Consider the following 259,183-nt stretch of genomic DNA (forward strand, 5'->3'; position numbering starts at 1 on the left):
CGTGTCGTATACGCAATAACAAGTTGGAACAGAGGAAAGAGAAAGTAGATAGAGTCCAGTGCCCAATGGAATAGCATAATTTCCACAAAGTGACAAGCAAATAAACAGGCCAAAAAAGGAAAAGTTCGAGCTGGCCAGGTGTCAACCGAAAGAGCGGGAAGAAGGGGTAGAGGGGTAAGGATGTTTTGGGGGTATTTGAATTTGTCTAGGATACTAATTTTAAAGCCATTAATTTGCAGAGGACGCACAGGTCGAGAGATAGACCAGCCGAAAGAGAGAGTGAGGCAGAGAATTTTAAATTAAATGGACACAACTTTTATTGAATTGAGTAGATTGAGTGGCTCCACAAGGCAGCCACAACATTAGAGCATGTGAAGAGCCGGAAACGGAAGCGCATTACTCAGCTTCCACTTCCACTTCTTCTTCTTCTTGCTCAGCAGGTTGACACGCAAGCAAAAGCAGCTAAAGAAAAGACCAAGAGAGAAAGCAAAGCGGCAAGAGAGGGGAAGGTGTTCCAATCAAAGCGAACACGCTCTGTCAAAGAAGCTGCCTGGCAAAAGTTTCGGAGGGGGGGCGAAAGTTTTTGATTTCATGATATATTTATGGGCTTCTTCCGCAGCTCCTTTGGGTAATAAACTTTTGCCTGCTAAATGTCCTGAAAGGCTGCGGCTTACAGCTTCAATTTTTCTTTGCTGTTTGCTGCACGCTTTAAAGTTCTGCCACACTGATTAAGCCACAAATCAGTCGCAATCCAAAGCACATTGCGTATACGTAACGTGTAGAGCAAAGCTGTATAATGATGCTCGCAAAACCTGATGATGATGATGTTGTTGTTGTTGTTGTTGGGATAGCACAATGCTTATTTTGTGGTCAGTGGCATGCCACGCATTGTGGCATGTACTGGATATTTACTGTAATGCACGCATTGCATTAATGGTAAGAGGTTAAAGGCTGCAGCTTGAATAAATCTACTCAAATCAGAGTTCACTTTTGCTAGTGCTCAGATTAATTTTTATAGCATTTTATACCGTAGTAACTGAAACTAAAACTAATTTAACTGATTGTGTTTTCCTTAATATTGACTAATAAAGGATTTATCTTAAAAGTGTTTTCAATATCCCTTAGGTTTAAAATTTAATATTATTTATAATTTATTATAGTTATTTCTTTAATCTCTCATTTATATTTAATAATTTTAAAAATTTGGTATAATCATATATATATATATAATATATAATTTTTTTAAAATTTTTTTTTCTAATTGATTTTTTAGTACATATCAAAATTTTGGTATATTACAATTTTTATTTCATTTCTTTTTAATTTTTATTTCTTATTTATTATAGTTATTTCTTTAATCTCTTATATATATTAAATAATTTTAAAAATTTGTACAATCATATGTAGAAACATAAAATATAATTTAAAAAAAAATTTTTTCTAATAGAATTTTTTAGTACATATCAAAATTTGGTATATTAAAATTTTTATTTAATTTCTTTTAATTTATTGTTTAAAATCTATTTAACTATTATAAGTCTTAGGTTTTATCAAATTTTTAAAATAATATCCACATATGATTTACATAATTTGTTTATTTTAAATCTTTTATTCTATGTTCTATTTTAAATAAATTTTTAAAAATTGATGTAAGTCGAGATTAAATAAATAAATCCTTGAAAGTGCAAGTCAGCCATGTTTAACTAAAGTTGAAAACCTTTAACTTATACAATTCTGCACCTAAACCAATTGCGAATTATAAAGAAAATGACTTAAATGCTGTTTTATTTAATGGTATCTCTTTTGTTGTTCTGTTTCATTAATTATGTCAAGCAATGCTATTATCAGATAATCCTGTTGCAAACACACACACACAGATACGAATACATAGACAGAGATGGAAAGGGGGAGGGGGGAGCAACAACAATGTGGCATCTACCTGGCAATTGAAATTGGAATTGTGTGCCACGCTAATGGAAAAATCGCTTGGGCATAAAATCAATTAAATATTAAATAAACGCTATCAGCAAATAGCAATTTCCCCTTCGCACTTTTCCCCCCTCCTCTCGAGTGAAATGCAAACAGAAATTGTGCTGCGTTAGTGGAACGTGCAACGTCGATAAAGTTTATGAGGCACTGTAATCCTGGCAATTATGAGAGCTGAAGCTGAAGCTCAAGCTTCAGCTTTGAATCGTTTCCAGGCGCAAACATTATCTCAATATTGTATGGAGAAGTGCATGAAATGAACCAATAAGCAATGTTGAGCATCAACTGGACCCAGATTCTGATTCTGATTCAGATAACTGAAAGCCAACGGAAACGTGACGTTGCATGTGGCATGCAAAATGCATATATGCAAAGAGATTTAAGCAGGTGCACAAGAGCATGCCCATATGAATGTGTGAGTGTGTGAGTGTATGAGTGCTTGAGTTTAAGGGTAAATATGCTGGGCAAAAAGACTAATTATGTATTCATTAAAATGGCAAATGCCAACAAGAACTGCCTCAAACTCAGTCTCATTTCATAAAATATTCCTTAAAAAAAATTTAAATCAAATGCAGCTGCTCTCCACATCGAGTTCAGCTAAGGGAAGTTCGAGGGAAGCGATAGCAAAAAGGTAGGGGCAACTCTTTAAACATGATATGATTTTGCATAATGGCAGACAGATTTGTGTGTTCAGATTTTGATTAAAATGTTACCGAGTTTTATTTGCAAGCAAATTTTGTGTGTGCAATTTGCAAATTTGTGTAATTCACTTGGATGAATGTGTGGCATACGAGTATTCTCACAAAAAGCATTATAATGAGATAAAAGAGAATGCGGAAGAAACCATATTTAAAAAAAACAATAATAATTCTCTAATATTGATGCAGAATTTAATAAGAGTCAATTTAATGATTAAATTGACATTCAGCATGAAAATCTGATACGATTTGACAAAGTTATGACAGCTCAAAGTTTATGATTAAGTGCTAAGGAAAAAGTATGGAAAAATATGACAGTGATAACCAAAAATGAAATTTTTTAAGTGCATAATGTTTTGATGCAGAATCAATTTTGGGCCCAAATAATGATCAAATTGATATTCCGCATGGAAATCGGTCAAGTTTAGGCAAAGTTATGGCTGTTTGAAGTTTGAGCTAAAGTGTCAAGGGGTAGGTATGGAAAAAATTGACAGTGATGACCAAAAATGAAATTTTTTTAGTGCATAATGTTTTGATGCAGAATCAATTAAGGGGCCAAATAATGATCAAATTGATATTCCGCATGAAAATCGGTCAAGTTTTGACAAAGTTATGGCTGTTTAAAGTTTGAGATAAGGTGTCAATGGGTAAGTATGGAAAAAATTTACAGTGATGACCAAAAATGAAATTTTTTAAGATAGTAATATTTTGATGCAGAATGAATTTTGGGGCCAAATAATGATCAGATTGATATTCCGCATGAAAATCGGTCAAGTTTTGGCAAAGTTATGACAGCTTGAAGTTTTAGAAAAAGTGTCAAGGGGTAGGTATGGAAAAAATTCACAGTGATGACAAAAAAATGAAATTTTTTAAGATAGTAATATTTTGATGCAGAATGAATTTTGGGGCCAAATAATGATCAAATTGATATTCCGCATGAAAATCGGTCAAGTTTTGGCAAAGTTATGGCTGTTTGAAGTTTTAGAAAAAGTGTCAAGGGGTAAGTATAGGAAAAATTCACAGTGATGACAAAAAAATGAAATTTTTTTAGCTAGTAAAATTTTGATGCAGAATCAATTTAGGGGCCAAATAATGATCAAATTGATATTCCGCATGAAAATTGGTTAAGTTTTGGCAAAGTTATGAGAGTTTAAAGTCTTTAGAAAGCGTCAAGAATTTACTACTGCATTAATATACTGCTTAATCCATTGAGTATTCAACTTTTTCAATTGTATGAATATTTTTTTATTAAATGCTTGCAACTTAAATGCTAATTAAATCTATAAAAAGTGCTGCCAAAATTGTTGTTGTTGATTATGTGATGAAAGGTTCAATCTTTAGTAGGAGAAGACGCCAAAGACGGACTTGAAGAAGCGATAGATGGGCTTGGGAATCTCCACGGCAAAGAGAACGGCGCCATCTTCCTCAGTTGATTGGGAGGAACGTTGTTGATTGGAGGGATGCACAAGATGAAGACTCCTATAGATCTCGTTGATTTGATTGGGCAGAGGATGCGAATTATCCTTGTTCTTCTTATTGGTCGGAGGATAAACGACGGGTTGGAGCAGCAGTTGAGAGTTGTGGAAGGGTTCCTCGATCTTCACATCTGAATTGGTTTCTTCACTTGGCTCTGGTTTTGCATTGCCAGCTGGAGGAGCACTTGCACTTTCTCCTTTACCTGCTTGTGGTCTGATGTGTAAAAAGATGTGGCCTATTAAAACCAGACCTTGTTGGTTATCGGCTTGCTCGGAGCCGGAAGGAGCACGTCTCTCAGTTACATAGAATGGAGGATAACTATCTGAATAGTTGCTTGTTGAAGTGATAGTTATTAGTGTGGTTGTAGTGTCCTTTGTTGCCTCCTCCATTTTGTCCATATTTATTACCATGTCCAGTCGATCCTGAGCTTCCCTCGTTGTTTCCATATTTATTACCATGCGATCCTGAACTTCCCTCGTTGTGTCCATATTTATTACCATGTCCATGGAACGGCGATCCTGAACTTCCATCGGGAACGTAGCTAAAGAAGGGCGGTGGTGGGAAGGGGAAGAGCGCGGGTTTGTAATAGATATGTTCATGGGTATGCGTATGTTTGTGAGTTCCATTCTTGGGTTTTTCAGTGGAACCATTAGGGCTAGTAGTGGTGGTATAGTAGCTATCTGGATAACCGACCTTGACACGGCCTTCGGGCTGTGCCGAAATTACCACCTTGTTATCGCTACCCTCCAATTTGACAGCTACTTGTTCCGTATTCTCTTTTGGGGTCGGTTTTTCTTTGGGCTGCTCTACGTTGGATTTTTCCTGTTTCGCAACTTCTTTGGGCAGCTTGGACTGGGAGGGTTTTTGGATTGGAACTGATTCTACTTTGGGCACAACATTGGAAAGTTTTTGCTGTATCGGCTGTTCCTTTGGAGCACTAGAGATCACATTGGGTAGCTTTTCCTGCTTCTGTTGAACTGGAGCTGCTCCTTTCTTGACATGGGTATGTTTCTCCTGCTTGGGTTGTTCTTTTTGTACAGGAGCTGTTTCTTCCTGAACAATTACATTGGCAACTTTTTCCTGCTTAGGTTGTTCCTTCTGTACAGGAACTGCTTCTTCCTGAACAATCACATTGGGAAGCTTTGGCTGTACCTGCTCTACAGAAACGGCTTCTATCTTCGGAACCACATTGGGTAGCTTTGGCTGTACCTTATGAACGGGCGCTGCTTCCGCCTTGACAATCACCTTGGGTTTTTCCTTATGAGCTGGAGCTGCTTCCTTGCTGGGCTCTACATTAGTAGCTTTATCCTCTTTGGGCGCTGCTTCTACCTTTGAAATCACCTGAGGACCCTTTGGTTTTACTTGAGGAACCTTTGGTACTTTCTGCTTTGCTGCCACAAAGGATACTAAAGCTTCCTGCTTCGCTGAGTCATCTTCGGAGACCTCATTGCCTTGTTCTAGTACAACAGGGACTTTATTGGAAACCTTAGGCGGTACCGACTGTACCGGCTCTACCGGCTGTACCGGCTCTACCGGCTCTACCGGCTCTACCGGCTGTACCGGCTGTACCAGCTGTACCGGCTCTACCGGCTGTACCGGCTGTACCTCCTTATTCATCACATTAGCATGTTGATTTTCCAAAGAATCTTCAGGATTTTTAATGATGTTCGCCTGGGCAACAATCCCCATTAGCAGAAGTACCGCAAATCGTAGAGTATGCTTTGAATAGAACACTGCATATAATAGACTGTAAACCAATTTAAAGAAACTTACCATGTTGATGGTTTCAGTTGCACAATTGAACTGTGTCTCTATTGGAAATTCCCTCAACTATTTATACGAAAAAAGGAACAAAGGTTACAAGTTCTTATCGAAGAAATATGCCTAAAATCCAATGCCATTAGGATCATAGCTAGTTGTTTGATAAGAATTCTCGGGCCACTTACGACTCATATCAGCAGGTTGTTTTCTTTGCTTTGCTTTTGGAATTTCCTGCTTGTAATTCTTGTTTCCTTTTGTTCACTTAAAAGGGCGCCAATGGCGGAAAAATCGGAAAAAAATGAAATTGCACTTAAGTTCTATCGCTGCGAGTGCCTTCTGGTTGATTGTACCTCATTGTTGCAGCTCTGCTTGTTGTTGTTGTTGTTGTTGTATTTTACGTGCAACATGAAAATGCCATTGTTTTGAAGCGCAGCAAAACGGAAATCTATGAATCGTTTTGTATGTTTTTTCTCATTTCCAACGACCAAAATCAACAACAAATCCAAGTGCAAAAGACTGTCAACTGTGGGCTGAGGTGGCAGGGGAGAATGGAGAGTGGAGGGGAGTGTGGGAGTTCATACACCCGCATAAAAAGTGCACAACGGATAGCTTTATCTGGGGACTTTGTCATCATTTGCCTCTCACCTGACATATACTCGAATATATGTATATCTACGACCAGGTGAGCTGCTCCTACAGCTGGTCATTGACATGGTAATGTCGAAAGAGTGGGTGGCTGGAGAAGGAGAGTAAAAGAGTAAGAGGCAATAGATCTCGTGCTGGGCTTAGTAATTGAATTGCCTTCGAATGCGTTGTGGAATTTTGTGTCTAACTCCCAAATTGATTGAAGTTTACGTTAGAATTGAAGGATTTGCAACTGACAGCCAAATTCAAAAGGGAATTTCCACAACAGAGCGAGGAAATTTCACATGATGACAGTTTTGCAGTGTTCGATAAGAATTGGAAAAACTAAGCGACAATTTATTCTGTTTATAGATTTAAAATGAGTTATATACTTGGCTTGCTAAAGATATTTCTGACTCTAGTAAATAAACAGAAGTGTAACTAATGTTTATATATTACACAAATTTGTAATAATTATTATAATATCTTAAATATATTTTTTAAATTCTTTTATATTAAATTTCTGTTTGAAAATATTTCATTTTTAAGTATCTCAGGACATTAAAGAGCTAATTAAAGTATTACCTTATTCACAAGACCTAGAAGGGCTGACAACTAAAAATTAAGCACTCAACAGTTGAATATTCAAAGCGCGACCAAAGAACCCAAAAAAAAAAATAAAAGAACTTGTTCCACCAGAGCAGTAAAAACAACGATTCAAGGATTGCAACGTCTCGCAGTGTTTTCCTTTTCTTTCTTTTTTTTTTTTTTTGATTTGTTTATGCCACGATACACGCCTTGAAGCGAAGCGGCAAGCAAAACCGACAGCTGCCACAGAATCAAATTGTTTTGCGCAGCGGCAGATGAGCTGTTGAAATTGCAAGTGCGGCACTTGCTCAATTTTTCATGAGCCTCCCACAAGTCAAGCCGTTCAAGAGTAAAAAGCAACACAAAATAAAATGCGAAGCAAAACACAACGAACTGCAAATGCACTACAAAAGATAAAGTAAAAGATTGGCATAGAAATTGAAAAAGAAATACCTTTGAGTTTGGAAGATCTTTATAAAGCTTTCAAAATTTAAGAAATATATATTTATAGATATTATTTGGAAGAAAGTAGCAGAAAAAACTATAATAAAATATCCTAGATTTATAAATTATATTTTTATAAGTGTGAGTATTAAAAAAAAAAAAAAAATTGAAAAGCCATATAATTTTAAAGTATTGTCTTTAATATAACTTCATAATTATTTTGGTATAGTTTTTTAGCAATATCATTTTAAAGTATTTTTTTAATATAACTTTATAATTATGTTGGTATAATTTTTTAGCTCATTTAATAAATGTAAATTTGGATTTTATTTAAAAAAAAATTTAAAAAAGTAATAAAATACAGAAAAGAAAAGAAAAAAGAATGCTAGGCTTTCCATAAATAAGTGCAGATAGCTTTTCAGCTAATAGACCCCATTTAAGTAGAGTATAATCAACAGTATCGCCTGAGTCGCAACCCACACACAAATTGAAGCTCAACGTGAATGCAAAAAGGAGCCACGCGAAATCTGTGAAAAGGTGAAATTAGCAAGCAACATCCTCTTCACCTCCTCATCCACCACTCTCGATTCTCCATCTGCTCATCCTCTATGAGGCATCCGCATCGTGGCCAGACAATGAGGCGAGTTGCGGCCCTTGACTCGAGCGAATCGCAAAGCGCACAGAAATGTATGTAAATAAATGGTCAAGGCAAAAAATAACGACAGACAGACAGACAGACGGACAGACTCAGAGTCAAAGTCAGAGTTAAAGCCAAAGCTGAGGCAGCTGAAGTTGGAGCCCAAGGCTAAGGCAGCATCCAATGTGGACTCAACAGATAAGAAGACACAACGCAACGCAGACGCAATGCAACGTGTAGCACGGCAGTCGACTCCAACTCGAGACGAGGTTCTGTTTGATACTCAACAACCCCAAAGCTACAGAAGTGTTATAACTTTGTGTTCATAATTGTAACGAATAAAAGGAGGCATCTGTTGCATCATCAAATACACCAAATTGGGCTAATATATAATAATATATTTACACATTTAAACTATTCAAATATACTGCTCAAAGTACATAAAACAGCATATTTTATATGTGTATCGAATTACTATGTCTTGTAGGTAAAATATAAGCAATAGTTCGCAAATTAATCTTTAGTCCGAGTATCTTAATTTTTTGATACTGCAAAATTCTTACTCTTACGTATATTTTATATTTATTAAATAGTAATTATATTAAATTTTCCATTATTTATATTACATTTTTTTATACCGAGCTTCTGACAGTCGAGTTCGCTTAACTGCAAAATTCATACTTTAACATATATTTATTAGTTATTAATTATATTTATTCTGTGTTTATTCATTTTAAATTTTTTATATCGAGTTGATTACTGTCGAGCTCGCTTAACTGTAGAACTCTTACTTATGCACCTTATTCAATTTAATTGATTGAAGTACAAACAAAATAATATTTTATTTATTTATAACTTGTAGGTAGAATATTAAAAATCGATCGAAAATTAAACTCTAATTCGAGTGTCCAAAATTTTTGGTACCGAGCTTCTGAGAGTCGAGTTAGCTTAACTGCAAAATTCATACTTTTACATATATTTTATATTTATTAGTTATTAATTATATTTATTCTGTGTATTCAAATTAAATTTTTGTCATACCGAGTAGATTACTGTCGAGCTCGCTTAACTGTAGAATCCTTACTTGTACAAGTTCTTTTTTTTTTCATATTATTTTTTGTATTTTTTGGCCGCACTCTTTCATTTTGGGTGTGTGCTTCGATAAGATCAATGTGCATGTGTGTGTGACTGTGGCATTTGCAGCAGGTGTTTTGCTTTCAGGCTGCAACACAATATGGGTAACGAGTTGGCCCCCAAAACTGGCCAAGTTTATCTTCACATAATTCACACGGTCGCCTTTGGGGGCAGGCAGATGTCGATGTCGATGTGGTTGGCGATGATGATTGACTCACTGTATGTGCAACTCGTAAAGAGTTGCTCGTGTGAATATGAAAGAGTCATAAAGCACACACACCCGCACACACACACACACCCGCACACACCCGCACACACACTCAAAGCAAATTCTGAGTTAAAACATGTGCAACACGTTCAGCAGCAAACTCAACGCTATCATATCCGCATCAGTAGCCATCAAGATGCCACCACACTTGCCACACTACCCCACATTGCCACTTGCAACAGTGCAACCCGCCCCTCAGCTCCATGAGGACGTTTAGAATTCAAAACATTTCAGACAAATTGGCGTCGCTTTCAGGCAACGTGTGACAAAATGCAATGCAAACAGAAAGCAGACCAAAGGAGTTTACCACCAATTGCAGACTCCAACTTCTTCCCCTCTCTACGTGTATGTGGGAAACTGGACAATGCAACTAGTGTACACTGTACACAAAGTGCCCTTCTTTAATTTATGCCAAAACGTTGCCCAGGCGACGTTGACGACGTCATTTGCTGGCTGATGACGTTGAGTTGAGTTGAGTTTGGATATGGAACTGGTTAGAGGTGTCGCTTTATATGCAATAAATAAGATGCAGGCTTAGGGACAGGATAGAACAGGACAAGACAGACAAGACACAGACCATAACATAGAATAAAAGCTAAACAGCCTGTGGGAAAAATGTTAACGAGCCAAGTGGCCTCCTAACGTGTAGGCTTTGGAGAGAGAAGTAAGACCTCATGTGGGTTAAACTGCACTATGGGCCATATTCAACTAATTACAGGCTTAACATGCAATACAATTCTAAAAGCGAAATTGAAGAAAAGTCAATAAAATGTTATTTACATTTTTATGAAATCAATATAAAACTTAAATGAAAAAAAAGGAAACTATTAAAAATGTCTCGTAACTAATTTATACTATTAATAGTTAATATTTTCTATTATAATATAAAACTAAAAACTGATTTATACCACCAAGCTTACAAAATCTACTAAATTAGTCAATGAATGTCTAATATTTTTTAATAATTATGATTGGGACGGGCTAAATAATTGTTTAAATTATAATTTATGAAAAATATAAGACAAATAAAATGAAACAAATAAATTAATGTAAATAAGTATATCTTCTAATTAAAAGTTATTCGTTTCGAAAGAAATATATATTTTAGCACTTGAGCACTTTAAAACTGATTTTTACAACCATCTTACAAAATCAATTAAATTAGCTAATGAACTTTGAATATTTATTTGTGATTGCGAGTGGATAAATAATTATTTAAATTTGAATTTATGGAAAATATAGGATAAATAAAATGATACAAATAATTTAGTGTAGATAGAAATTCTCTTTAAGAGTTATTCGTTTCGAAAGCAATTTAATATAGCACTTAAGCTCTTTAAAATTAAAGAAAAATAGGTATAGTAATTAATATATATATGATATTCTAGTAGTTGTTTTAAAAACATGTTCATTTCGACTAGAATTGTTCTTGATTAATGAAACTAGTATTGCTTTAGACAATCCTCACTTTCGAACACTTTAGAACTTTTGCACTTGTCTGGCAACACTCAAAAGTAGCCACAGCGTTGCCAGCTAAATTTAAAGAATATAAAAAGACTTGCAAAAGATACATTTGTCGCATGAGAGTTTCACTTGATGAGACAGATTAAAATATATGCATAAATTTAAACTTGGCATTAAGATGTTGTGTTATAATAAACTAAAGTAAAGCAGAGGCAAGAAAAGATAGATGGCAAATTGTGTGTGAAGAGTCTTGGCGAAACTTGTAAACACTTGACACTTATTTACAGCAATTAAACGCTCGTTTGCCATCGTACAGACAATGGAACAATGGGAGCATATGTAGTTACCAGAGATAGATAGATAGTTAGATAGATGTGCTTATGACATGGTCTCTCTTGCATTCCCCACTCCCACTCCCACTCCTCCACTCAGTGGCAGGCATTTTCTGAAGATGCAACCAGAAGAGGCGCCACAAGCCGTGTTGTGTTGTGTTGTTCATTCATGAGGCAAGAACTGTGACCTATTTTTCCGTACACTGCAAATTGCTGCAAAGTTGTCCATTCTCATTCCCCATTCCCGTTTCCCGTTTCTCGTTGTTTGTCTAAATGTTTGCCTATATATGGCAGAGACAGCTATATAAATATGTGAGCAGCTTTTAACACCTCGTCGCACTCAGTTTCAGTCTCAGTCTCTCAAGTGGCAGTGGCAGACAGAGTCTGTGCCACAGTCCGTCTCCGTCTCCGACTCCGTCTCCGATTCTTATTCCAATTCCGAGTCCAAGTCCCAGCGGGCACACGTGTTCCACCTTCCACCTTTCACGTTCCACGGATGGCAAACAAAAGCCTCTGCTTGCCACAGGCAATTTGGTGTTGCCCCCAAGACCAAACAGAGCTTTGTAAATATGAAATTTAGTTGAGATACTTTTTCAATAACTCCCAAATAGCAAAGATCCTCGACAGCTGACGGCAAAAGTCTTCCTCTTCCCCTCCATAGATGTGCCTTCCGAGTCATTTTCAATTAAGCGAAATTAAAAATTTATTACCAGCCACGGCCAAAAGAAAACAAAGCCAAGTTGCGGCCATTACCGGGTATTAACGGAACCGGGAAAGGGGAAACACAAACGTTGGCAAATAGAGACCTAGGGGTAAAATTTAAAAAAAATTCATAAGGGAGAATAAAAAACAAATTAAGTACAGCGGAAAAGATACCGACTATGAGATACCTGTTGTACCATTTTATATATTATATAACATATACATTTAATTTATGAATTTTTAAGCTCATATGATATTAAATTATTGCTTACTTTTAGGCGCTTATTTTTCTTTAAAATGGTTGTGACTATGTCTATATGTATCCGATCTTGATGCGATTTAGTAGGATGATATTTAATCATATAAGGGAAAGTTTTACATCAGCAAGAGTTTTCTATGTGATAAACTGTGGATGTGGTGAACTTTTTTCCGATTTTCAAAGGCGGAAAGGGACTTGACAAATTTATAAAAACACTGTGAGATCCTAGAAGACCATACCCGTCTATTCTCTAAATCTAGAGTCTTAAGCTCTTATAGTTGCTCAGTTACAGCTGTTTTTAATTTTGATTCTGATTGCCAAAACTGGTTATTCTAGCTCTTATTGTATTTGAGGCATACGGACTCGACTGTTGATGCTGATCAATAAGATATATACTTTATATAGTCTGAAATGCTTTCTGTTACATGTATTTTAACGAATACAAAATACCCTTATATTTATTTTTTAAGTAACGGGTATAAAAACGAAAAGAAAAATGTTTATGTTTTCATTTAAAAAAAAAATGAATGAAGAAAAATGCAAGTGAGGATGGAAACAAGTGCGTTGGTGGATGATTGAGCTGCTGTAAAGGGAAAGGGAAATGGAAAGGGAAAAGGGGGTGGGCAAGAGGGAAGAGGGTCCGGTTAGCCCATGCTTAATATTTTATTTGCGTTGAAGTTTTAATCATTGAAATGACATTGACAGCCTGACAGACGGCGTGTGCGACCCACAACAAGGACGAGGCAACAACAATAACAACAACAAGAGGGGAGTAAAAGAGGAGAGGGCATCCAGTATGACTGCTTTTTATTGGGCCATGGATAAAGTGCAAATATTTATGAGGTTTAAGTGATTATTGAATTTAATATGCTGCTCGAATTGTTCAAGTTTTGTGCATTCCAAAAGTTATTAATGATCTTTATTTAATGAATAATGAGGAATAAATTTTAAAAACGAATGAAGCAATTGCAATTTAATTAAATATATTGAAATTATATTTACAAAAAATTCAAGTGAGTATAATAATAATAAATAAATTAATAAACAAGAGTATGCGGGAATTTATTGTTGTCATTTACTCAACAATTCTTTGGTTAATTCAGAATTGGTATTTTATAACGAGTTGTATAATTTTTTAAAATAAATAATATTACTTGCTCTTTATATTGACTGCTTCTAAATATTCATCTAATAAATATAACGTATATATTGAGATAGGTCAAAATTTAGTCAACAATTGGACAGCATTTTAAAGTCTTTATCTAACACTAAAAATTAAAATTAAAAAAGCCAAACTTTAAACAGCGAATAAATTGTAAACAATTAACCTAGCGAAACACAGAAACATCATTAATCACAATTGAAGCTTGTTCTACTTAATATCGCACCGCAGATTAACTTAAATGCGGTGATTCTAGCGGTGGCGGTTGTGTCGTGTTCGAGTCTAAGGCAAAAGTTTTAACCGAAATTACTTTTTAATTGACAAACCTTTTTCAACACCTTTCTCTTGCTTCCTCTTCCTCTTCTGCGGCTCTTTCTTTTCGCCTTTCTTCTACCTCTTCTTCTTCGTTTTATTCAGTGGTTGTTACAGTTGCTGTTGTAATTCAATTAGCATAACGAACATTTATGTGTGTAACTTTGGCTTTCGCATAAGTTTTCTTCAATTAAAACTTTTGACAACTTGCGCACACACACACACACACACACTCACACACACACACACTGCCAGTTGAGAGCACTCGTATGTAGATTTACTTATATTTTTTTTATTTTGCCATAAATTTGAATTAATTTGATTTACTTTTGTGCTGAAGTCCACATAACTTCTCGACTTTCCACATTTTGCGAGTACATTTTAAGTAAATACAATTTTCCCTCGCACTAATAACACACTTCCGCTGCGGCACAACAATGGCGGCTGCGTTGACTTCCGCTTACACACACACACACGCACACACACGCACACACACGCACACACACGCACACACTTACAGTTAAAAAGCCGGAGCTTTGCCGCTAAAAAAATACGTTATTATTCGTCACGTTTTTGCTCGACTTTTTTTATATATTCTTATTTTTATTTGACTTCGTACTTTTTCGTTTTTTTATTTTTATTTTATTTCGACTTTTATTATAACGTATATTTTTTTATTTTATTTCAAATTTTATTATATCGTATTTTTATTTTTATTTTATTTTTATTTGCTTTTCTTTTCTCTTTTTTATTGTTGTTGTTGTTATTCAACAAAAGTCGCAGTTCAACGTACGCAGGATCAACCGGCGTATTATTCGCATTTGTATCTTTAGGCGTAAATATTTGTATCTGCAACCGTAACGATGGCCCAAAAAAGTATCTTCAAGTTGCGCGCTGCGAAGCAACCGCTAACGACAACAAACGCAGACTGAAAAAACATTTTTGCAAACTGTTGAAAAATCGCACGGAAAATATAATGAAAACGGCGGCAACACACGAAGCTTGCAACACACGAAGTTGCCGCTGCAGCAACAACAACAACAGCAGCCGAAGCGCCAAGAGCATCAACAACAAATGTATCTCGCAGATACAACAAGCAGAACAGCAACCACAACAACAGCATCAGGCAAATGTTGCCAATGGGGAATGTTGCTGCATGCCACAAACGTGCGCATGAGAAAATGTTGCTGAGCGTGTGTTGCCGTTGTTACTTTTTGTTGCCAGCAACGTTGCCGTTGCTGCTGCTATTGTTGTTGTTGTTGTTGCTGTTGTTGCAGCGCTCTGTTCTTTTTTTTTTTCTCATTTTAGGCGGGAAAATATGTGTGCCGCATTTATTGTTGTTGTTGTTAGCCCAGTAGTCAAGGAGTTGCAAAGGTTTTTAAGTTTGTGACAATGTCTGTTCGTATAAATAGCTAGATCTCAAAGATTCTACAAATTAGAGCAATCAAAATTAGTGACAGTACTTCAAGTTAACTTTCAAGTTTGTTTTCTTAAATTTTAAAAACACAATCTTGAGATTCGAACAGAAAGTTTTATATCAATCGGTTCTTAATTAATATAAATGTAGATAATAATATTTCAGTTTTATGCATTAAATTTGTGATTGATTTTTATGTATCTAAAAATATTACAAGAAAATATTGCAATAAAATTATTTTATATTCATTTTCTACCACTCTTTATATTATTTAATATTTTGAATACTCATTAGAGTTTTAATTTTTTATTTGTCTGCAAATCTATCAACATTTAAAAAAATACAAATTCTAAACATGTAAAGTACGATCAAAACTGTATCTTACATTGATTATTCTATTATTCAATATATTTTTTTGTTCTCTTATTAAATTAAATATCATATTTCTAAATTAACTTTTTTATTTGTTCGAAAAGTATTTCAATTTTTTTTAAAAGAAAATACAAGTTACAACTCTTTTCAAATGAGTTCAAAAGTGTATTTTATATTCTCTTATTTTATTTTTATTATCAGTGAATGTTCATGTTGATTAATGTTAATAAATTGATTAATATTGATTAATTCGAACGTCAGTCAAGTTACGCTTACCGGGCATTTAAAAGTCGATCACTTTGGCTTTTACATATTTTTTTCGTGTTGTTGTTGGTTGTAAAGAGCGTGTAGCTTGTAGCTTAGCCAAGTTGCAGCATGTAGCAGTGATTATTTTGTCAATTGCAGTGACACAAAGGCATCTATCTACCAATCTATCTATGTTACTTTGTATCTGTATCTATCGGCACTAATGCCACGGCTATTATTCCGTTGTTGCCTTTGCCATTGCCTGTGTCAAACAGAGTTGCAGTCGTGGCAAGCAGCAAAGAGAGAGGGGGAAGGGGACACTTACACAAAGTGAGCTTAAGTAGTTGCAACTTTGAGTGTTGCCACATGAAAAAAAATACAACACAAACGCAAAGAATTCTATGGACAAAGCGCACTTTGACACAACTCAAACAGCAATTTCAATTTTCAAACTGCAATTAATTTGTGAAATTGATATTAACATTTGTTGCATTGCCATCGATATATATAAAACTCTTTTTTTCTTACTGACTTTATTTTTATCTGCTATTCTAATTATTCATGCTACTGATTAGCCATTGAGCTGCTGCCTGCTGTTAATAATTCCATTCTATAAACAACATTATAAACAATGCCAAAATCGTAACAATAACAACGCACAAATTGAATTGCTCGCTCGGTTGTGAATAAAGCATGCAAATTAAATTTTCATAAAATACTCACGCATATTTCATTAAAGCAATTATAAATGTACACACACACACACTCACACACACACATACTTAAAGGGTTTAAACCACAAATTGAAATGCATTTAAATAAAACGTTTTGAGGCTGAAAACCACAACAACAACAACAGCATCAAATATCCTGCGGCATTTATAGTTAAACCAACTTTAAAAAAAATATAATTCTTTTGTAATTGTCAATAGTTTGAATACCCTGTAACAATTTTGAAAGTAAAGATAGAGGATATGTGAAAAATAAGAGGAATAAACAATAACTAAACTTTTGAGGGACCAGAAAATATTAATATAAATAGAATACAAAATTTAATATATGTATTTATTTTAAAATATTATTTTTATTTTAAAATATAAGCTACAAAAAACACCTTTTTAAAATGGTATTTAATTTTTTTATGTGCATTTCAATTAATTCACAACAATTGTTAAATAAATAAGTAAGCATTTTATATATTATTAAATAACATTTTAGTTTATTTTAAAATGAAATTAATTTTCCCAAATTTTATTTTAACTGTTCTCAGTTGACTTAAATTAACTAAATAAATATCAATGATTTAAGAAAGAAAAACTTAAGGAAGTTTACAATTACATAGCTCAAAATCAATTACAGGGTATCTGTGAGTCAGTCACTCTCTTTTTTCTCAAATTCGCACTTGTCAAGCGATTGCTTTAAGCTTTATTTTTAAACTGATTAACACTTCAACTGTAAAACGCATGAAATAAGCAAAAATCATTTGAAGTGCGTTTTTCATTAAGCCTTGATGACTGCAACCCGTAGCTGCCTCAGCAACTGCGGCAACTCTGCAGCAACTGTGGCAACTCTGCAGCAAGAACAGCGGCAACCATCGAAATGCTGGTAATTAAGCGCAATGCAGTACAAAAAGGAATAAAAATCAAATAGAAGCGTATTTTACAACAAATTAAAATGGAATTTAAAAAATGAATATAACACAAGCGGCAGCGTGGGCGTTAAAGTGGGCGTGGCCGAGATGCCATTAAGCCAGCAACGGATGGAATTCAAACAAGTGTTGCTCCGGCCACAAAAGGAAAGGAACGAGGGGGGAAAGGGGGTTGAAAGGGTGGCAAATGCTTAAGTCTGCCAGTGTCTAAAAAGCAACTTCCGTTGTTGCTATTGTTGTTGTCACTAAAATGACAATGAGACTAGCTGAAAGCTGCACTTAATTGGATTAATCTTGTAGTGAAATTAAAAGAGAGAAATAGGAAGAGAAAGGAAGACAGGAAATAATATCATCAAATATTTCAATTTTCAAACGTAGAAATATTCTTAATATTTATTAATAACAGTTTTTATACAGAGAGAAAGAAAAAAGAGAAAACCAACGAGAAAAATATAGAAACGAAAAGAAAAAGAAAGTGATACTATATTCGATCTGTAGAGCTTAAAGCTTTTTTACAGTATTATTTAATTTTTAATGTGCTTTTACAGGAGCACTACGAGTGAAAGAAAGAAAATTTAAGAGAACCAATTAGGAAAAGAGGTAAAAATCTGATAAATTCGGAAGTCTTGTTAATTTTAAATATAGAGAATAAAACGCATGGTATATTAATAAGTTTGAGACTGAAGCTTGCAAGTTTAATGTGCTTTCAAAAGCTTTGCATAACTTTGCTTAATTTAGTTTTCATTTTCATTTTTAAATTGATCTGAATTTTGCTTTCATGTTTAATCTAATTGTCAGCAAGTGTCATTTCGATTCATGTGTGGCACAAAATCAACTTGTCGCATGGCCCCCAAAAAGTATGCAATGAAATTTTGCAGCGTTGCTAACAGAAGCTGCCACGCCTCCCTCCCACTCCAGCGACTACGCAGCAAGGAACAAAACGTTGCGTACAACAACAACAACAACAAAAACAACAACAACAACAATAGCGAGCAGCAGAGAAGAAGAACAACAAATTTCTTTATAATTCACAAAGGAAATGCCAAGCTCAAGGAGTAAAGTGAACACAAATACACACACAGCATACACACACACACACAGCATACACACACACATAGCATACACACACACACACACAGAGAATATGTAGTCCAAATGTGACAGAAACATGTGTATGCTCAGCTGCTGCTCCGTCTTCAACTTCTTCTCCAACTTCTCCTTCTCTCTTTTCATCTCCAACTCCATCTCCATCTCCTATTTCATCTTCTGCCCTCTTACGACTTGGCAGCTACAAAAGGAGCAACCAAAGGATTACAAACATGGAGGAGGACAGTGAAGCTGAAGACTTTGTAGAACTCTGACTGTAATACGTGCGTTTCTAATACGCAACGTTGTCGTTGATGTTCCTGCTTCTGTTACACTCAGAGAAATAAGACTGGAACAAAATAAAATATCAAATATTTCCTTCCCTTTAAAAAAAATATTAATATATATATACATAAAAATAAATTTCTAAAAACATGGGTTGTCTTTCCTTGAAATAAAAACTAGTTTCTAATACTTTCTAATATAATAAAAAACCTTTTTATTTTAACTAAAATAATATTTTTAAGTCAGGAAAAATATGAATTTTTTAATGCATTTCATCATAATTTAAAAAAACAAAAAATATTTGTGAAAAGTTTTGATTTAATCATAATATTTAGAAAAGATTGGAGCAACAAATCAGCTCATATTTGAGAAGGAGGAAGGCCAAATTCTTATAAAAAGAATATACTTGTAAAACGCATTCTATTGGTGTATTTTTTAAAAAAGAACATAAATATTTTACATTCTGAAATAATTGCTTAAAAAGAAGAGCCAAATATCTAAAAAATCTTTTTTATAAACAAAGAGCTTTACTATCATGTGTTATTTTTTGTTAAAGTGTTTAGACTAAATCAACTTTTTGTTATAAAACAAAATTTTTTCCTTTATTTAAGGCTAATCTTTCTAAAAATAACTTATTAAAGCAATTTTTTTAATGCAATAATTTGAAAATATTATAATATATAAATATATTAATAACTATATTTTTAAAACTTTTCTATAATTTCAAAATGATATTTTAAAATAGAATCTCATGTTGAATTTTTTTTGTTAATTATAAACCGATTTTTGACAATTTTTTGACTCTTATAGGGATTTAAGCAAAAAATTCTAAAATAAGGGCTATATATTCTGCAAAGTGTACTGCCGCACATACATCAAAAGAAGCGTCTTGGCCTCGGGGCAACGTCAACAAGAAGAAGAAGAAGAAGAAGGAGGAAGAAGACGACACCGTTTTGTCCTGACCTTGATTGCGTTTTGCCGTCGACTGACTTACACACACTTACACACAAAGTGTAAGTTGGCAACTTGCTGGGGAAACGCATAAAATGTATTTAACACACAATTTATGTCTGCACGAGGCGTTCAAATTTACAGGCCAACGGCAACGAGAATGGCAACAAAAAACAACAACAAAAACAACAACAAAAACAACAGCAAAAACAACAACAACAACAAAAACAAACAAATATGAGAAAGACGCAGCACGTTTACACGGGTTTATTTTATTAGCGGCGCCTTCGTCGTCTTTTACAGCATTCTGAACTAGGAATTGAGTTAGGGTCCCGTTTCTGGTCCTGTTTCTGCTCCTGTTCCTTGGTTCCGCTACCTCGCTTTTGTTTGCCATTTGTTCCAGACAGGAAATTGGCCCGCGGGGCCATCAAGCAAAAATCATATGTTTTATACATGCCAAAAGTTGCACAACAACAACTTTCAACGTGTGTGTGTGGCACCAAAAAAAAATTTAATAGACTTTACTTTAATATTTCCAGATTCTCGTTTCTTTCACTTTTTTTAACTGACTGCGCAAAGTTTTTATTTTGATTTTATGGCTCTGCAGCTTGGCTTTTTTTAAGCCAAGTTAAGCAGCGCGCTAAACAAAAAAACAAAGTTATTAAAACAAAAAGTTAAAGGGCAGTAAACTGTTTTTTTTTTTGCTATTTACTATTTTTACTATTATTACAAATTATATTTTTTTCTCATTATGGCGCCATCTAGCGGCGTTCAAATGCAAGCATTTATATGTATGAAATAACTGCCAATTTCTGCAAGTTTGTTAAACATTTAAGTAAAGTCTTGACAGCAAACTCTTCTCAACTTCTTCTCATTTCCAGTCAAAAACTCATTTAAAACTCGACGAAAAAAAAAAACTTACACACAATTATGTGTGGACCCTGAAAAATGCCAAATGTTGCTCACATGTCACCACATTCAAAAAAAAAAAAAAAGAAACTAAATAAAAATAAAAATAGAAATAGAATGGAAAACTTTTAATTTTCCGCCCGAGACCCTTTTCTTAACAAGAACTTTTCATTTTTAATTAAATGGCAACCACAGACTCTAAAATTCTCGGCTTTCTCTACAAACGTTTTTGCCCCAACTCTCCAACGTTTCTCCAACTCCATTTCCATCTCTCTGCTTTTGGGGCAGCAAACAGGAAACGTGTCTGTGGCTAGGGAAAAACTTTCCAGTCCGCCTCTTACAATGAAGCTCAATTAGTTAAAGGCGCGCGTTTCTCAATCAAAGCCCCCCAAAAAAAAAAAAAAAAATACAGAAAATACAAAAATACGAAAAAATTTCTGTAGCTTTTGCCTCGGCCCACAAATCGTGCATTATTATTTGTTTGTTTGGGCTGCTTATCAGCTGAGCCCTGGGCCCAAAAACCAGACGCAGATCAGATCCTCAGCCAACAGCACAGTGGAGCAAAATCAGTTAGACAACTTTATTTACTAAATTAAGTATTCTCATATTAAGCGGAGCATAATGAACGTTTTATATACTTTTAGTCTATCGTTAATTTATGTTTTTTTTTAGAATTTTTGCATTTTTAAATTTTTGAATTTTTATTAGGTTTGGTCCCAGCGTGCATAGTTAGTGGCAGACGTAGGGGCAATTGCAGTCACGCATCTCACGATTGCGCTATTATATTCTCACCTTATGATGACTGACTTGGAGCCTGAACTTGCAGCTAAAACTGAAGTTGAAGCCAAAACTGAAGTTGAAGCCAAAACTGAAGTTGAAGCTCGCAAGGCAATTGAAAAGCCGCAAACAATAATTGCAGTTGCCGTAGCCCAAGTCCAAAAATAAAACAAAGCCAAGTTGTACAAAATGAACGACCAGCAGCTACCCTAGTTCGCTTCTACAAAAAAAGATCTATACTTTTCTGAAAACTATACAAATAAATTCAAGATATTTTGCTTATTTATCATCAAGATCAGAGCACCCTGTATTTTTATTTTAATCTTCATATATGTTCCCTTTTAAAGCAAACTTCATTCTATCAGTGCACCCTGTCTTTTTATTTAAATCTTTGCTTTTAAAGAAAACTTTTAAAGAAAACAAGTTGTCAAGAAACTTTTTTTATCTATCAATAAGATCAGAGGGTCCGGTATTTTTATTTTAATCTTCATATATGTTTCCTTTTAAAGCAAACTTCCTTCTATCAGAGCACCCTGTATTTTTATTAATATCTTAACATTTCTTTGCTTTTAAAGAAAACTTATCGTATTCATTAATGGGACCATTTATTTCTTTATTCAATTTTTTTAAAGAAAATTTCTTTTATTCAAAATTGGGAAAAGAGCACCCTGTATTTTTACTATAATCTTCCTAGATTACGTAGATCATAATAGAAAACTATTTTTTTAAGGAAAATTTTCTTTTATTCATAATTGGGAACACCCTGTATTTTTATTATAATCTTCATATTTTCTTTTTTTTCTTTAATTTAATTAAATTTTCATTTATTTATTCTATACTCTCCATATTTCTTCTGTCCATAAGATCCGACAATATAATTAAATCAGTCTTTCCAATAACTATACTTTCAATACTCTTTTTTTAACCATTTTTACAGGGTATTCAAACCGCAGCAATTTCAGATCCGCGGCTCATCCTGTTTCTTACTTTAACCAAGGGAGATGCGAGGAAAGAAAATCGCGAATTAGGCAAATTGTGTGCAATTTTTGTGAGTTCTCCATACACTTTTCTAAAGGGGTTAAGGGGAGTAAAAAAGGAGTGAAGAGCGGGTTAAGGTTAAGTGAGAGCGTTAAGCAACTCGATTGATTGTCTTTGCTTGTTTCTCTGTCTCGGTTTTAAATGCTCGTTTTCAGTAACTGTGTTAAGATTCATAACCTGCTTGCAACTGCCACGTGAGTTCACGGGTTCAGCTGCACTTGTGTGTCATCTACGGTTCTGCCTGCCGCTCGTTTCAATGCATTCTCTGTGCCCCAAAGCCATTTTGAGAGCAGCAGCAGGACGACAACAACGAGACTGTAGTTGAAGCACCTTCATTAACATACCAGCTGCAGGAAAAAAAGAAAAAACAAAAAAAAAAATAATAAAAGGGGGCAACATTGGTGGTAGGGGGGTTACAGAAGGGGGAGTGCGGATTGTGGGCATGGAATTTGTAGCTTCATGACTTGGAATTTGCTGTAATCCGATACAATTTAGCGGCTTAAAGCTTCTGCCTGCTTGACGCTCAAGTTTCTCATCATCTTTTCTGCTGCTTCTGCTTTCTGTATGTTGCTGTTGCCATTTCCTACTCATCCTTTTGCCCCCTTTACTACTCCTTCTGCTGTTCAGCACTTTGAGTTTCGCAGTGAGGCACGCGCTTGTTTCTTTTATCCGCCTTCGCTTTTGTTTTTTAAGGAAAGGGGAGTTCACTACACAGTTCCCTGTTTGTCTAGAGTGTGGAGAGGGGGGTTTTGGGGGTTGTGTAGACTCCCCTGAATGCTGAATGGTGATTAGACGCCACTTCAAAGGCCTCACAAGCATTTACATTTAAAGCGAAAACTTGATAGTTAATGCCAAACGCGAATCTATTGAAGGTCACAGGCAAAAGTTCAAGTGTTTTGCACTGCCAATCAAAATATGTTGATAATACTGAGTGTCTGTGTGTGTGTGTGTGTGTGTGTGTGAGTGTATGTGGCATGTGCTCAAGTATCTATTGCTATAGATACCACAAGTTCCTATAGATACAGTGATAGATACTACAGATACTTAATGTATCTATACATACTCTGTATCTTTACTTAACAAAAGTCATACAGAGATACAAGAACTACAACTATCTTAAGTACACACAGAGATTTTAAAATTCTCTACTAAATACTGCCAATACAATAAAAAAAGGTAGAGCAAAAGTTTCTTTATGTAGATACTCAAGCTATCTTTTTGAAAAAATATAATATAAAATATTTTCAACATTGCAATTTTTATTTACCATTTAAAAAACTTACAGTCACTGATTTAATGTGATAAAAGCGAGTGTCTAAAATTCTATATTCAACTAGATACTTTCATTAATATTTAATACTCATAGTATTTACCGCAGTGACTAAAGTGAAAAGTCCAAGTATCTTTACATAAGTATTTACAAGTTATGGGTGGTTTCATAAATTCCATGGGGTCAGTTTGCCTCCGGTATAAGTAAAAGCAGCTAGAACGCACATCTGTGCTCATAAAAAATGCCACGAAATCCGCTTTACTCGATGCTTCCTGCCTTGTAGCACTGGTAGCACTCAGAAACAGAAATCCAACAAGGAAAATTATCAAAAATAAAAGCAAGACAACAGCGGAAAGAGAGAGAAACGGTTAGACAGACAGACGGACAGACGGACAGACAGACAGACGGACAGACAGTTGAAGGCATACAAAATGCATGTTGCAAAAAAGGAATCTAAACAATTTTTGCTTACAACTTTGCGCAGGCTGCTCGAAAAGGATTACATAATATATGAGAGATGAGAGTGAAAAGAGGGAAGTGGGAAGTGGGAAGCGAAGAGGGAGCGAGTACAGTCCGCGGCACAGTGGAACTTTTGGGCTGTTAAGCGTGAATTAATTAGAAACTTTATCAATAATTGCAACCTTTATTATAAAAATTTGGGTTCCCCGGAAAAATTAATTTTTGTAATTATTTTTATATGTATTTATTAAGAAACTTTTTTTTAACAATTTTATTATTTTAATATATTTTTTAGAATTTTTTTGATTGTTGATTAATCTAAGTATAGGCCATAAAATATTTTTATAATAATTTATTTTAACCTAAATTTTCAAAGTAGAAAAACTTAAATTCGCTTCACTTTTTTATTTAAAAAAAAAAATATCAAAAAAAAATCTAAAAATATAAGTTATTGGCAAATATAAAAGTAAATATGAGCATTATTTTACATTTTTAAATATAAATTAATTCAAGCTAAATTACGCAAAAGGACCACTGTGCGCAGGGAGAGAGAGGATGGTATTATTTTGCTGGCTTGCGGTGTTTGGTAATTGTTTTTTACGACACGTAACCAAATCCAGAGCCATTTAGCTGCAATGTTGAATCCTGCGAGGGTGCATAATTATGAAGGATTTAACAGGACTTAACAGGATTTTACAGGACTTTACAGAATTGCAGTTAGCTTCACTCTGGGTCTCTGGAGCGTTAATCTACACCTCGTCGTTAACCAAATTGACTGCTGCCAACAATTTGCGGCCCCCTACTAACATTTATTTTTCACTTTTTCCACTCGACGATCCATTAAATTGTAATTTTTCTTCTCCTTTTTTTTTTGCTGCTACCAACATTTTATTCAATTTAATGTGAAAACTGCGACTTGTTGTTGTGAGAAAAATCCACCCACTGTGTTTGAATGGGTTTTGACTGAGTTTCGGGTCAGAGTTCAACATGCAAATAAAATTCAAATATTTGCCTGATTGGTTTAGTTGCAGTTGGTTTAGAAATGCGAATACGAATATAACTGTGAGTATGAGTATGAGTTTACTCAAAGTTTATTTGTTGCTGCCGGCATAGATAAATGTGCATATGAAATATGTATTTATCTAATGTTGGCCAAGGCAATGCACAAAGGCCAAATGGCATTGTGAACATTTGCCAAGTTGAAAACATATTTAAACAGCGGTCAAATGTGCAAATAACTTTGATGAAATATATTTGTTACATTTAAGGCAACGATTGAAATGTTGATGTGTTATATTAAATTAAACATAAGATCAGCATTCTTATGCTCTTAAATATTTACAAACTATGCAGCTAGTTGAAATTTAATAGCTACAAAAAACCTAGGAATCCATATATAAAGTTTTGCTATGCTGAAATTAATGAAATTTCACTAAACAATAACAATTATAGATAGATATATTTATATATGTGTATTTTAGAAACTTTAAGTTGATCTATATGTAAAATTCTTTGTCCTGACTGACTCACTGATCATTGCATAGCCCAAACCATAACACCTAAGAGGCTAAAATTTTCACACAACATAGCTAAGACAATTTTATCGAGCAATAAGACGGCGCTTTGCGAAATTCGAACTGCAAGGTGTTCAAATTGCTAGTATCTTATAAATCTCTTGATTATTTTCGTTTCATTTGTTGATTTTCAAGTAATTCCATTAAAGTAAATCAATATTTCCTGTTTAAATTATAAGCGTATATCCTGCAATCATAACTTGTGCTGTATTTAAGCAACCCCAGTGTTAAATAAAAAATAATGACACCTGGCTCAAAAGACACTTAAATGAAGTACTTAAAACTTCTCCCCCATGATAAGTACATAAAATCAATATATCATCAATTGGCAAAGCATTTTTAAGGCTTCGTCACAAAGTAAACCTGTCATTTTTTATTCAATTAAATTATCAAAATTACCGAGCAAAAAGCGAGTCGAAAGACAGACGGAGAGACAGAGAGACAGACACTTGGAGAAGCTCTGCCAGACGATGGCAAATTCAGCACGTGCTGTCGTCATGTGACGAGGGACAAAACCGGAAGGAGCAGGAATAGAGGGAGAAGGGAAAGAGAGAGAGGGAGAGAGAGGGGGGGAAGGGAAATTGGTATGACGTTGAGTTTCATTTCCATTTCCAGTTACCTGTTACCTTCACCTTGGCTGCAATTAATTCTGGTAACATAATCTTCACTTACAGGTTTTATATGACACTAAATCAGTGTGGCATCAGGCGGCAGTGCCACATTGCCACAGCAGAGACACGATGTTGCCCCAAATTGAGGGGCTGGCCTGTTCAGCTAGTATACGATGTGGGCGTGGCACTCAATTATGGGCAGGGCTAACATATGAGTGTGTGTGTGTGTGTGTGTGTGTGTGTGTGTGCAGCCCAGGACAACGAAATTTAACGCTTTCTGCGCTAAATTTAATTAGTTCCATTTAAAGTTGAAACGAAATACAACGAACAGCAGTCAAAACATAAAACAAAAGACAACAACAACTGCAACAACTACACTCCTGCTCAAAATTATACGACACCTCGAAAATTTTAGTTTTGACCCTCGCAGAAGAAGGGGAAAGCATAGTTAAACAAAATAAACTATGGAGACTAATAGCAAAAAGACTTCTGCACAAAAGCTGCTGTTCTTATCTCTAATTGCATCTTTCGTTTTCAAGTAACGGTTAAAAAAGCACAAAAGGTCTATTTTAGGCTTGCTTGCAATTGTATCAAAATTATACGACACATTTCAATTTTCTTTATTTAGTTAGAGTTTTATTTATTATTTTATATTAATATTAATACATAACTAATAATTAATAATTAATAGAGCCGCCTTGAGCTTTTGCCACCTCAAAAAGTCTTTTAGGCATTGAATTAATTAAATTCTTTAGGATGTTATGGTCTAAAAGAGACCATTGCTTTAAAATTTCGTTTTCAGATTGTCAACGGTATCAAATTTTTTATTTTTCTCATAGACTCGCCTGGCTAAGATGCCCCAAATGTTTTCTATTGGGTTTAAGTCCGGGGAGCAAGCGGGCCAGTCCAACACATTAACAGATTGCCTATTAAAAAAGCGCTGCGTCTCTTGGCTCCGATGTATAGGTGCATTATCTTGCATATAAACAAAATCTCTTTCTCCATTTTCTTCCAAAAATGGTAGAAGACGATCTTCCAATACCTTGATATAATCCTTGCTTTTCATTCTTGAGCTTATGAAGCAGAGGTCAAGCGCTCCAGACTTGTGGAATGCTCCCCAAACCATGGCGGATCCGCCTCCGAAATTGCGTTTGGAAAACATCAGAGGTTCCTTGCGCAGATCTCGCCAATAGTGACGAAAACCATCTGGGCCGTCCAGATTAAATTTTTTTTCATCAGAAAAAATTATCTAAACAAAAACTGTTGCCAAAGTCTTGTAATAAAATGAAATTAAACTAACATACCGAGGCCCAGTTTCTCTCAAGTTATTTTCTACAAATTGAAGACGAGCTATTTTATGGTAAGGTTTAAGGAACGGAGCCTTTTTTAAAACACCTCTAACAATAGTTTCGGAGGATTGCAGAGTCCGCCAAACCGTCATCCGTGACACACGCTTACTGCAACATGCAGTAAGTGTAGAGCAAGACTCAAAAGAATTGCTTGCTCTCTTTATTATGCGACGTTTATCGCGGTCATCCAACTTTGGTTTTCTCCCAGAGCTTCGGTTGATACCATATTTTTTCGGATCTTTCAAAAAATTGGAAATTACACATCGGGTTCGACCTACTTTTCGGGATATTTGGCTTATATTAAACCCGGCTTCATTGTAGGCTCTTATTCGCCCCATTTCTTCATCGTTCAACAACGTTCCACGCGGCATTTTATTCAAAATGCATCTAATATTAAAAAGAAATATAAAAAAAATGTATCTGCACAAAACTTTTCTCTTTAGCCGCAATAATTGAAATGTGTCGTATAATTTTGATACAATTGCAAGCAAGCCTAAAATAGACCTTTTGTGCTTTTTTAACCGTTACTTGAAAACGAAAGATGCAATTAGAGATAAGAACAGCAGCTTTTGTGCAGAAGTCTTTTTGCTATTAGTCTCCATAGTTTATTTTGTTTAACTATGCTTTCCCCTTCTTCTGCGAGGGTCAAAACTAAAATTTTCGAGGTGTCGTATAATTTTGAGCAGGAGTGTACAATAACAGGCGATGAGGAATTCTTTCCGCATATTTGCACGCCAGCCGATAATTATCGCTTGAAATTCGGTCAGAGGTTGAGCGGACAACAAAAACGAGCCGAAAACAAGCAGGAAAGATTTAATTTCGTATGCCGAAGATTTGATACCCTTTTAGATTAGTGTATTAAAAATTTAACCAATCGCTTAGTCCGATATTAACTGTATTATATAGTAGTCCGATATTAACTATATGATATAGTAGTCTGATATTAAGCAAATTTTAATTTGAATACATTATGTAACACTATACAATACAAAATCTTTTTAAAACTAGAGAAAGTACTTAGTTGTTTTTTCGAACGAGCGTTCCTTTGGGAGCAATATGATATAGTAATCCGATTCTACCCAAATTTGGACAGCATATAAAGCACAGTTCCTGAAGGAAATTGTATGAAATTTGTTACTATATCTTTAAAAAATAGAACAAAAATACATACTTAAGTTTGATGTTTAACCGATTGTTCCTATGTCAAAAATGTTTATGTATAATATAGCAAGCCGATCCGACAAATTCCTACATATGTACTACCTAAAGCTAAAGCTAAAGCTAAAGAACTAATTTACATTGAAAAAGTCCTGGCTTTACATATATCCTGATTTACAAAAATATACTATATATTATAAAAATATACTATATATATTTTTGTAAATCAGGATATATGTACTTTAAGGTGTGTGCCATGTATTTTTTTAAATGCGTTGCACATTATGTGACAAAATGAATATACTCTCTGCAAGGGCTTAAGAGCACCAGAAACAACAACAACAAGAAGGAGAAGAAGAACAGCTACAACTACAACAACAATATCGAACTTGCCACAGATACCCAAGGCACGTTCACGTTCTCTTCATCTGCATGCGGCGATTGTTTTGTAAAACCTTTAAACACCTGATATGCAGCTACAACCACAGTGGGGCAGACAGTGGGGCAAGCAGTGTGGCAAGCAGTGAAACAATGAAACACGCTGGTTGGCGCAGGTGGAGACTCTTTGGCAGATCTTTACCCACGGCACAATGCACACGCACATTTATTTGGCCATTTCATTTTCACTTTTGGACGCATTGAACGTGCCTCCATCACAGGCAGCGATGCCACAAATGAGAGCACAAATCACGAGACGGCGATTATTCACTGTGATTTGTTGATTACGTGACTTTTGTGCTGCAAGTGCTCAAATATGTACATATTTTGTAGAAAGATGAAAGTAATACAAGCTGTTAATATAGCTAGTCATACTCCCTTAATAAATTATACATATTATAGGTTCAAATGTATTCTTTGATTCACATATTTTAATTCTTTGTGTTTCTAGAAATATCTTATAAAAGCTCGTCGAGTTGATCCTAGAATTTTTGTTCCTCGATTTATTCCGACTATTTATGACTTTAGAAACCCTTATTTGTAATCAGTGTACTTTCTTTCGGAATGTATCCATTTTTAATTGTCTAATTTTTTGCCCATAAACCCATAAACATCCCATTTGAGAATTCATTATTGTTTCTTAATACTCTACAGAAGTTTTCTTCACTTTCATTATCAAGAATTTATTGATTTCATTAAAATTTGCAAATTATATAATTCTCAATTTAATTTTCAAAAATATATATATTGATTTCATTAACATTCTCAGATTATATAACTCTATTTACACGACTCTAACAATGGGTTTTAAGCAGAATGAGAAAATAAACGCAACAGTTTCAACATTTTATATTTCAATTAAAATATTTATTTTAAATGTGAGTTAATCTATTAAAGATTTGTCATGGTAATTCCAACATTTTGTGTGGTGTTAAGTTCACTGGAGTGTTAAGGCAGTTCTATCAGTTCAGGTGTGATCAAATCGATAAACATTGAATGCAACACCAACAACAACAAATTTCCTTTTTATTTTTTTTTGGTAAAGTTTTGAAGTTGAATGCAACGCGTCAATTCGCTTAGGTTTTCGACATGTTGAGCATGTGATGAAGATTAAGTAGAAAATAATTACAAGCTCGGTTCGAAACGATCGCGATCGCTTTGTGATATGGTCGGCGAGTGTGTGCGAGAGTGTGTGTATAATTACATAAATGGCTATGTCAAAGCGGTGACAGGACGGCGTCATCGCAACTGTCTGTCTGTCGATTCGTCAGTGGATTCGTCAGTCCGTCATTGAGTCGATCATCAATCGTGCGAACTTTCCAGATCCAATGACCCGCCCACTTGCAACAACAACAGCAACAACAACAGCAGCAACAACAAGCAGAAGAGCCGAAACACGTTATTTGTGAATATCACTGCCCCATGCGGCATGCAACTTGTACATGCGGCATGCAGCATAAAGCACCAGACACTGCAACAAACTTTACCTGTTCTCACAGCCTGCACATAAATCGCTAAAATAAAAAGGGTCAAATCAGCGTATAAAAAAGATACACGAAGGGATGAGGATGATCCCAAAGTAGTCAAGGAGAGAAGGAGACAGAGAGAGAGAGAGAGATCCCCACGAAATGCCATAAATTTTAAAGTAATTTTCTCTTGGTCTCGCATAATTTATGGGAAAATATGAAGCTGCCCCAAATAGTTGCTGGCCAACTTCTAGTTTTTTCTGTTTTTTTTGGGCCTAAAAACTAAAAGAACTATGCCAAATTGAGTAATTAAATTAATGTGTCATAATAGACAAGTTGTTGAAACAAATCACTAGCAAAGGAGTAGAGTTACTAATCAAAAAAAAATATAATAAAAAGAAATACTTTGGCACAGCAATTTATTCGTGGTATTTGGCCAGGTCTGAGTTATTGGCCTGCAACCAGAAGAAGCAGAAGTTGTAGCCTGCATCTTTATATATAAATTTATATATATATGTATACACTTGAAGCAACAGGTCACGATTATCTGCATACGCAGCCGACAATAATTTCAAAATTGGCGCACTTAAACGCAGTTTGGGGAGGGAATTTACCAAAGAGCGGGAGGACTATATAATTTGAAAGTTATTTTGTTGGCTCGTATCGGTAAAAATTATTGAGCAATATGCTGATCTGTAAAATCATAAATAATAAAAATATTTGTACTTAGCCTGCCTCTCTCTCCCTCTCTCTCTCTCTTTCTCTCTGTCTGTCTTGCTCAGACTGTGTAGTCTCCTCTTTTGGCATTTCGATAACTTTTATGTTATTAGGTGAGAGAGCTGGTTTCAGGCCACAATTGTCTGCTCCCCTCTCTCTCTACCTCTCTATTCCTCTACTCTTTATATTTTTTTTATAAGCTGCCATCGCCTCTGGCTTAACGATTGATAAAGTCTTTTTATTTACAAGCTGATAATGATGGTGTAGGCGCAGCTTTTGCGACCAATTCTTTTCTTTTTTGCCCTCTCTTCTTTCTTGTAATTTATGTGCAATTTGCAGAGTCAAGTAAAGACAGCAAGGAAGCAGCAGATTCTGTAGATTGCGCGTTCTGTTCTCCTGTTTATATCACATTAGTGTTATTGATCAAATATTTACGCATATATCGATATTTTTGGGCGATATTTTTTAATATATATATTTTTTTTAAGTAAAGTTGAGATACTGATGAAAATATTTATATTTATATTTTTGGCTATAATATATTTTTTTGAGAGATTTTCTTTTAGAAGATTTGATATACTTGGAGAGTTTTGTGTGTTTAGTTAATGTATCTCCAGAAAGTTTAATGCTAGCTTAAATTTTATTGAATTTTAGTTTTTAATATTAATTTTAAATATTATTAAAAAAAAACCTAAAATTCTCTATAAATATATTGATATTTTTGGACTTCTAAATGTCCACAACTATTTTGTAGCATGGATAAAAAAAGAGTGAGAAACTGAGAGAAACTCATAAAAATGTCACAACAAAATGCTGAACTCATTTTTATACGCATATCGTTTCAAAGTCGCTTTACGATGCACATAAAACATGCAACTTGATGGCGTTACGACAAACAGTAGACTCAAGACACGAACTACGATAATAACAAGAATGCCTAGCCAAAAGTGTCAACGCCAAGGCAACAAAAAGACAGACAGACAGACAGACAGACAGACCGATACTCTCTCATACCTAAGCCGATTATGAGGAAAGCAAAGAGAGGAATAAAAAAAAAATGAACATAAAAATGTTGCGGCGATCTACTAGAATCGTATTAAGTGTGCCCTGGAATGAGAGAGAGAGAGAGAGAATGAGGGGAATAGAGTGTGGAAGCGGGGTTTGCGGTGTCGATGTCACTTTTGTTGCTGCCTCTGCCTGATGAGTGTCATTAACATCAAATTACCACAAGTCAAAGTCATGTTGACCAAAATAAAATATAAAAAAAACACACATAAAACCAAGAAAGGGACAAGCGAAGGTGGCAAGGCAAAGGAATCGGCGACAGTTAGCTGAAAAGTTATGGTACAACAAATGACAGCTCAGCCGCTGTGAATGGAGCCACCGCCACAATCACCGCCACATGCAACACTGTGGTCCATACTTGTCCAAACTGAAGGGAATACGAATTGACATTTGCATCCGATCGAGCGAAAGGGCTGAAGAATAGAGAGGGGAGACTAGAGTTGCAAAAACTATCGTATATACTATCGAGGCAAGTTATTTTAGCAAATCACATAAATAATTTATAGGATTTGTATTATATGAAAAAAAAAAATATATTAGTACGAGTGGGTATTAAAGAATAGAGAGAGGAGACTAGAGTTGCAAAAACTATCGTATCGAGGTACGAATTTAAAGAAAATTACATATGTTATTTAAAGGATTTGTATTATATGAAAAAAAAAATTATATTAGTACGTGTGTGTATTATATGAAAACAATTTTTTAGTATTCACTTGTCAAAATTAGCATTTATGTTTCTTCACCTAATTAAACAATAGTATAACGATAGTACTTTTAAAAACCTGTACACATAAATATATGTTCCACCTTAAATTATGACAAAATTTCTATCTTTCTCTTTAAGATTTGTATATCTTATATACTCAAACGATAGTAATAGCGATAGTTTTGCAATTTTTTAATAATTGTTTTTTTAGTTTTTCTTTAAGTTATGTATTTTATACTGAATTAGGAATTATACTACATTTTTTATAGAACTGTAGATAAGTTTTTAGTAGGAGACCATAGATGTTTTATATTATCTATGGTCTCCTACTCAAACGATATAATACGTAGAGTTATAGCATTATATTTATTCTATGTTTCGGGTTTTAAAAATGTAAGCATTAGCAAACCAGATATCTTTTGCATAAACTCATCTATAGTTATATCATTAAGATCTGTATCTTTAAAATATGTATCTTCAAATTAAACAATAATCGTTAAAAAGCCAATAAAATTATATGATGATATTTTTATGCGCTGAGCACATTAAAATGCGAGAAAAAAAATGTATAATGGTATGTGCAAATTCTAATGACAAATTTTATGTCTACTAGCCATAGTTTTACAGCTCGTTAAGAAACTTATCTATAATTCTAGATATTCAAATACGTCGGCCTACACTTGTAAATAATAAATTGCTCAAGCAATCCAGTTCTATTAAGATTGATCTTGTGGATCGAAATCTTAAGATATGCCTGCATAATTATGTTAAACATGCCAAAGTCATTCATAAATCTTTTGGCACACGAAAACCCACCCAGGATAATCAGAACTGAGAACTTAAAGAAAAAAGAAAAAAACAACAATATTTACATACAAGATATTATTCATTATGGCTCAATGGGATGAGCTGCTTCACGCATTTGTCTGCTCACCCAGCGTCTTTTGTAGGTGATAAAATTTGATAGTAATTTATTATGCGAGACCGTCTCAGAGACGAGTGACTACGTAAGTTAGGATGGGTTGGATGGGGGAAGCATTAAGTTGGGTTTGGAGGCTATGGAGTTGGAGCTGCGAATAGCGAACGACATCACAAAATGAAATCAATAAACCAGTCAATAAAAACAGAAACCGAAACAATTTTAAGATGCAAATTATGCAAATGAGGCGCACGGATTTCGTGTACAGCGATAAAAAACAAAAAAAAACGACGACTTCAAAATCAAAATCAAAACTAAAACTGAAACTAAAACTCAAGATATATAAAATGTTTATGCTCTTTCACAATATTTATTTATTTTTTTTTTTGATATTTGTTTGTGCATATTTAACAATTTGATTAGGCGCCGCGTGGGCGTTTTTAAAGAAAGGGGCGTGGTTGTGTCTAGTATATAAAAAATATGCCAAAAAACTTACCTCTTGACGTTGAAGCTGACGATGATGATGATGATGGTAGTGCTGTAGTCGTCGCCGTTGACTCGCCTTGAGGTCGACAGAGACGCTTCCAAAATAGCATTTTATAGTTGCTGATGTTGCTGATAAGACAGGCACAGTGGTTGCTTTAAATGCGGGTGTTTATTGCTAAATTTGACACACGCGAAATTTGCATAAAATTATAATACAAATTTATAATAAATTGTATTATAAAAATTATTATAAATTATACTGTCTTAAACGCGTAATTTGTTAAGTTGCCGGCGCACGCGCCACAGCGTAAAGCGCAGAAGTCACCGACGAAATCGTTAGGGAAAAGCACACGGCGCACGTGCCACCTGCATTCACATGCAACACTGTGACTCTGACAGCCAAGTGAAAGAGTGAAAAGCGGCCGCAACGAGAATGGGAACGAGAACGACAAACCGGCGCTGCGAGAAAGAGAGAGCGCGTCAGTGAGAGCGAGCGTGCCACAGGTGGTGGCAAATCAAAGTCTCTCGAATTGAAGTCACTATATATTTTTTTGCGCCCTCACATTTGAAGTTTCCGCAAAAGCTCCGCTTATGTGTGGACTTCCGTTAAGCGGGTTTCACGCGGTCTGCGCCTCACGACGGTTAATTAACGAATAAAAGTCGGTTTTGTGAACATGGCTTAAACGCGGCGGTATCGCTCGGCAACCGCTCGAACAAAACCAAAAAAAAACAAAAACAAAAATGAGCAGAAGAAAAAAAATGGGAAAAAAGAAAATATGTATGTTACACCCAACTGACGCGTCGCTGCTTGGCGTTGGCGTTGGCGTTAACGTTAACGCTGGCAGCGCCCCTCGCACATTGGGGCCAGTGGAAGCATAAAACAGGTGTAAAAACGATATGAATGAACGTAAAAGCGTTTGAAAGACACTGTTCAGCAGAATGTGTGTGTTAGATGAACTTGTAGCCATTAAACTTTACGATTTTCAAGGTGTGGACAATTCGATGATCGTTAAATTCGATCAATTAAAGGTTAGATATGAGTTCAATTTTTATTTTTTTAGTTATTAAAAGTGCAGTACTTAATTCGTTAATGGTGTGCCAACAACTTTTGACAATTGATTGCATTGACTTGAGTCATTTATTATTGTCTGCAGTTAGTTGGTAACGATTGCAGTACATTTAATTCGGTATTTCAAGTTTTTCAAAATTTTACTATCGCAAAATAAAGCAAATTAATTATTTATCACTCTCTTTGCTTTTAAGCACTGTGCGCCGCGAAGCTGACGTCGCGACAAATAAGGAAAATTTTCGAAAATATAAAATATTTATATAAAAATTAAATTTTGTGGTATTTACACTTGTTAATATTCACCGAAAATAATACTGCATTTTAATTTTTTTAAATATCTTTATTAGTTTGAAAGATATGATTTTAACAAAGGAAAATGAACAAAGACCCCACGGTGCGACGTGACGTTGTCCTCTGCCCGAGTTCGCCATTTGTGTTTGTTGTTGCTCACATTATTAAAATGTAATTTAAGCACAATTTATTGGCAATACTTCAGACATAATAAATTTTTTTTTTCTGCCATTATTTAATTACGATTTCAATAGATTGCATTTGTTATATAAACTTTTTAGCAGCCAAAAATAAACACAAATTAATTATTTGCAAATTCATGACGTCAGCGCTGCCACCTATTGCACTTTTAAGCACTGTGCGCAGCGAAGTCGACGTTGACTGCAGCGACGCGTCGCGCTGTCCTCTGCCCAAGTCTGCCAATTGTTGTTGCTGTTGGTTTTTGCCCCAAAAGTGTAACAAGCGGGCGCGATTTTTTTTTTTGCTTGCCTGCTCTCTCGCCCGTGCAAAGTTCATAATGCACGCAAAGCGGATTTAAAGCTGCATTTCTTTAAATATTGTTTTTGTTGTTGTTATTGCTGTATTGCATTTTGTTTGCTTGCACCTTTATTGCTTTACGCTTGATGCGTTTATATCATGAACGAAGGCGACTTTATGTTTCTATGTTTTTTTTTGCTTCTGACCAACATGCAATGTGCGGAAAACCTTTTCTTCTTCTTCATCATTTCGCTGCTTGTCTGTCTATTTGACATATTGCACTTGCTGCGCTGCCGCTGCTCCAGCTCTGCCGACGTCGCGTCGCTGCCACCACCGCTGCCTGTTCATTAAGCGAATCAGCGTAGCGAAGCATAAAGGCAAATTAACATAAGACAACTTCTTTTTCAACTTGTGGCGGAATTAAAGACCCTTTCTATTGCTATATATGCATACATACATATTTATCTATGTGGCGGCACTGTTAAATTGCTTTACTCTGCGTCTAATTGCTATACAAATTTTAAACGAAACTTCTTTTTTTTGTGACAGGTCAAAGCAACATGCATACATACATATGTATGCACGTGTATGTATGTGTGTGTGTTGTTCTTGCACAGGTCGCGGAAGCTTCATTATTCACAACAAAAATTCAAAAAAAAAAAAAAAACAGATAGCTTTGCTTGCACTCTGTGAACCATGCAAGTCATCATAATCAACCACTTTATACACTTTTTAGAAATACTTTATCACAAAGCTTAAAACGAACGTTAGACAGTACAAAAACTAAATTTTGATGCTGTGTTTATAAAGAGGCAAAACAATGATCAGTATGATATTCCGCATGAAAATCGGCTAAGTTTTGGCCAAGTGATAAGTTTATCAAGGGAAAAGTACGTAGAAAAATTCACAGTGATGACCAAAAATGAAATTTTTTAAGCTAAAAATATTTTGTTGCAGAATCAATTAAGGGACCAAATAATGATCAAAATGATATTCCGCATGAAAATCGGTCAAGTTTTGGCAAAGTTATGGCTGTTTGAAGTTTTAGAAAAAGTGTCAAGGGGTAGGTATGGAAAAAATTCACAGTGATGACCAAAAATGAAATTTTTTAAGCTAGTAATATTTTGATGCAGAATCAATTAAGGGACCAAATAATGATTAAATTGATATTCCGCATGAAAAACGGTCAAGTTTTGGAAAAGTTATGGCAGTTTGAAGTTTTAGAAAAAGTGTCAAGGGGTAGGTATGGAAAAAATTCACAGTGATGACCAAAAATGAAATTTTTTAAGCTAGTAATATTTTGATGCAGAATCAATAAAGGGGCCAAATAATGATCTTAATTGTATTCCGCATGAAAATCGGTCAAGTTTTGGCAAAGTTATGGCTGTTTGAAGTTTCAGAAAAAGTGTCAAGGGGTAGGTATGGAAAAAATTCACAGTGATGACCAAAAATGAAATTTAGTAAGCTAGTAATATTTTGATGCAGAATCAATTAAGGGGCCAAACAATGATCAAATTGATATTCCGCATGAAAATCGGTCAAGTTTTGGCAAAGTTATGGCTGTTTGAAGTTTCAGAAAAAGTGTCAAGGGGTAGGTATGGAAAAAATTCACAGTGATGACCAAAAATGAAATTTTTTAAGCTAGTAATATTTTGATGCAGAATCAATTAAGGGGCCAAACAATGATCAAATTGATATTCCGCATGAAAATCGGTCAAGTTTTGGCAAAGTTATGGCTGTTTGAAGTTTGAGATAAAGTGTTAAGAGGAAAGTACGGGAAATATTTAAAGTGATTTAATAAAGTGGTATAATAGATGTAAGGATTATATACAATTTCCTGAAAAATTTATTTGCTTATTCCAAGTTGTACATTTTTCATTAATAACAAAAAACCTATAAAAGAAAGACAATGGTTGCCTAGTAGGCTCACATTTATTAAAAATTTAGCGTTATATTATTATTGTAAGTACGTAGGAGTATTATCGAATTACCACACTTAACTATTGCCAGATTTCTTTGCGCTTGCGTGCCTCGAAATTGTTATAAGAATGAATATTCATGTGTGCAGATGTGCAACAACCTGTAACACTGCCACATAACACATAACAACGGGTGCGTGGTTGGGGCAACAATATAACCAATATACATAGGTTGGTTGCCATGTCAACTCCCTTAACAAAGTAACTTAACGAGTGAAATCTGAATTTCTGCAGTTAAGCAAAGACACAAAAAGATGTCCAGAATATTAAAACAGGATTATCGAGCTGCGGATTTCCAGCAGCTTAGTCAGATGATCCTGAATCATCCGCTGATGAAAACGGCCACGGAATCGGATCAGTTGCAACTTCAAAAACTGCGCACTCCGGAATATCGCACCAAATGCGTAATGAGAGCTTCCCTCGATGACATTGCACTGGGAGTAAGTGTAAAACAATCACTAAAAATATAAAAATATTATTTTAAAATTGAAGCTTACAAAAAATGGTTCAGGATATCCCTGTTAAGTTTAGGAAATTTATGTGACAGTTTTAAAATAGTTTAAAAAATCTATAATATTTCATTAAAGTGGAAAAATTCCTAACGAACCGAACTTAAATTAAATATTTCGTACTCTATTTAAGGCATTCCCCGAGTAGCTAACTTTTGAAACAGGTCGGGAATAATTTATTCCGGATTACAGGATTTTTCTGTAAGGAGTAAAGCGTATATAAAAATCCAAGAATGCATATATTGAACTCCCGAAAAGTATGATATCAATATTTTGATATGTTCCTAAATTAATCTTCAATTCCTGGCAGATCAATCTGTATAAGCTGCAGTTGGGAGGCGATAAACCCGCTGCCAAAACGGAAAAAGTGAAATTTGCACCCGTTGGCAGAAGTGCCTGTAAGTCCGGCAAACCGCCTGCCACGCCCTTTATCAAGGTGCTGCTGCGGAAGACGCCTCTGGTGGTGCTCTTCGAGCGTCCCAGCATGACGGCGGAGCGGGACAGCGAGGAGGGTCGTCAGGTGCTGGCGGATAATCAACGTTACGAGGAATTGTTGGCGGGCACGGATAAATCCCGGCGTACTGTCGATGCCGATACACAAACGTTGACGGCTTTAAAGAAATCACGACTGGTGAACACGGAACGTCTGTGCACAGATCATGTCGCCTCCTATGTGTCCAACTTTGAGATGTTTGACACTTATAAAGATCTGGAGGCATCCACCAAAAAGGTGCAGGTTCAAGGCGAACAGGAGATGCAGGTAACCACCTATAAAGTTGGCGGCGTGGATCAGTTTGTGGCTATCAATAGCCTGCCCAGCTTTCGACTTGCCCTCATGCTGACCATGCGCATCCTGGCCAGCAATGTGTTTGAGCCCGAGCAGCGACGCTTTCGCAATATGACGCCACCCGATCCCTTTGCCGAGGATGTCCAGTTCAAGTATCGCCTGCGACTGCTCTGGCGTCTAAGTCCACCCTCTCCGGTGGCATCCGTGCGTCAGGCTGTGACCGCTGTGAGCTTCTGTCCCAACAATGGGGACATTATGGCCGTATCCTATGGCATCTATACCTTTGCCCAGTTATCGGCTCCAATGCGTCGTGGCTTTGTTTATGTCTGGAATATCAAGAATCCGGTGAATCCGGAACGTTGCTATAATTACAAGGTAGGAATGTAAAAGAAACAAACCTTTAACCGGTATTAACCGATTGAAATCCCTTCCAAACTTTAAACAAACTTCAAACAGCCATAACTTTGCCAAAACTTTACCGATTTTCATGCAGAATATCAATTTTATCATTATTTGGTCTCTTAATTTATTCTGCATCAAAACATTATGCACCTAAAAAATTTCATTTTTGGTCATCACTGTGAATTTTTTCCATACCTACCCCTTGACACTTTTCTAAAACTTCAAACAGCCATAACTTTGCCAAAACTTGACCGATTTTCATGCGGAATATCAATTTGATCATTATTTGGCCCCTAAATTGATTCTGCATCAAAACATTATGAACTTAAAAAATTTCATTTTTTGTCATCACAGGGAATTTTTTCTATACTTACCCCTTGACACCTTATCTCAAATTTCAAACTGTCATATCTTTGCCAAAACTTGACCGATTTTCATGCGGAATATCATTTTGATCATTATTTGGTCTCTAAATTGATGTTGCATCAAAATTTTACTAGCTTGCTATTTTTTATTACACCGATAACTGTAAAAACCGATTTGTAACCGATTCATGGGTAACGGTTACTTTCCACTTAATCAAAAATTAAATTCAAGTAACTATCGTTTTTTTTTAATTTATTTTAATTTTAAGTTTACAAATTTTTCTAATTAAATATATAAAATATGTATATTTTTTTTTTATCAAAGAATTTTTGTTTACATATTAACGTTTTTTTTAATATTATTCATCACTTACATTCTATGAAATCTAATAAATATATCTTTTGTTGATAATTATAATAAAGATACAGTAGTTTATACAATTTAAGTTGATAGAAAATGTATAGTCGATCAATTATTAACATTGCAAAAGATTGAAATATTTATTTTTTATTAAAATCCAATAGATTTGAAAACATCGAACAAACATCGATTTTATTAAAACTTCTTTCACCTTCATTCAAATTTACAACCCTCTTAAAAGGTACCCGTTGTAACCGTTAAATTTTCGCCATCTTCTCCACAACTTTTGGCCATTGGCCTGCACAATGGTAACATCGAAGTGCGCGATATTTCTCAACCAGATCAACCCCCGCTGGCCATTTCCCAACGCAACAGCTCCGTGCACTTTGAACCCGTCACGGCCATTCAATGGATCCAACGCAGCGACGGAGATGTGAGCGGAGAGGTTGAGATCACGCCCTTTTTAGCCGCCTCCCAGGCAGGAGCTATTACCAAATATCAGCTGATCAACAGTCCGCATCTTTTGGGCTTCGAGCATCAACGTTTTGAGCGTGCCGAGGGTGAGCTGGAGGGGATTCCTCTGCAGCGTCCAGCTCAACAAGTTCCTCTGCTTGCTAATCGTCATCCGCAGTGTCTGGAACTTGTGCTTGATCCTGTGCAGTCGGATATTTACTATGTGCTCACCGACGAGGGCACACTCTACAAGTGCTCCACCAACTATCCTCTGCAGCATCTGGAGCTGCGTCAGGTGCATGAATCCCCCGCTGTCTGCATGGACTTCTCCCCCTGGTCACCCAAGTTGTATCTGACCTGCGGCAGTGATTGGTGAGTCAACTTGGCAGGGAAAAAAATAATGGAACTGAGGCTAGAATTGAGATTGAAAAATGATATATACAGAATTTATTCAGAATAGTAAAAGGGAAAGAAATCGATTGTATAATAAAGTAATATCTGAGTTCGAACTTGGAGAAGTAAAAAGCGGAAAAAAGCATGGCTTAAATTAAAAACAATACTCCACTCTTCAACTTCAACTTTCAATATCTAATATCAAAGCTAGAAAAAATTTATATACTATATATTTGTTAAAAAAGACTGAGGAATATATTGAAATCAAGATCTTAAATGAATTGGGACAAGGATATCAGAGAATTTAATTCCCTTTATTATCATATTTATAAGATAAGCTTTAAATATATATTATAATATGCTCGACAAGGTTTTAAAAGTGTGTAGCATCAAAGCTAAAGTAGAGATCAAGACTTATTTTTAGAAGAATCTGGAGGAAAAGACGGAAAAAATCTAAGCTGAGTAGAGATCAAGATCTAATTAGATAATTGGGATAGTTGACGTATTTTTTTGATAGGGGAAAAACTGAAGCAGTGCTTGTGATCAAAAGAGATCTTTAATTATATTAAATGCTGCCAAATAATATAATACTTTTCTATTAAATAAGACAAATTAAACGATTATATATGCTGCCAAATAATATAATACTTTTCTATTAAATAAGACAAATTAAACGAATATAGATAAAAAATCGACTAGAATTCTGGAAAAGTTTAAATTTTCAAGATCACTTACTTTGGTTAGCATCTCCAGCTCATACTCTCATCCATTTGCAGGTGCATTCGAATCTGGTTAGCTGGTATAATTTCACCAGTGATTACACTGCAACATCATCTATCGCCAGTTCATTGTGCTCGCTGGAGTCGCACCCACTCGACTATATTGGTGTCCCTCAGTCACACCACAGTTGATATTTGGGATCTACGCTACAGCACCCTTAAACCTGTCTCATCCACCACAATTGATGCCAAGATTTGTTATACGACTTTTCGGTGAGTGTATTTTCAACAATTTACTTCCGTATTTTCCACTCCATTTCCCATCTCTCTCTCCCAACTACAGCTTTGCACATTGTGGCAGCTCCTTGGCTGTGGGCAACGAGGCCGGCAATCTGTTAATGTTGTCCTTTGAGGATATGCCCTTCCCACCGCACTTTCAGTACAGGCAGCTGAAGCGAGCAATCTACAAGGCTCTGTCCTTGGAGCCGGCTCTGAAGCAGCAGGTCAAGAGCGTTGGACACTTTGGATATCCACGTGGCGAGAAGCTTACGACAATGCAATGAAATTTAAGGAAATTTATTGTACTCTATCAATTCTTTAATATAGAAAAAGTAAAAAGTTATATTCCTGCCTTAAACTAACCGATTGTTATACTGAATATTACTTAAATCATTATTTGGAAAAAAATTTGACTTGTAAAGTTGCTACTCCAAGGTTTTACCAGACTTCAAACAGCCATAACTTTGCCAAAACTTGACCGATTTCCATGCGGAATATCAATTTGATCATTATTTGGCCCCTAAATTGACTCTGCATCAAAACATTATGCACTTAAAAAATTTCATTTTTGGTCATCACTGTGAATTTTTTCCATACCTACCCCTTGACACCTGTTCTCAAACTTCAAACAGCCATAACTTTGCCAAAACTTGACCGATTTCCATGCGGAATATCAATTTGATCATTATTTGGCCCCAAAATTGATTCTGCATCAAAATATTACTAGCTTAAAAAATTTCATTTTTGGTCATCACTGTGAATTTTTTCCATACCTACCCCTTGACACTTTATCTCAAACTTCAAACAGCCATAACTTTGCCAAAACTTGACCGATTTTCATGCGGAATATCAATTTGATCATTATTTGGCCCCTAAATTGATTCTGCATCAAAATATTACTAGCTTAAAAAATTTCATTTTTGGTCATCACTGTGAATTTTTTCCATACCTACCCCTTGACACTTTATCTCAAACTTCAAACAGCCATAACTTTGCCAAAACTTGACCGATTTCTATGCGGAATATCAATTTGATCATTATTTGGTCTCTTAATTTAGTCTGCATCAAAATTTTACTAGCTTAAAAAATTTAATTTTTTTGTCATCACTGTGAATTTTTTTCATACTTTAACACCATATCATTGATTGATTCTGTATACTTGTATGCCACTCGACTGAATGCTTAATCGAAAACACTTTTCAAGCTTAAGTTCAGCTGTGTTCCACATTGCTATCGCAAGTTGGCCCAGTTTAAAGGCTCCATTATCAGCTGTTTGGCATTTGCATACAAAGCTAATACTCGTACCTTGGGCCACCTGATAGCCACTTGATATGCACTGAGCCAAGCCAAGTTCAAGCTGTTGGTGACGTCGAGGCCTGTGTGTGGTTTCTGTGGTGTCTCACAAATGTTTTTCCCGTTTTCTCTAGTTGGAGCTATCAGTTGGAATTTTAGCGTTCAACATTCAACATGCCACATCTACTGCGTCAGAATCTATTGCTGCCCGCACCGCCCACCGTGACCCTGCACGATCCACGGACTCATCTGCGTCGCATGCCACCCGCTTATAGCACCGCCCAGACGCCCTTTAGTCGGGACAAGGATTTTGCACCGCAGTTGCGTTATCAGTTGGAGTTGCCACGCAAACCGAAGCTGCGACCCTGCAAGGTCATCTTTGTGGGTGACTGTGCCGTGGGCAAAACAGCGATCGTGAATCGGTGAGTGGTGATTTACATCGGTCCATTGCTGTTTTGAGTCACTGTTGTTTACCACCTCGCATAGATTTTGCTACGACAAGTTTCAGTCGAATTATAAGGCCACAATTGGCGTCGATTTTGAGCTGGAGAATTTCAATATACTCGGTCACAACTTTAGTCTGGAGATGTATGTAACAAAATTGGAAATAATGCACTGGAAATTAATTGAACTCCATTTTTAGGTGGGACACGGCGGGTCAGGAGCGTTTCAAGTGCATAGCGGGCGCCTATTATCGCAATGCCAGTGGTGGGTAGAGAATTGGTTTTAATATATATTTTTTGTATACCTAAATTTCATAATCAAACTTACGGAATGAATTATTATTTTAATTTTTAAATAAAATTCTTGATCCTTAACTTTAATTTCAATATTAACTTGGTTTTCATAACTATTACTTTCTGTCTCTGTTTATTTCTTTAATTTCCCTTCTTGCAGTCATTGTGGCCACCTATGACATGTCCAAGCGGGAGAGCCTTGAATCCGCCAAGAGATGGCTATCCAATGCCCTAAACTACAACACGACACAAAATACTTTGATATTCCTAGTGGGCACAAAAGCAGATCTGCTGGTAATAAGTTTACAATAATAAATATATTATAAATTTATTTGAATAACCCTTTCTTTCTAGACCAAGGAGGAGTTCATGCGCATGGAGCGTGTGGCGGGTGTGGCAGCCTCTGAGCTACAAGCTGAATACTGGTCAGTTTCAGCGCGTTCTGGTTTCAAAATTACCGAGTTCTTTCAACGTTTGGCCGCACTGGCTTTTGAGGCAGTAGTGCAGCAACAATTGAAAGCATTAAGCACAACAATTACGCAACCAACGGCACAGACAACAGAAAAATCGCACACATTTGGTAAACTACATTATTTGTTCAACAAAAGAAATTATAATTAGAGATTTTATTTGTAGATTTACGCAGCTATTTTGGCAGTCGCTCTGGCAAACAAAAAAGTGGTTGTGCCTGCTGACATGCGCTTAAGCTTATATATTTTCCTAATTTTAATAAACTGCATACCAAATAAACATTTTGAAATTCAAAAACCAGTTCTGCCATCTTTATCAATTATGCATAGCGTTGCCACTGTTCATTCAAAGTTGCCGTTTTATTGCCACTGCTCGCTTTTTGGCGCTGCCACTTATTGCAAGGTCTGGCCACGCTTATGTCAAAATTGGTTTCCGCTGATTTGACAATGCCCCTTAGTTCTCCTTTTCATTTCTTTTTCTCGTAGAAATGCCACCTAAAAAGCCAACCGAGAAATCCGGTAAGCATTTTTCATATAAAAATGCATTAAAAATGTGTGAAATTATGACGAAAAGCAAGACTAAAGCAAGCGCCATGCGTAGCAATGCGCAGAAATGTGTTTAACGTAAAATTTCAAGCAAAATTAGACAAAATGTGTTGACATGTTTACGCCACGTGCGGACGACATTGATTTTAAATGTATAATAAGTGAGATGGGCTGAAAAGTGTTTAAAACAAGCTGAATATGGATACTATTTACATTTAAAATGCAATTGTTAGATATAAATAGTGAATAATGTGTGTTTGTATTTGCTTGCTGCATTGCTTGCTTATTCGTGCATAACCCAACTTTTTTGCAGCTCTGTTTACTAGTGTAATTTTTGTGATTTATATTTACAGCGAAGCCTGGCGATAAGAAGCCAGAGCAGAAGAAGGCTGCCGCCGCGGCGCCCGCTGCTGCCAAGAAGGAGGCACCAGCTGCAGCTAAACCCGCTGCCGCTGCTGCACCCAAGAAGGCTGCTGCGCCCGCTGCCAATCCGCCCAGCTGCCTGGTGCCGCTAAGCCCGCAGCTGCTGCTGCTAAGAAGCCCGCCGTGAAGAAGACCGTGACGAAGCCAAAGGTCACAGCTGCTGCCAAGAAGGCGGCTGCCAAGCAGCCACAAAGGCTGCCGAACGCCAAGGTGGCAGTGAGATAACTTTTACTGCTATAATAACTTCATAAAACCCAATCGCCAACAGATCGTCAAGGGTGCTTTTGGCACACGCACGCGCAAGATCCGCACCAATGTGCACTTCCGTCGTCCAACAACGTTGAAGTTGCCCCGCAATCCCAAATACCCAAGGAAGTCGGTGCCAACCAGGAATCGCATGGATGCTTACAACATCATCAAATACCCGTTGACCACGGAAGCAGCCATGAAGAAGATCGAGGATAACAACACTCTGGTCTTCCTCACACACCTGCGCGCCAACAAGAACCATGTGCGTGCCGCGGTCCGTAAGCTGTACGACATCAAGGTGGCTAAGGTTAACATTCTGATCCGTCCCGATGGTCAGAAGAAGGCTTATGTGCGCCTGGCGCGTGACTACGATGCTCTGGATATCGCCAACAAGATCGGCATCATATAAACATTTTTGTCTATAAACAAAATAATAACTAAGCTGACACGATTCGAGTCTGGGTATAATAAACAAACAACAAAAACACCACTCAAAAACAACAACAAACTTGTTTGCTATGGATTTGTTATTACTTTTCTTTTCAGTTATTTGCAGGTATATCCACTATCTAACACTTTGATAAAGGTAAATTTAAACTCATTTAATAAATGACTTAAACTAATCTATTTAATTTTTCTTTTCAGTTTTCCTTCTTATCTTAAACAGTTTATCAACTTCTTTTTAAGGTGTGTATTATTTGAATTTACTTTTCTTATTCCAGTTGCTTTCTGATGATTTTTAGAGTAGGAATCTCACTGAGCTTCAGTCATTCGTTGCCATGAAATAAACTTTATCTCTAACTGACTAAATTATCTGTAATAACTTAACATCTTTAACAAATTTCTCAACTAATTCAGAGTTTTTATTTTATACTTTACAGGTTTCTACAGGAAATTGCCAATCCACAATGGATGTCTTATTTATAAGGTGTGTATTTATATATTTATTTTCTTTGGATTTATTATGATGATTTTTAGAGTAGGAATCTCACTGAGCTTCAGTCATTCGTTGCCAAGAAATTAACTTTATCTCTTACTGACTAAATTATCTGTAATAGATATATATTTTATCCAAATTCTTTAACTAATTATGCATTTTTATTATATTATTTACAGTTTTCTACAGGAATATGTCATTCAACAAAGCAGTCTTATCTATAAGGTGTGTATTTTTATTGCGATAGTTATTTTTAAGTTTATTATGATGATATAATGAGTAGGAATCTCATTGAGCTTCAGTCATTCGTTGCTATGAAATCAATTTTTGTCTCTAACTGATTAATTAACTAGCTTTTTATTAAGAAACTTGTTTTACCACAGTTTAACTAATCAATTCACATCTTTTCTTATTTCAGCAACTGATAAACTGAACTGACTGAGGAATGTCAACCCCAAAAGCAGACTAATCTTTTTCTAAACTTTTTCTATGATTAAAAAATAAAGCGATTGAATTTTCTTTTAAAATATTTGTACTGTTTATTAAATATCAACTTAATATCTGCGAAACTGTTTTCTAAACTTGTCATAATGATAATCATCTGTGGCTCGCTTGACACCATTGGGATTAGTCTGATGATGTGCTGATTTATTGTTGCCTTCTTTCTCCTCACGTTTCCGTCTGCGCTGTTCGTTGTTATCCTCAATGTTAACTGCAACAAAATATATATAAATTTATAGAAGCAGCAGGATCAATGGATAAGGATAAGCTTACAGCGATTGTGTTGCATAAAGTTAACGGCCATGTTGGTGGGCACAAATTGAGAGGGTCCATCCTTTTTATTTTTTGCGTCTTGTAGCAGCTTCTGCTTGGCATCCTCCGTTGCCTCAATATTGCGTATCTTGGCCTGGATGCCCAGATCCACCTCGGGTATGCCATTGAGCATCTGGTTGGATAACATTTCCTCGGATCTGTGTGACGAGGACTGTCGCAAATGGTCGGGCAGTGCATAGAGAGCTGCATCTTCGGGTGTAAGATACTTATGAGCATCTGCGTCATCATTATCAGCTGACTTGTCATCTGATCCGCCGCCCTTCCGCTTTTGCAGTTCCTGCTCAATGTACTTCATCATTTCCTCGTCTTCATCACGTTTGTTTGTTTCGGCTGAGAACTGTGTACCGATGCCCACATCGTAGGCATCCTCGGCTTCCTTCATTTTGCCCGATTTCAATGTCTGCATGTTGACCAGGCCACCCATTTTCACATTAAACGGATCCTTGATGGCCAATTCTTCCTCAGGTGCGACTTTCTTGCCGAGCGCAAGACCCACAAGACTGACACCATTGGGACGCTGTCGCAAACGTTGTCGCTCCTTGATCTCATCCAGAGTGAGCCTGGTTTTGAGATAATTTGTATTAATTACATACAAAACATATATAAACAATAAACTTACTGTTCCTCTTTATCACCGTCATCGGAATTCTTTCGTTGGCGCAGGTTTTTCCGGCTAGATTTCTTAAAAACTACTTTTGTGGGCTGCTTAGCATCGTCAACTTCATTCTTTGCATCTGTCTGCATTATTTTTATGACTAAACTATTAATTAATACAAGAAAAATAGGATTTGCGCACTTTTTGTTTACAATTTGCAATTGAGTACTAACAGCCACTGTTGCCAACTTAGCTATTTTATAGCTAGCCTTGGCTATTTTCAAAGTTTGATTGCTAGAAAAAAAAATTGAATATTGCCATTAGCCGGATTTATGGCTATTTAAAATATTTATTTAAATATATATAACATAGCTGAACATGTTTCGCTATTATTTTTTGCTCTAAAAGTATGCAAAAGTGCATTCCAGCCAGAAACAGCTATGTTTATTCTCCAAAAATGGCAGCACTGATGACAGCAATTGCACTGGCGATAGTATCGTTTGCTACAAAAATATATCGATACACACGGTTGCATTGACGGCGTCGTCTGTCGCTCAAAATCGATTTTTCTGGTGATTGCAAACTGCACATTTGGCGGAGCAGCAGCTGCGAAATTTGGAAACGTTTGGGAGACGCTGAATGCAACCGTAAATAACAAACGTTTAACGCATCTGAGCTAGCAAGCAAACAGGAGCAAAGGCGCCGCTCAACATGTACAATGGTATTGGGTTGACCACGCCGCGAGGCTCCGGCACCAATGGCCATGTGCAACGGAATTGGGCGTTTGTGCGTCCGGGCAAAAAGGACAAGGACTATCGTGCCGAGGACGATTCCAAGAAGTTGGACGCACAACTGAATCGTCCGCCCAACAAAGAGATACTGGATCACGATCGCAAGCGTCGCATCGAGGTCAAGTGCATTGAATTCGAGGAAATACTAGAGAAACAAGGGTAAGATCAGAATATTTAAGTTTAATATAACAGTGGACAATGTTAGTTGTGGCATGTAGTGCAATATTGCTGTTATATAACACTGGTGGCCCAAACTCTGCACATTCTCTGTGAATGCAGCAATCTCCTGCAGCAGCGTGCTACTATTTACATTATTTCTACTGCTGCTGCTGTTGTGGTTGTTGTTGTTGCTATTTCTGTTGCCCGTGTTTACATTCGGCGCCTGGTAGCAGAGAACGAACGCAACGCACACGCGCCTGACATCCACCACCAAACCAACCCTTCGACTAAAGCCACACGCACCACACCACCTAACCCTCCTCCCTCTCAGCGACACATACAGTATGTCAAGTAATTGTTTTGACCAAATGAATAACACGTTTGGGCAAATTTGCAGGAAATTTTAAGACAAAGTAGCTCAAATATTCACATCTTGGGCAATTTTCTTTTGGAAATATAATTGAATTATTTATTTAATTAATCGAATTAATTTAGCATACCAACAATTATTTATTTAATCGAATTTAGCATACGAACAGTTTCTACATAATTTTTCATAAATAAATATTTCCAAGTTGAAAATAATATGACAATATTCCACAAAATTATGTTCTATATCAACAAGCTATTTAAAGTCCACAGATAAATCTTCAATACTTATACATATGAAAGTTAAGTATATTAATTTATACATTTATTCATAGATTAATTCTCAATAAATGCAAACAAAGTCCTAATAGGCGTTAAAAAATAACGAGTAAAGGTTTTTAAATTCAATAACCTGAAATATTATCTTACATTATTCCAACTATAAAAAAATTATTATTATTTTATTATTATAAAAAAATTGTTAAGAACAAAGGAATGCTATTTAAAAATAAAATGAAACATGTTTATTTTTTTGTCATCATAATTACTTGACTAACTGTAGCTGCGCTCTGGCGCTCTTCTGGTGCCCGATTTTGAGCCTGGTCTGCGCTGAACTGAACCGAACTGAAACTGGTGGTGAAAAACTGCATTTCAGTTGTAGAGATTATTTCAATAGAGCACATCCGCACTAAACACAAGGCGGACAATTTTTAAAAAACAATCAAACGAAATTACATTAAAAGTAGTGCAACTTTATAAACAATTTAATTGCATTTTTAAAGTGTCAATTTATTAAAACAAAGCTTAGTCTTAGAGGTATAACAGGCAATCCAAATATAAAGAATTTTCCAATAATTATTGTTTAATTTCGAAACAGACGTGCGCCGGAGGACATTAAATTGCAGGTGGACTCGTATCGTCAGAAATTAATGGGACAAGGCAAAACCGATTTGGCAAAGGATGAATTTGGACGCGTAGCGTAAGTATTATAGTTTAACTAAATTAAGTTAGTTGTTAAGTGCGAATTATGTAATTTAAACATAAATTGGGCGCCCAGTGTTGAGAAATCAATAAACGCTTGAACAAAACGCGTGTCAAAATCTCTGCCAGCTGTCAACGGCATTAGTTTCCGGCTGCGCACAGCACGCCTCTGAAAAACCCCAACCCACCCCACAATCCACCCTACTTCAGGTCACACTTCCCCACTTCGACAGTCGCGTCGAGTTGTAGAGAAAAAAGCTGCTGCAAAGATTTTTACTCTCAGTCACTTCAAGTCTTCCAAAGCCAATGCACATAATGAAAGCGCTTGGCAGACGCGCTCAGGAAATACTAAATATAAATAAATTATAATAAAATATATATATAAATAATAGCAATAAAAGCAAAACGACCTGTTAAAAGTGCCCTTGACAACGACTGCATGCAGCATGCAACATTTTGGCAGCCAGAAGGCATCTCTGGAGCGCCTCTTGTGGCACTGGAAAAATCAATAGTTGACACATAAACTGGCAGCATGAAAAACAATTGAAAAACAGTTGAAAATGTGGGCAAGGCAAATGCAAATCAAGCCCCTCAAGTGCTCAGCTAAAAGCACAAATCCAAGAAAACATGTAAATGCATCCAGCTGGCGTCCAACACCACCAAAGAGGAGGAGGAACCACCAGTCAGTGGATTAGCCATGTCGTTGTCTGTCGTTGTATTTAACTAGTGGTTGCTAACGTTGTGGATGAATTAAATTGCAAATTAAAATGCAAATGCAAGTGTCAAGTGTTGAATTGGAGCATTAAGCTCATCAATGTGGAGCAGAGTGGATAAATGGACACTGTAATGTGAGCACCACACTTGAACCACTCAACTGAAAGCAACAAATCACTAAATAAGTCTTCCAAAACTTAGCACGTAATTAGTTTTAGTCTTAGTCGCTAAACGGAGTCAAACGTATGCGCTGCAAACGGAGTAATTAATTAACATAACAAATGCTATTTATATAAATTAGAAAATAATATATAAATATATCGCAACGTCTTCCAAATCGTTAAAAATAAAAACAAGTGAATAACAACAAATGTAGTGTTAAACTTTATATAAAAATATAATCCAACGTCTTCCAATTAATGAATAAATAAAGCAAATATTTTTATATGAAACAACCAAAAAGATAACATAAATTTATATAAATTCACAAACGTGTCTAATAATAAATTATAATTTTACATAAAAGTTAAATTATTAAGATATAATTAAATCTATTATAATCCACGGTCTTCCAAAATAAATTGTGGAAAGTAAAACTATAATTGAAATTAATATTTAATATACTATTAAAATCTACAGTCTTTCTGAACAGATTATGGACAATTTTTAAAGTATATATATGGTAAACAAACTACAATTATTATTTTATAACTGACAAATTGTGGGAATGTAAACTTTAAACTAATATAAAATTGTGTGAAAAAGACTTTCATAGTTAAATATATTTTTTTAACACACACACTGTAAAGTAATATATACATTTAAAATTGTTGATAAATTAAAAGATAAAAGTATAATCCGCGCTCTTCCTGAACCAATTTTAAGTAATATAAAAAATATATATTGTGGAAAAGAACTGTAACTGAACAAGAATAAAATAATAGTAAAAACACACACGCTCTTTCAAAACAAATTACATAAAATAATAATAATATATAAAAAATTAAAAGGACAAAAAATATCTCTAAAAAAATAAAGAGTAAATAATAAGGTGGAAAAATAATATAAATTTATTTTATATAATAATTAAAAGCATACAAATCCGCGGTCTTCCTGTTTAAATTGTGGAGCTTAATATTTTATACAAAACTTAAAATAAATAATAAGTAAATAAAATTTTATAATCCATTGAAAACACTCTCTGCATAAGGCGTTAACATCCACTTGCCACATCCACTTTGAAGTTGCAACCCTTATTGAAGAAACTTGAACTCTCCACACGAAATGCTCTCCTCGGAAGTCTACACGAGCACAACAACCACGGCAACGACAATGGCAGCGGCAGCGGCAACATCCACGGCAGCAACAGCAACAACGACAACAACAACAACAAAAGCATCCACCACGTTGCATGTGGTTAGGGCCAAGAAACGACGCAAGCGTCGCAAACGCGCAGGACACGCAACCGGCTGCAACAACAACAGTAACAACAACAACAGCAACCAGAACAGCAACAACAACAACAGTAACAACAACAACAGTCAGGCTGTAATTGGCTGTGTGGCTGCCACTGCAACGACTTTGGGGAGTGGCAGGAAATGCAAGGCACAATACTTTCAACACGACAATCGCGAGTATATAGCCAAGTATGAGAGTTTCCACTTCACAAGCACGGCAACACAGGCAACAACAGCGGCGGCACTTAACTATGCCGCTGTGGCCAAGAAGTTCAAGCCATTGAGGCCACCGGTTTTGGCAAGCGGCGCCAAGAAGAACAGGCGCACAGCTCAGCTGAGAAAGCAATCCAATGACTGCGCCTGCGTCTGTCAGTCCAGTCAGAGTCCAGCCATGACGCAATGCCCGCAGGAGAAGGCGCACAGCCAGCAAACAGCTGATGCCAGTCAACGGAAACGGGAACGGGAACTGAAACACACGGCAAACAACTCAACACAACCATCCAAATACACATCCACCTCCAAAATCAATAATATCAATGGCAACAAAGCGCTGCCGGTGCTGCTCGAATTACTGAAGCATTCATCCAGCACATGGCTGGAGACATTGCTTCTTGGCGCTGGCAGTGCAGCCGTGGCGAGGTAGTCTACTCCACAACTAAACCTTGCCCTTAACCTTCAACCAGAGACCATAACAATAATAGCTTTACAAATGAAAATTATTTCTTTATTTTTACCATAACAATCAATTTCAACTCTTACTTTTTTATTAAAAAAAAAAGAAGTTATATGAAAGTAAATAATACTTCTAAAAATAGGCAGTAATAAAATAAAACTGATTATAATAATAATTTTATGATATTTTATATTGACATTTGATTATACCTTAGATTTCTTCACTTTACATCAAATATTAGAGTTAAAATTAATTTGTATAATAAATATTTATACCTTTCAAGTCATAAAACGTTTATCTGGGATTTTCTATCATTTAAGTAATTTTTGTAGGTTTTAATTAAACTCTTATATAGCCCAAAAACGATAATAGTTTAACAATGTAAAATTATATCTTAATTTTGCCACAACAATCAATATCAACTCTTACGTTTGATTCAAAATAAAATCGTAATTTTAAAGTAAATATTCCTGCCAAATATAGGGAGTAAAATATATAAAGTAATGATGATAAAATTGATTATAAAAAATATTTTGTGATATTTTAAAGTTAAATTAAATATAACTTTTGATTTCTTTACTTTACATCAAATATTAGAGTTAAAATTAAGTTTTATAATACATATTTATACTTTTCCGGCCTGAAAACGTATCTTTGGGATTTTTGATCATTAAAGTAATTTTTGTAGGTTTAAATTAAACTCTTATATAGCCTGAAAACTGGGGTTTTCCATCGTTTTAATTAAGAAAAAAAGTATTTCTGGGATATTCTATTGCTTAAGAAATTTGTGTAGGATTTCATTAAATAATAGTTTATTTGCAAGCCCTGCTGTAAACCTAAACTAATCTTCTATTTTTATTCTATTTGCAGCGTGCGTGAAACACATCAAATAGCTGAGGCACAGCAGCAGAAGAACGCCAAGTTGCGTGAGGCATTCAACATATCCGAGTACTTTGTGGAGGGCAGCAGCTTTGATAGCGATCGCAAGGCCAAAGAGGATTTGGCCAAGAGTGTGGCACTGCAAAAGGAGCTGGACGCACAGCGTGAGAGCCTTGCAGCGGCGGCAGCGGCCGCAGCAGCAGGCAAGGACAAGGAGACGGGCAAACGTTATGCTCTATTGCGTACGCCTTCCCGGGAGCGGGATGAGGCCACAGCTGGCAAGTCGGATGCCGGATTGGCCAACAGTGGCGATGAGCGCGAGCATGTCTCAAAGTCTGACAAAAAGAAGAAAAAGAAGCGCGCCAGGGAAAGGTAATGGATAAATAATTAATAAGCTATAATCTATACAGATAGATACTAATTCGAATTCCAATTAATTTGCAGTTCGGCAAGTCCAGAGCGCAAAAAGGACAAGAAGAAAAAGTCCAAGAAGCACAAGAAAGAAAGGTAAGAAGCGGAAAGGAAGCGCAGCCCACGAGTCCTATCAAAATTGTAGACCTCTGTTAAAAATCTACTTTACATATATAGTTTTTTAACTTTGTTTTCAACCTGTTTGTCAAACTCATAAAATACTTTTTAGTTCCATTGTAAAACTGTTTATAACTTAGTTTTTCATTTAGTCTAATCTATCTTACTATCTGAAAACTATTGTTGTTTGTTGTTGATGTTGTTGTTGTTGAAAACGTGAGAAATGATGAAAAATCGAAAACCTGTAAACTAACAAAACAACTGCTTAATACATTTTGTGTTTTTCCGTCTCTACTCCTTCTTTTACATTGCATTTGAAACTGAAACTGAAACTCAAACTCAAACCACAAAAGGGACTCATATGAGAAAGAAAGTAAAAAGAAGCGAAAAGTTATGTACTAATGAATTTGCATACACACATCTAATACACACTTAGTTATAAAACCAAACTTATAAACAACAAAATGAAATTATATGAAATGTTTCAAATGCGTTTTCATAAAACAGATTAAAGTATTATAATATACTTTGTTAACTGAAATGCAGAGAGAAAAAACTCGTTTTATTTGTTTTAAATAATATGTGTAGGGTTCTATCTATTTATCTATCTTTCTAACTATCTATATTTTAACACACACTCGCACAACCAAAGTAATACACACACACACACACACAACCTACTTACAAATCATTTCATTTTTATAATAACAAAATAAAATGGGTAAGTAGAAATTCGAATACATTATTTATTTATCATTGAAAACCCGTTAGAAAGCTACACACACACACACACTCACACAACAAATAAACCAAGCATAAAGTTTAAGAAGGAAAACAAAAAATAAATAAATAAAATGAATAGAATTCCAACTGTGTTTGCAACAATTAAAAGCAAATTACTTTCTCATCTTTCTTTCTATTATTATTATTACCTACTACTATTTATTAAGACAATGCAATTTTGAGCAGTATTTCGATTGAAGGTAAAGCACTAAACCACAAGTTAACCAAACCTATAACAAAATAACAAAAAAAATCAAAAAACGTTTCTAATGTTGCTGCCAAAATGGAAGTTAGACAGACCAAAATTACTAGATGAATTAATAGAGTCCCCTCTCTATTTTTTGATATATGTGCAGCGATTAATCTTATAAAATGTATACCATTCTATTTGCAGTAAGTCGAAAAAGAAGAAATCCCGTAAGCGCAAATATAGTGGCAGCGATAGCGCCGATAGCGATAAGGATAAGGATTCGGAGGATGATGAGGGGAACAGTAGCGATGCGGAACGTGAGTTGAAGAGCGCACGCAAGAAAGCCAAAAAGGATAAGGTAATGCAAATGCATAATACTAAATTTATAATGACAAAGTAATGAGTGTTGAAATTCCCCTTAATTCCTACCAAAAAAAAAAAAAAAAAGAGAGAATTCAAATAAAGTTTTGATAAAAAACTCAGTTAAAGTGCATGTCCTGTGCTTAATCAACTCGATCATGTCTTTTTCAACTTTTTATAAACTCTTAACCACTCTCTTACTAATTCTCTATATAATCGCCCATATAATACGATATATATAATAACACCCTCAGCCATATGATGTAACATTCTTTCTCTAACAATTGTATACATTCATCTGAAACCCAATGGAAATCAAATATATTATTGTCTTTCTCTCTATCTCTTTGAAAAAAAAAAATATACATATATATATACTATATGTATGTGTGTATTATATATATATAAAAAAAAATATATAATTATATGATGATAACTCGATTGACTTGATCGTTTTTATGTTGTTTTTCAATTGTTCACCAAATATTAAACATACGCCATTTCTTCTCTTGCTTATTTACTTCTTCTTTTTTCCACCAAAAATATGAAACATTTACTAATAATTAATAACAAATAACCAAAGTACTGAAACTACTTATAAAGTCTACCTGCATATAAAGCATTATCTACCACATAAATCAAATATTATAAAACATAGTAAAAAGATCGAAAAAAAAACAAAACAAAATAACATAAATGTAAAGAAAACAAAATCTATACAAAATTCACCCCACAAAATATTGTAAAAGGTAAAAAACAAGGCTTCAAACGCATTCACAATCTAGTATTATTAAACTGTTTTCATTTCAATTTGGATTCAGTTCTATTCAGTTTATGTAGCTAGTCGAAATTTTGATTTATTTTGGAGGACTATGCATAAATTTAACTTATAGATAGGAATCGAAAATAACAATTATGAAAAGCCGAGAAAAATTTAGAGCTATAATTATTATTTAATATAAATTTTGTAAGCTTTTCCCGAGTTAACTTTGTGCATAGACTCTTTAAATATTCTGTTTTTGTTTTCTGAAATTATTGCGTAAGATTTTGAGTTTTAAATGTAGTTTTTGAAAAAAAAAAAAAAAACAAAATCCAATCCAATCAATTTATAAGTAACTTTTAAGAAACGACAAAAAGAAAATTTATATTTTGTTTATAAAAACCCTTGGCGCTTCATTGATATAGGATAGCTTTCAAAGGCTCTCTTGTAGTTTTGTAAGTACTTTCATTTGTCTGTTTTCTTTAAAAATATTCTAGTCTGTACATACAACAACAATAATAACAATAATCAATTTCCTCAAAGAATTTAAAAATAAAAAGAAAGAAAGAACAACGCTTGAGAAAACACTGCAAAAAAAAAGAATCGCTGTCAAATATTCGAATCATGCCAAAAAGCGAGAATCCATCTGAGATATTCAACATATATACTCGCATCATATGCCACATATCACATATTGAATGACTAATGTTTTATAATATTAATAAATAATTAAGCAAATACAAATATTGCTAATAGTTAGACTTTTAGCAAGTTGCCGTTAGTTCTTGATGCTTCCTTTTTGCTAATAATTTGCCCTCTTTTATTATGCAGAAGAAACGCGATAAGAAACTAAAGAAGAAGAATCGCGCACGTGCCAGCTCCACGGACTCGGCGCGTTCCAAGTGAGTAGCAAGTGATGCCCTTAATTCCAATATACAAATCATATCTTAAACTTTAACGTTTACAGTTCCCCAGCGCGTAAGGAGAAGAAATCGGGCAAATCTCGTGCTCCGGCTGAAGACAATGGCACACCACGGGAGAATCCCTACCGCAGTCGTTCGCCGGAGCGACGCAGGGATGCGAAGGGACGACGCAATGATTCCTCGGTCGACAGTCGCCGTCATAAGTCAAAGGAGCGACAGGTGGCAACACGAACTCCGCCGCGACGAGATGCGGAGCGGAAACGTTCCAAGGAGCGACAACGCTCCAAGGAGAGACGACAACGTTCCAAGGATCGACAGCGCTCCAAGCAGAAGCAGCGACAAAAGTCCAAAGAACGTGAGAGATCCAAGGAACGACAAAAGTCAAAGGAACGCCAAAGATCAAAGGAACCAAGGATCAAGGAAAGACAGCGCTCCAAAGAGCGCAAACGTTCCAAGGACAGAGTGCGCTCCAAGGAGAGACAACAGTCAATAGAGAAGGAGAGACAGCGATCAAAGGAGAGAGTGCGCTCCAAGGAGAGATTGCGCTCTAAAGAGCGAGCACGCTCCAAGGAGAGATTGCGCTCCAAGTCGAAAGAGAGACAACGTTCCAAAGAGAGACTGCGCTCCAAAGACAGACAAAGATCGAAGGACAGACAACGCTCTAAGGACAGACGTCGCTCCAAGGAGAGATTGCGCTCCAAAGAGCGACAACGCTCCAAGGAACGTCCGCGATCCAAGGAGCGACAACGCAAAGAGCTGTCCAAGGAGCGTCCACAGCGACGTGAACGCAGCAAGGAACGTCGCAACGAGCGTCGTTCCGTGTCGCGTGAGAACCGTAAAATGGAACGCTATTCGCGCTCCCGCTCCCGTTCACCAATCCAAAAGAAGCCACGTAGTCGCTCCATTGACGCTGTGCCGCCCAAGAAATCGACGCCCGCTTTTAATCCCTTCAAGGCAGCCGAGGACACTGTTAATGACATACTTGGCACAAAGTCCGTAATGGTGGAGCTGACAAAGCGCAAGCGTGCAGCATCCAGCTCCAGCTCAGCATCGGGCAGCTCCAGCAGCAGCAGTTCCTCCTCCTCCTCCCGCAGCGAGGCGGGCACACCGTCACCCAAAAAGCAGCCGGAGCAGCTGAAGCGGGAAGTGTGCAGTCCGAAAAAGGAACGCGCAACGCCACCAAAGCGCAGCTCCAGAAACAAGGAGAAAGAGAGAGAAAAGGAGAAGGAGAAGGAGAAAGACAGCGCCAAGGATAAGGGCAACACGCCAAGTCCCAGACCCAACAAACGACGCTCCGGCAGCTCCAATTCATCGGAATTGCGCTACTCGCCGGCGGAACGGAATCCCGAGCGTTATCAGGACATTATACAGGACAAGAAGCGGGCGAGCAACACAAAACCAGCGCCTGTAGTGCGTCTGCGTGCCCAAAGCGACGATGGCAGCGATGCCGAGACGAGCGGAGTCGCCGCTCTCGAGGATTATCAGCACACAAAGCGGGAACGCGAGGAATTGCAAGAGTTGCGCATGCTGGAACAGCTGAAATCCGGCATAGCGGCCAAGGCAAAGCAGAAGCACAAAACGCTGGAGAAGAATGGCAGCGATGCCAAGGATGTTGCTGGTGCCGAGGGCAGCGAAGTAAGTGGAGATTCTCTGATGACGATGACGATGACGACGAAACGTAATTCGCTAAATGAGTTTCTTGTTGCTAACAATGTAATCGCTTTAATTAACCCACTGACAACAACAACAACAACGACAGCGACAACAACAAGCTTAATAACACCAACAATAACAACAGCGACGACGACGACGACAACAGCAACAGCAACAACTAGAACAGCAACAACAACACCGCCGCCTTTGGAAGCGTTGACGGAACAAAAGCTGGCGGAGATTAGCCATAAGAGAGACACAAATACGCCGCCAATTTGCAAAGCGCCCCAAGTGGCTGCAAATGGTGGTGTTAAGAGTCCATTGCTAACAACAACAGCAACAACAATTGCTGCCGCCAGCGCAGCAACAATTGCAACTGCTGCAACAGCAACAACAAGCTTTGCAGGCGCAGCAACAGCAACAGCTAAATACAATCATAGACAGCAACAACATGCACAACAACATCCACATCATCAAACGAAACGGATTTTTCATAATCGCACGCTGAATAACAATCCCAACAGTAGACATAATACTAACCATAATCATAACCATAGCAATAACAACAATAATAACAACAACAACAACAATAACAATAACAATCATGCATGTGGTGGTGGTGGTGGTGGTGCTCCTCATACTAATCCCAATGCGCTGCCTTTCTTGGCCGGCACACCGGGCACATACAATCGCACGACGAATCGCTTGAATCATGGTCCATTGCTGACGGCAACACACTACAACATTTGCAAGAATCAGCACAACAACAACATCATCGGCAACATCGGCAGCAATAACAACTTGCCAGCTTTATTAACTCGACGAGATCCGCGCAGTTTGAACATGTTTAATCCCAATCTTTATGGTCAGCATGCGCTGTTGGCAGCTGCTCCTGGTCTGCAACACCATCATCATCATCATCATGCCAGTCGACATCATCATGGTGGTGCTGCTGGTGCCGGTTTGTTGTCTCTTTCTGCTGCTGTTGGTGGTGGTGGTGGCGCCAATGCGGCAGCTGCTGCCGCCGCCGCTGCCGGTCTGGCATTGTTGGGTCATCCAATGCCACATGGTCGCTATAATGCAGCGTCTAACATTAATAATTTAAGCTATCATCATCATCATCATAGTAATCATCATCAGCAGTTGAATAAGCCGAAAATTGTTATAAAACCATTCAAAATTCACGATCCACAGCCTTTGGTTGCGGCACTCGCGGACAGCACGCTGGTGGATGCCATTGTCTCCAAGGTGTCGACCGCCACAGTCGCTGCCGCTGAGAGTGCGGCGCGTCGCAGTCGCAGCCGCTCGAGACGCAGCAGCCGAAGTAAACGACGCACGAGCAGCGGACGGCATCATCATCGTTCCAACAGCCGCTCCAGATCGTAAGTACAGCAGCTCAAGCAACACTATACTAAGCAGTTACTACTTTTCTAATACTATTCCTACTACATTTACTCCTTTGTCACTACTAACAGTATTACTGTTACTGTTGCTACTACTATTTATTAGTTCTACTATTGCGACTACTTTTACTACTATTTTTTAGTTTCACTTTCTCCATTTCTATTACTACTGCTACTATAATACTTTTACTTCAACTATTACTATTACTATTGCCACTTCTATTAATGCTACCATTCCATCCATTTCTACTACCATTCTTCTCGCTACTACTTACAATGTTTTTGGTGCATTTGTCAATTCTAACTCTAATCATTAAAACTAATTTCGAATTTGAGCATTAAAAAAAGGAGTAGAAAAATTATGTTATTAAATTGTTTTTACAAATTTTCCATAAATTCAACTTTTGAATTCACACACATATATACCATAAATATAATAAATAGAATGAATAGAATACTATAATATATATATATTATAAATTGTATGCTATAAACTCCTAAAAATATTGTAAAATGTACAAAAACCAACATATTTTAAAAGAAAAAATAAGAATTACATAATAAAAATTATATTTGGTCCATAAGAATGTTAAAAATTATTTTTGATATATGTATTTGACATACTTTTAAATTTTGCCAAATTAGATTTTTTAAAAAATTACAATTCTATGCTAATTAAATCAAATGAAGTGCAAAAAAATATTTAAAATTCTGTAAAGTATTTAAAATATCACAAAATCCTATAAGATACCCATATTAACATATTAAAAGTTATATTTGGTGCCCTTCATTAGCATTTCATTTTGTATTCATAATTAAAAAATTAGTTAAAAGATTGTATAGTCGCTCTCTGATACTTATTACTTAACTTCCTTGTTTACTTGCAGACGTTACAGCTCGTCGAGCAGTCGTAGTGGTTCGGGCAGCTCCAGATCCCGCTCCGGCTCGCATTCGTCCCGCTCCAGCTGCTCGTCGCGCAGCAGTTCCGGCAGCTCCTCCAGCAGCGGCTCCGGCACATCACAGTCCGGCTCACGCTCGCCATCCATACCCAGACGACGCGGCTCGCCCAGCTTTCTGGACAGACGTCGGATTACAAGGTGAACTACAAGCAGCGAAATTTATCAAGATTAAACTTTCAGCTAATTTAATTTAAACCTTGCAGAGTTTTTTAAATCTCTGCATTGTTTTTTTCATATTTTTTTAAACTTTTATTTATGGATTCTAATATATTTATTTGTTTACTTTAATTTTTAATTAATGCATTTTTGTAGCCGTCGCTCCCCACGAAGCACAAGACGTTAGCAGGTTGACCTCTTCAGTTGCATCCATTTCCAATCTAAACAAATTCATAATTTTTAGCAAACGCCAGATTTTTGTTCAATTAATTTTCTTTTCTTACAGCTGACTCAGGAAATAATTACAATTATATTTTATTATCTCTCATTTTTTATATAAACAAATTGGCTTTTTTTAATGCAATATACATATAATTATTTTCTCTGTATTCTCTGTAGGCTGCTTGTAAAATGTATTGTAATATCTTGATTATGATTATCTAAATACTTGTAATGCTATTTAGTTAATGCAAAAAACACATTTTGTTTGTGTGCACAATAAATTATGTCATCTACGATTTTATTACATTTATCTTTCTTTAAAAAAGGATTTAGTTTCCTTTCATTTCTGTTGATTACAATTTTCAGTTTGGTAAGTTTTCAATTGAGTTTTTATTTTTATTTTTTCATTTATTAAAATGGTTTAACTTTTATCTAATCTGAACTTTAATTGTTGCAGTGCGCGAAAGCGACCTATACCCTATCATCACAAGTCGAACGCGGAGGGGGGTATTGGCAATGGCGATGGCGACGACCATGTGGACAATGACGCCTCCAGCTGCTGCTCCAGTTGCTTCAGTCGCGCCAGCTCACCTGGCTCACCTCCAATTTCCGGCACACCAATGCACCATAGTCGAAGTCCATCGGCGATTGCTTTTTGAGTGTTACACGAATCGCTGCGCAAGATGTGCGGCGAGCTGTGAGGCAAATCATCAAATCATACTAGTCAGATATATATAAGTATATATAAAATTGTCTTAGCTATGTTGTGTGAAAATTTCAGCCTCCTGGGCCTTATGGTCTGGGCTGTGCATTGATCAGTCAGTGAGTCAGGACAAAGAGTTTTATATATATAGTCACCATATGCACAGAGACACTCCTATCCTTTAAGCTAGTTGTTGTGTTTTGTTTTAGACACATTCCATATAACTAAGTTGTATTATTGTTTAAACTAGGCGTTTCTATAACATTACTGTAGCTAATTCATAATCTAGTCACGACCAGAAAAGTATATTATAATTATTATGCCAATGATACTCGAACATGCTCGATTATTTGCTAGTTTTAAGCTGCGTTTTTAAAAATAAATATTAACTATTATTTGTTGCCATTTCAAATGCATATTTTTTTATTATGGATATACAAAAATAGGTTTTTGAGGCGATAAGATGCTAATCTTAAATGAACACAAACATATACACACACACGTACACACTAATATTATTGGCCTCGTTGGAAACCTTTGAATCCCCGGGGCAGATAAAACAGTTAAGAGTCCAGCGTTATCAACAAGCTCATCGTTAAACTAACGCCATATGCATAAGAATATATATATATAAATGTATATATATAGATAAAAGGGAATGTGCTTATTTGGACTTCTCGGCTGCCAGTTTCTCCTGATGACGACGACGTTTCTGGGCAATATAAATCACCCAGATGAAGGCAATAATGCCGGAGCTAATGGAGCGGAACATGGGCGGCACATAGGCAATATTCAGATATACAGCCAGCGACAGGTAACGCCAATTGGCACTCAGCACGGGCCAGTAAAGCTTCTCCACATTCTTGATAGCAACACTGTGAGAGTTGCCCTATAATTTAGAAGTAATCATCATTAATTATGTATGCTCCCATAGAGTGCATCATTAAGAAACTTACCTCGAACAGCGAGAGGAAATAGAGTGACAAAAACTGATAAAGTGGCGCAAAAGCTAAACGCTCCGACAGGAACAAGAAGAACTTTCTGAAGCGCAGATCATGACTAAACAAACGTTCCACAATCTGATAAAAATAATGTGGAATAGTGCCGCCAAAGATTAATCCAAACAAACCATAAGCAAAGACGCTGTGTTGATTCAGTTTCTTGGCGCCCGAAATGCGCTGGGAGGTGACATTCGCTGTGGTGGCCAAAAAGCAACTGCAATGCACATAATAACATTAATACCCTGTAAACAAAATCGGAACAGTTGTAAACACTTACGCCGTTACGCATTTTGTGCGCACAGGATGATTGAAAAGCTGCTCCAAATAGCTGCCAAAGAGCGAGTACAACGGCCTTGAGAGTGACATGCTGATGCTGCTGTAAATTAATTGAATTTTTTAATACTTTCAATATGCAGTTTTACTTTGCAAAGTGCAAAGTTCAAAGTACGCCGCCACACAACTGATAACAACACAAAATCTTACTAACCAAACGGTTGAAGCGGTGATAAAACACTGAACCAAATAATATGCACACCTGCAGACAGCACTGCCAACTTGTTTTAAATGCATATCGCACCAAAAAAATAAGTTGGCAGCTTCACGAATTTAAGCCCATTTTCATCTTGTGATCAATTTCCCATAAACCCATTTAGATCTGAAAGTTGTTAATTTGTTGCTTAATTATTGCTAAAAACTTAAATAATTTAAGTTGAGCGCTGTTTGAATTTTGTGTTTAAATTTGTGTTGGTTCAAATGAACCTATGGCAGACTGTCAGTGCTACCATATACACAGCGAAACAAATAATGCTCAAGTGATGGTGACACTGAATATTTATAAACAACAGTGTAGCAACACTGGAAAGTCATCAAAATACTTTTCGGCTGATCAATAAAACTTCTAGAACGTATCTAGAGAGACGTATTTAAATACAATTCGGCAAAGATGGATTTTCCACCTTGTCCAGCATCGCTGAAATCAATACAGCACTTTCTCAAGTTGGCTCAGGAGCACGATTCTCGCGATGTCGTCATAGCTTATTGGGCCCGACTCTAGTAAGTTCTCTTTGTGTGAAATTCCCCAACAAGAATTAAAAATAAACAATAATATTTGTATTTATTAAATAGTGCACTGCAAGTTGGACTAAAGGCATCTTCGCAGACTGCGGAGGAGACAAAATTGTTGCTGGGTAAGTGAAAAAACAAAGTACGCATTAAAACTATGACTCATGCGTGTTTATGTTTGTGTTTGTTTTTGTTTTGACAGCGATTATGGATTGGTTGGAACAGTTGAAGAAACAGCAGGTGGACAACGAAGCCATTACTAATGATATTGCAGCACAGGCACATATTGAAAACTATGCACTGAAGCTGTTTCTCTACGCCGACAAACAGGATCGCGAGGAGAACTTTGGCAAGTAAGTGTGAGTCTATTTAATCCTCCAGCCAGATGAGTCACAACTATGCTCTACTTACAGAAACGTTGTCAAGGCGTATTATTCCAGCGGTGTGCTGTACGACATATTGCTAACCTTCGGTGAGCTGAGCGAGGAGGCATTGCACAATCGTAAATACGCCAAGTATAAGGCTGCATACATTCACAATTGCCTGAAGAATGGCGAGACTCCCATACCGGGACCATTTCCCGATGATGAAGCTGCTGATTTTGGTGGCGATGAGAACGGTGTTGCCCCAGCAGACAATCCAGCCGGTGATTCCCCGCCAGCAGATGTACAACCCGTAGAGCCGACTCCGCCAGCGACACCAGCTGCACATATAACACCCCCTACAGCCGAGGAGGTGCTCAACAATCCGAACAAATTGCCCAGTCCACCAGTGGAGGAGGAGAAACCAGGTGGCTTTGTGCCATATGTGCCCACAGCACAGCAAAATGCTGGCATGTACAATCCGATTGTACCAGTTGCTGACGTCCAGATAACTCCAGATCAAATGATCCAGGCACAGAAGTATTGCAAATACGCGGGCAGCGCCCTCAACTATGATGACGTTAAATCGGCCATTGAAAATCTGCAAAAGGCATTAAAGTTGCTCAGCACAGGCTCGGAATAATCCTGCACTGATGATATAGACATCACATAATGCACACGGAGCATAGCAAACACTCTTGACCAGAGCACATATTTAATCTCAATTAATATACATATAAACTAAACGCGACTGATGTTAAATAATTGTTGAAACATTCGATTGATTGAGTATGAGTTATTCAAATTTATTAAAATTGTTGCTAAAATGTCGTAATTTAAAGGAGTCGTTTTGTGAATCTAATGATTTAATGGTCTTTGTCTTTATAGCTATACTGTTTACTTTACTCGTCTACTATTATTAATTTTAACCTGAACACTTTCGCAATTATTTATGTATTATTATATATTAATTATATAATACGAGTATGTATTCTGTTATTTTTTTGGCACCAAAGTGAAAATGAAAAACACATCAATTTTGATTTCTCTATAATTTCTAAAATTGTTCAATTAATTTATAACTAGAAACGAGACATTTCTATATGTTTATCGATTTGAGGATTCTTTCTGGGCACCAATTGAGTTCCAAATATTAACTTATTGTGCTAAAACAAAGCTGTTTACAAGTGCGATTAATGAACGACGACTATGTGGTTGAATTTCATTTCTAATTTTCTGCTTTTTCTGTGGTAAATGATCAAGTACTCCTCTCCTCCAGTCCATTATCTACTCCTGTTTGAGGCCATTCGCCTGTGCTTGATTGATCGCCGACAATTCGGCGGCCTCCTTGCGGCTTGTCTGCCACCAGACGACGAGACGACCTCCCAGCATGAAGGTGAACACCAGCGCGGGTCCCGAACGCTCAAAGGGATCACTGACCATCCAATGCTGATAGATGCCCAGCAGCATAAGCAGCAGCAGCGTCACATTGGCCACGTTCTTTACTTTGTCTAAGAATAGAAATTACAATTATTACAAATTTCAATACTACCAATCAATAGATGCCACTTACGATAGGGTATTAAGGCCATGGCCAGCCCGCAAACAATCTCCAATATGCCGACGGTGCGTCTGTACCATTTCGAGGGTATTTTGACGCCAAAGAGTGCGGTCAGTGGGAATACCTTGGCATATTTTACGTACTCTGTGCGCTGTAATGTAGACAAAGACAAGCCAAAATGGAATAAGTTTAGAATTAGGCGTGCTGTTCCGAAATTCACATTCGATTTAGTTTTCTAATATACATAGCATAATTTTGGGAATAAACCATTGCCAAGTACCTTAATTTAACTATTTGCGAATTTAGAATTAGTAAATGGGAACAGAAATTCTTGCTCATATCGATATTTTCAAAAATAATATTCAACTTGATTTAAATGAAAAATATCTTAAAACAAGTTAGATATAAGAACTACAGAGTCAGAAAATCGAGTATTAAAACAAATGCAAACTTCTGAAATAAATTTAAAAATAATTAGAGAATAAATAGTGAGTTTGGGAATGATTACAAAGTAGCATTGATGAATTTGATGAGAAATGGCAAATGGAAACAGAAATGCTTGTGCTTGCTTATATCGGGCCATAGTATTTTCTCAGAACTACAGGCTGACCCCAGAGCAGAAGGCAAAGCATAATGTTTATTTTTAACAAAAAAAAAGAAAACACAACTTGTTTCTCATCACATTCACATTTTGTTTGGCATTCGCCAAGTGTTTCTAATGCGAAGGTAATTAAATATAAATGCTGCGGAATTGCAACAGCACTTGTGATTTAATCTATTTTCAAATGAAAAACGCCAAATGAAAAACGCGAATAAACACGCGAATTGAATTGTTGAATGGCCCTTAACCCAAACCCAATACACCAAATTCATATGAAAGCGAAAACCACAAACTATTGTTTTTCTTTTTGTTCCTTCTTTTTGGGAGATGTAAACAAAATTGGCTCATTTTAACTAAAAATCACATTAATATTTGGCACGTTTCGCTACGTATAAGAGCATTGTTTACATATCTAGCTATTTATATATATATTTTGAATATATTTAAAATAAAAAACAATTTACAAAACAAAATGTTCGCCAACGCATTTTTGTTTCCTTCTACTTCCATGATCAACAATTATACGCATATTGTGGAAGAAGAAGGGAAAGTGGTTGACTAGAAGATGCTCTGTAAACAGCTCTGAGATGCGTCGTCTATAATTATTATTATCTCTGACATATTCCTCTATTTTTGCTTATTTCCAGTTGTATTCTAATAACATAGCATACTACTTTTTGTAGAGGGTATAAATATATTTATAACAAGAAGTCCAGCGAACGCTTTGCATAGTTTCCGACATTAAGCATGTTTATTCTTCTGTTTGAACGGAACTGCAAAGTGTTCAGATAATAAAAACTTATAAATATAAATTTTGCGTGTATGATTTTTTCTTTTTTTGAAGATCATTGCGTTTTCAAAAGTATTCCTGAAGGCCAACGGCTGGCATTGATGGGGTCGAGTTCAATGTGCAACTATTCGCATCAGTCATATTTACATATGAATATGAAAGTATATCTAACTATAAGATTCTTTGAATTTATTTTAGTAGAATTAAAAAAAAATGTACTCGTACACTGTTAAAAAAGAAAAATGCATAACATTCTAAACATGTAACAGTAGACATATTTACATAAAAGAAAGTATATTCAGCTCTAACTATCTATCCATAAGTTTCTTTTCAATTTGATGATCACAGTTAGAAGAAAGTATGCATCTCTAATCTCTTTCTCTTCCTCTCTCACTCTCTATAAATGATAAATATTAAGATATTTGTATATATTTATTTATCTATATCTTATATATGATGAAATATCAAGATCTATCTCATTTTTTTTTTAAATAAATCTCAAATTAGTCAGATTTATAAGAATGTGTCTCTGAATCTCTTTTAATCTCAAATATATCAATAAAAATATTTATTTGTTTGTCACACTTTATAAAGAAAAGTCTCAAACTAGTCTTATTAGTATCAAGAGATTATCTATCTAAATCTATAACAACCTGAAATCCCAATGACCCCATTACATAAGAAGCAGAACTCTAAAATGAACTCGTTTCTGGTGGTTCAGTTTTGTTATTTTTCCATCTCGTTATGGAAAATCGATAAGAGACAAAAGTGCCGCAAGGTAAACAAAGCGTTGCAAAGGAGCTATCGATTTTTCCACTTACCAAATCCTTGTAGAGATCCTTGCTGATGTGTGGCGTCAGTTTGAGGGTGCCCACAAAGATGAAGAATAATCCCAGCAATACGGAGAGACTTTTTAATACAATTGTATTCGAAGCTGGCATTTTTTGGTTAGTCCTTTCGCTATTTTCCACACAATAATAATTGATTTTTCACTTCACTTCACTTCCTTCTCCCGTTGGTGAAAATTGCAATCTATTATTTAGATGATTTTTAATATGCGGGACTTTGTTGCAAGCATGAGCACATCATTTGAACAAATACCGAGTACTATATCAAATATGTATAATTCACAAATGCCAGCAATTGGGGCGCGAGCGCGATTCTCTATTTCTTGCTGGGGGAGTGACGAGGGGTTGGGTGCCCACTGGGACTCATAGAGCATACATCACCCTACAATACACCGGTCGCTAATTTTAGCACTTGTCGCAGCTTTTTCCGTGCCGCAGTCGAAAACAAAAACAAAAAACCAAATTATAGAAATATTTGAATGTTTGGCAAAATCACTTTGTACGTCGAGGTAGTATGTATAATTTTTATGAAAAATTTTCCTTTCGCTGTTTTCGCTTATTTTTCCTTTATTTTTCCCACTTATTTTCTCTGACAATCCGTCGGACTCGCGTTCGAAATGTGACTGAGACGAAAAAGTTGCAAAAGTTTATTTCAACAGCATCCCAATGCCGAATATCGGAAAATCAATATATGTTGCATGTTCTCAGAGATCAAGAGAGACTTTTTTGTAATGCGCCCTCAAAACTGAAATTTCTCACGAAAAAGGCAGAGCGAAACAGTGAGAGATTGAGTGAGTAAGAAAGAGAGGAAAAGTGACAGCTGGGCTGTGTTTTCTTTTTTGGGGTGGCGGCCAGTTGAAGTTGATGTAATTAAGGCCAAAGACCCCGACCAACAACCCTTATGGAACAAAAGCAACAGGGCTACCAAACACCAAACAGTTTACATTCTAAAGACTTTATTTCGAGTAATATTTATATTTATATATTTATTTTCAACTAAATTACATACATTTTTCAACAAAAATTGACTTTCAATATTATAAAGAAAAATTAAATTGATATTAAAATTGCATACAAAATAAAATAAATTATGTTATTTTTTGTTTTAATTTATTTATTAATAATTTTTTTAAAATTAAATTCAAAGCTTACGACTTAATACTTAATTTTTAATAAAAAAAAGTTTATTTAGTTTAAAAAAATAAGACTTAACTAAGATTACTTTTCAGACACCTTAATATTAATTTCACCAGCCCATTGGCGGTCCCGCAGCTGAACCCGTTCCCATTCCCATTCCTGGTCCATGTGCTGGTCCAGTTCGACGCACTGCATCCTGTGGAGGCGTATGCGCATAGATGCGTTTCGATTCGGCCATGCGTTGATTATGGCTCTCAATTTGTTCGCACAACTGGGCATCCTCCAACTGGGCACGTCCCTCATCGTACTCCAAGCAGGCGACGCCATCCAAGCGCTCCAAATCCACCCAACCACGGAAACGCACACAGACGCCATTCAAAATGAAGCTGGAGCGCAAATGAACTTTGCTGCGCTCCTTCTCAAAGTCACACTCCTGCTCCTGGGCATAGGGATTACGATTGGCATTGAAGTACAGATGCAGATTGGTGCCCGAGGCAACAAACGAGAGTTCCGCATAACCTTTGCGACAATCTGTGATAAAAATTCTGCGTCTCTCATCTATAGCCCGTTCTCTGTAGCCGGTGTAGCGCACCTCGCTCTCCCGGCTCAGGCGTCGGAAGAGTTCATCCGTCTCGAACTTGGACTTTTGATCCGGCACAACACGTGGCATTTTAAAGATGAATCGTGGTTTTGGTGGCTCATACATTGCCATCGTTTCGTAGGGCGGCATCATGCCTGCCAAGGCAGCCGCATCTCCAAGATTTTGATGATGATGCATTTTCTTTGATATCTCAACAGTTTGAAGTGCAAAGAGAGAATGATCTTTTGCTTAAAATATTGCTGCTTTATATAGGATTAGCGTATATTACATATAACTACCTGGATTTAATAGTTTTATGATGCGTTGCAGCTGCATTTAGAATATGTAAAATCTACCTGTTGCCAGGTGTTCAACTTTTTAAAATGTAACTGATTGCTTGCTAGTGCTGCCATATTGTTCGAATGCAGGCACACACAAACTCGCACAGGGTGAGTCACACAACGAAACAGCTGTCGTTTAGAAAATTGTACACTGTTGCCAACTTAGCTTTATTATAGCTAGTTCTTGCTAAATTCAGAGTTCGATTGCTATAAAAAATTGAATATTGTAATTAGACTGAAATCTGGTTATTTTCAATATATATAATCAGCTATTCTTTGCTATTTGTATTTGTTCTAAAACTATGCAAGAGTGCAAGATAAAACATATGTAGATGCTTTCCAGCCAGGCCCAGCTATTCCCCCGCTAATGTTGACAACACTGATAAAAATAACAACATTGCAACGTCTGTAAAAAGTTGAATTTACGTATTTCAATTTAAAATTAAATTGTTTTGAAAGAACATTTAAGATGTCTCTTGTTGCATACGCTGCGAGCAGCGACGAGGAGTCCGACAATGAAGAAGAATCCGCCGGCACACAAGTGGAACTGCTAAAACCGACGTCCAAAACAAATGAAAACAAAGTGAATCTGAAAACAGAAGCAACAAATGGACATATAAGCGATGAGGACGACGATTATATACCACGTGAAGTGTCATTGCAGGAGCTGAAGCCATCATCTGGTCGTTTAACACTGTCGCTGCCCAAACCAAAAGTAGCCGCCACTCCAATGTCTGTGGAGGATGAGGAGGAAGCTGTGGAGCAAGCGGATGACCAGGTGACACAAGCGTTTGCCAAGTTGCCCATGCCACGACAGGTAGCAACAGCTAGAGCCTTCATAGAGGAAGTGGACGATGAGTTTCTGCACAAAAAAGCAGGTAGCGAAGCACTGGAAAAACCTCCTCCTCCGCCAGCTGCTGTTAAAACCAAGGTGAAAATTAGCATACCATCGCTAAGGGAATTCGCTGATGTGGATAAGGAGCAGGCAGAGAAACAACAACAAGGCAGGCAAGCGCAGGTCAAGCCCGTTAAGGGTTCCGGACTGTTGAGCATGTTGCCCCAAGCAAAATCAGAACGAGTTTTCACCAAGAGATCCGATCCCGTGCCCGTCAAGTCGGCAGACGTGAGCTTGCCAGCTGCCAGTGGTCCTAAGGTGACTGCCAAGCCAGCCTTTGTGCCGGATACGGTAAAGCTGCGACGAGCAGCGCACAATACAGAAGGAATCGACAGGATCAACGTGCAGCCGGGTAAACAGACTGAAAAGAAGCGCCAAGCGACAGCAACGCTGGTTAGTGTGAGTGACAGCGAGGAGGACGAGGATGAGGACAGTGCCGGTGACTTCTTCTCGCTGAACAGCGAGCAGCAGCTGCCGGAGGTGAGCAGCAACGAGATAAACGCCTTGGTGGCCAAACGTGCTGCCAAAATGGTTGAAGCCAGCAACAAGTTCCTGGCAGAGCAGTCAGAACGTGCAGCAGCCGAGGCGGAGGCAGCTGAACAGCAAACGGAGGAGCTGCGTCAGGCACAGAAGCGCTACCAAGAGCAACAACTGAATGCGGAGGCCATGGATGCACTCGTAGGCAAGAACGCCAAACGACGACGCAAGGAGGCCAAGGAGATGCAAGTTATAGATATATCGGGCACACAAGTAATGCCCGATCGCGATGAATGGATGCGCACGGCGTTGGCATCGGCTACGACCTTCCAGCCCACTGGCGTGCTTACGGATGAGGAGCACGCACCCGGCACAAGAAGGAAACATCAAATCACGTATCTGGCACACAAGGCCAAGGCCAACGAGGCGGAGTTGCAGGCCATGTGGTCGGCAAACCGGCAAACCCGTCGCGACACTCAAAACAAATACGGATTTTGAACAGTTTCCATTAAGATTTATCAATGCATTACTAGTAGACTTAATATTAAATATATAAATATGAGTTGCATTTGTTTATTTCAACCAACCCTCGCGCTGTCTCAGTTTTCCGCCAACATAAACAATGGCCGTGCAGAGGAGCAGCACTAGAGGCGCCATGGTCACATAGATGGGAATCTGTTGTGGATACTCCAGTGTCATGCAGATCATCACTTGGGATGTTATCGTTAGCAGCACACCGCCAATGTTCCACTTGTAAAGAAACAGCAGATCCGTCAGACGATTGAGATTGCGCCACTTTCGTATAAACTTGATGAGCACATAGATGATTAGGATGCAGTCGAAGAACCAAAGCGGCGTGAAGGTGACAAACCAGTTCCAGGTGGTGCGAGGATCCAGCCTCAGGCAGAGTAGTATCAGAAACACCAGCACTATAAACCACGTGAATAGCGCACGATGTGCCAGCGTCATGTTTTAATTCAATTGCATTTTTCACATAAACACAAAAATTGTAAACAAAAGGTATATGAATATCGTATACAATAACGGCTATCGATATCGACAACTCTGCAAGCTGTTGCGAATATCGTATATATGCGATATTTATTCTCATTGGCTATCGTTATCGAACGCTCAGCTGCTGACGTTTTTTTTGCAGCTGGCTGACAACTCTGGAAATTGCTGCGAATGAAAAGAAGATAATTGACGTGTCACTTGAAAATTTTTGTGTAATTGGTGTGTGTTTTATCTTTAAATTGTTAATTAATTCAATTTTAAATTGTTTTATTTAATTGCATGATGTGGCTGAAATATTAACGAGTGTTTTTGTTCAATTTTAAACAGCAAAGTGCACGGCAGTAACTGGATAAGTGCACGTCAAAGAAACGCCGATCGAATTTGAGACACCGCCACGGCAGCAGAAAGAAACAGAAATCAAAACAGAAGCAACAAAATGTTGACCAATTTCGAGTCCAAGTCGGCCCGAGTGAAGGGTCTTTCGTTTCACCCGAAACGTCCCTGGATTCTGACCAGTTTGCACAGTGGAGTGATCCAGTTGTGGGACTACCGCATGCACACGCTGCTGGAGAAGTTCGATGAGCACGATGGTCCAGTGCGTAGTGTCGCTTTTCACCAACAGATGCCGCTGTTTGTGTCCGGCGGTGACGATTACAAGATTAAGGTGTGGAACTATAAACAGAGAAGATGTATTTTCACTTTGCTGGCGCATTTGGATTATGTGCGCACCGTGGCATTCCATCACGAGTATCCCTGGATTCTGAGTGCCTCCGATGATCAGACCATACGCATCTGGAACTGGCAATCGCGTAACTGCATCTGTGTGCTGACGGGACATAATCATTATGTGATGTGTGCCCAGTTCCATCCCACAGAGGATCAGATTGTGTCCGCCTCCTTGGATCAAACGGTGCGCGTTTGGGACATTTCGGGTCTGCGCAAGAAGAATGTTGCGCCTGGACCCGGTGGACTGGATGAGCATCTAAAGGGCCATCCCGGTGCCACGGATCTGTTTGGCCAGGCCGATGCGGTGGTCAAGCATGTGCTCGAGGGTCACGATCGTGGCGTCAACTGGGCCAGCTTCCATCCCACGCTGCCGCTGATTGTCTCCGGCGCGGATGATCGCCTGGTCAAGCTGTGGCGCATGAATGAGTACAAGGCCTGGGAGGTGGACACGTGTCGTGGCCACTACAACAATGTGTCCTGCGTGCTGTTCCATCCACGCCAGGATCTGATCATTTCCAACGGCGAGGATCGCAGCATACGCGTCTGGGACATGACCAAGCGTCAGTGTCTCTTCACCTTCCGGCGGGACAACGAACGCTTCTGGATTATGGCAGCGCATCCCACACTGAATCTGTTTGCAGCCGGTCACGATGGCGGTAAGTATGGAATGGAATGTGTGTTGTATCAATTCTAACTCCTAATCCCTTGCAGGCATGGTGGTCTTCAAGCTGGAGCGCGAGCGTCCGGCGTATGCTGTGCACGGCAACATGCTGTACTATGTGAAGGATCGCTTTCTGCGCAAACTGGACTTTACCACCACCAAGGATACGGTGGTGATGCAGCTGCGTCCGGGCAAGTCGCCCGTCTACAGCATGTCTTATAATCCTGCTCTAAACGCAGTGCTCATCTGCACACGCACCAACAATCTGGAGAACAGCACCTACGATCTCTGCCAGATCCCCAAGGATAGCGAGAGCGAGCGACAAAATGAATCCGATAGCAAACGGAGTTCGGGCATTACGGCCATTTGGGTGGCAAGGAATCGTTTTGCGGTGCTGGACAGGAATCAGCAGCTGGTGGTGAAGAACTTTAAGAACGAGGTGACCAAGAAGATACCCACATTCTGTGAGGAGATCTTCTATGCCGGCACAGGCATGCTGCTCATCCGTGACCCCGAATATGTGACTCTGTACGAGGTGCAGCGTCTGGTTTCCGTGGGCAGCATCAAGTTGGCCAAGTGCCGCTATGTGGTCTGGTCACCGGACATGTCGCTGGTGGCGCTGCTCTGCAAGCACTCGGTGACCATCTGTGACCGGAGATTGCAATACCTGTGCACAGTGCAGGAGAACTGTCGCGTCAAGTCGGGCGCCTGGGATGAGTCCGGAGTGTTCATCTACACCACGAGCAATCACATCAAGTATGCCATTACCAATGGGGATCACGGCATCATACGCACCTTGGATCTGCCCATCTATCTGACCAGGGTCAAGGGCAACCAGGTGTTCTGCCTGGATCGCGAGTGTCGCACCCGTGTCCTGCACATTGATCCCACGGAGTACAAGTTCAAGCTGGCGCTCATTCAACGCAAATACGACGAAGTGCTGCACATGGTGAGGAATGCTCGTCTCGTGGGCCAGAGCATCATTGCGTATCTGCAGCAGAAGGGTTATCCGGAGGTGGCCCTGCACTTTGTCAAGGATGAGAAGACGCGATTTGGCCTCGCCTTGGAGTGCGGCAACATTGAGATTGCTCTGCAGGCAGCCAAGGCGCTGGATGACAAGGATTGCTGGGATCGTCTGGGTCAGGCTGCTTTGCTCCAGGGCAATCATCAGGTTGTGGAAATGTGCTATCAGCGCACCAAGAACTTTGACAAGCTGAGCTTCCTCTATCTGATCACTGGCAATCTGGAGAAGCTCAAGAAGATGAATAAGATTGCCGAGATTCGCAAGGACATCTCGGCACAGTATCAGGGCGCCCTGCTCCTGGGCGATGTCAAGGAACGCGTAAGCATTCTCAAGAATTGTGGACAGCTATCGTTGGCGTATCTCACTGCAGCCACCCATGGTCTGGATGAGCTAACGGAGTCACTGGGCGCCAGCATCACCGCTGAGGGCAGCGCTCTGCCGGAGATCAATCCGCAGGCTCAGCTGCTGCAGCCGCCGGTGCCCATACAGCAGCTGGAGACCAACTGGCCACTCCTCTCCGTGTCCAAGGGCTTCTTCGAGGGCGCCATGGTGACCCGGGCCGGCAGCAGTGCCACAGCTCGCCAGGCACTCAACATTAATGCGGATGCAGCGTTGCTGGACGAGCACAATGGCGGTGGTGATGGCTGGGGAGCTGATGCAGATCTGGGATTGGGCGAGGATGATGATGGCGATGAGGAGATGCATGATGCGCTGAGCAACGATGAGGGGCAGGAGGAGGCGGGCGGCGGTGGTGGCTGGGATGTGGGTGACGATGATCTGGTGGTGCCCATCGAGCTGGCATCCAAGATCAAAGCATCAGCACTGGACAGCAACTACTATGCGGCGCCCAACAAGGGACAATCTCCAGCCCAGCATTGGGCCAACAACTCCCAACTGGTGCTGGATCATGTCAAGGCTGGCGCCTTTGAGAGCGCCTTCCGACTGCTCAGCGATCAGCTGGGCGTGATTAACTTTAAGCCCTTCAAGACACTGTTCCTGCAGAATTACGCCTGTGCCCGCACCAGCTACACGGCCAATCCCAATCTGCAATCCCTCTGCGGTTATCCACTGCGCAACAGCGGCGAGACAAATGCCAAGCTGCAACGTCCAGCGATGGGCATTAAGCTAAACGAACTGGTGTCCCGCCTCCAAGCTGGTTACCAGATGACCACAACGGGCAAATTCAGCGAAGCCATCGAGAAATTCCACTCCATACTGATTAGTATTCCACTGCTCGTGGTGGACACCAAACTGGACACGGCCAGAGGCCGCAGCATGCAAATGCTGCGAATCTGATGGCTGGAGTATCAGATTCTCACGCTGCGCACGGCACTCAACATGTTCTTCAAGCTGGAGACGCTGCGCGGGCATGCGCAAATTCAAGCTGGAGGAAGCCCAGAAGCATCAGCTGCAGATGGCAATCCGTTCAACATCTTCAGCCCATCGTGGCAAACCGGAGGTGACCTGTCCCTTCTGTGGCTCCGCCTACGATCCCCAATACAAGGGACATCTCTGCACCGTGTGCGAGGTCAGTCAGATTGGCAAGGAATCCATTGGACTGCGCATTTCCACACTGCAATTCCGTTAAACGGATCGACGCATCTTTAATCGTATTCTTAGTGTAATGTCTACAAACAAATATATTATTATGAAATATCTACAATATATACTTTGCATCCAATCATTATGAAAGCGTTAATAAACTATTTTTTTATTAGAAATTAGAAATTTCTCAAGATGAATTCCAAGTTGAGATACAGATACAATTGGAGGTGAATAAAATCGGAGCCAAGGTTCAGGGGAAAAATATTTTTTGAATGAAATTAAATAAGTTTGAATGCAGAATGAATAAAGAAGCCAAATAATGATCAAAATGACATTTCGATTGAAAATCGGTTCAGTTTTGACCAAGTTATGAAAGTTCAAAGTTGGTCAGACTTTGGTTCTAACAACTTTACAAGTCCAAATTTTTGTCAGATTTCACATGATTTTTTACAGAATTTTGAAAGGTTTCAGAATCAAATTTAAAGTGTTGTTTTATACTAATTACGATATAGGGAGTCGAATAAAAGTGAAAATTTGAGATTTAAAATTTTGAATTTTCAAAATTTCAAAGGGGGGACCCTTAGCATCGAACCGACGATCTTGAGGAAAATAACTTTTTTCACAAAATTAATTAATTTTGAATCCAGAATGAATTTAGAGGCCAAGCCATAATCAAATTGACCTGTCGAGTGAAAATCGGTCAAGTTTTGGGAAAGTTATGACAGTTTGAAGTTTAAGATAAAGTGTCAAGGGGTAAGTATGGAAAAAATTCACAGTGATGACCAAAAAATTTAATTTTTTAAGCTAGTAAAATTTTGATGCAGAATCAATTTAGGGGCCAAATAATGATCAAACTGATATTCCGCATGAAAATCGGTCAAGTTTTGGCAAAGTTATGACAGTTTGAAGTTTAAGATAAAGTGTCAAGGGGTAGGTATGGAAAAATTCACAGTGATGACCAAAAATGCAATTTTTAAGCTAGTTAAATTTTGATGCAGAATCAATTTAGGGCCAAATAATGATCAAACTGATATTCCGCATGAAAATCGGTCAAGTTTTGGCAAAGTTATGACAGTTTGAAGTTTAAGATAAAGTGTCAAGGGTAGGTATGGAAAAAATTCACAGTGATGACCAAAAATGCAATTTTAAGCTAGTAAAATTTTGATGCAGAATCAATTTAGGGGCCAAATAATGATCAAACTGATATTCCGCATGAAAATCTGTCAAGTTTTGGCAAAGTTATGACAGTTTGAAGTTTAAGATAAAGTGTCAAGGGGTAGGTATGGAAAAAATTCACAGTGATGACCAAAAAATGCAATTTTTTAAGCTAGTAAAATTTTGATGCAGAATCAATTTAGGGGCCAAATAATGATCAAACTGATATTCCGCATGAAAATCGGTCAAGTTTTGGCAAAGTTATGACAGTTTGAAGTTTAAGATAAAGTGTCAAGGGGTAGGTATGGAAAAAATTCACAGTGATGACCAAAAAATGCAATTTTTTAAGCTAGTAAACTTTTGATGCAGAATCAATTTAGGGGCCAAATAATGATCAAACTGATATTCCGCATGAAAATCTGTCAAGTTTTGGAAAAGTTATGACAGTTTGAAGTTTAAGGTAAAGTGTTAAGGGGTAAGTATGGAAAAAATTCACAGTGATGACCAAAAAATTTAATTTTTTAAGTTAGTAATATTTTGATGCAGAATCAATTAAGAGGTCAATCTTTGACCAAAATGACATTCCGCTTAAAAATCGGTTTAGTTTTGACAAAGTAATGAAAGTTTGAAGTTGATCTGACTTTGGATCTAGCGACTTTACAAGCCAAGATTTTTGTCTAACTTGACATGATTTTTTCCAATACAAATTGTGAATTTCTGAAGACGAACTCAGAGTGGAGATACAATCGAAGCTGCTTCAATTTCCCATATAAAATATGTGGTTAGTCATAAAAATCAATAAACATTTTTTAATAATTAGTCGCTTGATTTTGATTTGCTTAAAAACATACATATATATTTTTATTAATGATGTAAACTGCATTTCAGCAGAATTATACTGCGTCATGTGTGCTGGAAATATCTGATATAAATATTTATGCGTAAGTTTATTTTGTATACTGTTTAAATATAAATATATACGTCACTATAATTCACATGAAATAGTAATGTTTAATACAAGTTTACTAAGTGTTAATACTAATTCTAGGAGCATATTCGAGCGTTTTTTAATAACTATATATATCCGTGATCATATTCATTTCGAGTCTGACATGGACATGGATAAGAGCAATCCTAAGTCCTTAGTTATCCATAAAGTATTGAGTATTTGCAAATTGAGTCTCATGCTGCTGTTGTTGTTGCTGTGCTGCTGTTGACGGCGACGCTGCCGTCCAAAAGTCCAACTAACGTCGCCACATACTGGCGCCCACACCAATGCCGCCGGAGGCGACTCCCCGACGCACCGCCTCCATCTCATCCTGGCGATTGTCGCGGTAGGCGCGCTTGGTGTCCTCAAACTCGCGCAGCCGCTGATTATAGCGATCAATCTGATCACGTAGTATCAAATCCTCATGCGTGGCTCGTCGTTCGTCGTATTCCAAGCAACCAACGCCATCCAAACGCTCCAGATCCAACCAGCCACGGAAACGCACACAGACGCCGTTCATAATGAAATAGGACTTGATGTGCACCTTGCCGTGCTCCTTGTCAAAATCACACTCCTTGTCGTGCACATAGGGATTCTGATTGGCATTGAACACCAGCTGCAGATTCGTTCCCGATGCCACAAAACTCGTCTCCGTGTGTCCCTCGCGACATCCGTTCATGAAGCGCACCTGACGCTCCTCAATGCTCCGCTCCCGATAGCCCGTGTAGCGTATCTCACTCTCGCGACTTAGGCGACGGAAGAGCTCGTCACTCTCGAACTTGGACTTCTGATCGGGCACCACTCGAGGCATCTTAAAGATGAAACGGGGCTTCGGTTGCTCGTAGAGTCCAATTGTGTCGTAGGGTATCATGTTGGCCAGTGCTGCTGCCTCGTTCATCATCTTGCTAGGTTTTCTCTTTTCTCTATACGCACAATACAATAAAGTTTTGGTGTTTTTTTAACTTTTGGCGCTTTTTGTGCCTTGATTTATTTATAATTTCAATTTGCTGCAGAAACAACAACGCATACAACAAAAAATACTTGCGGTTTTGTTATACTAACCGATAAGCTGTGGCGGTCGACCGATAGACCGTCGATACATTTGGCGCTGCCACCTAAACGGCGAGCCTGCCATCCCGTTTTTTTTGTTGCGGCATGACTATTAAAACGAGTTGGCAGTTCCGCGCTCCATATGACCTCAGCGTTTGTTTGTTTACAATTGTAATTTTGGGAATTAACCTCTTTGGAGAACTTATTATGAGCGAAACGAGCCAGGCTTTAGATGATGCTGGTGACAATGAGAAGCGCCCTCAGTTCGGCACACGTTTACTCAAGGATGACGCCGACGTTTTTAAGCACAACGCTTGGTAAATATCTGCAACGGAATTTGGCCAGCAAAACTTGGGAACACACTCGCCAGCGCAAGAAACCAAGTGGAGCTGGTGGACGGATACTCAGCGATGCGCGGGAGGTGTTTGAGTTTAATGCATGGTATACAGATTTCCTCAGTTAACCACTCACACACATTCTAAACTTTAATTTACAGGGACCACGTGGAATGGGATACGGAGCAGGAGCAGGCGGCACAAGCAGCTGTTGAAAAGAATTCGACGCTGAAAATGAGCGACGATCAGCGGGAACGTTTCCAAACGGATGCGCCCAAGTTCTGGGATTCGTTTTATGGCATACACGACAACCGATTCTTCAAGGATCGCCACTGGCTGTTCACAGAGTTCCCCGAGCTAGCACCCCTGCAAGCCAACGAACAGTCACAGCCCCGGAGCATATTCGAATTGGGCTGCGGCGTTGGTAATACCATACTGCCCATACTTCAGTACAGCACAGAGACGCAGCTGCGGATCTATGGATGTGACTTCTCAGAGCGAGCAATTGAAATCCTGCGCAATCAGCAACAGTTCGATGCCAAACGCTGTGAGGTGTTTGTAATGGATGCCACACAGGAGCAGTGGCAGGTGCCCTTTGAGGAGAACTCCCAGGACATCATTGTGATGATCTTTGTGCTGTCGGCCATTGAGCCCGCCAAGATGCAGCAGGTGTTGGAGAACTGCTATCGTTATCTGAAGCCAGGTGGTCTTCTGGTCTTTAGGGACTACGGTCGCTATGACCTGGCGCAGTTGCGCTTCAAGAGCGGCAAGTGCCTGGAGGATAATTTCTACGTTCGTGGCGATGGCACCATGGTTTACTTCTTCACCGAGCAGGAGCTGCGGGACATGTTCCAGAAGGCGGGCTTGCAGGAGGAGCAGCTAATTGTGGATCGACGATTACAGGTCAATCGTGGACGATGTCTTAAAATGTACCGTGTATGGATACAGACGAAATTCCGTAAACCTCTTTAAACCCGAAATCTAACCGATTTCTACTCGTTAAATATTAAGTCAACAGTCAAAAAGCTACTCGTTACATTTTAATTTTGAAAGCTTTTCGCTCTCGTCCTTCTTCAATGAGCTTTTTTCCCAAATACACATAACAGTTAAGAAAGCTGCAAGTTTTCGCAGTTGGCTAAAAACGTCGTAAGTGAAAATTTTCCTTGTGCTGCGTAAATTTAATTCATTTAGTATTTAAATATATTATACTCTTGAAATAAGTGTTGCCAATGTTAAATTCTACAGACTATAGCTCAGAAAAAGTTGAAAATTTATTAAACAAAAGCGTTGAAGTTGGCTAATCCAAAAAAAGTTGTTGTGTAAAAATTTCATTGATTTTTCCTTTTGCAATAGCAAAAAATTTGCCACTAGCCAAAGTAGTTTACAACGCATACAAAAGAATTCGGTAGCAATATTTATTGTGGCTTAAAGTGCGCCTGCAAGTATGCAATAAAAAATTGAAAAATTGTGTTTTTTAAGAAAATATTGAGAATTAATTAAAGTGGTGTGTGGGCGGGCGTTAGTCCCTATTTAAATAGTTAACTTAAGCATTTAAAGCGAAATAAACATAATGACTGTTATACTATAAATAGTTGTAACTATTTCTGTTCTCTATCCACAACAGTTTCAACACACACACACCGACCGAGCCAGTGAAGAATTCCTTTGTAGAGCGCTCCGCTGCAAAAGGCTGTCGTGGCAAGTGGAACCCGCACATACACACACACATTTACAAAAAAAAACACACTCATACATCTCTGGCAGTGTCCCCCACTTTGTGTCTGTGTGCGAGAGAGCGTGTGCGTTGAGTTGAGCGCAAATTCATTGACGATTTGTTGAGAAAAGCTTACAAGAAGCAGAGCGAGAGTGTAACGTCCAGCGAGCGAGAAAGCGTGCAAGAGAGCAGAGAGAGCGCGTAGGCATCGATAACAAAAACAACGAACGCTGCACCCAGCACCTGCCCATTCCTTCGCCCCCCCGCAACCATCGCCGACAGCAACCCCCGCAACCAAAACAGCGCTCTCAAGTGAAAGACGTTTGGGCAAGTGCAGTAAAAAGTCCACGGGACACGGACACGGACACAGTGCGAGACGCAGGCGACGTTCAAATTTGTTAATACAACAACAATAGCAGCAACAAACACAACAACAAACAGAAAGCAATGTAAGTGATGGCAAATTATTGATTTCTTTCTTTCTCTCTTTGAGCATTTCAATGGAAATTATTTGTGATACATTTAAAATAATACAAACATATACATATGTATGCATGAATAGTTTGCATTAAAATGTTGATCTTTGTCTCGACCAAAATACTGTGGACAATGTCCATATCCAAGTCCAGGTCCGTGTGGCATCACATGGCATTTTCCCGCACCGCAAAATCGATAAAGTTGTGTTCTTTTGTCGTGCACTGTCATGAGTCAGCCTTTTAATATGCCCATGTATTTTCCAGCTACACTTGTAAAAGAAAAATAAACGAATTGAATGTATAAATAATATTTTTAATACTACTACTTGCTATGCTGCCCACTCAAGAGCCTCTAAAATGGGCAAGAAAGACAAGAATAAGGAACAGTAAGTGCCTTGCTCCAAAGCTCTCTTTGAGTAGCCCGGCTAGAAACTTGAGCACTTTGCATACCCAGCATACAACACACACACACACAAACATACATATATATAAACATATCTACAGCTAGTCAAGTAATTGTTTTGACAAAATTATTTTTTATTTTTTAATTTTAAGGCTTAAAAAAACTGAAGAAAACTGAGATTTTCCATTAAATCTGTTTTCTCCTATCATTATCCAAGCAAAATCCCTTTTTATGAATATTTTTCTAATGAAATTTTCAACAAAAAAAAAACCTTTTATATCATATAATCTGAGCGAAATTCCACATTAAATTCCGACTTCTCTTTACACATTATACTGTTTTTTTGTTTTTATTTTATTATTGTTGCCTGTGAGTTTTCTGCATTTAACTATTTTAAAAACTAAAAAAACAATTGTATGAATACTTTTCTTAGTCAAATAAATTACTTGACTAACTGTTTAGCTCTATACAGACACACACATATGTAGGTATCTTGTATATCATGTGTAATAAAAGAGTCCCCAAGTCCCAGTACTTAATTTGAGATCTCCATGGGGAGTTGATTAGCCTCAGCAATGCCATTATTGATGACTAATGAGCGTATTCCGTACTCCGCATCTCCACAGGGCGGATGCTGCAGCAGCTGGCGATGCACCACCAACCGATGGCCCACCAGCCGGCGAGGGTGGCGATGGTGAGATTGTGGGCGGACCACGCAATCCGCAACAAATTGCGGCACAAAAGCGCTTGCAACAGACGCAGGCCCAAGTCGATGAGGTGAGTACCTATTAAACTCAACTCAATCGGATATACATTAGTATTCAAATCAACTAAATCCCTTTCCAGGTTGTTGACATTATGCGCACGAATGTCGAGAAGGTTCTGGAGCGAGATGCTAAACTCTCCGAGCTGGACGATCGTGCAGATGCCTTGCAACAGGGTGCCTCGCAGTTTGAACAGCAGGCGGGAAAACTAAAACGAAAATTCTGGTTGCAGAACTTGAAGGTTCGATTTCAAATTGTTTATCTAACTTACAAATTTCAACTCCAAAAAATTACTTACAGATGATGATCATAATGGGCGTCATTGGACTGGTCATTGTTGGCATTATAGCAAGTAAGTTATTCGTGCGGAAATCCCTAGATTGTCTTCTGACATCAAAAAAAAACAAAACTACAACTAGACACACCCCTAAAAATAAACTTATAATCACACAGACCCAAAAAAATACTAACACATCCATCAATTCCTTCAAAAAAAATATTGTTTACTGCCTTTGATTTTAAACAAACTTATTTTAGTACAAATTTAGCTTTAATTTGGAATACACAAAAACTAAATTCGTTTGTTTCTTGTTTATTTATTTTATATTCCGTCACTACTTTTTTCTCTAGGTAACTTTATGTAGATTGCTAAACAACTTATCTATAAGCAAATACTAGTAACTTAGTTACAAATGCAATGCTATAAATCAACCCAACAATATCGAATCAAATCAAATTCAAACTCATTTAACAACTGCTACGAGTAGAACGAAAACTCACAGTCCAACTGTCGTACGTACGATCATCGTTCGCTTAAGTACTGAATTTGAAATAGACGCCTTACGAAATTATCCAAAATTGTTGTCAATTACAAAATTTAAAAAATATAACAAAAGAGAAAGAAAGAAAATTCGAGCGATCGATCAAGCAATTGCATCCAATGTACAATCCAACTACCAGTAATATAAAAAAATTAATATCTAAATTTGAAAAAAAAAAAAAAACTTCAACATCATCTGGTTCCATACGATCCCATACGCACCAGGTTCGGTAATTTGATTTAAGGCCGTGTGTTGTTTTTGTTATGTTGTAAATTTAAACACCCTGTAATAAATTAACGTATCTTTGTTTATGTGTGTTGATTTAAATGTTTTGGGTTGTTAGCAACCTCAGAAAACCCTATGTCCGCTTTAAATCAAGTAATACTCGAATACGGCCGAGTTATCTATAGTAAATTTAATTTATACCCGTAATTGTAGGAACCTTAGTTCAATGTACTTAAAATAGTTGAAATAGCTTATCCGTAATCCGTAAACCGTTAAATTTGTGGTTTGTTTAGTGTTTTTGTCTTGTTTTTGTTTCGTATTGGCGTACTAGACTACAGATATACAACAACAACAACAAACAGCCGCAATGTCCTTTGTCACAAACTTGAACTTCCCCTTTAAATGGTAATTGTAGATTAAACATAACCCAAAACTTAACTCAAAGTTAATTGGTCAATAAATAGCAAATGCATAAAGTACTGCAGATTTATTATAAATATATTATTTCTTAATAGTTTATAAATGTTTTCTTTTTGTTATTTTAAAACACTGAATATTTTTAAACATTCACCACAGCCACAATAAACCACGTCCCGCCCACGCCCACGCCCACATTTACTGTACACTCACCAAATGGTTTTTTTTTCCAACAATTACAGAGAAAGACGAAGAATAAAAATTTGTGCAAGCTTTAGCTTTAAACATTATTAACAATAAGCAATTATGATATGAAATTCTTTAACTTTTGATTGATTTTAATTGAGGTAAACCGAAAAACAGAGAAAAATAGAAATACTTTATCGCTAGGTGCACAAATCACATTTACTATTGTTTTCAAGTAGTTATATATGAAATAATTTCGTAATTATGTAGGGAAAAAAAGTCATGTCGGATTTTTTTCGAAAATTTTTGGTTGTTTAAAAAAACAGCTTAAAATCTAACGTTAATATCCAAGCTGACTTTCTTTCCAAAACACAATACAAGTGAAAATTTCCACACACTTTAATGGCTTGTTTCAAAAAATTGCAATTGAACAATTTCTCGTAGAACCTTTCATGTCGGATGATGCTGGTGATACTCCATCTCCTGCTTTGCAGCAGGTTCATGCACCTGCATCCGCACCTGCATCTGCACCAGTATCAGTAACAGCACCAGCATCAGCACCACAACAACAACAACAACAACCACCACCACTACCACCATCACAACACACAAATCAAATCAAATCCGAACCACCAACGACACTCGAGAAAACTCCATTGGCTGAGAAATTGACCGATGACCCACCGAGTCCCAAGGATGACGTGGCGACAGGACAATAAAACGCTCAACACCAACAACAAGAACAACAACCAAAACCAACAGCACAACAGAAAAAATAATAGAACCAACAACAACTAGAAAAAACATTTCACACTTTGTTTTCAAATTCAAAATCAGATTACGATAATTATCGAACACTGTAAGCAAACAGCAACAACAACAATTTACATGGCTTTACACGTGTGCTTATCGATTATTAATCGATATTTATCATTTTAGCTGCATGTATGTGAATCAACTAACCGTTATTTCGTACGCAAAAACTTTTTTCTTTTTTCAAATTTAAGTGTGTGTGTTTTATAATTTTTATTATTATTGATGTTGTTGTTTTTGATGTGAATTTTACTTTTTTTCCCAATTAACTTAAATGAACAACTTTTCTTTAGTTAAATGCACCAACAGTTGAACAGAATGTGAAAAATAAATAAAATTAAAAAAAAACTGTCAGTTGGGTGGAAAACATGAAAACTTCTACGCTTAAAAATAGCTTTTCATGATGTCTTGCATTAATATTATTATGATGATTCATAATGCTTTCAAATACATAATTCACCCTTTCCTCCAAAACTGAGCTATCAAAGTTCATTAAAGTGTAAAATACATATACATATATAAATATAAATATTTGGCGTATATTCGTATATTTGTATCTATGTAATTGTCATTCAATTGATCAAATCGAAATTGATCAAATCATTTTATTATTATTAGAGACTAATAAACTATTTTCTCTCTCAAGATAAACTTGGCTTCATTGGAGGCGAACCGGAACAGCCGCCATATTACCAACAGTATCCCTATCGTCCACCACCCCCGGCCCAAGGGCCACAACCCGCTGCAGAACAACCGGCCCTGGTGGACAACGGACCTGGAGCTGGGGCTGGGGCAGTTTCAGGGGCAGGGGAAGCGGCCAAAGCGGAGCATGGTGGCGTATAAGTAATTATGGATGGCATTTACTTATAAAGCCAAAAGAATGTTTCTACAATGACATCTAAAAGAACAGAAAACAGAAAACAAAAATAAGAAAATGAAACTCAGTTAAACTAGAAAAAATCTCGAGAATTGCAAAACATAATAATTTCTACGTAAAACTTGTACTAACAGAGAGGCATTACAAGAAAAATGCAGCAAAACATTTTAAGTAAAAATTATGACTCATAATATTAATAATAAATAATTATAATACACAAATCTAAAAGACGCTCCGGACAAATTAAAGTTGTTGCTAATTTGTTTATGGTTACATTATTTCATGCATATAACTTATATATATGAATATATATTAAATATATATATAAATAAATGCTAATATACATATATTGTACTTAATACTTACTTAACCCTCTGTGCTGGCAACAAGGAGCGCCAGTTTTAAGGTCAAGGTTCAGGTTGCTTCCCAAATTTTCGCATTCGCAGCTCTTTGAACTCAGTTTCCTTAGCTAACAAACATGAAATTTCGAACAAACTTTAGACAAAATCTAAGCTTTTGTTCCTAACTAAAACAAAAAGTTACAAATATATTTGAAATGTATAATCCAAAAAGTAAAAAATGATAAAAAATGAAGCCACAGAGGAGAATGATAAAAAAATTACTTATCTAGAAATAAATTAAATAAATGTATTACTGTGCAACATATTAAAAAAGCAAATGTAGTCAAATGAAACGAAGATTGAACAACAATAACAAAAAAAAACATTAGCAAAAATATACAAAAAAAATCAATAATAAATTGTTTATTTGCGATTTTCAGTTAAATAAAGGAAAAAGATAAATACCAAACAGTTCAACGATTAAATTAAGCGCTTCTCACACAATTTGTTGATTATTTAATTTGACAAAAAAAAAACAGCAAAGGAATTCTATGTATATTTCAATGTTATGAATAATAATAATAATTATAATAAATTAAACAAGATATGTATTTGGCTATTGATTTCAAAACAAAATGGGAATTACTTAGAGCATATACTATATATAACATCTATACGATACGATATATAGGAATTACACTTCATACTCCACTTGAAAATTGAAAAACCGAAAAAATTCATATAAATTTGTCAAAACAAATACATTCACATAAATACTATAAACAATCAACGTATTAACAATTAAACAAGCGCCTGCCCAAAGTGCCCAAAATAAGGGGCACAAGAGAAACCAAAAAATACTTAAAAAAAAGAAATAAAATAAAAACGAAAAAATGATGATGAAAATTTGGAAAATCTAGAAATCAATGTGCAGGTATTTTAGCAATATTCGTAGCGTGTACAATATGTCGCCAATTGCTTAATATTTATAGAATCTTGTTCAAAACTAACTAAATACGTTACAAATGCAGCCACAAACATTCACACACACATACCTACATACACTTCACATGCATATAAACATTTAACAACTATGACTAAACTTAACTAATAACTAAATAAATAACAATACTCACTTGTATTCTAAATAGCGAAAGTTGTTTGTGTTTTTCTGTTTGTGCAGTACATAGAAAAGCGTTTCTAATTATTATTTTGATTTTATTTCCGTAAAACACAATAGAATACTGAATGATAAATTACTTAATGTATGTACTTACCAGAGAAGCCCACTAAAAAAACAGAAAGAACAACAATTGTATGTGTATATGTTTAAACAAATTTAGCAAGTTGATTTCACAACAAAAAACAAATAAAATGTTAATGAAAACGATGAGTAGAAAAGATGGCTAAAAGGAAAACTAAGAGAAGATGACAACCAAAAAAGTAAAAATTGAAGTCGATATATAATTATACATATATATACGTATAAATATATATGAACCTTATATAAACAATAATAATACTAATTAATTTAATGATTAATTGCACCCAGAAAATACATAATTATTTAAATAAATAAATAAACAAAAAACCAAAAATTAATAAGACTGTTTCACTTCAACTGCAATAGTTTACTTTATTTTTTTCAAAGCTGAAATGTAAGTAAAACTTTGTTAAGCATATAAAATTGTAGCGTAGTTTACACATAGATTTTTGTATTTCCGAAAAAAATTCAATTTTAAATTTCAGTTAGTTCTGAAAGTAGAACAAAATACACTGCTTTATTACAGGATAACTCACATATATATATATCAATATATTTTATGACGAATCACGAGCATGACATGGTCTGGATAGATTATAATCTGGTCCGCATGACCAACAAAGAAGGATCCGGCGTTATCATGAACATGGGCATATTAGCCAAACTCTATCGACAGGCGCGATTGGCCATTATGGAGGTAAGTTATTAACATCTCCATTTAACAATTAAACATTATTGAAGTTTATTAAAGATTGTTTGATTTGAAAACCATAAATACGGTTACAATTTAAACATGCACTGCATTTGACCAGCTACATGACTAAGTTTTAAGTTTATAAGTTAATGCCGTTAAAAAAGGCATGACAAAAGCTATATAATTTATAGAAAGTCGTATATCGTATATCGTAAAGTGCTTATAAAGCTAGAGATCTACAGCTCTTTCTCAATATCCTTGGCAATGTCCATGGGATCTGTGGTGGGTGCATAGCGGTTAATTGGGATGCCTTCCTTGTTAACCAGGAATTTGGTAAAGTTCCATTTGATGCCGCTGCCCAAAGTGCCGGTCTGCTTGGACTTGAGATACTTGTACAAAGGTGCGGCGTCATCTCCATTCACTTTGACCTATCAATATGAGAAATATTAGACAATTTGCATAATTTATATAGAATTATTAAAGTTATACCTTGGCAAACAGTTCTCCAATGTCAGCCTTGGAGTCACGCAGGTGACAAACCATGGCCTCACCATCAGCCTCGGGCATTTGGGAGTTAAACTGATTGCAGGGGAAATTCAAAATGGTCAGGCCACGTTCACCGTACTTCTCCTTCAGATCGGTCAGTTTCTGATAGTTATTCTTGGTCAAACCACACTTTGAGGCGATGTTGACCACCAGGACGACCTTGCCCTTGTACTTTTCCAGCGAGACATCATTGCCGTGTGTGTCCTTTACGGTAAAATCGTAGATGGACGTAGCGCTCTTGTAATCCTCATTCGACATGTCGAGCTGGAAAAGCATAGAAAATTTAATACAACTGATTAATGAGTGAATTATAGTAGCAACTGTCTTAGAGCAAAGGATAAACAAGCAAGCAAGCAACAGTGGGCAATAAACAACGGTTTAGTAAAGCTATTTTGATTAGAATTAGTCCAAACAACTACACAAACTACTCACGGCAGCTGCTGTAGAGTATTGTGACTTCGTTGTTAAATCCGCAGCACAATTGACACTGCTGCAAAGGGCGACCAATGGGAAAAGGACAACGCAATAGCGATGACACCGATTGAACTGAACTGCATTCATCGATATCGATTGCTGCACTGCAAAGCTTCTTGTTGTTGGTGTTGTGAGAGTTGTTGTTGTTGAGATTCTTGCCGTTAACTTCGAGCACTTGAAAGCTTGCTGCGTTATGTTTTGAATGTATCTGATATTCATAATTAATAACAATTCCTGCTTGGCTGCAAATACACATTCATATCTAGGTTATCAGTCGGTCATAAGCGCAACAAAAGCAACAGTCGCAAAGTCTAGAATAGTCGGAAAATGCCGCATCGTATTCACCGACAGTGCACAATACATCAAGGTCAAGGTCAACGGGAAACTACGATTGAGTCGACATAATAGTATGACAAGTAATTATTTTGACAAAGAACTAAATTTACCATTTTTTTTTTTTAAATAGTTCACTATAATAAAATTAGAATAAAACTCGTAGACATTACAGTAAGACAAGTAATTATTTTGACAAACAACTAAATTTAGATATTTATTTATTTTCAGAAAATAATCAACTTATTTAAAGCCACTTTAACAAAATAATAATAATTGTTGTCAAAACAAATACATGACTCACTGTTCCTAATTTCGTATGTACATATTTTACTTGAATGTGTGCGTGCGAGATATGCGTCGATAAGATTACCCTTATACGTTAATTTAGCATGCAAATGAATATCGTATAACGATATAAGTAGACCAGTGATTATAATTACGATAATTATCGTAGCGTTATTATCGTTGATTGAAGTTGTAATTACTTGCATGGTTAAGTAGATGTAAGTGCCCAAGGCAGTGGCCAGTGCACCGAGCAGAAACGATATTATTGAACGACCAGCCATTGTCTTTAAAATGACAACTACACAATTTCACAATATAAGTCCTTTACAATTGAAATCAATATAAATATATGTATGTTGTATGCATGTAATCAGACAGTGACAGCAGCTGTGCCAATAAAAATTCTGCAAGCTCACGCTGATATGCAACACACTCAAGGGCCGCAGGGTACAAAGTACATGAAGTGGTAAATGTCACCTGCTATGCTCTTTGATCAGATAATCTCACAGCAAATAAACCAAAAGTATGCTTATTTACGATTTCACCAATGAGTGTGTAACTTTTTTGCTTACTTTTTTTTTGTAATGGTTTTGTTTTGAAGCTCAAATTGAAACTGACCGGCCGCACTGTTCTATTTTGAGATAAATAGTAGAGAGACAGTGCTGCCAGCTGGCAGAATAACGCTGTCACCCGACCGATAGGCTGCCACCCTACAAAATTACCCGATCTGGCAACTTGTTCTAATTTAATCAAATTAAAAATTTGGTTGCAACCAAGAAAATTCACCTTATTTTTATTTAATTTTTAAAATTTTGCAGAATTTTTGTTTAAATTTTGTCGATATTTTGACATTTTTTTGGAACTAAATTTGAAACTTTTCTTTCATGGGGTTGACGAATTTCAAACCTTCATTAAAATGTTTTTACTTCACATTATCTAATTTCGAATTTTAAATTTTCATCAAATTATTAATTTATTTCAAAGTTACTGCATTTTCAAATTTGCACTCATTTAAATTTAAAAATTTGCAAAGCGCCGTTTTCGAGAGCTAGCTATAAAATAGCTAAGTTGGCAGCGGAGAGATGTATTCTTTTTGTAGAACATCGATGCTTAATTGTTTTTTATCGATACCGCTATCGATACATATGCACTGCCTGACAGCTCGTTTTCTGTTGGGACATGACTATTTAACAAAGTTGGCAGCACTGCTACTACATTTTTTTCTTTTGTGCTTGCATTTTTGTGATAGACTAGCTAAATAATTATGATTGCGAAATTAATAGTGAAATGCAGTGTTTAACACATACATAGTATTATGCGCGCTTTTGTCAAAGTGTAGAGACGAAAAGGCGCGCCCTGAGCAGCCGTACTGCCAACAAGGATACACATTTCCACACATAGACACACACACACGCACATACATATTTACACACATACACATATATAATTTTAGTAGCTTGTCCAGAAGCAACAAAAAAACAGCCTCTAAATGATGCTTTCATCCATAAACAACTCGTTTGAGCAGGACACCCACGATGTGGATGCCAACTGCGATGGGCCCGACTTGGATTTCCTCTATGCGGATGTGGATAGCTATCAAAATGAAATTGCCGAGCTCTACAGCTACACGGAGTTTAGTGAATTCCAAATGAATGTCAAGGCGTTTGAGGATCAAATGGAATTATATGATTTGCCGCCCAACTGGCAGAAACAGGATGCCGCCTCGCAACGCAGCATTGTGATGAAACTGGTGGATCAACTGGAGGTCTCCGATCGAGCATTTCGCATGCAGGCGGCCAGGTGTATTCTGTATCTGGCCCAGGGATGCTGGGCCGAAGTGCAATCCGACGAGGAGCAGCATCAGAATACAAGGGACAATGTCATTGTACTCTATGAACTGGGCGTCTTCTCCTCCTTCATTGATTTGCTCAACATGGAGATTGAAACAGCTTGTTCTCCGGATATTGTGGCTGTTAAGATCACCAATGTCACCCTGGTGGATTCCACAGATATTCGTGTCATTCTCTCGGTGCTGTACATCATAACCGAGACAATCCGTGATGAGCGAGAGAAGGGCAGTGAGGATTACAAGCAGCTGGCCGAATCCTTTGTGCAGGAGATCAACAGTCCACTGCCGGATGGTGAACTGCTCGCCGTCAAGTTGCTGGGCATGATTACGCGTTTCTGCAGCGGAGCTGCTCCACAGTTTCCCATGAAGAAGGTTGTGCTGCTGCTGTGGAAGGTCTCGCTGCTGGGATTGGGCGGCATGGATGTGCTAAAGAACCTCAAGAATGAGTACAGAGTCAAGGTCGGGCTGGATCCCATCACCGAGGACACTCTGGAGGTCACCAAATGCATGCGCGCCAGCTCACCGCCCGCCACAGCAACCGATATACTGGAGAATCAGTATCCCAAGCGGAATTTCAAGTGAGTTCTTTAACTTCCAATTGTTATTTAATATTTTATGGCTTTATTTCATTGTTATTAAATATATTTTTCATTTTCCAGGCGTTCACTAATGAAGCAACGTTTTCTGGACGAGCCCGAGCAGATCGACATGGATCAAATGGGCAACGAGGGCGGTCCAAATGCCAACAATGGCAGCACATCAACGGGCAGTGGCACCAACACCGGCAATGGCGAGGATGAGCTGTCCCAGTACTATAGACCCTTTGACGATCCCTCCGCTTCCACGTCGGGGAACAATAGCAACAGCAACACAGCGACAGCGAATCCAAACAATCAACCAAGTCTCACACAGGCAGCAGCTGCTCCTCCGGCCGTGCAGATCACAGCGCGCTTGCCATGGACACCAAAAGTGCGGCAGAAGGATATTGATCAATTTTTGGATATATCACGTAATAAGTTTATTGGATATTCGTTGATTGGGGACCATGAGAGTCTGGCGGGCTTGCCACAACCGATACACGAGGGATTCAAGACGCTGCAGCGTCACATGTACGTCAGCCTGGCGGACATGCAGATCAAGAAGGAGGAGGACATTGCACGCAATCCAATCTCAACGCACGAGGATGAGATTAAGCTGACGCCCGCGGAGATACTCTATCAGGCCATACTGCCCAATTTGCCGCAGTATATGATAGCATTGTTGAAGGTCTTGCTGGCCGCCTCGCCCACATCCAAATCGAAGACGGAGAGCATCAACATAATGGCCGATGTGCTGCCCAAGAAGATGCCCCTGACGGCGACACAGTCGACGAAGCTAACCGTGGACATGGGACGCCACAAGGAGATCATTGTCAAGGCCGTATCGGCCATTATATTGTTGTATCTGAAGCATTTCAAGATCAATCATGTATATCAGTTTGAGTTCATGTCACAGCATCTGGTCTTTGCCAATTGCATTCCTCTGGTGCTCAAGTTCTTCAACCAAACCATCACGGAGTATGTGAATACCAAGAATTCGATTCCATTGCTCGACTTTCCGTCCTGTGTGATTGGTGAGCAGCCGGATTTGAGTGGCGATAGCTTCGTTTATGGTGGCGAAATGTCGGACAAGCCGTATTCCTGGCGCAATGTCTTCTCCTGCATCAATCTGCTGCGCATTCTCAACAAACTGATCAAGTGGAAGCATTCGCGAGTCATGATGCTCGTCGTCTTCAAGTCGGCGCCTATTTTGAAGAAGACACTGAAGGTGCGCCATGCCATGATGCAGCTGTATGTGCTCAAGCTGCTGAAGATGCAGACCAAGTACTTGGGACGACAGTGGCGCAAATCCAATATGAAGACGCTGAGTGCCATCTACTCCAAGGTGCGGCATCGCCTCAACGATGACTGGGCCTTTGGCAATGATCTCGAGTCGCGTCCCTGGGACTTCCAGGCGGAGGAGTGTACACTGCGCGCCTGCGTCGATCGCTTCAATCTGCGACGCTATCCGGAGGCGACTCAGAAGTGTGGAGCCGGTGGCAACAATGGCACAGCGGCACAGAATGCGGAGAATGCACAGCAATCCAATATGCATGCCACGGGCAACGGGAGCGCCAACAGCGGAGGGGATAGAGACACCAATGGCTATGCCAACGGTGGCAGCAGCGGAGGAGGAACTGCGGGCAGCGGACAACAGCAGCAACAGCTGCATGATTATGGTGTCGAAGGAGGATTTCCCAGCGATGAAATACTCACGCATTCGGACTTTGCATTCTTTGGCCATTCCGGCTGGTGGGATCGCAAGGTGGAGCTAACGGATTACTTTAAGGCCAACTATGCCGTCTGGCTGGAGGAGGAGGTCTACAACAGTCAAACCGACTGGGATGCGCTCTAAGGTGAGTCAACTTAAACTATTGAAGTCGATTCCTTTACTAATCTTCTACTTCTCCTCCTCCCGCAGCTCTCACTAGATTCAAGCGTGTGTCGCATATTTAAGCAGAAAGTTATTAACATAATCTTAAGCATATAGAAAGTTGACATTGATATAATCGAATCCCATGTAAGCTAACGCCGCAGTCAGTTCCACGATTTGGGGCCCAATCTGGCAAATTACTCATTCAACATTAAAACAATTGGCAATAAATAAGCAAAATGCAGAGAGAGCTAATCAATAATCCGATCGATCGACATTTAACTGTATATTTTCTAATCGTAATCCTAAATCTAATCGAACATACTATAATTATTATTACTATATTTAATGTATTTATTTTTTGAATTCTCTTGTGTTCGAGGCACACGCACTCATAAATAACGTTCCCATATTCATTCTCCTGAAAAATGAGAAATTGCAATAAAATTCAAATAAAAAAAGTACATTTTCTTCAGGTGTGTGTATTTTATTACTCTGTGTAGGTGTGTGTTTGTGTGTGTGTGAAAAAAAACTAGTTTTTACAGTTTAGATTTCATAGTCTTAGTTATAATTTAAAACAGTATATAGTTAATACATACAATATTTACAAGTTTCCCGTCTTAAACCAGAGTTTCAACTAATTTTTAATAATTCTTTTTTTTTCAATTCATGCAATTTCAAAAGTTTTTCTTCACTTTTAGCACAGCTAAATGTTTTCCTGAACCATTTACATTTTCAACCTATATGCAATCCAGATTATCGTCTTTATAGACGAGAGAATATGTCATTATTAGACTAGCTTAACTAGCAATAAAACTAACTAATGTTTAAACAATATACTTTTCTTAATAGTACTATAACTATGTCTGAATGAATGTACAGTGACTGCCGGTTGTTTACTGCTCCATGGGACAAGCTGTTGCCATATGATTATTGTTGCTGGCGGCATTCGCCATATAGAGCATGCCGAATCTCTTCTGCTGCGGCGGACAGGAGGCAACAGGGATTGGGGATGCAGTGGGCAGATCACAACGCTCCTCGAAATAATGCACAATTCGTTGCAGGACAAACTTGAAGATCTTTTCCTTGCCAATTTCACCATTCAGAAAAGTGATATCCTTGCATTCCCGATACTCGGCAAAGTTCTTCTCATAATACGGCCAAACACACAGTTCAAAATAGCCCGTAACATCTGGAGGATCGTAGCTGCGTTTAATGCGACGCTCATAGCATTTTTCATAGGGCAAATGAAAGTGATATTTGAGATTACATAATGCCAGCAATTCGGGTTGATTGAAGATCATAAAACCCTCGATTAACAGCACGTTTATTTTCTTATCTCGCAGTTGAGCTGCAATCTGTGCATTGATATTTAAACGCATCAAATGATCCGCATGTTGTTGTTGCTGTTGTTGTGGAAGGTGTTGCTGTGGAACGTGTTGTCTATGTTGTTGCTGCTGCTGCTGCTGATGTGAATGATGTCGTTGCTGCGGCTGATACGATTGATAAGCAGCTGCTGGCATATGCTTGCCATTGCTCTGCAATTGATAATAACTTGAATTATATAGCTGTTGTTGTTGTTGCTGCTGCTGCTGTTGTTGTTGATATTGCAATGCATAATGTTCAAAATTAGCATAAGTTGCAATATGTTCCGTGGGTCCGTTAATAATGCGCGCAATATCAGCGAGCATTTGTTTCATGTCCAGCGAGCTGATCAGCTCGAAATTGATAGCATTCAGCTTTTCGACACGCTTGTGACGTCTATCGTCGACTGGCAGAAAGTAATCGTCCTGCGAGATGAGTTGCACATCTATCAAAAAGAAGAAATCGATTATAAATTCTGTCGAGTCAAGTTAAGTTAAACAACAAAAAATTGTTGTTCATAATAATGAAATGATTTATGATAAATGAAATGAAATTAAACTAATATTTAAATGTTTATAAATACATACCACCAATCGTATACGGTGTGTTCCACAGTGGGGCATTGCGCAGTCCCTTGAAATAATCGCGTAGTCCATGGGCCAGCGTCGTCTTGCCGCCACAGGTGACACCGGAGATGCCAATGACAAGCCACTGAGGCATCTTGTTTCCAACTGACGCCACACAGCCAGTTGAATTGCCTGTTGTTTATGCTTTTTAATCGCTTTGTGTAATCTTTACCAGAGTCGCGACCCTCGATTGACGTTGCTTGTCGCTCAATCTTTCAATTTCGCTTTGACCGCGTGAAGCTCCAAATGTGATAAAAGGAGAACACGGCAATGCCGCCCAAGCAGATGACCCCAAACACAGTGGGCACGATGAATGCGTACTTCAGCGGAGGAAACAGCGAGCGTATGGGATTACCTAAGAGAGAGAGAGAGAGAGAGTGAAATAAGAGAGAGCGGAAGTAAGAGAGAGAAAGTGAGAGGAGCTGTTAGTTAACTGTAAAATGTGACCTTGACATTGACGCTTGTGTCCAACATGTGCAATGAATTTGAGACGTTTATGCGACAGGTAGCAGCAAGTGTTAGAAGGAAAAACAAAAACACAACGCAGCTCGGGTATGCGGTACTCAAAAATACCCTACGAATTTGTATAGCTGGTTTCTTAATTAATTTATATTTTTGTTATTTTATTACTATTCAAGAAAGATTTTTTTGCTTGGTAAGAGTGTGACCACACTTTGTTTTAAATTAATTAATATTAAATGTAACCGATTCAATAAATAAGAATAATTTGGTGTAAATTGTGTTTTGAATTAATGAATATTTTTTATTTTATTAACTAAAGTTTTTGATTGTATTAATTAATATTTAATGCAACCGATGTGACATTTAACAGTTCACATTACTAAAAAGCTTGGTAAAAGTGTGACCACCCCCTGCATAGTATCAAATAAAGAGCATGTCTCCAATTAAGATATCAAACAATGTTGTTGTAACATCATGCCGCCTACACACACGCACACTCCCATAGATAGACGGGAGTGAGTGGTAAAACGAGACCGATACATATGCACATACAGTATGTCAAGTAAATGCTTCAACAAAATATAAAACTTATACAATTTCTCTTGTTTATGGACATTTATTTTATTTTATATTTTTATATTCTTTTTAACAATAAATGGAATTCATTGAAATTTTTAATTTTTAAAAATAAAGAGCAATTATGGGATATTTTGTCTTTTTCAAAACACTCGTTGGACTAACTGTATATGCACATGTGTGTATCGCACAAAACGAATTTAATCGGCGGTTCTTTAATTACTACACAAAAGCCGCATGGCACTGGCAGCAAGTATCTATATATATATATAAAGCTGTTTGTGATCTGGCGCAATTCGAGATTATTTAATAAAGCGAACAATACAAGAATTTGCATATTTACTTTAACATATATAGTTTGTTTTGATACTCACCTTCATCGAGTATCATAAACGGCAGAATTGCAACCCAAAAGAAGTAGTAAAAGAATACAACAATTGCGATTAACAAAATGATTTTACCGAGTTGTGCATTTGAAGCCATAAATATATAGTGATATTAACACAACACGCGACCAGCAGAAAACTTTAAACTGCGCATAGGTTATATACAAGACTTATATGTACATAAGCAGTTGATTATCAACAAATGTGTGACACACACACACACTCTGACACATGCATTCGTAATTCGTTATTTGTTAACAATGTTTTTTGTCAAGTTCTATTCCGTCGGCGCCATAAACAAACAGGTGGTGCCTCCTCACGCTTGCTGCCCAATGTCAATTGTTAGTTGGTTTCGGCTTACATATATCGTATATATATATATATATGTATATATACAAATATATACTTGTTTGTATTTGCTTGGTATGTCTACATTTGTTTGCTTGTGTGCGTTTTGAGTGGTTCTGTTCTGTTCTGGCCAACAACGTTTTGAGTTTTGTCTGCACTGCGCACTTTTTTCTTTTAATTCTTACGTAAATTGCCCGTAACTGCAGTTGGTTTGCTGCGCTTGTCGCACTCAGTTGTTGCTTTAGTCAGTGTTTAGTGTATTTAATTGAATTTCAACTGCAAATTGTCATAAACTCGTGCGAAAGTTGTTTGTGTCCGGCGGTTCCGCGTATTAGTTATAAACAAAATGCCAGGGCTGCTCTATTTGTAATCGCTTATCGATTACTCAAACGATACCGACTACATTTTGCAGGGCTACCAAATAACCGCGCGCAATTTATTTCGGAATTAGACGAAATAAAGGTTAATTTCTTATGAATTTTGGGATGTCATTGTGCCTCAGGGGAAGAAGTTATATAATTGAATTTAATCCGAAAATTCGACAAAGTTCTAGCCCTGAAATTGTAAAAACTTAACTAAATTTGATCCCTATTGGAAATTGATCAAATTTTGAAAATGAGCTTAAGTCTGTCAACCAAGGCTGCCACACAGATTTTGTGTTAATGGCTGCCACTCTGTTTTCGACCGCCACACCAAAACCGTTTAAGAATTATCGAATCGGAGTTGCTTACAAAGTATCGATCACCCTGAGTCAGTAGGTATCGTAACGTCTGGGGTATCGTAAATCTCAACTGCAAATTCAGAAATAATTTCAATCGAGCTTTCAAGTTGCCTTGACTACGGCACATATAAACAAAGCGTCTCTTATATATTTTATATGAATTGCATAACACATAAAACAGTTGTCTTCCAGTCGTGTGTGTAATTTAAGAATGACACGCTCAATTTACGATATTCAACGGGACTTTGCACTGAGCAGCGGACTCGGTTCTGAAATTATTTGGGATGCGTAAGTTAATGGATTATTTCAATTGAAAATTATATTAACTCATGTTTTTAAAGACTAGCACCCGATCAGGCGGAGGTGTTGCAGCAAAAGATTGCGAATCTGATAGGCGATAATGAAACAAAGAAGGTAAAAAAATCTTTGATCAGGCAGCGGCAACAAGTATTTGATAATGTGTGGAGACAAAGGAAATACACAAACGACGTGCTGCTCTCGGCGATTATTTACGTGTTAGTGACGGATGAAACCGATCCCGAGTTGGCCATACGATCCAACAGCTTCAGTTGCCATCCCGTTATACGCACGCGCAAGTGCGTTATCGATAACGCCAGCGATAGCGATAGCTATAACGACAACAGCAACGGTTGCTGCATGATCTTCATCGATGAGCAGGGACGGGTTTATGCCAATTGGCGGCAGTATGTCTACAACAACACACTGCCCAGGGGCACAATGATTGCGCCCAGCCAGGGCATCTATAGATTGACCAATGGCGAGGACAATGGTGTCCATCTTATGGTGCATGCAACTCCTGCGTCGCGTGTCAAATATAAAATACTCAAAGCCAGTGATAAAGTGGCCACAGTGGGTGGCCTGGTTGCCGGTGTGCCCGTGGCTGCCGCTTTGGCGGTTCCGGTGGCTCCTCCGCTGCTTCTGGGCGCCACACTTGTGGGAGTCACTGCCGCTGCCTACAGCACAGTGCGCTCCGCCAGCTGGCTCTATGAGCGGCGTCAATACGGCCAATCCACATCTCTACGGGACAGCGAGGCGCGCAACAGCTGGCTGGGCGTGGCTGGAGGCGTGGTCGGACTGGGAGCAACGGGTGCCGCCAAAGCGTTGAGTGTGGCGGGCACAGAGGTGAATGCGGCTGCTCAATTGGCCGTGAAGGGCATCAATGTGTCATCCATTGTGATATCCGGCACGGGTGTGGCCAACAGTGCCTACGATTTGTATTTGGTTAGTGCAACCAATCATTAAAGCCAAGTTCCATTCATTGGTTATTAATCTATCTATTGCAGAAAATCAGCGACGATCAGCCGCTGAGCAGCCTTGATCTGCTGCAGATCGCCGCCAGTCTGATCATCTTCACGCACTCCATAAACAATCTGCGCTTGGCCCACCAGGCAACAGATGGCGCCAGCTTGCGCTATGCAGTGCGTAATCAAACCAGGTGAGTTTATATTGTTTTGAATATTAATTTTTCCCTTCGGAATTTTGAAAATTTAAAATTCAATTTCTCATGATTTGAACAAGTTCAAACTGCCATAACTTTGTCAAAATTAAACCGATTTTTTAATGGAATGTCATTTTGATCATGGTTTGGCCTCTAAAATCACGCTGCATTCAAATTCTAATTTTGTAAAAGAAAAGTTTTCTGATTTTCAAATGATTGAATTTTTTATGTTTTGCAGCAAAGTCTTTGGACAAATCGCTGAGGAGTCGGCCAAACTGCATAGTGACTCTGCTGTCAAGAAGTTCGACATTGTGCGCACTCTGAATGATATACCCTATAAGGAGGCGTTGCTCAGCGCACTTGCTGCCAACCTGACCGAAGTGGGCACCTCTCTTCTGCCCAACCTGATCAGCTTAAGCGATGACGGACAGATGCGTTTGAATGTGGAGTTACTGGCCAAGCAATTTGGATCCAAATTTGTGCAACACATCAGCAATTGGAGTAATCTGATGGATGTGCTTCTCGCCCTCGCCGAGTACTTCACGGAACAGACAGTACAACTCCTAATGCAACTAACACGCTCTTTTCTGGAGCAAAATGTGGATGGCATTGAGTGCGCTTTGAATACATTTCTATCCACGGAGACGATTCTCTATCGCATATTGATGGAATGTGTGAGGAATTATAAGGACTTTACAGTAGAGTTCCTGGAGCAGCGAAGAGAGGAGATCCTGGCTATTGTGTCCACATATTTTCAGGCATTAGAGCCCAATAACACGAAGTCTTCTCGCAAATTTAAGTGCAAAGATTGTCATGGCTATTATTATTTAAAGAATTGATAATGTTATCTTTATTAATGCTACAATTACAGGGTTATTTAAACTTTAACGCACAATTACTTAAAGTAATCAGTAGTAATAACAAAGAAATGTTAGATATTGTTAGTTTGTAATACAATTACTCTGATAATATCAAGTTATATACAATTATTTATAAAATTCATAAGACATTTTAAAAATTAATTACTAATTTATTTAAACTTGTTAAAACAATTACTCTAATAATTGCAAGTAATTACATATCGATGATATAATTACTATGTACTGTAAAATCAACCAATCTGTTAATTTCAACTTATTATAAAAAATTATTAAGGTCTGATAATGACAAAATTAATATTAAATAATTTATTCTAAATATTAATCAAGCAATTTTATTTGAATGAATTAATTTCCAGCTTGTTTTTAATATAATTTAATGTAATTCTCTAAGGATTACAACACATCTTGTAATTACAACGAAATTCTATATATTAATTTACATTGTAATGCAATTACTCTGATAATTAGAGCTTTTATGCACAATTAACTGTGATAATTGCAAGTAGTTGATTCGTAGTTACAAGTAATTAATCGGTAATTACAAGTAATTAATCGGTAATTACAAGTAATTAATTGGTAATTACAATTATTTATAAATGGAACCTAGACGACTGACATCGCTAACAAAAATATCCTTGGAGCTGGAATTGTAGCGTATGGTGACCTCGTAGACAATGTTCCTGGGCTGTGTGGTAATCTGTAGGCGATGGATGGACACACGAGGATCATCAGCTTTATTAGGGACTGCAACAAGGGATTTCGAGATGCCTGCGAGAGACGCTGGCTTAAAACCGTAGAGATTTCGGATTAATCGGCTCTCAGCAATTAGATTTGAAATGTAATTGAAAGCGAGCTGCGCCATCTGCTGATCGACGGAGGAGGAGGAGGAGTTTGAGGTGTATTCCCGGTAGGACCAACAGGTGCACCAGTGATCCGCAATGGCGACATCCGCACAGCTTCTGTTGAGAGACAGCGGAAGCAGGAGACTCTGGCAATTGGGACAATCCTTGGCACCGTCCAATGATGTCGAGTTGTGACGACCGGACAGCACCAGGATGTGTTTGAGCGTGGCATGCAGATCATAGGGATTGCTCAGACGATGTCCATTGAGTTGCAGTGCCTGGACAAATTCAGGATGCGATTGCCTTAAATACTCTGGCAGCCAGATAAAGAGGAATGGCAGACGCTCCTCCAGCCAGCCGAGGCTGCCCAGTCGTGTGGAGCCCAGACGCATGCCATGATCACTCAGCAGCACCACAATCGTGTGCTCCATGGTGTCCTGCTGCACCAGACGCTCCAGATAGCTGGTCATATAGTTATCCATGGCGCTGGTCCGTGAGATGTGGGAACCATGACTATGGGTGTTTGTCCAGAAGAAGCCAAAGAAGCTATCGTTGCGATAGCGTCTTGTAAATTCCAGTGCATAGTTATAGACATGCTCCGAGGCGTGTTCGTAGCCCAGACATATCTGCTGCTCCTGATCCTGCTGCTCGCTCATGTCCAGCCACTGCTCGGCGGCCATCAAATAAGGACGCATATAGTAATCCACAGGAGATTTGTGGAATCCTTTTAGCTGGTAGTTAAACGTATTGATGGGCACATCATCCTCACCAAAGGCGGTCACATAGCCCAGATTCCGATACAGCTGCCAGAGGAACTCGCATCTGTCCAAGGCGGCGACTTTATGAGGATCACACTGCTCCGTAATGCTGCTTAGATTGAGACCCGTCAACAAGGCCAGCAGATTGGGCAATGTGTTGTCACCAATCTAGAGGAAGAATATTATTTACCAAGCACTAATCCTCTTCAGCTTCCTACCTTATTGTAGCCGGACAACTCGAACCAATCCTTGGCACGCAGATATGTATAAGTCTTGGGCATGGCGCGTTTTAGATTCAACCGGGAAACGGTATCAATGCCAATCATAAGCACACTTGGAGCACGTTCATCCGTCTGCTTCCAACGATTCAGACGCTGCCGCAGCTCACTACGCTCTGGAACTGTGGCATGGCCATTGGTATAGATCAGTTTCCCCCTTGCATAGCACTCCACGATGAAGCTATCGGTGTCATTGGGCAATTGGACACTGCGCTGAAAGTCCCTACAGCTGCCCAGCTCCACTTCCTGTTCGTTGACACGTTGTACATCCATGTAGCAACACTTGAGTGTAGCCGGAGCTGGCACGCTCAGCTCCAGATCCAACTTCAGATACCACTGATAGGCACTCTCATTGATGCTCAGCACGTAACGCTGAGAGGATTCATTGTACTCCACCCAAGTCAGCGGTTGCAGCTTGGTGCAAGGTTCGTACTTGCCACGGCGGAATTCCTTCAAGACATCGGCGCTGTAGGGATCGGGATCCGGAATCCGACAGTAATCCGTGTTCACTACGTAACGTGGTTCCAGACACTGCAGCAGTGGAATAACCATTAATGCCCAGAAAACTCTAGTAAACAGCATTCCAAATTTTCTTTTTAAAACACTTTCTACAATTGATAGAGTAAATTGAAATATTTCTAATAATGAAAGAAAAAGCTGAAAAAAACTTTTCTGTTCTGGAAATTTTTCAAATATTGAGTGTTTTTTAGCTTAATAATTTTTCATGTTTTGCCAACATTTATTATAAATCCAGAAATCCCTAAAAAATTTAAATTACAACAAAATATACTTGAAAGATTGATTAATATTTATTACTGTATTTTTAAATTTTGCTAAAGCATTTCCAGAATTAAAAGATTCCAAATGTTAAGTGTTTTTTAAAGATTAACAGTTCTAGATAATTTGCATGTTATACAAACATTTATGAAAGATCTAGAAATTCCCAATTAATTTCAAAAAACAACAAAGTTCAAAGTTTGATATTTGAACTTGAATTGCTAAAAAAAATATTAAAAAACAAACAATGTTTAAAGATAATAAATCCGTATATATTTTTTTTATATATATATATGACACATAGATAGATAGATTTTAGTTAGTCTAAGGCACTAAACTTAATACTTGATTCATTTGTCTACGATTGTAATACTGTGGCAAGATTTGCTGTTCCCAATATTTTTAGTAATGGGACAACAAATAAGGTACCTACTCTATAAGAGTGAGCGCGTCTTAAATATATAGTTTGATATATATATAGATAGATAGATAGTTTTAGATAGTTAAAGTTAATGGACGGAATCAGTTCCAAATCTTGTGGAAGAATCAACAGAAGAATTCCTCATCGCAATCATTGTAGCAACAGTAGGAGATGTTTTTGTAGATCTTATTGGAGTTGTCGCGCTTGAAACGGTACTTCATGTCCTGGGAGAGCTTGCGGGGCTTGTAACGGGGTCGCACATCCAGACTCATCAGCTGATGATAGTGCGTCTTACTGACCTTGAGATAGCCTCCTTTCGGGAAGCTGCTACGCCCAATAAAGTGATGATTTTTATGCGATTTACCATCTGTAAATGAGCCGAAATAAAGATGTGGAAAATAATGTTTAATTTAATTAATAACTTGAACTTGCGCCTTGGCAACGGTTATGAAGTGAACAATCGGAACTGCCAACATTTGTTGACTTTATTTAAACGTGTTTTTTGTTATTGTTTATTTGGTTTTTTTTTTTTTTGCAGTTCCGATTCCGTTTTTTTGTTGGGTTGACTGACTCTGTGACCTTATTTAAAAGGAATTGACTTTAACAAATATTGGATTATTTAGTAATTTATTAAAATTTCTTATTTTTTTATTTTAAGTTTGATAAATTGCTATTTTTTAGCTTAAAAATTTTTTTCGTAATTTAAGTTTGTGTTTCTTTCAATATTTAATTTCTTTTTTTATCTATTCAGTTTGTATTTCAAATTTTATTATTAATTTTAATTAAAGTTTTTTAGTTTTCCTCTAAGCTGTAATTTTTTTTTTAAATATTTAACATTATTTTAATTACTAGAGATTTTCAAATTTTTGAATACTTAGTTTTTCTTTTATCTATTCCGTTATCATTTAAAATTTCTATAAAATTTATTTTAATTGTGATTTTAATGCCAATTTTTGCTGAATTTTATTTTATTTATAAATTTCAATTTACACTTACGTGACAATTCATTCGCATGATGATGATGATGATGATGATGATTGTAGTCCAAGGAGCGTCTTTCTCTGCCCTCATCCTGCTGGAACAGTCGCTCACAGGCCTCTCTCGCAAACGTCTTCATCTTCTCCAGAGAACAGTAGCCATGTGTCTCGCTCAGCAGACAGCAGCCAAGGATCAGGGAGAGAAGCGTCAAGCGGCACACATTGAACTGCAAAAGGTACAAAAAGGGGCACATACTAAAGTTAAAATATATTCTAAATTTAAAACAAACCCCCAAAAAATACGTGTATACTAAAAAAGAAAAGGCGCAACTCTGAACAAGGTATTTTGATTTTATATCTGTATCTGTATCTCAGACTGTAAATGTATCTGTATCTGTATGTGGTATGTGGATTAACAGCTTTGGATGACGCCAGCTGGCATTGTGACGCTTGTCCTCGTCTTATGGCTTATGGTTGGGGCCAACAAACTGGGTCACAAGCTGGCGAGGCACGAGAGACTGGAGAGGCGTCAGCAGCAACATAAACTGGAGCGCATTTGCAAGTCGTCGCAGCCAAATGGCATTTTTGATTGCCCCTTTTTAATGTGCGAAACTTCCCCGATTACAAAGAGTCGAGGTAAATATAATGTGTTATGTAATATTAAGGCCGCATTTCCGCAATTTGATTAGCAAGAAAACATTGAGCGCAATATGCTGTTTTTTTTTTTTTGCTTGTATGCAGCAGTTTCTTACAGAGAACAAAAGCGCATTTGTTATTGTTTTTTTTCTCTCTTTTTTTTTAAATTTATTTTTAACTCCTTACAGGTGAGTCGCTGTATAATGGACAGGTTTATATGGTACACACCCCTCTTTGAAATCAACAACAACCACACTCAATGCAATTGCTAATTAAAATATCTATGCTGGAAATATTCCAAAATTAAAAATAGCAGACTGCATTTTCAAACGAAATAAAAAGGGCACATTTTTATTTTATATGTTTTTTAATAATTAATCTCAGTTGTTCCCAATTATTGTTATTTTTTAAATTTGTTCTAAAAGAAATAGTATCTTTATTTATTTTTCATACTGAAATATGTTGTTTTTTTTTCAATTGATCTCAATTTATCTGTTTATTAACATTTTCTTAACTAAGTGCAAAATAAACAATCCAATAAATAAGTTATTCTATTATTTTCAAACTAAAACATGTGAATTTTCAAACTGCATAATAAATAATTTATTTATTTTAATTAATATTCTATTAAAACTCACCTTTACTCGCATTTTGTAGTATTTTTTTTTGGTTTAATCAAACTTCAATTGTTATAATATTAATTTAGTTTACACTTGCACCTGCCCCACTGGCAACGCGACGTATACGTGTTATTTTGTATTTGTATTTTTGCTTTTGGCGGTTAAACGAACGCACCACCGTACCACACCGACCGTTACCTGATAAACACCGAACCTCAAATGAATGCTTCAACCAACGTTGTTAGGTTTAAATACGCGCACATATGCAAATCGTCACTCAGCTGAAGCCAGAGCGCAGGAGCAGCGCGACGTTGAGCGTGCGCCCCTTTTCGGGCTGGAGTTAAACGCAGCAGCGAGAGCGGGAGAGGGAGTGAGTTGGAGAGCGAGCAGAGCAGCGCAGCAGGCAGCAAGCAGCATGCGTAAGCTTAAAGGTAAAGGCGCGCCGGCGCCGCAGCTTTCGTGCTTAGGAATTGAGACGACGCCGACGCAGACGTCAGACATGAAAAGAAGGATGCGCAAAGGATGCCAGATAATTAAATATTTTTATGTTATATTTTTTGTGGGTGTTGCCGTTGTTTTTTTTCTGAAGGCAATTTCATTATAATTGCCGCCAATTGCCGTGTTATGCTTGTTATGGCTGATTAAATAACAACAACAACTTACCAATATTTACCGGCATCTAATCTAACACCTTGAAAACTGTAATTGTCATGTAATGAGGAAGCCAGCCAAGGCGGTCAACCTGCGGGAGAAAGTGAGTGAGTAAGTAAGTGAGTGAGTGAGTGAGCGCGTGGTTGGCAACCATAGACACACTCACAAACTAAACTGAGTTACCATGTTGCTAGGGGAATTCCGTTAACCAAGCCTCACGCACGTTGTATCTCGTTGTGAAATTATGAGTATTTCATTCATAACATTTATTTTTAGTGTTTTTTCGCATATTCGTCGTCACGAGTTTGCTTACGTACAAACATAAAAATTTACTATGTAAACATAGCACATAATAAACTCGGTAATAAAAGACTACTGTTAATTAACACGATCATAGCATAGACTGTAAACTGTTTCTGCATGTGCATTAGGTCAAAGAGCTTACACATGTTTATATGCAAGTGTGTGTGTGTATGTTGTATGGCAACCCCAATGCAAGGCCAAACCGCTCTCGCTGTATAATTTCACTCTCATTTTGAATGCACTCTCACTTTTGTTTGTTGTTGTTTTGGCTCAGCTGCTCGTGCATGCTGCTACGTGAGAGAGTGAGAGCGCAGCAGGTGCTGCTGCTGCTGCAACAGAGACAGCAGCAGAAACAGCATTGACGTTTTACTGACATTGAGCACTTAACGGTTTTTCTTAATGGCCGACGTCAGATTTTTATGCATATATACATACATATGTATATGAATTTGATGCAATTGTCGCTCTAATTATATCTTTAAAATATGCGCATGCGTGTTAATATATTTTTGGCGCCAGTTATTTTTTGATGATGCCGGTCAATGCACACTTTCGGCCGACTTTTGTCGCTTTTGCATTTCATATTCTCTCATGCGGAAACGGGTCGTATGCGCGATGCGTGCGTGCATTTAATAAGACGCAATTTTATTTTACATACCTTGGTGTGTTGGTATGTGTGTGAGTGTGTGCGTGTGTGTGTTGGTATGTGCAGCTACGTGTGTTTGTTGTGCTCCTGCTGTGGTATTTGCAAATTGTTAAAATCTAACGGTATCGGCGGCACGTTTGAATGAAAACAATACTCAAGTTTAATCATATACAGTATGTTAAGTAATTGTTTTGACAAAGACCAAAATTTTCGTGCTATGCATTGTAAAAAAATACAAAAATTCTATTCTGTAGTTCTTTATTAATTATTTGGTTTTTATTTTCTTAGAGTTGGTAAAAGCTAAAAAATAATAATCAAATACATTGAGCTCAATTGTTTTTAAAAATACAAAACATATAAATTTTAAAAAAATAAACAAGATTGATCGTCTTTAACAGTTTTTATTAAAAATAAAAATCGTACACTATGGTTTTTTGTAAAAAAAAAAATTACTAGATTAACTGTGGAACAGTTTTGTATATTCTGAAAATAATTCCTTGACCAACTGTGTACATTCATATGAATACTTATCTAATTCTGAACGAGCAAGAATGCGAATTTAAAAAGTTGCCTTGGCATTTGCTAAAATATGCATTTTTGTTGTTGCTGTTGTTATGGTTGTTGTGATCTATAACACGCGAATTGTCCAGTTTCAGCTCCAATTCGGACTCGAGCCTGGCTCATTCATAAATAAATACATACAAAAATTATATGCTACGTATTTCACAACCTGATTTAAGAAAGAACTTGCTTGCTTCGCTCGCGGTGCTACAGTCGAGCATACTCGACTGTCGGAGACTTCGTACTTACTATGGAAAAAACTAAGACTACTAAAAATTCAAAAATAGCGTGCAATATAGAGGAATCTACATACAAAATTTGGTATCGATTTTTAGGTGGTAAAGGGAGCGTGGACAAATTCTGAAACAAACTTGATCTGCTTGCAATATAGAGGAACCTACATACCACGTTTGGTGTCTCTAGCTCTCATAGTCTCTGAGATCTAGGTGATCATACAGACGGACGGACAGGCAGACGGACATTGCAATATCGACTTGGCTATTGATGCTGATCACGCCTCCTTCTGCCTGTTACGCACATATTCGTTAAAGCAAACCCAATAGGCCCCTGTAATTTTTTTAAGTACGGGGTCTGAAAAGAGAGAACACGCCACTTGCGCCATGTCAACGATCTTTCATATTTTGATGTCTCATTATCTCATTCTTATTCGCACTGCTACCTATAAACTTACCTGGGCATCACCGCATATTTTGGCTGCCCAAAAACCGAAACTGGTTCTCATTCTAATAGATAGCATCATAATGATCATTATCATCGTCATCATCGTCATCATCACTCTCCTTGGCACTCTGTGGTGTCTAGACGAGCTTGGTCCTTGGCAACAAGAACAAGAACAAGGTCCAATGTCTGCTCTGGGTTCGTTGAGCGTGTGATCGTGTGGGTTCCTCTCTTCTTCTTTATTATTGTTATTATTGTTGTATTCTTTTTTTGGGAAGGCGTGTTCCTTGAACTGAAGGCGAAAGTGGTACGTCACGTCCGTGTGTCTGACTTTGGCCCTTTTTGACGTTCCTCTGCTTTAGCGGTCTATCAAAGAATTTTTATTTTTATTTTTTTCTTTCTGTTCAAGCTAAAGCTTAGAGTTCAAGAAACTCTGCAAATGCTCAAGGAATTTCGCTCGAATTTCTAACGAGACAAACCGACATTCCTATGCTCTTTCATATTTTACCGACAAATGTGTTTCAAATTCACAGACGCATGCCTAATCTAAAATCATTGCCAAATGAATGGGTAATAAATAACATTATAAAATTGGCCATAAAAATGTGTCTTAGTCATTTTAACGAAAACGAAAGTATTTCAAAAGCAACGGTTAGTGAAGTTAGTAAGTAACATGCATGATAGAGGGCGCTTAATGCTGGCGCCATCTGATGCAAGCTATAAAAAGTAGACACCATCTAGTGTCAGCTAATGTTACCATTAAGAGCTGTTGTGCAATGTAATGCAGACGCCATCTTGTGTTAGCTAATGTTACTATTAACAGCTGTTTAGCATTTAAATGTATACGCCATCTTGTGTTAGTTAGTGCAATCACCAACAGCTGTTATGCATTACATTGCAGGCCGCGTTTTTTATATAAAATATATAAACTATGTTTGCCGCGAAAACACGTAATTTAGTGCGTAAAACGCATCTGCCTGGCAACTGGAGCTGGTGCCGCTGGAGCAGCAGCAGCAGCGCGGCAAACACAACAGCAGAAACAGAAGCAAATGCAAATAAAAGGCAACAATTGATCAATGAGCTGGCGGAACCTCTGGAAACTGGCCACAATCGAGCCACAATTGATCCCAAGGAGACGAGTATAGTGCTGTTTCCCGGCCAGGGCACACAGTATGTGGGCATGGCCAAGGAACTGCTGCGTTTTCCCGGCGCCCGTCGCATCTTTGAGCTGGCCAACGATGTGCTCAAATACGACCTGCTGAAGATCTGTCTGGAAGGACCACGGGATAAACTCAATCGCACGGAGTATGCGCAACTGGCCGTGATGGTCTCCTCGCTGGCGGCACTGGAGCAACTGCGTGAGGAGCGACCCAAGGCCATTGAGAATTGTGTGGCTGCCGCCGGCTTCAGTCTGGGCGAGATCACAGCATTGGTCTATGCTGGGGCGCTGCCTTTTGATAAGGCACTGAAGCTGGTGCAGGTGCGTGCCAATGCCATGCAGGTGGCCTGTGACCAGAGACCCGGCGCCATGGCCATGACCATCTATGGACCGGATACCAATCTGGGTGAAGCGTGCGCCAAGGCGCAACAATGGTGCCTAGATCGTGGCGTGGAGTCACCATACTGTGGCATTGCCAACTACATGTATCCGCATTGCAAGGTCATCGCTGGCAACGTGGAGGCCATTGAGTTTCTGGAGCACAATGCCAAATCTCTAAAGATACGCCGGATAAAACGCTTGCCTGTGAGCGGCGCCTTTCATACGCCTTTAATGGCCAGTGCCGTGGAACCCTTCAGCAAGGCGTTGAGTGCCATACGTCTGCAGGATCCCATCATCAGAGTCTACTCCAATGTGGATGGCAAGCCATACAAGCATGCCACGCACATTCTACGGCAATTGCCCAAACAGATTGTCCGTCCAGTCAAATGGGAGCAGACACTGCACACGGTCTACGAGCGGCAACAAGGCGTCCAGTTCCCACGCACCTTCGAGTGCGGTCCCGGCAAGGGATTGCTCCAGGTGCTGGAGAAGGTCAACGCCAAGGCGGCACAAAGCGCTCACAATGTTTTAGCTTAATCAAATAACATTACAAATAAAAAACAAACTGTTGCTTTATAAAAATTGTATTCTCTTTGCTAAAAGAAGGAAAAAAAAAAACAGTTGAAATGCGACAACATCAATTACGGAAGCAGGAACGGAAGCGTAAACAGGATCTTAAGTTTTGTAATCTCTTGTGCTCATGCGATGTGCAAAGGCGGCGCCTTTATTCTTGCGAAATCTCTCGAAGGGATCGTTCAGATTGTTGCCCACGCCCTGCAAGAAATAAATATAAATAGATTAGCTTATACTTTGTCTCAACTATATTGTGTGAAAATTTCAGCCTTCTAGTTCTTATGGTTTGGTCTGTGCAATGATCAGTCAGTCAGTGGGTGAGTCAGGACAAAGAGTTTTAGATATATTGATGTTACCTCAAACGAATTCGGATTTTTTTTAAGTAAATACAAAATGAATGAAATTTTAGGAATTCGAAATAAGGAAGAATACATTTGGAATATTTAGCATACAAAAGTTAGGAAAAAAAAATTAGGAAATTCAACAAAGAAAAGTAACTTTGATTTTTTCTGTTTTTGGTTGAATTCTCTTTCGAATAGTAACATAATTTTATAATATTTATTAAATTTTTTTTTAATAATATATTTTTTTTAATTTTGGCTACTCCTAATTTTTAATTTTTTTTCTTAATTTTTGATATCTTAAATTATTTTTTTCCTAATTTTTAATTCTAATTTTGGTTTTCTGATTACTTTCGATATTCGTATAGGGAATCGATCCTTTCTCTGATTCCTCTCCATTCTCTACTTACCTTATACATATCCTTACGATCGCGCACCTCGCCCCCCGAGATAGGCGTGTCAATGCCCTGATTCTTCGAGCCCAGACCGGTGCCTGTGCCCGCCCAGCCCATTTTCATGAGCATCTGGTGTCCCTTGTTGGTCTCCTCTATAAATTCCTGCGGCTTGGCAAAGCTGCTGCCACTAGAAATGATATGAATACAGGGAAAAGTTAACGGCAGCTCTCTAGAAGATTAGAGGTAGGTATCACATACAAGAAACTGGGTGGCGTGGGCGATCTGTCGCGTTCCACGCGTCTGGAATTGTTCACGTTGTTGCCGTTGTTGCTATTGCTGCTACTGTTGTTGTTGTTGCTGTTATTGCGATCCACACGATTCTCTCCTCGACTGTTGTTCATGTCACGTTCGTGACGCGGCGAACGATTGCGAATTTTACGATTGCTGCCACCTGGTGTTCCTCCTCCACCTCCTCCTAATCCTAGTCCCACTCCTGCTCCTGCTCCTACTGCGCCTCCTCCTCGACTACGTTGTGGCGGCGGCGTGAGAACGCGTTCCACCGAGCGCGACTTGGAACGTGAGCGGGATCTCTGGCGATTGACGGGCGTGCGGGAACGTGAACGAGAACGACTGCGACTCTTGGAACTGCAATGGAAATCGATTGATTATAAATTCACTTCATTATATATATTATATTATTTATTATATTATATATTAATTCAAATATTTGTAATTTCCTGAATTTTGACTTAATCACAATTCCCAGCTTAGTTTTGAGAACCTACCGATAACAGCGCTTGTTGCTCTTCTTGATCTTCTCCAGCACAATGGGACTGGGTGATCTGGATTTCTGGCGTGTGCCATTCTTGATCTCCTCCTCCTTTTGCTTGCGCGCCGCATTCTTCACCTTGTAGTACTCATAGAGTCCTAATTTTTCCCAGCCCTCACTGCAATTGGAATGGCACAACATTAATCAATCTATATCTAAAGACTCTGTTCATCTCGGCACACTCACTTATCCCTGGGACGATCGTGTGAAGGCGCCGCATAGAAGGCATTCAATGCATTTGTCAAGCGATCACTTTGCGGCGCCGGCGCTGGCAATCGTATATCCGAGGAATCCAGCGCTTTATAGTTGTAATCCTCCAATCGGATGAGCGGCACAATGAGACCAGCGGGCAAATCATAATATGGCGCTGTCGGCACTTGCGGTTCCTGGGACGGCATCGACATGGACATCGATTCATTAGCATCAAAATCATTACGATTATAGGCGGACAGCTCGGCAGCATCCAAATCTCGACGTTTATTATCCTCCAGCTGTTGTGACTGCTCACCCGGATGCACTTCATCCGGTCGCTGTTGCAGCACAACATTTATAGCCGCATTCAAGGCGCCCAAATCGACATTTTCAACACTTCCTGGCACCAAATTATTGAGTGGCAGTTGAGCAAATGGAGGCGGTTGTTGTAGCTGTTGCTGTTGTGGATGTTGTGGATGCTGTTGATGTTGCAGTTGCAATTGCTGCTGCTGTTGGTGTTGTTGTTGTGGCATTGCCTGCTGCTGTTCGTCGGGATGTCGCTGCTGCTGATGTTGCTGCTGATGCTGCAGATGCATCACAGCCTGAATTGCCGCATTCAACACGCCCATATCCACAATTGCATCCGCACCAGGCACCTGACCAGGCATCTGTGGATACTGCGTTGTCGGTGGTTGTTGTTGCTGCTGCTGTGGCGCCACCTGACCATGTATGGGTGGTGCGGGAAAACCTGGCGGTGGCTTCGACATGTCCGGAATGAAGAAGTTTGGTCCACGCGGATCAACAAAATGATTTCCCGGCTGCGGCAATTGTTGCTGCTGCTGTTGTTGTTGCTGTTGCTGCTGGTAACCGGCATACATATTATTTACTGCCGGCGCATGTGGATCGTGCGCTGACGGCGGCGGCGGATTCTGATCTGCACGGTGATCGGGCATCGCAATCCTCTGGGACATGAGTGCCGGTATGGACTTGGACTGCGGTGTGCCAGGCGCCACCTGTTGCGCCTTTTGAGCGACTAACAGTTGCTTCTCCAGCTGCAGCTTCTGCTGCTCCAATTGGGCAATTTGTTGCGTGGCATGTTGCATAAAGATCTGATGTTGCTTCTGGTAGCTGCAAAGAAATTAAATGGATTAATTAAACTATAAAACAGAGCAACAGAAACAGAAAATATTGAATTTTTCCAATTTTTATGTAGAATTAAAATATACGCCAAATAATATTTAAATACATCTTCCGAAGGCAAATTGGTTCAGATTTGACAAAATTATGACAGTTTGAAGTTGGAGATAAGGTGTCAGGGTCAGGACCAGGATCAGGTTCGGAAAAAATTGACAGTGATGGCAAAAAAATTTAATTTTCCAATTTTGATGCAGTATTAAAATAGACGCCAAAATATGATAAAATTGACATTCCGCACGGAAATCGGTTGAGATTTGACAAAGTTATGACCGTTTGAAGTTGGAGATAAGGTGTCAAGGGTCAGGGTCAGCATCAAGTACGGAAAAAATTGACAGCGATGGCAAAAAAATTTAATTTTCCAATTTTGATGCAGTATTAAAATAGACGCCAAAATATGATAAAATTGACATTCCGCACGGAAATCGGTTAAGATTTGACAAGGTTATGACCGTTTGAAGTTGGAGATAAGGTGTCAAGGGTCAGGGTCAGGATCAAGTACGGAAAAAATTGACAGTGATGGCAAAAAATTCAATTTTCCAATTTTGATGCAGAATCAAAATAGAGGTCAAAAAATGATATAATTGACATTCCGCAAGGAAATCGGTTAAGATTTGACAAAGTTATGCCAGTTTGAAGTTGAAGATAAGGTGTCAATGGTCAGGGTCAGGATCAAGTACGGAAAAAATTGACAGTGATGGCAAAAAAATTCAATTTTCCAATCTTGATGCAGAATCAAAATAGACGCCAAGATATGATAAACTAGACATTCCACAAGCAAATAGGTTAAGATTTGACAAAGTTATGACCGATTGAAGTTGAAGATAAGGTGTCAAGGGTCAGGGTCAGGATCAGGTACGGAAAAAATTGACAGTGACTGCAAAAAATTACATTTTCCAATTATGATGCAGAAAGAAAATAGAAGAAAAATAATGATAAAATGTATATTTCACATTGAAATCGATAAAGATTTGGCAAAGTTATGACAGTTTGAAGTTTTCGAAAAAGGGGAAGTACAGGAAAGGACAGTGGAAAAAATGGACAGTGATGAAAAAAAAAACATATTTTCCAATTTTGATGCAGAATCAAAATAGAGGCCAAATTATGATAAAATTGATAGTCCGCATGAAAATCGGTTGAGTTTGGACAAAGTTACTCCAGTTTGAAGTTTATGAAAAAGTATCAAGGCGAAAGTAAGAAAAAAAAAAAAACAGTGCCAAAAAATGTATTGAATTTTCTCAAAAGAAAAAAACTAAGCTTATAATTTAAAGAAAACAAAATAAGGTTACAAAACAAGAAAACAAATTAAGAGTTTCCTCATTAGAAATTCCCAAGAACTATGATCCTAATTCTTTGCGCTCAATTCAGTTAGACTAAGGGAAACATTCTTATAGGGTATCACTGAGGATTCATCACTCACTTGTCCAGCGTGGCTTTGGTGCTCTGCGAGTATTTGGCCACAATCTCGTGATGCGTATTCTGCACATTTGTTTTATACTCTTGCATTGAGGAGTCCGGCGACTGCAGCTTCGAAATGACGCAGGCATCAAAGAACTTTGCCTTGGACTCCCACAGGGATAATAGCTTCGCTAGCTTCTGTCGCTGATCATTGTTGGCAACTAGAGAATAATTATGAATTAGTTGGAGATATATATTAATTTTAAAGTAATACTTACTCAAATCGGCGCTGCAGAACATCGGTATAACGACGTTCTCGAGATTGTTCTTCAAATCGCTGATATTTTTTCGCATACTGTAAATAGATTATTGGGCTTAAACAAAAGTGCCTGGAGACCCTTTTCTTTTTATTCTACTTTTGACAGCAGTCAGTGGTCAGTTTGTCGTTCTGTCGACTAAGCAACAAAGTTTTCTCTTATTACAATTATTATACCCGTTACTTATAGAGTATAAATAAATTATACAAAAAATCCACTAAATTTTTCTGATGGACCGCTTTTATGCTGATGAAAATTCCCATTAAACATCATAAATCATTCCACTAAATCTTATTAGGATCCGTTAAATATAATGCTAGTAATGGCTGTTTTTAGTTTATAAGATACTCATTATGTAAGCGCCTAAGTGTATGCAATATTTTATTTAATTCAGAGAATTTATCGTCGACGATAAATATTTTGACTGTAAGTGTGTAGAAATTTGTGTAATATAGAAGCTTTAGGTTTATATTTAAATATGTTCCTTAATTGAGTAACGGGTATCTTATAGTCGTTCCTACGTGATTTCTTCACTCTGTTACTTAGTTAGTTAGTTAGTTTAGCTATTTAGTTGATTGTGCGAACTTACCAATGATGGAGTATATCATTAACTAAATATATAAGATGCAATTTTTGCTGAAACGTTGAACCATTGACCAAAGCCCTAAAAATAAATTAACAAACGAAAAACATATTTTTGTCCATTTGTTCTCTCTGTATGCACAACAACATTTGCCAAAAGTGTTTGTTGTGCTGCATTAGGTGAACTCTGTTTCTTTTTTTTTTTTCAGTGTATCTATGTTGTGTGTATGTCTTTGTAAATGTATGTGTGTGTATTTGTGTGTTGTGAGTTATCTAAAGCCTAATTAAGCTTAATATGATTATTAAGCTCTCTTCAATATGTCTCTCTTTTTTTCAAAACGAATCAACGAATTGAACGAGTCTCTCTCTCTCTCTCTCTCTCATTCTCTCTTAATTCGATCGTCAACACACACGCTCTCGATTTCGATTTCGATCTCGCTCTTGCTTCGATTCATTTGATTTTGTTTTAGTTTTCGTTTCGATTTCGTTTTGTTTCACACGTTTACCACTCGTTGAAAGAAAGAAACACAATGTTAATTAATAAATGTTGAAAGATCATTAATTAGATATAAACTGAGGCATACTTCTTTAAAAGATATTGTAAAACGACATTGATTTTTGCGCTGTCGGTTGAATGCTGTAAAATCCAGTTCTTGCCTAAAATTGCAATATCAAACGGGTTACTTATATTGTCATTTTCTCAGGGCAAAATTAAGATTTATATATTTTTAAAATGATTTTTATATTTATTTAGATAATTAAATGCATAATTTGGAATTTGTTTTTGCTGTTTTTTTGTTTAGCTCAAAACGTTAACTGGACACATTAAGGACTTAAACTAAAGTTAAAAACCAGTTTCAGCTTGGAAGAAGCTGTTTATATTTATCATATAATTACCTGCTGAGATGCTATCCTTGGTGCAGGACTCGATGATCGGCTGGAGTACAGCATCAAATTCCCGCAACACGATACCCTGTTCATTTGCCAGCTGCTCCAGTTGGGTCGTCTGTGCCGCCGCCATCGCATCGTCGATTTGCTTTGTCTTTTGTGTCATCAGCGCCTAAAGGTTCAGTTTCGGATTCATTTGCAGATCAGATTTCGGTTTTCGATTTCAGTTTCGTCGATTGTCGATTGGTTTTTTATTTGATTTTTTGGTTGGATTATTGAAGAGATTTTGTGATACGTTTTCATTTATCGAATGCGACAATAAACGAGAATTTTCGATTTTAACAATTTGTTTTTGTTTTGTTTTCGTTTAACACATTTTTATCAGTTGGTATGAAGAGTGGTTTCGTATTTATAATTTTATTTTTTTTTTTTTTTGGGTTTTATGTTTCAAAAAATATACAATAAAGCAAAAATTTAATGTAGCATTGTAAAATTGTTAATTCGATAGTAATAAACAAAATAAAATACGAATATTGTAGTTGTGAATAATAAATAGAAAATGCATTTGAATAAAGCTGTAACAATATTTCATATAAAAATGGGACCCAGTAGGAAAAATCACAATACCGATGCAAAGCAGGGGGAAAAGGGCAAAGAGTTGGCAACTTGGACAAAGACAATTGAAATGTAATTATATTTTGAGTTTATTAAATAGAATTTCAATTTAAATTCAGAGTAGAATGGATAGAAATTATTGCCCCGCCTAATTTAATATTTGCAAGGCCAAAATAATGATATTTGAATTCCTATTAAATGCTAATTACACTTCTTAATTCACATTATGCAAGTTATTAAAATTGGAACAGAAGACTGAATTTATTGGATTTAATAGAATTGGATTTAATAATTTGAATACTGAAGTATGCATTTTATAACCACTTTTTACTACAAAGTTAACATGCATTCTTTAAATTCATCTATTTATTATTTAGAAATACCCAACAAATTTACATTTTGTGGTATAAAAACTTGGAATATTGTACATTAACTTTGTAGGTAAAAGATGTACTTCACATATTACTTAAAAAGAAATACAAATGGAAAGATAACAAGGATTATAAGATCCTAAACGGGAATACTGAAGTAATTGCATATAATGGAAATGGAAGTAGAAATAGAAAGTACAACTCAAGAGTTAAGCTGCTTTCCACAACAAGTATTTTTTAAGGGGGCACTCTCAGAATAACATATAGATATATATATATATATATGTATGCATGTTTTATAGAGAGAAGGCAACACCTGAAAAAAGACCAAAAATTCTAGATTTATTTACCGTATGTTGTGCGGAAAGATTTGCATCCGATTGTTTAATTTGTTCCCTTAAAGTATTCTGTTGCATTTTGATGGCATCCAGTTGATTGTTCAGATTGATGGTTAATGCTGTTCCATTAGCTGCTGCTGCTGCTCCTGGGATACCGGGCGACAGGCCGGGTGAAGGTGCGGGTGGATTGGCATTTGGTGGCCACAAATGCTGAGATTGTTGTTGTTGTTCCGTTGCATTGTCATGCTGTTGTTGTTGTTGTTGCTGCTGCTGCGACGCGTAGTGCACGTGACTTGGCGGCGGTTGTTGCATATAAAGGGGATTCCCCGTAGGCATGCCTGCTTGCTGCTTCAACACTTGAAAATAGAACAATTGTTCAGTCATAATTTCTAATAATTTAAGACTTTAGTTGACTGCTTACTTTGTTGCTCCGCTGCCACACGAAATTGATAATAAGTGGCAAACTCGCCGCCATAGAGAAACTCAAACTTTGGATTGTTTTGTTGCTTTTGTTTGGTGATTGCTTCAAACTCGGGTCCATTGCGTGCCACAAATTCGGCCAATTTATCTATTATATTGCGTAAACTTGCATCTAAACATAAAAAAACGTATGTATTTTAGTTTGCAATACTTTCCCAGCATGTGTGCGTGTGTGTGTTTGTGTTGTGTGCATGTGTGCGTGTGCAAAGAACTTTTGCACAATTTGTTTAGCACTTATTGTAGCCTCACCTCTTGGCGGTTGTACGTCCATTTTGTTATTGGTTTTACAAACTAGTTATTTTGTAAGGTAAGGCATAAATAAACATAACTTTTAACAATTAATTCAACACTTTTGCGGCGACCGCAAAGAATTTCTTTTTTTTATCAATCACTCTTCTTCTTATTTTTTATCTTGACGCCATGTTTAGAGCTGATACTTGCGCGTAGTGATGACAAAACAAATTTCAGTAATCGAATATTGATTCATATGATTAATTGTGCCATCACTACTTTAGGGATGTTTTGGCATATCGATAGTACACAAAGAGCAGAAATCGAGCATCTTGCTATTTTATAAAACCTGCCAGTCATTGATTAGCATTTTCTTGAATTAAAAGTAAATATGTCAGTACGTGTTATTAACGACGAATCGCATTTTCAAGCCGAGCTGACGCAAGCGGGCGTACGTCTGGTTGTTGTCGACTTTACGGCAACATGGTGTGGACCCTGTCAACGGATTGCGCCAGTTTTCGACACCTTCCCCACCAAGTATCCAAAAGCGATATTTCTGAAGGTGGATGTGGACAAGTGCCAGGACACAGCAGCCGGACAGGGAGTGTCGGCAATGCCAACGTTCATATTCTATCGCAACAGGAGCAAAATCGATCGCATTCAAGGTGCGGACATAATGGGACTGGAGGCCAAAATACAGGAACATATTGGAACAGGTGGCTCCGAGGAGGCAGGCGAGGACTATGGACAGGGTTTGGTCAGTAAAAGCTGGGAAAGCAATCAGCAACTGTATTTTAATTATTACTTTGTTTATAGATGGAGTTGAACACATTCATATCGAAGCAGGAGTGCGAGTGTCTAAATGAATCCGATGATCACAATTTGAAACATGCTCTGGCTTCGGCAGGAGGTTACTTGCAGTCCGACTGCGATGAGCAGCTCATCTTGTCCATAACATTCAATCAGGCTGTCAAAATCCACTCGCTCAAGTTCAAGGCTCCTCCCCAGCTGGGACCCAAGCAGGTCAAGCTGTTCATCAATCAGCCACGCACCATTGACTTTGACATGGCCGAGTCCATGAGCAGTGTGCAGGAATTGACGTAAGTTTGACCAAATAATCTCAATATATCAATTAATCTTTGATAATAATTTGCAGTTTGGCGGAAAAGGAGTTGGAGAATGGGCAGCCCGTGAATCTGCGCTATGTGAAATTCCAGAATGTACAAAACATTCAGATCTATGTGAAGAACAATCAGTCGGGCGGTGACATCACACAAATTGATTACATTGGCTTCATTGGCTCCCCAATTATCACCACCAAAATGACCGATTTTAAGCGTGTGTCAGGCAAAAAGGGTGAAAGCCATTAATGCATCCCAATCGCCAAACCGGGTAATTGGTATTGGTATTAAATTGCAGTTCTAGTGTTTTACACCATGTTATTACCCAGGCTTTTGCTCCATGTACTTTCGACTTAAAATTAAGTGACAACAAACAAAGAAATAAAAAGAAATCAGCTGGCAATTATAAAGATTTCCAATCTTCAGAGGCTGCTGTGCTGCTTGCGCTCCAGCTCCTTGTGTAGCATCTGCCAGGCACGTTCCGCCTGACGCTGGGTAAACTCGTAATCCCACTGCGAGCTGAAGATCACCTGGGATTTGGCCACAATATCAGCATTGTTCACTTGATTGGCCAGACGATTGCGTGCCTCATTTTCGCTGAGATTGTTGCGCTCCATGACACGTTTGACTGCCTCCTCGGGCGGCACAATCATGGACCAGACCTCATGACAGTTGGACTCCCAGCCGGCTTTCAATAACACAGCTGCCTCTAGGACTACAACTTTGGGCATCTCTGCAGCTGCTCTTAACTTGGCCAGACGCTTGTTGACCTCCACCATCAGCTCGGGCCAAACAATGGAGTTCAGCAGCTGCAACTCCTGCGGATTACCAAAGACCCTAGGGCCAAGTTTAGTGCGATCAATGCGTCCATCTTCTGATAGTATGCCATTGCCAAAATGCTTGACAATCTTCTCATAACAATCCTGACCTGGCTCGTAGACATCGTGAGCAACCTTGTCACAGTCAATGACATGGGCGCCCATTTGTCCCAGACGTGCAGCCATTTTGCTCTTGCCGGAGGCAATGCCACCAGTTAAGCCAATGATATAGGGTCGATTGGGCAGATGTGGACGTGCCTAGTGAATGTACATCATTTAAAAATATATATAAAGCTGTATAGGATAAGGAATCCCACCTCTGGCTGACGCCAACGTGTGCCCAGCAGATCAATCCTTGTGTTGCTGGAGCTAACCTTTGACTCGTGTATGGCATCGTTCACCTTGCTCTCCACAATATCAATGGTATAAATATCCAGTTGGCAGAGCTGTTTAGTTGCCCTCAACTCGTTCACCTTGTGAGCACCACGAAGCGTTTCCCCACTGACCACAATCAACTGCAAATCCGGATCACTTGCCGTAGGACCAAATGGATCATCAATGGGCACTATATCATAGTGCAGCGTATTATCAATATCCAGTAGGAACTCTCGCAATAGTCTAATCCTCTCCTCGTAAGACAATATCAATTCTGGCAGCACTTTGTCTATAAACATAAACAAAATATCAATTAATAGAAATCGAGTAATTAAATCTATATAATTATTTTATACTCTTTGTCATTGCAGGCGTGGTTACGCCCACCACGAGACGCTTATGGGCGCGGAGCACGGCTTGGGTGAGGAATATCTTGTGGCCAATGTGAATGCGATCAAAGGTGCCGCCAATAACCACGTTCGGATAGACCTGCTGACTGCTCCCCTCCGCTGCCTCCGTTGGCAGCTGTAACTGCCAATCCATGCTGCTGGGATCTTCCAAAAAAATGGTAGGTTTACTTATGTTAAGCGCTGTGCGCAATCTATCGCAGAGTTCCGGCTGATGTGCGTCCGAGAATATGATGTCTACGGGCTTGCGAAGTTTCAAAACTCGCGTGTCATGTTGTTGCAGCTTTAGCGGTGTCAGGAGCACTCGCAGATCCACCTTCGTGCCCACATAGCTGCCACTGTCGGCGTACAACTGTGAGATGAGGCGACTCCAGGCTGGTGGCGGTGACGCCGTAGACGCATTCACATTGAGATGAATGTACAGCGAGTGTACGTATTTCTCTATGCTGCGCAGGGATTTTCCCAGCTGCTTGATGTTGGACACCACCAGCAATCCTGTTGAGGCCATGTTATCGCGCGATATCCAAAATTCCGGTAGTATTTCTTGTACTTTGGACTACGGATGCGTATCGATAGTGTATCGACACGAAAATAATGACGTGCGATGCATCGATGCTGTTACGATATATCGGTATGTACTCTCATCTCATGTGTGTTAATAAATAACCTTTGCAAACAGTGCACGAGTATTGCTAAAAATTTACAATTCTATAAAAATAAATTGTCGTGTCTATTTTAATTTCAAATTTAGTTCGAACTTTTTGATATTCATCGTTTTATCGATACATTTTTGCCGGTTCCCATCCCTTTTTGAGCTAGGAATGTGGATGTATATCGATAATATCAACGTAATCGAAAAGCAACACTTATTGTGCACAAATTTATAGCGTCTTTTTGAGTAATTTTGTGCAGCATACGCTTGCTTGTGCTTAAACGAAATAAGATCAATTTTAACATCGAATTTATATGTTAAAGTAGCCTAACACAAGATGGGAGATCATAAAACGCTGTTCAAATCGCAATCGATTGCACTAAGTCCTGTCAATCACAATAAGATCAACCGGGAACGTCAGCGCGTCGCACGAACAAAAAAGCGCGAAGAATGCTTTCAAAATAATCGCGTCATTGATGTGAGTCCAACGCCAATGAAAAAGTTTCCAGCAATGCCAGCGCAGTCTCAATCGATTGCCGGCCAAGAAAATGTCAATCCGCAGACATTTGCGTCACGCAAAGAGCTTTATATGCAGCGTTTTATGAAATGGAAGGCGGAAAATCGGGAGAAGCGGGAGAAGCAGCTGGCAAAAGCACAAAAGCTGCATCAGCCACAGGATGCAGCGGCAGCAGCAGCAGCACCAGCTGTATTTCCGCCACAAAAACGACGCTCATTATACATTGTTATAGATCCGAAAACAAGCAAGTCGACGGATATAAAAAGATTGCCTGTGGCGCCATCTGTTGGTAAAGCCATAACATTGCAACAAGCGCCAGCAGCGAAGCAAGCAACTGGAGGAGCAGTGAAACCGAAGGCGACTACGACTGCTGTGAAGCAGCCAGCTCCAGCTGCAGCGAAACAACCTCCTCCAGCTGTAGTGAAGCAACCTCCTTCAGCTACAGTGAAACAGCCTCCTCCAGCTGAAGCTAAGTCCACTTCTGGAGCTGTACTAAAGCCAAAGACTCCAACGACTGCAGTAACGCCGGCAGCTCCTCCAAAGAAGCCCCCCTCGCAGCCTACATCCTTCAAACGTGTGGCAGCAACTGCAGCTGCAGCTCTGGCCATTCAAAAACCCACAACGAGTGCCAAAAAACCAGAAACCAAACAACCAGCGACTGCTACAAAATCTGTGCCTGTCAAGCCTACAACAGCTTCTTCTGCCGTCAAGCCGCATTCAAGCACAGCAGCAAAAACAACTCGGCCTAGGAATTTAATGACACAACCTTTTGATAGACCGGCAAACGCTGCCAAGATTGTCAAACCTATACGAGCAGGCGGCGCTCCAGGAAAATTCAAGTCGACAGCGCCACAAAAATCCACAAAAGCTTTAGGAATGTCGGATCATTCAAGGGTCATAAAGCTCAAGAAAGCAGCTCCAACGCACAGCAAACAAAAGTTAATGGATAAAATGCCAAATCTGAAGAAGGAGCTGCTGCAAATCGCCACGGATGAACCGCTGCCTGAAACGCCTATCGATGCGGAGAGCAACGAGAATCCCTTCCAGGCCCAGGCCACATCCACACATTGCAAGGGCAACAGTTGCAGCGAGGATCTGCTGGAGGCTTACCGGGATTTGACCAAGCTTAGTCCAGTCATGTGCACTGCAACTCCTAAAACTGTTGGTTCAACCGTCAAAAGGCAATTGATTCCTCCCCCCGCAGAGGCAGAGGCGGAATCCAAGCAGAAACCTAAATTCAATTTTGTGCGCTACTCGGAGGGATTTGCGATGTTGGACTCACCAACATCTCCGGCGGAAGAAACCGTGATTCCGGCAGCAACAGCAGCAGCAGGTGAGCATAAAAGAAACAAGTGAGCACGCTCGACAGTAGGATACCCTGTGCTAAAAGTTGATTTTCGACCGATTGTTCCTATGCCAGCTATATGATATAGTGGACGGATTTTAACCAAATTTGGTCAGGATGTATAATACCAGCCCAGATGCATATTGTGTCAGTTTGGTTTTGATATCTCAACAAACCAAATAGTTTTTCATACTTAATCTTAAACTTCGACCTATCGTTCCTATGGCAGGTATATGATATAGAGGTCCAATTCAAAAATAAAAACAAACTTGATCTGCGTACGGTATCCAGTCTCAAACTCTTATACTCTCTAAGATCGACGTGTTTAAACAGACGACTCAGCCCAAGACTTCTATCTTTAATATTATATATGGGCATTTCGACCGAATTTCGTGGCAAAATAAAGACAAACTTTAATTCATTTATTTTTACATTTGAACAACAAAACAATATTAATATATATATGCAAAGTATTCGAAATATGATGACATCAAGTTACAAAAAGAGGTAGAATACAAAAATGCTTTAAAAAAATCAGTATAAATTCCATCAAAAATATTTTCAAAATATTAAAATTTGGTTTAGGCTAACTTAGATTGGGTTTAATGGCAGGTTTCTTTCGACTCCCCTGCGATAATTCAACGAGTTGTCAAAATTGATACGTTGTTGCGGAGTCATGTTGAGATTGCCACGAAGCATCTTGTCATAACACCAGATCACACAACTGGCAATCAGGGTATAGCTTAAACAGCCAAATAAGATTACAATTAACCAATTGTAATCGTCAATATTTTCCAAAACTATCAGTATGAATAACTTGCCGAGATTCACTACGAACAGACAGAAGCCGTAGGCGGTGCCCAGCTGATGTTCGGGAATGATGAGTGACACCATGGGCAATACACTTGAAGCCATTATGGAGTAGAATAATGCCTTTGTAACCATGCCCATGTACGGACTCAATTCCGTAAAAAACAGCAACCAAAAGGCGACAATTGTTGTGGCTGTTGCACTAAAAATCCAGCTAAGATTTCTTCCCAGCTTGTCGATGATGAAGCCAAATATGGGCGGAAACATTGTCATTATTGAAAACGCCAGCCAGATCAATTTTTGGGCCTCAGTGCTTGTATATTTAAAGCGACCGGCTAAAAAATTGTATTCCTTCTTAATAAATAGAAATGTGGCCGTCTCGTAGAACACTGAAATGATGGAGACCATCCAGAAAGGCGGCTTGAAGCTAAACACATCCGTCAGCTTGGGAATCTGTCCAGATCTATTGTTGTTCCGCTTCAGAATCCTCTCTGCACGCTTGTCCATGTAGCCCAGAATGAGAGCACACAGCAAGGAGCCTACACAGGTGAGCGAGACCAGCAACTGGACGATTCCCATAGTGCGATTTGACTGACAGAACTTGTCCACATATTTATAGATGGGCGACATCACCCATCTGCTCATATTACTTGCATAAAGGGCGACGAGCATCAGCAAACCAAAGACCATGTTGAGTTCCTTGCCCTTGAACCAGAGCACGGCATATTTGTATTGGGCCACCGTCAAGCATTCAGCGCCAATGCCAAAGATGGCGAGTCCCAGATGCATCACCCAAATCTCCTTCAGTTTAGCGCCGCTGGCGACGATTAGCTGACCCATCAGCAGTATTATCGTATAGATAATCGTTCCACGTCGTATGCCAAACACACGATCAATGAGGAATCCGCCAAAGAAGCAGAACACTGCTCTTGACCCCATATAGATATAATTGGCGAGCGAAATGTGATTGTAAGTCCAGTGCATTTCCTTTTTTAAATATGCATGCACTACGACGATATTGGCGTAGCAAAAGTACGATCCAAATCCCAGAAGGCACAAAGGGATCAGGGCCAGAAAGCGATTGTCTTCTCGAATGCTCGATGGCACTGTCAACTCATTGTCCTGCCGGACATTTGACTCCATCAACTTGAACACCTCTCTGTTGTCCTCACTCCTACAATCCTCATGTGATCGAGCCATGACTTAAAGGCTCCCAGTTTAAAATTGCACAAAAGGTCGTTTTTTTAAATGGATTCGTTTAGATTTCTGCAAAAACAGAAGAAAAAGCAGGGATCGTTGAGTTTTAAAAAAATATTGTCTAAAAATAATCACATTAATCACTAAAATAATCACATTTAACTTTTAATTTTCGTTTACAAAAATTATGAAATGGTGATTACATTTTCATTTTTATTCAAAAGTTATTATGACAGAGGGGCTCCACCAAATTTGATTTAAATCGGTGCACTATATCATATAGCTGAACATATTTTATATTTTTTGAACAAAACATTACTGAAATGCGAATAAAATATATGAAAATACGTGTACCCTGTTATACCCAGCGTAATCATATGGCAACAAGAATAAGAAAAGCTTAAATTTATCGAGAAGTGTTTTTTGTTATGAATTTGTTTTTCATAATTAAAAAGGGCACTCTTTTACCTTTTTGATGATGTGTGCATTGCATATAGTACACTACTAAAATTAGTTAAACGATTTAAATTCACTTGCGACGAATGGCTGCAGAATATAGTGAGCAACTAAAAGCACACTTTTCGATCAGCTATCTTCGAGAGATTTTTTTCAATCAACTTTTGATCGGTTAGAGACAACAATTTAGTCTTATATAAGTTCAACTAATGTTAATATGTTGTCTAAAAATAAAGTTTTAGAAACTGTTCATTGCGTGTTGCCATGTAATAACGCTGAAAATATTCGGATTAAGAAAGACCTGCACTTTGTTAGCGTACAATTAAAACTAAAATTCACTTTTAATTTCTGTCACTACAATACTCGAGATAAGCCAACCTTTTAGATTCTAAAATGTAGACGGCTCACCATACGTGTTTCCCGAGAAGTACTAATAGATCACGTCGTCCGATGTGGTGTCTCTTATAAACTAATTTCCTCTCGATCTTTCGGCAACAAGACTTTAGTAAATTAATCTCGCTTTATTTTATATTTGTATGTTCATGTTTTAATCGACGCTGTCGACGCAGTTGTTGCTGCCTTCCGATAGCTGGCGCCAGCAACAGCTAGATGGTATTTAAAATATAAAAGAATAAAATATATAGACCACTTTTATTCGTGAATACATTTATCTTTCAATATATATTTAAATCGCTTCGAATTAAGAATATGTTAACCTATTTTCGAGATCCCCATAATCATATGAAATTATTTCATTAAATCTGCATTATTAAATTTAGAAATATAAAATATTTGTATCCCTTAGTAGAATGAATTAATTAATAAGTATGACATTAATATGGGCTAATGGTTTCCGTAAATAACGCACTTGAACTCCCTTTAAATACAATGTCTTGATCCCATTATATGCAATATTTTCCATGTCTTCACAAATAAGTTCTTCATATTCTAAAGTTCATTTAATTATTCATTTATCACATTTATTTTTAATTAATAAATATTAATCTTATTGATCATTTTAGTTGAGGACAAGACAATGCTGCCACAGACGCCGCCACAGAGTTCCTCCAACAGCAAGACGACCAACTATCTGAGTCCATTTGTGAGCGTTTCGCGTGGCAAGGTGAACTCGCAGACGGAGCGCAGGAAGCGGGACAGCATGTACCTGCAGGATGAGGGAGCCAAGGAAGCAGAGACGCCTGTTGCCCTGCGTCGCACTCTGGATGCCGTGAATTACTTCCGGTTGCAGCTGCAGAATGAAATACAGCGACTTCATTCACTCTGCGATGAGTGGAATTTGTATTCCAAGGAGAATGAAGCGATGCTCGTGGAGACTGGGGGCAAGGATATGATTGATGCGGCCATTGGACAGACCAAGCTGTTGACTAGCAAGAAACTAATGCAGTTCAGCAGTCTCATTGATCGCTGTGAGTCGGGAGCCACTGGCGTGGGATTACGTCCAAACGATGGCAGTGAGGAGACCAAACCAGTGTTGGCCGAGGATCTGCAGGGCTGGTGGGATATGATCAATTTGCAGAGTGATAATGTGGACAAGCGCTTTGCTAACCTGGGTCGCTGGAGAGCCAATGAGTGGCAGGATCCAGATGCGTTGGAGAAACCAAAACCCAAAGTCAAAGTGACAGCGAAGGGATCAAAGGCGCCCAAGACAAAGCCAGCCGCCAAGGCGAGCAGCAATTTAAGAAGCTTTCTACGCAAGGCAAAGGCAGAGCAGCGAAAGAATCAGGAGGAGCAAGATAAGCAACTGACTGACTCACCCACACGTCGTATTATTGTGGTACGCGATCGCAAGTCTTTCTCACCCGCACGGACTGTGCTTCGTCTGTCTATTGGCAGCGGCAGTCGTCCGTCTATGGCAGGAAATGGCTTATTGAAATCCGCAATTATGGGTGCAGCTGAGCAGAAGTCACGACAGCAGACGCCTCCAGCTTCCTCGTCCGTCACTGAGACTCCCAGGCGCATGTCCATTTTGAAGACGCCAGGAACCAAGAAACGCGAACCCAGCACAACTCGTGGTGTTATGTTTAGTGCCAAGAAAAGTGTGCGTCGTTTTCAGTTTGCCGTCGAGGAAGGCAATATAAGCGGAGATGATGATGTGCTTGGCATTGACAAGCTGGAGGACTGTGAGGAGGACATGTCATTGGAGAAGAACTCATCCCAAACTAATAAAACAGTTCAAGCAGCTATTGATAATGAGAAAACACCGGAGCATATGTTACGCACATGTCAATTGCGAAGTCGTAAAGTGAGAATTAGGCCGTCACATGAGTTTATGTAGTTTTAAATAATTTACAATTAATATTAATTGATTACTTAATTGTCATTTGTATCTTTCTTAATGTAGAAAAGTTTGCTGTTTTATTCTGTTACTTAAATTTATTTTGGAAAATTATCTGAAGTAGTATCTAATTTCTATGTTTGTAAGCTTAAATTGTTTCATAATAAAGTATAAAATTAAAAGGCGTCAAGTTCAAATAATTTTTGAATGTTGGTTTGAGCTGTTGACTGTTGAACGATCGATATAATAGCTGTTTGCCTATCGATAGTTAAACTATGCGATACTGAATAATCGGAACTAGTTCGTTCACATGGTTCATTAAATCGCTTAATATCGACGGGCTTCCCCTCTAGTGTGCGACGGTACAACCACCACTCAGTGCACTGAAGAAAAAAAAGATTTCCGATTAAAACCAAATTTAGTCAGGATGTATAATACCAGCCCAGATGCATATTCTTTGAGTATGGTTCTGATATCTCAAAAAACCAAATAGTTTTTTATACTTAAACTTAATTTTCGACCTATCGTTTCTATGGCAGGTATATGATATAGAGGTCCAATCCAAAAATAAAAACAAACTTGATCTGCTTACGGTATCCAGGAACCTACTTACCAATTTTAAAGTCTCAAACTCTTATACTCTCTAAGATCGACGCGTTTAAACAGACGACTCAGCCCAAGACTCCTATCTTTAATATTATATATGGGCATTTCGACCGAATTTCGTTGCAAAATAAAGACAAACTTTAATTCATTTATTTTTACATTTAAACAACAAAACAATATTAAAAGAATATATATATATATATATATGCAAAGTATTCGAAATATGATGACATCAAGTTACAAAAAGAGGTAGAATACAAAAATGCTTTAAAAAAAATCAGTATAAACTCCATCAAAAAATATTTTCAAAACATTAAAATTTGGTTTAGGCTAACTTAGATTAGAGCGGGAATTGGGTTTAATGGCAGGTTTCTCTCTCTCTCGACTCGTTGAATTATCGCAGGATTCAACGAGTTGTCAAAATTGATTCGTTGTTGCGGAGTCATGTTGAGATTGCCACGAAGCATCTTGTCATAAACCAAGATCACACAACTGGCAATCAGGGCAAAGGTTAAACAGCCAAATAAGATTACAATAAACCAAATGTAATTGTCAATATTTTCCAAAATTATCAGTATGAATAACACGCCGAGATTCTCTACGAACTGACAGAAGCCGTAGGCGGTGCCCAGCTGATGTTCGGGAATGATGAGTGACACCATGGGCAATACACTTGAAGCCATTACGGAGTAGAATAATGCCATTTTAAGTATGGTCTTGTACGGACTCAATTCGGTAAAAAACAGCAACAAAAAGGCGACAATTGTTGTGGCTGTTGCACTAAAAATCCAGATAAGATTTCTTCCCAGCTTGTCGATGATGAAGCCAAATATGGGCGGAAACATTGTCATTATTGAAAACGCCAGCCAGACCAATGTTTCGGCCTCAGTGCTTGTATAATTAAAGCGACCGGTTAAAAAATTGTTTTCCTTCGAAACAAATAGAAATATGGCCGCATCGTAGAACACTAAAATGATGGAGACCATCCAGAAAGGCGGCTTGAAGCTAAACACATCCGTCAGCCTGGGAATCTGTCCAGATCTATTGTTGTTCCGCTTCAGAATCCTCTCTGCACGCTTGTCCATGTAGCCCAGAATGAGAGCACACAGCAAGGAGCCTACACAGGTGAGCGTGACCAGCAACTGGACGATTCCCACAGTGCGATTTGACTGACATAACTTGTCCACATATTCATAGATGGGCGGCCATCTGTTGAGAGAACTTGCAACACGGGCCACGAGCATCAGCAAACCAAAGACCATGTTGAGTTCCTTACCCTTGAACCAGAGCACGGCATATTTGTATTGGGCCACCGTCAAGGATTCAGCGCCAATGCCAAAGATGGCGAGTCCCAGATGCATCACCCAAATCTCGTTCAGTTTGGCGCCGCTGGCGACGATAAGCTGACCCATCAGCAGTATTATCGTATAGATAATCGTTCCACGTCGTATGCCAAACACACGATCAATGAGGAATCCGCCAAAGAAGCAGAACACTGCTCTTGACCCCATATTGATATAATTGGCGAGCGAAATGTGTTCGTTAGTCCAGTATGCATACACTACGGCGATATTAGCGTAGCAAAAGTACGATCCAAATCCCAGAAGGCATAAAGGGATCAGGGCCAGAAAGCGATTGCCTTCTCGAATGCTCGATGGCACTGTCAACTCATTGTCCAGCCGTACATTTGACTCCATCAACTTGAACACCTCCCTGTTGTCCTCACTCCTACAATCCTCATGTGGTCGAGCCATGACTTAACGGCTCCCAGTTTAAAATTGCACTGATCGATCAGCCACCAAAAGGTCGTTTTTTTAAATGGATTTGTTTAGATTTCTGCAAATACAGAAGAAAAAGCAGGGATCGTTGAGTTTTAAAAAATATTGTCTAAAAATAATCACATTTAATCACATTTTCGTTTACAAAAATTATTAAATGGTGATTACATTTTCATTTTTTTTTCAAAAATTATTATAACAGGGGCGCTACACCAAATTTGATTCAAATCGGTGCACTATATCATATAGCTGCCATAGGAACAATTCGGTTCAAATTCACCTTTAGTATGGAAAACTTTTCTTCTTCTGAGCAACTAAAAGCACATTTTTCGATCAGCTAACTTCGAGAGATTTTTTCAATCAACTTTTGATCGGTTAGAGACAACAATTTAGTCTTAGAATATCATATATAAGTTCAACTAATGTTAATATGTTGTCTAAAAATGAAGTTTTAGTAACTTTTCATTGAGTGTTGCCATATGGAAGACCTGCACTTTTATTTCTTTTAATTTGCACTTTAGCAGATTTTTCTGTATGTATATTTTGGCGGCTCACCACACGTGTTTCCCGAGAAGTACTAATAGGTCACGTCGTCCGATGTGGTGTCTCTTATAAACTAATTTCCTCTCGCTCTTTCGGCAATAAGCCTTTAGTAAATTAATCTCGCTTTATTTTATAGTTGTATGTTCATGTTTTAATCGATGCTGTCGACGCAGCTGTTGCTGCCTTCCGATAGCTGGCGCCAGCAACAGCTGACATTCGATAGCTGGCGCCAGCAACAGCTAGATGGTATTTAAAATATAAAAGAATGAAATATATCGACCACTTTTATTCGTGAATACATTTTTCTCTCAATATATATATTTAAATCGCTTCGAATGAAGAATATGTTAGCCTATTTTCGAGATCCCCATAATCATATGAAATTATTTCATTAAATCTGCATTATTAAATTTAGAAATATAAAATATTTTTATCCCTTAGTAGAATGAATTAATTAATAAGTATGACATTAATATGGGTTAATGGTTTACGTAAATAACGCACTTGAACTCCCTTTAGACACAATATCTTTATCCCTTTAGATGCAATATCTTTCATGCCTTCACAAATAGGTTCTTCATATTCTTAAGTTCATTTAATTATTCATTTGTCACATTTATTTTTAATTAATAAATATTAATCTTATTGATCATTTTAGTTGAGGACAAGACAATGGTGCCACAGACGCCGCCACAGAGTTCCTCCAACAGCAAGACGACCAACTATCTGAGTCCATTTGTGAGCGTTTCGCGTGGCAAGGTGAACTCGCAGACGGAGCGCAGGAAGCGGGACAGCATGTACCTGCAGGATGAGGGAGCCAAGGAAGCAGAGACGCCTGTTGCCCTGCGTCGCACTCTGGATGCCGTGAATTACTTCCGGTTGCAGCTGCAGAATGAAATACAGCGACTTCATTCACTCTGCGATGAGTGGAATTTGTATTCCAAGGAGAATGAAGCGATGCTCGTGGAGACTGGGGGCAAGGATATGATTGATGCGGCCATTGGACAGACCAAGCTGTTGACTAGCAAGAAACTAATGCAGTTCAGCAGTCTCATTGATCGCTGTGAGTCGGGAGCCACTGGCGTGGGATTACGTCCAAACGATGGCAGTGAGGAGACCAAACCAGTGTTGGCCGAGGATCTGCAGGGCTGGTGGGATATGATCAATTGGCAGAGTGATAATGTGGACAAGCGCTTTGCTAATCTAGGCCGCTGGAGAGCCAATGAGTGGCAGGATCCAGATGCGTTGGAGAAACCAAAACCCAAAGTCAAAGTGACAGCGAAGGGATCAAAGGCCGCGAGCCAAGCAAGGCAAAGGCAGAGCAGCGAAAGAATCAGGAGGAGGAGCAAGATAAGCAACTGACTGCAGTCGTATTATTGTGGTGCGCGATCGCAAGTCTTTCTCACCCGCACGGACTGTGCTTCGTCTGTCTATTGGCAGCGGCAGTCGTCCGTCTATGGCAGGAAATGGCTTATTGAAATCCGCAATTATGGGTGCAGCTGAGCAGAAGTCACGACAGCAGACGCCTCCAGCTTCCTCGTCCGTCACTGAGACTCCCAGGCGCATGTCCATTTTGAAGACGCCAGGAACCAAGAAACGCGAACCCAGCACAACTCGTGGTGTTATGTTTAGTGCCAAGAAAAGTGTGCGTCGTTTTCAGTTTGCCGTCGAGGAAGGCAATATAAGCGGAGATGATGATGTGCTTGGCATTGACAAGCTGGAGGACTGTGAGGAGGACATGTCATTGGAGAAGAACTCATCCCAAACTAATAAAACAGTTCAAGCAGCTATTGATAATGAGAAAACACCGGAGCATATGTTACGCACATGTCAATTGCGAAGTCGTAAAGTAAGAATTAGGCCGTCACATGAGTTTATGTAGTTTTAAATAATTTACAATTAATATTAATTAATTACTTAATTGTCATTTGTATCCTTCTTAATGTAGAAAAGTTTGCTGTTTTATTCTGTTATTCAAATTTGTTTTGGAAAATTATCTGAAGTAGTATCTAATTTCTATGTTTGTAAACGTAAATTGTTTCATAATAAAGTATAAAATTAAAAGGCGCCAAGTTCAAATAATTTTTGAATGTTTGTTTGAGCTGTTGACTGTTGAAAGATCGATATATTAGCTGATTGCTTATCGATAGTTAAACTATGCGATACTGAATAATCGGAACTAGTTCGTTCACATGTTTCATTAAATCGCTTGATATCGACGGTGTTCCACCTCTAGTGTGCGACGGTACACCCACCACTGAAGAAAAAAAAAAGATTTCCGACAAATTTTTAATAAGCAGCAAAATGTCACGACAAGCCACCAGATTAGACGCAAAGAAAGTGGTAAGTTGTTAATAACTGAAAGCAGGGGCTCGATTTCGACTCTGACTCTCGGTTTATGTTGTAAGTTGAGTTTTTGGCCTAGTCTAAATACGAAACATTGAAGTGCCAATATCCAATCCACCCTCAAAATCGGCTTCACATTCGCTTTTCCAGTAAGTGTGTATGGAGGGCGTGAGAGTGAGAGGGACACGAAACACAACAAAAATAGCGCAGCCTGCGCGCTATGGATAACCATTTTAGCAGTAACAACCGCACAACAACAACTGCAGCAAGAATGAGCAACACTAACAACAACAACAACAACAACAGCGGCAACAACAACAACACGGCCAACACTGCAAATGTAAACAACACAACGGCAACAGTTGGTGTTGGCGTTGGAAATGCTGGACAACCAATACAAGTGATACCAATGCCAATGCTGCAAGCGGGCGCGGCACAGATCATAATTGGCCAACAGGCGCAGCAGGCGGCACAAGGGGGCGGGGCAGCGGGGGGCGGTCTGCAACCGCAGTTGATACCGCTGCAAGCGAACCAAATCATGTTGCAGGCACAACAGCAGCCACAGATGCAGGTGATGCAGCTGCCGGATGGACAGACCATATTCTATCAGACGCCCAGCATTACCTCACTGGATCCCAGTACAATGGGCGCAACAACAACGCCGCATTACGTCAATATCAATGGACAATTGGTGCAGATAACGACAGCACCAAGTCATCAAGCCAACCAGGCGACAACAGCAACTGGACAACAGATCATAATGGTGCCACAAATGGCAGCGGTAAATGCGGCAGCTGTGGCCGCCAATGCGGCCAACAACAGCAACCAGAGCGTCAACGTCAGCGTCAACAATGTGCAACAGCAGCAACAGATGCAGGTTCAGATGCAGACAACAACAGTTGGAGCAACAGCTGCCACCACTGCGGGAGGCGGTAGCAACTCCAGTGCCGATGTCAGCACCAGCACCACAGGCACGAATACAAACAGCGAGGACGAGAACTCCAAGGGGGAGGCGGACGAGGAGCCGCTCTATGTGAATGCCAAGCAGTACAAGCGCATCTTGATACGGCGTCAGGCACGCGCCAAACTGGAATCCCGCATACCCAAGGAGCGTTGTAAATACCTGCACGAATCTCGTCATCGGCATGCCATGAATCGAGCACGCGGCGAAGGCGGTCGCTTTCATTCCGCCCAAGAGAAGGGCGATCCATCCGGACTCGATGGCATCAGTCTGCCACTGGCGGCCAGCGGTGGTGCCACACTCAGTCGGGGCACAGCACGTGCACCGCCCAAACTGATAGCACCACACCAAACGCCGAGCATTACCATAACCGCCATCAAATCGGAATAATCGGAATAAGCTGCAGTTCCCCAAAAATGTTGTAGATAGCAAGCGGATCTTAGACCATATATATATCATATATCATAGTTAACAGAGCTGGAAATAGTTGCTTAGAATTTGTTTTGATAAGAATTATAATTTTAAATACTTAAGGCAGATAAAAGTTCAGATATAACAAAATATTGGAGTTAAAAATTCCAGTTACAAATTATAGAGGCAGCAAAAATCAAAAAAAAAAATGGCAGGAAATTATTTAATTTAAAATTCTAACAGTTGGGAAATTTCAAAATAAATATTTTGTGCCAGTAACAGTTTACTGAAAGCTTGATTTATCAAGAGAAAATAACTTAAAAATTAAAAAATTACAGATTTTCAAAAATATTTATCAAACTGTAACAAATGTTAATTTTTTGCAAGATAAAAAAATCAGATATAACAAAATAGTGGAGTTAAGAATTCCAAATTTAAATATAGTGACAGGAAAAATCCCAATAAATAGCTGGAAAATATTTTATTCAAAATTTTAGTAGCAAAGAAAATGCTAAATAAATATTAATTGTCATTCACAATTTACAGAAAGCTAGATTTATCTTTCTCTTAATAATGCAAATGTGAATCTTAACAAATTGTAATATTTTTAAAAATACTTATCAAACTGTAACAATAATTTTAGCCAAGATTTAACCATGTAAAATATTTTAAACAAAACAAATTTTAATAACCATGCCCAGCTCTGTTTAAGTTTTGATTTAAGATAATTGTTTAAGTCTTAGGATTAGGAAATAATTCGTTTTTTGGATTGTACACAATTGAAAATAAATTTGTATTTATTGAAATGTGTGCGCAATTTGTACAATTGGGAGAGAAAAGACCTTAGATATATCACTTAGAATTGGATCTATCTCGTAGTCTCTGCTCAATCTGCATTTTCTTTTCATACACATTTCTCACACACAGAACTCGGAGTTCCTAACTCTCACCTATGGCGCTCTGGTCACACAGATGCTGCGCGATTTCGAGAACGTGGACGATGTGAACAAGCAGCTGGAGAGGATTGGCTACAACATGGGCATGCGTCTGATCGAGGACTTCCTGGCACGCACCTCGGCGCCACGTTGTCTGGAGATGCGTGAGACGGCGGATCGCATCCAGCAGGCATTCCGCATCTATTTGAATGTACAGCCCACCATATCCAACTGGTCGGCGGCATCCGATGAGTTCTCGCTGCTGTTCGATGCCAATCCGCTGACGGAGTTTGTCGAGCTGCCCACAGATCTGTCCAATTTACGCTATAGCGCCATACTCAGCGGTTGTATTCGTGGTGCTCTCGAGATGGTCCAGTTGGAGGTGCAATGCTGGTTTGTTCAGGTACATACAATATAAATATACATATACACATATATACGATGCCATATAAGAATTGCGAAACAAATAGTACTAAGAATACCAAAAATTGGAAACAAAAAGTAGAAAAACAACACTAGAAATCATTTAATTTGAAAATATCAATTAAAAAAATTAGAAATAATAATTTTCAGGAATTGAAATAAGCAGAATAAAAAATGAATGGCAAAAATAAGGAAAATCCAATTCATAAAATTTTTAATTTTTTTAATTAATTTTGGTTATATACTGTTTAATATTTAGTTTAACTTCTGAAATACTCTTAAAAAGGAACCAACAAAAAAAAAAGAATTTAGTTGTACTATTTACTTAAAATCTTTTTGAATCAAGGAGCGTCTATATATAAATATTTGAATTCATTTAAGAATTTGTACTTAGCAATATAGTTTCAAAATCTTTTTTCTAATCGAATTTTTTAATTTAGGCTTCCTTTTTTCAAGCTTTTTTTAACTTTCTTATACTTTATTACCAGTTTCTTTCCCCTTATTCTTGTAATTCCAACTAAGATATTCGAAATTCTTATAGGGTACCACATATATATATATATTTATTATACAAATTGCAGTCATATATCTCTGTGTGTGTGCGTGTGAGTGTGTGGAATACTTTATTGGTTGTTTTTTTTTTTTGGCGGTGTTGTATTTGTTTTTTTAAATTATTTATATATTTTTTGCAGGATCAACTGAAGGGCGACAATGTGACGGAGTTGCGTGTTAAGTTCGTGCGACGTCTAGAGGAAGCCATACCAGCTGGCGAGGATTAGACAATGAAACAGAAGGAGAGATGGAAAAAAAAAACAAGAGATATATTTATATATATATGGTTAGGGAGCTTTTCATTTTAGAATTTTAGCAAGATTCTATACAAAAGCTGCATTCCGAAGCGAACGCGCAACAATTAAACAAAAAACAAAAAATAAACAAATAACAAAACAACAAATTAACAGCAATAATTATAAAACAACATTTTCAGTTTTATTTTTATTCGACTTTATACAAATTCAGATATAAAGGTGTATATTTATACATAAAAATATATAAAGCATTTTAATTGTTTCAAACTTAACGCAGTTTTTGCTTGTTTAGTTGGTTTTTTAAGCATTTTCAACAATTCTCATACAAAATGTTAAACAAATAATTGCTTTACAATTTAAGCATTAGATTAAAGCATGTTTGTATATTATAAAATATATATAAAGTATTATTCTTAAGTTAAGGCGGCTTTTTAAGTGGGTTAAGTTAACTTCGTGTGGAATTTGCGTTTGGTTTTATTGCACAATTAGTATTTGCATTTAACAACAGCAACAATACTTGAATTTCCTTTTAAATTTCATGTTTTCTTTTTATACAACATGGAATACTTCTAACAGGCACAATACAATACTTAATTACAATAGTTTTGGCTTTGGTTTTTTGAATGTTTTACAAGCTGCGGTTTTTTTTTAGTCTATTTCCACTGCAAAACTGTTTGTTTTTATAAATGTGTTTCCTCTGTTTTCTGGATGCTTTAAGCCTAGTGGAAAGAGTCTATTTAGTATATTTGGTATTTTTGGTATTGTTTGTTGTCGGTTATCGATTATGATTATTATTGTCGCTTATCGATTGCTGGCGGCTGTTTTTAACTCTGCTGCGGGCAAAGCATTAAATTGAGGTTGCGGCGTGTCAGAACTTTGCGCAAGGCTTGCAATGTTTTCATGCAGATGACGACGCAGCAGCCGTTGGCCACGCCCTCCGCCGGACTCTTGCAGGTGCAGGAGTTGCCCTTGATTGCGCTAGTGTTGTTGCTGCTGCTGATGACGGCAGGCGGCGGCGGTTTGTTGTTGGAGCAGCAGCCAGAGGAAGCCACAACAGGTGGCGCTGATGGCGGTGCACAGCAGCCAGCGCTGGCAACAGGTGGCGCTGTCGGTGCGCAGCAGCCAAGACTGGCAACAGGTGGCGCTGCAGCTGAACCACAGCAACCACCTGTCGCCGCCGGCTTTGGTGCACTGGAGGAGCAACCACAACCATTAGTGGCTGTGGGAGACGGAGCTGGCTTGGCAGCACCACCACCACAGCAACCACCACCGCCTCCACTGCTGCTGCCGCCACTCATAGAAGCCAGATTTTGCAAGAGCAGAGCAACATCCTCGATGTTTTGGTTCATTTCCGCTTCGCGTTTACTCACTTTTTTGGTGACAGTGCTGCCACAGATGCGTTTGCCACCTGACGCGCCATTGGAGCTGTTTGTCACCGTTGTTGTTGTGGTTGGCTTCGAGGATTTCACTGATGTGGATCCTCCACAGTCACCGCTGTGACAGCTCTTGGTTTGATCACACTTGCAGTTGGTGCAATTGCAGATGCCCGCATCTGCTGTGATCTGCTTGAGCGTCGGCTTATTGTCCCTGATGTCCAGTTCCACCAGACCGGAGGCATCCCGAGGCACCTGTGATGCCTGTTGCAATGTGGCCTGCAACAAGGCGCTGTTGTTGTCAATGGTCATGAGTATATCGTTGAGCAGCGACTCCGTCTCCATGTCCTCGTCATTATCAAAGCTATCATCCTTGAGCAGCTCTTCAATGTTCTGCGGATTTAGCTCCAGCGTGGGCAAAGTGGCTACAGTTGGATTACTATTAGTGCTATTCAACATTTCCACGTCCAGTGTTGGTGTCATGTTTAACTCCTCCATGTTGCCGCTGATGGCATTGCCAAAGCTCTGCTTCAGATCCACAAAACTGGGCATTTCCGTGGGCAGTGCAACGCAGGTGTCGGTTAACGGCGCCATGGCCATAATGGGCTTGGAGACGAGCACACCCGCATCAATCCAGGGACTGGGTATCTCCTCCTCGGCGGCATAGGACAAGGGATACGCCTGCGATGTCTCTGGCAGCATGTAGAGATTGGACACTTGCTGCAGCACAACGCCGCTGTCATTGCTGGTTGCCTCCGAGCTGTGACTGCCCGGATTAAGCAGCACCATGTCGGTAACTTCAATTTCCTGTTTGATTTTCAAGTGTTGCTGCTCCTCTTGCTGCTCCAGTTGCTCCTCTATATCCTCCTGCTCCTGTTGTTGTTGTTGCTTCTGTTTCTTCAATTTCTTTTTGCTTTTCTGGAGCAGCTGTCGCTGATGCGTCTTCTTGTGCGACTTGAGACTGTGCGAAGTACTAAACGATTTCTGGCAACTGTCCTCCTGGCACGGATACGGCTTCTCGCCGGTGTGCGTGCGTTTGTGTGTCTTCAAATGATGCGAGGCGGTAAACGCTTTGCCGCAATCGTCCTCGGGACACTTGTAGGGACGCTCCTGGGTGTGTGTGCGCATATGCTTCTTCAGATCACTCAGCGTGGTGAAGCACTTCTGGCACATTTCGCAATTGAATGTCTCACCATTGTGCAGCCGATGATGGGCATGCAATCTGATAATGATAAGTATACTTCCGATTAGACAACGTACTATTCTGGGCTATCTTACTATCTCACTCACCTGTAGCGTGTGTTGAACGCCTTATCACAGCCACTCACCTCACACTCATAGGGCTTCACCTTGGTGTGGACTCTGACATGGATCTTCAGGCTGTAGGATGTAAGGAACGCCTTGTTGCAGCCTTCCTCCGTGCACTTGAAGCTGTAGTCACCTGCAAAGCATATTTATTAATTCACTTATGAACAACATGCAATTTTAAAACACGTAAATACTATTTACAATACTTTTACAAACATAATTATCAAGAGACGCCTTTTTTCTGTTTTATTGTCGCAAGAAATAACTGTTTTTTTTGCAAGACGCTGCCACCTGTCAGCAAAAAGCTGTTATTTATATTAACGCTGCCAGACCTAGAAAACTGATCTAGATCACATTTTTGATATCTTTACTTTTCCTAAATGATCTTTCTCCATCATAAAATCATTCATCTTTATGTTATCAAATGTCGAATTTTATTGTATTTGCCCTAGGTGTGTGTAATTTTTAAATTGCGCGCAATTTGCGAGATTTTCCAGTGCATAACAGCCCTGTTTTCAGTGCATGAGTAGTGTTGGTAAGTGCAGTATCGATAGTGCTCAGTGCCACCTGCATCTCTATTCCGCAGCGCGCGCTCGCGTCGGAATTTTTTTAAAAGAACATTTAAAAAGAAAACAATGAACGAAACTGATTTAATTATAATTCGAAGAGTTCAGCAGCATCCGTGCTTGTACAATAAGTTGGACATTGGTTTTCGTATTCCCCAGGAAAGAGACAAAGCGTGGGCAAGCGTGGCTGCCGCCTGCGGTTTAACAGGCAAGTAATCAGTGCACGCACACGTACACATACATAGGCATTTGTAAATTTGCGAATATTGCAGTTCAAAAAACGAAAATTCGTTGGAAAGTTTTGCGAAATCATTTTGTGCGTGAACAGCATAAATCTGAAGATGAACGAACTTGGGAATTCAATAATGATATAATATATCTAAAAGATCACATTCAGCTGCGCGGTTGGCAGAACATTCAAAATGAATCTCAGATGGAACTGGACAATAATCAGCCTGTAGAAGCTATCGACGTTACCAATGAAAAAGATAATAACAATATAGATGAATACGAGGATAATTCCATGACCAACTTTGTCAACGAGACGCCAGTTAAAACACTACAGCAAGCTGAATCAGAGTTTGTCAAGGTGATGGGTCTTCTAGAGGACGTTTTGAAGGAGAAGCTCAGCGAGCAAAAGACTACACCAAGTGAAACACACTGCGGATCTCTGTGTCAAAGGAATGACGAGCAGGATCCTTACTACAAGTTCCTAGAAAGCATACTAAATCGCGTGAATGAAACAAAACGCGTCGATATACAATTTAAATTATTGAATTTGGCAAACGAGCTAATAAAAAAGGCAAACGACATATGAAACTCCAAATTAAAAATTAATTAAGCTTTTTCCTTATATTAGTAGTGTATAATATACATAGGGCTATCGATAAAAATAACAAAATATTGAGATACATATTTTAATATCGAAATGTTATCAATATATCCGAAACTCACCAGTGTGGGTTTTTAAATGCGTTCGCAGATTTCCGATAGTGCTGTAGCTGCGATAACAGTTCTCATAGTTGCATTTATAACGGCTAAGAGCTTCGTCAGAGCTCTGCGTATGTTTTTGAAGACAAATTTCAATTTAATTAGTTATTATATGAGCTGTACAATTTGTAAATAAACCTGAGAAAATATGTACAAAGTCGTGGGTTTTCGAACTAAGTCATTAGGTCGTTAGGTATGTATTATGTTTATGTACTCGTAAGTCGGCCAATAAAAATAAATATATATAAAAGTGCATGCAGTGTGAATAGAATTTGTTTGCATATTATGTTGTGTGAGAAATTGGTGTTTAGAGGAGGTCAAAGGTTAACTAAAACTACGCACCAAGTTGACTGTTTGATATGCGAAAAGTGATTAACTAAATTTGAGAGCAGCGAGCATCAAACACTTTGTTGACTAGAGTTGGGATTTCTAGTTCAATTTGCTGAATAAGTTCACTCGTTCATTTCAATGACCCGTTCATTTGAACTTTTTCAGAACGAATCGACCCAACTCTATTGTTGACTAGTTCTATGGTTATCGATTAGATTTGCTATCGATTAATTGCTACAAGCATTACAAACGTTAGTTACGGCACACATTTGAAGTGCGTATATTGTGGGCGTTGTTTCTTGTTGTTTATGGAATGGGAACTCAGTACCTCGTACGCCATCGACATCGCCATCAGCTGATCCTCGTCAGTGTCCTTATGCAAGGCGCCCGGATGAATGCAGTGAGCCAGCTCATCGTCATCGTTATCTGGCTCAGTCTGCTCTTCGATATAGCTAGAAGATCGTTGGGTTATTCTATCGGAATCGCAAACGAAATCGAATGATCGAACAATAACAACAACAAATTAAAAATGCTGTCTTTCAATTTGTGTCAGTGGGCCGTAAAATGTTAATGTTGTATATACACAGCAATTGCACATATATACAGTTAGTCAAGTAATTGTGTTGACAAAGCAATAAAATTGCATATTTGTTTACTATTATAATAAATGTGCAGTTAAATCCAATAAAACTTATTTTTTCTATTTTTAACTTGAAGAACCAGAATATAAGAAAAATTAATAAATCAAACAAATGTTTTTTGCTCATTAAAATATGGCAATTTTATTCTTCGTCGGAAAAATTACTTGACTAATTGTATATGCACACACATATATACATATATATGTCTGGTGCACAGATTAGTGAGGTTAGAGAGCGCATAGAAAAAAAAAAGAACAACAAATAAATAGTTGACAGCCAGCAAAGCAGAAACAGCTGTCAAAAAGGAGAGCAACAAAAACAAAAACAAAACGCAAGCTAACGGATTTGCTTGCAGTGGAAGCCCCTTTAAGCTTTAATAACCAGATTAATTAATATTTAATATTGTCATGGTCAAACACGACGTTGAAATAACTATAAAAGAAAACCGAGAAAACAGAATTTCCAATTTGGATAAACAACAAGTGCGTGGGCGAGTGGACGACTGACTAGCGGGACTGGGATGGAAGGGGCTGAAGGAGAGAGGAATGCCAGACATACCCTCCGCCCTGCGTCATCACTATAACCCCCCCTCTCTCCCTCCCACCATTCACTGTCCCTGTCACGGACACAGCTGGCAGCATCCCCCCTTCCCCTGCAGCAACCTGCCCTATGCTCATTCTCACATATCTCGCAAACGTTGAAAAATGAGAAATATGATTGAGGTGAACACTCATGGTGATAAAAATAGAGTGGCGTAGACGAAGACAAAGAGGGAGAAGGAGCTACAGGACGGGCAGAGCAACACAAAGTCGACAAGAAAATTGAAATATGATTGTGTACTGAAAATGAAAACAACTACAAAGTTGGGACTAACCACATCGTCAGAGATCATTTAAAATTCAAAATAGTCATTTAATAGATGAGCCACTAAATTTAAAGATTAAATCTTAATGATTCAATATAATGACTTAAAAATTACAAAAACAATATTCTCAAAAATTTGAATAGCAAATTAGATAAGAAAGCAAGACAAACGGAAATAAGAGCACGGATAAGAAGTCATACAAACGGATAAAGGGCAAGAAAGAGTAATGGAAATCAAAACATTAGTTTTCCAATCAGAACAACCGAGTCTGACTCAATCTCCAATTGTCATAGATAAGACAAACAAAGCAAAGGGCAAAAGATTTAGTAAGCAGATAATAAAACTAAACACGTTGCCAATTTTAAAAAATAAATTTAAATAAAAACAAAAAAAAATTACAATGATGGTGCGAATTATAACATATTGACAGTTTCCATTTCAGAATATTCTCGAATAGAATTTCACAATGCCGAAATGAAAGCCGGCTAATTTACAGCAAGTGTGAATGAATTTGGGGAAAAATACAAAACTTGTGCTTCTTACACATCAAGTATGTTTGTGTATACATATTAATATATGTTTGTATGTATTCATGTGTTTTTGTATTTTGTAGTGGGGGGAAATCTAAATGCGTTCATCGGCGTAATTATTTTTAGACCAAACAAACGATTCGGATACAATCATCGCACAAACGAGAAGAAGCAGAAGAATAAAGAAGGCGGCGGCTGCAGTCGACGCAGCAATAGCAACAAAAACCGTTACATTCTCATTGCCATCCAAAATCGAATACACATAGACACTCACACATACATATGTATACATAGTACATATAGATATTTGTGGGTGAACCCGGCGAACACATACATACATACATACATATACACATATCGGGCAATTAGCAACAACATGCAAACATTTCGGACACTTAACGGACGCGCGTTGTAATAAGTGGACATTGGAATTGTTGAAATTTGCCAAATTTTTGCTATGGGTGAGAGCAAAAAAATAAATCTTTAGACTTTTTGCATACGATATTTGCATCTAATTAGTTTGCTGAAGCATAAACAGCAACAAAAGGAGAACGGTCGGAAGGAGAAGAAAGCATGCAACAAACAGATAGATATTTGTGTGGGCAGTGGAAAATTTAGACATGCGAATTCGAATTGGAAACACCTGCCAACTTTTTATAATTTATTTTGAATAACACCAAAAATAGCAACAATTACAATATGGTTAGTAATTAAATGACAAAAATGATCGACGAGCAAGAACAATAACAATAGGGGGATTCCTAAAACGAGTTAAGATTTCGATCAGCTGTTTGCAGCTGTCAACGAAACAGAAATACCCGCAATATGAGTACAACTTCAATAACAATAACAATAGCAAAATCCAAAAGCAGTGTTGGAAAGCATGCAATGAGGCTGCCAGTGCTTACTACCTCGTCCCAAGTGTAAAATATGCAGTAGTAGTAGGAGAAGTTGTTGATGTGCATGTTGTTGTTGACTTGTTGTTGTTCTGCTGCATAATATCACTGCTTATCTCTGTTTTTGTTATTGTTGTCTCTTCGATAGACGGCACCATGCTGAAGGACACCACTGTAGGTGGCTGCACCTGGACGAGCTTTTGATTTTGAAACTGATATTCCAGCGTAAAACAAATGTCATCCAGATTATACGTGCCCAGAGTTGTTATTATTGGTGTCGTTGTTGTGGTTGTTGATGCCATAGACGTTGTGTGATGTGATGAAATGGGTGTGGATGTGTGGGTGGGCGAGGATGATGTGTTTGTGTGTGTGGTGGTGGTGCTGGTTAGCAACAGGGGTGCAGTAGTAGTTGTTGTCAGCGGTCTCAGTGTGAACACCTCGTCGTCATCTAAGTCATCGTATGTCTGTGTCTGTGCCTGCACATTCTGCGCACCGTACAACGTGTATGTTGTTGTTGTTGTTGTTCTCGTCGCTAGCTCATCGTCGTCGTTGTCGTCGTCCGCCTCAAGTGTTAAACTTAAGCCTAATGGTTGCAGCACCTGTTGCTCCCCAGTCGTGTGACTGTGTCCGCTATATATGCTGCTACTGCTTCCACTCCCATCGAGCTCCAGTTTGGGCGCCATCAGTGATGACAACAATGCTTTGTCCTCAAAGTCAAGCTGCAGCGATGACGCAGTTATCGGTGGCGAACCAGTTAGCGATGTACGCGTCGAGTTTGTATCATAATCCCTGCTGTCTGATAACGAATTTCCATGATTGGCCGACTTCCAACTGTGTTCATAGTACTCTTGTTGTTGTTGCTGTAGTTGTTGTTGTTGAGCGCTGAGCGTCTCATCGTTGCTTGCATCCATTTTGTACTTATTCTAGTATTTCACACACTCACACACACACTTGGATTAATTTCACGCATGCAGTTGTTTTTTTTTTCTTATATCAATGTGCAATGCCGATACATATAGAAATATATGTATTACAAAAGAATTAGAAAATTATAAAGAGCAACAGCGGCAAACCGACCGAAAAAATCACGTCCGCGTAGCACAACAACAAAGATAAGACTAGTGATGGAATTTGAAGTGAAAGAACTATATCGATATTCCGATATACACTAAATAAGTAAGTTCTTCGGGTACTTTACCGTTTAGAGCCGGGAAAGTCACTTAAGTGATTTAATTTAATCAATTAAAAATAAATGATCAAACTATAATGGAATCAACTGAAAATGAAATAAGATAAAATAAATACAAACTTTTTAATGAATTCTAAATACTACTTTATGAATTTGATAAAATTCTAACAATAATTCTGCAAAAGTTTTAAAATTTCTAGTTTTAATATAAGCAATAAAATAAGAAGCTTTTGAAAATAGGCTGCCGCCTGATTTTTGTTGCGAGCTGACTATTAAAACAAGATGGCAGCACTGCTACTACTTTTGTAAATCAGCTGTGCCGTTTCATCTCAGCTCAAAAGTTGCCAGCACAAATAAAATTGCAAATTTCAAAATGTAATAAGCTCAATAAAAAGTGAATAAATTTGATGAAAATTTAAAATTAGAAATAAGATTAGATTAAGGTAAAACATCTTAATGAAGGTTTGAAGTTCGTGAGCTCTCAGGGAGAGAAGTTAGAAACTTTAACTATAAAAAAAATTTATATATTAAGAAAATTCTAACAAAAATCCTTCAAAAATTTAAAAAACTCTAGCTGAAAAGTAAAAATAAATTTTAAGAGGTACAAAAATTTGGAATAACTTTTCTGAAATTATTTTTGGGTAAGAAATCAAACCAGATCGGAAGTTTTCGCTGTATGGGCAACCCTCGACAACCATACAGTGCTACAACAAAATTCATTGATTTTGTCAACGTAAAAAACACACACAGCGCATAGCTGCACAGGCGAAACATATAAAGTGGAAGTTAGTTAAATAAATTAGGAAAAGAACAAATATGCCAGACGAATTCCAACTGTGAAGCTACGCAAAACGCCAGCAACGAAGTTCCAACAAGAGTTTTTGTTGCCTCTGCTCCCAATTTCCAATAAGAAAGAAGTGCGAGAAAAAGAAGAGCATACGGTGTAAAAGGAATACAAAAAAAGAAAAAGAAAAACAACAACGCAAGCAAAAAAAAAAAAACAAAACATAGAAGAAAATAAATAAAATACAATAAACAAAAAAATGACAATCGTTGTAGAAGAATAATATTGAAGCAATTGGAGCTGCGGCGTCCGGCCGTAAAATGCCAAGGAACACTTGCAGGCCAAGTGAATGTGTAGCTAACGGTAACGGTAACGTTAACGGCAGCGATGCAGCTAACGGTAAACAGGATGACACTGCCACAACAACAACAACAGCTGCTGCTGCTGCAGTTAAGCAGGAATTCGAGGCAGCGCCTCCGGTTTGCCACAGAAAATCGGAGCGACGAAAAATCGCACGCGATATTTTCTTGGTATTCGAGGAGCAGCCCACAAGACGCCGCCGGGGGCGTGGCGGGGCAAGGGGCAAATGCACGCGAGCCAAACAGAAATTTGGACATTTGAAAGTGGCCAATACGCCGCGTATTAACAAGAATATATTGCGTGAAATCAAAACGGAACCAAAGTGCAGCACAGCAGCAACATGCCTAGTAACAGCAGCAACAGCAACTGCAGCAACAGCCACAGCAATAGCAGCAACAGCGGCAGCTGTAGCGCCAATTGTTGCTGCGGTGCCAGCAACAGTTGCTGCGGCAATGCCAGCAGCAATGCAGGCGGAGCTGGAGAGCGTGGAGAGAGAGCCAGAGAAGCCCAAGGTCAAAATGGCCACAGTGAAACTTGAAACCAAAACAGCATCAAATGCAACAGCAGCAACAGTTGCTGCGACAGCGACAGCAGCAACAGCAATAGCAATAGCAACACCAGCAGCAGCAGCAATAAAGCCACAACTTTGTGACTACTCAGAGCAATTGCTGCCACAAGCAACAGCAACTGCAAGCGAGGCAGCAACAGCGACAGCAACTTGCACCGCAGCAACAACTGCAACAGCTGCAACAACAACATGCCCTGCAGCAACAGCGTCGCCCACAATGCCCAGCGTGAATCCCATCTTCCTGTGGGTGAAACAGGATGACACCCGGATTGTGGAGGTGCGCTGCGAGGATTACGATAAGCGTAATCGCATCCGTTTGACCAAGACAACAAATGGTTGGCGCTCCATGCCACGCACAGATGCCTCATCCACGCGAATTGTCAAGTTCTTCCACAGTGCGGCGGCGCCCTTGATGAAGGTCAAGCGGGAGCAGCTGCAGCAGCAGCAATCCCTGGAGCAAGAGGAGCAGCAGGAGCAGTTAGAGGAGGAGACGTTGCAGCAGGAGGAGCAGCAACAGGAGCAGGAGCAAAAGCAACAGCTGCATAACTGGACAGCAGTGCAGCCGGAGCAGGAGGAGGAGGAGCAGCAGCAGCTGGAAGAGGAGCAGCAGCAACATATGGAGGAGCAGCAACAACAGCTGGAGGAGCAGCAACAGCAATTGCCCGCTGTCATTGAGAATGTTGTTGTCGTTGTGCCCGCTCAGCAACAACAGCAGCAGCAGCAGCAGCAATTGGAAGCGGATGTGTGCTTTGATGCGCTGCTGGACAGCGAGACGAATGCATCGACCAAGGCGACCAAGACCAACAGCAACAGCAGCAATAATAGCAACAGCAATCTCCCCACGCCAACATATCAGAGTTCACCCACGATAACCAGGACAGCAACGCCATCTCCAGCGCCCTTGGAACTGCAGCTGTGTCCCAAAACGGGTCTCTTTGTGCCCCAGGGAGTGGCCGCCGTCGTGGACAATGTGGAGCCGGCGGAGGAGGAGCAGCGGGAGCTGGAGGAAGCGAGCAAACCTTTGACGGATCACGTCAGTTTGGATGCCAACACAAAGAATCTAAAGGATCTGCTGGATGATGCGGATGAGCTGCTCCAGAACTGCAGCAGTGACAATGGCAGCAACGGGGATGACTTGTTGGATTCGCTGGTGAAGCGCAGCTGCGAGGATAACCTGACAGCAACGGGAGCAACAAGTGTTGCTGCTCCCACGGCATTGGGATTAAGCGCGTTTTGTGTGCCCGATGTGGCGGGCAAAGAGTTGCCCAGCATTCTGGGCATGGACAGCAGCGATGCACCCAAGTGCCTGTCCTTCAACGAGGCCGGTGAGATCGAGGGACTCAATGGTGATCTCTTCCTGGGCATCGATGCCTTTGACAAGCAACCCGAGCCGGTGGATACGGAGACGGAGCTGGAGACGGAAGCGGAAGCGCATCCAGCGAACACGGAGACCGTTGTGCTCATGTCCAAGACGCCGCCCAGTCTGGAAAAGCAGCTGGAGCCCGAGCCGCTGCTGGTGCCGGATGAAACGCCCAAGGATTTGAGCTACAAGAAGCGGGAGGAAGTGTGTCCGCCCTCCGAGTCGCGTAGCCAGTGTGCCGTCACCTCCAGTTCGGATATCCTCAAGTCCAAGTCACCAGAGCCGGAGCTGCTCCAGCTGCCAGCCACCAGCATACCAGCCGAGGTGGAGACCACGTCGGAGACCATCAAACATCTGATATTGGAGCAGTTCCTCAAACTCAATGGCAATCCACAGCAGCAGGCGGAACCCATGGATCTGGGCAAGGCGACGGGACGTGGTGGTGACAAGCTGCACACAGTGGTCATAGATGATGAGGACGATGAGGATGGAGCGGATGCGGAGCCGGCGGAGCCGTTAAAGAAACGCCCCAAGGCCATTAAAATGGACAAAGATCCGGATGCACTGACTCAGCTGAAGATGCTGATAAGCAATCCACAGTGGAAGGTACCCGATCCCATACTCGTGCCAAAGGATCGACTGGGCGCGGTCTTGGCCTCTCCAGCCCGTGAGATTCCATTGCTGTTGACCACACGGCCGGAGTTGCGTCTTCCGGAGGCATTTGCCTATCCGGAGATCATACAGAATCCCAACATACTGGTCGTCACCATGGAGCAACTGGAGGCCATACTCAAGAACGATGCGGATCAGGCCAAGACCGGTAAACCCAGCGATGCCACGCCTCCCGCCCAGCCTACACCCGTATCCGTGTCCGTTTCCGTGCCCGCCTGCCTGCCCAAGGTGGCGGCCAGTCCAAGTGCACAGAAGCCACCTCATCCTCAGGGACTGCACAAATCCATGACCCAAGCGTGTCCCGCTAAATCCACAGCTGCCACGCCCATTTCGGTGGCAGCACCGCCGCCCACATCCTCGCCAGCAGCGGACTCGAGCATGTCGACGGAACTGAATGCCACCACATTGGCGCTGCTCCAGCAAATGCTCTGGTTGCCCTATTTCGGGCAATTGTCGCAGGAGTTCTTTAAAACCCTCAAGGATCCGTTGGGATTGCAGCGGAAATTCATGAGCAATCTGTTGCCGCTGTACAACAGTCAGTTTGGACTGCAGCATCTGGATGAGCTCTACAAGCATTGCCTGAAACAGAAGCCAACGGCGGAGGAGCAATCGGCTGGAGCTGTTCCTTCTCCAGTTCCTGCTCCTGCGCCAGCTCCCGCTCCCGCTCCCGCTCCTGCCAAGCAATCTACCAATGCCTTCAATGGCTTTGGCAATCCCATGGAGCTGGCATTCATGCAGAAGCTACTCCAGCAACAGCAACAGCAGCAACAGGTCAAGGAATCCTCCCAGCAGCAACATCCTCATCATCATCATCATCATCTGGAGCACAAGCGTGCCAGACGAGATACAGATGCCAGCTCCTTGCACATACCCGACTTCAATAAGCCGCCAGCAAAGGCAACAACACCAACAGCAACAACAGCAACTGTTGCTGCTGCTGCTGCTCCGCCTGCAACTGCTGTTGCTGCTGCTGCAACAGAGCACAAGCCGCGTCTTACCTGCAAATCTCTATCGAATCTCTTGGAGCCGGAGAGCAATGTGGTGCCCCTGCTGAATGTTCCCTTTGATGGACTGCGTCGCGTTAACTCCATGCACAAGGCGTCCCATGATCTGGCCAAGGAACCAAGCAGCGGACGCACCTTGCGCTCCAGCAAGGCATGTGTCACCTATAATCCTCTAGAGCATGCCAAGCAAACGCAGCAGCAACAGTTGCAACAGCAGCAGCAACAGTTGCAGCGCAAACGTGGCAACATGTTGTCGCTTGAGGTGCAACAGCAGCAACAACAGCAGCAGCAACACTTGGCGGAGGCAGCAGCAGCAGCTGCAGCAGGAGCAGGAGCAGCAGGATCAGCAATGGATGCCAATTCAGCGCTGTGGCATCCGCTATTCGGCAGGTAAGAATTACTGAACTTAATAGCCCAATTCCACTGAGAATGTTACATTTTTTAAATATCTTACATATTTTTTTTTATAAAACATATTTAAAATTACATAGTGTAAATGCTGAATCAATCTAGAGGCCAAATCATAAACAAAATTATATTCCGCTTGAAAATCGGTTGAGTTTTGATAAAGTTATGACTGTTTGAAGTTTCGAAAAAAAAATTATGACTGTAGTGACCAAAAAATTGCATTTCTTAAGTAAACAAAATTTTGATGCAGAAATAATAATAATTACGACTTAAGGAGTCCGTTAAAAGTGAAAACTTGAGATTTAAAATATTCAATTTTCTAAATTTTAAAGGCGGGACCCTTATATTCGAAACAATGAATTTAGAGGAAAATTATTTTTTTACAAAATTAATTAAATTTGAATGCAAAATGATTTTAGAGGTCAAACCATGAGAAAAATGACCTTTCATTTAAAAATCGGTTCAGTTTTAACAAAGTTATGAAAGTTTGAAATTTATCAGACTTTGGTTCTAGCAACTTTACAAGTCAAAATTTTAGTCAAATTTAGCCTGATTTTTTACAAGAAAATGAAACCCCTCAGAATCAAATTTAAAGTATTGTTTTATACTAATTATGATATAAGGAGTTGTTTAAAAGTGAAATGTTGAGTTTTAAAATTTTCAATTTTCAAAATATCAAAGGGGGGACCCTTAGCATCGAAACCATGATCTAGAGGAAAAATAATTTTTTTTTACAAAATGAATTAAATTTGAATACAGAATCAATTCACAAGCCAAATTATAATTGAAATGATGTTCCATTGGTTGATCGGTTGAGTTTTAATAAAGTTATGGCAGTTTGAAGTGTTAAAATATGTGTTTTCAGTAGAATATTGATACAAGGACTCTGCTTAAAAGATATTTAATGAGTTTTTTTTTGACATTTTCGTTGACAGCAATCCCAAGCAGGGCTACAACAGTCCCTGGCAATGGACAACGGTGACGGCAACTGGCGAATGACAGTCAAGTCGGGCTCCCAAGGAGCCAACGACGGCAACAAACACAGCCAGCAATAGCTACGAGGAGCAACAACAGCAGCAACAGCAGCAGCAGCAGCAACATGACTACAACAACAGCAACTATCATGCCAAGCAACAACAACTCAACACCTCAACAGCAACAGCAGCAGCCAACAATCAAAATAATCACAACAGCAACAGCAACAAGTTCAGTTATCCAACAACAACAGCAACTGCTGCTGCCATGGAGAATATGTTCCAGAGCAATCAGTTGCTGAACTCGTATCTGTATCAAAAGAACGATGTTGCTGATGTTGCTGCGGGTTATATGACAGAGCAGGGTTACTGGCAACAGCAACAGCAGCAGCAACAACATCAACAACAGCAGCAGCAGCAACATCAACAACAACAGCAGCAGCAACATCAAAAGCAGCAACAGCAATGGAGCAATCACAGCAATAGCAATCAACGCAACAGCAACAACAACAGCAGCAACAACAACAACTATGCCAACAACTATGCCGCAGCAGCAGCTGCCTCCATGTACATGCAACACTTTAATCCCTACATGCAACAAAAGGCGGCATTGCTGGCGGAAAAGGCGGCACAAGCAGCTGCTGCTGCGGCCAACAAACATGGCCGATATGCCGGCGATTATGGCTAAGAGCAAGAGGAAGAGACAGAGTTAGAGATGTATAACTTCATTCATATAACCAACAACAGCAACAGCAACAACAACAACAACAACACTTGCATATTAACATTAAACATATAGGAGATAATAACTTAAATACAAGCATATAGAACTATACAACAGCCGATATGCCCAATACACATACATATATATATTCATATAGAATATATAGCATAATGTGCTTAACTGCACATGCAACATTTGTCACTCCAATTGTTGTGCATTTTATTGCATATTATACAACTAGAACTTTTTTGTAAATTTATGCCAAAATTTTTGGTGCAATTATCGTGAATGTGCAATTAAGCGAATTATGCTGTATATAAGAGTCAAAGGTCACGTATAGTTCATTTTTATTGAAAGGAATTGCTAAGGAACATTTTCCGTTAATATTTAAAGCAACAACAACAAGGTAACCGGAAAACAACAATAATTAAAAAACAAAACAAAAAACACATAATTATAAACAATTAGTAAAAATTTGTTATTGGTAGTTTGTTAACAAAAAAAAAAAAAGAAAAGGAAAGAAAAGAGAAATCTAAAAACAAAAGATAAAAGTAGTTGAGAAAGCGAAGAAGCAAAAAAGAAAAACGAAAAAAGATTAAGGCAAAAGTAATCCTAATTATTGTATTATTGTTAACCCAAGCTGCGTTATATTATTATTATTATTATGATTATTATTATTATTAACTCGTGTGTGTGTATATAGCGTTTTTATCTAGATGTATTACACTTAGTAAGTCCCCATTAGACCAACCCGTAATCTTTATCCGACTTTATCCTTATCCCTATCCTCGTGCACCTCTCCAACAAACCAGGCTAAAACCAGATCCTTCCAATGGAATCGCAGCGCTAAAAGGCAATTCAACAATTTTATTTGTATTCATTCCGCAAAAGCAAAGCTACAAATTGAAGGTTTTCTGTTTTTCACTAGTTATTCCTTTATATTATTATATTATCATTATCATTATGCTTATTATTTATGTGAAAAAACAAAACAAATATCGAATCCCCCTTAAAAAAAATGTGCAATCTTCATACATAAATAATTTATGTTTTAGCAAACAAAAAACAACACAAACACAAGAATCACAAAAAACAATCTTATAACTGAGACATGGCAAAAGCAAAATGAAAAATAAAGAAAAACCTTTTAGAGAATTTCGCTGATAAAGGCAAGAGAATAGCAAAAAAATATACAACACAAATATTCTTTCATTGGTATTGGGATTGATCGCAAAACTGTTTAATGTAACTTTATTGCGGCTCAATTGAATATTTTTTAATTAAAAAGGAAAAATGCAATCTTCTGCCGGGTTGGAAAAATATTTTAAAGCCTACTTTTGGCCAACACTGGATTTAATGGATCATAAGAGCAAAAAAACTTCTAAATCGATTTAAAGTTCAAGTTTTCACTCAATGATCAATTTCACTCAGTCCCGCAACTCACTCAATTTTACTATTGGCGCGCTCCAATGGAGCCCACATTCCACTGGCTTCCAGGCTAAGTTTGAGTGAGTGTGTGTGTGTAGTCAATTGAGCGCCCTTAACGAGAGAGTCCTGAGTGAGAGCGCCCTGAGAGTTCACAAGGTATAAAAGGAGCATAGGACGGGAAGCAGACATCAGTAGCAGTGATGTGCAGACCTGGAGTGGTCCAATCCCATTCTGAATTTAAGTTGATTGTCAAACAAGTTTTACATATAGAAATATATTTTAATTTCGGTGTATATAGATAGATATATATATATATAATATGTATAAACATATAAATGTTAATTTCTGTATAAATACGCAACTTTTCACTTACAAACAATATTATTGAATAAGTTTATCGTTTAGTTAAAACCACAATCTAATTTTAAGAAGTTTTTTTCATATTTTCTTATCTTTTTTTGTTTAGTTTTTTTTTTTAGTTTTAGTTTTTGTTTTGTTTAAACTTTAAAGCATTTCAAATGCGCGCGTGCGAATGTTTTCAGCTATTTGTAGTGTGTGTGTTTGTTTGTGTGTGTGTTTGTGCTCCCAGCCGATCATCTATAATTCACATTTTGGATATTAGACTACTCAATCTGACGATGGGCCTCCTGGAGGCGTGCCACAACGCCCTGATAGAACTTGATCTGTTCGCCAATGAACATCTTGAGTGTCTGCTTCAGATGCGTGTCCCGTTCGCTCTTGAAGTGGGTGAGTTCCGCTAGCACCGTATAGGAGACGACATCGGTGCGTCTGTTCACATCCTGCAGCTGGGCTTGACTCATCTTATTCTCGGCAGTAATACGCTCGCAATCCTTGCGCTTCTGTACGGCGCCCTTGTGCCTGGAGAAGACATCCGGGAAGCAGCTCAAGACGCCTCTGCAAGCGGACAAAAAAAATAAATCAATTATAGAAAAAAGTTCATCAACCAGTGTTGTAAATCGTTAGCAAAGTATTGCTATCGATATTAACGATAGCATCGCAAGGACACAGCGATACATATTTTTAATATCAATGCTGCAGCCCTAAACGATATTTAACGAGAATATCGATATTTTTCTATCTATCGACTATCACAGCAACTCACCTGTAGATGTGCAATCGATCGGATAGCGGTATCCAGTCGTTCTTTGGCTGATCCCCAAACATTTGGCCAACGCCAATGAAAATGCCGCCAATGCGACCGACGCTATCGCTTAACGGCACTCCATTGCGTGTGGGAGCACGGCGTTCATCGATAGACAGCGCTTTGGCCAATTCGGAGAGACCATCGCCAATGCGCTGGAATTCCTTTTTGCTCTGGGCCAACGACCGTTTGGCCATATCATTGGAAATGTTATTCAAATTGCGTATGGCCGAATCCATGTTGTGAATGAACTGTGTCCCGCTCTCCAGCTGAGCATCGACCTTAGAGTGCAGCAGATGATTGGTGGGCGGCGAAATTGCCATGCAGTAGTTGATGTACATATAGGGATCACATTCCGCTTTCCGTTTGCCCGACTTCCACATCTTTTCGTCGCGGCAGGTGAGAAAGTGATACCACACCTCGCATTTTGACATGACCGGATGTCGGCACATCCAATCGACAAACTCCTGCAGCTGCACCCGACGATGCTCCACAAACTGCTCCTCATAACGACCGGAGATCTGTTTATCCGGCAACGGTGGCACCGGAATCAAACAGAACTTGGCCGTCAAACGTTCGTGCAGCCAATCGAAGTGTTTATAACGACGCGACACCTGTGACCCAAAATAAACAATAAAAAAAAGACAGAGATTAGATATAAATTCAATTTCGAAATGTGACACACACAAATACACTCAGTGGAAGTCTGAGTTCTCAAGTCTGAGTCATGTGCATTGGCAATAACAACAACAACAACAGCTACAACTACAAAAGAAAACACTTGCCACACACACACATAAAATGGGGGTGGGGGACAATAATTGAGTTGCAACTGAGTTGGAAATGCAGCAAAAGTCGATTGCCTTTTTGCCCAATTAAACCCAAAACTTTAACTTATACCATATTCTTACACTATGCAACACAATTTATAATTCAAGTTTAATAATAATGTCATTAATTAGTTATATTATTTATGATTCATTCTTTAAATTGTTTACTTTGTTAATAAATAACTGGAATATTCGAATTTCGAAATTGTGTTGCATAGTGTACACTCATACACATAAGCAGCGTCGATTGCCCTTTTGGATTGCCCCCAATTGAACTCACAACTTCAACTTCAACTTACATCATGCTTACACTAAGCAACATAATTATTTTAACACTTTAACTTGAAGGGGAATTTCCTGGTTTATAAATATATATAAGGGGAATATTCTAAAAGAATCATTATAATTTTGACCAGAAATCGTGGCAGACACCATAAGTTATATATATTCCTGATCAGTACAATGAACTGTGTCGATATAGCCATGTTTGTATATTTCTATATAATTGATATTATCTTGTATATTGTAACGAAATTTTATCGAAATCGAACTCCTATAACATATAGCTGTCATAGAAATAAAGTTGTTATTATTTGAAGATATCTTAACCAATCTCTCAGATGTTTTAGACATACTGAAAAAATTTGGTTCAAATCAGAGAACTATATCATATGTCTACCCTAGGAACGATCAGTCGCAAACTGAACAAAAGATTATCAAACCTTTCCTTGTTGTCAAGTAATTCGTTGTTAGTTCTATAAATAAATCCGAAATATACGAAATTGTGTTGCATAGTGTAACTCATAAATAGAAGGGCTTATCAACGTATACAAAGACGCTATATATAATGGATATACTCACGGAGATATTATTAAAACTAGGCGTCAGCTGGTAGGCAATGAATGTTTTCATTCCCTTGAACTTGGATTCCTTTTTGGGACTGGCCACCACCACCGAGTAGGGTGAATGATTCTGTGTCCACTGATATATGGAGTCCTCCACTTGCGTTATGTAGGCCTTTTCGCATTCGGGTATAGTCTCCTTGCTGCTGAATAGGCCAAGTATATAGGAATCGGAACTCTTGGCAAACATGCCCTTCTTCATGGTGGCAGCACTGGCACTGCCCGCTGCAGTGGAGTTCAACGATATGGCATCCTCGTTGGGCGCCACAGGTAGATGCCTGTTGTCATAGTCGCTAGTGGAGTGCGAGATGCCGCCAGTGCGGGCTCCTGCTGATGACTTGCCACCAGTTGGTGCAATCTCCGAATATGTCTCGTTATCATCGCTGTCCGACCAACTGTCGTCGTCATTGTCAGGTGTCGGGTCATATCGAGGCGCTGGTGGCATTCCAAAGGGATCCAAAGCCTGAGCCGCCGACGGCGTTGCACTTATCTCCGGTGTCGTAAACTGACGCGCCTCCGCTGCGGACATCACCTCCACGTAGGCCGCTGGAAACAGACCAATTTGGCCCCGACTGTTTTTGCCCTCCCACCAACCTTCGCCTACGTCGCTCCTTGTCACGGTTAGAACGTCGCCAGCGATTATCGATAGTTCCGATGAGCCTGGCTCACCAGAAAAATCGTACATAGCACGTACGTAAGATGTCATTTTGATTATTGCACGATTTTAACGCGTTTTTTATCTAAATCCGCTCCCATAAAACAAATGAAAAAGCCAGTGTCTGAGTCAGTGTGTGTGACTATTGTGACCGACTTACGTACGTAAGGGCTGCCACCGGGCCCAAATTTTCAATCTGGCAACTCGTACCATATTAGTCAAATTGCAAAAACAGTTGAAACTAAAAACATTAAATTTTTTTAGTTTTTCTTAATATTGAAGACAGATTTTTTTTTAATTTTTTGCAGAATTTATGTTAGAATTTTGTCGATGTTTTGATATTTTTATTGAAATTAAATTTTTAACTTCTCTCCCATTGGTTTTACGAACTTTAAACCTTCATTTTATATCTTTATATTATATAATTTCGTATTTTAAGTTTTCATTAAATTGTAAATTTATTGCAAAGTTATTGCAATTTTTAATTTAACTTAAATTTAAATCAGTAATGGGCAGAGATGCGACGGCACAGCTGATTTACAAATGTGCTGCCAACTTGTCATGTCATGTCGCAAATGGAACTAAAAATCGCAGCTCTACTGATTTCGCAATGGGAAACCGATGACGAATCGATAATATCTTAATCGCAGTGCAAGCGACTCTGTGCGGTGGGGAAAAAAAAATCATTTCGTGATTCGTTCGATTGGATTTTATTAATCATTCTCTAATTGCGCGTTGCCGATTTTGTTGGTAAGTGGAGCAAACAGATTTAATAATATTTCACATAGATCTGCAACAGAAAATTTGCCAATTTGAGAAGGCAAATATATACATTTTGTTATACTTGCGGTTGTACTTGCTAATTTTTGTTTTTCACCGACTTTTTCACTCTCTATTTTTGTAATGCATCAACACAGTGACAACAGCAATAAGCGAACACGTCAAAAGAAAGAAAGAAACGACAGAGTTCTCGAATAAACCCAAGAAGTAAACAAGCTAATCGGCACTCGTGCAATTTACCATTAAAAACGATAGCAACAAAATGCAGCTGCAGGCCAAATATTTGCTATTATGTCTGTTCGTCGGACTGTTTGCCTCATATCGTTGTCAAGGTGGAGCAGAAGGAGTCGCTAAAGGGGAAGGTAAGAAAGATTGCCACAACGAAATCCATTCAACTGCGTATGCGAGTGTGTGTGTTCTGTCGTGTGTATGTATGCACATGAACATTTAATTTGTAAGTGTATTTGTACAAGTATGAATGTATTGGAATTTTAAATGCCACACTCGTTCATACAGAGGCGCACAGCTTATTTGACCCCACTACATTTTAAACTGATTGATTATTATTGCTTAGTGCATAATTTATATAAAAAAATATGTAAAAAATTCAGCAAACTGTTTGTTAACTAAAGATAAATTCATTGAAAATGTGTAATATGTAAGACTGTTGGGTTTAATCAGCTGGCAGCCACTGTATGTATGTATGCATGTGTGTGTGTGTGCAAGTCGTCAGCGTAATTGAAGAAGATTTGCACAAAGAGAACTTTCTTTTGACTAAAGTCAATTGTAGAATACAAATTTGTATAACAGTTGACTTGAATTACTTTTGGTACTTTTGTTATATGAGTTTGTTTGCCTGTGTCTACGTTTTTTAGCCTCTTCTGTGACGGCCACTACTGTAACAGTGCCGACATCCGATGATACTACTACCAATAAACCAACAACTGAGAAGCCGACAGATCCAGCAACAACAACACCAGCAACAAATACAACAACAACACCAGTAACAACAACAACACCAGCATCGACGACAACAACAACACCAGCAACCACAACAACAACCACAACAAAACCCACAGTCCCCACAACCACTCCAAAACCAAACCCCGATAACTCAACTACAACAACCACTACCACCACCACCACCACCACAGCAGCACCACCAACTTCAAGCACAACTCTAAGCCCGAACACTACAACAACCACAGCAAAGCCAGCTCCTCCTTGCCCACCCTGTAATCATTTCGATGGCTCCTCGTTCATTGGCGGCATGGTGCTGACTCTGGGACTGATAGCCATCGGTCTGGTGGCCTACAAATTCTACAAGGCACGCAATGAGCGCAATTACCACACTCTTTGAGCCGCCACAGCCTTTACGTCGGCCTTCAATGCAGCAGCCGGTGGTGGTGGATCATCCGCAGTGAACAATGCCGCCACGGATGCCGAACGTGTCCGGTTTGTTCAGCCATCAATTCCATTGCGATCGCCGCCAGCGCAACCACCACCTCCTCCTCCTCACCATTCAGCGCAACTATTAGCCGGGTCCGGTGCCGGTTTCGGTTCCGTTGCGTCGGCGACAGCAGCAAACTCAAACCCACAAAATAATCATAATTCACCCTCGGCCAGAGATCGGCTGCTGCACACGTAATTTATCTCGGGAGAACAACAACAGAAACTATCCAAAGAGCCCCCGATTATCTCCTTCATTTAAAATACACAAAAACTGTACCCGTATAATTGCAAATATTAACCGGATATTTTCACAAACAATTTGAAATCGAAATAGAGTCTGCAGAAGACAGAAGACTCCGCATTCTTTCCTTATCAGCTATTATATACATATATATACATACTTATTATATTAAATATTAATATACATTTTGAATGGCTTTTATAAATCATATGAATCACGAGTTTCGCTGAAGTTTAATCAGCGGATGTTCAACGCCTTAAATACTATATATATATATATATATATATATGAATGAGATGCCCTTAATCTTCTTGGCAACCATGAAGAAAAGTCAAGAACAATTAATAAGAATGATATGTAATGATAATACTTGTGTGTGTGTATGTATTTAATCGGAAAAATGTTAATTGAGAACGTTAAGTATATATATATATGTACTACAATAACAGCAAATATGTGAGACTGTATGGGAAATACTTTGGGATCCAAGTTGATTCCAAGATTCCAGAAGTTTAGGTGAAGGTTAAGTAAATCGACAGAACACTCCGTGTTTTCTCTTTTCTAAAATAAAGGGCTATAAATTTTGATTGTATTTACAAAAGAAGGAAAAAAAAAACAAAATCAATTTTAAATAACTAAAGTAAAACAAAACAAAGGAAAAATCAACTCATAGGGATCTAGGCATATATACATTTCAAGAGCTATACAAAATGATAACAAACATATTTCGAATTAAATTGCATTCTCTTTTTTCTATTCCTCTTGTGTACAAACAATTTGCATTTTGAATATGAAATTAAATGCTGATTACATTTCTTATATTTGCACCAACAACACACAAATGTACTTTCTCTATATATAGTATATATATATAGCTAAGCTTGTCCGTGTCGAAACTACAGAAAAAAATCAATAAGAGAGAAACTGACACGGAATCCAAAATGGAATATATTATATAGTATATGAAGATGATATGCGTTTGCCTGTGAAGGAAGTTACCCTACATATATCATAATATCAGCGGGTCCATTGGAACCAACATCAAAACAAGAAAAAGAAAAGAATATTGAGAGTTATACATATTATCATACATATATGCGATTGTTGTTGAATATTTTTTTTATATTTAAAGTGAACAACACATATGAATCATCCAAGCAGCCAAGAATACCCAATTTTTCCCCACTATCTACACTTATTGTTGGACCTTCCCAATTCCTCGACACAATATAATCTCATAAAAATTAGCCACACTCAAATATAAATATATATATATAGGCTTAAATAACAACTTATGTATATCCAGTAAAACTCAACCGGCTTATTAAACAAATACCTTACTATGTATGTATGTATATCGTGTACGATAATAAATATTTTAAAATTTAATTCAACATCTTTATGTGGAAAGTCTCTGAGTTCAAAGTGTCAATATAGACTGAATCAAGACTTTTTGATTATTCAAACCGATTAGTAACCCACTTAATTATAACGGTTAGTTTCGGTTCAGGCAAGCATTAAATTTAATTATGTTGTTAAAAGGTAAACATCGTTTTTCAAACTAATTTTTATTTTAGATTTGAATATTGATCTTATTAAACAGATACTTTTTTGAAATCGTATTTTTATTTTATATATTAAATTATATATATATATAATATAATTTATTTATTTTTAAATAGTAATTTATTTTGTATTTAATTGCGTTTTTATTTGCTTTAAATTTGGTTTATCAAAAAGTTCTGCTAATATATCATTCAAATATGTTTGCTAATTAAAATTGTCAATATTTTGCAATTCGTAAAGGGTCTCCCACTGTCGAGTATGCCTTTTACAAAATTCTAAGGGTAGTTCTGGTCAAATATATAGTTTATTTAACACTATATCTTATGTAAAAAGTGTAGATACATATTATTAAGAGGTAATCCTAATGCAGTTATTAACTAGTTAGCGGTAGCAGCTTTCTTGGCCTTCTTGCTTTTGGCCACTTTGTTGGGAACCTCTTCGCCAGTTGCTTTTCGCTTCAAGTTCTTATTGTTTGCTTTCTTCTTCTTCTGCTGCGTATTGAAACGCAAGACGAGCTTGCTGCCGGAAATGTTTAGATCCTGTTTGATGGCTTTACGGGCATCGTAGGTGGTGGGCAGAGTCACAGTGGCGGCGCTATAGTCACGGAATCTCCCCTTGCCGGGTTTGATTTGAATATCGACGGCATTCTCGAAGAGCTTGCGCACCTGAGCCACGGACGCGGTCTTGGGCAGATTGGTGATGACCACCGATGAGGTGAAGTTGTCCTTGCGCTGCACCTGCTTTGTGGCGCGCTTTAAGAGGGATTTGTTTTTCTTTTTCTCTAAAGATTGCTGTTTGCGCGCCACAAGTTCGTTGACAAACTCATCCGAATCCGTCTTGGGCAGCGAGACATAGATGCCCTTGAATGCTTCATCGCTTGCAATGGATGTTTTGATGTCCTGCAGAGCTGCATCCCGATCCTCCTGCGACTTGAATTCCACCAGACAAAAGCGCGCGTGTTTTTGACGTGGCTTTGACGCCTTGGAGACCAGCGGATGCAGTGCCTTCACCTTCGAATCGAATTCCTGGTCATCCAACGGAAGCTTCTGGGGAAAGCGCACATATAATCGAGTTCCCCTTAGCTGCTCGTATTTGTTGTGTAGTTGTTCTTCAATCAATTCCGCTTTCGATTTGGTCGCAGTCTCTGCTTCCTGCTCCGATTCAGATTCTGATTCTGCGTCATCTTCATCTTCATCAGATTCTGTTGCACTGGCTTCCAAATCCATTTCGCTCTCCTCGTCTGATGCTTCAGACTCCTCGGCGTTGCTTTCTTCCTCATCCGAAATTGGTTTTTCAGTCTTTTTCTTCATATTTAATTAAATAAATTTGTTTATTTCGCTTATGTTGCACGTGCTATTGCAATAGGGTTGCCACCACAACTCGCCCTTCTTATACCAGGGCTAATGAACAACTTATACAAAACAGCTGTTTTGGTAACTACGATAATTGCTCGATAAGTCGATTGTCTTGTTACATTCGATATATTGTACAGGTGCAATAAAGTCTATCTATATTTTGCAGTAAAACACTTTTTTTTAAGTAAAAATTAACAATGAGCATTCTAGAGAGCATTAAGGAGTGGTTTTCAGCCGAACAATGTATGAACAAAGTGGCCGCCATATTGGCAGGATTTATGGTAAGTTCAAATATGCGTTATTTATGCGTAATTGGTGAAATATTTTCTCTTGCTTTTGTTTGCAGTTCTTCACAGGGTGGTGGATAATAATCGATGCGATGTCTGGAGATCCAAATCATCAAATAACGACAGGACATGTATTTATTGGCATTTTCGGCACAATTAGCTTCTGCATGATTAACATTGTTAAAGGCGAACATGTAAGTAATATAATTATAAATATACCCGTATGTATATAAATATGTAGTACATATGTACAAAGAAAATGAGTCATTTGTTGTTTTTTTTTTGTTTATAGATTTCAGAAGATAACACCTCGGAATGGGGAGCGAGAAATGCTAAAATTGTGCTGCTCCTAGGTTTTATTATGGGATTCGCCTCCATCATAGCCGCCATTTGGGTGATGATCTCGGATTTTATCAACAACGGTTAGTAAATTATAATGGTCTGCTCGAAAGTAACAAAAAAAAAACCCTTAAATAGAGGGCCATTTAACATGAATTTAGCCGTAAAAATTTGCTTGGGCACTCAACTAGTTTATTTTTTAAAAATCTTTGAAATTTCCCTATAACAAAAACTTACTTATTTTTGTTTTGTTCAATTGGTCACTATTACAGCCCGTTTACTAACACTGATTTCTTCGTCAAAGATACAACAAAGCAACAACAAGAAAAGGAAATTTTGCTTGGAAATTTCAAAGATTTAAAAAAAAAACTAGTTGAGTCCCCAAATTAATTTTTACGTCTAAATTCATGATAAATCTTCCTCTATTTGGAGTTTTTGTTTTGTTTGAAGTTGGCATATGCTAATAGATCATTACCAATAATAACATTCAAATAATTGTCAAATTCAAATTCTTAACGAATCTTCGCAGATAAAAAGGAAACGAGTCTGGGCGTCTCTTTGTTGCTGCAGAATGTCTTCATCCTGTTTGGCAGTTTGGTGTACAAATTTGGACGCAACGAGGAGCAATGGAATGAATGAAGTGCATCCCTGGGAACTGTGCTGTGCATCTATTATTAGTAACCATATAATAATCAACATTGTATTCATAAATCACAAAGATTGCAAATGTTTGGACACGGTGTCCACTAAACAACTAATCTCATCTAAAGATAATAATATTAAAAAAAAAGAACGAGTCAATCGCGAATGAATCAAGTGTTAATTTATTGCAGGCACAATGCGAGTAGAAGACCCAACCAGACTCTTCTACATGAACAACAATTTCATGTGGATGCAGTGCATCCAACTGGCTATGAGGTGTAGGCGTCAACGGGACACTCGTTCTCATTCTGCAGACACCACTGAGGCTGCAGTGCCTCGGCTCCAATGCCGTTCTCCACAAGGCGTTCCCGATGCAGCAGCATGCGTGCCTCCGCCTGCTTCCAGCCCTCGACGGGATTAGACCAGAGACGTTCGGCCAAAGCGCTGGCTCTGGGCCAGAAGCGATTGTCCAGTGTGTGCTCATCAATCTGCTCCGACCAGATGGCTGCCTCCGCGCCCAGCACATGATTGGGGTAATCCCCACCGATTTGACTGATGTTATTGTCGTAGACCTTCTGCCAGCCAATGTAGGGAGAGCACCAGTTGTTGCCACCATCCACCCAGCCAGCACCACCGCAGTCAAAGTAGAGAGCATCGTAGTTGGACACGATGATGCGGAAGCCACGCTTTAAGATCTTCTGAATCACACGATCATCCCCCTTTGTCCAGATTTGTATAATATAACGCTGGGGATCCAGGTACTCGTCAATGTAGGGCTCATCCGTCAACCGGCTGGTCCACAGAATAATGGGCACTTTTGCTCCGCCGGCTACAATGTCCAGACGTTTCAGTGCCTCCGTTTGATAGTGTCCCCACAGGCGCATAAAGTCCGCTTCGGTTAATCCCCAGCCACGTGCCGTCATCCAGTTGCGAATGGTCTCGCTGCTGTTCCAACAGGCGACGGAGACTTCATCGCCGCCCATGTGAAAGACATCGGGATTGTGCAGCTTCCACATGTCGCCAAAGATGTCCTGCAGCACATTGTACATGTCCGAGTTGGAGGGATCCAGTTGTCCGCAAGGTGGCTCCACACAGTACTGCGCCCAGGGCTGGGCATTGAAGCAGGCGGTCATGTTCTTGTGCTGCCATCCCTCACCCACATGGGCGGGACTGTCGAACTCGGGCAGCACACGTATACCTCGCACCTGGGCATACTCGACGACATCCTGGACAGCCTGGTGGGTGTAGACCTTGCTGGGCGTATAGGCACCCAGCTTGGACAGCTCCGGACGATTGGCCACCTCCAGGGGGAAGCTGTGAGAGTCGGTGATATGCCAGTGGAAGGTGTTCAACTTGACCATGGCCATGGCATCTGCAAATAGCAAAGATTAAGAGATTTTCATGATTACATAGGTAACTCAATCCATACCAATGGTTCGCTTAATAGACTTCACAGAGTAGTAGTTGCGGGATGTGTCCAGGACGACGCCACGCCACTTGAAGACGGGAGCATCGCTGATAGAGGCATTTGCCGTAACCTGCACCTCACGGCGTATATCGTCAAAGACAATCAACTGATTTAGCGTCTCCAGACCATGACGTGCTCCATAGAAGCTGGCCGCCGTAATGTTGGCATTAACCTGTCCAGCGGCATTGGAGTCAATGTTCAGCACATAGCTTTCATCCGTCTCCAGCTCCAGTCTGGTGGGAAGTTCCGTTTCAGCGGTGTGGATGTTGATGGTGAATCGATAGCCACCCTTGGTGAGGCTTCTGCGATTGGGAATCTTTGCATTCAGCTGGTCCATCCACCGCTTCTCCACCTTCTTCCACAGCTTGTCCTTGTTATCCGTGCCACTCACTTGGAATGCAATGCTGGAAATGTCCACTTGACGCATTACGGGTTCCAGCTGCACAGCTCCCGTGGGTTTGGGCCACAGGGTGCCAATGTTGCTGCCACAGAAGAGTCGGCAGACCGGGAGACTGATCGCCTTGGCGAAGTTCTTCTCCGTCAGCTCCAGCTTGCGACAGACGCCTCTCTGGCACTCGTAGCCATAAATCAGATCACTGAAAGAAAAAATACAGTGGAAAATCGAGATTTGAAACTTGTAATTGCATTATTTGTTAGACCCTGCACTTAAACAGTTGAAAGGGTATATTAAAGTGAAATGTGCCTCAAAAAGTGTACAGTAAGGTTTTTGACAAAAAAAATATCCATTTATTATTATTTTAATTTTATTAACCCAAATTTATATGTTTTTAAAAATAATTTATATTAAATTTAATATAGTTCGTCACAAAATTGAATGCCAGAATTTTAGAACAATTCGAAAAGCGTTTTTTTAAGTGTGTGTACAGTGTGTCAACAAGTTGTTATTGTTATTGACAAAAAATATAAAAAATGTAGTGGTTCAAAAAAGCTACAAGCGGCTGTATAGTAGTAAAAATAGTTGTGTGCAAAATAGTAGTAACTTAATTAAGGCTTAATTAAGTGGATTCCAAGTTTTCTTGTGGTATGTGAGTGTCTCTGTTATTTACAAAATAAGTACAGGGTCTCTCACATTCGTGTGCACACTTTGATATTAGCTTCCACTTACTCAGCTCCTAAGGCAGCTCCAGGTGATGGCGTTAAGCCAAAGGCCAACAGTGCGGTCACCGCCAGCGACAAAAACTTCATTTTGACGACGTTTTATAAGACACAAACAAAAACAATAACTGTTCAACGCACTGGGAATAATAATTACAAAACGGGTTTCTCTTTGGAACCCCTATCGATTCGCAAGTTCGCCGCTATATAAATCTATATACAACTTGAGTCGAGGGCTCTTCGGCGCCGACTGACGACTTTGTTTTGCTTTGTGGTCAATTTATCGGCTCGGCAGTACTCGAACATCGATAACGAATGCGCTCACACAGATGCAGGCACGCACAAACACAAGCAAACACACACGACCGTTACGCGTGTTGTTGTTTATATGTTCCAAGCAAAGATTACATATTTTTGCTTTTAACTATCGTTCTTCTTGTACGTCAAGTCATATTTTTAAATTCAAATAAATAAAAACCACTAGAAGATAGCAAGAGTGGTTGTAAATCATGGTGAAAGCAACTTTGGGTACATATGCATAAATACCAATATATTTAACATTTCTCACCTCCAGGAATTTCTATATATAAGCATAAATGTTTAATAATTCTTTCACCCGGGAATTTCTATTAATATACAATAATATGCGAAATATTTGTGCAAGGTCAGCAAATAGTTGATTTTTTGCATATACTTACCTTACTTAATTATGGACTTTAAATCGTTGGACTTGCGAACGTTTTAAATCAACTTGTTGTCCTCATAATATATACCAATATTTTTAATTATTCTCAACTCCAGCACTTTCTATTAATATACAAAAATAAGCGCAATATTTGTGCAAGGTCAGCAAAAAAAACTGATTTCTTTATTACTTCTATATATATTTTACATATTAATTAGTTATAGAATATTTTAGTTAATCTACGTTGGGTTCGCGCCCTTTAGTGTCAAGGTGTTGTCCTCATAGGTCTCCAAAACATCAGCCAAATGCTCATTATCTCTGGGTTTCTTGAACTGTCGCTTCTTGTTAGCCGCCTTCTTGCGCTTGGGAACGGGTTTCTTGAGACCATGATCTTGCATTGAACGTATGCCTAGAGTTATAAAGAATACACATAATAAGTAAATTACATAGACGCATTTCAACCGTATTTTTACCTTGTTTCTCAAGGTATTCATCAATTTTGGCATCGTCCATGGCATCGACTGTGGCGGAGCGCCACAGTTTCTGAAATTCGTCATCGACCTGAAAGGGTATCAGTTATTTAGTAATGTAGTTAATATATTTGTGTTTAAGCTTACTGCAAAATTGGCGGTTCTATCGTTATAAAACAATATCTTCTTTTTGTCAATGGGTCGTATTATAAACAGAATTTCGGCTGCACGATTTTTTAAAACCTTTTCGCAATGCGGCAGAGATTCTTGTACGTCCTCCAGTAAAATGCCACCCAGTCCCTTCAAGTCGTGTTGTTTTAGCAGACGCATCAGAGTCTTGCCGTCTTTTATTTTGTAGACGGGCTTAAAGCTAAACTTTGTGCCATCTGGTGTGACATCAATCTTGGGATTGTTGCTGAGCGCTTCTCCAGCCAGCCACTGAAATGAATATTAAATATAATTAAGGAAAGAGCCATAAAAATACTTCCATGCCTTACAATTTTCACAGATTGACCAATATCCAGCTGATTGGTCTCGTCTAGTATCTCCTCAATGCTTAAAGGATGATCATCGCCATCCTGGTGACGGGTGCGCATGAACTTTACTATTTTGGCCAACACTCCAAATCGATATTGGGAGCTACCCGACATCGTCTTATACCTACAGGAAGAAACAGACTTAATTAATGGGTTTCTAGAGGAGATCGCCAGCACTTACGTTGAAGCATCCAGCTTAGGAGCCGTCGGTGGTCGCATTTTCTTTTGGGAGTCATCTCTGCTGGGTGGTGCTGGTGCTCTTTCCGTTCTGTTTTTCTTTTCAACGCTTAAAATACATAAATAATGAGTTGTTATAAGACACGCTGCCAAGTGGAATCTACAAGACTTACGTTGGCGTTGCCATTGCCCGTTTTTTGAACGCTTCGCGTTCGCGAAGCAGCGCGGGATCCATATTTGCTTATTTTTAACTTTAACGTGATTTACTAGAAAGATTTTAAAACAATTTGAGCAAATTACAATTTGTTGTCAATTTTCTTCTTCCATGAAAAAAGAACAGCTGAGTTGATTTGCCAGGGCTACATGAATTCCATTTATCGGTGTGCAACATATCGATACTATTGTTCAATGCTTGAGACTCGATAGTACCGATAGTTTACCAGCTGCTTGGCGCTAAACATCGAAACGAAAATTGAGTTTGAAATGAAGCTGGTTTTAATATTTATATATATATTTATAATGAAAATGCAGATTTTATTTGGTAATTTCGTTTATTAATATCGCTTTTAAGGGCTTTACATAATAGTTGCACTTAATATATTTTGTCATATTTGAGTGGTTAATTTCTGTGCGGAATTCTAGAATCCGTTAGCTTGCTTTTTTTGAATATATATATATTCGTATCTTTGTCGGAATACGTTAGTAAATTGTACAAAGAGTTCGTTTAAGTATAGAGTTTCTTGGTTTTTGGTAACGGTAATTGCGATAGATTCGATAGTCCCGTTAGTTGTTGGTTTAGCAATCATTGCGGTTTCGTTGGCTCCGTTCCGTTCCGTTTAGGTCTGGTCTTTAATGGGTACTTGAACAGGTCAATTGTACAGTTGTTTTTTGGTTGGTATTTCTTGTATTCCGTTTTCCGTGTCCCGTTTTCTGTTCTCATCACTTATTGAGTGTGATTTTGTGGTTCTCGTTCTGGTTCTGGTTGATTCCGTAGTGTTTTGGGCGGTTGTTGTTGTTGTTTTTTGGGTCAGTTGAACTGTTTAATTGATCTGTATTTGATTTATTTGTTTTCTTGTTTTTTTTGAAAGTAAACTAACTCGTACATTATGTTCTTTGTTAAGTACAATGTTGTCAGTGGGTCTGTGGAAATAGAAAGATAAAAATGGTTTTGCTTATTATGTTCGTGGTCGATGGCAGGATCGTCAAATTGTTGAATGCGCGTAGTTTAAGTACAGATCGTTGGTTGTATCTAATTGTAATAAAACAGTCTGAACAATATATGCGATAAGTCTATATATATATATATATGTCATTTTTTTTAGATTTTACACTAACACTAAGCAACTTACCTCAGATCAGGCGATCAACGCATTCCAACTTAGGCTACATTAATATATATAGACATACAGGATCATTATTAAATGGGATTACTTACACTTAGTTGCGCCTCAATCGCTTCCTGCCACTATCATCGCCATCTGAGCCACTACGTTCTTCAGCTTCCATAACCTGTTTGAAGGATAATCATTTATTTTATTTAAATATATACAAATTTATGTAGTACTATGTTGTGTGCAAATTTCAGCCTCCTAGGTCTTATGGTTTGGGCTGTGCAATGATCAGTGAGTGAGACAGAACAATGAGTTATATATTTTACAATTACCTTTATTTTCGTGCCACAGATTTCGGCACCATTTAAAACACCTATGGCTTTTTGGGCACTGTCACGTTCCGAGTATTTGACGTAACCACAATTTTTGTTTGGCAATAGATAGACATCAATAAGTCCCTTCCAGCAGGAGAAAATGTTCTTCAGAATTGAGTGTGGTAGATTCTAAATGTATAAAAATATATAAATACAATTAGTAATGATTTTTATAGTTGTAATATTTATTAAACCCACTGCTGAGAGCACAATGAAGAGCCTTTGAGCAACTTGGGCGTCTGGAGAAGCAAGCGGTTGTGTTGGTGGCAAAGGCACATTGCAAATTGCATCCTTTTTGGTGCGTTCTGTGAAAATAACATTTGTTTAGAAAAGTGCATAATGTTAAGTTGAGCATTTAAGCTTACTGTCTATAAACGAAGTGTCCATACGAGCTGAGCTCATGCCATTCACTTTAACAATTATACGCTCGCCCATGGGATATTCTAGGCCATGCAGCTTGTCTCTGTAAATGGGAGATGTGTTGTAGTAAAGCCAACAAAGGGGGAATTTTATATTAATAGGTTTACTTGGCATAAATTGCAGCTTCGGGATTATCGTAGACAACCACAGCTTCATTTGTGCGCGGACCATCTGTAATAATATGGAATATTTGATATAATTACTATAATGGTTAATTTAACATAATATTTTCTAACTTTTAATGTCTCCACTTACGCTCACGCATAATTTGACAGTAGTCGAGACCGGGAATAATGTCGAATAGACGCCAGAGTTGATCCTGGTTAACACAATTGCTGACTGTGACCTCCAGGCAGGTGGGCTGTGGCACGGGAACGTTTTGCATGCGTAGAAACGCAGACATGTCGCTGTTCACTGATGTATTCCAATCATTGTTGAAACTACTACTGCCGCCTCCACTGCCACCACCATTGTAGCTAGAGCCACCGCCGCCGCCTCCACCGCCACCTCGTCCCGAGCTGTACATTGGACTGTCATCGGCGAGTCGACCATACTGATCCCGCTGTGTGCGCGAAGATCCCTTGGGTTCGGCAAAGACAGCCTTGTATTTGGCTGAGCAATTCTCAAATGCCACAGCTGCATAGTAGAATCTAAAAAAGGATAAAGGATTATAAAAATAATAGTTCTTTTTATTGTATGTATGTAGCTAAACTTACTTTGTGAACCGCACATAGCCAAATCCCTTGGGATTGCCATTGTTCTTCTCCCGCACAATGGTCACGTTCTCCACCTCGCCCCACTGTGCAAACTCATCCCTTATGTCATCCTCATTCGCCGTCTTTGGAATCACAATGAACAGTCTCACATATTTTTCTTGCTCATTCTCCGATTTGTTTGAACCTTGATTACGACTGCATAAAATAAAAGTACAGTGATACTTAAAGTTTTGCTGACTTTAGCAATTAAAAATGTGCCAGGTCACTTACTTTGCGGCAACCAGCACCTTTAAAGTTCTGTCGGTTTTTCCAATGGTTTTTCCATTCATCTGTTCCTGTGCCTTGGCGGCATCTGATGTTTTTGAGAACTTCACATAGGCAATTCCCTTGTTCTCCTGTGTGTGCTTATCCTTAACCACCCAAATATCTTCAATCTCGCCGTACGGCGAGAATGCTTCGCGAAAATCTTCTTCGGTATGTGCTTTGTTGCAAATTATAAACAGTCGCGACATTGGCGGATCATCGTCATTCGAATAATCCTGACCACCACGTCCACCTCCGCGAGATTGTGAGCGATAATCTGACATAGTTATTTTGTTAAGAGGTATAACTTTTTTCACCTTTTTGCTATTTTATTGTTTTTTTCGACCAGACGCCGAACACAAACAAAATGGCAGAAGTATCGGAGAAGTGTGAAATAAATGTATACTACACTGTTGCCACCCGGTCCAAAGGCTGCCACCCTGCACAATTTTTTTGATATGGCAGCTCGTACAATTTTTATCAAATTGCAAAAACAGTTGAAACTAAGAAAATTAAACTTTCCTTGAATTTCTCTTAATTTTAAAGTTAAAATTATTTAATTAATTTTTTAATTTATTGCAAAGTTATTGCATATTGAAATATTCAATTAAACTTAAACTTAAATCAGTGCTGGCAACTTTTTGAGCAGAGATGCGAGGGCACAGCTGATTTCAAATGGGCTACCACTTGTCTTAATACAAAACAACAAGAACAAAACAAAAGTAGTTGGCAACACAGATTTATTTAGACTTCACATTTTAATAAATTTACAATAATTATTTCCTAAGCTATTATTAAATATAGTTTCTAAGTTAATTTCAATCTTCATCTTCGTCACACCCTGGTTCGGGGCAGTCTCTGCATCGACTTTCATTTATGCCGTAATTTGTACACGATCCACCAATACACTCACAGCAGCCATCATGGAACCACCTGTAGCTGGCTGCGCCAGTCTTATGACAGGTTTGCCTGCATTTATTCCATGACGTGCACTGGTCCAGATACAAAACGGTACAATTGCGAACTACGCCGTGCTGCTCGTCAGCGTCATTACTTTCAGTGGGAAAGGAAAACACTTGCCAATCATAGGTGTAACCGTCGTTTGGTGACGAAGTAAGAGCCTCAAATAACGCAGTAACGCCCTCAAAGTCCTCAACATGCGATTTCTTAGACATTAGCGACATAATGCCAAGTCCGGGTTGGAAGATTGGCAATAGTGCCAAGATTAAAATTGCAACACTTTGAATTGTTGACATTTGAAAGAACTTAATGAAACTAACAGCAGTCGATAGAGGCAGTCGCGTTTTGTAAGTGTATTTATAGCCGTTTTCCACGGGTAGAAATTAATAGGCGCAAGCGCTGAAATGTACCGCAGCTGACAAACAAAGGGCTAGTAAGAGCATCAGCTTGTCTACCTGAACTTCGGTCATAAAAATTTGCAATAGATTGAAAACAGTGCTGTCAACTTTTTAGAGAAAAAAATGTCTGTTTCTGCCTGGAAAGCATACAAATTTTTTTTTGTGGGCCCTTTTGCAAGGTTTAAGAAAAAACATTAATAGCAAAACATGGTTATATTATATATTTAAATTAGCCATAATTCCAAAAATAGCTATTAAATTTTCTTAGCAATCAACTCCGAAAATAGCCCGAGCTAGCTATAAAATAGCCAAGCTGGCAACAGTGATCTACTCAATATATCGATAGCGTCCACATCGATAGCTTCTGCCTACCGATGGGTTAATGTATCGCTGTTTTTCACATCACTATTTCAACTCCACGTTGTTTTTTGGAACGCTGAATTTTTATCATTTTAAAACGCAAAATAACACAAATGGGACGCAAATTTCAAAAGAAAAAGAAGGTCGAGCAGCTGGAGATTGTGCCGCTGGATGAGAATCCACCATTGCCTGCACAAAGACCATCCGATGATGTTGTGCCGAAAAAGGTAAGCGCCTGAAACAAACTGAAATTCAAAGCACATTTCTTACAAATGAAATTCTTAATTGTTGCAGGAAAAGTGGATAAACAAACAGCGCGTTTTGGTGTTCGCAGCCCGTGGTATCAGCCACAGGGATCGACATCTGATGCGTGATATTAAATCCTTGATGCCTCATCATCGTGCCGAGTCCAAAATGGAGCGCTCCAAAACATTGGCGGTCATCAATGAAATGTCCGAGATGAAGCATTGCAATAAAGCCATGCTGTTTGAGGGACGCCGCAAAAGGGATCTGTATATGTGGGTGGCCAATACGGCTGCATCTACAGGACCCTCTGCCAAATTTCTCATTGAGAATATACACACAATGGCGGAACTGAAGCTGACGGGAAATTGCTTGAAAGGCTCACGTCCATTTCTATCATTTGATGCCAAATTCGATGAGCTGCCACATCTGAAGCTGCTGAAGGAGCTGTTTGTGCAGACATTTGGTGTGCCCAACCATCATCCCAAGAGTCAGCCGTTCATTGATCACGTCTACACATTCACATTCCTGGACAATCGCATTTGGTTCAGGAATTTCCAGATTCTATCGGAAGATGGTGGGCTGTCGGAGGTGGGACCACGCTATGTCATGAATCCCGTCAAGATATTTGATGGCTCGTTCACGGGCAAGACCATCTGGGAAAATCCCGATTATGTTAGTCCCTCCAAGCAGCGACAAATGCTGAAGAAGGCGGCCAAGGACAAATATGTGAATCGTGTGGAACAAAAGGTTCAACACGAGGCAACGCGTCCAACGAAGGCTTACGAGGGCATCGAGAATGAGGAGCTGTTTGACGACGAGGATCCACTGGAAACAGCCAAGTTGCTGGCACTTAAAGCCAAAAAGAAGGCACTAGAAACTAAAACACCTAAGGCGGCGTTGACCAAGAAGATCAAGGACAAACAGTTGAAGGCCGTGCAACAGGTTATTGAACAAAGAAAGGCAAGGGTGAAACGTGAGAAAAAAGTTTAAATGTTTTATTTCGCTTTACAATTACGAATAAATACATAATTCATAAATACATACATATAAAAATGGATACATTTAATAAATACAGTTACAATATGCGCATTTGCCTCTGTTTGATGATATATATAAGGATTATATTAGCAAACATTATAAATTAATATTATTTTCATTGCGTTTTGTACGTTGAGTTTGTTCATACGGAGGGTCCTTGGTCCTTCACCTGACATCCAAGTTAGATGTGCGTTTGTTATGAGTTTCATTTTATGTTATGGAGCATGGAATAATATCTTTATATTATCTTGGAATTTACTCCGCCATTGGAGCAACCTCAGCGTCAGTTGGTGGCAGTCGCGTAATGCTGAAAGGCTGCTTGTTGATGGGCATCATCTCGACCACCTGAATCGGCGGTTCCTCGCCAGGCTGCATCGGCTCCTCGCCCACAAGTTTGGCCAGATTGCTCTGAGCCCAGCGTCCAGCACGACCATTAATTGTTTTATCCTCGCAGACGCACAGGAACAGCGTGTCAACCACCATCTAAGTATATAGACTTGTTTATAACAAAAGTAACTACATAATTGCAATTCAAATAACATACCTCAAAGAGCGACAACACAATGTGGGCAATAAAGAAAGAGAATACAATGATCAGTATGACAGGTGCCATATAAAAGTTCAGTCCTGGCGTATCCTTCAGCATAAAGATGCCAATCAAGCCGGAAAGTGCAGCGACCACAACCTTGCCCAGGAATAGAATAAAGTCGCCAATGCTGTTGATCGTTGCCACTTGTAGTGCATTAGTAGCCATCGCATTCCAGGCCTAAAATGTATAAAAATACCTCTTAATACAAACTGATTAATCAAGAGAAAATATAATAATTACAATGCCAGCTGCGGGACAAAAGTTGATGGATTCAATAGCGACCACAGTGTAGGCGTTATGATTGAGAAAGCGTATAAACTTCTCCAGCAGCCAAAATCCACAAATGCAGCACTTTAAGCAGCAGGCAGCACATTCGGAGCCCTTGTCCTCGCCCTTCTTCAATCTGGGGAAGAGAAAGGATAGTTTAAATAAAGATCATAACAAAACTAAAAAACAAAACTCACTTGGCATAGAGATAGGTTAAGATCAGTCGCGGTATTTTGAATATTGTGATTATAAATGAGCCCTTGGCAACGGTGCCCAAATGATATTTAATCAATTTGCCAATGGCATACCAAGTTGGCGTCGTTGTTGGCTTGCCAAAGTACCAGAAAGCCACGGCAGCAGCCAGTGCAAATTGTTGGCAGGCAAAGATGAACTCCACTGTCCAAATCAGACCCACCACATAGACCCAGAACATGCTGTTCAAAGCTCCATAGTCCAAATACTCTATACGGGGAATGGCTGTCATAGAATAAACACAATTAGTAAGTATTTCAATACTCTAAAAAACATTTTCTATACACAATATCTATAAAATATATTTACATAATAAGTAATTTTAAAAAGTATTCAGATATTTACATATGTTGGTGTATATACAAGAGTTTATGAAGAATTTAAAAAAAATGCAATTAGTATGATGTCATATATATCACTTACATAGCCATTAGACCAATGTTTTTTTTTTTTTATCAACAACAAGTATAAAAAATATATAAATGTTAATACATTTGAAGTATTTTCAATGTTGCCAATTAAACCGGGACCGTAGCGAAAATAAAATAAAAATAAGGAAATAATAAAATGTCAGTTCTTATAATAAACTTAAAAACTAAAATACATGCACACAAAAGAACAAAATTTTAAGAAATTTTTGTACGTGCATTAAAAAAATTTTATAATTAGTTTTATATAGATCTGAAATAAGAGTTAATGTCAATTGTTGTTAGAAAATAGATAAAAGAAAAAGTTTATCATCTTTCCAGAACACCTCAACCAAAATAGAATATCTAATATCTAAGATTTTTCGAATCATCCAGCTATGTTTTTTAAGGTTTGATATTGTTAAACTCATCTCTGTTAATTTAAGACATTTTTATATGAAAATCTTCTAGTGTTTACTTACTTCTTTGATCGCTTCCAGGAGCTGTCTGATTGACCAACTGGGCCACATTGGTTGGCAGTGCTTGGGGTTCATGACCTGCTGTGCCGTGGAAGAGTGCCAAAGGACTATCGCCTGGCGTCGACGCTGTGGCGAGACAAATGACGACGACCACCCAAAAGGCCAGAAATGCAATAAGCACAAGGAATGCCAACAGAGGAGCTACCAGCAGTCCAGGTAGATTCATCATACAAATGCCGGCCTCCTCGAAAAGAGCCGACAAACCGGATAATTTGTTTTTAAGGAAGTAAATGATGATTAACAGAATGATCTGCAATTTAGAAATAAAGATATCAATTGGAGACATGAGAGACTCAGTTAATGTCCGGTATTTACCATAGTTATGGTGGCTATAACAGCTAAAGCAAAGACAGCATCCTTATTGCGCAGAAACTCCTCCAGATGCGATAATGTTGCGGGTGCTGACTTATTGCGAATGTTGTAGTAGGCGTACCAAAGAGCACCGGCTAATCCAACGCTGGCCACAATGACGAGCACACAAATGAGCCAGGATACAACGCGGGACAGCCAGTGCATCATGGTGACCAGTACAATGGATATAACTGAGATAAAATACAATGTCACATTAATAAATAATTTAATTAAATATTCAGTCAGTTCGTACGCAATGAAACACCACAGACCATGGCAATAATGTGCCAGGTGGAGTAAATATCGCCTAGAAACTGTTGAGCAACATCCCAGTTATTGAGCAAGTCGATCATCTCAGCCGATGACTGTTTAGGAACACAACGATGCAGCACCGCAGAACTAAAAAACAATGAAATTAAAGATTAAACAAGTATTCTTTATATCACATATCATTCTCTTACCTTTCGTAGACTGGAAAGGTCGGACACGGTCCTAGGGTATTAAATGTTTTATCAGTTTTGCTCAGCTTATCCAATTGCCGCATATCATAATCATATTTGCAGAGCTGTGTGTTCGTTTCCTGAAAATATCCTAGCAGTTCCTTGGGCTCATTCAATGTTCGTTTCGGACAGGATTTAACACAGATCTTTAAGGATTGCTTCAACTCCTTAATATTAAAGTAGAACAGATCCGGCTTGTCGAGCGTATTTTTGCCGGATAGCGGAAAGTTCTGAAAGCGTTCATTGCTCTTAACGCCACAGGTGTTGCCAAAGGAGTCATAGCCATTGAGAAGTCGCAAGGGATTTCCATAAACAAACGAAAATATCGCAATAACAATCTGCAAGAAAATCAATACAAGGTATGAGTAAACAAATGATATAATCACATTTTCACATATAATAATAGAGCTAGAGAATTCACATACAGTCAGTCAAGCAACTTTTCTGTCATATTATAAAATTAACATATTTTATTTGACAAAAAATAAACTTGTCTCTTTTTTTTATCATATTAATTGGAGTTGGTCATGGTTTTAAAACAAACTAAAAAAATTAACAAAAAAGTTTCAAATAAAAATTAATATATTTGTAAGTATAAAATAATGATAATAATGTTAACCCAAGAAAAGATTTTTTTTATAAATATAAGGTATGTTAATTTTTAACTTTGGCAAAAGAATTACTTGACTGACTGTAATATATGCTACTGTTTAAGTGCCAACGCCCACGACTCTCGCATGACAAGATGTACTCCTAATATGCATAGCATGACAATTCCTATCTTGACATGGGAATAGCGTGTTCTAAACATATATATTTAAAAAGGACACAAATAAATTCATGTTTAATTTTTTAAACGCTACACAGGAAAAGACAGAAAAAGGCGCCACTAAAGCCAAATTAATTATTGTGGCTAGCATTTCATTAGCAAAATTAGCAATAAGTTATAAGTCCACTCATATGATTGCGATGACGGCACACAGTAAGTAGTGTTGCCCCCACTCCTCCATCTCTGGCTTCCACCACTCCACCATACAAAGCGGCATTGCACAAACACAAAGAGAAGTCTGATTAATCTCCACAGCTTTCACTTTTTCATTGCATATTTTTCTATTAGAGCATGCGGGAATGTGGGCTTTGTTTTTATGTTGTTATTCCCTTACAATATACACATATATATTTACTGAATTATTACCAGAAATAGCCAAAACAATATGTAAACTGCTAGCCAAAAAACGTCTGTGCAGGTGCGGTATTTTGGCCTATTCCTGTTGTTCGGCGCGCCGTCTTCACCGTCCTTGCTCTCAGCGCAGCCCATGTTATTAAATTTGTTTTATTTTATTAATTCCTTTTATCTTTTTAAGATTTGAGCCAATATTTTCATCAACTAAGTTTTTTCGTTTCACAACCAAAACCGCGAATGCCTGCCAGGGATGCGCAAGCACGGGACGCAAAGCATTCAGGGCTGGCACATCAACTGTTGATTGCGATAGTTCATTTTGTAATTATCGTAATATATCGATATGTGCGCGCCAAAGTCAGTCAATGCACTTGCGCACGTTAACAGTAAAAAATATTTCAAATTTTAATTGCTTACACGGAATTTATTCAAATATTTAGCTTATAAATTATTAAATTGCTTTTTTGACTAACATTTAACTTATTTTATACTCGTACGGATGAAAATGCTTTGCTTAATTACATAACCTGCAGCTAAAGGAATATTTTTAATTTATTTTATTGGGTTTAAAATAAAAGTTGAAAACTAATCAGCTTCACATGCATATACAATAAATAAAATATAACTTAATAGCTTAGGTTTGGCAAATGGGAATGCTATTGCCAAAAATCTACAGAAATTGTCATTCCAAAATTGTTCCTATTTTTTTTGGTAATGAACAATTTTCGAACAAGATTTATTTTTGTAGGACTATATAAACTGATCTTAAATTCTCTACTTATGCGTTAGTTCTTATAAAAATGCATTCCTAAGTTAAAATTCCATTGTAAATGTTTTGCTTAATTAATCTCACTTGGAAGCTAATTGGGGGATTTACTTTTTAACCGTGACCTTGATGCCACCTTTGACAACCGCCTCCGCCGGAGGTTGACCAAATCTACGGCTCTGATTGACATTGCTCTTGCGACGTATGTTGGACTGGATCTTGGGCTTGATGGAGACAGGAACAATCTCACTTTGACTGCGCTGCGATTCAAATTCGAAATTCGATTCCTCGGAAACTGGTTTATAGGTGCGAATGCCCGAGTTGGAACGCACCGGGAGTAAGGTAACCAAACGATGTGGACTTGGCTCCGTCGAGGTGGACTCGGCAAACTGGGAAGTCTTTAATAGTTCCTCATACTTAACGGGATCAATGACTTCAACTTCCGCCTCGCCCACAACCGGAATAGCTGCTCCCAGTATTTCAGAGGATCCATCGTCCATAAAACTCGACATGGGCTTAATAAATGGTTCACGTTGTTGCAGCGGCAACTCAATAAAATTCTTAACACTCGACTCTGGTATAATGGAGGACTCTGTCGTGGTTGAGATGAGCTTTACCTTGGTCTCATTTCTCAGACTGTGCTTCAGTTTATTGGGCGAGAAGGGAGGAAACTTTGTGGAAGCACTTGGAGTGATGCCCAGCTTGGAGGCGAGTGTATCAAAGATTAGAGATATATCCTGTATATTGCTGGCATTGTTAATACGCGTCTTGATGTCGTGCAGCGTTAGGTTCTCCGTCTTCTCCACATCCTCGGAAACCCAAGCTTGCAGGGTCTTATTGAAGACCTTTCTCATGTTGCCATTGTAGCCAAAATTGAGGGGCGAGGAGCTGTTGACAAACTCCCACTTGGAGTGCGAGGGAAACAGATTGGAGTCATCCAACATGGTGGGTCGCTCGCTGCTTGGACGGATGCGGTTCCTTTTGGTCGTGGAGGGAGTTGCAGTTGTTGTGGTTGTGGTGGTTGTTGTTGTTGTTGTTGTGGTTGTGGAGTCGGCAATTGGCGTATTTCTTTGCAGTATAATTTCCTTGAGATTCATAAAGTTCGGCTTGGATTTGGAGGCGTGTAACTGGGATCCCACTTCCGTTTCCGCCTGCGCTTCCTCTTCCTCCGGTTCTATGCGGGATTCGATGGGTTCCGGCGTAGTTGTTGTCGTTGTAGTCGTGGAGTTATCCTCCTTGGGCAAATTCAGCAGCTCCATAAAGAACTCTCCTATGGTGTCCGCCAAGACAGAGTTCTCCGTTGGCTTCAGAACAGCCAAGGAAGGAGCACTTGTGGGTTTATTACCCAGCTCAATCTTCAGCGGCGTTGTGGAGCCAGTAACTGAAATTGTAGACGAGCTGGAAGTTGAGGACTCCTCCAGCTTGGACTCCGCTTTGTCCAGCTGCTGTGTGGAGTTCTCCTGCTTCTTGGCAATGACGCCACCGCCAAGATGCTCGAATTTCTCATTGTTGCCATCAATATTAAACTGCAATTTATTCATGCCGCCCATTGTAGGATTCATGGGTCTAAAGGGCGGAATGAGCACATCATCAATCAAGGGCACAGGCAAAGGATGTGGTTCAACGAGTGCTCCGCCCAATCTCTCAATGTTCTCCGTGCCCGGCAAGAAAACGGGATTGCCAAAATTATGATAGAACAACATATCCTGATCCTGCTGACTGGGATGATCCAATTTCCCATCCGGCTGGCGCTTGTTGCCCGCCATAAATCCGGACATGGCCAGGTAGGGATCCATGGTGACGCCCATGACTGGCATGGCAGCTGCCGGAGGCGTCGGATTGTCCGCTATGAAAGGCAGCTCCATCTCATCGATGCGACGCTGTGGTATATGATTGACTGTGGGCGTGGTCGAGGGTACGCCTATGCCCATTCCTGGTAGCGTCTTGGTGGGAAAGGCGGGCGGTGGTCCGGGTAAAAGTTCGGGCACCTCACGATGTATAGGACGCCAGGGTTGTGTGTCTAGGATGGGGAATGTGGTAAAGAGATTCGCATCCAGCTTGGGCACCACAACGGTGGAGGAGGGTGGTGCTACTGAGGGGTAAGTAAATGTGGTGGTGCTGCTGCTGGGCGTGGTGGAGGAGGACGGAGGAGGAGGTGGTGGAGTTGTGGTTGTTGTAGTTGTTGTTGTTGTGCTTGTTGTGGAGCTGGTTGTAGTGGGTTTCGCTGTGGTTGTGGTTGTTGTTGTTGTGGTTGCGCTAGTTGTTGTGCTGGTTTTTGGTGTGGTTCTTGCGGTTGTGGTGATTGTAGTCTTGGGTTTCCTCGTCGTCGCCTTGGTCGTTGTAGTCGTGGTCGAAGACTGTCTAGTACTACTCGTGGGAATCTCTCGTGGCGTCACCGTCGTTAGCTTCTCAATGCCCGGTTTCTTGGGCTTTACACGCAGCGAATAAGGCGTCACGGAAATGGTCTTGGGAGGCAGACTGGTGCTCTGATAAGATCTTGTGGGAGATGGCTTCTTGCGTGCAATATCCGCATCTGTTTTGGTGATCTCAAAGGATCCCTCGAAGGAACCCTGTATAACCGGTGCATTCTCCACATCAATGTCCGGCTCATCATCGGGGGAATGTGGACGTGCCGCTGGATTACGTGGTTTCGGTGTGCTCACACCGCTTGGCTTGGTCTGCAGTGGTGCTCCGGCCGCTCCACTGGCGCCCTTCTTCATCAGACGCTTCTCCAGCTGCGTTTGACTTGTGGGAACAGTTTGCTGCAATGAAGGAATGGGTTTAGTCAAGTATAAGTGGAGGAAACGCTTATACCACTTACAGCCTCCTTTAAAATGCCCGCAGAGCGAACCACCTGCTCATCCAGAATGCGTTTTATCTCCATGGAGTCGGTGTCCAGGCGTATCGATCGATAGAGTGACTTGCTAGCCGATGTTTCCAGGAATAGCATTCTTTATGTAAAAGAGTTGAAGATTTTTTACAAGGGAAAAAAAATGATTTGAAAATGGTATTGAAAAATGGACTTTGATGGCAAAAAAATTTAGTTTTCCAGTTTTGATGCAGAATTAAAATAGAGGCCAAAATATGATAAAATAGACATTCCCCATGGAAATCGGTAAAGATTTGACAAAGTTATGACTGTTTAAAGTTGAAGATAAGGTGTCAAGGGTCAAAGTCAGGATCAAGAACGGAAAAAATTGACAGTGATGGCAAAAAAATGCAATTTTCCAATTTTGATGCAGAATCAAAATAGACGCCAAAATATGATAAAATTGACATTCCACAAGGAAATCGGTAAAGATTTGACAAAGTTATGACTGTTTAAAGTTGAAGATAAGGTGTCAAGGGTCAGGGTCAGGATCAAGAACGGAAAAAATTGACAGTGATGGCAAAAAAGTTCAATTTTCCAATTTTGATGCAGAATTAAAATAGACGCCAAAATATGATAAAATTGACATTCCACAAGGAAATCGGTTAAGATTTGACAAAGTTATGACTGTTTTAAGTTGAAGATTTGGTGTCAAGGGTCAGGATCAAGAACGGAAAAAATTGACAGTGATGGCAAAAAAATTCAATTTTCCAATTTTGATGCAGAATTAAAAAAGATGCCAAAATATGATAAAATTGACATTCCGCAAGGAAATCGGTTAAGATTTGACAAAGTTATGACCGTTTGAAGTTGAAGATAAGGTGTCAAGGGTCAGGGTTAGGATCAAGAACGGAAAAAATTGACAGTGATGGCAAAAATATTTTATTTTCCAATTTTGATGCAGTATTAATGTTACGAACTGCTTGTCACTCTGTGGGCCGCGCCGGCTGTGTGTTGGCCGTGGTTAGTTTTGAGCCTCGGAGACTGGTGACCCAGGACGATACCAGTATCGATCCTGCGCCGCATCGGTCTCTCAACATGCTCCAGCAGCTGCCAAATGTACGACAGAAGCCAAATAGAAATTCAGTTAGCGTTTCTCGGATGCCGTTCATCACGCTAGTGATGAACTGAGCATTTGACAGATGCTTAAATGTTTGTCCACTGTCCGAATCGTGCGTAGAGAAGTGTTGGTCCGCCTGTATAAATTTTTTCCAATTCCCTTTTTATCCTATTCATCCCACCGTTGCTGCAGTTTGAGTCTAATTTGACTCAATTGCATCGAGGGGCATGAAGGGGTAGCGCATATGTGCTGTCTCGTTTTGGAGTTGCTACCTATCTCTGTCTAGCAGAACATCTGGAGTTGCCACTCCCCCCACAGACTACTCGCCGCATTTGACAATATCACCTATCGATAGCCGCCTATTTAAATAAGTAACAAAATATATCGACAGCGCCGATAATTAAGGAAATACAAATAACAATAAACATCGAGCTGGCACAAACGAACATAACATGACGTGACCAGCCCACCTAAGTCAACGTAGGTACCCCACATGCTACTAAGCAGTGCCCAACGTCCACAAAAACATCCGTCCCAATACTTCATATCTACTTGGCGATCCTCTACCGGAGTTATGGTCCTAATGGTATCCATTCATCGCCGGTGGATCAGTGGATTTGCCCATGCACAAATAATTATCACGATGATTATTCTGGTATAGATTCTTCCCCGGATCTGTGCTTTCCAACCCTGGAAGCATCGCCACGACACTCTCGGATCTGGTACTACGCTCTTGCGGCCTGATCAGTTCATTGATGAGTGTCATCATCTCCATGAACCCTTCTCTAATCTGCTTCCGAAGCGCCTCGCTAATACCCGACCGCAAGGAATGCCTATACGTCTGGTGGGCATGAGCAATCGCTACATTTACCGCTGATTTCGTCGCGCTAATCCAAATTCTTTCTATCTAAAAATCTAATGATTTTAAATAAATAAAAAGTCTAACCTACAGAAACTTCTAACACTACAGCAAAAAAACTAACAATATATATACAGACACTAACTAATATTCAATAAATTCACGTACTTACAGAAAATTAATTCAAACAACTTACAATAAGTAAAGACTACCCAACAGGACTTAACAAAACGTAAACAATACCCAACAGGACTTACAATACTGAATTTATATACGTCAAACAAAACTACTCACGAAAATAAACAGACTTACTATACTTAACGAAACGCCTAACGATTACTAATATAATCACTATAACTACAAAAAAAAAATAAATTACTAAATATAAATACCAATTATTTTCTACTATATTTTACAGCAAATACATCAACTAAACAAGGGAGAGAAAAAAAATATACACAGGCGGACCAACACTTCTCTACGCACGATTCGGACAGTGGACAAACATTTAAGCATCTGTCAAATGCTCAGTTCATCACTAGCGTGATGAACGGCATCCGAGAAACGCTAACTGAATTTCTATTTGGCTTCTGTCGTACATTTGGCAGCTGCTGGAGCATGTTGAGAGACCGATGCGGCGCAGGATCGATACTGGTATCGTCCTGGGTCACCAGTCTCCGAGGCTCAAAACTAACCACGGCCAACACACATCCACAGCAAACACAGAGTAAGACAAAACAAATAGATATAAATAAATAAATAAATAACAAATAACAAACAACATACTAACCTAATATCACAATTGGTATCACAGAATTAAACTATCGTCACGGCTACCACCAGGCTATGGATATAGTCGGTACGTCCCGAACTGCACCAACCGCAACGAGAGCATCCTCCGATGCCAAAAGGAATATATGGTCGGCAAAAATCATCTTCGTGCTTCTCGGACTCCACAACACACTGCGCAATTATGGGCCACCTTCTGTGCCGCATAAGACTTCAGGTGCGTGGATCCTAAAGCCGAGGGATTGACCTCGTGTATCAACATTGTATACATTTATATTTTTTTTTCAGAAATAGCCACGATTTTAAAAACCGTGAGCTCTTTCGCTTGGGCGCCATATTGTTACGAACTGCTTGTCACTCTGTAACGCGCCGGCTGGCTCATCGGTTCTCAGGGTAGAGTCCCATCCCTGGCCCGCAGTCCGAACAATCGATTACATCATCGATACACAAACAGCTGTGGCGAACGGAACTACACAACACTACAACAAAAGACGACGGAAATCCACAACATAAACAACAAAACCTGCAATAAACTATAAAACGGTAAGTAAACAAACAAACATTCACAAAACCTAACACTGATCCACCTCTCGTCCAAACAGGATCCCGGTTCCGGACCCAGGCGTACCCGCCCTGCCTGAGATGACACCACTCCGTCATCTCCCTCATGTTGGCCACCGAATGGAACTACTTCATCCTGTGTTGGCCATCGTGTTTCTCCCTCCCCCTACAGCAATAATTAAACGGACATTTTTATCATCAGGTAAGTATTATCTTATTCTTCCGTGATTTTTCTCCAAAATTAACATCGTATCTTAACTTCTATTTACAATTAAACAATTCGGCAACAGATCAACAAGGAAGAAACAAACAAAACAGGCTAGGAACACCATGATGCTGCAAAAAGGTAACAAGCTCGCCGGAAAATACTGTGGCAAGATGCTAGTGCAGAAACGATGCGGGAATTATAAATGTATCTAGGTATATACATACATATATGTTCATGTACCGGTAAGTGTATTATGATTGTGATTAGTGTGTGATTCTATGTAAATGTGAATATGTATCGCTTAAGGACTACCTTGCCTACCTAAAGAGCTCTTTGGGTTAGTGAAGGGGCGATATATTTTTATGGGTATATATATGTATACAATATCTATTGTATTTTGTTGAGTGACTTTGCAATGTTATTGTTTTTGTGTTGTTCCTAAACTGTTGTGTTTCAATTTATACAGATATTATTTTTATTTACTTTACTTTACTATTTCCTTTATTTTACTTTACTTTAATTTTAATTATTAATTAATTTAATTATATTATTATTTAATTTTATATAAGTTTTAATATAAGTATTTTTACGTTTCAATTTTATAATTCCATTTAATGTTCGTCTTGTATGTTTTTTATGTACGACGTTCTTAAAATTTTCTTTAATTAGCGAAATGTTCTAATAAATCTTCATCATTTTTAAACAAAAAGAACAGCGGCATTGAATTTCTTAAACGGCACAGGGGCAGAAAAGGTTGGTATATTGCAGCTCTTCAACTTCAAAATCTTTCCAAACATGTGGTGGAGCAATCGGAACTGACTCACTTGTACGATGTGACAACGGCTAATCCCTGCGGTTCTCTTGGACGAATTGATGTCAATAGACGCCTCCACAGATTTCCAACGACGACTAGAGTTTCCCCTCCGGGTTGAAACGGTCACAAAAATCAGCCGGTCTTTCGCTTTAGAGGCCGTACGCCACAAAGGTTTTGCAACGGCAAGAAGTTTTGTTGATCTGGCACAGACAGTGGAGCACTCAATTATTGACCTCAAACAGATCTAGGGCAGCACATGCGGAGCACAATGTCGGTCGAAGCTCCAAACGTCGTCTGACACGGCACAATTTCTGGCGAGGCACAAGTTTGGTCCGCAGCACCCAGCGAGCACAAATGTGTTGACTGTAACACCAAATTGGGCACACACGCTGGTGCAGCACAAGGCACGACTCTCCTCAAAAGGAAACTGTGTGCCTGTGGAAGGCAACCGCTCCTCTTCGCCGATCAAATCGAACTCCCGTCCGCATGTTCTGCAGCAACGTGGTTTGATGAAAATTTTTTCCAATTCCCTTTTTATCCTATTCATCCCACCGTTGCTGCAGTTTGAGTCTAATTTGACTCAATTGCATCGAGGGGCATGAAGGGGTAGCGCATATGTGCTGTCTCGTTTTGGAGTTGCTACCTATCTCTGTCTAGCAGAACATCTGGAGTTGCCACTCCCCCCACAGACTACTCGCCGCATTTGACAATATCACCTATCGATAGCCGCCTATTTAAATAAGTAACAAAATATATCGACAGCGCCGATAATTAAGGAAATACAAATAACAATAAACATCGAGCTGGCACAAACGATAAAACATGAACATAACATTAAAAAAGACGCCAAAATATGATAAAATTGACATTCCGCAAAGAAATCGGTTGAGATTTGACAAAGTTATGACCGTTTGAAGTTGAAGATAAGGTGTCAAGGGTCAGGGTCAGGATCAAGAACGGAAAAAATTAACAGTGATGGCAAAAAAATTCAATTTTCCAATTTTGATGCAGAATCCAAATAGAGGCCAAAAAATAATAAAATTGACATTCCGCAAGGAAATCGGTTAAGATTTGACAAAGTTATGACCGATTTAAGTTTGAGATAAGATCTTAAGGATCAGGGTGAGGATCAAGTACAAAGTTTTGACTGTATAAAGTAAGAGAGTTCTACATTCCGTTGCAAAATTATAATAATATTAATAAGTTATTATTAGATAAGACTTCTTACTGTGGTAACTTGCGGACATCCAGAAAAATGCGGAAGGAAACCTTTATCAATGGACCCTCGCCAAATCCCCAGACATCGGTGCGTAGGGGCTGTAAACCATTATCCGTCAGTGCACGCTCCACAAAGCGTTTGTAAAAATCAATCTTCTGTTTGTAGGTCGTAGTGTGATTATATTTTAAGCCCGTGGAATAGAGATCTCCCTTGGCTATGCGAAAGGAACCCTCAAAGCCAAGAACAGCTGAAAAAAGAAGAGTTAGAAATAAAGATATTGCAAACTATGTCAATTACTTACGATCCTCCAACGTAGCCTTAATGGAACTAAAGTAAAAGGCCAATCCGGCAATGGAGATGACGGCCAAAAGTACTATAAACGCCGCCGTGGTGAGAATTATCGAGAAGGATCGGTTCTTTGGATAATGCGCATGTGTTTTGGTCGAAAATGTAGATGGCGCTATATTTCGACCATCTCGCCAGATGCCCCAGGTATTATAGCCATACTGACTGTTGATGCTATGATCATTCGTATAGGATGGCTGCTTATTCATATGATAATAGGCGCCCAGCTGTGATCGCCTGCCCAGCGTGTTCTGATAGTTGTATTCGGAGGTGTTCTACGGAAAAAAAAGTAAGAATTTTTATAGGGAAACTTTTTACTAGGCTTTTTGATAAAATAATTTTTATAAATTTCCGAATATAAGATTTATATTTAAATATTATAATTTTAATATTAAATTGCTTATTTTAATCTTTCTTTAACATACAACAATTTTTTTTGTTTAAAATTTTTTTTTAAGACTGCAAATGTGATTTAATAATTTCTTACTAATTTCCGCAAGCTAATGAATAGATATTTTCTAATTAATAATAAAGATTAGTTATAAATCATTTTTATAAATCATTTTTTAAACTGTAAAACTAGCTCTTTAAAGATGCATTTAGAAAATTATAATTTTTGAGGTCTATTTTTTACAACTTATTTGACTTTCAAATTTCTTTTAAATTCTAAAAATAAAATGTCATTTTGTTCATTAACCTTATATTTATTAAAAGCAACTTAATATGGTTCTTAAACTGTGTTACCAGAGCATGTCAGATCGATCTACTATAGACCTTAATTATCAAACGCACTTAATTGGTTAATTATCTATGCACTTAGATCGTTGATTGGTTTTTGCAAAACTTTCTCAAAAATAGAAAAAAAAAAAACAACCGCTAGACTCTTTAGGCACTTTCTACGCAAATGATCTTTATCTAAAATTAGATTCTAACGGTTCGAAGAGTCGTGAGAGAGTTAGAGTCTTGTTATGTTATGTCAGGATCAATTAGCAATATCACAAGTTAAGAACTATCTCTGTCTAGTCATGATTTGCTAATTGATTCAACTGGGAGAATTTGCAATTAAATTAGTTAGTCAAGTCATTGCACTAGCTATGAGAAGACTGGGAAGTTGGGTACTTTTATTGCCCTTTAACAGTCATTAGCTGCAGGGCAAATTTCAAGACCTCTCTTGCAAAGACTTTGTCTCTTTCTTTGTCTCTCTCTCTTTCGTTGTAGACAACCTGTTGTGACAACAGCTGTTTGAACCTAAACAAATTCTTGCGCTACCGCTTTGTGTTCTCTTCTCAGACTCAGACTCGGTCTCCGTTGCTGTTCTATGTTCTTCTCTTTTGAGCAGAGAAAGTCATTCACCTTTAGCATTCTCGCTTGTTTCTTGCCTCTGTTTGACTTAATAACTAACTTGGCTTGTGTCGTGCCTCAGGAATGCAAACATCACCAGTGAAATCTTACAACCTAAGTAAACATGCAGCTGAAATCTTTACAAAAACCAAAACTATAGTACCTAAATTCAAGTGGGTTTTACGTAATGTCTCTGTAGCCCTTCATATATCATTCAAGATCTTCGTTCCCCTCTTTTAACCCACATTTAACAGTTTGTCATGTAAATTAGCTAGCAACTTTATTCATTGTAGAATTGTACAACAGCTAAATCTTGTTTCTTTGGTACCTTATACAAATTCAGAAATTTTTTTAAGGAATTAAAAAAAAATTAAGAAAAAATAGAATAAATCGTTCGCCGATTTTTATATTGGTTTTTCCGAGTTTTAGTCTTTTCAATTTCCTTATTTTTGTTTTTCCAATTTTTTATATTCTTATTTTGGTCTTTTTTTTCCTAATTTTTGTATTGCTAATTTTGGTTTCCTAATTTTGTTTTCCCCATTTTTTCTTCCGAATTTTCATATTCTGAGTAATATTTTTCGACATTTGAATATAAAATCGTTTCGTTTTAGAATATTATATAGTTAAGAGGTTTTTCTTATCTACTTACCATTTGTCGACATGTCTGAGTTCGATAAATATCACTGACTCCAGACAAACTCTGGAAATACTTCTTGGTGCCATAGACAGTATCCATTTTAACTGATTGGCTTTCTGGTTAACTGACTTATTCTGCAAGTAAATTGGGAATATGAAAATATTATTAAATGGGTGATTCACTTTCATTGGCTTTCTTTCTTTTAGTTTAAAGTTGAAGCTGTTGCAATGTTAAAAAGTCGTTAAAAACTTCCGGTGGTCGAAAAACCAGCTAATCCTGTTTTACCCATCCTATTGGCCAAAAGAAAATTCTCACTTTTCGCCAGGTTCAAAAGAAAAAGAAATGAGCAGAAGAACAGCGTTGAGTAGAAAATTGTTTTTGTCAACCGGTTTAACTTTGAATACCAAAGAAAATAGACCTACTAAAAACAAAGAGAAAAAAAATACCACAATTGATATGATATGTTTCTTTAATTTATATATGGAACAGAGGCAAGTGCGAAAGCGAAAGCTTACCCCAAAAATAAAAATAAAACCCAAATCTAATTAGAGAACTCCAACACTTTGATACGCTCACTGGACAAACTCAAGTATCTTCAGATACAAATTGTAAGAGTGTGTGAGTTTCAACTCCCTCCACCTCCACCCCCACCTGCCTGGGAAAGACAAACAAACAAGCCGAAGAGTGCAGAGAGCAGAATCAACAGCCCACAACAAACCAAGTACATGTTGAAGATCAGTACAGAAGACATCGGCTTAAAAGAAGAGAAGAAGAAACCAGTTTCAGGTCGAAACCAAAGCGATGCCTTTTGGCCATCATGGAATGGAATGAAATGGATGATGCCTTGGCTGGCTGGGCAGGGTTATTGCTCGTGCCATCGTCATCATCATCATCATGATCGTTCACATACGTCGTATTTATAATGATCACTATGTATAATCAAACCCTCGAGAGAAACCTGTGCGTTAAATGTAAAAATATAAATAGTCTTTGCGATGCTTACCTGTGATGCCACAACAACAATCACAACAACAATCACAGCAACAACCACAACAACAACCACAACATATTGTTGTTATTTTTTATGAGTTTTAAACGCGACTCTGAACTGTCAAAAGTAAAAGTTCTTCTGCCTTTGGAATGCGCTGATGATCATGACCATGTTGATCATGTCCAAAAGCTTGTTGCTTAAAATTTTCAGGTGAAACTAATTGGTTTTGCCCTAGCTAAAAGAAATGCCTAGAGAAATACTGCAAGACTTTGTTAATTAACTGCATACAAGCTGGGAATTTTTGGTATTAAGCACAGTTATAGGTGGCATTTTTTATTAGATCTTTACAAAGATAACCCCAATTAGTTTGATGTATGATCGTAGTTAAAAATTAAAATTGATATGCTGCACAGCAACAGGTTGAATATTCTGAATAATTACAAGCTGCCTCAACATATATAGAATACTTATAACATATACAAATCTCGCTTAAACAGATTTTTACTTAAAAATGCAACTAAGCTCACAAATATAATTAAAATTGGTATACGCTTCAACTATAACCAGAATCTTCCAGATCTTTAATAGATATCCAAAAATATATTAAATTCTTGTAATGAGAACAGTTTATATTATACAGATCTTAACTTAAAATTGCATTTATAAGCCAAAAATTTTTACAAATTTCTATAAAGTACAGGTTTAGTGTAAATCTTTCAGATCTATAAGAAAAACGATCAAATGTAAAGAATAACTTTAAATCTAACTTATTCCTATTGCACTTAAGTCAGAAAATTTTATGAAATTTGCATAATTATAAAACATACTGTCTTACTCTTTCAGATCTTAGCTTAAGATCTCATCTAAGCTTACAAACGCTACAAAAATTTCTTATAAAGCACAGATTTAGGGTACTTTTTTCAGATATTCAAGAGTTACGCCAAAATTTATTGAGTTGTCATGAAAAAAAGAGTTTTCTAATTCCGTACCTTGCTTTTAAGCATATTTTGCATATATTATGATGAAATTTATTATGAAGTACAGTTTTGGTCTAAATCTGCCAGAACCAAAGCCTTTTTTTTTTGGACATGACTAAACGGCAACTTTTCCACATGAGCTGAAGAAATTTGCATAATAATCGCATAAAAAGCGCGCAAAGCAATCGTCGAGGCAGAAAAAGATTTAAAAACATTGCAATAAAAGTACAATTAGTGTTACGAGCACAAACTCTGAGTATGAATTGTGAATACGACTACGAGTACGGAGTATTCACAAGCACTCAGACCAAACACTCAACTTAAAAAAAAAAAGAGTCAGACAGACAGTTACACACATATGGAAACCATACGTGTGAGTGGCGAGCCATTGCCATTGCCATGGCCTGACGTTGACCCAGTTGAGAGAGTGAGAGAGAGAGAGGGAGAGAGGGGAGAGAGACAGTGGGTATTGCCGGCGGGTGAGCAAAGCGGCGGCACTTGAGGCGCAGAGGCCCAGACCCCAAAACTGGAAACCTGACCAACTGAAGAAAGAAAAAAAAAAAGAATTGAGCATAAGTCTGTGTCTGTGTTTGCTTATGGAGAAAGAACAAATTGACGGACGAGTACACTCATACACTCATAAAATGACTAAAAAAGCAAACTCAACACTCAACACAATTTGGTGGCATTAAGACGTCGCATATAACGCATAAGTTGATTAAATTTCTCGCATTTGACAATTTTCTCTTACAAAAAAAAAAAACAAAAACAAAGCTAGCAAACCAAAGAATGATTGATGAGAATATTTTGGTCAAACGAATTTCTAACGGAAGCCAGCAACCAGTTTGCCACACATGGCCATAATGTTCAACCTGTGCAACAGTGCGGCAAGAGTGCGGAAAGGGTGAGCAGCGAAGTCGCAGTTGGCGGTGTCATTTTCATGCAACGTTATTTCTTTTTTCAAACAGATTATAATCAAGCAGATCCACTTTCAATAATAATGCTTCCCCCCAAACACTAAAGAAAGTGAAATGTGAACAACATTTTGATCAATTTCAAATGTTTATCAGCAAAAAAAAAAGACAATAAAAAATAAAGCGTCAACTAGTGAAATGGAAAGTTTATTTTAGAGCGCATCTCCAGAAGAAGAAGAGCTTAAATTGAATCACATTCAAACAATGTGCAACCAGACAGGCAGACTACAAAAATATCCAATTTGGAAAGTCTTTCTTTTATTGTTAAAAGAAAAATATAAATAAATAAATAAACATTCACCAGCTATTTTAATGGATGTCATAATGATTTATTGTTGATTATTAGTAGTCAAATTTATGCAATATTATGAATGATTTGATGGCAGGCACTCATGAATGAAAAATATAATTGTATAATATAAGTTAATAAGTAATTACAGATTGCACCACATGCAGCAGTTTCATAATTCATGCTAACGGAAATTCTGATGAGCTTTAAAAAACTTCTTATTGGAGCAGAACAGCCAGCCAACCCAGCGTTGCCACTACACCCTGTACTTATCTGTCTCCCTCACTTACTCACTCACGCAGCACTTAGCTGCTAAACGACGCGAGGTGGCAACGCTCGCAATAAAAGTGCATTTCATGTGTGTGTGACAAGGGACGACAGTGTTGAGTGTGGAGAGTATTAAAGAGTGTGGGGAGTGTGTGTGTGTGGAGAGTAGTCATTAAAAGCATAAACCGTTACGCTTTAACCGACAACCAAACTTAATATGTAATTAAAAGCAAACAAATCTGTTCCCAGCCTAAAACCATGTGAGTGTGAGTGTGTGGAATAGAATTTGGTAAGCTTGGCTGTACCTCGGGAATCTCAGCAATAAATTGTAGAGTCATCCGTGTGTAAGCAGTTGTTGTTGCTGTTGTTCTTGTCGTTATTACAACCGTTACACTGAGCACTAACAGTATTGGCAAACGTTGACTGTCTGACAAAATCATATGATATTGCAAGTAAATACTTCAAACTTAAACTGACAGGTAACGTGCTATCATCTTTGTACCTCTCCCTCTCTCTCGCTTCTCGCTCTCTCTCTCAAATATTAGGAACATACACAGTCTGTTGGTTTAGTATGCAACACATGATAAGAACGACGAAAGATGCCCCCAAGTGCAATTAGTGTCACGATCAAAATGCAAGACACGCAGATGAACGAATGCATTTCATTTTCTTTTCTTTTCCTCTCTCTGCTTCTTCTACGATTTTCTTCTTCATCTTTTATTACACTTGCAGAGGGTATTATACCGTTGACAAAATATGTGTATCGCAATGAAGGAAAATTGCATATTTGAGATTAAAATAAAGAGTTGAGTCGTTGAAGATATAAAAAACTTTGTTATTTCTTGAGATATCTAAACCAAACTTACAACCTACAAATATATTTAATAATATTGTATACATTCTAAATAATTTTGCTTTAATTTACATTCTGCTTAAATACAATATCACTGATTAAAATCGATTTTTCGTTTGAAAATTTGTTTGTCTCTCATGATATTTAAAAAAAAAAATTATTTATTTTTTTAAAGAAGCAATTTAATGAGCATATTTTGAAATTGACAGTATTCTGAAAGGGTATAAAATTATCAGCATGCTTAAAAATAAGTTTTTTTTTCATGTTTTGGGTTGATAATGCCATCGAAGTGCATTCGCTTTACCGCAACGAACTTCAACTTCAACAACAACATCAACATCAAGTTGAGTGTGTTGCATTTGAGGTCGCTTTTCTCTGCCGTCTTGTGCTTCTTCTTCTTTTTTGTTTCTACTGCTTCTTCTTCTCTAGGCGAAACAAAAGATCGTCCCATTAGATGCGATTTTGCATCATTTGAATGCAATTTAGCTGCAGTTTAGCGTTATGTTCTATTTCTCTCGACTCGAGACTTTACAAGCCAGAGACTTCAAGTTGATTGCCAACTCGTCGGTCTGTCAGTCTGTCTGTCATTTGTGTGCCTGCCGCGTCCAAGAATCGTGCGGCACAGTTGACCACCAGAAGAAAAGAGCTGAAGAAAGAGGGGATACGACTGTCAATAGCCAAGAGCCAAGCAACTCTTGGCCAAGCTGTCAATTCGGGCCAACATCGCTCATAATGATGTTGATTGCTTGCCAATTTGCGATTCTCAACAGTTAAAGAGATATCAGATGAGGGTCTCAGTCTCCATCTCCAACTCCAACTCCATCTCTGTCTGGGAGAATGAGAACCCTTTGTGGGCGGTCGGTGTAGTTCAAAGAGCAAAACTCTTAACGAGCGAAAGTGTTTCATTAACTCGTAAATTGTGTTGCATTCGAGTTTGCCCCAAAACGAAATCAACCAAAAAGCAAAAAAGTTCAAAACAAGAAATCAACAAAAAAAATTTAACAAAAAAAAATCATTAAGCCGCACATTAAAATGTACATAATTCACAAATCTACATAAATTTTCAAAGTTTTCGCGCCGCATTTCTATTTCACTTTTGATCCACTTCCGCCAAAATGAAAATCGCATTTTTTTATTATTATTTTTATTTTCGGGCTCGCGACAAGTGAAAATATAATTACGAGTGAAAATGAAAATTGTCCACAAATGTCGACGCGTTTGACACTTGAACAGAGATCTGGGCGGGATTCCATGTTCATGTCCATGGATTTGTCAGCTAGGCAATTTTCGTAATGTTAGGCTGTCTGCTTTATACCCCGTACTTGCATACAAATGGGGTATTACAATTTGTGGGTTAAGTGAAAATTATAGGTTGATTATTTGTTTGACTATATTTAATTGGTGATAGATTAGAAGAGGGAAGTTACAGGGTATCTTCGAGCCTAGCACTCTTCAGTAAGCTAGAAATTTAGCTGATTTTAGTGAAATGTGATGTATATTTTAATTTATTATTGTAACCAGTTAAATATATAAGACTACAGGGTACCTCGCGTCGAGCAGTCTTGTTTGTTAGTCTTATGCGTGCTCTTGGCCTTGTCTCTGTTGCAATTACTGATAAGTATGTGAGTCATGTTGGCGTTTTGGTGGCACTTTCACATTTGGTAACCAATATCGCAAGTTCCCCTTTCCCCCTCTCTATCCCCTTTTACCATCCGATGAATCAGTTAAGAAATTTGCGTAAAATCTCTGTTATTAGGTCGAACGCAGCTCTTCCTGTTCGACTTGTAGCTCTAATCAAATGAAACAGAATCAATTTCCGCTCCAAACGGTTGATAAACGACTGATATGATTACCTCCGGTCTCCTACTATATACATAAAGTAGTTAACATCTTGGTGCATCGCACATAGTAATGGAGTAAAATCTAAACAACATTCAACGGTTTTGTCCGCCTGTCAATTGGCCCAGTTCATAAATGTGGTAATTGCGCGGTTAGCGACATATAAAGCACCAAAGAAGAACGTTCTTTCACTGAATTCTTCATTCTCCATTCTCCATTCTCCATTGCTCATTCTCCATTGTTTCATTCTATGTTTGTCGATCATCAGTTGTTGGCCAGTTTTCATGTTCTCGGCCAAACCAAATTGTTCTTTTGTGTTGCGTTTCGCATTGCCGCCCTTTTTTTTCAGGTGTAGTCTTATTTTCTAATTTCCTTCATTTTATGGTCTTGGTCTTAAGTATAGGGTCTTGGGTCTTGGGTCTCTTGTAGCTTGCTTCTGTCTTCTGGTTTTCTGGTTTTTATTGCCATTTTCATTTTAACATCCATAATTTTTAAGCTTTGCCAGCTCGTTGCGATTATTGCTTCTCGGGTTTTATTTTTATCGTCTTTATTGCCTTTTCAGACCCTGTACTTACAAATAAAAAGTGGGTGTTTTAAGTTGGCCAAGAAGGGAAATGTGCGTAGTAAGCAGAAATAGACATGGGAGATCATAGAATATATATACATTCCTGAGCAGCATCAGCATTGTCAAATCCTATTGGAGAATCAACTGAATCCCAGAGACTATAAGAGCTAGAGACACATAATTTGGTCTGTAGATTTCGGTATTTCCTAAGCATTAAAATAAGATGTTTTTTTTTTAATTTTACTAAGTTGAAAATTTTAAAAATGCATAACAAGAGCAAATTTTAAAGCTATTGCCTTATGTTTTGGTACACATATAAAGTATTGTAGTCCTGACGTGACCTAAAAATTTTATCACGATCGAATAATAAACTCGAAAGATAATCTGAAATTAGAACGAATTGGAAAATCTGACACTGTTTTTTACAGATCATTTACAGGGACTCTCACAGTCGGGCTCTTTCGATTGTAGCCTTAACCACTAGTTTTCTTTTATGTGCTTGGGTCGGTGCTGAGGTAATGTAACCAGTTTTGTACCTTTAGTACTTTAAGTGCGACTACTTTTTCTAGTTTAATGCATGTCTAACTAGTTTATGACCAAAGGGGGGCCGACTAACTACTTTATTTTGTTGGGGAGCGTCATAGTTATATGTTTATGGTGCTATCGATAATTCGCTGCGGCTTACCAAAGAGTGTAATCGCTATAGTCCAATTCCAATAAATGAATGCGCATCCATTTGACTTAGGTCTCTATTAGTACAAGCTACAATTCATTTGAGAGCGCTAAATACACAAGTTGTATTTCTATCTTATCAATCACAAGTATCTTTTTGCACCGCACTAAATCTCTTGGTTTTCAAATTGTAATTAACTTTGATCGTGTCACAAAAACAGAAGAAACATTTTAAAAGTCCAACCTGACGCGCCCGCAGCTGAAAGAACACTGAATCCAATTGGGGGACTTGGAATCTCAGCAGTTGATGGTCAGCTCACAGCGTAAGAGAGAGTTGCGAAGATGGCGCCGGTTTGCCGTTAAGAGAGATAGTAGCAGGTTGCGCAGGCGCAGTGCTTATCACTCTCTCTCTCTTTCTTTCTCTTCTGCTCTCTTTCTTGGTTCAGCAATTTAAACAAGTTGGCAGTCCACAGATCGTGCGCGCTACAAATCAAAGATAAATAAAATGTACAACACAATTTAAATACTTTTATTTGTTATTTGCTTTATATAACATGATTTTATACAATAATAGATAACTTCAATTTTGCACTTGGAGACGTTTTTTTTAGCCCTCTAGAAGTGGATTGTCCCACGACTTGGCAATCATGGCAAGCGCATTCAGTTTGATTTTTGGTCCAATTAGAGGATTCATTTGGGCCATATAGCAGCAAAGCCAGAAAAGCCAACAACATGCCGCAGTCAGCATCAAAATGCAGCGTATTAAATTCTGGTGTGGACCACTTGGCGTCATAATAGGCATTCCAATGCCCACAGCACCCCAAAGGGCTGTAAAAAACAGTATTGGGAAGAACGCAGCGCCCATATCTGAATTTTATCTTGTTATCCAATAACAAACGACACTCGATTTTTTATATAAACAAATACAGCGCTTTTTTTAAGCGACGAACTTTTATTTTGTCCAATTGGAATTTTTAGTTGTAGTGAGAAATCAATAAAACGGGCGATAGACACATTTTTAACAGTTATCGATACTTTGCATGGGATTTAATCGCACTCGATACAAGGGTGGTTGCGGCTTGAGGTTGTGGTGCAATTGATGTTGCGGTGTGTTCGCAGTAATTTTCATAAAATTCATTCAAAATAAATGCAAAATAATATTAATATAAGCGACAAGTGATAAGAAGCGAACGAGTTGAGCAAATATATGTAGAGTGCATGTTTTTATTGATACTAGTGAATTTGCTGTTATTTGCGAAGTAGACCTTGTTATCCTGCCTTATCGATAATTAATTATCTACATTAATTGGCGGTCACTTTAAATAATTTTTTGTAATGATGAACTGGAGTTTTAAAGAATACATTTGCGCTGAGGAAGGATGTGGGAGAATATTTAACACAAAGTGGACTTTAAAACGACACTCTGCTATACACCAACAAATTGATATTTCAACCTACAATTGTGAAGAGTGTGATAAATGTTTTTCGCGCAAAGATTCTTTGGATCGGCACCATCAGTAAGTTAACTATCTTACTATATATTTCTGAACTATAAGTTATTCCTTTACTTTAAGGATGTGCCACAGCAGCGTAATAATGATGTATATGTGCTCTGAGGTTGGATGTGGAAAGTTTTTCAGTCTAAAATCCACACTTTATCGTCACATGTCCTCCCACACCGGAACTTACGAGTGTGAAGAGTGCGGCAGAAGCTTTACCCGCAAGGACAATTTGGCCAGACATAAAATGTATTTATTGTAAAGATTTATTTATTTAATTTTAACATTTATGTTTCTCATAGAACGCATGCAAAGAAGCTATCAAAAAGAAGAAAAGCATTACCCTTAAAAAATCAAAATATTGAAAGCAAAATAATTGGAAATATGGATTATAACGACGGAAGAGGCGATCACACCTATGCCATTTTTGCTGGCTAATTATCGATAGTCTATCCATAATATTATCAACTCACCTGCAGCCCTGTCTCTAATGCAGCCCTGTGTCTTGCGACAATCGATATAAGCGATTGTCACAACATTTTTATATCGCACTAAAAGTAGTAAACATTTTTGCATTTTTTGGAATTTTTACGACGAAAAAAGTGAAACATTAAAATGACGATGCGACCAGATGATCACCGCAGAAAATGGGACAAGAACGAGTATCAGAAATTGGCACAGGAGCGTTTGCTCAACCAATCAGCACCCAAAGAAGAAGGTAATATTAATTTGGCAGTCGCATTATTATTAGATAAACAATAATAATTTCTTTCTCTTTGCAGAACCTGTGCAGCGGGAGAATCTGAAGAGACGCGACTACAAGGTTGATCTTGATAGTAAATTGGGCAAAAGTGTTGTGATAAACAAAAACACACCTACCTCACAATCTGGCGGTTACTATTGCAATGTGTGCGATTGTGTCGTCAAGGATTCCATCAATTTTCTGGATCACATAAATGGCAAGAAACATCAGCGTAATCTTGGCATGTCCATGAAGGTGGAGCGCAGCACCGTTGACCAGGTGAAGGAGCGCTTTACACAGAACAAAAAGAAAATGGAGGAAAAGCAAAAAGATTACGAGTTGGATAAGAGATTGCGCGAGGCCAAAGAAGAGGAAGATCGCTACAAAGAGCACAGAAAGGAGAAGAGAAAAGAGCGCAAACGCAAGGCCGAAGAGAATGGTGACTTTGGCAATGGATTGCCGGATGACATGGCTGCCATTATGGGTTTCTCTGGATTTGGCGGCTCCAAGAAGAACTCATAGGCCTTAATTGTTAGCTATAATATTGAGAATATAGTAGAAATAGAAATAGAACTTTTTCCACCAACGAATATACCCGTTTACTGGTAATAATCACTGTGACTGTGATTGGTTTGCGACATTTATTTTCATCATTTTTGTATATGTATAATAATGTATATAAGACAATTTTACACCCAGTTATTGTATTGATTAACAGCTTGCCCAAATAATTAATAATTTAATAAGAAGCAGTTTTTGTCAAAATGCAAATGGACTTGACCAATTCACTAAACATCTTAAACATAAATACACCACGAATACCATTTGTGTCTGCGAAGAACTTAAGTGAATACGAATCCATGCTCAATGGGTATATCCCATGGAATGTTGAAGAATTCTCCGGGCAGCTGTGTGCAATGTGTTGAATTGTAGTCACGTAAATGCTTGCGCAGCTGTAAACAACAACAATAAACAGAAACATTAACAACTCCACTCATATATAAACAGTTATCAATTAATTACCAAAAACAATGCCATTTGATTGCGCACTTCATCATTGTAATCCGCTCCAATCAGCATGGGAAATGCTTTACCCTCATCCGAGGCATAAGTGATAAGGCGTGACATGCACAGCTTTTCCTCGGCCACAGTATAACTATATGTTTCCAATGGTTTCGATAGCAATCCTTTGGTGCGCGACAATTGTGACGCAGTGAATAGATTGGGATAACGATATCGGAGCACTCCCATGGTCAAATAGTTGCCTCGATTCGTATCAATGCGGTTGTCTCTGTGAAATACAATACATTAACATAAATATTAACAATAATTTGCAGGTAATCATTCATTACTCGGCTATAATCTCATCTTCAGTTCGTCGTATCATCATAATAGGACCATTGTATTTCATGGCCAGTTCTGCGTTGTTCAGATTACAATGTTTACGAATGGCAACGCGAACAATCCCGCCAAGACTCTGAGGCATTCTCGGTGTTGCCAAGTAGAGCACATCATCGAAGGTGGCATCCAAGATCTGCAAGCGATTGAAAAGATAAATAAACTATAAGCATTCCAGATGTTTATAAAATATACACACCACTCCCTTGACTTCCGGATAGATGGATGCCGCCCACAAGGTGCTGAAACCGCCAATACTCCAGCCATACAAAATGATATCTTCAATGGCAAAGCCCAGTTGATTGTTGGCAAACCGAACAACAGCATCGATGGCGTTTTTGTCCTGCTCCGGATGCGGGCTGCCAGTGCTGCCAGCAAATCCCGGATGATTCCAGCCCAACACCGAGTACTTTAAGGCAATGGGAGTGCCCATGATGCCCACCTCGTAGAAGCCAGCGTTTCCTTCGGAGCAAATGACCAAAGTCTTGCCATTGCCAACATTATCACTGCGATTATCAACGAACAACGTATCAATTTCATTTGAATCAATTGTTTTCACTTTGTAACGAATGCCATTATCATCCTCAATAAGCTTAGCACGTCCTGCGATCAGCATCGGTCCTGCAAGCGAATAAATCTCTTAGCTTAAAACATCACAGTTTCATTTGTGGAACTTACTCATGAATTTCTGCAGTATTTTAACGGAGCCGGGATAAATCATGGAGAGACCAAAGGTGTTTATGGCCAGATAGGCTATAAATTCACAGGGTATTGTGGCAATGCTGAGTCCCTCACGTCGACCAACTGTATTCGTTGGCTTTTTGAGGTCCCTGAAAATCACAAACATTGAAAAGATTACTTGGAAGGATTTCCACTATAATACTAAATATAGCAAAACTTGGAAACAAGTTATTCGGAATAAATATGAGGTAACTATTGGCCAAGGTAACTCACCCAGCTGCCGCTTTCACGTCGAAATCAACGGGCCAGGCAGAAAAGTCAATATCAAAGCGACGCAGTGGCTCCGATGATTTGTTTGTCTTGGCCTGCATTAGGGCATTAACCATATTCGTATATGCCTTGGACTGTCGCCGTCCAACGCCGCGCATAAACAGGGAAATGATGACAATCAAACCGACGCTAGTTGTAAACTTGGCCAATGTCGGTATGGAGTCGGCCACAAAGTAACCGCGTCTGTACAGGAATGTGAAGATCAGCGGTGACGTGTAATAGCTGACCGACCAAACGACCGACAGCTGCAAAATGTAATTACAATAATATATATAATAACGACAGTCCACAATTCACACTTCACAATCCACAATCCACATTGACAGCGTCATCCACCCGGTGACAACCCACTCACACACACTCCCACACACTTACCGTTGACAGTATTTGTTCGCCGAACTTTTCAACTGCACCGGGTTCATACATTTTTCGCTGCAATCATAAAAATCAAAATTATGCAGTTTCAGGTTGCCAACAAAGGGTGTGTGCAATTAAATACCTGAGGTTCGGGTACTCCTTTGTACTCCATGTACAACTTCGGACCGAATATATAATTATAGAAACTCATTTTATAACTGTTTTTTGCGTCTGAAATTATTATGATTTTTTTTTATTTTTTATTGTGAAAGTTAGGGATCGCAAAACCAATCCAAAAATAAACTAGTTACTAGAGATGAGCACATGTCTATCGATTAAAAAATAAAGATTACTGAGCGCTGCACAACTTTATTTAAATATTAAACACTAATATAAAATTAAACGTTGTTTTTTATGCATATAATTGTATTTACATAAATGATTTTGTTTTATATTTTTTTAAGCACATCGAGCTAAAATCGTATATCGTCCTTATCGATGCTCCGATGTTCTTCACATCACTAGTTCTTTCCAATCAGAATCAATTGCATCCCTTGGAGTCAGTTCCAAGTGACACAAAAAAGTTCGGATTTCAGCGAGCGAGAATTAATTATTTTTTGACCGGCAGAAATGGAGAAATTCAACAAGGCGCAGGCAAAGAATTTAGCAGCTGCACAAAAACTGGTGGATGCATACGCCTCCAGTTCTGAAGATGAAGGCGAACTGGATGAGAAGCATATATTGGGTACAGTATGCGCTATCAGTATTGTGACGTGTCCCTTAATTTACTTTAATTTGTTTGTAGATTTGTTATACAAGCACTACCAAGACGGATCAGTTGGACAACGTGGTAACAGTGGAAATTCCAATGCAAATCGCACAGCAACATTCCTGGAGAACACACTGCACTCGGGAGCGGCAACATGTTTGATTTGCATTGGCAGCATACGCAGAGTGGAGTCAATTTGGTCCTGCAAGAGCTGTTACTGTTTCTTCCACCTGAACTGCATACAGAGATGGGCCAACGATAGTGTTATGCAGCTAAAGATCAAAGCGGAGCAGCAAAATGGCAATCAGGGACATTATAATCATCTGGGAGAGTTTGTGCCGCCCAAGCGTCAAAAGTCGCTGCATTGGTGTTGTCCACAGTGCCGCAGGGACTATCAGCCGGCAGATCGACCCACACAGTATGATTGCTTCTGTGGCAAGGAGCTGAATCCACAGCCACAGCCCTTTCTGGTGCCACACTCCTGTGGCGAGATCTGTGGCAAGTTGTTGCAGCCCAAATGTGGCCACGATTGCAAGCTGCTCTGTCATCCGGGTCCGTGTCCACCCTGTGCTCAATTGGCGCACAATTCGTGTCTTTGTGGCAAGTCTGCGCCGCGTTCAGTGCGTTGCATCGACAAGACGTGGCAGTGTCAACAAACGGTTAGTATCGAATGGATTTAATCACTTTTCTCACATTAATCTCAATCTCTTTCTGTTTGCAGTGTCAAGCGCTTTTAGCCTGTGGCAAGCACAAGTGCAACCAAAGATGCCATCGACCTGGCCAGTGTCCACCCTGTACCAACAAGAGCTCCCAGCACTGCGATTGCAAGCGGGAAGTCAAGGTTGTCAACTGCTCCGAGCCCAAATGGAAGTGCAGCAAAGTAAGTAAAAATTATAAGATAAGATATGGAATACTTGGTATCTCAAGCGAATTCCGCATAATTTTGTAAAAGTAAAGAATAACGTATAAATCAAGAATGGATTTTAGGATTTAGGATTTTTGTTATTATAATTTTTGACTTTCCAATATTAACTTTTAAATTGTGCTTTCCCTTGTTGCATTGTCCTATGGCCTTCTTTTTTTTATTATAATAATGTTTTTCTTTTAGGTATGTGGCGCTCTATTTGCTTGTGGACTGCACAACTGTGAGAAGGTGTGTCATGCGGGTCCTTGTGGTGGCGGCGAGTGTCCTTTGGGTCTACGCAGCTGCCCCTGTGGCAAGAGTGTGAGTCCAGATGCTATTCAAAAATAACAAACATTATTTAAAAAATATTTTCTGAATTTAACAGAGCAAAGCGGGCAACTGCAGCGAGGTGGTGGAAACTTGTGGCGACACTTGCCACAAACTGTTGTCCTGTGGCAAGCATACGTGTGCGCAACGCTGTCATCGCGGAGCTTGCAACCTGGTGAGCTCAAGAATCTATCATTTACATAGCTGCATAATTAACTATGCTTTTAATTGCAGTGTCTGGTGCGCACCAAGAAAAAGTGTCGTTGTGGTCTGCATGAGAAGGAGCTGCCCTGCTCCAAGGATTTCACCTGCGAGACCAAGTGCAAGCAGATGCGAGATTGTGGCAAGCATGGCTGCAATCGCAAGGTATATCATTTTTAAGTTATACCCTATAATTGCTGTTTACTGAAGGTCTTTCGTTTCGTTAGTGTTGCGGTGATCAGTGTCCGCCCTGTGAGAAGATCTGTGGCAAGCAGCTGAGTTGCAACAAGCACAAGTGTCAGTCTGTCTGCCACAATGGTCCCTGTTATCCCTGCAAATTGGAGTCCCAGGTGAACTGTCGCTGTGGCAAGACGCGACGCAGTGTGCCCTGTGGCAGGGAAAAGAGCGCCAGGATTGCCTGTCAGGAGTTGTGCAGGTGAGATGATATATTATCTATGACTAGGGACTGTATTGATTATAATTTTTTAAATATGAATTATAAATTAAAATTATTCGCTGGTTTTTTATCAAATTAAGTAACCTATTTTCTAATCTAAATTTAAAAGTTATCAGATAATTATTTAGCTTAAATTTCTGCTTCAAAATCACAATATTAATTTTTTTTTCAAATTGGCATTCTAAATATTTCTTGTAGTTTTTAAAAGTATGTTTAAATAAAAATTTAATGCACATTCAAAAATTGATTTTTTTTTTGTATTTTTGCTAATTTTTATAGTTTTTCTTGATTTTTTCCATATTTTTAATTTAAAACTTTTTAATATATCTGAGATTTTTTCATTTATCTAGATACTTTTTTTCGGTTTAATTTTTGTTAAACTCAAAACTTATTTGCAAATCCTAAGCTAATTTATTCTTATTTTTTAAGGATCTCTGCCAAGTGTCATCATGCCATAAAACATCGCTGTCACAAAGGAGAATGTCCGCCTTGTGGACAACCCTGTGGTTTGCCCAATGACACCAACAATTGTGGCCACATTTGCAAGGCGCGCTGTCATGCAGCCATCAGAGTCCAGAAGCCAGCGGATGCAGTGCGTCCACATGCCAATAAAGTAAATTCTCTTTCTCAAACATGACAATTGCTGCCTATACTAATTCATTTTATTGTTTACAGTATGAGTATCGTGCTCTGCCGCATCCACGTTGTGAGGAGGGCATCAGTGTCACTTGTATTGGCGGCCATGAGCTGGCCACCTGGCCCTGCTGGAACTCCAAGCCGTCGTCCTGCCAGCGCAAATGTGCTAGAAAGCTGAAATGTGGCAATCACAGCTGTTCCTTGATCTGTCATGCTGTGCCCAATCCGCAGGACATGCAACAACAAGTTGGCTGTGGCAATTGCGAGCAAGGCTGTGACATTCCCAGGCCGCCAGGCTGTGTGCATGCCTGTGCCAGAGGATGCCATCCACCTCCTTGTGCACCCTGTAATTTCGTTATCAAGAGCAAATGTCATTGTGCCCTCAATCAGATTGTTTACAAGTGCAGCGAATTCTATAATGAAGTCGGAACTGAGCAGGAGATTGCCGAGCATCGGGAGAAGCTTAAAAGCTGTGGCAATCGTTGCCTCAAGAATGTGAGTATTGCGAGAAGATAACAGAGACAGTCCGAAAATTTAATGTTTTATCCGAAAAGTCAAAGGGGGGAGTACATGATATTGACGGGCAGTAGACGAAAAATAATTACTTTTGAAAATTGAATACTTGATGCAGAATCAAATAAGAGGCCAAATAATGACCAAAATGACAATCCGCATGAAAATTGGATGAGTTTTGACAAAGCTATGAAAGTTTGAAGTTGGTGAAACCTTTGACTCAGCAACTTTACAAGTCAAATTTTATGTCAGATTTCCCTTGATTTTTTACAGAAAAATGAAACCCCTCAGAATCAAATTTAAAGTGTCGATTTATACTAATTTTGGCCTCAGGAGTTGATTAAAAGTGAAAACTCAGGATTTAAAATTTTGAAAAAAATATTTTTCCGAAAAAGTCAAAGGGGGGAGTACATGATTTTGTCGAAAAAAATTTCAAAATAAATTTTTTTTTAACTTAATAATATTCATATGCAGAATTAATTTAGAGACAAAATAATGATCAAAATGACATTCCGCATGAAAATCAGATTAGTTTTGACAAAGTTATGCGAATTTGAAGTCTAGTAAATGTGTGGACTGACAACTTTACAAGTCAAATTTTTTATCAATTTCCACATGATTTTTTACAGAAAAATGAAATCTCTCAGAATCAAATTTAAAGTGTCGATTTATACTAATTTCGGCCTCAGGAGTTGTTTAAAAGTGGAAACTCAGGATTTAAAATTTTGAAAAAAAATATTTTTTCAAAAAAGTCAAAGGGGGGAGTACATGAAATTTTCGGCAAAAAAAGCGAAGGTGAAAAATTTTTTAAAGTAAATTATTTTTGTATGCTGAATAAATTGAGAGGCCAAATAATGAACAAAATGACATTCCACATGAAAATCGGTTGAGATTTGACAAAGTTATAAAAGTTTGAAGTCTGTTATAATGTTGAATATATAAAAGTTTTCATTTGTCACCAAAATTAGCGACATAACAAACTCTTAAGCATTTAATTAATCATTATTTCCAATTGCAGTTTGCCTGCGGTCATCGTTGTCTGGCTATCTGTCACTCAGCCAAGTGTCCCAATCCGGAGTCGTGTCGTAAAAAGGTGCGAATTTACTGTGCCTGCAAGCGAATTAAGCTGGAAGTATCCTGCGACAAACATCGCGCAGGTCAAACATCTTTGGATTGCGATGCCAACTGTCAAGCTGAACGCACAAAGGCGGTGGCGACGGAGCAACAGCAGCTGGAGCAGAGACTGCGACAGGAAGAGGCCAAGAATCGAATAGAGTTGGAGAAATTCGAACAGAAGTTTGGCAAGCGTAAGCCCAAGGAACGCAAAGCTGTAGATGTGGAGAAAACCAAATCAGACATCGATTGGAAGCGATTAGCCATCTATTTAGTATCTTTTCTGGTCGTGATGGGAGCTCTGGGCGTGGCATACTATGCTGATAGCTAAGAGGAACACTCTCTCCCTCTGAATAATTAAGAAATGCCAATGAATTTGAATAAACATATGAATTTAAATAGTTAATAGTAAATGACTGATAACAAATTGCAATCACGAGTCGTTTGAGTATTTATGTTCATAATGGAGTTGTCAATTTAAGTGTGCTTCTTTCTATTCCTTCTTTGTCTTCTTCTTGTAGACGCAGGCAGCGGCAAAAACAGCTGAACTGAGGAACGTGGATATGAAGAAATTGGAGAGCAGCATCATATCAAAAGACTGCACATACACAGTGTAAATGCGGGCTAAAAAGAAGATTAAAAGAGTGTTAGAAATGAATGGAATGATGGATATTCCGATTGCATACTCATGTTGGTGAAGGCGGACAAAGCCCATGTGGTGCGACTGACGGAGCTGGCGTCCTTTGAGCGTAGTATGGCTATCAATTGGAGCACCTTGCTCGTGGCTCCAATTGGAGTGCAGAAAGGCTGTAGAAAAGAATTTTATTAATAGAGTATAGTAACAAATTTTTCCAACTATAAGATACACCTAACTAAATATCCATGTTTATTATTTGCATTTATTAACTTGAAACTCAAACCGGATACAAAGTACTGCATACATTAAGGCGCTTTTAAACTTAAAACAGCCATCAATTTCATTATAGTTATACGATCTACTTGTGGAATAATTAAATGTTATAAATAGAATTATTCACCATCAAAAATTTATCTGTAAATTTATTTGTTTAATTTTCCATAAAATTTTAAGTAGGAAATAACCCAAAAAATTGATAATCATTCTATTTTCCACATTATTTCACACAGAAAATATCCCACATTTAATTTAAGTAGAAACGTTCGCCTTCCCGTATTATTTCACACAAGAAATATCCCATATATACACTGTAAACTGTGATTTGAATGCCTTCTTCAGTCTTTTACGCACATTGCTTCTGCGACAAACATAGTATACCCATGTAAATGTTCAAGTACAGGGTCCACCTACTAACATACATATATAAATAATATACACAAACACTCAAACAAATGGCTTTTAAGACAATTGGTCGACGGCAAACTAAATAAAGTGTATAAATAGCAGCATCACAAATATTATACAACAAACACTTGTGACCTTGGGATAATTAATGATGACAAGTTCAAAACCGCTCTTTCTAACTAAACAAACGGAAAACAACATAAACAAGTTGTAATTTTTATCAAGTTAACATAATTAGTTAATGGAGTAGTAAAAAAAACGAGTTTCAACTACGTCGAATGCTATCAATTTCAAATCTTATCTAGTCAAAGTTGCTAATCAATTAATCAAATACAACTGATAATGACTTTGAAAATTACTCACCACCAGGAACGTAAGGATGATAATGGGGAATAGCTTAAGGTATATAAGTGTCGCTATGGTAACATAGAATATGGCAAAGATTTGTGTGCGCTTTCCCAGCAAATCCTGATACTTGAAAGCATAATAGATGAGCACATATTCCTGCAGCAACAACACAGGATACTCCATATACGAAAGGAAGTCATAACCGGATGTGTAGTTGTAGGACATCATCACAGTATAACTGAATAGTTCCAAACATAATCCCAACACACTGATGCCTGCAAAAGAGAAAGCAAAGAATTTATTTGTGTGCGTGGGAGGAGCTCATTTTGAATCGTCACCTTTTGAGGATTTGTTTTCCCGTATTGTGTTGATTTGCGGCACTTTAATCACCAGACAGGAGGAGACAGTTATTAAACTGAGCAAGTCGGCAATAATCAACACTATTCCCTTATCCAGATAATGGGACACAAGGTCGCCAAAACCATCCCCAGATGCTGCCGGTGTCGCCATCTCTGGAGCTAAACTGATATTAAATAGGCTCTGTTTGTTGATTTGATTTAAACACGGGCAATCGATTGCGGGCGTATCTGTGTATCGATGGGAGCTGGCACGCGTAATCGCATTCTCCAGAAGTACCAGTCACTTTTATATGCCAAGCACTTGCATTATGGTTACTGTATTTAGTAAAATTTACATTTTATGCAACAGTTTTATTCTGTCTTGAAAGCGGCAAAATATAGTAAAAAAAAACGATATATCAGTAGTTTTAATATCGAATATAATCTGTCCTAATTGTCGAACTATCGCAATTCATACAATCGAATGTATAATGTAGCAGTCCATAGTTTGGTGCCATACATCATGTTCGCTATATATCGATAGAGCCATCGGTAGCTTTGCAGCTCTAAATTTAAATTTTTACATATTGCAAAATCAGCTGTGCCGTCTCAACACTGACGGCCAAGCCGCCAGCACTTAAAAAAATTATGCAAAAATTTAAAAAATTTTAGAAAAAATAACCGAAATTAAGTAAATAAATATAAAAAACACCCAATTTCGGAAATGTACTTGTTTATTAAAGTACAAGAAATCCAGCCAAATCGGGAAATTTTGCAGGGTGGCAGCCTTTGATTCGGGTGGCAATCTCCAACACCAGTGCTGGCAAGTTTTTAGGGGAAACAATTTTTCTAGCAAAATAATTCTGAAAATAGCCAAATCTAGTTTTAAAATAGCTAAGTTGGCAACAGTGACCAGCGCGCTGTCGCAGCCAAAAGTCATTTTTTTCTGTCTGAATTTAAGAATTTTTTGTTTTGTTATCCGAATAAAACTAATACGGTTAAACAAAACAAATATACTGGATAGCTGACAACACACCTTGAAGAAAACGGCAGAAAACGTACGTGGTAAATTCGATTAAACGTGTGCTCAGTGCCAACTGCTTCTTGTGCGTGTGTGTGTGTGAGTGGGCTAAACGCAAAAAGTGTAAAACGAATGAAATAATTAAACAATTAAGCTAAAGTGCAAAAGCAAGCGTCAATTGTGCACCAAATATATGAAATTTGTTGTTTAAAGTGCAATATAAAGTTATCTAGGGGTAAAGTAAACTCATTTTCTCATGCATGTCGTGACATTTGTTCTGTATGTGTGCGTGCCTGTGTGTGTATGCATACGACATTCGACGTTGACTCTTTGCATGTGTTGGTGTGTCTGTGTGTACAACAATGTTCACATTTTTCTTTTGTTGTTTGCTCCACGAATTATGGGGCTGCTGCAGGTGCAGAAAAGTGGGGTTAGGGCCTAAACAAATCAGTTAAATTTAGTAACTTTTGATTAAACTAAAGCCTAGAAGATATAGGCATTTAATATTAGACAATTTTCTCAAGTCCCAAAACTATTAAAGCCATGAAAATATGACACTAATGGATGGATAAATCATACGTGTGTGTGTGTGTGTTTGCAAGCGAGGGTTTGAGTATTCTTCTCGTATTTAGTCCTGTGCTTCTTGTGGTCACACAGGTAACACGAATGCCGTGTGAAAGTAGGCACAAAATGAGAGACCAAGACCGAGAGAGAGAGAGAGCGAGAGAGACCCTTAAACCTTGAGGAGGTCAACAGCCATTCCATTGGTGGAAGGGAGGAAGCGACATAGCGACATTCTCGTACACATCTGATCTGTTTTCACAGTGATGCAACACAGGATCTACACATACATATGTACATGTGTCTGCCTGTGCGTGTGTGTGTGTGCGAAGAAAATTCCTATGTGATCGTTCTTTGTTGTTTGCTGCCTGTAGCAGAATGCAGTGATCCCTTTTCTGGCTGTTTGTCTGTCTGACCGTACGCGTGTGTTTGCTTTTGTGTGTGTGTGTGCGTTAAATTGATGCTGTGCGACAGCAGAAGGCAGAGTCATAGAGAGAGCGAGATAGAATGACTATCGACTGTGATGAGAGCAGAGAGCTCAAACAGATAGCGGCTTAAATTGCAAGGTGTACGCCATCGTCGTTGTTGTTGTTGCTTCAGTTGTTGTTGTTATTGTTGGTGGTGTGTATCTTTATTGCTTCTTCTTCCGTCCGTTACTTTTGCTCTTGTCATCATGCATGCCTTTACCTTTTTTCTGCCTGGCCTGCTGTCTACTGATCTGCTGCCTGTCTGTGCATCTGTATGTGTTGTCTCTCTGTCTGCCTGTGTGTGTGTGTGTAGGTATGTGTTTGTGTTGTTGTAATACCCGTTTCATCTTCTTTGCCCATTCTACTTCGCGCCGTTTTAGCTTCTTCCGCCGATGCACTTTTGTGATTTCCTTTGCGAGTTTTTGATTGCTCTGAAGAAGCGACGTTGGCGTCGACGACGGCTGCTGCTGCCGCCGTTGTTGTTGTTGCTGCTTTATAGACATTTTTCCCACTGCTTTTCTTTTCTTTTGGATTTTGATTTTTTTTTTCGCATTCGAACGTGAGAGAGACAATCGTGCTTATTACTTTTGCTCTTTGCCTCATCTCCGCTGCTTCGCATTGCGTGGGAATTTTTCAGAGCGTCGCTGTCGCAGCTCAAGAGCGGACGAGTTCCTAGAGGGATTTTAGGTAAAAAAGGATCGTTTACTACTGGGTTTACTTAAAAAAAAATTAAATCAAAGCGTGCACTTGAGTTAATCTATCACTTTTTGTAAGTTAAATATTAATGTATTAAGGATATTTCTTAAAAGTTTACTATTTGTCGTTAAGATTTTATGAGCAGAGTTGCCAGCAGAGAGCAGTTCGAAATAGAGCTAGAGAGAACTTAAAAAAGGATATGAAAAGAAAAGTCACGAGAAAACAGATTCGACTGCAAATTAATATTGCATATACACTACATACAGTTAATCGCGTAATTGTTTTGACAAAAATAAACTTTTATACATTTGTTTATTTAAAAAAAATAATAAGTCCGAATGGATCTCAATATTTGGATTGTTCTTAGAACCAAAGACAACTAAAATAATAAAAGTAGAGAAAAATTTACAAGACGATGTCCTTTTGTTTTTTAAATGCTTTTTTTTTTAAAGAATTACTTGTCAAAAGAATTACTTGACTTACTGTGAACTGTTCCTTTTTTTTTGTTGGGAAATTCTCAAAAGTTGTCAACACTTGGAGCGCATTTCTTTCCTCCACACATAAATTTCCCATAATAATACGTTACACAGGGAATATTCCATATGATGTGTAATCGATCAATTTCCGCGAAAAATATTTCACAAAGGGAATATCCCATATAAAGTGTAAACGATCATGTTGACTGCGATTTGACTGTAATCTGTATTTGAACTTTCAGGAGAGCAGAGATTGATTTCCCCCCACGCATAGTGAAAGTATTATGGAAAAAGGATGTTCAGCTGCTAGCAGTAATTGTAAAAGTGCCGAGGAAGCTCAGCAGGAGCTAAGCGAACTAAAGCCTGAGAAGGAGAAGGAAAAGGAGAAGAAGACGACGACACCACAAGGACCTCAGTCAAAGCCAAGCACTAGCCAAGTGAGATTGGAAGCAGGAGCAGAAGAACCAGAAGAATTAGAACAGAAGGAAGCAGAAGAATCCATGTCCAAGTTGAGAGCGGAAGACGTGGCAGACGTGGACTGTGTTTCGCACTCTTCGCACTCACACGAACATGAACACGGACACGGCTTTGCCGTAGTGCTCGATGATGAGTCCAGCACGGAGACGGGCGTGCTGGAGACATTCGAGATCAGCTCTTCCAACTCACTGCCCCCCAGCCACAGCACGGGAGCACGGAGTGCTGCGTCCACAGTCGGTGTTGTTGTTGTTGTGCCCGTTGACGATAGCTCCTCCACAGATACTCTCTCAAATGGCAATGAGAATGAGAATGGCAATTCGGAGGATCACAGCGTCAGCGCCAGTTCAATGAATAACGTGTTCTTTAACGATAACGATAACGAGCCGCCCGTTGTATGCCTTATAAACGATGACGATGATTTTGACGAGGAGGAAATTGTCGAGGATGAGGAGGAAGACGACGAAGATCAAGATCAAGATGATGAGGAACAACAACAACAGCAGCAGCAACAGCAACAATCAATGCCCATAGATTGCCCCAACACATCACAATTGGATGGCGGCATCATCACAACAGCCGACGGCTCGAAAATCTTTCTGGAGACGCCTGTCGTGGAGGAGCCTCAATCCCATCCCATCAATCATCATCCCAGCAACGCAACAGCTGCCAATGTGACTCAATCCGAGCTATTGACGGGCAAACCGAAGCGTCTCAGTGATGAATTTGATGCGCCGGATCAGGAGCAGGACCAGGAGACGACAAGAGGAGTCAAGTCTGAAATGGAAGCTGGGCAGGAAGATGTGGCATCCACATCGCTGCACGACAGACAAATGTCCGTGCGTCTGAAGCAAATGAGCCTCACCGCCAACTCGAACTCAAAGGAGGCCATGTCATCATCCCATTCACTGTCCAAGGCGGACATTGAGTCCATGGATCGCATTGAGCGTCGTGACTTTGAGACCGAACAGAGATTAACTGGCGGCATTGTGCTGGGCACCAGTAAACTAATCAATAAGAATCGTCTTAATCTAAGTCTGATTAATGCGGCAGGAGCAACTGTTGGAGGAGCAGCAGCCGGAGCGGGAGGAGCATCAGCTGGTGGCGTTAACAGCAGCAGCAGCAGCGATGATTGGCCAAGCAGCAGCAATGGACGCGCCTTCTCCTCGGACAGCAAGGTGAGTCGATACCAGGATTGGGCAGCCAGTAACTCTACAGCTCATACAAATAATAATAATCCTAGTTACAAAATAAAGGACACAGCAAATGCACTGCTTCGATTAGAGGCGCTGAACACAAATAGGACTAGGTGCAGTCGGCTTGTAACCTTTTAATATATGTAGTCATCTGTCAGTCAGTCAGTCAGTCAGGACAAACAGTTTTATATTTTTAGATATAGGACCTCAGCTGAGAATAAAATAGTTTCTTTAACGACGCCTTATAAATGCGTTTATATAAATATAGGGTTGAAAGAAACGTTACAAATAATTTTCGAATTTGTACAGAATTTTAAAGTCAAAAGATCGTAAAAAAAACCCTACAAAAAGTCATAATTTTAAAAAATTTTAAGGAAATAGCTGTAGAGAAATTGGCTATTTTAATATATATATAAACAACGTTTCAAACTAATCCCTTTTCTTTTCTTTGTGTCCAGTGCACCTACAAGGATCTGTCCACGACGCCAACGAGCAGCAGGAAATATACCAATAGTCGACTGAGCAAGTCCACTGCCAAACTAAATTTGGGCTCCACGCTGGGAACAGCAAACACAGCCGCAGGAGCAACAGGAGGAGTTGGAGGAGCAGGTTGCCCCCAGCACAGTTCCAGCTCCAACGCGTTGAAATCCTCGGTGATTGTGGAACCCAGTGGCAGTAGCAGCAGCAGCAATGCCTCCACTACCACCTCCACATCCACTTCATCCACATCCACATCCGATGTCTACACGAATACCAACTCGAATGACAATCTTAATGCAGCCGCAGCGGATAAAGACAGCTCCTCCTCGGATAAGGACAACTCGACGTTGACAGTTGCTCCAGTGGCCGCATCCACGTCCACATCCACATCCTTTAGTTCCGTGGGCTCGCAAACGACCAGCCAGGAAGGTGGCTGCAGTCGGACGAGTGTGGTTCCCTGTGCTGCCTTCCATCAGGATGTGGATGCCCAGCCCTCCACCTCGGCCACATCCACCACGTCCTCGGCACGCTGTCATTATGCTGCAGCCACATCGAAGGTGGCCACCAGACAGGTGAACGCCAGCGCACAGACTCAGGAGCGTTTTCTGGCCAGGAGTGGTTTGACAGCAGGCGGCGGAGCAGGAGGAGCAGGAGCTGGTAACAACAATCGCAGTCGACGACGTGTGGAGGCCACTCGCAATGGTTCCAACGATGTCATTGTCCTGGAAGTGGTTGTTGAGGAGAATGCCAATGGGGAGGGTGCCCACGTGGAGCCGGGAGATTTCAGTGCAGATGAACCGTGGGGCAACTGCGATGGCGATGAGGAGAACAACTGCTCGGATCTGGAGGAGATTTGCACGTGCCAGAACAGCATGATGGCCAACAGTCGTAGTGGCAGCAATGGCAGTCTTAGCGAGGGATTGGACATGGATGCCACCGATGGCTATCATCATCAGGGCACAGCTGGCGAGGAATCTCTAGGCATCACATCCGTCTACTGCTCCCAGCAACGCAAGCGAAAGTACAATGAGGGACGTCTCCTGGATGGTGACTACTCCATGAGCTTGGCAGGCAGTGCAGGAACAGCAGGAGGAGCCGGAGCAGGTGGAGCTGCTGGAGGCGAAACAGGCGATAACAGTCGTAAGCGTATCGCCTATGATTTTGCCTCGACACCACGATCCTCGTCCGCCTCCGCCGCCTCCTCGGTGATGCTCTCGATGACGCCAACGGGTGCGGGATTGGGACTCGGCTTGGGCTTGGGATTGGGTGTGGGCAGCTCCCCAGCTCTGGGCAGGCGCACACCGCGTGCTTTGATGCCGACACGCGACAATCCGCCGCCAGAGCTGCAACATTGGTTGGCCCAATTCCAACGCTGGTCCCATGCCGAGCGTCTGCTCGCCGTGGACCGTCTCATCGATCACTGTGATCCCTCGCAGGTGCGTCACATGATGAAGGTGATTGAGCCGCAATTCCAGCGGGATTTCATCTCTCTGCTGCCCCGGGAACTTGCCCTCTTCGTGCTCTCGTATCTGGAGCCCAAGGATTTGTTGCGGGCAGCGCAGACTTGTCGCAGTTGGCGCTTCCTCTGCGACGACAATCTGCTGTGGAAGGAGAAGTGTCGTAAGGCCCAGATCCTCACCGAGTCGCGCAGCGATCGCCCCAAACGTGGACGGGATGGCAATATGCCGCCCATTGCGTCGCCGTGGAAGGCTGCATACATGCGACAGCATATCATCGAGATGAACTGGCGCTCCCGTCCAGTGCGCAAGCCCAAGGTGCTCAAGGGTCACGATGACCATGTCATCACCTGCCTGCAGTTCTCCGGCAATCGTATTGTCTCCGGCTCCGACGACAACACACTCAAAGTGTGGTCCGCTGTCAATGGCAAGGTAGGTGGCCAGACAAATCTTCTCCAGCTTTTTTTTTATTAAATGAGCGATTCTTTTTTGTAGTGCCTTCGCACCTTGGTGGGACACACGGGTGGCGTTTGGTCCTCGCAGATGTCGGGCAATATCATCATCTCGGGCAGCACAGATCGCACCTTGAAGGTCTGGGACATGGACAGCGGCAGCTGCGTTCATACGCTACAGGGACACACCTCGACAGTGCGCTGCATGCATCTGCATGGCAACAAGTGAGTGCTACTCCATTGTCCCTATTTTGTTGTTCCTTTTCATCCTCCTAATACTACTACTGCTCTACTTCCCCCTCCTGTAACTGTTTCCTCCTGCCACCCAACTTCCTATATCTTAGCTTCCTCCTAACCTTTATCTTCTTGCTTCTTGCTTCTTCTCCTTGTCCTTTATCCTTCTCCAGATCCTGCTTCTCCTGCTCCTCCTCCTCTTCCTTCTTTTCTGACTGCTCTCTCTTTTGTTCCTCCTACTAGTTTTGGTCCTTTACCTCCTCTAGATTCTTCCTATAAACTCCCTCCTTCTTCTGATTCTCCTTATCCTTCAGCTTATCTTTTTTCTCCTCATCCATCTCCTAATATTTCTCCTTCTGTTCCGCAACCTGCTCCTCCTCTTCCTTCCTTCATTTCCTAATCATGCTTCTTCCTCTTCCTTCTCTTCCTGATCATTCTTCTTCTCCCCTTCTCCTCCTCTACCCTGTCCTTTGCTGCTCTTTGTTTCCCTTTTTCCAGTTTACTTGACTAATTCCTTCTTCTCCGCCTTCTTTTCAGGGTCGTCAGCGGTTCCCGAGATGCCACACTGCGTGTCTGGGACATTACACTGGGCACCTGTCTCCATGTCCTGGTTGGTCACCTGGCGGCGGTGCGTTGTGTGCAATACGATGGCAAGCTGATTGTTTCCGGCGCCTACGATTACATGGTCAAGATCTGGCATCCGGAGCGACAGGAGTGTCTGCACACGCTGCAGGGACACACAAATCGCGTCTACTCGCTGCAGGTAATACTTCTGGTACAGTCAACACCCTCTAAGACAGTTACTAATTGCCATCCATTTGCCATTTGTGCAGTTTGATGGTCTCCATGTGGTCTCCGGCTCATTGGACACCTCGATACGTGTGTGGGATGTGGAGACGGGCAATTGCAAGCACACACTGATGGGTCATCAGAGTCTCACGTCGGGCATGGAACTGCGTCAGAATATACTCGTCTCCGGCAATGCCGACTCCACAGTCAAAGTCTGGGACATCACAACGGGACAGTGTCTACAGACGCTATCGGGTAAGTTAATTGATTGATTGCTTGATTAACACTTTGATTGATTGAATTACTTTCTGATTGATAGGTCCAAACAAGCATCAGTCCGCTGTCACTTGCCTGCAATTCAATTCACGCTTTGTGGTGACCAGCTCCGATGATGGCACCGTCAAGTTGTGGGACGTCAAGACGGGCGACTTTATACGCAACCTGGTGGCACTGGATTCGGGTGGTTCCGGCGGAGTTGTGTGGCGCATAAGGTAAGCTTTATAAACTAGTCCAAGTTATTATCAGCAACTCTAATTTAATCACATTTAAACTACTTTTCTTTTAGGGCAAATGACACGAAACTGATTTGCGCTGTGGGATCGAGGAATGGCACCGAGGAAACAAAGCTGATGGTATTGGACTTTGATGTGGAGGGCGCTTGTGTCAAGTGCTCATAGGATCATCTGTGCCAGGATCAGTTCCAATTGAAGCCGCCACCTGTCGGCAGAACAAGAAAAAGGCGCACTCTACTCTATGTTATGATAAACGCAAAATGCCAGAACCGTTAAAGGCTGCCGCTTGTAACGGTAACGAGCAGCTGGAGGCGATAAATACATTGCAAACACACACACACACATATACACCCATCTAAATGCCAACATACACACACACACACACACATTTATACACAGAGATGACATGCCTATCTGTAATCGATAATTGGATTGGTTATCGTTGCTTGCCTTGCCAACAAATGCAGCTGCTCACACACACACACACAAACACATATACACACACATTTGGGGAGTTGGGTTGTGAGTGGGAGTGTAATGTTTATCAATGTTATCATTTGTTTAAATTGCGTTGCTTTATAGCCAAAATTTGTTTTCCACAATAGAATAATTTTTGCTTCTTAGTTATTAAAATGCGTATATAACACATTTATACATATTACAGATATATATATATAAATCTATTATATACAATTCGCATTGAAAGTCGAGTTAGTTACACATACATATACATAATTATATACGTATTATGCATATACTTATACATCTATATACACACACACTTATATATTTTGTTCCGTGTCGAATGAAGAACCTGAACCTTTATGAAGAGGAAGAGAAGATAAAAGAAAAACACAGCTTTATATTCATTAAATTGTTTAATTGAATTGATTATGATAATGTTAATATTGCCTTTAGAGCATTTGGTATTCCCATCTATTATTTTGTGGTTTCCTTCGATCTGTTTACGTTTATAATACACACACACACATTTAAATGCATACGCATCAAGTACGTATTTGATTCTTCCGTTTATTATGTGTTTTTGTTAAAAAGGCTTCCATGTGGAGGAAGCTCCATTCAATTTCTATGTTGGTATATGCTTAAAATTTATTATTATAAATTATTTAGTTCTTTTTTGCCAAAAGTCCGTGCAGAATTAGGAGTTAAGTATTCCGGGGTACTCATTTTTGGGGGAGCAGCTCACACACTCACACATATACAAACAAAAAAATACACACACACACACACACAAAAGCATTAAGCGAACATATATTTTAATTATAGACTGATTTATTAGTAATTGAAATTAATCTACAAATTTAAGCATAAATCTGAATAAACGCAGGAATAATAGTTAAAACAAAGTTAAATAAAATGCATGTGCATGTGATTTTATGTTTGTTTTTATTATCTTTTCTAACCAAAGCAAATTGAAACAAACACGAAAACTTTAAAATTGATAAAAAGCGTATCAATCGGCCAATAACACGATAAGCGATAATTCGATATATATACCTATATACGATATATTTGTACTCTCTCAATGCATTCACAAAATGCAACGAGCTTAAGTAATACGTTGGGTATTCCGGGGGGAATGGGCGGGAAGGGGGACAGCTACAACAGACATGCAAATGTATGCGAATTACTCTACACAATAATTTATGAATTACTTTATGGCATAATAATCGTAACAATAAATGCAGTACATTTAAAATGCTCTCTTTAACTAATTAAAGCTGGCGAATGGAGAGCAGTGAGCGGCAAAAGCTTTTCCAATGGCGTTTAATTTTATTCCTGCAGAGCAAATGGCAAAAGAGCTTTGCTAATGAGCCGACGTTTGAGCGCAAGATTTAAAAGTGAAAGTTGCTCTCTTAATCTCTTAGCAGCAGACACAACTAAAGAGAGACTTTTGCTTCGATAACCGTTTTAACTCGTTTGGCGCTTAAGCGAACTTTTGAAATGAAGCCTGGATTAGATAAAAAGACAATTGAAATTGAAAACAAATCACTTCATTTGCGATTCAACTTATTTATCGGTTATGCGATTGAGCGCAAGTTGCTCTCCTAGCAGCAGACAAAATAAAAGAGAGACTCGCTTGACGCAGAGGCTTGCGTTAACCGTTTCAAACCCGTTTGGCGCTTAAGCGAACATTTGAAATGAAGCCTGGATTAAATAAGAAGACAGTAACAATTGAAATTGAATATTATAGACTTCTTTAATTGAGTTTGTAAACTTAAAACAAATCACTTCATTTGCGATTCAACTTATTAAACGGTTATGCGATTGAGTATAATACATATGTAATTAACTGGAAAAAGAGAAAACACTCGAGAGTGTTTACATTTTGGACTTTTTGTTGCTGTGTCCCTCGATGCCGAGATTGCAACGCGAGGCGACATCCTGGACGGAGGTGAGTCCAGTGCTGGGCAACTGTCCACCAAAGGCGGATGCCGATAAATTGCTGTTGCTCGGACGTTTACGGGTGGGCGAATGTACGGGAGATTTCTGCCGTAGACATTCAACATCATTGAAGACAACCTGTGCACCGCCACCGCAGGTGGGAATCACATTGCCCTTGTACAGTTTCGTCTCCACATCGCCATCGGTGTCCGCCTCCTGGGAGACGAGGCAATATTTGGTGGTGCCATGACCCGTCAGTTCCTTCATGTCCATCAGCTTCGTTACGGACTTGCGATTCTTCAGATACGGCTGCATAATGGTGCCCAGTGGCACAGGATTTGCAGCACGATGCTCCAGCCACTTGTCGCCGGCGGATCGAGAGCGTCGATGTCGATTATTGGCAGCTGCCAAGCCCTAAAGATGTAAAGAGTAACATTTAGTTAAGATTTACAATGAGATAATCCTTATACAGATATTACATGTCGTGGTGTGCAGTAGATATCGGTGCGTTCGGTTCGCGTCGTTGGCGGCACTGAGGACTCCGTGCGTGCGGTGAAGCCACCGCGTTCCTTCTCGTTCAGCAAGTCCTCTGAGCTCTGGGAACGCGGCAGACTGGGCACATCCTCCGACTGCAGTATGTTGGAGACCAGGCGCAGCTTCTCATCCTTAATGCGCATGCGTTCCTGCATCTTGGCCCGCTGTTCCCGCAACTTCATATCGAACTCGCGCTTATTCTTGTCGGACTCAACGGCCAGCTTGGAATTGAACTTCTTCTTTTGCTTCTCCTTCTCCTGCTCCTTTTGCGAGAGCAGTTGGTCCTGCTCGTTGAGTTTGTGGCTTAACTCCTGTATCTGTCGCTCCCGCTTGCTCAGCGTATTGTTCAGCACATCAATGGAGCTCTCGTGGATGCGAACTTTGTTCTCCAGAGCGGCGCTGCGTTCCCGCTCCTGTTTATAGACGGCCTTCAGGGAAGCCAGCTCCGTGCGCAGCTGCAGATTGTCCCGATCCAAAGTCATCAGCAGCTGCCGGAAGTTGTCACCTAGAAGATTACAATTGCAGTAGAGGATTACATTCATTTAAACGCATCTATGACTAACATTTAATGTCCATGTTGGCGCGCAGTTTGCGGCGTCTCTCGATGCGCTGCTCCAAGTACTGCATTAGCTCCTGGATCTTGCACTCCGTCTCGGGACTGTCCATTTGATAGTTGGGAAAATCAGCTCCCAGGCTGTACACCAGACCCACATCCACCTCCAGCTGCTTGGCCTCTGGGATGCCCAGCTCATTGAGATTGTTGACAGCGATCTTAAACAGCTTATTGGCCTTGCGACGACCTGGTGTCAGGCCGAGATCTGGTTTCATGGGCGTGGCACGCGCTATTTGCACCTCCTGTGTCATCTCGGCGAACTTCATCACTTGCTGCAAGAAGATCAAGTTTAGACAGTGGCAAACAAATGGAAGTTTTAAAGATAGCTACCATATTCTCATCGTAATCCTCCATGCGCGGATTGATGCACACAATCATGGACACCTGACCCTCGCCATCAAAGTAGTTCTTGAACATGTGCGTGATCTTCGAGTCGCGATAGGGAATCTTCTTGGGCGCTGGATTGGGACTGACCTGTTGGTTCTCCCGCAGGTATTCCAGACACGTGCGCAGCGTCATCAGCGAGTTGTTGATGTTGCCCGCCTCCCGCAACCGTACTCCGGTGTTCTTGGTCCTCGAGGATCTCTCACTGCCCGCCAAATCCACCAGCGAGAGTTGACTCACTGTAATGTTGTGCTTGTCCTGCACCACATGCTCACCCTGGCAATCGGTGGGCGCCTGGACGAGACGTATGTTGAACACGGAGTGACTGCGACTCGACTCCGCATTGAGCACCGTGTTGCCCATCCGCTTGCGCTTCTGTCCCATCTGGAACACCTCGAGGGCCTCGTCCACCGTCTTCACCTCCACTTCGGTGACGCCGTGCACGAACATCTGATGATTGGCATCCTCGCGGATGATCTTACACTGCAACGATCTGGGAATGACAAGTTGTTATTAATTCAAGCATTTGATAAGTGTACCCAACTATGAGATACCCATTAATACTAGGCTGATCAATAGTAATTGTACAATATATGATTGCCCACACTACCACGAATACAATATACCCTAGTCTTATAAAAGTAACGAGTATAATAGACTAAACCTCCGTTCCTTACTTTTGTATGCCCGAATCCTCCAGCAGATCGTACACGCTGTTGTTGTACATCTCCACATAGGTGATAAACACGGAGTACATGTTGTCCTCGTCCAGCACGGACAATGGTGTTGGCTCCACGGATGCCTGTGATGCGATTTCCGGATCCGATTCCTTGCGACGGAATGCAAATCTTCCCGCTCCGGCAAAGCGTTGATTCATCTCATGCTGACGCTCGAGCAGCGCATCCTCCTCGGACAGGATCTCAAACCCGTTCAGTTTGTCCGGCTTGAAGACGAACTTCTTGGCCTGGTAGTCGGCAATGGTGCGAAAGAGCAGATCCAGGCAACGTGGCATGACACCACGATGCCGCGAGTTGCCCGTCATTGTGTACGTCTTGCCACTCCCAGTTACGCCGTAGGTGAAGAGCAAACTGTTCCGGCCACGCACGAGATTATCCACCAGTGGCTGGGCAACGGCTGCAAACACATCCTGTTGCGTGGCATCCGGCTGAAAGACGTGCTTAAAGATGTACTGAATCTCGCGCTGTGCTCCATTCTGTTTGTTTTGATGCAGCAGCTGATCCTGCGCATTCACGGCAATTGTTGTCGAGTTCTTGACACGCATACTCGTCAAGTCCGCATCCGATTGCAGTGGACGCACGCGGCAAAACACATTCACCGGATCCTGCGCTTTTCCCGCCGACAAATCTCGCCGCTTCTCCATTTGCGCCTGCTGCGACTGCGCTGACCGCGGCGTTTTCGGAACGCGCATCGGCGTACGAGCCCTGCATATATGTAATTTCATAATTTGCTTTAATTCTATTACTATTTTCTACTTACATTGCTTTCATTTTGTTAGTTTGTATTTCGTTTACAGCTGAGCACTTTTAATTTTCTTTAACTTGCTTTCGTTTTAGGATTCGTTAGCTTCAAATAAATGACCGCAAGGGCGCAAGAACGACGCCACGCTGCCAGACGTTGCCACCCGGTGGAAAAATGCTGCCATTTTTTTTAACGTTGCCATCCATGGAAAACGGATCTAGAGCATTGTACAAATATTTAACAGAATGATCTTTTTGGTAAGTTTTCTGTATATTATGTTAGAATTTTTTTAAAATTTAAGCAGAGTTTTTCTTCAGATTTTGTTGCATTTTTAATAGTATTTTTGAAATTATATTTGCAACTACTCCCTTCCGAAGTTGGCAAACTACAATCATTCACCATTATTTTGATCAAAATTCCGCATTTCAATTGATTTGTCATAATTGCCTTTATTGATTTTTTAAACAATTCTTAGTTTTTTTAATTTGTGAATTTAAAACTCGCGCCATTTTGAGATCTCTTCCAGTCAATGCTGCCACACTTTTTTAACAATAGGCTCCGCATTTTTTTGCCATTCACAGCGAGCAGCTTCATAGTTTATTTTAAGTAGCATAGTTATGTTAAATAACAGACTAAATTACTGACGTTAAATTCAAAATCATTTTCTGTAGAATTTTTTCACATGAACCAATAGAAGTAGAAAATACTGCACATTATGTTAACTAACATAACTATGTTATGAAACGGACATTAGATTCAAATTCCCTCAGTAGGAGTAGTAGTACAGGGCTGTTGTATTAAAAGATTGATATAGACGTAAAATTTAAACTTTATTTTTCTGTTTTTAACAAGTATTTATTAATTGTATTGCATTTTTATGTAGATCATATGTTGCATTGTTTGAGTACGAAGCTTTACTTTTGTTTGCTCTTGAACACTGACAATATATTACGCATGAGTGCTGGACCATTCCAGTAACCAGGTAACATTAGTTTCCAGTATAATAAGGGCATAAGGTCTTTTTTCATATAAAACATTGAATAACGCTCCTTATTTTGTGCCACAGGGAATGTCTCCAGCGGCGTCAGGCTATAATCAAACTCGGCCAGCATGCAGGTATGATAACCAGTAACCAAAGGACACGATGCATAACCATCATAGACATCCTTCAGGGGCTTCCCCTCCATAGCGGCGATCATGTTACGAAACACAACCGGTGACTGAGCAGCTGTAGAATAAAAATCAATTTTTGTAATACTCTTTTATAATTAAAACCAAAAACTTCTTTAATCTACACTAGTTATAATAAATTATCCTAAAAAGTTATACAATCTCCACTTTAGAAAATAGGATCAGAAATTTTATATCAATGTTACTGTTTAAGAATAGGATTTTAAGAATAATTGAACAAACATGTTAATATTAAATTGACATTTTTAATTATGAATTAAATATTGTAAATTATCCAAATCATAAGTTATGTTAAGTATACAAATTACAAAGCAATGTTACTCCTTAAGGATAGGATTTTAAGAATAAAGTGAGCTCATGATCTAAAATAAAACGGACTTTTTTTTACTGAAATAGGTTTTTTTTCAGATGAGCATACAAATTTTTTTAGGAGTAAATACCAGGCGAACAGAAATCAGCAGCAAGAGAATTTTTAAATTGAGCAATAATAAAATTGAGTAAAAGCTTATATTCCTGTGTATGCGATCGTTAATTTTGAATTTTTTCATTCCTGCGATCTAAAACATTTTTCGCCATAGCCTTCCCCTGACCTACAACCCTTTGCAAAATAAAAAATTCTTTCTGATTTCGAAATTTAAAGATCCTTTTATTCTTAGAATCCTAATCTTATAGACTAACATTGAGTCTTCTTTATGATTACTAAAAATTCTATTATTATTTGAATCTATGCTAGCTTCCAGCTTTGTTTCTGTTATTATTCTATGCTTATTAAAATTTGTATATCTATAAATTTTAAATATCAGTCAAATATAGTTCAATTTTTCAGTCTATCAGCTCTTAAAGTTTTAAATGTAGAGATTATACAATATTTTTACCTGCAGCGGCCGCAGTCTTTGAATTGGGCGTCGAAGATGAGTCTCCAATGGCGAAGACGTTCTTGTATCTCGTGTGCTGCAACGTGGACTTATCGACATCCACGTATCCGGCCTCATCCACCAGCTGCTTGCACCTGGTCAGCTCATCGGGAGCACTCTGAGGTGGTACTGCGTGCAACATCGAGTACTAATTAATTATAAGCATAATTATGGTAATTGATAAAAAATATGTTTGTTGTTATCTTCAGTTTACCTTCTCTTCAAAGTATTGACCAGGCTTGTTGACATTTTCAAAAATAGCCACATCCTGTTCATGCTTAACCTCAATTAAGTTACGACAAGTGTTAACCGTTATGTTGCGCTTCTTCATAATCGGCCAAAGCGCATCTGCATAATGCTTCACACCAAAAAGCACTGGCAGAGCTGTATTATATGTGATATTGATCTTGTCACGCTTGCCCGTCTGAAAGTAAGAAGAGAAAGAGAATATTTAGAAGAATTGGGGACTATTGTTATCAGAAGACTGTCTTACCTTGCGGAAATAATGCTCTGCTATGTAGGCGATTTTCTGTGGTGCTCCCGCACACTTGATGCTGGATAGGGGGAAGGTAAAGATGGCATTACCTTCGTTGGTGTTCCGGAGACAATTGAAGACGCGATCCACATACTTCGGCGAGTATATGGAACAGACTTTCCCGTTAGGCACCGCCAGAGCTTCCTCCAAGCCGGGTATCTAAGAGGGAGAATATTATTTATTAATTTACTTTTATTATTTTATATTCTAGTTGTATTCTATTTTAAGAACTCTCTCATAAATAATTATTTAAGTCTAGTTTATGTAAGCTAATGAAAATAATTTTATTACTCAAATATTTAAGCATCTTTTCAATATTTTTAATTTGTTTTAAATTTTTTTTTTGTTTCTATCAGAAATAATTTCAGTGTCTTTATAGAATCAAGTTTTGAATTAGGTAAAATTTTTTTTGCTATATTATTTCAGCTTACCTTGTTGAAGTTCAGCTGCAACCCGGTGGCAATGAGCAACATATCATATTTGACTGTATTGCCAGCCGATGTTCGGACCGTATTATTATCCGGATCGAATTCTACGGCCTTCTCTTGCAGCCATTTGGCCTTCTTGGGCAGTACATCAGCCATTAGCCTATACGACTGCTCCAGTCGCTTCATTCCACCGCCGATCAAGGTAAACATCGGCTGGTAATAATGTCTCTACGAGGGAATGTATTCTTTTGAGTAATTCTTTGGATCTTGGCTCAATTAAAATGTACATACTTCCTCGGGTTCCAAGACAATCACTTTACCCCTGCCTAGGCGGGATGAAAGCTTTGCGGCCAAAGCACAACCGCCGGAACCACCGCCAACGACCAAAACTTTACAGCTGCAAAATATCGATAGATTAGAGATTGATAGATAGATAACGTAGATACGTAGATATGATAACTGAGTGTTATATGCGAGCCTGCTCGTGTTTACAATACTCTGTAAATATTTAGAAATGATAAGTTTACTAAACAATTCACAGTAGTTGCGATAAATGTGTGTCTGCTCGACTTGGCCATGCCCTGTAAATATATACTTCTAAAAAAAATACCTCTTCAAGAGGTAAAATACTAGTAAAGAAAGCATTTTTAAGCCACAAATTTATTTTTTGCAAAGAAATATATTTAATTTAATATAAAAAATAAAATAATTCAATGTATGTTATCTTAATAGGCAAATGTACAGTAAAAATTTTATATGCGAGTCTGACAATACCCTGTAAACAGTTATGATAACTGTATACCAAAATATTCAGTCTGTATGATATTTGAAAATATACAGCAGGAATGTAATTTGCGAGACTGCTTGTCTAATAAATTGTAATAAATGTTGGAGTAAATAAACATATTTTCTCTGTTGTTTTTCTTTATTCACAGTAAGATTTGATGAATTGTACTGAATGAGATCGTAAGTTAAAATTACACTTTCAAAGATACTTTCAATGGGCATCTAATGCTGTCGTTTATTATATACTTTATGGAACCTAGCACATATCACAATTTAAAAAAAATGTATTACTCATGCTTAAGCTACCTGCTTATTTCTCTTTCTAAATAATTATGATTTTTTATAGTTGCAAATAAATCACACACTTTTTATTAAAAAAACAATAATTTACTTTGTTCTTTTTTTTACATTTTGTATAACACAATTAAAGTAATAATACCCGTTTCATAAGTCATTTTTAGAGGGTATTTCAAGATAATGTTAGCTGCTTATTTCCTGCTCTTCTTTTCTAAACTTTTTGTACAACTCTAAGAATTATAATTAAATAAATTTTATAAAATTTCACAATTTCACAGTAATATTCGCTCAAAAGTCACCTTCAAAGAGTATTAAAAGCTGATGGCATAGTTAATTAAAATTTGGTGGCATACGTGCCTAATTCCCCAGTCTCTAATCATGCTAATTTTATTTGTTTTATAGATATGTTTATATACCATTTCCTCGAATAGTAATACCAATGTTTACAATGCCATTGGGGACCTGTTCTCTTGGGTTGTCAAGCAAGCACGACTAAAAGCTTCCCATTATAATTGAGGTGTTATTTGCACTTACTCATGTTTTTCAAACTGGGTTTGGGAGCTGGATATCGGGCGTACCAGGTAGCGTTCAGTAAAGGTTCCCCGTTGTACCAGAAGTTTGCCCTGTCTTATGGCCGGTGCCAAGCGGCTGTAGGAGTTGATCATTGCGCCTGGAAGACATATATATGTAGTTAAAGTCAGACGATCAACAAGTTGTTGGAATGCTGGAATAAAGCCGATAAGCGCTACAAGTTCACTTACTGCGAAGACGTCTCTTTGGCGACTGGCGATTTGGGGAGATAGCGCTTTTGACAGAGCTTTTGCCATTTGGTTATACCATCGTGTACACCCAACGAAAATGATCTGTACATGTGTCTCAATCTTATGCTTATCCCAATTTAATAGTACCTATTTCACACGAAATTTTCAATTCTCAATGAAAATCAAAATAATTTATTTCAACAAAATTAAACAATGTCAATTGTATGTCAATTTTAAGTGCTAACATTTCTCTTTTAGTGTTTGCCCATTAGCATTGTTTGAGCTTTTAAGCTTTGCAAATAATATAAAGCTTTTGCAAAGCAACTAATTTGTAAGCTTTTCACATATGTTTTATTTGCGTACAGCGTGGCTCACATGCATATAATCACTTTGCAAAACTAAATAAACAAAAATTATGCATTTCAAATTAAAATATCTATAATCTAACTTCTCCATACTGATATTTTTATGCAATGTAGATTTTCCTTTAATCAATTTATTTTACAATTCTGTTTAATAAATTTTACAAACAACGTATTGATTTTTTCAACCCATAAATTCGATTTAGGTACAATTTTAATCGTATTAACTTAGCCCTAATTCGAAATGTAATAGAACAAATATGAAATTTTATTTATTCTGACAAATTAGGTGAATTAATCTGACTTAATTGCATATCCTAATTGAAACATAATATATTACTAAATACGAATATACGAATTATTTAATCCTAAAATTCTTGACAATTAACGCCAAAATTTACATAAAATTATAAGACTTTAAATGCATTATACTATATCATAAATATAAAAATTTTAGAAGGATATTTTTTCCATATTAGTAAAATGTTACAAATATACTGTCAATTATATAGCATACTTTTAGGTAAGTTTTGTTCGAGCTGCGAAAGGGGAGAGTGGCGGATAATTCCAGGAAAGGATGTTCAAAATGAAAATATTAAAGCAATTGAAAATATGCTAAAAATAGTTTCAAGTACTAAAATCTATATAGTTTTAAGTCATTTGAAAGTCTTTATTTCATTGCATAATTAACAGAGAAGGGCATTAGTAATTGACTGTTATTTATTATTCTATTTTGGAAAAGGAACAGACGAAAAATGTGTGAGTATTCGTGTAATTTTCTGCCTATCAAAATGTTGCCCCTAAAAGTAGGCTACAAAGTTGCCAACAAAGGAATTAATAAATCCATTCAAATTTGAGTTCTATATAAAGAACGGAAAATGGCGAGACTTAAGAAAATGTCATGACTTTGGCTGCCACTAATTTCAAGCAATTTGATGAATAATAATAATAATAGACATGCCACAAGTGGCAGGCAACAGTTGCAAGTTGAATGTTGTTGCTGCTGCTGTGTTTAATTACGCCATGCTGTTGACTGATTGGCCATTGATGATGACTGATGATGTCCTAGAGGGGCCAACAAAAATATATATATGTGTTGTTTATTTGTATATGTATATGTAGGGACACTGTTATTCCAATTCCTGTGGGCGTCATCGTGGACGTGGGCGTGACAATGGCGCATTATCAATTGGAGACAAGCTGGCAATTCAAATGAAGCCCTATTGCGATTCCATGTTGGCCAAATTAGCTCAGCGACAACTGCGTGGGCCGAAGGGCTAATAAAGCCTGAGGGTGAAAGGAGAGTGGAGATTGGAGAGCAGGGAAGGCAAGGGAGGGGAAGGGAACACAACGGGTGAGCGGTTCCACACTCTTGCGGCAGCTACTGGGCAGCAGGGTTGCCAGGCAGCGACGGGGGAATGAAGGGCTGCTGACTCCTCAGACACATTGATTAGCAGCTCATTATGAGGACGATTGTTGTTGTTGTTGTGCTTGCCTCACACAATTATCGCACATGTCTTCTGCCCTTGTCACTCTTATCATTCTTATCACCCCCTACCTCCCCCTGTCCCGTTGCAAGCTTAAAGTACGTTGCATGCAATCTCATTTGAATTTAACGGTTTCCACTTCGACTCCGACTTCGATTTCGATTCCAATGACTTCTATGACTTGAACATCGTCTGCGAGTGCATTTCAATTTATGCCACGGAATCAATTAAGCTTTATTTGCAACATGGATGGGGGTGGGGGGGTGTGGCATGCAAATGTGCAACGCGCTGGCAACAGCAGGTCTGCCAATGTTGTCACCTAGTGATGTACAAATAACATAGACACATCGATTTCTAACTATCTAAGCTCGATTAATTTTTTGTTGTTGATTTGTCGAGTTAAATTTTAAATATTTTAACTCGAATAATACTTTTTTGTTGGTGAATCAAGGGAATTAAAACTGATTTATCTCGATTAAATTTTGCTGTTGAATCAAGTTAAATTAAAACTATTTTAAATCGATTAATTTTATTTGTTGATGTATTAATTTAAACTAAAAATATTTTTCATCCCTATGGAGATTGTGGCTTTAAGCTTAAACTTTATGAGTATTTTTATTTGTTTGTCTATTTAATTAATACATCTATATTATAATAAATACTTTTCGTGATCAATTATGCAAAAAATGAATATATTGCATTCAGTACTATATGCTTAAAAACGATAAATATTGTTGTTTATTTTAATACCTTTCTGCTGTATAAACTATAAACGATGAAAGGACTTTAAAAAATCCTAATAAATTGCATATAAATAGAATACATATATAATCTCAATAATTAAGAATCGTTTTCTATGTTTTCAATATTAAAAAACTCCTATGAAAAATCGTAGCGTCTTTGAAAAATTTCCCGATGAACAGACAACTCAATTTATTCACTGAAGATCTTTAAAATGCAATTTTAAGCTCGATGTTCAGTCTGAATTTACATCACTAAGTTGTCAAACCAAAGAGCGGAGTGCGTGACATTTGTCACAAATCTGCAGTCTTCCCAGCCATTGAGCTCACCTATTATGGGGTGGGGAGAGGGAGAGAGAGGAGGGAAAGGGGCATGCAACGAACGGAAGTGCGCCCCAGCTGGAACTGGTTACGTTCGTGCAACGTTGGCAACTCGGTGGCATGGACATCTCGAGGGCACAAATGAAATGCAGATTTCGCTGGCTTTTCAATTCGGACAATCAACGAATCGTCGGCGAGGGTGAAGAATTCGTAGGCTGAAGAAACCAAAGAATTCCAGCTGGTTGTACGAATTCAAATGCTCCGAAACTTAACAAGGGTCAACAATGGGTCAAGCACTAATTACTGGATACGCCGCATAGGCACAGGCGAATATGAATGCGAATTCGAATTCGAACTCGAATTGAATTACTGCGGGAAAAGAAGCAGCAACTGTACCTTTGTTATCGTTATCTATATCATTGGTTATCGAATGAGAAATCAATAATTATTCAGCATTTTTCTTGATGTTCTGATTGAACGTTTGTTTGTCTTTATCTTAACCCTTGATTTCATCGATAACATTTTTAATATGACAATCAATATAAAACTGCACTGCTATGAAACTATTCACAGAGATGTCAATTGGTCTTAATGTTGGCTAGAAATTGAATCGATAAGTATCGATAACTTGAATATCCTGAAAAATGCCTGCAAATCAGCACTTGATCTGTTCTAATGCAATTCCCTAACTGCTCAGCTAGAGATGGAAATGAAAACGGCGATTAAAATGGAGATTGGGCAGTTAACTGCTTTAATCGGCAACTGTACTTAATTTATGAATTGAGGTTACGAATATATCCAAATGTATGAGTACTCGTATCAAATGAATGCGCACGCAAATGAATTTTATGTCAATTCGCCGAGCCGAGCGACAATTCATATCAACGCGAATATTAATGAGAAAAATGTGATATAAAATAAATTTGCATTCATTTTTCAATCAAAGGAGTCGTAGCAACAAATCGTCACCCACACATGGACACGCGTAGGCATACAGACACGAGCACACACACATACAGAGGCAGACAGCATCCACACGACGCGACGTCAACGACGACGGCGACGACGACGACGACGCGAGCATCAGCTACACCAATACTGAAACACATTTCCAAGGCATATCCAACACCAATACCAATGCAGGGCCAGAACGCAGACGGAGATGAAGAAGGAGAAGGAGAAGTAGAAGGAGATGGAGACTGAGACGCCATAACTGTTAATAAGCCGAGTGGAAATGGAGACCAAATTGGACGTCGCTTTGCGTTCGTCACTTGGCACTTGTTGGATTCGAATTCGGCGGACGATATAAAAGCATGGACGCTCAACCTTTCGCCACACAGTAACAGTAACAAACAGTCACCAGTCACATCTCCAATCAGAACGCAACGGACCACAACTGAATCAAATAGAGAGCAGAAATCCCACCAAAAAATAAATAAATATAAAGAAATTTTTGGAACATTTGACAATTCGAAAAACCCTGCAACAAAAGTGTGCGATAAAGTGAAAAACTTTAATAAAAGTGAAAACTAGTGCATAAAATATCAAAAAAAGGGGAACCAGGAAAAATCAGCAATCTATAAAAGAATATGCAGGTAGGCCATAATTCTTAATAACTCAATAACTATTTCTTTATCTATCTAAAATCATGTGAGAACCTGTTGCGTATCACAAGTAAATTCATTGTAATTGTATTAATCAGTCGAAATTGATTTGCACTGACTCATTTTGAGAGACACCTGACACCTGAGGCAATTTTCGGCCTATCGATAATGCTATTACCATTTATCAATTAGAAGATAATAGTGCTAAATGAGAAATGTATGCGCTTTCTTCATCATAACGAAGATAACATACCCTATTTCACAATAAACTGAAATAAAATCTTTCGGATCATGTCTAAGACAGTAACAGTCAGTTCCTATATGGATAATAATAGGATTAACTATTATTATAATTATTTTTGAATTAGCCCTGAGATTAAACCAGTTCCTTTTCTTATAATACGTTTAATTAATGATGATTAAAATGTGCAATTAAATAAAGTCTTTTGAATAATGTTTAAGATAGCAACGATATCATTTCTAGATGCAAATCTAACACATTTATTGAGATTTCATTTAATTTCGAGATTGTTGCCTAGGCCAATGTACTCTGAGATATACTATAAGCATCATATTGATATATTATCATGTTAAATAATAATTACGGTCGGTTCATGTGATTGAGGGCGGGATCAGATTGAGATTAAGATTTGAGTAGAGCATTCGGTCATGGGGGTTTTCGTGATTTGCACATTTTCTATGTACCTATATCTCTATGTATATTTATAAATAGATCCGGTATTATTATATAATTCGATCTATTCAAATCTAAAGCGAGGCCTTTCAAAATCATGACGTCCAAAGCTTTTTGCAAAGCGCAATTAATTGACCTGAAGAAATCAGATAGACAGAAAGTAATGCGATGTATGAATATGAAATCTATAAATCTGAGAATCTAAAAATATGAGATAATATTGAAGAAACTGATAAGTCTGAAAAATTCCGAAAGAATTGACGCCGCACCGTCTACACAAATGTGGGAAACCCAAAACTCTTGTTTATGTTTTGTTCATAAAAAGTTATGGGTAGATTCTTCTCAATTCAATTCTCAGGCGTTTCGGTTAAGCAGAGAGATATGCTTTAATCTTCCGAAGCATAAACAAATATAGTAAAAGAGACCCTCACATAAGTAAATAAGTGCCAAAGATTTGAATGAGCTGATGAGAAGAATGACAAAAGCAAAAACAGCAATCAAAAGAAATAATAAACATTTCTGATTGTTTTTTGGCAAACTTCCACGTATACTTAATTATCTGGTATTGGAATCTGTTTAAGGCGAATTTCCATCAATGGCGAAATCTTATTGGAATTAAGTATCTGCATAATTGGTGGTGACTCAAAGAGCTCCAGTTAGTGTCATATTAGTTCCAATTGGGACTGGGCTACGTGAGCAGAATCTGTAACGCACTGCGACGTTGACGTTGCGCTGGTCACGCAGTCGCAGCGCTGCTCGCCGGCATTGCAAACTAGTCGGACAAGCGAAATCAATTCAAAAGCAATTAATAATCAGATCGTTTTGTAATAAATTGCAATTTATTTAATGAAAAGCAAAAAAAAAGCTAATCAAAATGAAAAGTTGAAGGCGAAAAGCGCATTGAAATACAGTTGTAGAAACACACACAGACACACATACAGACAGACAGTTCAAATGCGTCACAGCGAGAAAGAGAGAGAGATAGAGCGAAGGAGGTAAACTGGAAGTTGGTAAATTGTCGGATCAACGGCATTCGCATTGATAATAAATTATGCATTTGCATTTGCATTTTGCATTCGCCGCATTTCAATTTGCATGCCAACGATCATGAGAGAGAGATAGAGAGAGAGAGACAGAGAGTGAATGCGCTCAGTCGTGTGGCAGCGTAAGAGCAATGAGCAGCAATGCTGGAGCTTGGAGGCAGACGTTGCTCTTCGCTTGTATGTGTGTATTTATGTGTGTACCAATTGAGCAGAATGTGCGTCGCTGCCGCTGCTGACGCTGGGCCAAAGCGAGCAGAGCAGCGAGAGAGACGAGCCCCCAATTGGCGAAATGGGCAAAGGGTGAGGGTGCGGCGAGAAGTGCGGCGAATTTGTGAGTGACGTTGCTCAGCTCACGAGACACTTGTACACACACATAGACACAGATATATAGTATTCATTATGCTGCTATGGCGACAAATATGTAGATAAAATACATACAGTAGGTCAAGAAAGTGATTTGACAACATACAATTGACAATTAATTGCAAATTATATAAATATAATAGTAAATAAAATAAAAGTTCATCAAAAATATATAATTTTAGCTAGAGAAAATGTGTAAATTTTTTATTTGGTGGAAACACTTTATTGAGTAACTGTATGTTGGATAAGCTGTCAATTAAGAGAAATTGTTAATTGTGTGGAACTCGCCTCGTTCGATTTCCATTGTGAGCGACCCTGTCCTCGAGGTCTCTGTGTGTGTGTGTGTGTGTTGGTTGTGTGGAGCAACGAGCCCCCTTTTTATTATTTTCAGTATACATACATACATACATACACACACAAATTGCTCATAATTGTTATTCAAGCTCTGTTGATAATAGCGCAGAGTAAAAAAACAACTACACACGTCATTGGATCTTTCGTCTTGTTTTGCTTATTTTTCCCAACTTATAGTGGAACTATTTGATTATAGTGTTATTATAAAAAAAAGAATATCACACACATGCATACATACATATGTATGTATGTATCTATGAATTTATAGTGTGGCGATTTCAATGCTGCGGCGAATTTCAATTTGCCAAAGTCGCAATTCCGAATGCGTAACAGAATTTAGAGCAGACAATTAAAAAAGAAATTCCCATAAATAAAATTAATTGGAACAGATTAACTTGACAGCTCTGACGTAGCAAAGAGTGTCTACGTGAATTCCGTCAGTTCTTTTATTTAAATTTTATTGGAACCTAACGTCGCTTGCATAAGGTGAAAATCACCTGCCAAGCTGCGATTAAATCAGACGCTGACTCATAGCTTAACACACACAAAGGAGAGTGTAAAAGAGCGAGGCATGTGAGCGTGCGAGCGAGCGAGACAAGGGCAAGGGTTTTTGGGTTATGCTCGGCTTTACCTTTTGCCCGCTCAGCTGCAGCAGCAGCAGCGACTGCGCTGCCGACGGCGTCGAGGCGAAATGGCTGATGCAATCGCAGCGTTGAATTGGGCGAGAGAGTCGGAGAGTCAAAGACTTCGGTGGTGGTCGCCGATGGTATTGTTGTTGTTAGTGTTATTGATGTTGCACAACGAACCAAAGGTAACCGGAGACATGAGACACGCATACACAATTCAAGAATGCAAGAGCAGCAGATTACCCAGACACACACATATACGCACACACTCACACACACAAACATAGACATACCAAATATGTAGGCTTAGGCACACTCCATAGTTTAATTGATAAATTAGAATACAATATGCATATGAATGAGCAAGTTGAGGAAGTGCGACGTGTTAAAGCTAGACAACTGCTAGTTATTTAGTTCGTATATGTATATTGTAATTTTAGTTAATGCTAATGCTTAATGTTGTGTCTGATTTCGTATAACAGCTGAACAATTAGCGATAATTGGATTTCATTTCGATTTCTCGAACTCATAAAATTTTCCATAGCTATGGAAAAGTAAACCGAAATCCATAAAGTGGTTTCATAAATTTTCCATTCCATGTGCTTCACGCACACATACATACAGACAATACAATACAATACAATTGTGATTGTACTTATAAACGAGATTGTGTTAAATGTTCGTAGAATTGAAGATATATGAATGTAGCTTGTGGATTGTATTGTCTGTCAGTCTTTGAAAGGGAAATCCACTTCCAAGTTCAGCTCGACAAAAACCAAAAAAAAAAGTCGCTGTCATGACTGTCAGTTTAAAGTTTCTAACCTTAAAACTGAAACCTGTCGAATGGTTCTGAATCTGAATGAATAACTCGTCATTTCAATGGAAATCCCTCAATAGGGGTTTTTCCCTCTCTCATTCTCTCAAAGACACGAGCTCTTTGCACGCTTCTTGAGGTCGAGGTCGATTTGTTTGAGCTGCCGAGTCTTCGAAGACTCTGTTGCCAGGCGCAACAGTCGAGTCGTGTCTACATGAATCTATTGTACGTCTTTGGCAATAAAAATCCATGAAAACGGCACACTATTTGTGGCATGCACATGAATTTTCTCACGTCGTCACTTGCTACATACAGTAGGACAAGTAAATGTTTTGACAAAAAAAAAAACAATCACATGTTTTTAAAAGTATATAGATTTAACCATTTAGCTTCTTTAGATTCTAGTTAAGAATGAATATCAATACAAAAATACAATTTAAAAAAAAAATGTTTTATATGTCAATAAATACCTTAACTTATTTTATTTAAAAATTAAGGATCTTAAAACAAGTTTAAAATATGAATTAGTGTAATACTTTGCGCTTAGCTATTTATAAATATAAAGTTTTTTGAATTTTAAATTTTGTCACAACAATTTGTTGGCATACTGTACAGAGTATGCCCACACACATACAAACATACACCTTTGATGATTCGTACAACCTGCAATTCACATGCTGGCATGACAACTGCTATCTGTGTGTATGTGTGTCTGTGTGTGTATGACTGGTCTTGGCAGTTGCATGTTGCACTATCTTTTCCCCGAACTGAATGTCTCTCCGTCCGTCCGTCTCTCTGTCTGTTTGCTGACTTTGAATGAGCCGTTTCAGCATCTGCACTACCTTACCTTTCCCCCCTCCCCTGTCACTGCCACTACCACCGTTCGTATCACTATCTCTACCTCCGGTCGAAGCCGTTAATTAGCAGAAAAGCGCAAACTAAGCGACTGCCAAGTGAGTGAGTGCAACAGAAAGACATTGAGAAGGAGAGAAAAAGAGATCGCAAAGTGTCGGTCGGTTCGTCATGTTCCCATTAGCGGAAGCGGGCCAATTTGGCTAGCCAAGTGTGCATCTTTTCGCCCCCCCCCTACCCCTCCCAGTGACAGCCCCCAATTTAGACTGATGCAATAATTGTTAGCATATGAAAAGCGATCGTACGATCGCCCAATCATCATAAAGACAATGACGCTATCATACGATGTCGTTGTCTTTAGACCTCGACCTTTCTTTGAGCCGTCCACTTCTAGGAAATTGAGATCTTTGGCCATAAATCAATGCTACAAACCCAAATGAGATCAATCGATCGATAGATCGGTGCCGGCCTGTACCGCTGTCGATGTCGATGTCGTTGTCGATTTCGATGCCTATGAATATGTATGTGCCTCATTTATAGCAAATGTATATGTATTTGCCTCTGTATCTGTAATTTGTATCTAAAACTGTGCGTACAGTTTTGTGCGAGTTCAAAGATTGCATCCGTGTTTCGACTTTTGCCTTTCCTGGCACGTTACAGCTGCAGCTTAATTGCCTTTGATAGGAAATGCCACCCCGATGATCTAAATGAAAACTATTTAAGAAAAAAAAAACTATACGATTAAGTTTGCCAGCTCTTACACAGAAAAAAATTAGATTATCCGTGATCAAATCAATTCCAAACGGGGCTCAAAAGTTGAAGATATCGGATTTTCCTAAATCAAGTAAGAAAAACTTGAATAAAATACGATTTTTTACTACAGACTCAACTAATATTTTGATCATCGGGACTTTAATATGAATTAAATCAAATTTTTAAGGCATATTTGCCTATTTTAATGTCACCGAAACCGCATAAATTTTTAATTATCTTTTTATTTTTGCTGTGTAAGTGTCCACAAAAGGGCATTTCAATTGAATGTGGCCCTTACGTCAACGTTACGTTATCGTTCGTCTTGCATCTTGTCTTCCCTTTCTTGCCCCTTGCCTCTATTCCCCCTTTTACCCCCTTTGTGCCCTCTTTTCGTGTCGCTTTTGAGCTGTGCCGACTTAGGGCGGGCACGAGACACAATCTCAAAGCACCTGCAAAGATTTTTCATTTGCTCAATTGAATTTTTTTCGCTTTGGTGCGGCAAATGCCGCCGCAAATGTTGCGGCAAATGGAAGGGGCAAAGTAAGGGGGTAACGATTTGTGTAACGTGCAATAAATATATTACATGTAGAATTGCATCTCGTTGTCGCTGTCAATGCGGTTGATAATAAAGAAAACTAGAGGAAAAGGCAACAGTGGAGAGAGCATGACTGTAAGAGACCCTGTAGTTGTTATATAAATAAGGATTTTATTAGAAAAAATTGAATAAAGTAACTTTTTAAAAAAATAAATAAATATTATAATTTATTATTTAAAGTAGGTAAACACTATTAAAACTGTTTATTATTGCTTAAACTGTTCGACAAACCAGAAGAAACTATTATTCAATAAGGGGATAGATAAACATTGAGTTACAACAAATTTTATTGAAAAATTAAAGTTGTAAATTTGGTGCTTTTTAAAGTCAATTACTTGAGTTAATGTGCAGAGTCGCAGACTGTTAAGCACATTTCATAGCTTGCAAATAACTATTAACCGTTTTTTTCCTTACGCTCTGTTCGCGAGAACAACCGAAAAAAATCATACTTTCTCGCTCTCGCTCTGAGCAAGACCCTTTGGTTGTTTTCGATCCGGTTTTCGGTTGAGCGCTAACAGTTGAGCAATTTGCTTATCGGTCTTTGAGTGAACAGCGCGTAAAGAGTGAAACGATTCACGCTCACACAGTGAGGCTCACCAAAAGACCGATTGACTGAAAAACTCAACGCAAACGGTCTTTTCAACTATTTGTCTTCTTTTCGATGCACAGTGGTACGTTGTGTAAAATTGCGACATTAAATTTCACTTTCGATCTTCTTGAAAAAATTGTATGTATTTCAGACTAATTTTTTACTTACTGCATCTTACTGCATCAAATTTAAAAAATTGATGCACTTTTTTATTAGTTTCACGTCCCATTTTGTTAAAATCACTGTGCTCAATCGAAACTCACAAAGCAAATTGACGCGTAAAACCCACGAAACTTCACATACACACATACATGCGCAAAAGACTTTTTGAATCGTCGTTCAGAAACAAACGGTCCCGGAATGAGCAGAGCAAAAGAGAACAGAAAAAAGTGATCTTCGACTGAGCGCGAGCAAAATTTATTTACGAACAATCCAATCGGTTGCTCTCAGACCTTTTGCTCAAAGTCTCAGTGAAGAACACTTATTTCGCGACAGTGTGAAACGGTTAACAGTTATTTGCGAGCTATGGCACATTTCGATTTAGACAACCCTAATAGACCCTCTGTATTCGTGAAGTACAGGGTCTAAAATAAAACTAAGAAATAAACTAGTCGCGTTGGAATAGAGAACGCGCGACCCGCAAGCTGCCGCCCAGCAACAAGCAGCGATCAACCAAATGCACTCCTCTCTGCCCACCATCCACAGCATCCACAGCCGCACACAGCATCCACAGTATCCACTGTAACCACACGTAATCGTACAGCGGAAAGCGAACACGCGATCGCGTTGCCGTTGCTGCCAGTCTGTCTGCCATTGTGGCTGCACCATTCGCGATCCACAGCCCGAACGCGTCCCTCTGCCGCTCCAAACATGCTCCCAGTCAAGTTTGTGGCATACCCCTCTCACTCGCACCCGCCGCGCAATCAACATGTCCGTTTACATTGTAGTTTCTGCCCTCAACCGACCGAACGCAGCAGACAAACTGGCACTCACTTGATTGCAATGAACCGCGAGAGCGAGAGAGAGTGTGTGTGGGGGGAGAGAGGGTGAGAGAGCGTGGTGAGGAGCAGGGGCTAGAGCGGGGTAGGAGGAGAGACAGACAGACAGCGAACAAGCGACTTGTGTCGCGGCTAATGGAACCTTGCATTAAGCCAATTCTCGATGCTCGATCTCAATCTCGATTCTTGCTGCCCGTCTCCCTCTCCCGCTCCTTTCCAAAATGAAAAAAGCCATGCCGCCCGGCACGTACGAATCTCGTGAAGGAGAAGCAGAAGAAGAAGCACAAGGAGAAGCATACATACATGAGTGGATCGGAACTCGGGTTTGCCATATATTTGAATTCCTGCTGCAGTTGTAACGACAGTTAATGCAATTTAGTGCCAAAGGAAGCGATTTTAAAGAGTTCAATGAGAAGTTCAAGGATCTCTAGGAGCTGAAATCAGAAACTGTACTTTTAAAAATCAAGGTAATCCAGGCAATTTGAAGTATTCAAACTTATGGAAGCTGAATTATTGAGAAAATTTGACATTGCTGCCTGGAACTGTACTTTCAAGACTGGAAGCAGTATGCAAAAGTGTTCGAAATCGAAAACCGATTGAAATTTTCATAAAAACAAGTTTTTTATTACGCCGAAATTAGCATTAATTAACCGATTTATGTATAACGTTTAGCTTTGGTTCAATGAAGTATTAAATTGAAATCAAACTATATTCAATTTAAACAATTTAAATAGTGATCTTATTGAATAGATCTTTTTATTTAATCAAAGAACAGAATACAAGCTACTTTAAAACAATATTGTTCTTGGATTAATAAACTAGCTAGATAGGCATATCAAGTTTATACTCGTACCTGGCGAAAAGAGCAGCTTTAATTGGAAAATTCTAAAGCTATCGACAGAGATGATAGACAGTTTCCACACACGCAGTTTGTGGTCTAGTTTGAATTGGATTGGATGTTATCAGTGTGGATGCCATGCTCATATCTCGCCAAGAATGGTGCGGTTAAAATGGAATGACTGAACAGCCGAACCGAGCTCATCCGAACAGCGCAACTGCAGCAAAGCCGACGACTGAGCATAGGCAAAGCCAACAACAATAGCAACAACAACAGCAGCAGCAGCAGCCGCTGCCGAAGTCAAAGCAAGAGCAAGAGCAAGAGCGAGAGCGAGCAAACAGTGGCAATGGTGGGCAAGTGTGCAGAGCAGAGGTAGCGGCAGTGACAGCGACAGTGGCAGCGGCAGAGGCAGCGGCAGAGGAGGAGTGTCACTGAAAGAGAGTAAGTTTTGAGTGAGCAGGAAAGAGAGCGTTTTGTGGCAGAAGGCAGCGGCAGCGTCGATGGTGTCGCTGGGCAATATAAAGTGAAGACAGCGACGTCGTTGAGTCAGTTGTTACAGTATTCAGCTGTTGAACACAACTTTGAGAGTCTTGTTGATCCCCCGGTCTGATCGATTTTCCGAATTGTTTCAAAAGTTCAAGAAAAGAAAAGCAAAAAAAAAAAAAACTTAAACGCGATTTAAAGCCGAAGCCGCCGCTGAAGCCCTCGTATTTGACACACCTTGACTTGTAATGTCGATGAACCGTGCGCATTTCTACAAATATCGCGCCAACAACAAACAGCAACAGATCCAAAAATTTTTAACAAAAAGGAGCATTTAAGCCGCAGCAGTGAAACGATCCATTGATCCACTGATCCTCCCCATAAATACCCTAGCGATTGATTCGAATGTGCCAAAGTCGTGAGCTCGACATTCGCTACGCCGAATTACATTAAAGTTAACTACCCAGTTATCCTATATATATATCCGATCACGATCAACCAAGGATCATTGCATTGCGCATTCGCATTCGCATTTGCGTGTGAAAGAAGAAGCAGAAGATACCAAAATTCCACCAACACTAAGCTGCAAGGCTTTCAAGACGGCATCCCCCGTCGGACCTATGTCAGTGTTACGACAATTGCTGCTACTCAATTTCAATCAGAAAGCCCAGACCAGAAGTCATCACAACTTAGAGCTGATAAACTCCTTCATAACATAACAAAGAGCTATCGATTAGCTCGCGATCGAACAATCGATAATCGACATCAAGTGAGGCGATCGATAAACGTTGTTGTTGTCTTTTTATACCCAAACGTTAGGGAGAAATTCGCAAACATTTTTTACCGGAAGAGAAAAAAGAAATCAAATCAAAAGGTGAGTTGACAGTTGACTCCAATCAACATAGATCTATAATTCTCAAGACCTTCACCCTGATGTAGCGAAATTCGCAGAAATTAATTTAAACAAAAAAAAAAAAACCCCCCCCACTCCAGTTAGACCCCATTTCGAAGGGCAAAAAAAAAAAATAAAAAAAAAATCTGATGCAACATTCGACGAACAAAAGTCACCATAATTTTAATTATGCATAAACGAAACTGAATGGGTAATCGTAATAGTCTAGAGTCTAGACTCTACAGTCTAGACATTATTCGACATCGGCATCGAATTCGAATTCGAAATGTTTTCGAGTTGGCCTTTAAACCGTGTCGCGTGGGTGTTGCTGACGTCACAGAAAAATGTGATTTCAATTCAGCTTCTGCCTACGTAAGTCTTTTGTCTTTCTCCCCCGCTCTCTCTCTCCCTCTCCCTCTTTCTGTTATCTCTGTCTTTGTCACACTGCTGCGAAGAATGTTCTATTTCGGTGTTGTGAACCGCGTGGTATGGTGAAATTAGCCAGACACTTCAAATTGGGGGCAAGCATCTTATGATTCGCATCAAAGGATGCCGATCTATCAATTTCCGTTCGTATATATAGATCGATCACTCTCTGAGAGAGGTACAGTCACAATCGTTGCTGGAGAGTCGATAAGCATCGAATTGAATTGGACCTCCTATAAATCGTTAATCATTAATCGTTGACATTGTGATTTATGTGGCCTCCTCAGACGTAAGTGAAATGTGATAATGGATCGCATCGGATCGTGGGTTTATTAACCTATATTATAAGTCCAATGGTTTTGAACTTTGCTCTCCACTCATCTATCAATCTATCTGTCTATCTATCTATAATGCTATAATGCTTTAATGTACTATCACTAAGACCATTTCATTTTCTAATTCTAATTCCAATTCTAATTCTATTTCGATTTCGATTTCTATTTTCAGAAAATGAACTTAAATCTGTGCGCTATAGCGCTGCTGCTGTTTGGGAGCCTTGCGGTTGCCCACAGTCGTGCTGTCCTGGACACAGTGGACACTCTCGATGATGGCAATGAGGCCGACAACTCCATTGAGGCCGAGGAGGAGACGCCGCGTGCCAAGCAGCGCAATCGTGGCGGACCCTTCGAGGAGGAGTGGCTGAAATTCACCAAGACACCGCCCACAAAGCTGCAGCAGACACCGGGCGCCACCATTGAGATCGCCTGCGAGATCATGGGCTCCCAGGTGCCCAGCATTCAGTGGATGGTCGGACGTCAGCCTCTCTCGGAGGTCGAGAACCTCGACTCGAATGCCGTCTCCGAGGATGCACCTACGGCGATCGTGCGTGTTCGTTCCGTGCACGTGATCGATTATATGCTGAGTGCGCCGAGAATCTACACGTGTGTTGGCAAGACCGGCTCCAAGACGATCTATGCCAGTACCACGGTGCATCCGTCGCACACGGATGAGGGATTGGCCGGCATGATCGTGCCGGAGAAACCGTATCAGGGTGCACATAAGCCCCGCATCACCTACACCCAGAAGACGCATCTGGATCTGATGGGATCAAGCATTATGCTGCCCTGCAAGGTGCACGCTCGTCCCCATGCCAAGATCACCTGGCGCAACAACGAGGACAAGGAGATCGTGCAGTCGGAACGCTTCCGGGTCCTGCCCAGCGGTGATCTGCTCATCTCCAATCTCAAGTGGGAGGATATGGGCAACTACAAGTGCATAGCGCACAATGCCGTTGGCCGCGACTCGGCCGATACCTTCGTCTACCCCGTACTTGTAAGTATACCTAAAGCCATCTATCATGCTTTATTCCCTTACTAACTTGAACATTTCCCCATTTGTTTTCTTCAATTCTTTGCAGAAGGAAGACTAAAGATTCCACCACAAGGCTATTGGATTGACACAACAATTTTTAGTTAGTTAGATAGATCAAATGCCTTTGAAGATGCGTGCAAAGAAAATACCATAAGAAAAAGACACACAAAACAAAAAAAAGAAGAAAATCTGCGAAAAAAAAAAACAAGAAATACTTAGTTTAAGTTCAAACTCTAGAATCTAATGCCGGCTTAGACTTTAAAGTTCTTACCAATCGAATAATGTTTAGTGCAGGAACTTCATAATTATGTTTTTCCAAATCTTTTTCAATTTCATTATAAATAATCTTAATTTTAGTTTTAGTTTGTGTCAGGTTTATTCTTACCGTTTATCGTTTTGTAAGTAGCAATTGATTGTTCCTAACGATTCAGGCAGATAAACTAGTTAACGTTATTGGCCGTTACTTAATAATGTGGCTATGAGCCAGAAATTAGCACCACCAAACACCGAACACCACATAGCACCACTCGAATAATAATCGAAAAAAAGAAAAACAAAACAAAACACAAAAAAAAAAGTATTCGCTATTCATTTTCAATCGAAATTTATTTATTGAACTATCGACACTCATTAAGGCCATTTTCCATTGATTCGCATACAGCAGAAAAAGTATTCACTTAGTTAACACAACAGTTATTTTATTATACCACTTCATCGAAATACCCTTTTATACTTACCATCATCTAAATTATGTTTAATTTTTTTAAGCTAATTGAACTGAATTATGGTTTTTTTATATATAAAATAAAAATAAAAATATAAATATAAAATATAATATATTTAAATTAATTTCAAGCGTTTCATTTTTTCTTTTTCTTTGTTCGCAATAAATATGGGGATACACATGGGGATAATATTGGTATTTTTAACACATTTTTATTGACCAGTTATACGGTTATACAATTTATACAGTGTGTCACATAAGTATTGTCTACAGCTAAAATTGAAACACATTTGTATTTTCACTTTATAACAAATAACGAGCAAACGTAGAATACGTATATAAGTTATAGACGAGTTGATAATTTTTTTGGGTGCATTTTCGTACGTATATTGAAAATGAGTTTACTAAAAGTTAGGTTAGGTTAGGTTTAAGTTACGTTCTGATTGTGCGCTTTTAAGAAAAAGTTGAAGGCATCGAAAGTACAACAAGGGGAGGAAAAACGATCTATTAAGGTCTATTATATTGTCACTTGTCATTGGAATTTATTGTAATATAAAAAGATAAGTATAGGTTAGGTTAGGGTAGGCTAGTGTCTGGGTTAGAGTAGGGTGTCTGTTTGTTGAAAAGGTTTCACAAATTATTGGCAGGAGTCCAACTAAAAAAGCCAAAAAAATAAATGAAACAATTGGAATTTCTTGGCAAAAAAAAAACCTCGTTTGTCTGCAAATTTTTTTGCAAACAATTTTGTTTGTCGGATTCATTGGACGGACTTTAATTTTAGGTTAACGTTAATACTTGAATTGGATGAAGATTGGCAGCGAGATTTGTCTCGCTTTTCGTATTTTCAAACATTTTGGCTCTGGCAACGAAAGTTTTCTCACTGACTGTTCGACTCCCTGACTGTCTGTCTGTCTGACTGTCTGTCTGTCTGTCTGTCTGTCTGTCTGTCTGCCTGGCTATTGGTTTTGGATCTCTGTATCTTGTATCTCGTAGCTCTTTTGCTGTTGCTGTTGCCGGGCAGATTTTGGGGCCAATTTGAAAGTCGCGTGTGAGTCAGAGATATTTTACTTGTGGAACAGGCAGAGATACAAAGACAACGGCAACGACAACGACAGCAACAATGTGACCGAGGCACCAAATGGATATACAAAGTGAGTGAGGAAACAGGGGGGAAATCAGGGGGTATATCAGGGGTATCTGAGGTGTCAGGGTAGCAGCTGCCGATCCACTTAGCCGGCAACCAGTTTGCCGTCTCCATGTCCACCTCTTCGTCTCCCTTCCCTCTTCCGTCTTCCTCTTCTCCACTCTCGTTCTGTGAATGACGGCACATATTCATATATGTGCTAATTTATAAAAAACGTCAGCACACACCAGCCTAATGATAAATGATTTATTGCTAAATTTGTCAAGCTAATTGGAAGGCGTGCGCGAAGTCACACACAAAAAAAAAAAAGCGAAAAATAAAAAAGAAATAGACATAATAAAAAGAGGAGCCTTTCTCAGCCCCATTTCTACCTAGTCATGTCCATTGAAGGCAATTAAATAATTGCTGATATGAATGCGTAATAGAATTAAATAAAAAAGGAATACTGTGTGTGTGTCATCATACTTAGTAATTCAAGGGAATGATATGCTATCGCTTCGATCTAACTCACTGTGCGTAATGCTAGTCGAATAAAAGTATCTGGCAGATACAGATACATTAGTCAATGGGTTATTTCAAGCAAAAACCAACGCATTTGTTTTTGAATACTCTTACAGTGTATATTAATCTTGAGTCACTAAAGTGATCGTGTTAGAGCCCATTAAGAAATCTTGATCGGTTTAAATTAAAATAAATTAAAATATTTAAAACATAATTTATGTCACATAACCATAAAATTTTCATTAAAATCGGACAAATGTTTGAAAAATGAATTTATTAAAAAAAAAAAAATTTTAAGTGTAAAATTATTAAATATAATAAAAATAATGTATAAAAGCAAACTGCAAGGGTATCAAATATTCGGCATGCCGAAAATAGTTGATCTTTCATTAGTTCTTTCTTTTGGCACGTAAACGACGAATATTAAAAAAAAAATAATATACAAAAACGACTTTTGACAAATACAACAAAGAAATATATAAAAAAAAATGCACAAGTATAAAAATGTCAAGTAAATAGAAATTCTGAGAACTGGGGCACGTCTTTTTCTAGGAATTCCTAGGGGTTAACAAACAAACAGGGGGCGGTTGAAAAAAGGGGGATACTCAATGAATAAAATGCATATTGCGGAATTGTAAGCTTGCCGGACTTAAAAGGATTCACGGTCACTTTCACGTCGGGTTGTTGTTGTTGTTGTTGTTATTTTGTTTAAAATTATTTCCTCAAGTCTAGACATTGAGCACGGAATGCTTTTTGCTGCCGCCACTGGGCAACTGCACGGCGACCACAGCGAGGCGTCCATCCCGGAGTGGAGCCAGGATGTGGGTGTTTCCCGGAGTCACCACCACCGTCTGTACGGGCACATGCAACGGAATGTCAAACACGGGCTTCAGCCTGCAAATAAAGAAGATTATATTATAAAAAAGACAATACTCGAAATCAATTAAGGCAAGAGATTGGAAATTACAAACAATTTTTCAAAAAGAAAAAATAAAATAAACTTCAAGAAAATAAATAACTTAAAAAGCGAAGAATTTGAACATTGTTTAAAAATAACATCCAGTTTTTGGAAATTATATGAAAAATATTTATAATCAGTCTAAGCTAATTGAAAATAGGGCTGCATATTGAGGTGTATTTTTTTCAATGACTAGTTAAGATTACAACAAATAAATAGAAATGAATGTGAAATTAACAAATACCTCGCAGATAATATTTAAATGATCTATGAGAAAAAATTCCTATAGCTATTAATTTAAAGCTTGATAACAAAAAATCTTTACAGACTTAGGTTTTCAGTCGAATAACATATATTTCAGTTTAAGGTCTTAGGTTTTCCGTCAAATAAAATATATTTCAGTTTAAAGTGATGATATATATAGACCATAAGTGTTTTTATCTATCAATTCATACGAATTAACTCATTTATCATAGGTATACTTATATTTTTTGCTGACTTTTCGAATTAAAAAAATAAATAGGTAATTATTTACAAAAAAAACTATTTTTACTTTAAGACATTATCAGACCTTACACAATTGACATCAAAATAGATTGGCAAGATAACTTTCAGTTGAGTTCTAAATATATCACTTTAAAGTTAAATAATTATGTGATTAATGGGTATATCGATTCATATGCTGCACTTACCCATTGAGGCGACTCATGGTAATGTCACCGGCATCGTCTGCCACGACGAGGTAATCGGAGGCACAGGCTAATCCCGTTACGCGACCAGAGACATATTTGGATCCGAGGCTAGCTCCATTGATGCTATAAACGTGCACCGAATGCGAAGTATCATCCAAGGCGCTGAAGGCAATGTGACCTGTGAATGTGCATTACATCATTTTAATTATTATTATTTAAAATTTCATTAAATTAAAGTAAAATTTCATAAAATTATCAAAAAAAAATACATTTTTTAAAGGTATCAATTTTGTTATAGTTTAAGTATATATGTTAAACTTTCAATGTAAATTGTTCTTTAATAAAAATCGAAATAACTTTTTATGGTAATAATTTTGTTATCTTAAAATTTAGCATACATTTTTAACTATAAATTTTAATTGTTATATTAAAGAATACATTTTTAACTTTAAATTTGAATTGTTATTTAAAAGAATACATTTTTACCTTTAGATTTTAATTGTTATTTAAAAGAATTAAAATTAAATCAAATAACGAAATTAGAAAATTTTCGTTGATGTGTTTAAATTTTGCTATCATGTATGTTATTTAATAATTTCTAATTTGTAATTTAAATTAATATTGTCGTGTCAGATGTTTTATAGCATGAAAATAAATAAATTAATGGAAAATAAAATCAATGTGTAATGCTGACGTCAGTGTGTGATAAGGCTTGATAAGGGGAGCTACAAATTGATGCCAATAAACTGCAATATAAGATGCGGAGGGTGAGGAATAAGGAGGGGGAGAGTGGCAACTGCATTTTCTGACCGAGAAAGAGAGAGAAAGAGATCGAATCTTATCGCTCATTATGACAGATTGCGGAATGTGAATGTGGAGCAGATTCTACGCAGTGGAAATGAATATGAACATGAATACAAATCGGAATACGATTAAAAGTATTACCAATAGGTCCGGCCCACATTGTTTAGTGATAAGTTTGGCCAAAGAAGCGCACGCTTCATGGCATTCTACAAAGATTATGACACGCTTCAGAAGATAGCAACAACTACAACAACAACAATGAGAACAAGTTGTTAATGCCGATCATCATTATAAAAGCAATGCGTAGTTGGTTGCGTCTTATCACTAAAAGCTATGAAATTGATTGAAAACTCGTTTCAAGTGTAGAAGAGGAGCGGGAAGAGAGCAAGAGCGAGAGCGCGACTGTTGCAGAGAGAGCGAGAGGGCAACGCATTATAAATTCTTTGTATTTATTTTCTTGAATGGAGAAACATTTTTGAGTACTCTTAGTTGATGCTTTATGCTTTTCGGTTCCACGTGATTTTGTTTAAACTAGAAATAACCATGTCACAGGCAGTTCTTGCCCCTCCCACACCCCTTTCTCCTCTCATATGCTGCCCCTTTCTACAGTCTGTCCCGCTCTCAAAGTCTTGTCTTCTCGCCAATTGCGACATTTTACATTCATTCAAAAAAATGCTCATTCCACGTCTGTCTTTATTTTTTATTGTAGATTCACACACACTCACTCACACTCACTCACACTCGCATTCACACTCATTTATTGCCCCCTCGCTGAGATTTTTTTACTACAACTATTTCATAAAATTGTGTAGCGCCTCGAAGAATGAATGAAGAATGAGTCTTCCACTTGATTCTATGCTTCTTCTTCCTCTTCTGCACGCAGACGAGAGAACGGGGGCGAGAGAGAGAGAGAGAGTGACAAAGTGAGAGGGAGAGGGGTATGCTGGGAATTGAAGGCAGTTCGTTGGGTCGTGTGATTTTCGATCTGATTGCGGCGGGACTTGAAATTACTTTTTTGAATTGATTCCATTAAGAGTTGTGTGTAAGAGTGTGTATATATATATATATATATATGTACATATGTATGTCTACTGTAACTGATAAGCAGTTCGCCTCATCGTCAATCGTCGTTTAAAGTGGGCGGGACTGAGTTTGACATTTAATTAAAGTCACCTCATTAATTGAGCTTCAAAAGAACGCAATAAAAGTGAGCTTTTAAAGTCACATTAAATCACTTGATTAAAACATATTTCGTTCAAGTATAAAAACATTAAAAGTCACATTCAATGATTAAATTTACTAATTATTTCAATACAATTTCGTTCAAGCATGAAAATACATTAATAAGCTCAATTTACGGGTTTGTATCTTGCAGCCGGATATTGCAAAATTCACGATAACAGAGGCCCGACTGCAATTGAATATTTAATATTTAACACTTACGGTTAGTCAAGTAACTATTTTAACAAAATTCACATGTTATTTTAAAAAATATCTAAAACCAATAGTTTAAATTTTTCGATTTATTGATCAAAAAATCAAAATAAAATTTGTGAATTTTTGGATTAGACAAAACATTTGAATAACTGTATATACTAAGTATAACTTTCTTTTCGAAAAGGATAGTTTTTAAAAAAATTCAATTTATCATTCAAAATTATTTTTTTCATATACTTTTTTGTGTTTGCATTTTGGTTTTAGAAAGAAATTAAGAGATTATGATATTGATTCGAAATAATTTTTTTATTTCACATTTTTATCACAATTTTTATTAAATAAAATGTAATTTTTTGTTCTTTGTCAAAGCAATTACTTGACGTACTATATAATCATAATCAGTAAATGATTTAAAAGAAAGTGCAAAGTCATAAATTCCAAACCCCGGCGCCAGACACTTGAGTTCTTTTAGGACGGGAAACAACTGGAGGGGAGATTCGAAAAAAATGTGGGGAATTTCAATTGCTTGATTTCTATAGAATCACATTCCCAACCTTGGCTCATACGGTGATTAGCCAGGCAGCAGACCAACTAAGCAGTTGGTTTAGTTTAATGTCTAGTGTTTAATTAAGATAAGATATGAAATTGTTGTATCATAAATTGAGACCATGACGAATGAAAAACTGACAAAATGCATGAACAAAAGTCGAGCAATCAACGCACACACACACAGTCACACACACACATGCAGAGACAAGTGCTGCCTAGAATATCACGTGATATTTGCTGTGTGTGTGGCAATTTACAGGCCGTTATGATAAGGCCGTAAACTGCTGCTGATTAAATTGTTTGAGTGTTTGCCCTCTTCAAACATTCAACGGAGCATTTTCAACCGCAAGACCACCTCCCTCCCTCCCCTGCTTATAGCACGTGAGCAGATCTGCATGTGTGTGTAGGCTCTCTGATAAAGGGCCCAGTTCAATGATACTACAAACGAAAGCATATAATTTACCCGAGGCTTATCGTACATCAAAGCACCTTGAAGTATGCATAAAAAGAATGCTTCTATGATATTATCAATTTTTGTAGCATACTTTTGTGCGGCTAAGGGAATTAGACAGATAATTTAAGTGTGGCATACTTTTGAGTGTCATAATAAAATAAATACGTAAAACGTAGCAATCAAAAATTGAAAGTATTGAAATAAAACGTTGCATACTTCTGTGAGGCCGATTAAATAAGTAAATTAATAATGTGATGCATAATTTTGTGTGCTGAATTTAAAAAAATCTTAACTAAATCAAATAGATAAAGAAGTTAAAAATTAAATACAGTCAGCGCTCTTGAAATCAAGTAAAGTTAATAAATTGTTGAATACTTTTGTATGACTAAAAAATTTAGTAATAAATAAAACGTTGCATACTTTGATGCAGTCAATAAAATAAAATATAGCACACTCTTAAGTGCTAATGAACTCACCATGATATGAAACAGTTACATAGGAGATTTGCACGCAGGATTCAGTGCAGCCAATTGGTTTAAGCGTACGCACAAATTGTCCCTCCTGCAGTGTATACACATTAACAGTGCCGTCCTGTAATATTAGGCATAGTTAACAATAGTTTTACAGTTTACAAACATCTTGAACTCACCAGTGAGCCGGAGACAACGAGATCCAGCTCTGTGTAGATGGCGACACTAGAAACGGCATCATCGTGTCCGTAGAGCACAGTCAGCGGCTTGGGCGAGTAACTGTTCTGCGTATTGAGTTGGGTGATGGCTTGAAGATGCGACTGTCCCGTCAATGCGTGCACTGGAATATTTGACGTGGGTCCGCCGCCTTGTTGATTCCCCTGTATGCTCCACACAATGCACGTGCAGTCGCGAGAGCCGGTGACCAGATAGGAGCCACAATTGTCCAACGCCAGGCAGGTGATTATGTCCAGATGTCGTGTCACAGAGGCCACAGTTTTGCCCTTGTTCAGATTATAGACACGCAGCGCATTATCCCAGATGCCTCCGGCATACAGGAGTTTTCCATCGGTGCTGACCGCAAAGTTTTGCGAGTGCGGCGGCTGTGAGGAGTGGAAAGGTCCAAAGACACGCTTGCGGTTTCTGCAAAGGAATACAAATATACATAATGAATATATTTAAACAAAAATTGCATATAGATCAAATAAAAGAGTCCCGAAAAAGTATATTATTATTTTAAACTCATTATTTTTGATACCTGATTCGAATTTAAATCATACTTACTTAAGATTATTGGTGGTGGCATCGATTTCCAGCAGAAATCCTTGCTCCTTGTCGTAGGACATCCACGAATTGCAGCCCAGGATGCAGGATTTCGATACGCTGACGAGCACATCGGGACTTAGCTGAAGAAAACTGCGTGGCGGACTGCGGGGAGGACTTAGATACACAATAGGATCCTTGGGCGTGGACAGCTCACAGTAATACTGCACCACCTTGTCCAGGAACTGCGTGAAATCGGGTCGCCTGAGCTCAGCACGCACCAGCTTAATTGATGTCTCCTCCTGGGTGAGGCGACGTGGATGTGGCTCCCGCAGCAGCTGTGACGGCACCTGGCCAAAGTTGTTGATCATGCCTGAAAGGAATTTCAATTACAAACTATATTAAAGGAGCATTAAATTAAACACACCTTCAACTGCTTCCCGTTCAATGGGATTGGTGATTTTATCTAGATCAACGGCGCCCTCGTAGGAGCAATAATAGAACACATTGAGTGCCTCCACAGCCTTGGGTCCCTTCTGTTTGTAGCCAAAAATGAGATCAATCCAATGATGCAAATGCTGACTAACATATTCCGACTCCAGAGCACGGCGATGTATGGCAATGAATTCCTCTGGCGTGGTCGCCCAAGCTGGCAAGATGACATCGTCGACCTTCTCCTTGGTGATTTGCAGGTGACCCAGATCAAATCTGTAATCAGAAAACATTTCTTAGTGTTTGTAAGGAATCGATTCAGTTGAACTTTACTTGTTCATGTTCTTGAGAAACTCTGGAAAGTAGAAGAATTCGGGTATTAGCTCCTTGACATCGTTGGGATTGTCCATGAGCAGTTTCCACGTTTGTGGAATCGAGTGAAATTGTCGATCGGCGACATCGAAGCGACCGCTCTGCAGATCTACGTGCAGCGAGGTGAACGGTTCAACGCGAAGTAGATAGTGGAGAACTCCGGCGGAGTTGGAATAGTGTGTTCCATAGTGGAACTTTGGTATGGCACCCGAGGGATCCTCAAAGGAATCGTATTTGCTGCGCACTTCAGCCTCGTTTTTGGGATTGATCTAATGAAAAACAATTAAAATTAATGAAAAAAGAAATCAGTGGAGTTTTCTTCAAAGAACTTACGCATCCAATGGGCTTGGACAAGTCACGAAATGATCGGGGATCCGTCAGATCCAGCACATCGCTGGTGTAGTCCGCAAGAATCCAGGGGAAGACGGGATACTGGCTCAAATCGTTATACGACCGACCTGCGGAAGAAGGAAAAAACTTAAGCTGGAGCGGATTACGAGGAAAGTCTTGGTTGCTTACCAGCAATGGTATTTAAGTACATCAAGTACTCAAAGTTGGATATCTCACGATTGATCCAGCGTTGTGTTAGGCCAGATGCACGCAGTAATTCCGGCGGAGATCTTCCGGAACCGTATAATATATTTGGCAATGGAAGACCCACAATTTTGGTAAAGACTTTGTTACGAGTCTAAAAGAAAAGTATAGTAAAAAGTATAGAAATGAAAAGTAAATTAGGAATATAAAAATGGAATGCTCTATATCAGACCTACCTTAGTTGTAAAGTTGAGGAAGTAACTGGTCTGATCTATCAGAAAGATCTCCAAAGCACTGCGTCTCAGATTATATTTGCGCAGATGAACCTCACGAATTTTATTAATGGAAAATCTGAAGAAAACAATTTATTATTTTATACATATTAAATTAAACAAGTAAAAATAATGATAATAAAATTTAAATAAATTTTAATTAAAAAAAGGTTTAATAACTTAAAATTTAAAGCGTCTCAAAACTCACCTGAAATCATGCTTAGAGCCATCCTCTGAGGCTGGACTCAGATCCACAAAGGT

The 259,183-nt window shown here is 38.9% G+C and overlaps 55 protein-coding genes, 1 long non-coding RNA gene and 3 other non-coding genes across 70 annotated transcripts; 30 read left to right on the plus strand and 29 right to left on the minus strand.

Annotated features, from left to right (window-relative positions):
• Positions 1-38,864: 38,864 nt before the first annotated feature.
• On the plus strand, positions 38,865-43,162 carry LOC117789177 (WD repeat-containing protein 78). The gene is made up of 5 exons (XM_034628258.1): positions 38,865-39,050; positions 39,430-40,281; positions 41,276-41,859; positions 42,657-42,872; positions 42,943-43,162. Exons 1-5 carry the CDS (start codon positions 38,865-38,867, stop codon positions 43,160-43,162), a joined length of 2,058 nt encoding a protein of 685 aa, XP_034484149.1.
• Positions 43,163-44,345: 1,183 nt separating this feature from the next.
• Positions 44,346-45,676, plus strand: LOC117789185 (ras-related protein Rab-34). Its single transcript, XM_034628268.1, has 6 exons — positions 44,346-44,593; positions 44,658-44,759; positions 44,815-44,879; positions 45,069-45,202; positions 45,263-45,488; positions 45,545-45,676. The coding sequence occupies exons 1-6, from the start codon at positions 44,346-44,348 to the stop codon at positions 45,601-45,603; spliced, it is 834 nt and encodes a 277-aa protein (XP_034484159.1). The 3' UTR covers positions 45,604-45,676.
• A 104-nt stretch (positions 45,677-45,780) lies between these two features.
• On the plus strand, positions 45,781-47,100 carry LOC117789183 (60S ribosomal protein L23a). The gene is given in 4 exon segments (XM_034628266.1): positions 45,781-45,897; positions 46,278-46,423; positions 46,426-46,605; positions 46,607-47,100. Coding segments are annotated over 4 exon segments (756 nt in total). The 5' UTR covers positions 45,781-45,866; the 3' UTR covers positions 47,006-47,100.
• A 213-nt stretch (positions 47,101-47,313) lies between these two features.
• On the plus strand, positions 47,314-47,411 carry LOC117789294. Its single transcript, XR_004617859.1, has one exon. It is a non-coding gene; the product is annotated as a small nucleolar RNA Me28S-Am2634 (small nucleolar RNA).
• A 137-nt stretch (positions 47,412-47,548) lies between these two features.
• LOC117789293 lies at positions 47,549-47,646 on the plus strand. The gene has a single exon (XR_004617858.1). It is a non-coding gene; the product is annotated as a small nucleolar RNA Me28S-Am2634 (small nucleolar RNA).
• Positions 47,647-47,784: 138 nt separating this feature from the next.
• Positions 47,785-47,884, plus strand: LOC117789292. The gene has a single exon (XR_004617857.1). It is a non-coding gene; the product is annotated as a small nucleolar RNA Me28S-Am2634 (small nucleolar RNA).
• Positions 47,885-48,047: 163 nt separating this feature from the next.
• Positions 48,048-49,176, minus strand: LOC117789182 (telomere length and silencing protein 1 homolog). The gene is made up of 3 exons (XM_034628265.1): positions 48,987-49,176; positions 48,308-48,927; positions 48,048-48,245 (listed from the first exon to the last, which is right to left on the minus strand). Exons 1-3 carry the CDS (start codon positions 49,109-49,111, stop codon positions 48,088-48,090), a joined length of 903 nt encoding a protein of 300 aa, XP_034484156.1. The 5' UTR covers positions 49,112-49,176; the 3' UTR covers positions 48,048-48,087.
• A 375-nt stretch (positions 49,177-49,551) lies between these two features.
• Positions 49,552-64,037, plus strand: LOC117789175 (serine/arginine repetitive matrix protein 2). 3 transcript variants are annotated; one of them, XM_034628251.1, is made up of 10 exons: positions 49,552-49,912; positions 51,159-51,260; positions 54,977-55,357; positions 55,430-55,492; positions 56,691-56,844; positions 58,438-58,508; positions 58,574-60,164; positions 61,377-61,564; positions 62,473-62,682; positions 63,380-64,037. In XM_034628251.1, the coding sequence occupies exons 1-10, from the start codon at positions 49,674-49,676 to the stop codon at positions 63,579-63,581; spliced, it is 3,201 nt and encodes a 1,066-aa protein (XP_034484142.1). In that variant the 5' UTR covers positions 49,552-49,673; the 3' UTR covers positions 63,582-64,037. The 3 variants fall into 3 exon arrangements, with proteins under 3 accessions (XP_034484142.1, XP_034484143.1, XP_034484144.1); XM_034628252.1 differs by lacking the exon at positions 63,380-64,037 and adding an exon at positions 62,857-63,223 and having other exon boundaries at positions 49,554-49,912; XM_034628253.1 differs by lacking the exons at positions 56,691-56,844; positions 58,438-58,508; positions 58,574-60,164; ... (1 more) ...; positions 62,473-62,682; positions 63,380-64,037 and adding an exon at positions 55,867-56,069 and having other exon boundaries at positions 49,575-49,912.
• Positions 64,025-65,097, minus strand: LOC117789184 (peroxisomal membrane protein 2). The gene is made up of 3 exons (XM_034628267.1): positions 64,904-65,097; positions 64,582-64,840; positions 64,025-64,514 (listed from the first exon to the last, which is right to left on the minus strand). Exons 1-3 carry the CDS (start codon positions 64,990-64,992, stop codon positions 64,290-64,292), a joined length of 573 nt encoding a protein of 190 aa, XP_034484158.1. The 5' UTR covers positions 64,993-65,097; the 3' UTR covers positions 64,025-64,289.
• Positions 65,098-65,463: 366 nt separating this feature from the next.
• Positions 65,464-66,887, plus strand: LOC117787484 (vacuolar protein sorting-associated protein VTA1 homolog). Its single transcript, XM_034626027.1, has 4 exons — positions 65,464-65,679; positions 65,752-65,813; positions 65,891-66,041; positions 66,102-66,887. The coding sequence occupies exons 1-4, from the start codon at positions 65,570-65,572 to the stop codon at positions 66,691-66,693; spliced, it is 915 nt and encodes a 304-aa protein (XP_034481918.1). The 5' UTR covers positions 65,464-65,569; the 3' UTR covers positions 66,694-66,887.
• A 373-nt stretch (positions 66,888-67,260) lies between these two features.
• LOC117787485 (transmembrane protein 35A) lies at positions 67,261-70,492 on the minus strand. The gene is made up of 3 exons (XM_034626028.1): positions 69,824-70,492; positions 67,624-67,762; positions 67,261-67,561 (listed from the first exon to the last, which is right to left on the minus strand). Exons 1-3 carry the CDS (start codon positions 69,941-69,943, stop codon positions 67,338-67,340), a joined length of 483 nt encoding a protein of 160 aa, XP_034481919.1. The 5' UTR covers positions 69,944-70,492; the 3' UTR covers positions 67,261-67,337.
• Positions 70,493-71,096: 604 nt separating this feature from the next.
• LOC117786768 (protein brother) lies at positions 71,097-71,765 on the minus strand. Its single transcript, XM_034625139.1, has one exon. It carries the CDS (start codon positions 71,763-71,765, stop codon positions 71,097-71,099), a length of 669 nt encoding a protein of 222 aa, XP_034481030.1.
• Positions 71,766-72,300: 535 nt separating this feature from the next.
• Positions 72,301-73,848, plus strand: LOC117788424. The gene has a single exon (XM_034627189.1). It carries the CDS (start codon positions 72,378-72,380, stop codon positions 73,776-73,778), a length of 1,401 nt encoding a protein of 466 aa, XP_034483080.1. The 5' UTR covers positions 72,301-72,377; the 3' UTR covers positions 73,779-73,848.
• LOC117788425 (transmembrane protein 60) lies at positions 73,773-74,310 on the minus strand. The gene has a single exon (XM_034627190.1). It carries the CDS (start codon positions 74,247-74,249, stop codon positions 73,854-73,856), a length of 396 nt encoding a protein of 131 aa, XP_034483081.1. The 5' UTR covers positions 74,250-74,310; the 3' UTR covers positions 73,773-73,853.
• A 113-nt stretch (positions 74,311-74,423) lies between these two features.
• Positions 74,424-78,397, plus strand: LOC117786789 (coatomer subunit alpha). The gene is made up of 4 exons (XM_034625178.1): positions 74,424-74,513; positions 74,622-75,676; positions 75,732-77,997; positions 78,056-78,397. The coding sequence occupies exons 2-4, from the start codon at positions 74,731-74,733 to the stop codon at positions 78,291-78,293; spliced, it is 3,450 nt and encodes a 1,149-aa protein (XP_034481069.1). The 5' UTR covers positions 74,424-74,513; positions 74,622-74,730; the 3' UTR covers positions 78,294-78,397.
• A 1,931-nt stretch (positions 78,398-80,328) lies between these two features.
• On the minus strand, positions 80,329-81,498 carry LOC117787784 (protein big brother). Its single transcript, XM_034626398.1, has one exon. It carries the CDS (start codon positions 81,292-81,294, stop codon positions 80,650-80,652), a length of 645 nt encoding a protein of 214 aa, XP_034482289.1. The 5' UTR covers positions 81,295-81,498; the 3' UTR covers positions 80,329-80,649.
• Positions 81,499-81,580: 82 nt separating this feature from the next.
• LOC117787780 (methyltransferase-like protein) lies at positions 81,581-83,520 on the plus strand. Of its 2 annotated transcripts, none has more exons than XM_034626390.1 (3): positions 81,581-81,884; positions 81,940-82,924; positions 83,403-83,520. In XM_034626390.1, exons 1-2 carry the CDS (start codon positions 81,676-81,678, stop codon positions 82,748-82,750), a joined length of 1,020 nt encoding a protein of 339 aa, XP_034482281.1. In that variant the 5' UTR covers positions 81,581-81,675; the 3' UTR covers positions 82,751-82,924; positions 83,403-83,520. The 2 variants fall into 2 exon arrangements, with proteins under 2 accessions (XP_034482281.1, XP_034482282.1); XM_034626391.1 differs by having other exon boundaries at positions 81,582-81,760.
• Positions 83,521-83,664: 144 nt separating this feature from the next.
• Positions 83,665-88,621, plus strand: LOC117787783 (vesicle-associated membrane protein 2). Of its 4 annotated transcripts, XR_004617698.1 has the most exons (7): positions 83,665-83,941; positions 84,316-84,354; positions 84,998-85,148; positions 85,218-85,376; positions 85,436-85,487; positions 86,841-86,945; positions 88,244-88,308. XR_004617698.1 is itself a non-coding variant. In XM_034626394.1 (6 exons), exons 2-6 carry the CDS (start codon positions 84,326-84,328, stop codon positions 87,501-87,503), a joined length of 666 nt encoding a protein of 221 aa, XP_034482285.1. In that variant the 5' UTR covers positions 83,665-83,941; positions 84,316-84,325; the 3' UTR covers positions 87,504-87,553. The 4 variants fall into 4 exon arrangements, 3 of the variants coding, with proteins under 3 accessions (XP_034482285.1, XP_034482287.1, XP_034482288.1); XM_034626394.1 differs by lacking the exons at positions 86,841-86,945; positions 88,244-88,308 and adding an exon at positions 87,229-87,553; XM_034626396.1 differs by lacking the exons at positions 84,316-84,354; positions 86,841-86,945; positions 88,244-88,308 and adding an exon at positions 87,229-87,553.
• Positions 88,622-90,558: 1,937 nt separating this feature from the next.
• LOC117787782 (probable phospholipid hydroperoxide glutathione peroxidase) lies at positions 90,559-92,741 on the minus strand. Of its 2 annotated transcripts, none has more exons than XM_034626393.1 (3): positions 92,615-92,741; positions 91,263-91,583; positions 90,559-91,201 (listed from the first exon to the last, which is right to left on the minus strand). In XM_034626393.1, the coding sequence occupies exons 1-3, from the start codon at positions 92,693-92,695 to the stop codon at positions 91,010-91,012; spliced, it is 594 nt and encodes a 197-aa protein (XP_034482284.1). In that variant the 5' UTR covers positions 92,696-92,741; the 3' UTR covers positions 90,559-91,009. The 2 variants fall into 2 exon arrangements, with proteins under 2 accessions (XP_034482284.1, XP_034482283.1); XM_034626392.1 differs by lacking the exon at positions 92,615-92,741 and adding an exon at positions 91,752-92,013.
• An 866-nt stretch (positions 92,742-93,607) lies between these two features.
• On the plus strand, positions 93,608-97,167 carry LOC117787778 (striatin-interacting protein 1 homolog). The gene is made up of 3 exons (XM_034626388.1): positions 93,608-94,841; positions 94,923-96,697; positions 96,763-97,167. Exons 1-2 carry the CDS (start codon positions 93,904-93,906, stop codon positions 96,694-96,696), a joined length of 2,712 nt encoding a protein of 903 aa, XP_034482279.1. The 5' UTR covers positions 93,608-93,903; the 3' UTR covers position 96,697; positions 96,763-97,167.
• A 92-nt stretch (positions 97,168-97,259) lies between these two features.
• Positions 97,260-98,931, minus strand: LOC117787779. Its single transcript, XM_034626389.1, has 2 exons — positions 98,667-98,931; positions 97,260-98,524 (listed from the first exon to the last, which is right to left on the minus strand). The coding sequence occupies exons 1-2, from the start codon at positions 98,797-98,799 to the stop codon at positions 97,611-97,613; spliced, it is 1,047 nt and encodes a 348-aa protein (XP_034482280.1). The 5' UTR covers positions 98,800-98,931; the 3' UTR covers positions 97,260-97,610.
• LOC117787785 (dolichol-phosphate mannose synthase subunit 2) lies at positions 98,861-100,871 on the minus strand. The gene is made up of 2 exons (XM_034626399.1): positions 100,118-100,871; positions 98,861-99,060 (listed from the first exon to the last, which is right to left on the minus strand). Exons 1-2 carry the CDS (start codon positions 100,224-100,226, stop codon positions 98,921-98,923), a joined length of 249 nt encoding a protein of 82 aa, XP_034482290.1. The 5' UTR covers positions 100,227-100,871; the 3' UTR covers positions 98,861-98,920.
• A 333-nt stretch (positions 100,872-101,204) lies between these two features.
• Positions 101,205-103,625, plus strand: LOC117787464. 2 transcript variants are annotated; one of them, XM_034626005.1, is made up of 4 exons: positions 101,205-101,486; positions 101,540-102,440; positions 102,503-102,654; positions 102,896-103,623. In XM_034626005.1, the coding sequence occupies exons 1-4, from the start codon at positions 101,410-101,412 to the stop codon at positions 103,494-103,496; spliced, it is 1,731 nt and encodes a 576-aa protein (XP_034481896.1). In that variant the 5' UTR covers positions 101,205-101,409; the 3' UTR covers positions 103,497-103,623. The 2 variants fall into 2 exon arrangements, with proteins under 2 accessions (XP_034481896.1, XP_034481897.1); XM_034626006.1 differs by having other exon boundaries at positions 101,430-101,486; positions 101,545-102,440; positions 102,896-103,625.
• A 467-nt stretch (positions 103,626-104,092) lies between these two features.
• On the minus strand, positions 104,093-105,968 carry LOC117786825. Its single transcript, XM_034625233.1, has 2 exons — positions 105,357-105,968; positions 104,093-105,306 (listed from the first exon to the last, which is right to left on the minus strand). The coding sequence occupies exons 1-2, from the start codon at positions 105,966-105,968 to the stop codon at positions 104,125-104,127; spliced, it is 1,794 nt and encodes a 597-aa protein (XP_034481124.1). The 3' UTR covers positions 104,093-104,124.
• Positions 105,969-106,443: 475 nt separating this feature from the next.
• Positions 106,444-109,169, minus strand: LOC117787694. The gene is made up of 3 exons (XM_034626289.1): positions 108,866-109,169; positions 107,611-107,818; positions 106,444-106,981 (listed from the first exon to the last, which is right to left on the minus strand). Exons 1-3 carry the CDS (start codon positions 108,875-108,877, stop codon positions 106,740-106,742), a joined length of 462 nt encoding a protein of 153 aa, XP_034482180.1. The 5' UTR covers positions 108,878-109,169; the 3' UTR covers positions 106,444-106,739.
• Positions 109,170-112,576: 3,407 nt separating this feature from the next.
• Positions 112,577-113,808, plus strand: LOC117789136 (probable malonyl-CoA-acyl carrier protein transacylase, mitochondrial). Its single transcript, XM_034628196.1, has one exon. It carries the CDS (start codon positions 112,618-112,620, stop codon positions 113,761-113,763), a length of 1,146 nt encoding a protein of 381 aa, XP_034484087.1. The 5' UTR covers positions 112,577-112,617; the 3' UTR covers positions 113,764-113,808.
• Positions 113,795-122,194, minus strand: LOC117789134 (calcium homeostasis endoplasmic reticulum protein). The gene is made up of 13 exons (XM_034628193.1): positions 121,989-122,194; positions 121,681-121,851; positions 121,272-121,615; positions 119,945-120,107; positions 119,632-119,704; positions 119,055-119,129; positions 118,427-118,503; positions 118,171-118,369; positions 115,551-116,684; positions 115,321-115,482; positions 114,794-115,180; positions 114,551-114,722; positions 113,795-114,000 (listed from the first exon to the last, which is right to left on the minus strand). Exons 1-13 carry the CDS (start codon positions 122,008-122,010, stop codon positions 113,902-113,904), a joined length of 3,078 nt encoding a protein of 1,025 aa, XP_034484084.1. The 5' UTR covers positions 122,011-122,194; the 3' UTR covers positions 113,795-113,901.
• Positions 122,195-122,299: 105 nt separating this feature from the next.
• Positions 122,300-123,494, plus strand: LOC117789137 (thioredoxin-like protein 1). The gene is made up of 3 exons (XM_034628197.1): positions 122,300-122,727; positions 122,787-123,070; positions 123,127-123,494. The coding sequence occupies exons 1-3, from the start codon at positions 122,362-122,364 to the stop codon at positions 123,338-123,340; spliced, it is 864 nt and encodes a 287-aa protein (XP_034484088.1). The 5' UTR covers positions 122,300-122,361; the 3' UTR covers positions 123,341-123,494.
• On the minus strand, positions 123,393-125,242 carry LOC117789135 (bifunctional coenzyme A synthase). The gene is made up of 3 exons (XM_034628195.1): positions 124,641-125,242; positions 124,227-124,573; positions 123,393-124,167 (listed from the first exon to the last, which is right to left on the minus strand). The coding sequence occupies exons 1-3, from the start codon at positions 125,197-125,199 to the stop codon at positions 123,514-123,516; spliced, it is 1,560 nt and encodes a 519-aa protein (XP_034484086.1). The 5' UTR covers positions 125,200-125,242; the 3' UTR covers positions 123,393-123,513.
• A 320-nt stretch (positions 125,243-125,562) lies between these two features.
• On the plus strand, positions 125,563-132,161 carry LOC117787893 (guanylate kinase-associated protein mars). Its single transcript, XM_034626519.1, has 2 exons — positions 125,563-127,193; positions 130,691-132,161. Exons 1-2 carry the CDS (start codon positions 125,681-125,683, stop codon positions 131,962-131,964), a joined length of 2,787 nt encoding a protein of 928 aa, XP_034482410.1. The 5' UTR covers positions 125,563-125,680; the 3' UTR covers positions 131,965-132,161.
• Positions 132,162-132,783: 622 nt separating this feature from the next.
• On the minus strand, positions 132,784-134,921 carry LOC117787894 (major facilitator superfamily domain-containing protein 1-like). The gene is made up of 2 exons (XM_034626520.1): positions 134,904-134,921; positions 132,784-134,406 (listed from the first exon to the last, which is right to left on the minus strand). The coding sequence occupies exon 2, from the start codon at positions 134,322-134,324 to the stop codon at positions 132,906-132,908; it is 1,419 nt and encodes a 472-aa protein (XP_034482411.1). The 5' UTR covers positions 134,325-134,406; positions 134,904-134,921; the 3' UTR covers positions 132,784-132,905.
• Positions 134,922-137,100: 2,179 nt separating this feature from the next.
• On the plus strand, positions 137,101-139,071 carry LOC117789079 (nuclear transcription factor Y subunit alpha). The gene is made up of 2 exons (XM_034628106.1): positions 137,101-137,234; positions 137,388-139,071. The coding sequence occupies exon 2, from the start codon at positions 137,458-137,460 to the stop codon at positions 138,586-138,588; it is 1,131 nt and encodes a 376-aa protein (XP_034483997.1). The 5' UTR covers positions 137,101-137,234; positions 137,388-137,457; the 3' UTR covers positions 138,589-139,071.
• On the plus strand, positions 137,128-140,757 carry LOC117789081 (trafficking protein particle complex subunit 3). The gene is made up of 3 exons (XM_034628108.1): positions 137,128-137,234; positions 139,537-139,947; positions 140,660-140,757. The coding sequence occupies exons 1-3, from the start codon at positions 137,196-137,198 to the stop codon at positions 140,744-140,746; spliced, it is 537 nt and encodes a 178-aa protein (XP_034483999.1). The 5' UTR covers positions 137,128-137,195; the 3' UTR covers positions 140,747-140,757.
• Positions 140,758-140,938: 181 nt separating this feature from the next.
• LOC117789078 (zinc finger protein 76) lies at positions 140,939-149,389 on the minus strand. 2 transcript variants are annotated; one of them, XM_034628104.1, is made up of 5 exons: positions 148,288-148,818; positions 145,672-145,795; positions 144,978-145,080; positions 143,440-143,590; positions 140,939-143,371 (listed from the first exon to the last, which is right to left on the minus strand). In XM_034628104.1, the coding sequence occupies exons 1-5, from the start codon at positions 148,575-148,577 to the stop codon at positions 141,601-141,603; spliced, it is 2,439 nt and encodes an 812-aa protein (XP_034483995.1). In that variant the 5' UTR covers positions 148,578-148,818; the 3' UTR covers positions 140,939-141,600. The 2 variants fall into 2 exon arrangements, with proteins under 2 accessions (XP_034483995.1, XP_034483996.1); XM_034628105.1 differs by lacking the exons at positions 145,672-145,795; positions 148,288-148,818 and adding an exon at positions 148,875-149,389.
• On the plus strand, positions 144,084-144,856 carry LOC117789080. The gene is made up of 2 exons (XM_034628107.1): positions 144,084-144,231; positions 144,296-144,856. The coding sequence occupies exons 1-2, from the start codon at positions 144,093-144,095 to the stop codon at positions 144,838-144,840; spliced, it is 684 nt and encodes a 227-aa protein (XP_034483998.1). The 5' UTR covers positions 144,084-144,092; the 3' UTR covers positions 144,841-144,856.
• Positions 149,390-150,125: 736 nt separating the features above from the next.
• On the plus strand, positions 150,126-156,084 carry LOC117789077. Its single transcript, XM_034628103.1, has 2 exons — positions 150,126-154,602; positions 155,556-156,084. Exons 1-2 carry the CDS (start codon positions 150,569-150,571, stop codon positions 155,617-155,619), a joined length of 4,098 nt encoding a protein of 1,365 aa, XP_034483994.1. The 5' UTR covers positions 150,126-150,568; the 3' UTR covers positions 155,620-156,084.
• Positions 156,085-158,212: 2,128 nt separating this feature from the next.
• On the minus strand, positions 158,213-161,442 carry LOC117788068 (sorting nexin-33). The gene is made up of 3 exons (XM_034626735.1): positions 160,600-161,442; positions 158,870-159,522; positions 158,213-158,661 (listed from the first exon to the last, which is right to left on the minus strand). Exons 1-3 carry the CDS (start codon positions 161,344-161,346, stop codon positions 158,370-158,372), a joined length of 1,692 nt encoding a protein of 563 aa, XP_034482626.1. The 5' UTR covers positions 161,347-161,442; the 3' UTR covers positions 158,213-158,369.
• Positions 161,443-161,897: 455 nt separating this feature from the next.
• On the plus strand, positions 161,898-164,810 carry LOC117786763 (integumentary mucin C.1). Of its 2 annotated transcripts, XM_034625130.1 has the most exons (4): positions 161,898-162,045; positions 162,213-162,437; positions 162,951-163,037; positions 163,074-164,810. In XM_034625130.1, the coding sequence occupies exons 2-4, from the start codon at positions 162,338-162,340 to the stop codon at positions 163,433-163,435; spliced, it is 549 nt and encodes a 182-aa protein (XP_034481021.1). In that variant the 5' UTR covers positions 161,898-162,045; positions 162,213-162,337; the 3' UTR covers positions 163,436-164,810. The 2 variants fall into 2 exon arrangements, with proteins under 2 accessions (XP_034481021.1, XP_034481020.1); XM_034625129.1 differs by having other exon boundaries at positions 162,951-164,810.
• Positions 164,811-165,618: 808 nt separating this feature from the next.
• LOC117789219 lies at positions 165,619-166,762 on the minus strand. Its single transcript, XM_034628309.1, has one exon. The coding sequence runs from the start codon at positions 166,642-166,644 to the stop codon at positions 165,712-165,714; it is 933 nt and encodes a 310-aa protein (XP_034484200.1). The 5' UTR covers positions 166,645-166,762; the 3' UTR covers positions 165,619-165,711.
• A 47-nt stretch (positions 166,763-166,809) lies between these two features.
• On the plus strand, positions 166,810-168,123 carry LOC117789220 (transmembrane protein 50A). The gene is made up of 4 exons (XM_034628311.1): positions 166,810-166,970; positions 167,036-167,170; positions 167,269-167,398; positions 167,845-168,123. Exons 1-4 carry the CDS (start codon positions 166,887-166,889, stop codon positions 167,952-167,954), a joined length of 459 nt encoding a protein of 152 aa, XP_034484202.1. The 5' UTR covers positions 166,810-166,886; the 3' UTR covers positions 167,955-168,123.
• On the minus strand, positions 168,122-170,760 carry LOC117789218 (chitooligosaccharidolytic beta-N-acetylglucosaminidase). The gene is made up of 3 exons (XM_034628308.1): positions 170,552-170,760; positions 169,387-170,021; positions 168,122-169,329 (listed from the first exon to the last, which is right to left on the minus strand). Exons 1-3 carry the CDS (start codon positions 170,629-170,631, stop codon positions 168,227-168,229), a joined length of 1,818 nt encoding a protein of 605 aa, XP_034484199.1. The 5' UTR covers positions 170,632-170,760; the 3' UTR covers positions 168,122-168,226.
• A 614-nt stretch (positions 170,761-171,374) lies between these two features.
• LOC117787047 (general transcription factor IIE subunit 2) lies at positions 171,375-172,772 on the minus strand. Its single transcript, XM_034625491.1, has 6 exons — positions 172,583-172,772; positions 172,414-172,518; positions 172,194-172,356; positions 171,844-172,134; positions 171,700-171,787; positions 171,375-171,635 (listed from the first exon to the last, which is right to left on the minus strand). The coding sequence occupies exons 1-6, from the start codon at positions 172,642-172,644 to the stop codon at positions 171,466-171,468; spliced, it is 879 nt and encodes a 292-aa protein (XP_034481382.1). The 5' UTR covers positions 172,645-172,772; the 3' UTR covers positions 171,375-171,465.
• A 568-nt stretch (positions 172,773-173,340) lies between these two features.
• On the minus strand, positions 173,341-175,998 carry LOC117788134 (RNA-binding protein 45). Its single transcript, XM_034626800.1, has 9 exons — positions 175,521-175,998; positions 175,251-175,445; positions 174,790-175,184; positions 174,642-174,705; positions 174,480-174,577; positions 174,313-174,419; positions 174,073-174,243; positions 173,845-173,918; positions 173,341-173,549 (listed from the first exon to the last, which is right to left on the minus strand). The coding sequence occupies exons 1-8, from the start codon at positions 175,835-175,837 to the stop codon at positions 173,847-173,849; spliced, it is 1,419 nt and encodes a 472-aa protein (XP_034482691.1). The 5' UTR covers positions 175,838-175,998; the 3' UTR covers positions 173,341-173,549; positions 173,845-173,846.
• A 281-nt stretch (positions 175,999-176,279) lies between these two features.
• LOC117787469 (protein twisted gastrulation) lies at positions 176,280-176,947 on the minus strand. Its single transcript, XM_034626010.1, has one exon. It carries the CDS (start codon positions 176,807-176,809, stop codon positions 176,372-176,374), a length of 438 nt encoding a protein of 145 aa, XP_034481901.1. The 5' UTR covers positions 176,810-176,947; the 3' UTR covers positions 176,280-176,371.
• Positions 176,948-177,274: 327 nt separating this feature from the next.
• On the plus strand, positions 177,275-178,560 carry LOC117787461 (ribosome biogenesis protein BRX1 homolog). Its single transcript, XM_034625998.1, has 2 exons — positions 177,275-177,498; positions 177,566-178,560. Exons 1-2 carry the CDS (start codon positions 177,385-177,387, stop codon positions 178,505-178,507), a joined length of 1,056 nt encoding a protein of 351 aa, XP_034481889.1. The 5' UTR covers positions 177,275-177,384; the 3' UTR covers positions 178,508-178,560.
• A 107-nt stretch (positions 178,561-178,667) lies between these two features.
• LOC117787460 (CTL-like protein 1) lies at positions 178,668-182,933 on the minus strand. The gene is made up of 9 exons (XM_034625997.1): positions 182,656-182,933; positions 181,422-181,798; positions 181,214-181,359; positions 180,925-181,151; positions 180,553-180,859; positions 179,609-179,888; positions 179,385-179,547; positions 179,100-179,321; positions 178,668-179,038 (listed from the first exon to the last, which is right to left on the minus strand). Exons 1-9 carry the CDS (start codon positions 182,776-182,778, stop codon positions 178,811-178,813), a joined length of 2,073 nt encoding a protein of 690 aa, XP_034481888.1. The 5' UTR covers positions 182,779-182,933; the 3' UTR covers positions 178,668-178,810.
• A 446-nt stretch (positions 182,934-183,379) lies between these two features.
• On the minus strand, positions 183,380-194,207 carry LOC117786894 (mucin-5AC). The gene is made up of 5 exons (XM_034625310.1): positions 194,121-194,207; positions 192,087-192,405; positions 191,795-192,032; positions 186,228-186,357; positions 183,380-186,168 (listed from the first exon to the last, which is right to left on the minus strand). The coding sequence occupies exons 1-5, from the start codon at positions 194,205-194,207 to the stop codon at positions 183,514-183,516; spliced, it is 3,429 nt and encodes a 1,142-aa protein (XP_034481201.1). The 3' UTR covers positions 183,380-183,513.
• LOC117788775 lies at positions 189,356-190,116 on the plus strand. The gene is made up of 3 exons (XR_004617794.1): positions 189,356-189,526; positions 189,586-189,746; positions 189,835-190,116. It is a non-coding gene; the product is annotated as an uncharacterized LOC117788775 (long non-coding RNA).
• A 7,836-nt stretch (positions 194,208-202,043) lies between the features above and the next one.
• Positions 202,044-202,510, minus strand: LOC117787536 (V-type proton ATPase subunit e 2). The gene has a single exon (XM_034626082.1). The coding sequence runs from the start codon at positions 202,398-202,400 to the stop codon at positions 202,143-202,145; it is 258 nt and encodes an 85-aa protein (XP_034481973.1). The 5' UTR covers positions 202,401-202,510; the 3' UTR covers positions 202,044-202,142.
• Positions 202,511-203,574: 1,064 nt separating this feature from the next.
• On the plus strand, positions 203,575-204,363 carry LOC117786996 (zinc finger matrin-type protein 2). Its single transcript, XM_034625429.1, has 2 exons — positions 203,575-203,752; positions 203,817-204,363. Exons 1-2 carry the CDS (start codon positions 203,650-203,652, stop codon positions 204,296-204,298), a joined length of 585 nt encoding a protein of 194 aa, XP_034481320.1. The 5' UTR covers positions 203,575-203,649; the 3' UTR covers positions 204,299-204,363.
• A 40-nt stretch (positions 204,364-204,403) lies between these two features.
• On the minus strand, positions 204,404-206,845 carry LOC117786995 (phosphatidylserine lipase ABHD16A). The gene is made up of 8 exons (XM_034625428.1): positions 206,685-206,845; positions 206,561-206,617; positions 206,129-206,430; positions 205,853-206,004; positions 205,374-205,795; positions 205,129-205,310; positions 204,800-205,067; positions 204,404-204,729 (listed from the first exon to the last, which is right to left on the minus strand). Exons 1-8 carry the CDS (start codon positions 206,751-206,753, stop codon positions 204,619-204,621), a joined length of 1,563 nt encoding a protein of 520 aa, XP_034481319.1. The 5' UTR covers positions 206,754-206,845; the 3' UTR covers positions 204,404-204,618.
• A 254-nt stretch (positions 206,846-207,099) lies between these two features.
• Positions 207,100-211,895, plus strand: LOC117787935 (NF-X1-type zinc finger protein NFXL1). Its single transcript, XM_034626573.1, has 10 exons — positions 207,100-207,287; positions 207,348-207,970; positions 208,033-208,191; positions 208,420-208,536; positions 208,601-208,717; positions 208,777-208,908; positions 208,971-209,179; positions 209,630-209,813; positions 209,876-210,331; positions 211,368-211,895. Exons 1-10 carry the CDS (start codon positions 207,173-207,175, stop codon positions 211,791-211,793), a joined length of 2,538 nt encoding a protein of 845 aa, XP_034482464.1. The 5' UTR covers positions 207,100-207,172; the 3' UTR covers positions 211,794-211,895.
• On the minus strand, positions 211,838-213,854 carry LOC117787936 (solute carrier family 66 member 3). The gene is made up of 4 exons (XM_034626574.1): positions 213,470-213,854; positions 213,147-213,406; positions 212,149-212,269; positions 211,838-212,086 (listed from the first exon to the last, which is right to left on the minus strand). Exons 1-4 carry the CDS (start codon positions 213,639-213,641, stop codon positions 211,956-211,958), a joined length of 684 nt encoding a protein of 227 aa, XP_034482465.1. The 5' UTR covers positions 213,642-213,854; the 3' UTR covers positions 211,838-211,955.
• Positions 213,855-214,374: 520 nt separating this feature from the next.
• Positions 214,375-223,677, plus strand: LOC117786521 (F-box/WD repeat-containing protein 7). 2 transcript variants are annotated; one of them, XM_034624832.1, is made up of 8 exons: positions 214,375-214,527; positions 216,933-218,342; positions 218,819-220,729; positions 220,793-220,974; positions 221,521-221,746; positions 221,817-222,027; positions 222,092-222,263; positions 222,338-223,677. In XM_034624832.1, the coding sequence occupies exons 2-8, from the start codon at positions 216,975-216,977 to the stop codon at positions 222,447-222,449; spliced, it is 4,182 nt and encodes a 1,393-aa protein (XP_034480723.1). In that variant the 5' UTR covers positions 214,375-214,527; positions 216,933-216,974; the 3' UTR covers positions 222,450-223,677. The 2 variants fall into 2 exon arrangements, with proteins under 2 accessions (XP_034480723.1, XP_034480724.1); XM_034624833.1 differs by lacking the exon at positions 214,375-214,527 and adding an exon at positions 214,551-214,725.
• An 803-nt stretch (positions 223,678-224,480) lies between these two features.
• Positions 224,481-227,882, minus strand: LOC117789166 (kinesin-like protein KIF23). The gene is made up of 6 exons (XM_034628238.1): positions 227,719-227,882; positions 226,899-227,663; positions 226,168-226,714; positions 225,788-226,109; positions 225,170-225,729; positions 224,481-225,104 (listed from the first exon to the last, which is right to left on the minus strand). The coding sequence occupies exons 1-6, from the start codon at positions 227,727-227,729 to the stop codon at positions 224,628-224,630; spliced, it is 2,682 nt and encodes an 893-aa protein (XP_034484129.1). The 5' UTR covers positions 227,730-227,882; the 3' UTR covers positions 224,481-224,627.
• A 629-nt stretch (positions 227,883-228,511) lies between these two features.
• On the minus strand, positions 228,512-232,754 carry LOC117789167 (sulfide:quinone oxidoreductase, mitochondrial). Its single transcript, XM_034628239.1, has 8 exons — positions 232,613-232,754; positions 232,386-232,521; positions 231,060-231,165; positions 230,772-230,996; positions 230,299-230,499; positions 230,020-230,229; positions 229,767-229,953; positions 228,512-228,928 (listed from the first exon to the last, which is right to left on the minus strand). The coding sequence occupies exons 2-8, from the start codon at positions 232,514-232,516 to the stop codon at positions 228,615-228,617; spliced, it is 1,374 nt and encodes a 457-aa protein (XP_034484130.1). The 5' UTR covers positions 232,517-232,521; positions 232,613-232,754; the 3' UTR covers positions 228,512-228,614.
• Positions 232,755-246,676: 13,922 nt separating this feature from the next.
• Positions 246,677-246,973, plus strand: LOC117789169. The gene has a single exon (XM_034628241.1). It carries the CDS (start codon positions 246,749-246,751, stop codon positions 246,845-246,847), a length of 99 nt encoding a protein of 32 aa, XP_034484132.1. The 5' UTR covers positions 246,677-246,748; the 3' UTR covers positions 246,848-246,973.
• Positions 246,868-249,007, plus strand: LOC117789168 (neural/ectodermal development factor IMP-L2). Its single transcript, XM_034628240.1, has 3 exons — positions 246,868-247,002; positions 247,954-248,778; positions 248,864-249,007. Exons 2-3 carry the CDS (start codon positions 247,957-247,959, stop codon positions 248,873-248,875), a joined length of 834 nt encoding a protein of 277 aa, XP_034484131.1. The 5' UTR covers positions 246,868-247,002; positions 247,954-247,956; the 3' UTR covers positions 248,876-249,007.
• Positions 249,008-251,893: 2,886 nt separating this feature from the next.
• Positions 251,894-259,177, minus strand: LOC117788171 (neurobeachin-like protein 1). Its single transcript, XM_034626844.1, has 11 exons — positions 259,131-259,177; positions 258,887-259,001; positions 258,636-258,804; positions 258,450-258,574; positions 258,078-258,385; positions 257,740-258,020; positions 257,334-257,685; positions 256,730-257,192; positions 256,557-256,671; positions 252,837-253,014; positions 251,894-252,080 (listed from the first exon to the last, which is right to left on the minus strand). The coding sequence occupies exons 3-11, from the start codon at positions 258,655-258,657 to the stop codon at positions 251,915-251,917; spliced, it is 2,010 nt and encodes a 669-aa protein (XP_034482735.1). The 5' UTR covers positions 258,658-258,804; positions 258,887-259,001; positions 259,131-259,177; the 3' UTR covers positions 251,894-251,914.
• Between the last annotated feature and the right edge of the window lie 6 nt (positions 259,178-259,183).

Source organism: Drosophila innubila, assembly GCF_004354385.1.
Source record: "Drosophila innubila isolate TH190305 chromosome 3L unlocalized genomic scaffold, UK_Dinn_1.0 0_D_3L, whole genome shotgun sequence".
NCBI classification, from domain to species: Eukaryota; Metazoa; Arthropoda; class Insecta; order Diptera; family Drosophilidae; genus Drosophila; species Drosophila innubila.

Excerpts from the sequence above, each read along its gene's own strand:
- LOC117789080 (XM_034628107.1), top strand. The coding sequence starts at position 144,093 with ATGAACGAAACTGATTTAATTATAATTCGAAGAGTTCAGCAGCATCCG. Across the intron at positions 144,232-144,295 it reads TGCCGCCTGCGGTTTAACAG|TTCAAAAAACGAAAATTCGT; the intron begins GCAAGTAATCAG and ends CGAATATTGCAG.
- LOC117786763 (XM_034625129.1), top strand. The coding sequence starts at position 162,338 with ATGCAGCTGCAGGCCAAATATTTGCTATTATGTCTGTTCGTCGGACTG. Across the intron at positions 162,438-162,950 it reads AGGAGTCGCTAAAGGGGAAG|CCTCTTCTGTGACGGCCACT; the intron begins GTAAGAAAGATT and ends TACGTTTTTTAG.
- LOC117787694 (XM_034626289.1), bottom strand. Across the intron at positions 106,982-107,610 it reads TCATGCGAATGAATTGTCAC|ATGGTAAATCGCATAAAAAT; the intron begins GTAAGTGTAAAT and ends GCTCATTTACAG.
- LOC117787893 (XM_034626519.1), top strand. The coding sequence starts at position 125,681 with ATGGGAGATCATAAAACGCTGTTCAAATCGCAATCGATTGCACTAAGT. Across the intron at positions 127,194-130,690 it reads GGCAGCAACAGCAGCAGCAG|TTGAGGACAAGACAATGCTG; the intron begins GTGAGCATAAAA and ends TGATCATTTTAG.
- LOC117787936 (XM_034626574.1), bottom strand. The coding sequence starts at position 213,641 with ATGGCGACACCGGCAGCATCTGGGGATGGTTTTGGCGACCTTGTGTCC. Across the intron at positions 213,407-213,469 it reads GGAAAACAAATCCTCAAAAG|GCATCAGTGTGTTGGGATTA; the intron begins GTGACGATTCAA and ends TCTCTTTTGCAG. Across the intron at positions 212,087-212,148 it reads GTCCGCCTTCACCAACATGA|CCCGCATTTACACTGTGTAT; the intron begins GTATGCAATCGG and ends TCTTCTTTTTAG.
- LOC117789135 (XM_034628195.1), bottom strand. The coding sequence starts at position 125,199 with ATGGCCTCAACAGGATTGCTGGTGGTGTCCAACATCAAGCAGCTGGGA. Across the intron at positions 124,574-124,640 it reads CACGCCTGCAATGACAAAGA|ACAAAGTGCTGCCAGAATTG; the intron begins GTATAAAATAAT and ends TTATGTTTATAG. Across the intron at positions 124,168-124,226 it reads CACGTTGGCGTCAGCCAGAG|GCACGTCCACATCTGCCCAA; the intron begins GTGGGATTCCTT and ends TACATTCACTAG.
- LOC117789218 (XM_034628308.1), bottom strand. The coding sequence starts at position 170,631 with ATGAAGTTTTTGTCGCTGGCGGTGACCGCACTGTTGGCCTTTGGCTTA. Across the intron at positions 170,022-170,551 it reads GGAGCTGCCTTAGGAGCTGA|TGATCTGATTTATGGCTACG; the intron begins GTAAGTGGAAGC and ends TTTTTCTTTCAG. Across the intron at positions 169,330-169,386 it reads GTCTATTAAGCGAACCATTG|ATGCCATGGCCATGGTCAAG; the intron begins GTATGGATTGAG and ends TGCTATTTGCAG.
- LOC117787464 (XM_034626005.1), top strand. The coding sequence starts at position 101,410 with ATGACACGCTCAATTTACGATATTCAACGGGACTTTGCACTGAGCAGC. Across the intron at positions 102,441-102,502 it reads GTGCCTACGATTTGTATTTG|AAAATCAGCGACGATCAGCC; the intron begins GTTAGTGCAACC and ends TATCTATTGCAG. Across the intron at positions 102,655-102,895 it reads GCAGTGCGTAATCAAACCAG|CAAAGTCTTTGGACAAATCG; the intron begins GTGAGTTTATAT and ends TATGTTTTGCAG.
- LOC117788424 (XM_034627189.1), top strand. The coding sequence starts at position 72,378 with ATGTCTCTTGTTGCATACGCTGCGAGCAGCGACGAGGAGTCCGACAAT.
- LOC117787460 (XM_034625997.1), bottom strand. The coding sequence starts at position 182,778 with ATGGGCTGCGCTGAGAGCAAGGACGGTGAAGACGGCGCGCCGAACAAC. Across the intron at positions 179,889-180,552 it reads TCCTGGAAGCGATCAAAGAA|CCATTCCCCGTATAGAGTAT; the intron begins GTAAGTAAACAC and ends ATTCTATGACAG. Across the intron at positions 179,322-179,384 it reads TTTGTCCCGCAGCTGGCATT|GCCTGGAATGCGATGGCTAC; the intron begins GTAATTATTATA and ends TATACATTTTAG.
- LOC117787778 (XM_034626388.1), top strand. The coding sequence starts at position 93,904 with ATGATGCTTTCATCCATAAACAACTCGTTTGAGCAGGACACCCACGAT. Across the intron at positions 94,842-94,922 it reads TATCCCAAGCGGAATTTCAA|GCGTTCACTAATGAAGCAAC; the intron begins GTGAGTTCTTTA and ends TTCATTTTCCAG.
- LOC117788068 (XM_034626735.1), bottom strand. The coding sequence starts at position 161,346 with ATGACATCTTACGTACGTGCTATGTACGATTTTTCTGGTGAGCCAGGC. Across the intron at positions 159,523-160,599 it reads CTAGTTTTAATAATATCTCC|GTGTCGCGTCGTTATAAACA; the intron begins GTGAGTATATCC and ends TTTGGGTCACAG. Across the intron at positions 158,662-158,869 it reads GATCGATTGCACATCTACAG|AGGCGTCTTGAGCTGCTTCC; the intron begins GTGAGTTGCTGT and ends GTCCGCTTGCAG.
- LOC117787779 (XM_034626389.1), bottom strand. The coding sequence starts at position 98,799 with ATGCCTCAGTGGCTTGTCATTGGCATCTCCGGTGTCACCTGTGGCGGC. Across the intron at positions 98,525-98,666 it reads CACACCGTATACGATTGGTG|ATGTGCAACTCATCTCGCAG; the intron begins GTATGTATTTAT and ends TCTTTTTGATAG.
- LOC117789081 (XM_034628108.1), top strand. The coding sequence starts at position 137,196 with ATGTCACGACAAGCCACCAGATTAGACGCAAAGAAAGTG. Across the intron at positions 137,235-139,536 it reads GATTAGACGCAAAGAAAGTG|AACTCGGAGTTCCTAACTCT; the intron begins GTAAGTTGTTAA and ends TCTCACACACAG. Across the intron at positions 139,948-140,659 it reads TGCAATGCTGGTTTGTTCAG|GATCAACTGAAGGGCGACAA; the intron begins GTACATACAATA and ends TATTTTTTGCAG.
- LOC117786768 (XM_034625139.1), bottom strand. The coding sequence starts at position 71,765 with ATGCATCATCATCAAAATCTTGGAGATGCGGCTGCCTTGGCAGGCATG.
- LOC117787783 (XM_034626394.1), top strand. The coding sequence starts at position 84,326 with ATGGGCAAGAAAGACAAGAATAAGGAACA. Across the intron at positions 85,377-85,435 it reads TCTGGTTGCAGAACTTGAAG|ATGATGATCATAATGGGCGT; the intron begins GTTCGATTTCAA and ends AATTACTTACAG. Across the intron at positions 85,488-87,228 it reads CATTGTTGGCATTATAGCAA|AACCTTTCATGTCGGATGAT; the intron begins GTAAGTTATTCG and ends AATTTCTCGTAG.
- LOC117789169 (XM_034628241.1), top strand. The coding sequence starts at position 246,749 with ATGTCAGTGTTACGACAATTGCTGCTACTCAATTTCAATCAGAAAGCC.
- LOC117786995 (XM_034625428.1), bottom strand. The coding sequence starts at position 206,753 with ATGAGTTTCTATAATTATATATTCGGTCCGAAGTTGTACATGGAGTAC. Across the intron at positions 205,068-205,128 it reads GAAGATGAGATTATAGCCGA|AGACAACCGCATTGATACGA; the intron begins GTAATGAATGAT and ends TGTATTTCACAG. Across the intron at positions 204,730-204,799 it reads ATCAAATGGCATTGTTTTTG|CTGCGCAAGCATTTACGTGA; the intron begins GTAATTAATTGA and ends TGTTGTTTACAG.
- LOC117788171 (XM_034626844.1), bottom strand. The coding sequence starts at position 258,657 with ATGTACTTAAATACCATTGCTG. Across the intron at positions 258,386-258,449 it reads TGTCCAAGCCCATTGGATGC|ATCAATCCCAAAAACGAGGC; the intron begins GTAAGTTCTTTG and ends GTTTTTCATTAG. Across the intron at positions 257,193-257,333 it reads GCCACCACCAATAATCTTAA|AAACCGCAAGCGTGTCTTTG; the intron begins GTAAGTATGATT and ends ATTCCTTTGCAG.
- LOC117789168 (XM_034628240.1), top strand. The coding sequence starts at position 247,957 with ATGAACTTAAATCTGTGCGCTATAGCGCTGCTGCTGTTTGGGAGCCTT.
- LOC117789184 (XM_034628267.1), bottom strand. The coding sequence starts at position 64,992 with ATGTCACTCTCAAGGCCGTTGTACTCGCTCTTTGGCAGCTATTTGGAG. Across the intron at positions 64,841-64,903 it reads CGCACAAAATGCGTAACGGC|TTGCTTTTTGGCCACCACAG; the intron begins GTAAGTGTTTAC and ends TGTGCATTGCAG. Across the intron at positions 64,515-64,581 it reads ATTTCCTCTCGCTGTTCGAG|GGCAACTCTCACAGTGTTGC; the intron begins GTAAGTTTCTTA and ends TCTAAATTATAG.
- LOC117788134 (XM_034626800.1), bottom strand. The coding sequence starts at position 175,837 with ATGTCAGATTATCGCTCACAATCTCGCGGAGGTGGACGTGGTGGTCAG. Across the intron at positions 174,578-174,641 it reads GAAGCTGCAATTTATGCCAA|AGACAAGCTGCATGGCCTAG; the intron begins GTAAACCTATTA and ends TCCCATTTACAG. Across the intron at positions 173,919-174,072 it reads TCTGTGGCACGAAAATAAAG|GTTATGGAAGCTGAAGAACG; the intron begins GTAATTGTAAAA and ends TCCTTCAAACAG.
- LOC117786825 (XM_034625233.1), bottom strand. The coding sequence starts at position 105,968 with ATGGTTATTCCACTGCTGCAGTGTCTGGAACCACGTTACGTAGTGAAC. Across the intron at positions 105,307-105,356 it reads AGTTGTCCGGCTACAATAAG|ATTGGTGACAACACATTGCC; the intron begins GTAGGAAGCTGA and ends TTCTTCCTCTAG.
- LOC117789137 (XM_034628197.1), top strand. The coding sequence starts at position 122,362 with ATGTCAGTACGTGTTATTAACGACGAATCGCATTTTCAAGCCGAGCTG. Across the intron at positions 122,728-122,786 it reads AGGACTATGGACAGGGTTTG|ATGGAGTTGAACACATTCAT; the intron begins GTCAGTAAAAGC and ends CTTTGTTTATAG. Across the intron at positions 123,071-123,126 it reads AGCAGTGTGCAGGAATTGAC|TTTGGCGGAAAAGGAGTTGG; the intron begins GTAAGTTTGACC and ends AATAATTTGCAG.
- LOC117787047 (XM_034625491.1), bottom strand. The coding sequence starts at position 172,644 with ATGGATCCCGCGCTGCTTCGCGAACGCGAAGCGTTCAAAAAACGGGCA. Across the intron at positions 171,788-171,843 it reads ATAGAACCGCCAATTTTGCA|GTCGATGACGAATTTCAGAA; the intron begins GTAAGCTTAAAC and ends ATACCCTTTCAG. Across the intron at positions 171,636-171,699 it reads TGAATACCTTGAGAAACAAG|GCATACGTTCAATGCAAGAT; the intron begins GTAAAAATACGG and ends TTATAACTCTAG.
- LOC117789134 (XM_034628193.1), bottom strand. The coding sequence starts at position 122,010 with ATGGACGTACAACCGCCAAGAG. Across the intron at positions 116,685-118,170 it reads ACCAAAGCCACGCTGGACAA|CTACCAGAAGCAACATCAGA; the intron begins GTGAGTGATGAA and ends ATTTCTTTGCAG. Across the intron at positions 114,001-114,550 it reads ATCGTAAGGATATGTATAAG|GGCGTGGGCAACAATCTGAA; the intron begins GTAAGTAGAGAA and ends TATTTCTTGCAG.
- LOC117789166 (XM_034628238.1), bottom strand. Across the intron at positions 226,110-226,167 it reads AGGATTACGATGAGAATATG|CAAGTGATGAAGTTCGCCGA; the intron begins GTAGCTATCTTT and ends ATCTTCTTGCAG. Across the intron at positions 225,730-225,787 it reads CGCCAACATGGACATTAAAT|GTGACAACTTCCGGCAGCTG; the intron begins GTTAGTCATAGA and ends GTAATCTTCTAG.
- LOC117789175 (XM_034628251.1), top strand. The coding sequence starts at position 49,674 with ATGTACAATGGTATTGGGTTGACCACGCCGCGAGGCTCCGGCACCAAT. Across the intron at positions 49,913-51,158 it reads GAAATACTAGAGAAACAAGG|ACGTGCGCCGGAGGACATTA; the intron begins GTAAGATCAGAA and ends ATTTCGAAACAG. Across the intron at positions 51,261-54,976 it reads GATGAATTTGGACGCGTAGC|CGTGCGTGAAACACATCAAA; the intron begins GTAAGTATTATA and ends TTCTATTTGCAG.
- LOC117787485 (XM_034626028.1), bottom strand. The coding sequence starts at position 69,943 with ATGCCAGCTTCGAATACAATTGTATTAAAAAGTCTCTCCGTATTGCTG. Across the intron at positions 67,763-69,823 it reads AGGATCTCTACAAGGATTTG|CGCACAGAGTACGTAAAATA; the intron begins GTAAGTGGAAAA and ends TCTACATTACAG. Across the intron at positions 67,562-67,623 it reads CATGGCCTTAATACCCTATC|ACAAAGTAAAGAACGTGGCC; the intron begins GTAAGTGGCATC and ends TTCTATTCTTAG.
- LOC117789077 (XM_034628103.1), top strand. The coding sequence starts at position 150,569 with ATGCCAAGGAACACTTGCAGGCCAAGTGAATGTGTAGCTAACGGTAAC. Across the intron at positions 154,603-155,555 it reads TGGCATCCGCTATTCGGCAG|CAATCCCAAGCAGGGCTACA; the intron begins GTAAGAATTACT and ends TTTCGTTGACAG.
- LOC117786521 (XM_034624832.1), top strand. The coding sequence starts at position 216,975 with ATGGAAAAAGGATGTTCAGCTGCTAGCAGTAATTGTAAAAGTGCCGAG. Across the intron at positions 220,730-220,792 it reads GGTCCGCTGTCAATGGCAAG|TGCCTTCGCACCTTGGTGGG; the intron begins GTAGGTGGCCAG and ends TCTTTTTTGTAG. Across the intron at positions 221,747-221,816 it reads ATCGCGTCTACTCGCTGCAG|TTTGATGGTCTCCATGTGGT; the intron begins GTAATACTTCTG and ends CCATTTGTGCAG.
- LOC117786894 (XM_034625310.1), bottom strand. The coding sequence starts at position 194,207 with ATGGATACTGTCTATGGCACCAAGAAGTATTTCCAGAGTTTGTCTGGA. Across the intron at positions 192,406-194,120 it reads CTCAGACATGTCGACAAATG|AACACCTCCGAATACAACTA; the intron begins GTAAGTAGATAA and ends TTTTTTCCGTAG. Across the intron at positions 186,169-186,227 it reads CGGGCATTTTAAAGGAGGCT|CAAACTGTTCCCACAAGTCA; the intron begins GTAAGTGGTATA and ends CCTTCATTGCAG.
- LOC117789182 (XM_034628265.1), bottom strand. The coding sequence starts at position 49,111 with ATGCAGACAGATGCAAAGAATGAAGTTGACGATGCTAAGCAGCCCACA. Across the intron at positions 48,928-48,986 it reads GACGGTGATAAAGAGGAACA|GCTCACTCTGGATGAGATCA; the intron begins GTAAGTTTATTG and ends TCTCAAAACCAG. Across the intron at positions 48,246-48,307 it reads CTTTATGCAACACAATCGCT|TTAACATTGAGGATAACAAC; the intron begins GTAAGCTTATCC and ends ATTTTGTTGCAG.
- LOC117787484 (XM_034626027.1), top strand. The coding sequence starts at position 65,570 with ATGGATTTTCCACCTTGTCCAGCATCGCTGAAATCAATACAGCACTTT. Across the intron at positions 65,680-65,751 it reads GCTTATTGGGCCCGACTCTA|TGCACTGCAAGTTGGACTAA; the intron begins GTAAGTTCTCTT and ends TTTATTAAATAG. Across the intron at positions 66,042-66,101 it reads CGCGAGGAGAACTTTGGCAA|AAACGTTGTCAAGGCGTATT; the intron begins GTAAGTGTGAGT and ends CTCTACTTACAG.
- LOC117789220 (XM_034628311.1), top strand. The coding sequence starts at position 166,887 with ATGAGCATTCTAGAGAGCATTAAGGAGTGGTTTTCAGCCGAACAATGT. Across the intron at positions 166,971-167,035 it reads CCATATTGGCAGGATTTATG|TTCTTCACAGGGTGGTGGAT; the intron begins GTAAGTTCAAAT and ends TTTTGTTTGCAG. Across the intron at positions 167,171-167,268 it reads ACATTGTTAAAGGCGAACAT|ATTTCAGAAGATAACACCTC; the intron begins GTAAGTAATATA and ends TTTTGTTTATAG.
- LOC117787536 (XM_034626082.1), bottom strand. The coding sequence starts at position 202,400 with ATGGGCGCTGCGTTCTTCCCAATACTGTTTTTTACAGCCCTTTGGGGT.
- LOC117789167 (XM_034628239.1), bottom strand. The coding sequence starts at position 232,516 with ATGATCAACTCCTACAGCCGCTTGGCACCGGCCATAAGACAGGGCAAA. Across the intron at positions 230,500-230,771 it reads TGCAGCTGAACTTCAACAAG|ATACCCGGCTTGGAGGAAGC; the intron begins GTAAGCTGAAAT and ends TCTCCCTCTTAG. Across the intron at positions 228,929-229,766 it reads AAAGACTGCGGCCGCTGCAG|CTGCTCAGTCACCGGTTGTG; the intron begins GTAAAAATATTG and ends TTTATTCTACAG.
- LOC117787782 (XM_034626392.1), bottom strand. The coding sequence starts at position 92,012 with ATGAATATCAGATACATTCAAAACATAACGCAGCAAGCTTTCAAGTGC. Across the intron at positions 91,584-91,751 it reads AATACTCTACAGCAGCTGCC|CTCGACATGTCGAATGAGGA; the intron begins GTGAGTAGTTTG and ends ATGCTTTTCCAG. Across the intron at positions 91,202-91,262 it reads TTGGAGAACTGTTTGCCAAG|GTCAAAGTGAATGGAGATGA; the intron begins GTATAACTTTAA and ends TCATATTGATAG.
- LOC117787780 (XM_034626390.1), top strand. The coding sequence starts at position 81,676 with ATGATGCTGGTGACAATGAGAAGCGCCCTCAGTTCGGCACACGTTTAC. Across the intron at positions 81,885-81,939 it reads GTGTTTGAGTTTAATGCATG|GGACCACGTGGAATGGGATA; the intron begins GTATACAGATTT and ends TTTAATTTACAG.
- LOC117789079 (XM_034628106.1), top strand. The coding sequence starts at position 137,458 with ATGGATAACCATTTTAGCAGTAACAACCGCACAACAACAACTGCAGCA.
- LOC117787461 (XM_034625998.1), top strand. The coding sequence starts at position 177,385 with ATGGGACGCAAATTTCAAAAGAAAAAGAAGGTCGAGCAGCTGGAGATT. Across the intron at positions 177,499-177,565 it reads ATGATGTTGTGCCGAAAAAG|GAAAAGTGGATAAACAAACA; the intron begins GTAAGCGCCTGA and ends TAATTGTTGCAG.
- LOC117787894 (XM_034626520.1), bottom strand. The coding sequence starts at position 134,324 with ATGGCTCGACCACATGAGGATTGTAGGAGTGAGGACAACAGGGAGGTG.
- LOC117788425 (XM_034627190.1), bottom strand. The coding sequence starts at position 74,249 with ATGACGCTGGCACATCGTGCGCTATTCACGTGGTTTATAGTGCTGGTG.
- LOC117789136 (XM_034628196.1), top strand. The coding sequence starts at position 112,618 with ATGTTTGCCGCGAAAACACGTAATTTAGTGCGTAAAACGCATCTGCCT.
- LOC117786789 (XM_034625178.1), top strand. The coding sequence starts at position 74,731 with ATGTTGACCAATTTCGAGTCCAAGTCGGCCCGAGTGAAGGGTCTTTCG. Across the intron at positions 75,677-75,731 it reads TGCAGCCGGTCACGATGGCG|GCATGGTGGTCTTCAAGCTG; the intron begins GTAAGTATGGAA and ends AATCCCTTGCAG. Across the intron at positions 77,998-78,055 it reads AGCATGCAAATGCTGCGAAT|CTGGAGACGCTGCGCGGGCA; the intron begins CTGATGGCTGGA and ends ATGTTCTTCAAG.
- LOC117787784 (XM_034626398.1), bottom strand. The coding sequence starts at position 81,294 with ATGATGAACGAGGCAGCAGCACTGGCCAACATGATACCCTACGACACA.
- LOC117786996 (XM_034625429.1), top strand. The coding sequence starts at position 203,650 with ATGACGATGCGACCAGATGATCACCGCAGAAAATGGGACAAGAACGAG. Across the intron at positions 203,753-203,816 it reads ATCAGCACCCAAAGAAGAAG|AACCTGTGCAGCGGGAGAAT; the intron begins GTAATATTAATT and ends TTCTCTTTGCAG.
- LOC117789185 (XM_034628268.1), top strand. The coding sequence starts at position 44,346 with ATGCCACATCTACTGCGTCAGAATCTATTGCTGCCCGCACCGCCCACC. Across the intron at positions 44,760-44,814 it reads CACAACTTTAGTCTGGAGAT|GTGGGACACGGCGGGTCAGG; the intron begins GTATGTAACAAA and ends CTCCATTTTTAG. Across the intron at positions 44,880-45,068 it reads CTATTATCGCAATGCCAGTG|TCATTGTGGCCACCTATGAC; the intron begins GTGGGTAGAGAA and ends CCCTTCTTGCAG.
- LOC117787785 (XM_034626399.1), bottom strand. The coding sequence starts at position 100,226 with ATGGCTTCAAATGCACAACTCGGTAAAATCATTTTGTTAATCGCAATT. Across the intron at positions 99,061-100,117 it reads GTTTATGATACTCGATGAAG|GTAATCCCATACGCTCGCTG; the intron begins GTGAGTATCAAA and ends TCTCTCTCTTAG.
- LOC117789219 (XM_034628309.1), bottom strand. The coding sequence starts at position 166,644 with ATGAAGAAAAAGACTGAAAAACCAATTTCGGATGAGGAAGAAAGCAAC.
- LOC117787469 (XM_034626010.1), bottom strand. The coding sequence starts at position 176,809 with ATGTCAACAATTCAAAGTGTTGCAATTTTAATCTTGGCACTATTGCCA.
- LOC117789177 (XM_034628258.1), top strand. The coding sequence starts at position 38,865 with ATGTCCAGAATATTAAAACAGGATTATCGAGCTGCGGATTTCCAGCAG. Across the intron at positions 39,051-39,429 it reads TCGATGACATTGCACTGGGA|ATCAATCTGTATAAGCTGCA; the intron begins GTAAGTGTAAAA and ends AATTCCTGGCAG. Across the intron at positions 42,873-42,942 it reads ATTTGTTATACGACTTTTCG|CTTTGCACATTGTGGCAGCT; the intron begins GTGAGTGTATTT and ends TCCCAACTACAG.
- LOC117789078 (XM_034628104.1), bottom strand. The coding sequence starts at position 148,577 with ATGGCATCAACAACCACAACAACGACACCAATAATAACAACTCTGGGC. Across the intron at positions 145,796-148,287 it reads TTTACACTTGGGACGAGGTA|CTATATCGAAGAGCAGACTG; the intron begins GTAAGCACTGGC and ends ACGATCTTCTAG. Across the intron at positions 143,372-143,439 it reads GCGTTCAACACACGCTACAG|ATTGCATGCCCATCATCGGC; the intron begins GTGAGTGAGATA and ends TATCATTATCAG.
- LOC117787935 (XM_034626573.1), top strand. The coding sequence starts at position 207,173 with ATGGAGAAATTCAACAAGGCGCAGGCAAAGAATTTAGCAGCTGCACAA. Across the intron at positions 208,718-208,776 it reads ATCGCGGAGCTTGCAACCTG|TGTCTGGTGCGCACCAAGAA; the intron begins GTGAGCTCAAGA and ends TTTTAATTGCAG. Across the intron at positions 210,332-211,367 it reads GCAATCGTTGCCTCAAGAAT|TTTGCCTGCGGTCATCGTTG; the intron begins GTGAGTATTGCG and ends TTCCAATTGCAG.